Here is a 219185-nt window from a genome sequence, read left to right as displayed (position 1 = left end):
GGGTTGGGCGAGAACAAGCCCTGCGGATGCGCCCAGCTCTTAACCTCCTGGAGCCCCAAAATGGCCGCCGTGTTTTCCCAGCCTTCGCCAGGAGGTGGCACCACTAACTCACGTTAGCGGCAGAGACGGGGCTGACCATCTGCTGGTCTCCCCTCACTTTGAAAAGGAGCCTGAAAATTTGCCTGCTTAGCGTCAGCCTCTAAACTGACTTAAAATCAGGGCGCTGTTTTCTGAGTGTGACTTTTTTGCTTACTCCCAGCATATCAAAATCATCTTCCTTTGGACAGTCCTCAGTAGTAAGGAAAGGAGTAAAGAGGGAAATCTGGGGAATCTAGCCTCCCTTTGCTCAAAAGTAAAACTGATACCACAGAGCATGTGCTGTTGAATTGCACCCACAACCAGCCATTTGCATGCCATTCTGGGGGCACAAATGGCCACTTATGCTGGCAATTGCCTAATTGCCACATACGAGATCACAGATAGAATTTTGCAGCCTCAGATCTCTGGCAGTGGTTAAAAACCCAGAAAATGTGGTTTTCTAGTCTTCTTGGGTCACTGTGAGCAGGATCAGTCTTGTGGAGAAAGTATGAACAGCAAAGGAAAAGGACTTAAGGCCAATAAGGCTAAATTCTTAATTTTACCCAAGGCCAGTCCTGGATATGTGATGTGAATTTAAGGTGAACATTCCCTCTCTTCTACCCTTCAACTTTTCTCAGGAGTTAAAGAAACAGAAGACGGAGGGAGGAAGGAGAAAAAAGGAAAGAGACGGAGAGAAAGAGAAAGGTATATTGTTTCTCTGAAATAGCTAATGTTCCAGCAGATTATTCTGCCTTTTCCCTCTTACGTAGTAAATAATTTTAAGACATAGAAAGCAGAAGATATAAACATAATATTTGGTCATTGCTTCTAGCTCGCCCCACCTCTTCCGCATCATGTAAGCACTACACATTTATTTGGTTGGTGCTGGAAGATTACTGGGCTAACTCAAGTTATCCTGTGGACTGATTTTGACCTTTTGAATGTTAGGTTGTAGAAACTTTCATCTCTGGTCCCAGCCTCAGAATTTAGGATTATTTCCATTTTGAAAAGGAAGACATTGCTTTCAGACCATAGGTAAGATTTTTTTAATCATCCAGAAAGACAAGACGATTCCTTGCTTATATGGTGAAGGAAGTGGTGTATGTAGGCAGACCATTTTACTCTCTGGTCTCTTCCATTAGCGCTAAACTGATTATTTTAGGTTGTTAGAGAAATCACATCACATACTGTCAAGTCTCATTGATGGTGGTGTAGAGCTTGTTAAGCAAAATCATTTTTCTTCATTATTAAGTAAGTGCTTTGTATGTGGCTTTGAAATTTACATGATACAACCCACATCTTTTCTGTCTTTCAAGGTTTAAGAGGTGGTGTGGGACCAGTGGGTTGTCAGAATGCCTCTGCAGGGCCCTGTAGACGCCACGGAGGCTTGTGTTTTCACTGGGTTGGGAAAGCAAGGCTTGCGACAGCCCAGAACATTCCCCTCTGCTCTTGCCTCTGCACCTTCTGCTAAATGGGAGCAGGTGGCCCGTGGGTGAGAGCAATGTCGTGGTTTCATCTGTTGTTGAGTACGGAAAGAGAACTTCCCTGTTGAGGTTTTTGGCTTTCTCCCCGTCTAACAAGTGAGTCCTACTCCAAGATCAGCCAGGCAGCACATGACGTCACCAGCAAATGAACTCTTAGAGGTTTCTGCGGTGGCTTTTAAGAAATGTCATCAATACTGTGCCCAGTCCTTGCAAAAGGCAATTGCTTTCTCTTGTTTACTTTAAAAGTCACACTTCTGGAATGCAAATGTCTTTTGCTACAGCATGTGAAAGGTAGAGATTTTTCTGTTTTGAGAAACAAACCCAGTCGGATTTCTGACAAAATAGAAGATGCTTTAGATCCTATTTCCTTCCTTGAGACTTTCCCACAGGGCTGAGTAAGGATCAGGGGATCCATCTTACAGGCTCTTTTGAGCAGTAGTACTGCTTTATTAAAAGCATTTGAGGAGGGAAGAAACCAATATTTATTTGGAACACTCTATGAAGGAGACTTTTAACACATGATATGAATTATCTCATTTAATTCTCACTATGGTGTATGAAGGTTTTGTTCTCCCAGTTCTTAGAAGAGGAAACTGGTTCAGAGAGAATAAGTAACTTGTTCTGAGTCACACTGTTTATAAATACTACCAGGAGAATTGAAATCTAGGTTTGTTTGACCAACCCCATTCTTTTTCAATATTCCATGAACATAGATTGCTGTAGAAATGTGAAATGCTATTTGCCAATCACTCCTACCACACGTACAATGTGCTCATCCTGAACTGGGGTGGGTGGAGAGAGAGTGCCTGCCTGAGCCTGGAGGAAGGGGCCCGGAAGATGAGGGGTGTGGAGGCTGCCACAGGAAGTGTCAGTGCATCCAAGGATGGCACAGTGGGGGGGCGTGAGGAGGGGAGGGGTGCTCAGCGTCGGTACCAGGGTGGGGTCTGCACCAGAACAGGATCGCAGGTGGACTCAGGGAGTCGGGGAGGTAGGCCCCGTCCCCAGGCCACACTGCTTCAGACTTTGTGAACGGTTCGGGTAAACACTAGCCCAGAGGACTGAAATACTGCAACGTAGCCCAGCAGATGGGAGTTTTCAGCTGAGCTCAATGTCTTCTTGTGCTTCCCTCGAAGCAGTGAGGTTCTCAGAGCCTGGCTCCCGCGGCCGGCCCTGGCTGCACCCAGTTCTCTCTCCTTGCTCTGTGACCTTGCGCCTTTGTCTCGTCATCTCTAACAACTGCCCTGTAGAGTTGTTGTGAGGAATCAATGAGATTGTTCACAAGACGTGCTCAGCACAGTGCCACCATGATCGAAGCGTTCTACCACCTCCTCTAGGCTTTTCCCTCCTTAGGTATTCCCTCCCCCTGGCATTTCCACGCTCTCCATCTCTGACGATCTCCCCTCAGCCAGAGACCACCCCCTGGGCTCTCTCATCTTAAAACCCCAAACAACGCAAAACCAAAACAAACCTTCCCTCAACAGCTTTGTGATGCTGCCCTCTCAGTTCTCCTCATGGCACCTCTAATCTTTTAATTATTGAGGTATAATTAACACAAACATTTCTCCCATCTTCCTGAAAGAGGGCTCAGAGGCTGCTAGCTCTGAAGGTTCGGGACGTGTCTGGTTTGCACATTCCTGTATCCGCAGCATCTAGCCTAATGCCTGGCATATAGTTGGCACTCAAGTACTTGCTACTTGAATAAATGAATAAATGTCCCCATTTCCTCATTATACATGCCCAGCTTATGTCCTTGTAGTGTAACTTCCGCTCTCACCACTCTTCTAAAGCTTCTCTTTTAAAAACTGCCTCTGAATTCATTACCAAAGCTGGGGGGGTTCTTCCCATCCCCTTTTCTCTGAGCTCTGGTAGTCAATGACAGTCTTTTAAACAGGAATCCACTTCGCAGGATAAAGTAAATGCAGAAGTCCTCCAAGGGACACAGTCAAAGCCGGGCTCCCCAGTTGCTTAGTTATCTACTTAGTTAGCAGCGTCCTTTGAAGTCTTTCGAGGTCACCTCTCTTTGATGGGGGTGAGTGGCATAAGACAGTGAACATCCCGGAAATCGTCTTTCCCGATCTCAACAGCTGGAAACAATCTCTCCCTCCTCTGACATGCTGTACTAAGCTGTCTCTGTGCTTTTCTAATGAAACAATTTCTATTTTGAGTAATGATTATTTATAACCGTATCTGTGCACACCCTCTGAAGGCAGGAACCAGGCTTTTTCTCAGTCTCGCATCGCATCCCAGTCACCCTCCAGCATAAGCTCATACAAATGCTGCATTTAAAAAAACATAGGGGGAAGAAGAGGAGAGCTTGAGTCACTATGGCGATCTGACCCATGGAGAGTTTTATAAGAAGCTTTTCACTCCTGTTAGACTTAGGAAAGCCCTGCAGTGTACTCAGCACTGGCCTGGGTACAGTAGGAAATATAACATAGAGAATAACCCCGTGAGCAGAGACCTAGCTTACAATCTAATTGGGACAACCTGATACACATGTGAAAAAGTTAAATAGCAATTCGAAAATGCAATGAACAGCATGTAAGGAACAAACAGATACTCATATAATGTTCTTAAGTAGCAACTGTACCAGCTGTGTGTGCTAGGCCTGAAAGGGCTGCGAGGAGAATCCCTGGAGCTGCGGGGACGAGGGTGGCTTCTAGAAGGGGATAGGAATTATACTGAATTCTTTTGATTCCCTCTGATCACAAGCTGTCTTACGATTCTGTGGCCCCTTCTGATTACCCAGCACGGAATAGGTACGTCCCAGCACCATTCCCAGTCTACAAGCGCTGGGTGTGGGGCACCGCTCTCTTTAAAGCCAACTGGTTCCAGTCCAGTGCAACAGTTAAAACTGAGGCCTGACGCCATCGCTGAGGCTTCGGCTGGACACTTTGTCTCTTGGCCTGAATTCCTCCGCTGTGAAAGAGGAATAACAATCCGTCAACTCAGGTATTATGCAAATATTATTAAGCACCTGCTATGTTCAAGAAACTGTTCTAGATGTCAGAGATACAGCAGTGCATGAAGGAGTTGTGTTAATGGCCCTCATGGAACATGAAGAATGAGATACGGTTGACCTTTGAACAACATGGGTTTGAACTATGTGTGTCCACCTACATGAGGACTTTTCCTGAATAAATATATTGGAAAACTTTGGAGATTTGTGAGGATTTGAGAAAACATTTTCTCGAGCTTTATTTTAGGAACACGGTATACAATACATCTAACATACAAAATATATTAGACCACTTATGTTATCAGTAAGGCTTCCAGTCCAACAGTAGGCTATTAATAGTTAAGTTTTGGGGGAGTCAGAATTTATATTTGGAATTTTGCTGTGAAGGGGTCGGTGCTCCCTGCCCCTGAGTTGGTCAAGGGCCAGCCGTATATGCAGACTGCTGTGTGTAACTCATAGCACACAGCAGTCACTCCGTGATGCTCATCATGGCTATCCAAGCATCTGCCAGGGCTGAGCTCTCACTAACGAGGCCCAATTTGATTTCCACCTACTTTCCGAAGCCTTCCCTGCCCTCCCCACACAACCACTACAGCCTCTTCCATCCTCAGGGGACTCTTCTCTCTATTCCCAACTGGTGCCTAACCGTAAACTGTCTTAGGATTTTGTTGCCTCTCAGTTTGATTAGACCTGTGGTGAGCCTGGAGAAGAGAAGCCTTATGGGAAAGGTGGTCCAGCTCAGCATTGCCTGGGAAAGACTGGCCAGGAGGGGGACAGATCCCAACTGGCTCAGACTGATTGGGCTGCTGAAACTCCTTTCTAAGTCAGCCCAGTCCCAGACCTGACTTGGCCTGGACCAGTACCCAACAGCCACGGCAGAGGTCTGACCCCACACCAGGCTTTGGGAAGGCACTGAGGGATACCCAGCCGTGGCTGGCTGGCTGGCAGCCCATAGACACGTGGCCTCTCTGAGCTGGCAGCTGCTGCCCTGGAGGAAGATGCATTTAGTCCACTTTCTAGTATTTTTTAAGTTTCTAGATCTCATGGTGCTGCTTTGCCACAAAAAATATTTCCAAAATGTAATCAGAATAAACGCAATTAAGTTAGAGCCTCTCCTAACAGCGTGAACCACAGCTGAGCTTGAGAAGAAGCAGGGGCGTCCTGCAAGCCTGCCACTTCCAGGGGTTTGCTTGGCTGATGTGAGACGCCCATTGCACCTCGAGGGTGGGGTCCTCCCTGCAGGGGCTCGCCACTCACTGCTGCTTTGGCAGTGGTGCTGGGCCATCAGAAAACAAACCAGAAGTGCTATGTTCCTTGGTATTTGGTTTGTTTTGGGTCTGCTCCAGGCTTACCTGAGGCAAAGTTCTTATATTGTCCAGTAACTAGGGGACCTGACCTTTAATCCCACCATTTTCCAGTTAAAGGTCATCATTTGACCCATTCAGCTTGAATCTTAGTCTGATTTTTCACAATAGTCTATGTTCAGTTGTAGATAAATAGGGCATTCTCAGATATATATATATATATATATATATATATATATATTCACATTGGTTAAAATTTGGCCACATCTGTGATTCAGGGTATCCCAAGATGTCATTGCAAACCTACTGAAAAATGACTTGCATCAAGAGTGTTACTACATGTCATGAGATCTGAAACTTATATCACTGCTCAAGACCTGAGTTTTCATCTCTAATATGAAGAGTTGGTGTCCCCCTGTGATTCTAATTACTATTTATTCTTCCTCCAAAGTGAATCACTTATCATTCCTGCCGCTCCAGGCACACTGTTCCTGTTCCAGTCTTAAGATCATTTCCTCGGGCCTTCATGCTCACACCAGAGATTCTTCTCTGGTCTCCAGTCCCAAACCTCGCCTACCGTCCCCCTGCCTGCCCTGTCTGCCCATAACTCATCCTGGAAATGACACTCAGACTCATCTATAAGAATATAAGTCCTTTGAGGGCAGGGACCTCATCTATTTAGTTCACTGTTGTATCCCCAATGTCCAGAGAAATGTTTAGTGTCTTGTGGATGCTTATGCTGGTTAATTTTATGTGTCAGTCTGGCTGGGCTATAGTGCTCAGTTGCTTGCTCACACAAGTCTAGGTGTTGCTGGGAAGGTATTTGTTTTTAGATGAGATAGACATAGTAGAATCTGAGTAAAGCAGATTACCTTCCATAATATTGGTGGGCCTCGTCCAACCAGTTGAAAGTCTTAGAAGACTGCGTACGGTCCCCGGAAGAAGAAGGAATTCTGCCTCCAGAATTAACCCTTCAACATCAACGCCTGCTGGTGTCTGCAGCCTGCTGGCCAGCTCTGCAAACTTCAGATTTGAAGCCCCTAAGCAATTAGTACTTAGTAGAGGGTCTGATACATGGTGAGCACTGTGTAAATTAGCATTTGTTCTGTTTGTCCTCCACTAGACCCTCTAGAATGGTAGTTGAAGAGAAGGAAGACATTTTGGAATAGCGGAAGGGGCACTTCAGAGAGATCCTGGGTGTGATCCATTTACTCATGTCTCCATTAATTCAGCACTCACCCAACCAGGCCAGCCAGAGAGAGGACATCCTGGCCTCAAGGGCCCTCAGGTCCAGAGGGAGGCAGCATACAAACAGATCTCAACTGGGCCCAGTGTGTGCAGGAATTGAGATTAAAGAAGGGGAAGCAAAAGGGAGTACCTTCAGGTAGGTGCCTCAGAAAGGTGTTGGGTTCAAGCTGAGACCTAAGGGAGGAGCACAAGCTGGGGTGCCGGCTGTCCAAGAACGGGTGGGAAGGAGGCAAGGCACAAAAGCAGAGCCAGGGCTAAGCTTCCACACCTCCAACTTTGGCTAGGGGTGGGGCCTCTCCTCTCTTGCCTAAGATCAGATGGAAAGTTGCCCCTTTCTTAGCGGCCCAAGAAGAAGGGGCCCCAAGACCCCCAAAACCACTATCCTGCCTGCTCTGGGGCACCAAGGAGGGGGTGCTACATCCTCTCCATCTTCTTTGGGGACATCCATTTGCCTGCTACCGAGGGACCCAGCTCCCAAGCCTGGAAGCAGAGGATGGGGTTGGATACACCTCCTTGCCCCGCCTCCCTGTCCCTGCGGAGTGCTTTCTTCTCTCAGACCCCCTCCCTCCCTCTTGCCTGGGGAGCTGGCACCAGGAGGGCACCCCCAGAACCTAGAGAGGTTTTTCTCGGACAGAAGCAGGGAGACATCAGGGAATGTACTTGCGACCATCAGCGGCTCTGGCAGGGAGCTCTGTCTGCACCTTGTCAAGCAGGCTTTTGTTACCTGCTGCTGGGGGATTATTGACCCTACTGGCTATTCTGAGGTCATCAGTTTAAAATTCCTACCTGGCCCGGGGCTGTGCTTTTCTGTGCTTCAGTTCTACCACCAGACGTGAGATTTGCATGTGTGGATCCATTAGGGGACAGTGTTTAATTCCTTCAATTTATGTGGGGCCTTCACTTTGAAAAGCTAAATCCAGGCTTGCAAATCATGCCAGTGGGTAACTGTCATTGTCCTGACAACTAAGCCCGTTGCTTTTGCCTTGAAAAGTAAGAATTTTGAGAGCAGGCCCATGGCTTCTTGTAGAAAAACTGCTCCCTGTCCACTCCCACCTCCCATAACTATTCACTGGTGGAAATACATGTCAGATTTTCATGTCCCTGAACTATGGTAAGTACATAGTTGCATGACTTCCCTAGTCACGTCCAGAAGCAATAGCTCTCCACTCTCACCATGCCTGCTACTGAATCACAGCAAATAAACCAAGGAGATGTACCAGGGCTTCAGAGAAGCAGAGGGGATGGTGGCCACCTTGAAGACCTTGGTCCCCAGGATTACAGGCACAGAAAATGCCAGAAAGATTTTGGCAAGTCCCTAAAAGAAATTCAAATAACAACTCTCAGGTGGCAATTGTAACATCAGAGAACTACTATGTGCTCATAACTCTTTTTACCTAGTTTTTCTGTTTGCTCACCTATTTTTGAACCACTTTGTCTCAGCACTGCCTCCTCCTAAAAGCCTGAGTTGTGCTAATCCCTCCTCCTCCTCCCCAGAGATGCTGAGCTGACAATCAGATATGACTATAGAAAGAGGCGGGGTGCAAAGCAGTCAGGTTTGGGGGTTGTTTCAAAATGGGGGATGGCCAGAATGGTCCTTCCAGAGCAAGGGTGGGTAGGTGGTGCTGGGAACAGGCTCTGCAGACAGAAAATCTGTTTATCTTCACACTCCCGAGAGGCCATCACTCTTCCCATGACAGCAGAGTACTGTAGCGAGCGCATTCCAGGAGCAAAGATGTGTGGGCGCCTGGGCCAAGTGGCCTTCTCTTAATCAGCACTGGGTCTCAGTGAGATAAACTGGGCTGAGAGCAGCAGGAAGCCTCTTCCATCTTTTGCCCTAGGTCTTCAGAGGAAACTTGGATCAAAGGAGAAGTGGTATTTGTGAAGAGCTGAGAAAACTTGAAAGAAAATCCCAGTAGGCATGGATATTTGTTTATATTTGTCTGGCCTGCAGCTATTCAGCAGCTCTGTCCTTCCTTTAGCCATCCACCCTTGCCCCATCCATTTCCCAAAATGGATAACTTTTCTAAAAGTTACAGAATTTCTTATAATTCTGTAATTTTCCCAAGCACTGAATCCATTAATGATTTTATAGGCTGAGAAGGAGCTGTGATGGTTCATTTGGATTCTACAGTTTTCAATGTCTATAAAAGTAGAAACCCTCAGTAACGTTCTTATCTTTGTCTCTGAGGCCTCAGAAGGGAAGGCTTGTGGACACAGACTGGGTAGAATGAAACCAAATGCGTGTGTGTGTGTGTGTGTGTGTATGCTGTGGGGGATTTTTTTTAGATCAAAGAGTTTCATTTGGTGTCCTTCCTTCTCTCCTCTTTCCTCCCCCTCCTCCCTTCATCCCAGATCTGTTTGAAAAGGACTCAGATCTCTTTTTCCCACCCAGAGCCTGACCTGACAGTACAGGAATGGGTGGGGGAGGGGTCCGTCCCAGTGTGGTGTGCAGTCAAGTCAGCACCCTTAGTCTCTGGTCTAAAGAAGATACTGGTAAAACTGAGCTCTCACTGTATGGTGTGGAGGTGCAAAAAGGAAAAACAAATACCCTACCTTGACTTTAAGGCCAAGACAGTAGTAGTACTCGTTTCCTGCTTCACTAAAGACCACTAATAATCACCATGTACTGAGTGTTTATGTTCCAGGCATTTTGTTAAACACTGCGAGTGGATTAGCTCATTCAGCACTACTGACGATGCTCTGTGATAGATCCCTAATTTCCAGATGGGGAAACTGAGGTGAAGGGACGTTAACTGGCCCAGGGCTGCTGGCAGAGTCAGTATTCACACCCAGGTCTGTGTCACTTCAAGAACTGAACTCTTGCTCCCCATGCGGTAAATGTGGCTGAGTGGTGATGCAGATATAAATCTGGGGCTGGGACTCATCTGACAAGTGTTAGGCAATATATTGTCCACTACAATACAAACAAAATTAATAACATATGTTAATAAACATGGAAGCCTTTGTGAGAGCAGGACTATGGCTTGGCTGACAGATGGAGACATTACCGAGTATTCATCACTGACGGTTGCACATCTGGAAGCAGAGGCTAGCCTTGAAATCAGATGTATTCCAGGCCTGCACAGGTCCCCCTGCCTCCCCCTTGGAAAAGCCTGTGCTGGGTCCTGCTGTACCCTCCAGCTACGGTCCTGTTCTCTCTTCCCTTTCTCTGCCAAATTTCATAAGTGAAAAATGGAGCCACTCATGATCCAGTATCCTCAACCCCGCCCCCTGCCCGCCAGCCTCCTCCCACTGCTCTCCCGAAACCTCTAAGAGGTCATCGGTGAACGACTCCAAATCCAGTGACATCTTCTCCAGCCTCATTCTCTCCATCTCCCCCCAGCATTCGATGCTGTTGATCACCACCTCGTCCTCCCTTGATTCTGTGCTTCCACCCTGTGTGAATGCACCTGTTCCTTTGATTGTTTCTACCATGACTTTAAAACACCGTCTTCAAGGAACAGGCTTTGTCTCTCTCCTTTTTCTCTCTGTTGCTCTCTCTCTGCTAATTCTCACTGCTTCAGCGACCATCGCTGTAGAGAAGACATCTGAGGGTTCCAGTGGCGAATGAGGAGGCTAGAACCCTGGCTACTCCACACCAGCTGGGAGGCCCTGGGGAAGCCATCCAAGTACTGTTCTGAGCCTCACTTCCTTCATCAGGAAAGCAAAGGTGGCACAGTACCATGGAAGCTGAACCTCCTATATATACTGTAAAGCACTGTGGAAAAATTATTACTATCATCATTATTTTCTAACCTTCTGCTCTAAAAATAGTACTCATTCAGCTTTGTCCCCAAATGTAGAGGAGGACATATCAAATCCTAATACTGCCATTCTCATCCTAAGGTACATAAATATTGGGAGTTATCAAATATATCAATTGACATCCAATTGTGCAGACCTGCCATGAGAATTGTATATCCTCTAGCTCGACTGAACCCTGGCCACCTGCCACTGGCCCTCCAGCTACATACTGACAAGCGCAACACCCATACTGACTGCTGCTCGCCTTCTCTCTTGAACTTTACATTTTCTCTTAACCAGCCCTCTGTTCAGAGAAGATGGGGACACCTCAGTCCTGGAGTTAGACATGGGTTCAAATCCTGACTGATTTTCACTCGCTTGCTGACTGTGGGTAATGCATTTAACCTTTCTGAAACTCAGTCTGCTGATTTGTAAAATGGGAACTGTTTCTCCATGAATTGTGTCCCCAAAACAAATGTATTGACTCAGTCTGTAACCCAGTAACTCAGAGTGTGACCTTATATGGAAATAAAGTAGTTACAGATGTAATGAAGATGTCCTAGCAGATGGCCCCCTCATCCAAAATGGTTAGTGTCTTTGTAAGATGACAGCAACGTGAAGATGAGGCAGAGATTGGAGTGATGCCTCTACAAGCCACCGAACACCAGAGACTGTCAGCAGAGTATCAGAAGCTAGGAGAGGGGAATGGTACAGGTCCTCCCTCACAGCCCTCAGAAGAGGTCAACGCCTAAACACCTTGATTCAGGCTTCTGGCCTTCAGGACTGAGACCAAATTCCGACACTTCATCACAGCAGGCCTAGGCAACTACCACAGGGACCTGTCCATCCCGAAACAGGTAAGATAACAGATGGAAGCACCAGCCGCTAGTATGTGTTCAGCCCCACCACACCCCTCTGTGTCCGCATTCCCTGCCTTTGCAGCTGAACTCTTTACCTTCCCGGTGGTACAAAAAGGAGGGCATGTCCTTCCTCTGCTTGGACACATGATAACCAACACTTGGCCCCAATCCCTTCTTTGCTCCCTAAAATCCTGTGAGCAGTGGACGCTGTCATAAGCTGCCATGACCGACAGACCTGTGCTCCAGCCCCAGGCCCTGCCCTTCCCCACACCTTTTCTTACCTGACCCCCTGCTCGCACCCTCCCTTCTCCTGACTCAACGCCAGTCACATCCTTATGTCTCACCAATGTGAAAAGACAGTAATTCCTAGACTTTATAGCCTCCTTCCACCCGTCACCCTAATTTATCTTTCCAAAAAGCTGATTCTTCAAATATATGACCCAAATCAGTGGGTTTTGATAGATTTCTTTGTTATGTATACTTTGGCCCCCTGCGGCCTCCACCTCTCTAGTCTACAAAACACTGTCCTAAGATTAACAGTAATGTTTTTTTTAAAAACAAAGTTTTGTTTTCATTTTCTAACTTCTTGGAATTGGACTGTAATAGCCCTTCTCACCCACATTTGCCTTCTCTAGAGGTTAATTTATTCTTTCCCCTGCCCTGTTCTCTTTTCTGCCAGAGTTTTCAAACAGGGACCTCTGACTGCGAAGTAGATGCTCTTGTGAGTCTGCGAAGACACCTCACAAAGGCACCTCCTTCTCTGAGGAGTGACCCCAACCCGCAGGGGTAGGCCCCACAGTCAGCCACTGGGGGAGACCTAGTGACCTTGGGTGGAGCTGAGCGATCTAAGGGTGGCCAATCCCCCTGGGTCCCTCCCTGGAACGTGAGGTATGGAGGGGAGTGAGGGGGAGCTTGGGTGTTGTCACTCCTAAGTCGCCTCACCGGCAGGACTGCTGAGACATCTATTGCCATTGCACAAGTAGTCAGAGCTGCCCTGGTCTCTTCCTTCCCGAATTCCAGTGATCTGAGTCTGTCTTATTCCAAGACAGACCCTAAGGAGATTTCCAATTTCCGGTCCCCGTGTAAGGAGCTTGGAAGTTGTCACCCCTACCCACGCACATGAGAAAATACTGAACGAACTGCAAACCAGTAACTTCTTAAATCCTTCAGAGAACCGAGGTCACAGGGCAAACCTCTACCCCAGAACTGAAGAGATAGACAAGAGGATCCAGAGAAACACGACAACCAGAGTGGGAGCCCAGGAGCAGAAAACTCCACAGGAACTGCTTCTGAGCTCCTTTCACCCAGCACATGATTACTGGCTTTCAGCAAAATAGGGGCTATGCGGTCCCTTCCGTGGTGCAACGGAGACAGCGTGGGCTCACGCGGCTCCGCTCAGTGACAGCGCCATCAGTTCTGGATTCACGTGCTTCGTGGCTGCCAGGTGCCCGCCCACTAAATGAAGGCTGCACACTGGCCTCTGAGAAATATGAAAACATGGGATTCCTACTTTCCTGGGACTCACCACCTATCAGAATCAGATTTACCACAATAAGGTAAATACAAGTTTGAGTGTGACTTCTGCCCAAGCAGAGGCACCAGGACGTGCTATGGGAAATTAGGTGTGACTAACTATGGGTGTTTGGGAAAGCTTTAAAAAAGGCATGAAAATTGAATTGGGTCTAGGAGGGTTTCAGTGGACACGGATGGGGGTTGGATGGTCTCCTTGTGCATAGTAGGAAATAAGAATACAAGGAGTCTGCTGTGGCATCTTACTACTCTGATGAGGTATTGGGGGGGACTTGGTAATAAGGGTGAACATAATAACCACATTGTTTTTCTTGTGAAACCTTCATAAGAATGTATATCGATGATACCTTAATAAAAAAAAAAAAAAGAATACAAGGAGTCTGGGACCAGAACAGGAAGGGTAAAGAATAGGAAAGGACTGAAGATGGGGGGGTCCTAGAGTTGTGACACCAGACCTGTAATTCAGAGAAATCCAACAGCTCACTGTAAGATGGACTGGAGAGAGGAGAGACGGTTAGGGAGTTCACTGCAGTGAACCAAAGAACTGAAACCCAACCTAGAGAGAGGTAGTGGGAAAGGGGAGAGAGGCACGAGCTCTGGGAGAGGCAGAGTGGACGCAATTCGTTAGCTGGATCTGTGGACACTAAGGGGAAAAAAGGAGACAGAGGTGGAGGGGGTACCTCCACCCATCCGCTTCTTTGCCCTGCAACCTGCTTAGCCCTGGTGCTCTGCTGCCCGTACCAACTCGGGGACCCTGCTGCTCTGAGCCCCTGTGACTGGCCGGCCTGGACTGTGTCCAGGAAGATGTGGAGCCCAAGACCATCTTGGGAGTGAAACCTTGGCAAATCTGCCCCAGCTTTGTTCCCCAGGCAGTCCAGCCACTTCCGCTGTGAGACAGGAATGCACGGCTGCTTCCGGGAAAGGGTTTGAGCCCTAATTGTGCCTTTTCCTTCAGTATCTGCTTCCAGAATACACCTTTTTACCCCCACCCAAGCCCTGCCCTTGTCAGTTCCGCCACTGCATACACTGCGTGTGAGTCACATCCCTGTTAAATTACAGATGTTCCAAACTGAAAGTGGCCTTGTAGATTACAGGGTCCAGTGCCCTCAGAGCATGAGGAAGCTGGAGTCTAGAGGAAGTAAGAAGCCTGCCCAAGGCTAAGCAGCTGTTCTCAGGATTGGGCAAGTAACCCCAAGCATGCAACTTGACCTCCCCAGTTACCAGCATCTTCATCTGTAAATGGAAATAAAAATTGTGCTCATTTAATAGGACTGTGGCTGCCGGAACTAAATAAGACAAAGGTGCGGTGCTTATAACAGTATCTGGAATATACAACAAATATTAACTGTTATTTTCATTGTTGATGGATCAGATATCATTATTGTTTTAGCACTTCTAACATTGGATGTATTATTCAGTCAACAAATATCTACTAAGCATCTACCCCATGCCAAGCACTATGCTAGGTGCAGGATAGATTCAGTGCCTGCCCTTAGCTACTTGACAGTCCAGGTTGCTGGTACAACGTGGGCCTGGAGAGAGCTACAGGAGAATACAGCTGTAGGCATCGGCGAAGCTTTGGAGAGCAGTCATTTGATCTTTAAGAATGAGTTTGCAGGCTGGGAAAAAGCCTGGCAGAGAGCCTCGCCAGCATCCCAGCCTCAGGGAACAGCCTGGTGAAGTCAGATTGCTGAGAAGCCTGTGGTCAAGGAAGCCTATGAGAAAAGGATCTGGAGGGAGCCTAGGGCAGACGTGAAAGGTTCTTCTAAGTAAATTGCAAGCTTCCTATTTGTCCCTTAGGAGTAGTTAGCGCAGTGCTTAATTCAAAAATGACCTGATCTTTTTTCTTGCCTTAGGCACAGAGAAAGTGGATTCACTCTCAGCTTCATGTATCACCATTCTGTTTTTTTGATTCCCAAATCTACATTTGCAGTTCTCTTTTCTCTTCCATGAGTCCCACATTGCTTATGTAGTTGAAATATTAAAGATGCCCTCACCCCAGTATATCCTGTTACCCGCCACTCTACCTGAATCAGGTAGCTGGACCAAAGGACATTCAGTGCCTTAGTATGTGAAGGAAAAACTTCTGACACTCGAAGTTCAGGCCTTGGAGGAACCTCAGGACACAGAAAACAAAACCAAAAACCTGATGCCTGCATCAGAGCACGTTTCCCCACTCCTGAGCCAAGAGGAAGATGTTCTGCTTTGGTAGGGGAGTTAAGTCCAGGCGGGAGAGGAAGTCAGTGATAAAAATCATTAGTAGGTAGCTCCCTGAGAAAGGAAGCCTGTGTCCTGCATGCATCTTCTAACTTGGCCTGGAGGATGGTGGTGGAAAATGACAACAGAAATGGCAGATGGGTTCAGGGAAGCTGAGAGCAGAGGGCACTGTCCCCCAGTCCTCTGGTAGACCCCAAGCGCAGCACAACCCAGAGTGGCTATGGCTGTGTGAGTGTCTGAGCAGCTGGTCCCACGCAGTGCCAGTGGGTAGAATGAGTTCCCTTGTGCCTGAAAGGCACAGAGAAGAATCAAAGAACAAGGGACCACTCCGCTGTGTCAGTGGGAGACTGGTAGGTACAAGGTAGCACTGTACCAGGACTGACACCTGCGGAAAGCAGGAGAGACCCCCTAAATTTCTGTCACCCTGAGGGAAATGAATAGGACTTATAGAATATCAGATTTACTTTTTTTTACACATCTGGAGTTTGGGGCTACCCGCAACAATTACACAAAAAATTCAACTGTAATAAACTTTAAATTCACTATGTGCCACATTTTATTTCAATAAATGTGTTTTGGGCACCCTCTAATTGCACGAGTCCGCCCAGAACAGTAGTGCAGTGTGTGAGTACATAAATACATACTCAAAGAACAAGTGACACGTGAGCGCATGGAGGAAACACTTGTGCATTCGGACTGACGGGGGGGAAAAGTGTGAGGAAGGGGCAGGCACTGGCCTGGCCTTAGAGAGGTGGGGAGGAAATTGACAGGGGAACAGCAGTGGTTTCCAACTGTTGAAGAAGTTGGCTGAGCTTAGAGCACAAGGCTGGAGGGAAGGGTCCACCAGGGACTGAAAGTCCCAGATCCCAGCTGCACCCTTAAGGCCCTGGCACCTCCATTCACTGTCTTTAGGATCATGTTTTGATGCTTTCTTCTCTCTTCCTGGGACCAAGCACTTTCAAGTCTTGTTTTCTTCTTGGACTTAACTTTCATATAACAATAGCAATAAACATCATGACAATTTAGAAGATAATAATAGCAACTACCATTTAGGGATTTAGCATATTTTTCGACCTAAATCATTTTTACCTTTACAGTAATCCTAAATACAAGAACTATTATCCCATACCGGAGTATTACATTCCCTTTTCCGACCTCTTTCTTAATCCCAATATTGTCTAAATAACTACTGAGATTTTTCCAAGATGTTCTGTACCATCCAAAGTGGGGTTTTTGTGTGTACATATATTATTATTATCTTAACAAAAATAATTTTAAGCTAAGCCTCCAAAGTGATCTTGTCTCTAAATTTTGTCCTGCTCTCCATCTATTATAATTTCACATTTCTCTTCCTCAATATAATTTCACACTAATATTTAATTGTTTAAGAACCTCCTCACTCATTCTTACATGTGTGCCTCTCACCATTTGCTGCCTCCATTAGAGTTTTACTCAAGCTGTTTCCCCTCTCCCTGAAATATCCTCCCTGAACTCTGCCCCCTAGCAAAATCTGATTAAATTATATTCATTCTTCAGGCCCAGACTAAAATGCCACCTCCTACACGAAGCCACCTGGGAGTCTTCCTGTCTGAATAACGCCCTTCCTCCTCTCTATTCCCATGAGCCTTGTTTCTATGTCGTCATGAGGTTTATGAATTCTATATGGATTTCTCTTCCTCTTCTCTTCCACAAGATCGTGGACCCACATCTTACACTTGTGTGCTTCATGCATCTTCATTGTTCACATCACAGGATTTTACTCATAACAGTATTTGTTGAAATAAATCAAATGAAAACAAATCCACATTTCTCCATCAGATGCTCGGGGACTTCCCTCCCCACAATCTGTTCCTCCACCATGTACAGTAGGCTTCTGTGAGGCCATGATCATTACCACAATCATTTCCTCCTCTTCCCCTGGTTATGTTCTCCTAAAATGGAGGCGGAAGGAACTAGATGAGCATCTGGCAGCCAGAACTGCCTGTGTGCCTGCTCCGAGTGCTCGGCAGGCACACACCGAGGAGCACGTGGGTTGGGGGGGTGCAGGGGACGCTCTGGACTTCCAGTCACTGGTGCCGCCTCCCCCAGGAGCACCTGATGCTGTGGACAGCTGTGGTTTCAGGGAACTGAGATCACTGCAGCTTGAAGCCTGGAAAATACTCAGAAGTCAGACCCAGATTCCAGCAGGTTTTCCAAAGAATGGGAAAGAGGAGGTGGGGAGGTAGAGAGGATTCATGGTGAGGTCTGGCCAATTTTCTTTTCAATTGATGGAAAGAGGTTAATGAGGAGGAAATGTCTCTGAGTCAATGAAAGTAAGCAAATCCAGGGAGCAAATCACCTAATTTCTCTGTTTAAGAGATGTCTGTCCAAATGTGTTTTTAAACATTAAGGGGAAAAGACAAAGTCCCTTTGCTAAGAAATCATTGTCCAAAGTACTCATACATAGTATACAAGTTAGGTGCCAGAGAACCAAATACAACAGAATGCTGAGCATACACCATGTGCCACATCTTAGAAGGTTGTATCAAATTTCTTAAGTAGTTTTGGGCTGAAAGCAAAAGGATTCTTGGGATATGTGCCCAAAATGTCTTACTCTACCTTCTAGAATGTAAGCCATTATACATAGAGAATAGTTTGTAAGAACAAGAGTAACCCATGCCTTCATTTCTAAAGAGATATTGTAGAAAGCAGAATATGGCCTGTCTTTAATTCTTTACTAATCAGGAACAAAAAAATCACAGGCATTTTTGAACTACCCAGACTAAAAAAATAGAAGCAATAATATATCATGCAGTCCAACTTTCTCATTCTGTAGATGAGAAAAAATTAGTCCCCATATGACTGAATGGCTTGCTCAGGATCAAAGACACCAATTCAAATTAATGAACTCAAACAATCCAAAGGGAAATAATGCCAACAACTGGAGTCCATATCATCATTAAACAATTCTTACAGATAGCACGAGGGATGGGAGATTCCCCAGGTCCAGTCTCCGTGGCTTTGGCCACCCTGCCAAATGGAAAGTTTGAATCCCAGCACCTATCCGATTGTCCTTGTGCCCCTAGGCTGGGGAGGTCAGCCACTGAGTCAGTTTTCAAATCATGCTGGCTTTTAGAAAATAGCCATGCACGGAGAGACCAGAGAGAAGAAAGGGAGGGACGAAAAGCTGAAGCCTTTTAAAAACTCTCCACAAAAGGCACAGAGTTCTTCTCAACCAGTCCTGACCCCTGCTGACCTTATGACCTTGTTACCTTAGGTCAACTTAACACTTTAGAAATGCTCCTGGCTGGCTCTGCAACCTCTGTCACTCACGACTAACAAATATGTCTTTACAGGGGTCACTTTTTGGCCAGAAACTGGCAGATTCTTTTAGTTCACATATTACTCAAAAGTCTTTTTTGTTTCTAGTAAGAAATCCAGCCTGTCTAATTTGAAGCCATTTTCACTAACATGGGATGCTACAATAATTTTCACAAACACAAAATTCCCTAGAGAGCCTAGATTAATACACAGTTTGGAAAACTGAGTACGTCTCATATGGACACTCATAGAACCAACATAGTCTATGCCCCCGTAAACTTTCAGGCTGTTGTTCAAGAGGGAGAGAACACAGGATGGCCGGAAACTTAAATTTTAGGGGTTCAAATAAATCTTGTCTTTGGAGGAAGTGTCAACAGTTTCTCCGGTGTACAGAGATGCTTAGAAAGCACAGGGGGCCTAAATGAGGCAATCATCCTTGGTTATTAGTTCTCACCACACAAATGTTGAAAGATCAAGAATGACTTGTTTAGAATGAGGAGCCTCCATGCGCAAGTAGTCCATTAAAAAGACTGCGGTTATGTGGCATGGTCATCAAGTTTCAATTTTAGTCAAGGCAGGAGAGCAATCAAAAGAAGTATTATACCTAGACCCACCTTCAAGATCCTGACAGTTTTTGTAAAGATATCTTATTATTCAAGGGACTTACCATCTCACAATTCTCTCTGGTAGTCTTCAAATTCAAATAAGATACCATCCAAATTTAGCAAAGCTCCCTTCTAAGAATGGAGTTTGCTTCCAAGTTCTAGTCCTCAGACCTTCTTTCCTTAACTAAATTTAATTCAACCACACTGATGGATGTGGGATTCAGAACTGAATAAAGCGTACCCCCCAACCTTGATGAGCTCGACATGAGCAGGAGGGAGACTGACCTGTAATGAGAGATAGTGTGAGTCAGAAGAGGGCAGAGGAAGGCCACTGGTGTGCGGTAAGGCAGGGCAATGGTTAGAAGGGCTTGCACCTGAAGGGTGTGGCAGCGTGGTGGCCTGCCTCCAATATAGCCTCAATTTGCCCCACCTGTTCATACCCATCGAGTCCCTGCCATGTTGTATCAGAGGTAGTCTCTGATCTACTGAGTATGGTACAAGTGTTGGCATGGACTTGAGAAGCTAGATCATAAAGACATTGTTGCTTTGCTCTCAGATCACTCATGCTGGGAGAGGTCAATAGTCACGCTGTGGGGAAGTTGGGGTTCCTATGGCCAGGATCCTCACTGAACTTAAACCACCTCATGATGTAACTGGTCTGTTGCTAGGCTGCCGCTTCCATACCTTTAGGCAATAAGCTATTATTGTGCTATATAGAGAGCTCGGCCCAGTGCTCTGGGCAGAGGCAGAGATGTTAGTCCTTGACCTACCGCTGGGAGAACAAGTCGGATAATAAACCCTTTCACCCCAAAGAACGTTTTGCTGTCAATTTCTTTGGTCACATTGAATCCATAGCAAACTTGCCCGGGGCTGAAACCCATTGGCAAGACAATTGACATTGTTGGCAGGATTCACTGTTGACCAAGGAAAAAGACAGGCTGCCCTTATTGGAGGGGTGCTTCAGCAGGCTGCCTCTGTGAATGGGGAGACAGTGGATTGTCCCCCAGTGGGTATGTGGTCTGAGGTGGCTTACCTCCTAGAGGACTGGGCCCCACCCCAGGACTGGAGGCAAGTGGAGGTGATACCTGAGGCAGTACGGATAGCCCTTGGTATAGTAAGTAGGACTTTTGAGAGACAGAGTGCCTGTGAGGCAGCGGGGACTGTGGGTTGGTTGCTTCTCACAGTATTAAAAAAGTCTACAGAAGAGAAGGATATGCTCATAAAAAGGATCCAAGAAATGGCGGCATGAGAATGTGAGCTGGAAACTTCTGTGGATTCCCTGTAGAAGGTAATGGCATTGATGCAAGAGGAGGCAGCATGAGAATGCCAGCAGCAAGGTGCCATTGAAGAGGTAAAATATTCCTTACAGAATGAGATGGCAGTGCTGCCAGGTGCTCTGAAGGAGGAAGAGGCCATCAAGGAAAAAGAGGAACTCCTGAGGGAAGCACAGGTGGAGGTGGCACGAGAACACCAGCTGTGAAGCATTGAGGTGAAGGTAAGAGAGCTGCTGAAAACTGAGCTAGCATTGCTGTGAGGCACAGTAGGAAAGGTGGAGGTTGTAGCAGAGGAGGCACTCGGGGAAGGAGAGAAAAAGGTGCCATCAGCCCCAGAAATGGAGGAGCTGGGGAAGGATGAAGGGGTGGTGCTGGAGGCACTGACCCCTCCTGTATTGTAAGCATACCCAGTGATTGTAAAGAAAATAAAGACCCAGCAGCTGAAAGTTCCCCAAGGAGAGGAGCAGCCCCCTCCCCAGGTCGTGGAGCACTCTATGGTCCACCCCTCAGGTGAGTTAGTGGATTTGGGCTCCCAGTTTAGGCAGAAGCCTTCGGAGTCAAAATCAGCTTGGCTCCTGCATCTGTGGGACTTGGGGGTGGATGGAATTGTTCTGTTGGGATCAGAGATGGGAAATCTGGCTTCTGACAGTGCAGCCTGCCTTGAGGCAGCAATCACAAAATGCACATCAGACCCCAGGGAGTCACTCCCTCCTTGATTGGCTTATGGCTGCACTTCATGCTGTGTGGCCCAATCAGCATGATCTGCCATCCTCTCCTGTTAGATGGCAGACATATGCTGAGCTCCAACAGGTGCTACGAGAGCTAGGCATAAGAAATGCCATCTATAGTCCAGAGAATTATGGCCCAGATAAAGAGATTTTCACTACTGGGATGAGAAATATTGTTCTTCAAATGGCTCCCACATCCCTCTTTGGGTCTCTAGTGGCCATTCTTTTCCCCTCACTTAGGTCATCCCATAAGCAAGGTGACACATTCAGTAGCAGACTTAGGAGAAGCTGAAACAATAAGAACATGGAATGAAATAAGGTCTGCTACTCACAAGAAGAATTTAAAGGGCTCTGTGAAGGTTATGAAGACCCAGATGTGGGTTAATTCATTATGGGCAGGAGCAGATGGAAGGAAATTAGATGGGAAGTCAAATAGGATCTTACTAGAGCTATGGCAACAGCTGAAACCAGAGCAGCCCTAGCACTTCCAGCCATTAAGACCAAAGAGGCAGAGGTCAGATATAGAGCCACAAGTCTGATCTGTGTGTTTGCAAGACTTCCTGCTGGAGAGCGAGCCAACCTCACTTGAGCCCACACAGGAAGTGATTGGGGAATACAGTTTGACTGAAGGGAAGATCAAGGTATCTGCCCTGAGGGACCAGGGGTGGACTGGAGGCCACATGTTGAAATAGCTATCCATTGGTCCCCAGTGAACATGCAACATGTCCTGGCTATGGTGGATACAGGGGCTGAATGTTCACTGATTCATGGTAACCATGAGTGGTTCCCTAGGACCCCCACTATCATAGATGGATATGGGGGTAAGTCTATCAGAGTGAAACAAGCCCAAATCCCTTTGGGAATAGGGCATCTACCCCCAAAGAGTATACTGTGTATATATCTCCTATTCCTGAGTATATTTTGGGGATTGATATCCTGCAGGGTCTATGGTTGCAGACCACTGCAGGTGAGTTCAGGCTGAGGGTATGTGTGGTGAAGGCAGTTCTGAGGGGACATGCTAGGCACCTGCCCATAGCTTTGCCTGTGCCTTGGTGGGTGACTAATACCAAACAATACAAACTGCCTGGAGGGCATAAAGAGATTGGAGAAACTCTGCAGGAGCTGGAAAAGGTGGGTATTATAAAGCCCACCCATAGTCCTTTCAATTCCCCAGTGTGGCCGGTAAAAAAGCCAGATGGCTCCTGGCATATGAAATCTGAATAAAGTCATACCCCTTATGCATGCTGTCATCCTCTCTATTGCAGGCCTGATGGATACCCTAAGCCATGAATTAGGAATATACCATTATGTGGTAGATCTTGCTAATACCTTCTTTTCCATTGACAGCAGGAAAGTCAGGAACAGTTTGCCTTCACGTGGGAAGGACAGCAATGGACTTTCGCTGTCCTCCCATAGGGATTCCTCCACAGCCCCACCATCTGTCATGGACTTGTAGCCCAGGACTTGGCTACATGGGAGAAACCGCCAATGGTGCGGCTGTACCATTATACTGATGATGTCATGCTCATGTCCGACTCTCTTTCAGATCTAGAAGGTGCAGCACCTAGACTGCTGCAACATCTACAGGAAAAAGGATGGGCTGTGAACAGTACCAAGGTTCAGGGACCTGGTTTGTCTGTCAAATTCTTGGGGGTCGTCTGGTCAGGTAAGACCAAAGTTATACCAGAAGCAGTTATAGATAAAGTCCAGGCCTTTCCTACCCCTACAACTGTAGCATTGCTGCAGGAGCTTTTGGGTCTTCTAGGCTACTGGAGAGTGTTTATCCACACTTGGCACAAATTCTGATGCCCTTATACCAGTTGGTGTGAAAGGGCATCAGGTGGGACTGGGATGAGACATGTGCATCTGCCTTTACTACAGCAAAACAGGCAGTCAGGGCCATGCCAGCCTTGAGTGTGATAGACCCAACAAGGCCCTGTGAGCTGGATGTTCATGTCACTGAAGACAGTTATGGCTATGGTCTCTGGCAGTGGCTTGAATGAACTTGCCAACCTATTGGATTCTGGTCACAATTCTGGAAAGGGGCAGAGGTATGATACACTTTGATAGAAAAACAACTGGTTGCCATGTATCACACTTTGCTGGCTACAGAGCCCATCACTGGAGTGGCCCCAATAAAGGGAATAACCACCTATCCCATCTTGGGGTGGGTATGAGACTGGACCCAAAAGCCAAGGAGTAGTGTGTCACAAACGCTCACACTGGCCAAGTGAGGTGCTTACCTACAGCAGTGTAATGCCCTCTCTAGTAGCCGTTTGAGTGAAGAACACCAACACTTGTTGGGGCCGGTGACATATGCTAGTGAAAAGCAGGAAGAACTTGCTTTTGAACCATTAGTAGCAGAGAGTCCCTATCGGGAGGGAAGAGCCCCTATACCCAAAGATGCATGGCCCACAGATGGCTCCAGCCATGTGCAGCTCCCCAAATGGATGGCCATAGCTTTCCATCCTAAGACTGAGACAATATGGATGGAAGATGGTGAGGGGAAGAGCAGCCAATGGGCAGAGTTGTAGGCCATATGGCTTGTGATCAGCAAGGAGCCCCCCCCATAGTTGTCTGCACTGACAGCTGGGCTGTCTATCGGGGCTTGACTCTGTGGCTACCAACCTGGTACCATGCCAACTGGCTGGTTGGTCACTGACCCCTTTGGGGGCAAAAATTGTGGGAAGACTTATGGGCCTGTGGTCAGACTAAAATAATTATAGTATACCATGTGACAGGTCATTTGCCACTGGCATCCCCAGGAAATGATGAAGCAGATAAATTGGCCTAGATACGTTGGTTAGAAGGAAAACCTGCCTCTGATGTAGCCCAATGGTTACATCAGCGTTTGTTGCATGCAGAGCAAAAGACAGTGTGGGCTGTAGCCTGTTGGCAGGGCTTGCCTTTGACCTTTGAAGAAGTTAGTAGAGCCCGGCAGGAGTGTGTCATGTGCTCCAAAAGGGACTTACACTGAGTTCCACAGCAACATGGGACAATAGCTAAGGAGCCTATACCCCTCCTCAGGGGCAGATAGACTGTATTAGGCCTCTACCTGTGTCAGAAGGATAGCGGTATGCCATGACTTGTGTGGACACAGCTACTGGACTTCTGTTTGCTATTCCTACCTGTTGTGCAGACCAGCAGATGACCAAAAGAGGCCTGGAGCGTCTCTTTGCCACCTATGGCTGACCACATTGAGAGTGATCAGGGCACTCATTTTACTGGACATACACTGCAACAATGGGTGCAACAGCTGGGAATCAAATGGAAGTTTCATGTGCCATACAATCCTACCACAGCAGGCATGATAGAGAGGCACCATGGCTTGTTAAAATCCAGACTAAAGTCAGATAGTCTGCCGGGATGGTCAGTCCATGTATGCATCATGCTACGGCGTTTGAACGAGATACCCTGAAAGGGAGCTGTGAGCCCTGTAGACATGTTAACATATATGGCTGCCTCCCCTATACAACTGCAAGTACAAACCAAGGAAGAATCACTGAAGCTGAGGTTTGGCCACCAGAATAACTTCTTGCTGCCAGCACCAACTGCACTGAACCCCAGAGACTCCATTGAGTGGACGTGGCCTTGGACCTTTTGACACATGGACCAACAATGGCTGGCTCTCCTGGCACCTTGGGGACAAGGCCTGGAAGCTGGCCTCCTGTGTATTACTGGAATAACAGCAGAGTGGCCCCCAAAGGTCACAGTAGTATATCCTGAACAGCCAGAAGGTAGGAGCATCTTACCAGGGAGTTTTGTTTTATCATTATGGCCAGTGCTTGCACCTCCAGTAGCACTATATATAGACCCTTCAGTAACCCCCATGGGGAAATGCCGGGAGCCATGCTACTCAAGCTGTGTAGCAAAGCTCAGGCTGGAGGAAGAGCCCCGCAAAGCAGGGGCCTTCGCAGCTGACTCTCCCTATTACCCACCTTGATTTTGTTATTCTCCATTATACTATTGGCTTTGTTTTTGCTTGCATTGTTGCCAAAGACTAAGCTAACCTTTGCTAAGCAGCACGGAAACGATGAGAACATAAACTTCCCAGAAGCTTTTCAGGACAGTGCTCCTGAAGAATGGAACACGCAGGGGCCAAATGGTGATCTTGGCATAAAGTACTGAAACCTGCTGTTAGTTAGTCAAACATTGACCACCCCATTTCCACTGAGAATACCTCCCTTGTTTACAATGCTAGTGAAACTAGTGCTGGAAAGTTTTCTAGAAATAGAGTTATGAGAGAATGTTGAATAGAATAACCCTGTCTGACACTTAATCAATCTTCTCATGTTTTCTTCCCTCTGCTACTTCTATAGTTTGTTTTTCTTCTTTCCTAATTACAGCCCTTTACTAGAATTTGTGCCTCATACGTGAAATTACCAAGCACCATAATTTTCCAGGAAGTAAAAATACCTCAAGACAAGTGCTGGGCCTGGAAGCCACAGAGCATAAATCTGCAAAGAAGTAAAAAGTTAACATTTTCAAAGAATATTACTTCTCTCTCACTTACCAGCTTTACATCTCCCTGTATGGCCCCGGGAGATGGCTGGTTAGCCAGAGACGGGTAAGATTCCTCAAGGGAGGAACAACCTAAGACAGGCACAGTCGCAGGGGGGCCATCAGGTGAGAAAATGGGGACCAACAGAGGTGAGGCTTAGAACCTCATCCCCCCAGTTTTGAGAGAAATCTTCTGCATCCGTGGATGTTTTGTTGCCCTTGTTCAGCTTAGATTAAGACCTGGTCTGTAGGCACAAACCTGATCATCTATACCTGCCTTCTTACAGTTCTAAATCATGCTTTCTATCTTTATCTTGCATTTACCTACTACATTAACATTTTATTAGGTTCCCATATAAAGTATAAAAATCAAATGAATAATCATACATCATATTTGACTTGATTGTTTATAGTTTAAGGTTTGTAGTTAAAACAGGAACAGTTTCTATGATATGAATGCCCTTGCATTGTTCACCATGTAAGAACTTGTCTAGTCCCTGCAGTAGCGGAGTCATGGAGACCTGTGTAGCATATGTCAGGGACATTTTGGTGTCCACACAGAAGAAAGAGAAATGTAGATAAGAAGGGGAAATTTAGTTTGCTGCCTACTGTGTCCTATAAATGGGTATAAGGTGAAGATATGAGTTTATAATTTTAGATTGATTATAAATTTATTAAAGCCTCTAAAAATATTTTTGTGGGATAGAATCCTAGCTAACTGTGGCACTAGGTGACCTGTATTTCACCCTGAGCTGATAGACTCCATAGTTGATGCTACATACTGCACGCTCCTACGGTCACATGCACTACTTAGAAACTGTGTTGCATAGAAACGTAAAACACAATAGAGTACATGTTGATAAGAAAAGTTTCAGTCAAGGAACAGAAAAACAATCACCTGTCTAACGCTTGACCAACCATGAATAGATTAAAAAGGAGAAGAAAGAAAAAAACTTGCCTATAGTTATTAACCAACTGCCTATACTAATGAATCATCAGAATAATAAAAAATAATCATATTGTTGTGCAAAATGATATAAATAAAGGTGTCATTGACACTTTGTCGAGAGACCACCTCCATCTGACTCCGTGTCCTGTCTCTCCATACGCCGACTCCGTTCTGCACTTTTGGGCATCCTACCCGGCAGGGAAAGGAGTAAAAGTGTGGTATACTAGACCTGGAAAGGACCCCCTTCCTGCCACAGTCCTACCACAGGACACTCTCTTGCATGCTTCCTACTTGATGGACAAGATTTGCCTATGCTGGTGTCATTAAAATGTGTGTCTTATCGCCCCTAAGGTCTTTGTGGGTTGGGAACTTCCTCTGGCTTGAGGATTATTATAATTTTTGTTACCTGTATCAAAATCTTGTTGTATCTTAATTTTTGTTATTATCTCTAAGTTGTTGTTATCCTCTGTTGCTATTGTGGAATCTGGGTACAGTGCTCCAGCTATCTTGCACAGGGACCATTGTGGAAGATTGAAAGCATGTAGACTGTAAGGCAAGAATCCTGGAGGGGTGGAGTGTGGGGCAGTTGGGGTTCCTATGGCCAGGATCCTCACTGAACTTAAACCACCTCATGATGTAACTGGCCTGTTGCTAGGCTCCTGCTTCCACACCTTTAGGCAATAAGATATTATTGTGCTATATAGAAAGCTCGGCCCAGTGCTCTGGGTAGAGGCAGAGACGTTAGTGCTCAACCTACCACTGGGAGAACAAGCCGGATAATAAACCCTTTCACCCCAAAGAACATTTTGCTGTCAATTTCTTTGGTCACATTGAATCCATAGCAAACTTGCCCGGACTGAAACCCATTGGCAAGACACACGTCTTGAGAATCTGCAAGCAGCTGAAGGGAGCCTCATGCGGGGAGAGCTGAGGCCTTTCACTAAGAACCAGCACCACTTTGATAAGTGATCACCACTGGGAAGTGCAGCCTCCAATACTAGTTAACATCTTGTCTGCAGCCTCATGAAAGACCCTAAATTAAGACACTCCTGGATTTCTAATCCACTGTCATAGACAGAATAATGATCCCCTCTCAAAATGTCCATGTCATTAGTCCCCAGGACCTGTGAATATGTAATCTTATATTGCAAAGGGGAATCAAGGTAGCAGATGGAATTAAAGTTGTTAATCAACTAACCCTAAAATATGGAGATTATTCTAGCTTAGCCATGTAGGCCCAATGTAATCACACATCTCTTTAAATGTGGAAGACGAAGGCAGAAGAGGTCAGCGTGAAGCAGCGTGAGAGCTCACCTGCCATTGTTGACATTAAAGATGGAGAGGGGCACAAGAAAAGGAACGTGGAGGCCTCTGGAGCTGGAAAGTACAAAACAATAGATTCTCCCTAGAGCCTCCAGAAAGGAAGGCAGCCCAGCTATCACCCTGTTAGCCCAGGGAGACCTGTTTCAGGCTTTTGAACTATAGAACTGTAAGATGATAAGTACGTGTTGTCTGAGCCACTGTGTTTGTGCTGATTTGTTACAGCAGCCATAGAAAATACTGCAGTGACAGAATCTGTAAGGATAAAAAATGTTTACTGTTATTTTAGGACACTACACTGGGGGTAATTTGTTTTGCATCAAAAGATAACCAGTACAGATTTTGATGCCTCGAAGTGGGATGCTTCCAAAAGAAAAACTTTGAATATGAGAGAACGTTGGAGCCAGACAATGGCAAGAAATAGGACTTTCAGGAGAGTATGAGTAAAAACCTAAAGGACTCTGAAGAGGCTGTCCATTGAAGCCTGGTGGCCTTTAAGGAAGGTGATAGTGAAGTCTTAAAGGAAAGTTAAGAAAATTGGAAACTGGAAGAAAGGTAGTCTTTTCATGTAGTGGCAGGAATTTTAGCAGCACAGCAGCCTCTGGTAACAGGAAAGTAATAAACGTACCCAAGGAACTGAGTGATCAAGTGAAAAGGTTTCTAGGCTGAGTGGTGAGGCTGCAACCCGCTTCCCCTGATACTTCAGGTAAAATGTGAGAGGAGGAAAAGAAGTCAAAGAAGGGACAGTTAAACAAGAGGATCTCAGGAATTACTCAGTTTGAAACTTCCCAACCTCTCCAGATGACACATGATATTAAAGTTAGGGAATGGCTTCTGAACCAAGATAAAAATCCAAGGCATTCACAGGGCAACATGTGTCTTGCCAATGGGTTTGTTCACTATGGATTCAGTGTGACCAAAGAAGTGATAGTAAAACGTTCTTGGAGTGAAAGGGTTATACCCAACTTTATTTCCACAATGGCAGGTCAGTCACTAAAATCCCAATAACTCAGAGCGACTCTGTGTGCAGCAAGCCAGTGTCTGTCTCAGGGCCTCTCTTCCTGCACAGCCATCCTGCACAACCATCCTCTGGGCCTCTGTCCTCGGCACTGCCACCACTTCAGACTCTGCTCTGCTCTCCTGCAACCTTACAGCCGTGCCACCGTGTCATGCCCAGAGCACTGGGCAGAGCTCTTTATATAGAGTCAATAGCAACATATTGCCCACACATGTGTAGTGAGCTAGCCAACCAGGGCCAGGTGAGAATCCTGGCCCTAGGACCTTTCATTTTATCCACAACATGGTATATATAAAGATGAAGTTTGTTAAGACCTTGAAAAGACCCAAGGTGGTGTCTCTGAGAAACTTTCAGTTAAAAAAATATTGGGCTTCTAATAAGCTTGAGAATATAGTCCCTTACCAAAGGGATGAGATCTTTGGAGGCCTTGGGAGGGGGTGAATATATTGTGTATTGCATGTGAGAAAGACATGAAACACTGGGGGCCAGAAGGCTCTGTGGATAGCAAGCTTCCAATTTGACCTTCCAATGATCTTGTTTCCTTGTAGCCACATCTTTGTGTAGAACCCTCTTATAGTCTATCAGTGTTGGTCTATAGGACCAATAGAATATGGCAGAAGTAACTGTGCATGACTTCTGTAGTGAGGATATTAAAGATGTTGTCATTGTCACTTGGGTCATTCTTTTGGGTAATCAAAAAGTAATTAAAACTCATAGGCATAAGATAATTGTTATTTGGTGAAGTAGGAGGCAAAGGTTGGATGGCACTGGGACCTAGCTACAAAAGGAGCGAACAAAAGAAGACATTATAACTACATAGGAATTTTCCCTAGGACTTGACAATATCTTAATCATAGTAATAATCATAATGATAGCCAAGAATGATGATAGCTAAGTGCTTATGTCCTAGGGATTTCACATACATTCTCATTTAATCCTTACAACTTTAAAAGAGAAATACTATTCATATCCCTATTTTACTGACTAAGACTGCTCAGGTTCAGAAAGGTTAAGGAATTTAACCATATCACCCAGCAGGTGGGCATGCTGCTTCTGAAAATCATAGATTCCAAAACTTTTTCTTTAACCAGACCATGATACCTACTGACTCACACTCTCTGACAGCTTCCTAGAGTATTTGTTGGCTTTCTTTCTGAAGTGGGCTATGGCAGAGACTGTCTGTTCACTAAAACCTACTTCCTCTACTCCTGAGAATTTTTCTAGACTATGTTTTGCAGCCCTCAGGTAGTAAGATTTGGCCATGTGGTTGTGTTCTGGCCAATGGAAAAATGGGGTGAAATGATATAGCCTGGTTCCAAAACGGTCCATTAATACTTCCTGCAGTCCTCTCTCTCTCTCCCTTTTCCAGTCTACTGGCCAGATGTAGAATCCTCAGCCAAGGACTCTGAACCTTTATCCAATGGTGGAGCCACAAGATGAAAGACTCCTTGGTCCTGAATGAACATGTGGATCTTCATCTACCAACCAGGAATATTTACACTGGATATGGCATAACATAAAATAATTGTTGTGCCTTACCATAAAATTTTACAGCTGCTATTGTTACTTATCATATGTAACACAAGGCCTACCAAAACAGCATGCAGAAACAAAACTTGATAAATTCATGTCATAAATTGCTCAGCACTTTCCTTATGTGAAACACCTTCCTATCTGGCCACTGTTGCTTCAAATACCTAACAAATTATTTTAGAGTTAAATTAATCAAATTATTATAATCTAAAGTGACTTATATGGAACACCAATATCTGGAAAAGGTGTATATATAGTAAGCCAAGAATTCTCAGTATACTCATTAAAAAAAATCTGAGCTCCTTTGGCATATTAAAAGCTTAACTGAACATGTAGCTCAGAAGAACATTATATATAGATGCAAAATAATACAATTTCCATTTCTTGAGCATTTATTTGCTATATGCCAGGCACTCTGCCAAGTAGTTTATATGTATTATCTCACTTAGTCCTTATGACACTAATTAGTATCCACATATACATGTGGGGAAACTGAAGTTCATGAGATTAAGTAATTTACCTAATATTATGAAACTAAGTGATGGAAATATGTTTGAAACCAAGTAGTCAGACTCAAGATTAGAGAATTCACTCTTAATAACTACAATGACTATAAGAATTAAAATGGAAATTTGCAAAGAGAACTTCATGTATATAGTTAGTTCTAAATCAAGTGAAGTTTAGAAGTTAAAAAGTAAAAGCAATTTTTTTCCTGGACACATCTCCTTGGGCAAGGGAAACAAAAAACAAGTAGGACTACATCAAACTAAAAAGCTTCTGTACAGCAAAGGAGACCATCAGCAGAACAAAAAGGCAGCCTGCAGTATGGGAGAATGTATTCATAAACAATATATCTGATAACGGGTTAACATCCAAAATATGTAAAGAACTCATATGCCTCTACACCAAAAAAAAAAAAAAAACAACCCAATAAAAAAGTGGGCAGAGACCTAAACAGACATTTTTCCAAAAAAGACATACTGATAACCAACAGGCACATGAAAAGACGCTCCATATCACTAATCATCAGGGGAATGCAAATCAAAACCACAATGAGATAATACCTCACCCCAGTTAGAATGGTGACCATCCAAAAGACAAGGAATAACAAGTGTTGGCGAGGATGCGGAGAAATGGGAACCCTCCTACACTGTTGGTGGGAATGTCAATTGGTGCAGTCACTATGGAAAGCAGTACAGAGGTTCCTCAAAAAACTAAGAATTGAAATACCATTCACCCAGTAATTCCACTGGGAATTTACCTGAAGAAAATATAATCCCTGATTTGAAAAGATATATGCACCCCTATGTTTATTGCCACATTATTTACAATAGCCAAGATATGGAAGCAACCTGAGTGTCTATCAATAGCTGAATGGATAAAGAAGATGTGGTACATATACACAATGGAATATTATTCGGCCATAAAAAATAAATCTTGCCATCTGTAACAACATGGTGGATCTAGAGGGTATTATGCTCAGTGAAATAAGCCAAGCAGAGAAAAACATCTACCATATGATTTTACTTATTTGTGGAACATAACAACAAAGCAAAACAGAATGAATAAAACAGCAGGAGACTCACAGACACTGAGAAATGTTACCATAGGGGAGGGGTTGAGGTGGGTGGGTGGAGAGGGTGAGGGGGGTAAAGGGGCACAAAGATTCTCAATCATAATGTAAGTTGGTCATAGGGATGGTAGTACAACATGGAGAATATAGTCAATGATTCTGTAACATCTGTGTTGACAGATAGTAATCACACTAGTGGGGGGTGAGGATTTAATAATATGAGTAATTGTTGAACCACTGGGTGCTTGAAACCAATATAAGACTGTATATCAACTATATTTCAATAAAAAAGGAAGTTAAAATGAATCCATTTTTTAAAACTAGTGTCACCTAAGACATAAATTTCTATTGAACTAAAAAAAAATAAGCAAAAGTAATTTAGTGAAAGAGACATGAGTTTAATAACATTTCAAATTTTTGTTTTACTCTGTGAGCATTCACATAATAATTTAGAAAGCCATGGAAGTTGGTCTTAAATCTAAGACTGAGACAAGAGATAAATCCTTATTCTTAGACTGGATGGGAACTCAAAAGCTATTTATTTAATGGTGAAACCAGAGACTGAAAAAAATTTATCACTGAAACCCTCCCCATCTTCTGGCATCATAAGTAGAGGATTTGTTGCTTAATCCTTTTTCAGCAAGTTGGATCTTCACAAACCCATGAAGTTAGACCTGTTTGTCACCTTACTACATAAAGTGTTACATTTTGTTTTAATTTCTACATCTTCTAACACATCAGTCTGGTTCCTCTCTCAGATCACTAGTTTGTGTTTTTTGTCTTTTATCTCTCTTCGGCTCTCCATTTCCACATTCAGAATACCTATCCAGATTACCTATCTCACTTTTTACATTCTTCACCAGACAGCCTTTTTCATTAATCTGTTCTTATAACTTATGCAGAGCAAAGAAAATGCAAAATTGATTTCTGATTGCAGAAATTCACACTTCTACCTATCATTTCTTTCCAAATTGAAAAGGAAAATGTCAAATGCGTTTTTTATTCACTGTTTTTGTGATGTGTCTTTTAAAAAATATTATAAGATATATCATATGCTGATAAAATACCATATGAAATGATGGTTGTGAAAGCATTTAATAAACTAAAAATTATATAAATGAATGGCATTGTTACATGGTATTTGTTTTACTTTTTAGAAAGAAACACTGCTTTTGAAATTTCTTCCGTATTACAAAACTTTGAAGTTGGGGTAAGTTAGGCAAACAATTAAACTATCCAAAATGCAATTTTCTCTCTAAATTTTCTGAAGTCATGATCAGACAACCTTGCAAGCTAATAAAACTCAGTAAAATTATTACTCTCAAAAACATTGCAACTCAGAAAGAGCTCACTGGTTGTTGGAACAATGAATGAAAAATAACCAAGTTACTTGACGATGACATTTCAGAACACCTTGGATAAAGAGATAATCCTAAAAACATTCAGAGAGAAATAACCAGCCACATTCAAAGAATGAGAAATCAGAATGGTTTACAGGAGTCCTCAGTGCAAAATGATGCCAGAAGACTGTGAATGCCTTTAATGAAGGACAAGAATTTTCAACTGAGAATTCTGTAACTTGCCATAATGTCAATCAAGCATGAGAGTGGAATAAAAACATTCTCAGATATTCAAGGACTCAAATAGATTCCTCCAAAACACTATGTCTTGGAGATCTACTGCAGGATATGTTTTAGCAAAAGAAAGGACTAAGCAAGGAAGAAGGCACAGGATCCAGGAAACATGGCTCCAACACTGGAGAGCCAGGAATGAAAATCCCAGGCTAGCAGCAGACTGATACAGCTATGCACGGGCAGATAGAGCACCCAGCCCAGACAGGAGGAGGGAGATGGAGGCTGTGGTCAGGAGGTGAGAGGTATGCAGAAGAGCTCATTTTCATCATGATTTTTTATTCTATGTACAAGTGTTACTTTAATGACTTTTAAATTAATGGTTTACATTATCTCCTGTCTTGAATTGTCCTTTCTACCACACGAATGCATTCCTCTCCAGCCAAATCCTCCCAGCACTGTGTACATCCTGCTGTTAGAGCACATATCACAGAGCCTTATCAGCACTTGGTTATAGGTCTGTCTCCACAGTTATGATGCGAGCTTCATGAGGGTTGGGGCTGTGTCATTGCATCTCGATGGTCTCAGCATCCCGCAGAGTACCTGAATAGGCCGTATGTGTTCGCCCAATTAAACCAAATATTGATTAAGATAGCTACCTGAAATAAATTTCTTAGAAGATCATTTTATATTGATATAGTAGAATTTCAAATCAGAGAAAGTCTATTTCAAACACCTAACATTTCAGGGGCGTTCTTTCAACATTAATATTAAACTGTGAACAGATGAAATGATTATGTCTACAAAATGTACTAATTTATTCATTTAATAGATACTGAGCATCCACATTATGCCAGAAAATCTTCTGCTTGCTGTAAATCAGGTAAAGTCCCTTAGTAGGGGACACAGGAAATAGGTCACAAATAAATATATGCAATAATGCTGTGCTGGGTAAGGGAACAGAGAGTGACAGTCAATGAAAATGGGGCACACTCTTGATGGGGTGGCCAGGCGAGGCCTCACTCACATTCCTTTGTCTCTATTCTTCCTGTTTCCCTCCATCCTAGTAGGAAACAGGGCAGCCTTAGAAAACACACCAGGAGATCTTAGTCAGGACCTGCCTGAGCTAAGTAACATACCTCAGGTAGAGTCGGAAGAACGGAAAGAAGAGAGGACAGCTTCCCCTTCTCCCCTTACATTTAAGGGGATAAAGCAGAACAACCTCTGTGGCACTCAGAAAAGGATTATTTGCACTCTCAAAGGCTGTGAAGGGGCCACTGTGAAGTCTTTGAAGAAATTAACACTCCTTCACTAGTGCAAGAGCTTCGAACTGAAAGCAAGTGCCCAGGGTACCATTCCACATCAGCTGCTGCCATTCAGTGATAAGTGGGATTGACTGGTGTAAATGGGAATGTGATTGTTGAGTGGACGTAAAACCTAAGGGAAACTTTAAGAACCAAGTTTTAAAATTAAAATCTCTTCTAATTCTTAAAACCTACGTAACTAAGGAAGATTCATTTTTGTCAGCACCTGGAATAAGGTCGTATCTATCATCCCAAAATAATGCAGTCATACATTTTCATCTTCGAACATGAAAGCTTATCAAACTACTCAGTCTCTGTTCAGTTTTGTTATCACTAATAATGCTCCATAAGAAAGTCACTCTTTGTTATAAAATGATTATTTTGGGGGAGACAGTATTTTTTTAAATAAATATATTAACCTGCTAAGTCATCAGTCTTTGTTATTTTAATGAGAAATTTGAATGTACAGCATATAAATTTTCTGAAAAATGCTAGCCAGTGTAAAGGAATTATAATCTCCTTGTATGGTTATGTATGTCCCTACCTTTATTTACCTTTTTCTCTCTAACTCTTAAAGACAAGAGATCTAGAAAACACCTTGCAGTGATAAAAATATCCTTGGAAATCTTACATAACTTTAAAAAATTCTATAATTATGATTATTAAAACTATTCTCCCCAACTGCCTTCACATTGTACCTATTCCTTGCCAATGAAATTTACATGCATGTTTGTTAGCTGGAAGCATGTGCTGTTACTATCAAGGATCTACAGGTTTATGAGTGCCTAGATAGAAATGGTGGACCACGTGGCTAAAGGCACCCAGCAGACAGTAAACAGTAATTACTAAATACCACTAGTGTGATTGTTTAGGTAGATAGAAGCAGGCATAAGACTGAACCAATATATAATGACAGACCTGGAATTTCCCATTGATGTAAAATGCATTTCAATGAGACATTAAATAGTTACCAACTTACAGACATCCCTTTGAGGAGCTGATCAAGAAAATTGGTGGTTCACAAAACCTAGCTCAGTAAATTACAGGCTAGAAGGTGGGCCTCTCTCTCTCTCTCTTTCTCTCTCTCTCTCTTTCTCTCTCTCTCTCTCTCTCTTTCTCTCTCTCTCTCTCTTTCTCCCCGCCCTCCCCTTCTCTCTCACTGTCTCAGTGTCATCAACATTCCCCATGGCAGGGAGCAGAAAGTGCTTTCTCTTCCTTAAAGACTGGAGCTTGAAGCACTGGCCAGGTGAGTTGGGGGCGGGGCAGACACCATTTAGAGGCTTCTCATTATGAACTATGTTCTTTCTTTACTTCCCCATCAGCCCCATAGCAGCATACCTATAGGCTATCAACAGCCACTCCATTCATCAGAAGCAAAGTAAAAAGCAGCTTATTTCTCCCTTTGAAAACTTGGGGACCCCCTGGTCCACTGTGCAAAAAACTTTGTTAGGTGCTATGTAAAGGTGTTGAGGCATGGTGCACTATTTGAGGACAGTCATAAAAGATTTAGGAATGTACTAAATAAAAGCTTAGCATGGGTGTGTCTAGAAATGGAGTGCTGAAGTCCCTTTAGACCCCTGGAGTGCCTCTAATGAAGCATGAAGGTGTTGGGGCCAGTATTTTAGGACATAGTGTACCCTCCCCACCCCACCCCCTCCTTATCTCTTTTTCTCATCCACCAAACAGGCCATGAGTAAGAACAAGTACCTCTTCAGGGGTTAGGAGATTTGTAGCAGGACGGGTTGGAAGATGGAGAGTTTCTGAATCACACAGTTAAGCTGTGAATTTATTCTACAACCTTTATTTCTTTGGTCTAAACTTTTTTTTAAAACCTCTTCCTAATGGTCTCACTTTACATATCTTCACTAAGCTTCTTTCCACATCCTCAAATTCTCTATTTCCTAATTTTTTTCTTTCTTCCCCTTACGTTATATGAGGCAGAGCTGGAAATAGAGCTCTCATATGAAGATAAGCCCATTGCTAAAGAGGAGGGAATAACTCTCTGATGGCAGAAGTTATATTTAGGCGTTCCATTGCCAAATTTTCATGCATGTGTGTATTTTGCTTGTTATTTCTTACATGCATTGCAGTACAGTCCCTGAAATAAAAGTTGATATTTAATCCTGTCTGTATACTTTTGAGCATGATTAAAGATAAATGTGAATCCAATGATAAAGCCACTTTTGGTGTGGTTAAGGAAGCAAATACACATAAAGCGTGGGTCAGAAAATCCCAAACTTGAATTCTGCATTATCACTTACTTGGTTGTATGACCCTGAGAAAGTTTCTTAACCTCTCCAAGCTGTGTCCTCCTCCATAGAATGGATTAGCTTTTGCTAATTTATTTTGTTAATATTGTTAATATTTATTATTGCTAATTTTATTTTGGCTTCTAAACATTTTATTCTCTTGGTTATTCTCTGCCTCCATTCTAGACCTTTTTTTTTTTTTAGAACTTGCCTTTTAAAATATGGAATTCAGAGATGAATATGTTAGACCTAGCATGACCAAAGTGGCATATAGTGAGACTAAACCTCCCTTGAGTAATAAACTGTTCATGTCTATGAACACAGCACAGGTTCACATTAACACCGTTGCAACCACACGTGGTTGGCTCAGTTGTGACCAATCTCTGAAGGTCTTTTCCTCACAAACCGCAGACAAGTCAGGTTTCCCCATGCCCAACCCTAACTCCTGCCCATCAAACGCAATGAAATTAACCAAAAAATAGGAATTTATCTCAGTTAAATTCCATAGTGTTTGAAAAAGGAGGAAGATGTTTCTCTCCCATCACACAGCTCAGCTCTACAGTTGTCTGTGGTCTACTGGCGCATGCAAAGCAGGAAAAAATGGCCCTCTCAGGTAGATTGTGATAGGGGCATGAAGAGCGTGCCCCCGAGGGCTGTGAATACTGTCGTTTCAGAGCATAAGGAATTCAGAAATAACTCTTGACTAGTAAAATTGTCTTGTTAGAATCTGTCAGTGGGGGTCTATGTGTCCGTCTCCAGCTATCACTCCTTTCTGTGTTTTACTTTTCACAGGCTACTTAGACAGAGTTCTAAGAATAAGGGCTCTGAGTCAAGTAGGTTTGAGGGAGAATCATGTTTTTGTCATGTATCTGCTGTGTGAACCAGACCAAGCTATTTGGCCACTCTGAGCCTCTGCTCATCTATAAAATGAGGATAGTAATGCCTAGCCTATCTAGTTGTGAGGCCCGTGTGAGATAGAATTGCCAAAGGACCTGCCACAGAGCACAGAGCAAAGAGTGCACCACAGGCAACCTGTCCAAAGGGCAGCCTTTGGGAAATCATGGCCTCCAGTTAGTTGTACTGACCTACCTATAGTTCCCAGAATATACTCTGATCTTTTGAACTTCAGTGCCGTGTGCATACTGTTCTCTCTAGAAAACTAACCCCATTCTAGTCCACCTAAAAAACTTCCACTCACCCTCAAGATTCACCATAAATATATCTCACATTTCTGCACACCTTGCAAAAGAGTCACCAGTGGTACTTTGTTCTGGACTATCTCTTCAAGGGTGTTTATAAGTGAAAAGCCATGGTAGGCAGTGTCTCCATCCACAGCAAAGGACAACCATTCTTACTGCCCATTATAACAAATTTGGGGTGCTTTAGCTTAGGATTCCTCTCCAATAACATAACCCACTGTATGTGCAGGTGACATCTGGCCTTCTTTGTGCTGCCTTGCAATATTGGAGGTTTAGGGAACTGATGCAAAATTGCTGGTACTCTGGCTACTGCTACTGCTATGAGTAATAAACTGTCTTTAATCTCTGACACACGAGTTTTGTGTGTTCTACTAGTATCTATGAAACAGTGGCAGACTGACTTGTTAGCTTGCAAGCAGGGTAAAACCTGAGACCCTTCATACTTCTTGGTAGCATGTTTCCCCCCCTTTCCATCTTACCTCAGATTATCCCAAACATCATCAACCTTTATCAAAATATTCATAATATGTGTCTACATAATTTTCCTATAACTGTATTTGTGACATCTTTCAGTGCCTGGAACACACAGGATGCTCAGTGCTTTGTTAAAAGAGTGGACATGGCCAGTCCCAAGCAGTTCCTCTAAGACTCTTGCCATTGCTGGTGTATATCCAAGGGGATGCCTAGTGCTCTGGCCTCAGTTCTAAGTGTCCTGTGCTCTCTTCTGCTGCAAACCTTTGATTACCTATTCTTTCCTGCCCTGGAATGATACCTTCAGTTCTATTGCCTGATGAGGTGCTTCTGGCTTCTCTTTCCTGACTCTCTTCCATTCTCTTGGAATTGTGTACTAGTCACAGATCCTTATTTGGAGTCCCCCAGCAGCTCTCTTCTTAGTTTCCACCTTGCTAGGCAACTACCAGGAGTGGAACAAATTTATCATTCTCTCATGCAATGTATTAGTTATGTATTGTGTTACATGCTAATTCAGATAAATAAGTCCTCTGTATTTTAAACTAAGCCAGTCATAAATGTAGACTAGACAAGGTCAGCTCCAAGTACATGGCTCTGAGCTCCTCTCCCAGAGAACTTTTTCCCATATGCTTTCCATCTATTTAATCAGTCTTTCAGTACAGTAATTCATTATTACTCCAGTCAACAAATACCTATTCAGTTCCTCTTAATTGCAAGGCAGTGTCCTCACTGTGAGGAACACAAAGACAAGTCAGATATGATTTGTGCCTTTACAATGCCAGTGATAAAATATGTATAAATTATATGGCACAAAAGTTCTGAGAGGTTTCAAACAAAATAACATTTGTGCTGCCCCTGAAAATATAGGTAATATTTGGAAGGGTCTCAATTATGATGTGAGAATGAAGGACAAGGAAAATATTCTAGGCTTAGGGAAGAGCTCCTGCAAAGGCTCAGATGCTGGGCATTCAAGTGCTGTAGGGCCTTCACCAGATGGGTCACTTTGGCCCGAGTGTTGAATATATCTAGGGAAAGACTGACTGTAAAGTTGTAGATTGGGGTCAGATAAAGGGGCCATTAGAATTATGGAGTTTGTTGTTTAATGAACACTTTGGCATTTTACAGGCAATGAAAGTTTTGATCAGAAGGAAAACTTGATCACAGGCACATTAACCTGGTAGTCACTATAAAAATGGATTAGTTGGGGGAGGCACGGGGAGGGCTGTGCAACATAGAGAAAACAAGTAGTGACTCTACAGCATCTTACTATGCTGATGGACAGTGACTGTAATGGGGTGTGGGGGGGGGACTTGGTGAAGGGGGGAGCCTAGTAAACATAATGTTCTTCATGTAATTGTAGATTAATGATACCAAAAAAAAAAAAAGGATTAGAGCATGGAAATATTGGGGGATTTAAGGGAAGTCTGTTGAGAGCCCCTTCTAATGCAATGGCTCTGGTGAGGACTAGAACTGGAACAATGGCGGGGGCAGCAGATACTGAGTGGAGAACAGATTTTAAAAGATTTCAGAAAGAAATTTGGCAACATGGATCCCTTGAGCGGAAGGGAGTAGATACTTCAATCAAATATTAATTTGCATAATACCGTTTACATCCAATCAGCATTTCTTCATATGAATATCGAGATGCAGGTAGTTAAAATGTCTTGTTGAAATCAAGATGTGTCTTGCTTTTCCATTTTCCTTGGCCTACCCTAATCTATGTATTCTTAGCAAACACGGGCTACTGCCATGTGATCATCACTGCCTATCCTAGGCATTTACAACCCACTTTGTGTGTGTGTATGTGTTGGCAAAAACCCCACATACTATATATACATTTACTCTGAACAATCTTAAGTGTACAGTGCAATATTGTTAATTATGTTGACATTGTACAGATCTCTAGAACTTTTTCATCTTGTATAATAACTGAAGCTCCATACCCACTGAACCACAACTCCCATTTCCTCCTCCCTCTGGCACCTGCTGGGACCACCATTCTACTTTCTGTGTCTGTGAGTGTGATCACTTCGGATGTTTCCTATTATTGGAATCATGCATTGTCTTTTGTGATTGGCTTATTTCACTTAGCATAACGCCCTCAAGGTTCATGTTGTAGCATAAGACAGGACTTCCTTCTTTTTAGGACTAATAATAATAATATATATATATATACACACACATATATACATATATTCACATTTTCTTTATCCATTGATGGACATTTGGTTGCATCTACGTCTTGGTTATTGTGAATAATGCTGCAACGAACAGGGGTGTACTATCTCAAGATCCTATTTTCAACTCTTTTGTATACGTACCCAGAAGTGGGATTACTGGATCATATATTGTAGTTCTATTTTTAATTTTTCGAGGAACCTTCATACTGTTTTCTGTAGTGGCTGCACCGCTCTACAACCCCACAAAGAGTTACCACCCACTTTAAAATAATCCATTTCAGAATGTTTCTGATGACAAATTAAACTCACTGAGTTATTTCTGAAATGTGAAGATCATAGTATGTGATCTCATCCAGGGCCTGGGCTTCTAACCAACTTAGTAAGATCGCAATTAATATTGGTTAAATGAAAAATTGAACAACTCCAGACTTTTGCTGCATTTTCTCATTTTTTATAATTCATAAATACATACAAACAGTCCTATGATTTCATAGAACCAGATAATGTTTAGAGGTCAGGGGACTTAAAGATCATTTGGTATAGCTCCATAATTTGATGGGTAAGGTTATATGATTTCTTTTTCCACAAAGTTGGGCCACAATACTTGAATTTATTTAAGAAACCTGATTCCTTTTATTTATTTTTTAACCTACCTTCAGATTTCAGTTTTCAACTATATAGGCTCTCATCTTTTCAGCCTGAAAATAATTACCCTTGTTGTAAAATATGAAAGCAAAATAGGGCTTAGATAGTTGTTTATCTCAATGAGATTTATCTTTCAGGGGGCTAACTTTGATGGTTTAAACACCTAGGCACTCCTTACTGTTTTCAGCACCAGCTTAGGAAGTAGTCAAAGAAGTCTAGAGTCTTCTCTAAAATGTAATCACCAAACAAAATTAATCAGATTTGACTCTTAAAAATGTGAATATTTCAAAATTAAGCCCATGCTGAAAGGGCAAAGATTTGTCATTTTGGGGAATATTTACTTACTAAATAATAGAGACAATTATTCATAGAGGTAAGCACTAGGTACCTCCATGCATTGTATCGCAGCAGCTCATCGGTATTATACTTATTCTCATTAAATAGATGAGATTTGAGAGCAAAATTTGTCTAGGTAACACTGAAATCTGAACTGTAGTCTGTCCAACATCTAAAACCATCCTCTTAACCTCTGCAGTGTACCTACTGTATGCAAAGTACTGTGCTGGAATGAGGGGCATGTGAGAACTGGGTAACAAGTCCTTAAGTAGCTTATGCAGCCTAGTACATGATATAGGAAAAGTATTATACATGGAAGAAAATGTAACTATCCAAGAAGACGTGTGTTATTTAAAGAAGTATGCTATAAATTCTGAAGCCAACAGGAATAGGTGTTAGAAAAAAAGAAGAGAACAAAAAAAGAGAAGTTTAAATTTAAGGCAGAAAGAGCCACAAACAAATTAGAACACATGGATTGTGATTCCCAGTTACCACTTACTAATGAGTGACCTTGGATATACTGAATATTTAATATAATATGGTACAATTACATCACAGAGTAAGCTGATTGCTGCTCAGCGTGGCATAGTACATCAGAATAGTTTGACAGGGTTGTTGAATCTCATTACATTATATAGCTCATGTAGATTATATATATATCACATGTATTATATTACTTCAATTAGCTGCAATGGATGCTATGTTCTCCCCAGTGCAACTCAAGGTCCAAAGCATCTAAGAATCAATTAATTGAAATGTTAAAGAAAAGACAAAGTGGCAGTTTTAAAAAAGTTCTTTCCTTGCTTTTTAGCTTATCTCTTTCCTCCCCCAGTTTTTATTCTGACTTATTCAAGAAAGAGGGCATAAAAGCATCTTATTAGCAATTCTTATCCTGAAAATATGAACACTTAGGGTCCATTGAAAGGAAACAGAAAGAAGGGGAGTCAAGAGGGAGAAGAATGTCATACAATAAAAAAAAAATCTAGCAGCACATAATTAAGAATATCATTTTGTGTGAATTTGAGTTGTCATATTTAAAATACATTTTATCACCTGTAAACATTTTTCTTTCATGAACCTTAATTCTGATTCTTTGAAACAGTTCAAATTAATCTAAATTAGAAGGTTTGGAAGCAATATGGCCAAGGGTATTACTGTTTTACATGCAGTTAAGTTGAAATTGTCAAGTAGGTGGATCCTTATTATAGTAAGCTTCTGGGAGAAGGTAGTGCTGCCCTCCCAGATGTTCTAAAACCTTGACCCGCTCCCCCGCCCCACTTTTTTTTTTTTCAGAAGGAGGATTTTTGGAACATGCTAAGGGCAGTATGTTGATGTCTTAATGACAGAAGCTAGATTTCTGTCAGTAGCTTTCAGGAAGACTAGCTTTCACCTGTGCGCTCATCATGTGCCATTGATTTAGCATTGGGTTAGCAAACGCTGATCTACATGTAACTGCTATCTATGATCCACACATTTTTAAGTGCTTTTGAACTCTTCTTGTCAGCCTTCATTTTTAAGAGATGTGAACAAATTTATAACATTTGTGTCTTTCCTAGTCAGTTTCAACCCAGCAGAGCCTAGTCTCCCAGAGCAAGCTCAGAGAACCTAGAAATCACCTGATCTCGCCTCAACTGTTAAGACAGGGCCTTCTGTGTGCACAGTTCTCATCAATTAAAGAACTTGACTAACTCAAGACAGAGATAATAAAAGTTCTCCCCAAAAGGTAATTATTCATGTTTAGAGCACTCTTCAGGGATATGTTTAAGCCAGTGCTGCATCCGATGGGGCCAGGGAGGATAAGAACCGTCCCCAAATGTGGGGCTCATCACCCGGAGATGCCTCCAGTGGAGCTGACAAATCTCTGAAGTGGGCCTGGTCGGTTTTCCCTCCACAGGGCCTCGGCGACTGAGGGGGATGGGCCGGGGCCATCGGGGAGAAGTCTCCGGCCCTTCCACGTCTCTCAGCACCATCCCTCCCCGCCCCGCCTCCTCCTTCCCCGAGTCCTAAACCAGCCGGCAGGAGAGGGGCCCCGGGGGCAGGCTCGGCCTTTGTGGCTCCGTCCTCGACGGCGGCGGGAGGCAGAGGGGGCGGGGGCGCGGGCCGGAGCCCCTCAGCCGGGGCTTGACCCCCAGGTGCATTGTCCAGCGGGGCCCGCCCCCTCTCCCCGGGGCCGCGACCCGGCCGCCCCAGACCCCGCCAGCGTCTCCCTCCGCCGGCCGCGCCGACCTCGCGGTCCCCAGACCAGGGGCCAGCTGTAGAAAGTAGTCCCCAGGCCGGCAGCGGCGGCGCTGTCCACTCCGCCGCCCCCGCCCCTCCAGCCGCCGCCTCACTCCGCCCCCAGGCCGGACTCTCGGGCCCCCGCCTCCTGCGGGCCGGTGTCCGTGCGCCGGGCTCGCCGCCGCCGCCGAGACCTGCCGCCTGCCGCGCCGCGCCGGTGCCGGAGCGGGAAGCCCAGGCTGCGCGCGTCCAACCGCGGCGCGCGGAGCGCCCGGGGGCGGGGGCCGGCTGGCGGGCAGCGGCTGCGGGGAGCCGGGCAGCATGCCCGTGCAGCCCCGCTGAATGGCGCCTTCTCTGCGACCCCTCGCGCGGCCGCGGCCACCGGGGATGCTGCTCCGCGCGCCTCTGTTCCTGCTGCTCGTCGGCTGCGTTCCAGGTGGGCGCGCTTCCTTCTGCGCCGGTGGGGCTCGAGCAGGCGCGAGGGGTGCGGACCGCGGAGCCCGGCTGTGGGTGCTGGGGGCGGTGGCGCTGGCCGCTGGTCCCTGCCTTCGTGCAGCCGGGCGGGAGCCGCTGTAGCAGCGCGAGGTGCCCGCGGGCTGTGCGGGGGCGCGGACGGGCGCCTGCTGTCCTCTCCCCGCGCTGCCCCCGCGGCGGCGGCGGGGCCTGGCGCCCGCTGTCCACTCTCGGCCCTTTCTCCTCGCGCCATTGTCCGGGCTCCGGCCGCGTCTTCGCTTCCGCGGCCCGGCGGGGCTCCGGGCCACCCGCCCGCCAGGGCCGCCGCGGCGCACGTGGCTTTATTTATATTGTTTCCTTAGTGGCAGCCTCGCCACGCAGGGGGCGCCGCGGTTTCGCGCGGCTTTTCCTGTTTGCAGTGGGGGTTCCCCCACGTTTTAGGGCGGGGTTGAGAATAGGGGAACTCAGCGCCCAGGTCAGCACCCCAGAGCCCTCACTATCCCTGATCCGATGGAGCGAGGTGGGGACCGGAGGAGTGTAATTGCTAAGAGAAGAGGGGTGGACGTTGAGTGACCGAGTAGTGCCCGGGAGGGGAGGGAGAAGGTACCCGAAGCTGAGAAGGAAGATATCTAAATAGGATATATTTCACGGAGCCAGGCATTTGGGGGCAGGGCCTGAGGTGTGTACGAACCTGAAAAGTCCTTCAAACTCCAGCTTAACCTTGCGCTAAGTTGGATGGACTCATTTTTCTCTTTTGGGTCCGCGTTGATTTATCTTCAAAGAAATAAAAGTTGTAAAGTGGATGTGGTTGCGGGGGTGGAGTCTGGGGGAGTTGTTCAGGGGAATGAGTTATTTCATTTATTTACGGGTTACAAACCTCGAGCTTTCTGTTTTGTTTTGTTTTTCCCTGGAGGAGTTAGTCTGTTAGCATGAGAAAAGGATCAAAGTCAGATGTGACTCGGAAACACAATGGGCGCCTTCCGGAGTGGTCCTCGCCCCGCGGGGCTGTTAGGGTCGCTCGCGTCGCCCTAGACATACATTAGGAGTCAGCCGCCCGGGCTTGGGAGCTTGAGTAGTGTGTGAGGTTTCTGAGGACCTGTCTTGATGAAAAACAGAGATCAATCCCGGGGATTTGTAATCGTGGATTCAAAACAGTCAGAAGGAAGGTGAAACGTCCCGTTCCCGCCCCCCACCCCCGCCCCGCGCAGCCCCTAACACTCCACGGGGCCTCAATGAATATGCAAGACTTTAGCTGTTCTTTGCGCTAAATGCAGGAGGTGACGGGTATTAGGTGGTCATCGGATGCTTATCCTGGCAGGAACCAGGGGAGACGTGTATGCTTAGGACAATGCCTTTCCTCTGCTTTGATAAAAATGTGTATTGGTTGATTAAGCAATCTCCTATCCCTATTAGAAAGTAAGGACCAAATTAGTCATGCATTTTTTCCAACAGTTGCCAGTTCTAAAAAAAAAATGAAATCAAAGTTTCCTAATTCGATCACCCACTGAGTACAAGCAGCAAGAATTACCAACTTTTCAAAGTCGACTGTTTGTCCCTAAATACCTACCTTACTCTGCAGAAATTAAGTAAATGGGTCTCTTTCAAGGAGAGGAGACAGTCCTTGCTGTAAAAGGAGACATACAAAAATGCAAACTTGTGATTTGTCACAAAAGATAAACGCACTTCCCAAAGGAGTAGGTGCCAGGAGTTCCCAAAACACTTCAAGGGGTAAGGAAATAAACTTGCTTGTTCACAGAGTAGGAGTTTTACTAATGATTTCTTGTAAAATTAGACTTTTACGACTTACTCTGTTCAAGATCTTTTTGACAAGCTTGTAAAAGTAGCAAACAGCTTGTGCTCATGAGTTTTCCTGATGATTTTGAAACTCTAGCAAGGAATTTGAGAACAGAATTCTTACAAGCCACAGAAGTTACAGAAATCTTCCCTGTGCTTTTAGTGTGGATGTTGTAAAAGGTGATTTTTTTCTGATTCGTTGAAAAGGATTGTTGAAAATTAGTTTGTTTAAGATGTTTGTAAGTTAACTAATACGGCTTGTTAAACTTTGTCTTATTTCACCCTGAACATGTGTTTTACAATTGTGTGTTAAAAAGTGGTTTTATGCCTATAATTCTGGATATGTGTTTCCCCCTTTTTCCCTGTAGGAGTGTGGTGCTTTAGTGAACTGTTTTTTATGAACGAACCACAGGATGTAACTGTCACGAGAAAGGACCCAGTCGTTTTAGATTGCCAGGCTCACGGAGAAGTTCCTACTAAGGTCACATGGCTGAAAAATGGAGCAAAAGTGTCTGAAAATAAACGGATCCAGGTTCTGTCCAACGGCTCTTTATACATCAGTGAGGTGGAAGGCAAGCGAGGAGAGCAATCTGATGAAGGATTTTATCAATGCTTGGCGATGAACAAATATGGAGCCATTCTTAGTCAAAAAGCTCATCTTACCTTATCAAGTAAGTGTTTTAGTTCTTGATTGACATTTTTTCACCGCTGCATTTTGATGATTTCTTGATTTCACTAACATACTAATCCTAAAATGACACAAACATTAAGAATTTTCCAGGTGGTGATAGTTGCTAAATAAGGCATGAAGGAAAATCTAAGGAAAAAAAAATTCAATCGCGAGGTTCAGAACACCAAAACCTGTAGCAGTGGCTTTATGTATTTTTAAGTGTTTTAGACTATGAGAAGAGTTGGATGTAGAAGTTCGGCCAACACAACAAAAGTTGTTCTAAAATCTCATCGTTTGTAGCTTAGTCATTCAATTTAGAAAATCACAGGCAAATTTTTCTGCTTTGTAAATGGCCTTTGAGCGCTAAATGTTTCTTACAGCCCAGCTTTCCATTTCTCTGACTACTTAAAGATCACCCATGTTGCTTTTTAATTGTAAGAGAGGGCATTGGTCAGTAACTCTCAAGCCTTTGAAGTATTCCTAGTCTTTTCCTGCTGGGAGAGAAAGAGATTAAGGCCATTTCCATATTATGCGTAATGGCCTTAAACCAGATCTGCCCACTTTTTCCCAGCTGTCATAAAGTTTGATGTCTAATGATTTCCTTTGTATAAACAACTCCTGTCAGATCAACCATTTGCTCAGGTGACCCACTGCTTGGTGGTTGACCCGATAGCTGTTGAGTATAAAGATGGACCTCGGATGAATAGGGAAATCCTTGTTCCCACTGAGGCATTCCACCTCGTCAGGTGATCAAACATGCAGCATTCAACGGTTACAATAGACAATATAAATCTTTTTTTTAAACCCACATAACTTATCTTTAAAATAGTTTACAGCATCTTAGCTACATGCTTTTGTTAATCCACCAAAGACAGATTTTGCACTATGCCTACACATTGATCATTTACAAAATGAACAACAGGAAAAAGGAGCTCTTGAGATAAAGGCATAATCTTTAGGAGAGAGTTTCTTTAAGATCTACACAGTTGAAAATTAGGGAACTATTTGCAAGGGCTTCCTAGGGGACTTTACTGTAACAGTTCAGGCCATATTTATGCCACTCTTATGTTAGTATTATTTTATTTGTACAGTAATAATTGTGGAAATAAATTGCAAGCAAAGATGTTTTTATATTGAAATGTCACAAAGTAGAGAAATTCCCAATTCTAGCCACCCCTCCCAAGAACAGCATGAACTTGAGAGAATTTCTGATAAACTTTTATTTTTTGCTGTAATCATATTGCTGTTGTTGAGCAATGGTGTTTCCATACAGTGCTGTTTTCAGGATAAGCGTCTTAGCTTATGTTCTGTTCATTTAATTTGTGTCTAATATAGAATTGTTCTTTAGAGTTGTAACTTGTCTGCCTTTGTTTCTTTATGCAGAAACTGTAACTTGTATTACCTTGCTTAAGAGGAGAGGGACAGGCTGGAAAGGGGTGGAGGGTGGGCCTTGGAAAGATGAAGCCTTTATCATGAACACACGTTATTTCTGAGACTTCCTTAGAAGTCTGACAGAATTTTGGGGCGCCCAGAAATACTTGGAAAATATACAGAGCTTTCATATTTCATGAATGAAGTCTGAACAGTGTAACAAATGTCAAGAACCATGAAATAAATGTTAGCATTGGCTTTTTGAGTTTCTTTAGATTTTTATGTCTTTATAAAAATTATTAACAAATATTCAATTAGATGGGAATCATTTTGAAGGCTATTGTGGTGAGGGAGTATTCATATTATAAGCATCACAAACTCTCCAGTGAAACTATGTGGAGAATTGCCTGGCTGTTAAATATCAACTGTAGTCAGTTAACTGTAGGGACCACACTTTCATATTGCACATTTTTAATTTAATTCTGAGGCAATATTTTGCTAGGAAGTTCCCTTCAGTGTTAGATATTTAAAATAAATGTGTAGTTGATTAAGATTTTCCTTTAGAACTAGGAGATTTCTTAGAGATTCTGAATTCATAAAGTTAGTTCTATTATCTAAGAAACAATATCCAATGATGTAGGCTCAAGTGACTTTATCCTGTGTTCAGGGTAAGGATGGTGTATATATTAAATAGGAAGAGAATAGGCATTAAGTGGACATTCTCTTTTGTTTTGTTTTTAAAACTAGTTCCCTCCCAGTTATTGATAACAGCAGGGTGCAAGTATGTTCTTTTTACTTTTCCTGTCAAAGATTTTGTCAGCAAGTATATCTTTTGGTTCAGAAGTGTAATAGTACAGCACCTAGAAACTGAAACTTTAATCTGTGCAAGTTTTATATTTTAACAGGCTGGCAATCAAGTCTTGGTTTCTAAACATAGGAACTAGAAGCTGAAAGTTGCACTCTAGGCAAGAATTCCATTATTCATGTGTAAATTAGGAATTCACAGGGTTAAAAGGTTAGAAACTGGCCAGGATGAGGTTTACCCTTGTGATAAAGAGCAGATGACCCTCATTCATTGGCCAAAGCTTTCATGTAGCTCTTCTGCAAAGTTAGTTATTGCCATGAATTGTTCTTGAGGAATGCAGAAATTCAAATGTGACCAGGCCTTTCCTTAAGTGTCACTATGGAGCCTTATCTCCCAAACACATCAGAGCCCTGGAGCCCACTGTGGGGACAAGGCTCCTCCCCAAAGGCCTGGAGGCTTTGCTTTCCTGTTGTTCATCCAAGCACAAAAGAATTTGTCTTAGTTTTTCTAAGACATCCCATTTTTAAAGGAAAGTATAGGGTTAAAGTAATAGTTTTTTTTTTAAAGGTAATTCTTTTTATTTATAGCCATTTTAGCCATTGTGCATTTTCATGGAATTAGAAGGAAAAGGGGAGTGGTGTGGGAGGTTCTTTTTCTGGTTGTATATATAACAATAGTAAAAACAGAAGATTAAACCCTTATAAATTTCAATATTTTTAACTTTCGACAAAATGAATTTTCACTTTCATGAGTGCTCAGTCTTTCCTATATAAACACTGTAAAATATTTTGAAATAAAATAGTCTATGGACATTGTGATGTTTCTCATATTCTAAATGTTAAAGTAAGATGAATTTCATAGGAAAGCATTAGTGTGGTAAAATGGTCTCATATTTCAACAAGTTGAAATTAAGATAAGAGACATTTGAGAGAAGTAAAGGAGGAGGCAGGTTGTGTTCTGTGATGTGTAAAAGACTTGTTGTAAGCTAGTGATTGAACAGGAAGCTAGTTGTTTATTTCCTTTCCATAAAAGATGGAGATTGAAGTCTTAGGATAGAAGGAAAGAGTACATAAAGCTGGCTTATATTTCTTAGATTTTTCAAGACTATTCACTTGGGTGAAAACTGATTTTTTAAGTGAACATTTGTAGCTGGATGGCAATAGGAATCATTGGAACTTTATAATGGATTTTTGTCCCAAAATTTTGAGTTAGTTTTGCCATCCATATAGTTGCTTGGGAGTGTCCATTTCCATAACTTTATGTAGCAATAATTGTTTCCTTTTAAAAGGTACAGGTTGTTTTCCATGAATAAAATATTTATCACTTCAGTTTAAATTGAGATGAAACTTGAGATTTTTGTGACATTAATGAAAAACTTTTCTGTGAGTATGGTTTTTATCTTAAAGATTAGCACATAATCATAAGTAAATGAAAGTAGGAACAACAACAACAAAAAAGATTAGCACATAAATTATAGCCCAAAGTTAATCTTGAAATGTGAAATTAAATTAGAGTCATGTTTTAAAAAATAAAATTTAAAAAGATAGGTGGTATATCATTAAGAGAAAGATAAGAACTATGAGACTATAAGCCTGGATTTTGAGTTTTATTAATTATCCTTGTCCCAGAATGGGCAGGTTTTTGCTACATTTTCACTTTCTTTGAGATCTGTAGATGATATAAAGGACAGTGTATCTTGCCTATGTGCATGTTCACTTCAAACCAAGCTGTTAACAGTTACCTGCCCTAAAATTGTTTGATTTGGGAAAAATAGGACAGAACTGAGGTATTTAGAGAGGCCAATCTGCCAACACTATAGATAAGGTTCAGATGATGTTTTTGGGATAGAAGAAAAATCATCTTGAGAGAGAGAGAGAGAGGGTATGCTTCAAGAGTACATGTTCAACTTAAAAACTGACCATCTTAAAATTGCTTAAGTCAGGGAAGTAAAAGCACATATAGTTCTACAGGCTTATTTACAATGACACTTGGTTCTTTAAGTCGTCTCCTTAAAAGGTTTATCACATACCTAATAATCTGTAGGTAATGGAACCAGTTTTTCCCACTTTGCACTTGATTAGTGAGGATCATTTCTCATCTTCAGAAACCTGTAACACTATCTCACTGTTTTTCAAAGTTGGATTTTTTATTTTTTGATAAAGCAGGATCCACTGAGGGGTAGAACTATAATTTGCTTAAAGATGTATATAAGCATGTGTGTTTATTTTATTTCTGTTCAGCTTCTTAATGGAATTTTGAAAGGGCATTTGGGATGGCCCTCTTTTGTCAATTATCTCTGATTATTCTAAAGAAAGGGTCTCACTCTCAGCAGTTGTTTGCCCGGGGATTTGTTGTCTTTGCTCCTGAATTTAACAGCCAGCCTATTGATGAAGTCCAGAGCGGTTTTTAAAAATAGCAAAAAAATAGATATTTTCAGCAGGGTTTTAGGTTAAAGGAGTATTTCAGTTAATAAATAAATGCATTTGAGGTTACTTTTTTGAAAACCCTAATATTCTGGACTACAATTTTGAGAGAGAATTTTTTCTCTCTCTGCAGTGTTTCCCAGTTAGGACTGATCACTTTCATCGTTTAAACTGGCAGTTACTATTTATAAGAAAAATAATCAATAGTGTTGAATCAGGCATTTTGTTGAGGATCATCCTTGAATTTAAAAAACAGATTATTGAGATGTTTTAAGAGAAACCCAATAAATTGTACCCCATGTTAAGTTTTCTTTGTCAGTCAGGACTATTTTAATGTTTCTGAGCATTTATAGTGTCCAGACTCTCTATGAAAGCATTTTTTTAAAACTCATCATTTAAATCTTGTTGAGGAAGGAAGGAAGAAGACGCAGTTGGAATCATTGAATCAATACTGGCATTTGCTCTAACATAGTAGTCTGTACAAGTAATCTCACAGTCAACAATTAAGAATGTGATGTACCAAAAAGGTAAAAATGAACCAAATTTACCTTCAGAGGCTGTGAACTGCTGTAGGGATATGTATTGCAGAGGATAAAGGCGTCATCCTCACAAAGGCCTTTGACACTAATCTGACAAATACTTTCCTGACTTTTACATTCCTTATTTTTTTCTTTTTTCTTTAACCTGTCGTTCTCAGAAACTGCTTTTGATGATCTTTAAAAGCCAAATTCTTATAGACTGAGCAGAAGGCATGAATTAAAAATGTTTGTTTTTTCAGTTTCTGGGGAGTTTGCCCTTTCCTTGTGTTTATATATGTATTTTTTCTAGCTTTAGCATTTGTAAGTAGTTAGATTAGTCAAGTGACTATTGGAGAATGCAGCCACTCATTGTTCACAGTTCTAGTTTCAAACTTGTATCCTCACTGGGCCTAATTCTTAGGATGGATGGAAAGAAAATTTTCTCTTAAAAATACATTTTATGAAACTGGTAATTCCCTGTTTAGAACAGTGTAGCTTTTTTTTTAATGATGCTGTTTAATACTAACTACTTTCTCTAAATAAATCATATTCTTTTGGCATAATCCTCCAAAATGGCCTTCTTATTATTTTGCAGTCTTTTTAGTATTACTCAGAATAGATCTTCCACTCCACCAACATTTATCAAAAAAAGACATTTCTAGCTGTGGATTACATCTTCAAGATTTCTCATCCTTGATGCATTTTGGGCTAGACAGTTTGTTGTGGAGGCTGTCTTGTGCAGTGCAGGACATAGGCCAGTGTTGTCCCTGGTCTCTCACATCAGATGCCAATAGCAATGTCTCCCAGTTGTGACAACCAGAAAAATGTTTTTGGGGAGGCAAAACCACCCCTAGTTGAGGAACCACTGTTGTTCCTGAGAGTAGTAGATAGAAACTTCCTTCCAAATAATATGGGGCCATTAGTTAATTTAACTGTTTCTGTCTTAAGCTTGATATTCTACTCTTTTTTTTTTTTTGGTGTTAATGTTGAATTTATTTACTTACTATTTTTTAGTATTGTGGAGGAAGTTTGATAAAATAGTACATTCGGGTCATTGTCGGAGTTGGAGTGATACTCCTTCCCATTGCCTTTTCACACTCACTGGTACCTTGAGACCTGCTGTTAAGAGTTCGCCCTTCTGTAGGTCCATTCGTTGTTCTTTCATATTTTACCTTTTCTTGGCAATATCTAGTCAAAGAATGGATGTAAATTTCGTTTAACCCTGTTTACTCAGCACCTTTTATTTTCTTGATGTGATGAACACCATAGTTGAAAAGATGAGAACTCTCCATGTGTGGTAAATGTTCAAGAACATCTTTTGTGGTGCTCTGCACAGAGAGAAGTAAAACTGTATGAGATTAACAGCCCAGAGAACATTTGCTGTGTGGTAGGTGGTTCATTGGGTGAATGGTTAACAGAAATCTTTTCAGCTAATTCATTGGTACCATAGGCTTTTTTGGGCAGAAGCCATTTAACTTCCTGCAGATGATGTAGAGATGGTAGTGTCTTGAGTGGGCATGAAGGGGTGAGTGAAGGAAAAAGAATTACACACTAGAGTATGTTGACTAGCACACAGAAAGTTGCAGGCAAATTTTCAGTACTTTTTATTTAAATATTTGTTTTAGATTACTTAGTAGTAGTGGGCAGGGAGTTTATAGTCTACATCTTTCTCAAGATATCACTCTTTATGTGTGTTTCCATTTTGGTTGGCTATTTATGCTAGTAAAAGTTACGATGGTTCCTCTGTGTAGTTTGTCACATGCAGAGGCCAGTAGCCGCCGGTGGCCCCAGTGGCAAGTTGAGGTGGATGGAGGAGGCAGCAGAATCTTTTAATGAGTGGCTCTTGTGCTGAACATTTGGCACCATGTGTTGTATTCTAAAATGTTGAAGTAGAATTAATCACCAATTAGTTCAAAATAGAAGAATACACATTTTCCTTTTACTTAAGGATATTAATGTCTGTATATTTATATTTATATTTACAGTTATATAAATATATGTTATATTTACACTTAAATTTATGTTTCATTATATTTAAGGAAAATAGTATTTGGGTCAAAATAGAATTTTTATGTTCTCGAGTTCTTGTTTTCTTGTGCTTGTAGTCATTTTGTAAGGAAATCATGAAGTTAACAAATTCCAATATTTGGTTAAGTATTCTTAGTGCTGCTGTATTTTTATTGATTTGCTGGGAGCTGCAGTAGAAATGCAGAAAGAATGACAAAAAGCCATGCATTTAATGCCCTCTTCATTTCTGGTGACTTAAATGAGTTTAGACAAATCACTTAATCATTCTGATCCTTACTTGTCTTATCTGTGAAAATGGGTAGCTGGGGGAAAAAAAAGAAGTGGGGATTGATGCAGAACAAACAGTGCCCTTATTTTTCTAATTCTAAGTAAATGGCCAATAATTATATTTTTTATAAGACTGGGTCCAGTCACATTGCAAAAGAACCATTAAATCACTGAGAAAAATTAAGATAGCTTGGCCATTATATAACTTGGTATTTTTAAGAATTCATACTCTTGCCATGGACATTAGGGGAATCTTCTTTTGGCAAAGGGAGGTCTTAAAGCAATATTGATAATTTGAACTAATACTGTTTATGAGAGTCTAGAAAAACAAGTTACTTTGCGGACAGTTCAGGATAGTTGTACTGCTTTGAAGATTGACATAATGTAAGAGAAATATAACTTTACAAGTATGTGTCTGGTTCTGCTAATAATTGTCGGTGTATTCCGATGTTTGCTAACTTGTATTAAAAAATGCAGTGCTGATTTCATTTTAAGAGTTTTGTTAATGTATTCATGTTTTAATAGAAACAGATTATACTAGCTCGCCACCCCTACCACCAATTCCTGTTAAGAATGATAAGGTTTAATTTTCCCCCAGCTTTCAAATTGAATTAGCTTGAGTCCCTCTGATTGGATTTAAAGTAACTCCAATTAAAATATTGACCTCAAAGTGGACACATAGTAGAAAAAAATGCTTTAATGTTGGTATTGTCATTTTGGTATTTCTTTTTAAAAGGGAAATAACAGCTTTTAAAAAATAATTTTACCAATTAAATTTGTTTACTGTTTTCTTTAAAAGATTTCACTGTTTATGTGTTCAAGAACACCACATTTTCATGCTCTGACTTAGTAATATTTTTAACATAATTTTAATTGAGGGACCAACTTCAGTTAAGCAACAAGATTACCAAAGGTTTTATCAAATAGATTATTAAAGTTATTTCAGTGGTGGAATATGATTTCTTCAAAGTCCAAAAGTATCTGAATGATTTACCACATTTTTAGAAATCTGTGATAATTAATACATGAAAGAAAGTGTACAGACAGAAGAAACTTTGTGAAATTTAAGTTTAATTTTCAGTCTACCGGTTGTTAACTTGGAAGTTCTGATATTTAGGGAGAGAATTTACTGCTTAGCAAATGGTACAATAAAAAATTGTAAGTGTATATTCATATACTATCAATAGAGAAGTGACCATTTTTTTAACATACTAGAATTGCCTCTACCATTATCAGGCCAGAAGGAAGCTGACAATCAGAAGTTTTGCCCTGATAAACAACTTTAAGAAGGGATGACATTTTAAAAAATGAAATAAAAGGGAGACAAAGAGATAACTGCCTTGCCCAAGGGCACAGCCACTAGATCTGGGACCAGAGCTCAGATTTGCTGATTGCAGTGATGAATTCACAATGCTTACATGTATGGGGTGGAAATGTGTCTTTCTAAATTCAAACATATCTCATCAAATATAGAATATGGAAAAGAGAATGGTAACAGAATCAATCTGATACTGAGATTAAGACACTTTTTAAATTTCCTAATATTCACTTTTAAAAGATGACTGACATTGTGCAGCTCACCCTTTACTACTGTACTTGTATAAGGTTTTGTTGATGATTATGCAGTAAACAGATGATTTTGAAATAAAATTACTAATATGTTTCTACTTTCATTTGTCCTGTAACACTTAATGGAGTTTCTTTTCTCGTGCATAACCTCAGTGTAGGGAGATTGAGCTCCAGTTCTTTTAGGTTCAGCATTTGTTGATATATCTGTCCAAATGGATATTTGATCTAAAGCAGTGTTTTTTTTTTATTAGGGTATCATTGATATACAATCTTATGCTCAGGTTTCACATGAGCAACATTGTGGTTACTACATTTCCCCCTTTTATCAGGTCCCCACCACATACATACCCCATTACAGTCACTGTCCATCAGCATAGTAAGATGCTATAAAGTCACTAGTCTTCTCTGTGCCTTCCCCGTTCCCTCCCTATATTATGTGCGCTAATCATAATGCCCCTTAATCCCCTTATCCCTCCCTTCCAACCCACCCTCCCCAACCTCTTTCCCTTTGGTAACCGCTACTCCATTCTTGGATTCTGTGAGTCTTAAAGCAGTGATTTTTTAATGTGTCTTTGAAGAACATCCAGTGAAGTGAGGCTCTTCTGTAATTAAAGGGTTGAATTTTAAATAAATGAGTTTGTGTCATTATTATTATGATGATGATTTCATGGAGGAGGAACATAGTGACAGTTTATGTCTACATGGAAAAAAATTTTAATAACAGTTTTATTCAGATAGAACTCACATATAACAAAGTTCACCCTTTTAAAGTGTACAATTCAGTGGATTTTGTGCATCTTTCACCACTATCTAATTCCAGAATATATCCATCACCCCAAAAGAAACCTTATACCTGCCAGTTTTTCCCTTCCCAATTCTCTGGAGCCACTGATCTAATTTCTGTCTCTATGGATGTACCTATTCTGGACATACATAAAAATGAAATCCTATAGTATATGGGCTTTTTGTCTGACTTCTTTCACTGAGTATTTTAGCATAATATTTTCAAGGTTTATTCATGTCATAGCATGTATCAGTACTTCATTCCTTTTTATGACCAAATAAGGTTCTGTTGTATGTATACCACATTTTATTTATATAGTTACCTGTTGTTGGATACTTGGATTGTTTCCATATTTTAGCTATTGTGAATAATTCTGCAGTGAACATCAACCTGCAGATCTCTGTTTGAGTCCCTGTTTTCAGTTCTTTTGGGGATGTGCTTAGACGTGGAAGTTCTTGGTTATACGAAGCCACCAAACTGTTTTCCACAGTGGCTGCACCATTTTATGTTCCCACCAGCAAGGCCCAAAGGCTTAAACAATTTTCCACAGCTTCACCAACACTTGTTATTTTCCTTTTCAAAAAAATTTACCAACCTAGTAGGTGTGAAGTGCTATATCACTCTGGTTTTAATTTGCATTTCCCTAATGACTAGTGATATTGACATTTTTATTGGGCATTTGTACCTTTTTGGGGGGGAAATATATATTCAGGTCCTTTCCTCAGTTTTTTAATGAACTGAGTTGTTGATCTTTTTATTGTTGTGTTTTTATGAATGCTTTATATATTCTGGATATTAAACTCTTATCAGTTATATGATTTACAAATCTTTATTCCAATTCTGTATTTTGTTATTTCATTTTGTTGATAATATCCTTTGATGCACAAAAATTTTTAATTTCGATGAAGTCTAGTTTATTTTTTCTGTTGTTGCTTGCGTTTTTGCTGTCGTATCCAAGACTCTGTTACCAAGTCTAATGGTTGGGAGTCAAACTTAACACTCCTACGTATGGAAATCTAGTTGTCCCGTAGCACCATTTGTTGAAGACTAATCATTCCCCATTGAATGGACTTGGCCCCTTTGTTGAAATCAACTGGCTGTAGGTATATAGGGTTTATTTCCGGATGCTTGATTCTGTTCCATTGGTCTATATGTCTATTTTTTTGCCAGTACCACACTTTGATTATTATAGCTTTGTAGTAACTTTTTAAATCAGGAAATATGTCTTCCAACTTGGCTCCTCTTTCTTAAGACTATTTTGGCTATTCATGGCCCCTTGAAATTCCTTATGACTTTTAAGATTGGTTTTCAATTTCTACATAAAAATGTTGGAATTTTGATATGACTTGCATTGAATAGTATTGATATCTTAACTGTATTAAGTCTTCCAATGTATGAACAGTATATCTTCCCATTTATTTAGGTATTTGCTTCCTTTCAGCAATGTTTTGTGGTTTTTAATATAAAAATGTTTTCCCTCTTTGGTGAAATTTATTCCTAGGCATTGTATTCTTTTAGATGCTATTGTAAATGGAATAGTTTATTGTTTATGTATATAAACAAAATGGCTTTATGTGTGTTGTTGATCTTGTACCATGAAACTCTCCTATATTCATTTATTAGCTTTAGTAGCTTTCTTGTAGATTCTTTGGAATTTTTTAATGTATAGAATTATGTTATTTGTAAATAATACAGCTTTACTTCTTTTTCTCCAATTTGAATACCTTTTCTTATCTAACTTCTCTGGCTAGAACTTCTGGTACAGTGTTGATCAGCCTGCACTTCCAGTTCTTACAGCAGAAATACGGTTTTTCTCACTGTTAGGACTCCAGCACCCAATGTCAAGGTGCGTTTGTGTAGTATGTACAGGGTACTAACAAGGTTTAACATCAGGCAGAATGTGTCAGAAGCCTTGTAACCCTTACTGAGTGAAGAGTAACGCCTGTCAAGTAAATCAAACATTTGCATTTTGTGTCTGAATTGGAGAGTGGTAGAGCATTCTTGTATAGTTTCATGAATGTATTTCCTAAAAGAGGCTAGGTTCCCACTGACTTTAGATTTGAATTTTTTTGGTAGGAGTTGTAGAAATAATACTCAATTGAGAGATTGGGCTTCAGTGAAATCTGCCTTCTGCTCTTGTAAATTTTGGTCATGTTAACCTCTTTTGAGACTATTACCTTACTTGCAATATGGAAGAATGTTTGCTTTACCTGCTACTCAGAGTTTAAGAAAAAACAAACTGAAAAATAGAATGCTTCCATACAAAAAAGGAATTGTAGAGGAAAGCTTTCTGTATTTCATAATTGAGTAAGTTACCTGTGGGCCTTTCATAAATGACTTCTTTCATGTTAAGGAACACTGAGGAACCCTTCTATTTCCTAGTTTTCTGAGTATTTTATCAAGGGAAGATGTTGGAATTTTTTACACGTCTTTACTACATCAATTGAAATTATCGTCTAGTTTCTTTTGTTCTGTTAATGTTGTATATCACATTTGATTAATTTTCTTCTGTTGTACCACCTTTGCATTCCTGGGACAAAACTGCTTAGTCAGTACACAATCCTTTTTTTTTTTCTTTTTTAAAAAATTTTGGTATCATTAATCTACAATTACATGAGGAACATTATGTTTACTAGACTCCCCCCATCACCAAGTCCCCGCCACATACCCCATTACAGTCACTGTTCATCAGCATAGTAAGAGGCTATAGAATCACTACTTGTCTTCTCTGTGCTGTTCAGCCCTCCCCATGCCCCCACCACACTATGTCTGCTGATAGTAATGCCCCTCCCCCCCGTTTTTTTCCCCTTATCCCTCCCTTCCTGCCCATCCTCCCCAGTCTCTTTCCCTTTGGTAACTGTTTGTTCATTCTTGGGTTCTGTGAGTCTGCTGCTGTTTTGTTCCTTCAATTTTTGCTTTTGTTCTTACACTCCACAGATGAGTGAAATCATTTGATACTTGTCTTTTTCCACCTGGCTTATTTCACTGAGCATAATACCCACTAGCTCCATCCATGTTGTTGCAAATGGTAGGATTTGTTTTCTTCTTATGGCTAAATAATATTCCATTGTGTATATGCACCATATCTTCTATATCCATTCATCTACTGATGGACACTTAGATTGCTTCCATTTCTTGGCTATTGTAAATAGTGCTACGATAAACATAGGGGAGCATCTGTCTTTTTCAAACTGGGCTGCTGCATTCTTAGGGTAAATTCCCAGAAGTGGAATTCCTGGGTCAAATGGTATTTCTATTTTGAGATTTTTGAGGAACCTCCATACTGCTTTCCACAATGGTTGAACTAATTTACATTCCCACCAGCAGTGTAGGAGGGTTCCCCTTTCTCCACAACCTCACCAACATTTGTTGTTGTTTGTCTTTTGGATGGTGGCTATCCTTACTGGTGTGAGGTGATATCTCATTGTGGTTTTAATTAGCATTTCTCTGATGACTAGCAATGTGGAGCATCTTTTCATATGTCTGTTAGCCATCTGAATTTCTTTGGAGAACTGTCTCTTCAGCTCCTCTGCCCATTTTTTAATTGTCTTATTTGCTTTTTGTTTGTTGAGGTGGGTGAGCTCTTTATATATTTTGGATGTCAACCCTTCATTGGATCTGTCATTTATGAATATATTCTCCCATACTGTAGGATGCCTTTTTGTTCTGTTGGTGGTATCCTTTGCTGTACAGAAGCTTTTCGGCTTGATACAGTCCCACTTGTTCATTTTTGCATTTGTTTCTCTTGCCTGGGGAGATATGTTCATGAAGAAGTTGCTCATGTTTATGTCCAAGAGATTTTTGCCTATGTTTTTTTCTAAGAGTTTTATGGTTTCATGACTTACATTCAGGTCTTTGATCCATTTTAAATTTACTTTTGCACAGTCCTTTTAATATGATGGATTCAGTTTAAGTAGTTTATTGAGATTTTGCATCTATAGTCATAAGGATATTGGTCTGTAATTTTCTTTTCTTGTGACATCTATTTGGCTTTGGTATTAGAGTTGGCCACTAGAATGAGTTAGGAAGTGTTCCCTCCTTAGTGTTAATTCTAGTTTAAATGTTTGGTAGAATTCACCAATAAAGCCATCCTGTTCTGGACTTTTCTTTGTTGGGAGGTTTCTTTTATTTGTTTGTTTATTTATTTATTGAAGTATAGTTGATATACAATATTATAATAGCTTCAAGTATACAACACAGTGATTCAGTAGTTACACACATTATTAAATCCTTACCCTAACTAGTGCAATTACAGTCTGTCAACATAGGAAGATGTTATAGAACCATTCTTCCTGTTGCACTTCCATCCCCATGACCAACTTATGATTGATATTTTATGCCTCTTTATTGTTGGGAGGTTTCTGATTACTAATTTAACCTCTGTATTTATTCTACGTCTATAGTGATTTTCAGTTTCCTGGGTTATTTTGATAATTTGTGTACTTTTGGAGTTTATCCATTTCATCTAGGTTATCTAATATGTTGACATACAATTGTTCATAATATTCTTTATTACTGATATTATTAAATCCATAATATTCTTATAATCTTTTGTTTTAAATTTCTGTAAGGTTCATAGTAATGTTCCTACATCCATTTGTTTAGTTATTTATGTCTTCTCTCTTTTTCTTTGCCATTCTAGCTAAAAATATGTCAGTTTTGTTCTTTTCAAATAATCTATTTTTGCTTCTGTTGATTCTCTTGTTTTCCTAGCCTTTATTTCATTTATCTCCACCCTAATTTTTATTATATTTTTTCCTTCTGCTAGCTTTGGATGTAGTTTTTATTTTTTTCTAGTTCTTCATAGAGAGTTTGTTATTGATTTGAGATCATTTTACTTGTTTAATGTGGGCATTTAGAGCTAGCAATCTCCCTCTAAACACTGCTTTCACCATAAGTCTTGGTGTGTTGTATTTTTATTTTCATTTATCTCAGAGTATTTTCTAATTTTTTGGTGACATTTTTCCTTGACCCATTGGCTAAGAGTGTGTTGTGTAAGTTCCACACATGTGTGAGTTTTCTAGTTTTCCTTTTGTGCTTTTACTTATGGCTTCATTCCATTGTGATTGGAGAAAATAACTTGTATGAATTTAATCTTTAGAAATGTACTGAGAATTGTTTTGTGGTCTAACATATGGTCTGTCCTGGACAAAGTACCATGTGTACTTGAGGAGATTGTGTATTCTGCTCTTATTGGGTAGTGTGTCTTGATATGATACTAGGTCTAGTTATAGTGTTGTTCAAGTATTCTATTTTCATACTGATCTTTTGTCTAGATGTTCTACCTATTATTGAATATGGTGTAGTGAAATCTCCAACTATTATTACAGAACTGTCTGTTTCTCCATTCTGTCAATGTTCACTTCATATATTTTAGGTCTGTGTTGTTTGGTGTACATGTTTATAATTTATATTTTTGTAATGAATTGAGCCTTTTATTAGTATAATAATGTCCTCCTGTGTCTCTTGTAATAGTTTTTGACATAAAGTCTGTTTTGTCTGATACTAGTACAGTTATCCAGCTCTCTTTTGGTTACCATTTGCGTGGAATTCCTTTTCCCACCCTTTTACTTTCAGCCTATTTGTGTCAATGATTATAAAGTGAATCACTATAGACAGCATATAATTTGATTGTAGTATTTTTTTTGTTTCAGTTTGGATCCATTTTGTCAACCTTGTCCTTTTGTCATAGGGTTTAATCCACAGATGCTTAATGTAATTACTGACAAAGATGAAATTTTCCTATTTACTCTATTTTCTGTATGTCTTGTATCTCTTTGTCCCTCATTTCCTCCACTGTTGAATTCTTTTGTGTTTAGTCGATTTTCTTATAGTGCACCATTTTGACTCCATTCTCATTTCCTTTTGTGTATATTTTTTAGATAGTTTGTTATGGTTACCATAGGGAGTACACTTAACCTCCTAAATGTATATAACAAGCTAGTTTGAATTGATGCCAGTTTAACATCAATAGCATGGAAAACTGTTGGTCTGCAGCTCAGGCTGTCCTTTTATGTTGTGATATATTACATCTTTATACCTATGTGTACTTATTCTATAAGTCTGGCATAGATTTATAATTACTGCTATGCATTTGTCTTCTAAATTATGTAGGAAATAAAAAGTGCATATACAAACTAAAATACAATAATAATGACTTTAACATTTGTCTATGAAGATTAATTTAATGAGGATCTTTATTTTTTCATATGGCTTTGAGTTACTGTCCAGTGTCCTCTCATTTCAACTGGAAAACTCTGTAGCATTTCTTGTAGGGCAGTTCTAGTTGTAATGAGCTGCCTTAGCATTTGTTTATCTGGGAATGTCTTAATTTCTGCTTCATTTCTGAAGGACAGTTTTACTGGGTATAGAATTCTTATTTTAGTTTTTTATGTCACTATAAATATGTCTTTTCGCCTCAATGGTTTCTGATGAGAAATCAGTTGTTAATCTTAGTGAACAGTAAGTACATGATGAATCTCTTCTCTCTTGCTGTTTTCAAAATTCTCTCTTTGTCTTTGTCTTGCAACACTTTAATTATAAATGTATTTCTGTATGGCTGTCTTTTAATTTATCCTACTTGGAGTTCATTGCATTTCTTGGGTTTGTTGATTCATTTCTGTCATCAAATTTGAAATGTTTTTCAGCCATTATTTCTGCAAATACTCTTTGTGACTCATTCTGTCTACTCCTTCTACAACTCCCAAAATGCATATGTTGGTCTACTTAATAGGTCTCATTAGGCTCTGTTCATCCACTGTTTGTTTTTTGCAAATCATTATGTTCTTCAATTATGGCTTTTATTTTTGTCTTTTCTTTCATGTTTGAAACATCTTAAATACCAGTCTTACAGTTTCTGTCAACTTTACTGTTATTTCAAGTTCTTGGGGGTACCAACCTCCTCCTTTTCTGTGTGTGGTGATTTTCCTTTATGACATATTGTTTCCTTATATGATTTACAGTTTTTTATCATGAGTTCATCTTCAGTAAGGCTTAATACATTCTATATTTATTATGGTAGTGTTTGCCTCTGTTTGGTGCTCCAAGGTTTCACTGGTCATGGACCAATTTTGGGGTTAATTCTTGGCTGTTCTACATTAGTTGTGTAAATTTAGAATGTGCACAAATATGTGGTATAGGCTAGGGAAACATTTATCAAGAGGAATATTTCTTCTCATCCAGAATAAAGCCTCCTTGCTACTAACTTGCTCATGGGTGAATTTTTCTATTGAGCCATTCTCCAAGTGCTTCCAGGATCCCAGCTTCTGGTCTCAGTTAACTATGTTGTGATTGAACAAAACAACTTCCTCTTCCTATAAGCCTCTAGTGCCTATAGGTACCTCTGGAACATTGTGGCATCAAGCCAAAGTTTACTGCTCTGACATTAACCTTAAAATTTTTTAGTGCTGATGGTGAGGTTTTGAATAAGTTCTGTAAGGCATTTCTATGTGTTTTTAGTGAAAGAGAGCATCTATGTTTACCTGGTCTGCCATTTTGTAGGAATTGAAATAAGAATGGAGTCTTGAAGAGTCACTTCCGATCTCAGAAACTACATACCTAATCTTTGAGGACTTAGTTCCTAACTAACTATCTTCATTTTTCTCTCTTTTCTCATTGTCTCAGCCCAGTGCTACTTAATGGGATTTTTCAGTGACCTTGACTAACACTCCCTTTTATTGCCAGAGCATCCAAGAATATGCTTGGCACATTGTAGACACTAAAATACTTATGGGCTGATTGATAATTCTATGTTAAGGCTTATTTCTGACTTGGCACTGTCATTCAGTTCTCCAACAAATATTTGAGAGCCTATTTTGCTAGGTCCTGAAAATGCTACAATTAATAATAAATAAAAAAAAAGGCCCTGACCTTAATTATAAGTTAGTGGAAGAAAGGAATTCATAAATAAATAAGAACTAAAACAGTATGATTGTGCAATAGTATAGTCCTGGTAGAGTGGCATATATATTATTATTTTTTCCAACTTTTTATACTGAAATTTTTCAGATCTACAGAAAAGTGGAAGGATAGTTTAATGAACACCCAAATTACCTTCACCTGGGTTTCCAGCTGTTAATTAACATTTTGCAGCATTTACTTCATCTGTCTGTAACTGTCTCTAAAAAAGTTACAGACATCACAACTATTTGCTCCTATATACATCTCCAAGTCTGGGGTGTGAGGTGGGTGAAATGTAGGTGTTTCTTATGGAAGTGATGCCTAAACTAAATTTTAAAGGAAAACTGTATATTTCAGTTAGATGAGGGAGTTGGGTAGTTCCATAAGGTATAGTAGTAAAAAACAAAATGGTGTGTGTGTGGAATAATAAACTGTTTAGTGTTGTTAGAGAAATGGTGGCCAGAAATGGAGTTGGAGATGCGGGCTGGACCCACTCAATTAAAGATTCATTATATGCCATATAATGTCATGTTAAGGAACCTGTGAGTGATGAGGTGCTACAGGGCATTAGGTTGGCTAGTTTACAGTTTAGATTAAGTCCACTGGAGTCTGTGGGGAGAACAGAAGTCAGGTGCACAGGGCTGGAGGCAGCATGGAGGCTGTGACAGCAGCATAGTAAGAGCTCAGAAGGGCCTGGACTGGAGCACTGGTAAGGGATGAAAGGAAATGGATTTTAGGTTACAATTAAGATTAAAAATTGACAGTAATTGTTAGGTGTGGGGAATAAGGGAGAGGGATATGTTCAGGATGATGTCAGTATGTGGATAAAGTGAAGGTTCCTGTGGCCCTGGCTGGCTAGCTCACTACACACATGTGGGCAGTAAGTTGTTATTGACTCTAATAAAGAGCTCTACCCAGTGCTCTGGGCAACATGGTGGCATTACTGCAAGGCTGTAGGAGAGCAGAGATGAGACTGAAGCGGTGATAGCACCGAGGACGGAGACTGAGACGGCTGTGGGGGTAGAGAGGTCCAGAGGCAGAGACGGGCTTGCTGCATGCAGAATCGCTCTTAGTGGACAGGATTCTAGTGATTGACCTGGCGCCATGGGAATAAAGTTGGGTATAAACCTTTCACCCCAAGAACATTCTGCTGTCATTTCTTTGGTCTCATTAAATCCATAATGAACTTGTCTGGGGCTGAAACCCATTGGCAAGACACAGTATTTCTTGTTCAGGTAGCTTCGTGAATGGTGGTACCACCAACTGAAATAGACAACACTGGAAGGGCAGCTAATAATAAACACAGGTAGGGGACAAGATTATGAGTTTGGCTTGAAAATGTTGATGTGAGGTGTCTGTGAGATGTCTAGGTGGAGCTGTCTAGCAAGTGGTCCAAGAGAGTAGCTGGGAATCAGGAGAGGAATGGTGTATACTGAGTGGAGAATCTCCAGGATTTAGGTGCACTGTGAGCCATGGGTGATCTGAGCAGGATGTGTGCCCTACAAGAAGCATGGGCAACCAACAGAGACAGAAACAATCATCAGGAAGGTAGATGGAAAACCAGGAGAATACAGAATCACACACCAAGGGAGAAGTTTCAAGGACTTTATGAAATATCACATGCAACAAAGAGTCTTAATAACATAACTTGAAAAAGTACCTTGTGTGCCTGGCCATTAAAGTTGCAGTCAGTCATCAAAGTCATGTGGTGGTTTTGGTAGGGTGGAAACGAGCACAGGTTTTAGGGACATAGATTTTGCCCAAAACTTAACAGTGAAATAATTTCTCGTTTTTAATATTATCCAGTGTTCTTATCTTCAAATTAGAAATAATACTGCTTTGCTATGATTTAGCAAAGTAATGACATTTTTAATTTTCCTGAAACTTTTATCAGTGTCATGGTCATTATAAGAAAATGTAGTTATTTAATTAGAATAAATGACTTAATTGCTATAGTATTTCATCTGAAAGAACTGTTATACAGTTCTGCATTGAGGAACATGCTCTTTAAAAATAGCAAACAGTGAGTATATGAAACCATTAATAGCCATTCATCGTTTGTATTTAAGTTCCCTGTGCCATTGTTAAACTGATGCCCCCTTAAAATATAAACTTCTAAAATTTTGGCCCATGAGCTCTTCAACTTGAGAAGGAAAGCTTGATTTTTTTTTTGTTCATGGTCATCACTTTTATTTGGGGCGATGTTGCTTTTGTCACATTTCACATCAACAATTTCATCTTATTTTTTCATTAAAATTTTTAAAAATTCATTAAAAACTTATTTATATTGAGGTACATACAATAAAATGCACAAATCTTAGTGTACAGGTTGGTGAATTTTGACATGTGTGTACACTCATGTAACCATCACCCAGATCAAGATATCAAACATTCTCACTTATTTTTTTCCCTTAACCTGTTTTGCCCATCCCTCCCATCCTCTCCTTATGGTAACCACCGGTCTGTTCTCTGTGCTTATGAGTCTATTTCAGTTTTGTTTGCTAGTTTTGTTTTTTAGTCCACATGTGAGTGAAATCATACGGTATTTGTCTGTCTTTGTCTGACTACTTTATTTATAATATCCTCTAGGTTCATCCATGTTGTAAATGGCAAGATTTCATTCTTTTTTTGTGGCTGAGTAATATTTCATTATATATATGTACTACATCTTTTTTATCCATTCATCTATCAATGGACATTTAGGTTGTTTCCATATTTTGCTGTTATAAATAATGCTGCAATAAACATAGGAGTGCATATATCTTTTTGAATTAGTGATTTTGTTTTCTTCAGGTAAATTCATAGTAGTGAAATTTCTGGGTCATATGGTAGTTCTATTTTTAGTTTTTTGAGAAACCTTCATACTGCTTTCCATAGTGGCTGTACCAGCCTGCCATCCCACTAGCAGGGTTCCCTTATAAACTTGTTATTTCTTGTCTTGTTGATATTAGCCCTTCTCATTGCAGTTTTGATTTGCATTTCCCTGATTAGTGATGTGGAGCATCTTTTCATATGCCTGCTGGCCATCTGTATGTCTTCTTTGGAAAAATGTCTGTTCAGGTCCCCTCTGCCCATTTTTTAATTGGAGTATTTGTTTTTTTGGTGTAGGTTGTATGAATGCTTTCTATATTTTGGATATTAGCCCCTTATCAGATATATCATTTGCAAGTACATTCTCCCATATGGTAAGTTGCCTTAAGGAAAGCTTGATTTTTAAAAAAACTTCCCTGTTCTTTATCATCTAGGATCCACTTTGCCGATAATGTTGATGTGGTATAACAAATGCAGCTATTTCTCATTAACCTTGCAAATATTTGAAATATTTTAGTAAAATCAATTAAAATGGAAAATAATCCTCCATGCCCTGTTTTTGGTACCATTGCTTTTCTCAGCATTTCAGTTATTTTGTTTTAGTGAATTTATTAAATTTTAAACTAACATAGTGATTTAAATGTGCATATATTTATAAAACTAGTTATATATGTATGTGTGTGTGAAATTATTTGGGAAAAGTAATTTTAGTCTCAAGAGCCTATCATTATAAACATGGTATATCCTTAGTATTTGAGAAGGTCAAATGAAAATATTGCATTAAAACCTTGCATACATTTTTACAAGTTGTTTTTCTTTTTTTTAAAAAAGGGTTTGTGTTACCTTTAAAATGTTGGACACTTTTCATATGTGATAGTAAAAATTATGATGGTTTTTAAAAATATAAAACAGAGAAACAAAACTTTCATCTTAATGAAACAGCAACTAGGTGTCATTAATAAGAGAAGGACATTTGGCTCTTCAAATATGTATCCCACTACATAATAGTTCAGTGGATTAAATGAAATTATTGATTTCTACTTCAATCCTGACATACATTTATGAGCAGTTTCTTCAGCACATAGCATAGTGCCAAAGGTCATAACTTTCTTTCTGTGGAATAATAAAAGCTTTCAGATGGCAAATCCCAGAAACCTTCACTGTGGCCTTTTGCTTTTTCTCCTCTGCATAGAATTACTGAAGAGGCACAGTTGAAAAAAACCTCTCATAAATCAGCAGGCGAAAGCCTTTACCCTGTAAGGGGTTCTTAAAATAATTGACTACTAGTAAGAATTACACTGCAGAATAATACTGTGCTTTACTCAGATATTGGCAGTTTTCCATAAGAAATTTAGCATTCTTCCATGTGCATACTATTTTATGTGAAATATCATTTATATCTTCAATTAAAGCATTCTGTTTGAAGTAAGTTAGAATATTTCACCAGTGTTTAATATATACATTTGTACTTTCCTGTAAAAGCTAGGTCTCTATGACATCAGGATGGTCCAGTAAAGAGTTAGGGATTTGGATGTTTCCAACACTAAATTGTATCATGTAACTAAAGCCCTGGTATCACAGCTGGATTTCCCACTTTTCATTAGGCCATTTGGGTATCATGTAGCTAAAGCCACAGCTTTTATCATAGCTGGCAGTTCATTTTGCACATGAAGATGTTACTAGACATGAATCCCATTTGAAAATGAAAAACTCTTAATTTCCAGATGGCAGCTTGAGTTTTAGAAACTATCAAGTTTTATACACACACGCATACACACACACAGACACACACACCATATATATGTTTTTTGTTATATACGTTTCTTTAAGATTACTTTTCTTGTGCTGTGATGAACTCACCAGTAATAATCCAAAGACTTCTTCATGTATTTGTATGTTTTGACTAAGTAAATACAAAAGGAAAAAGGAAAAGGAAAAGAAGTGATTTTTTTTTTTCTTCTAGTGGTCTGGTCATTTAGAGAAAAAACACTAAACTCTAGATTATTCTGTATTCTTGAAGATTAGATCCTCTAAGCACTTGACTTCAAGAGAGTTTCCACATTTTGAAGATGTTGCAGTATGCTATTGAAATTCTCTTGGTATTCCAAAACCTCTCCAAGGACTCCTTGCCTCCCATGAAACTAAGAGCTAACTGTTAGTTTAGTTACATGGTTAGGGAGGGAAGGAAAGGTTCTGTAATTGGCAGAGGAATTGTTATTCTTAAGCCCATAATTTTTTTTCTGAATTAAATCTCAGTCTTGTTTAACAACAAACTGGCATGTTGTGATTGATATAAATTTTTATTTGGAAAATCAGCTGATTGTAAATTCAAATCCATTTATAAATTCATGACAATTTTTCATTTCAGCGAGAGTGCTATATGCTGATTGTCTATATAATGGCTTTTGGGTGGTATTTGGAAAAAATGGGTTAATGTGAGCAAGTGTTGAGCATTTTAATAGCTATGCACTTACTGAACAATTTACCTATGCCTTCTTCAACTTGTGCCAATTCAGAAAGAAACAAATTGTTCATCTAAAAGTTTTATCACAAAGGTTGCCACTTAGGATTTGTCTCACCTGGAGCTGGTATAAACTGATTAACAAGCCAGCAGTAAATTCCTTTTTGAGTTTCTTTCATTGCCTTTTTGGCTTAAAGATTAGCCCTTTAAATCTTAAAACCAATATTATTTTCCCTGCAGACCTCTAAATACTCAATACTCAGTGTTTTGGGATACTATAATTCCAGAGGACCCTGGATGTTATGATCCCAAACCTAAGACATTTATCTCTTCTTTTAAGGAAAAAGGGATTAGGAACATCCTGTTGCTTTTGCAAACACTAAAAGCATCCTTTAGGGCTTGGAGTTGCCCTGAGGTCACTTTTACAAATGCTTCAAATACTCTCAAGGCCCCAGGTCAGCTCCCTGACTCCACTTGCTTTTAGGGACAAAGGCTAGATTTCCTAATAGTCTAATAGCTTTGTGTATAGAATCAATGAATCAATAAGATTAAAAATATAGATGGGATTATCTAAAGAAAGTATTCTTATCCTGAAGGCAAGTGGAAAATATCCTGATTAGCCTGAAAATTCAGATTTATTTTCTTGTGGTTTTGCCATGACACGGTGGAGACTTAATTTATTAGACAGGAAACAAATGTGGAAGAAAACCTTTTAACTAAAGTCTTTGGATGTTAATATTTTGTTTCAGTATATAACCTGTAATTGTAATCTTAATTAAATAATAGATACATAGTTCCTTTATGAATAACATGAATATGTCAAGACAGCTGTTATTTCAGTAAATGTGTTTGGTGTTAGATAAAACAAAAAATATTTTACTATTTGAATAAATAAGAAACTATTAGATTAAAAGAAAAATTAGAATGATTATATTTTATATTATTATATTATTTTATCTGTGTATTATAAAGCTCTGCTTCTAAGAAGTTAAAGAACTCTCTAAAAGTTCCTCAGAAATCACCCTTGTGGAATTGACATTTGACTTCATTAAACACAGATTTTTAAGGATTGTTTCCATATTTTAACTTTAGCAATACCGAAAGATGTTTATCTGTTCAAGGAAGGAGTTATTGCTCAATTTCAATGCATAAATAGCTTGTTTTAGGTAGAAAAAAATGTGTATCATCTCATAGCTATTTTATATATGGTTATTTTTAAGTGCAAATGATAAAGAGATTTGAATAGTCACAATCTGGACTAGATCATGACATGACACCTGAAATAATTAATTGAATATTTCAAAGCTTATGTGTTGCATAAACAGGGAAAGTAGGTCTTTATTGAGAAAGTTAACCTTACCTAAAGCTTTTTCTCCATTAAAAAAAATAAAAGCATGACTTCTTGTTAAGATGGGGCAGTGAATTCATGCTGTGACATATTCTCCTGCTCCAAAATACATAGCAATAATAGACAAAATATAAGAATAGAAAACTAAAAAGACATATCTCAAAAACAAGAGAAACAGCTATGGAGACCAAAACAGAAGAATATAGAGGATTAAGTAGCTTCAGGTTTTAGTCTTGGCTCTACTTGGATTGGGAAGAATTTTAAAATAATTTACAAAAAGCCTAAACCATTAAGAAAAGATTTAATAAGTTCTGTTAAAATTTAAAATATTAAAACTTCTGAATTTCAAAACTTTAATATAAACCAAAAGTGGAATGACAAGCCATAAAGCAAAGTAAGATATGTGCAATGAGTATACAGAGGATTAGTAACCAAAATATATAAAGAACTTCTACAAATGAATAAAAAGAATCAAGCACACATCCAGGAGGCAGTTTACAGAAGAGAAAACCTAAATAGCTGATAAACATGAAACTATGCTTAGCTCAATTATAAAAAGGGAAATTGAGTTTTTAAAAAGAAACGATATTATACAGCAAAGGACACCATAAGTAGAACAAAAAGACATCCTACAGTATGGGAGAATATATTCATAAATGACATATCCGATAAGGGGTTGACATCCAGAATGTATAAAGAGCTCACACATCTCAACAGACAAAAAGCAAATAATCCAATTTAAAAATGGGCAGAGTTGCTGAACAGACACTTCTCCAAAGAAGAAATTCAGATGGCCAACAGGCACATGAAAAAATGCTCCACATCACTAATCATCAGAGAAATGCAAATTAAAACCACAATGAGATATCACCTCACACCAGTAAGGATGGCCCCATCCAAAAGACAAACAACAGCAAATGTTGGCGAGGATGTGGAGAAAGTGGAACCCTCCTACACTGCTGGTGGGAATGTAAATTAGTTCAACCATTGTGGAAAGCAGTATGGAGGTTCCTCAAAAATCTCAAAATAGAAATACCATTTGACCCAGAAATTCCACTCCTAGGAATTTACCCTAAGAATGCAGCAGACCAGTTTGAAAAAGACAGATGCACTCCTATGTTTATCGTAGCACTATTTACAATAGCCAAGAAATGGAAGCAATCTAAGTGTCCATCAGTAGTTGAATGGATAAAGAAGATGTGGTGCATATACACAATGGAATATTACTCAGCCATAAGAAGAAAACAAATCCTACCATTGGCAACAACATGGATGGAGCTAGAGTGTATTACACTCAGTGAAATAAGCCAGGCAGAGAAAGGCAAGTACCACATCATTTCACTCATCTGTGGAGTATAAGAACAAAGAAAAAACTGAAGGAACAAAACAGCAGTAGAGTCACAGAACCCAAGAATGGGCTAACAGTTTACCAAAGGGAAAGGGACTGTGGAGGATGGGTGGGAAGGGAGGGATAAGGGGGGAAAAGGGGCATTACGATTAGCACACATAATGTTGGGGGTGGCACTGGGAAGGCAATATAACAGAGAAGCCAAGTAGTGTTTCTATAGCATCTTACTATACTGATGGACAGTAACTGTAGTGGGGTATATGGTGGGGACTTGGTAATAGGGGAGTCTAGTAACCATAATGTTGCTCATGTAATTGTACATTAATGATACCAAAAATAAGAGAAGATACTATATTCCAGCTCCTAAATTGACAAAAATCAAAATACCTGATAATTATGACAAGTAGTACTGATGGTAATCTAAATTGGTAGTTATTTAAAAGAGCAATTTGGTGATATCTAGGAAAATTAAAAATGCATGTGCCCTTTGACTCACCAATTTTATTTCTAGGTATATGTCATTGAAAAACTCTTGCCCATGTACATAAGAAGATGTATATAAGAATGCTACTTCTGTGATAATGGAAAGTTGGAAACAACTTACATGTCCATCAGTAAGAAAATGGCTAATAAGTTGTTGAATACTATCTCCAGTGAATGAATTAGTTAAAATGATTAATTAGAGTTATTTTATCCATACTGATATATATATCAGTATGGATAAAATGACCAAAACAAAAGGGTTGAGCATAAAAATTTAAAGAATAGAGTATGATGCATTTTGTATACAGATTAAAAGTATGCAGAACAGTATATGAATACATAGATACTTGGTAATAGTATGAAATACCCATGGGGCACTAAACTCAGGGAAGTGGTTACTTCTGGGAAAAGAAGAAAGGAGGTCAGATCAGAGAAAGGTATACAAGGGGCTTCAACCAAATTGTATTGTTTTATATTCTTTAAAAAAACTGAAATATGACTAAGTATTAACATTTGATAAAGCTTGGTGGAATGTACATAAGTGTTCATTAATCACTCTTCTATATGTTTGAAATAGTTTCAGTAAACAATCTTTAGATGAGTGGTTTAAAATGCATTTCCCAATTTTGTCAGAGATTAAGGGTTTATTAGTGGCTTTCTGAAATTACATTGCTGTAAATGGTTTTTGTGTGTTTGAATTATTGGAAAGTTTATTTTTAAATTTTATCTGAACTGTCTTTATGCTATTTTTCTTCCAAATCTTAAAAATAACTTGAATTTGCAAAGAAGTATATGATATAAAAGGGTACTAATAATCTGAAATAACAGCTTCCCTGGTATATGTTGAAAAATTAAAGCCATATCTGTATTTGGCACCAAATTGTCTTAAGTTGATTCAGCATGGCCTTTGAGTTATAAATCGTATTGCTACATGATTAATTCAATTTGGGAGGTAGCACAATTATAATAACCAGATCATGTACCATTATTTTAGTTGTCTTAATGACAAACTTTGATGAACAATTAGGGGTTGAATCAGCTGATTATTAGTTAGTTATTATAATACCCAAAGAAAGCAAATCCACCTGAGATTTGTGGGTTTGGTTGAAATGCATAGCAAAGCTGCATTCTGGAAAATCTTTGTGGGTACAGGAAACAAGCCCCCCCGTCTCTGAAGACTAAAGCTATTATTTGAGACAGGGGTCTTTGTCTTTCTTTGACCAGTGGTTGGTGAACTCTGACCAAGCATTTCATATCACCATCTTGACCATGGTGCTTGTTGTTGGTGACTGATTCATTAACCCTCTAGAGGCCACGCTGTTATGTCAAAGGCTTATCAGTGTAGAAAAGGAAAAAGATGCTATGTGAGCTTATTTTATTTAAAAGGCTATGATGCAGATATGTGATTGAAGAGGTTGCTTTGAGGCCTGGAAATACCTTTATTGCTCCATTTTAATTTGACCCAATTCAAGTCTTATATCCAGAATTATTTATCCTTTTCTTAACTATTTCATCTCACTGTGATCTCTCCCTTCTCTCACCCTTCCTCTGTGTAACATTCATTTGAGAATTGTCATCTACTTGCTTAACTTGCCTTTTACTTATCATTTACATATTCATTCAATGAGCAAATGTTTTTGTGGACACAGATGTGCACATATATACACACAATTACTGAAATTATTTTTACAATATGTATACAAAGGTATGTATATATCTGAATGACTATTGGGTGAGAGACAAACTAGGAGACCAATTATGGTGCCTTTCTAGTAGCCGGCTCAGAGATGACTGCATGAGTTGGGGCAATAACCGTGAAAGCAGGAAAGAAAGTGTATCAGTTGGCTATCACTGCATAACAAACTACTCTTAAAACACCGTGGCTTAAAAATGTAAATATATGTCATTGCCTACAAGTCTATGGATCAGGTGGGTGGCTCTGCTGACATGAGCCAGGATTGGCTGATCTCAGCTACACTCACTCCTGTGACTGCAGTCAGCTGGCAGGCCTGCTGGGAGGAGGGGTGCTGGCTGGTCCAGGATGATTTCAACCCGCAAGGCTGCCTCTTGGTTGGAGTGATAGGAGAGACTGATTTCAATGTCTTTCATCATTCAGCAGGCTATCCTGTGCTTGTTCACATGTCTGTGGCAAGTTCCAAGAGAGTGAGGGGAATCACCCTAGGCTTCTTAAGGCCCTAACCTGGAATTCGCGCACTGTTACTTCCATCCTATTCTGCTGAGTTTCAAGGGCTAGTCTCAAGTCGCAAGGGCAGCCCAGATTTGAGATGGGGAGGAGCTGCGGAGTTACACTGGAAAGAGCATGGATATGAAGGAGTGAAGAATTGCAGCTACTTCTGAAGTCAATATACTACAGATGGAAAGGCTATGAGAGAAAGTGTGGAAATGAAGATATAGTGTTTCTACCCTTGAAAAAAGTTTGTATTTATGGCTTGTGTTTTTGGATGGTGATGTCGTTAAATTGGGTTGGAAGGAAAGATGAGAGTAGGTAGGTAGAGAGAAAGTGTTAGGGGAATGGAGAGAGGAAGAAGGGGGAAGGAGAAGGAAAGACTAAGAATGAGCGAGGAGGAGGAGTTCGGTCCCATCATACCAAGCTTTAGGTATCTCTGGGACACCTAGATGGAGACAGCCGTATTGTTGATAGAACTGAAGATTTTCCAAGAGAAAAGCTGAAGTCTAGAAATGCGCAGATTTAGCAGTTATTTACACATTGGGTGCTGGATGCTGTCGGGGTTGCTAAGGAAAGAGTGTAGTGTGCAAAGGTAAGATGGCTGAAGACACACCAGCCTTACAGGTAAGGAGCAGGAGAAAGGAGAGGAGCCATCAGAGTGGGTCAAGGAAACAGTGAGACAAAACAGCAATGTGGGAATCAGAAAGGGAGGGAATCTCAAGGTGAGGGAATTCCGTTGTAGATGCAAGGATCAAGGAGAAGCCATTTGGTCCGTTACCGATGGTCGTGGTGGGGTCATGGGGTCAGTAGGAGGTGTAGTGATGGAGGAGTGAGGTGGGGAAAAGGCAAAGGATGCAGAAGCTCGAGGCAGAAGCCAGCTCAAGAGACCATCTGTGAAGGGTGGGGGAGACCTGAGTGTGTGTGTAGCTGATGGCACCTAGGGGAGAAACGGAGTTGGAAGACTGAGGTCATAAATGAAACAAGATTACAGAGGAATGGGAAGGGATGGAGAGAATTAAATCCTTTATATAGAGTATTTCATTTAATGCTTATTACAAAAACACTATGAAATAAGTTTCTTTTATTGATAAACTAAGACATGGAGACACTAAGTAACTTACAAAGTCACACAGCTATTAATCAGTATATCTAAATTCACTTTTTCTTTATGAGCCACCACCATAAATTTGTGTGTTTTTTTAAACATGCCTGTGTAGCCTTTTGGAAGGGAAGAGGCAAGTCTTCTGAGGGCAGGTATAAGTACCTTCTATCTCCCACTGTGTCTTAGATACAATTTGGGGGTTTAGTATATTTTTGATGGATCATTTTTATTAGATTATTTTTTAATCAGTCAGGCATCAAGTGACTGCATTGAAAGAGGTGTAACGTTAGTATATACAGAAAGATTTAGATCTATTAAAAAAGAAGATATTTAAGGACAAATTAGAAGTGTTTAAACATGCACATAGTAAATATCCTAGACCAAGAAAACATTAAATTCTAGGGTATATAATATAATCACAACCTGAAACTTCAGAAAGTGAGGCTTTTAAAGACTAAGCTCCAGATCCACATCTTTTTGGTATGAATGTAAGAGAAAGACACAGATTGAATATGAGCAATTCAGTGGTTTGGAGGTAGAGAACACTTTTCCACAGGAAAAAAAGTGCTACAAATAACAATTAGTTTGCAAATAGACCTGTTTAACTCTAGTAGTAACTACTAAGTTATACATGGATAATGAAAAATACAGAATAATGTTACTATAAGCAGTGTAATTAAGGAGATTAATATTAAAATTAATAAGAAATAGTATTTAACAGTTGAGGATGAAGAAACTGGTGGGAATGTGTGTGATTTTGAATAGGGCTTTCTGAAACTTTTAAAGGCTTTTGAGGAATACTGATTGATTTCCATTTTTATTTTTGAAGTTACAGAAGTAATACATGCTTACCATAAACATTGAAATAAGAGGAAAAATTAAGTGCCTAGTTCCTCTAGAGGTAGTCATTGTCAATGGTTATATAGATTACTCCAGGGCTTTTTCCTATGCATTTACAAACACATATGTGTCCACATGCAAGGGGTTTTCCCCCTTAAGATTAAAAAGTTTTTTTTGAGGTATGATTGCTGCACATTAAACTGTATATATTTAAAGTACACAATTTGGCAAATTTGACATATGCCTGTACCAATGCAACCACCAGCACAATGAAGATAGTGAGCATACTTGTCACTCTCAAAAGTTTGCTCTGGAGGGAGGGGGCGGAAGATGGCGGCGTGAGTAGAGCAGCGGAAATCTCCTCCCAAAACAACATATATATATGAAAATATAACAAAGACAACCCTTCCTAGAATAAAGACCAGAGGACACAGGACAATATCCAGACCACATCCGCACCTGAGAGAACCCAGCGCCTCGCGAAGGGGGTAAGATACAAGCCCCGGCACCGCGGGAGCCGAGCGCCCCTCCCCCCAGCTCCCGGCGGGAGAAGAGCAGGCAGAGCGGGAGGGAGACGGAGCCCAGGGCTGCCGAACACCCAGCCCCAGCCATCCGGGCCAGAGTGCAGGGCCCTCGATACTGGGAAAACAGGGCAGCAAGAACAGTGAGCGGGCACTGGAGGCTGGGCGACAGAGGACATAAGAAAAGCGCGCGACCATTTTTTTTTTTTTTTGCTTTTTTGCTGCTTTGTTTTGGCGAGCGCTTTTTGGGAAGTCTTAAAGGGACAGGGACCCCAATATTAGGGAAACAGGGCAGAAAGACCGGTGAGCAGAGGCCTGAGGCTGGCACCGGAGAATAAAGAAAAACTAACGACCACCTTTTTTTTTTTTTTTTAATTAAAAAAATTTTTTTTTTTAAATTAAAAAAATTTTTTTTCTTGTTTTTTTTTGTGGTCGTTTTGTTTTGGCGGGTGCTTTTTGGAAGTCTTAAAGGGGCAGGGCGGGTCACTTAATCCAGAGGTAGGGAATCCGGGATCTCTGGGCACCCTAACCCCTGGGCTGCAGGGAGCAGGGAGGCCCCTTACGGAGATAAATAGCCTCCCAGCAGCTCCTGCTCCAACGCGACTCCACCATTTTGGAGTAGCTGCCCGAGCCAGGCCACGCCCACAGCAACAGCGGAGATTAACTCCATAGCAGCCGGGCAGGAAGCAGAAGCCCTGTCTGCGCGCAGCTGCGCAGCACAAGCCACTAGAGGCCGCTGTTCTCCCAGGAGAGGAGGGCCACAAACCAACAAGAAAGGAAGTCCTTCCAGCCGTCACTCGTCCCAGTTCTGCAGACTATTCCTATCACCATGAAAAGGCAAAGCTACAGGCAGACAAAGATCACAGAGACAACACCAGAGAAGGAGACAGACCTAACCAGTCTTCCTGACAAAGAATTCAAAATAAGAATCATAAACATGCTGACAGAGATGCAGAGAAATACGCAAGAAAAATGGGATGAAGTCCGGAAAGAGATCACAGATGCCAGAAAGGAGATCGCAGAAATGAAACAAACTCTGGAAGGGTTTATAAGCAGAATGGATAGAATGCAAGAGGCCATTGATGGAATTGAAATCAGAGAACAGGAACGCATAGAAGCTGACAGAGAGAGAGACAAAAGGATCTCCAGGAATGAAACAATATTAAGAGAACTGTGTGACCAATCTAAAAGGAGCAATATCCGTATTATAGGGGTCCCAGAAGAAGAAGAGAGAGGCAAAGAGATGGAAAGTATCTTAGAAGAAATAATTGCTGAAAACTTCCCCACACTGGGGGAGGAAGTAATCAAACAGACCACGGAAATACACAGAACCCCCAACAGAAAGGATCCAAGAAGGGCAACACCAAGACACATAATAATTAAAATGGCAAAGATCAAGGACAAGGAAAGAGTGTTAAAGGCAGCTAGAGAGAAAAAGGTCACCTATAAAGGGAAACCCATCAGGCTAACGTCAGATTTCTCAACAGAAACCCTACAGGCCAGAAGAGAATGGCATGATATATTTAATACAATGAAACAGAAGGGCCTTGAACCAAGGATACTGTATCCAGCACGACTATCATTCAAATATGACGGTGGGATTAAACAATTCCCAGACAAACAAAAGCTGAGGGAATTTGCTTTCCACAAACCACCTCTACAGAACATCTTACAGGGACTGCTCTAGATGGGAGCACTCCTAGAAAGAGCACAGCACAAAACACCCAACATATGAAGAATCGAGGAGGAGGAACAAGAAGGGAGAGAAGAAAAGAATCTCCAGACAGTGTATATAACAGCTCAATAAGCGAGCTAAGTTAGGCAGTAAGATACTAAAGAGGCTAACCTTGAACCTTTGGTAACCACGAATTTAAAGCCTGCAATGGCAATAAGTACATATCTTTCAATAGTCACCCTAAATGTTAATGGGTTGAATGCACCAATCAAAAGACACAGAGTAACAGAATGGATAAAAAAGCAAGACCCATCTATATGCTGCTTACAAGAAACTCACCTCAAACCCAAAGACATGTACAGACTAAAAGTCAAGGGATGGAAAAACATATTTCAAGCAAACAACAGTGAGAAGAAAGCAGGGGTTGCAGTACTAATATCAGACAAAATAGACTTCAAAACAAAGAAAGTAACAAGAGATAAAGAAGGACACTACATAATGATAAAGGGCTCAGTCAAACAAGAGGATATAACCATTCTAAATATATATGCACCCAACACAGGAGCACCAGCATATGTGAAACAAATACTAACAGAACTAAAGGGGGATATAGACTGCAATGCATTCATTCTAGGAGACTTCAACACACCACTCACCCCAAAGGATAGATCCACTGGGCAGAAAATAAGTAAGGACACGGAAGCACTGAACAACACAGTAGAGCAGATGGACCTAATAGACATCTATAGAACTCTACATCCAAAAGCAGCGGGATATACATTCTTCTCAAGTGCACATGGAACATTCTCCAGAATAGACCACATACTAGGCCACAAAAAGAGCCTCAGAAAATTCCAAAAGATTGAAATCCTACCAACCAACTTTTCAGACCACAAAGGCATAAAACTAGAAATAAACTGTACAAAGAAAGCAAAGAGGCTCACAAACACATGGAGGCTTAACAACACGCTCCTAAATAATCAATGGATCAATGACCAAATCAAAATGGAGATCCAGCAATATATGGAAACAAATGACAACAACAACACTAAGCCCCAACTTCTGTGGGACACAGCAAAAGCAGTCTTAAGAGGAAAGTATATAGCAATCCAAGCATATTTAAAAAAGGAAGAGCAATCCCAAATGAATGGTCTAATGTCACAATTATCGAAATTGGAAAAAGAAGAACAGATGAGGCCTAAGGTCAGCAGAAGGAGGGACATAATAAAGATCAGAGAAGAAATAAATAAAATTGAGAAGAATAAAACAATAGCAAAAATCAATGAAACCAAGAGCTGGTTCTTCGAGAAAATAAACAAAATAGATAAGCCTCTAGCCAGACTTATTAAGAAGAAAAGAGAATCAACACAAATCAACAGTATCAGAAACGAGAAAGGAAAAATCACGACGGACCCCACGGAAATGCAAAGAATTATTGGAGAATACTATGAAAACCTATATGCTAACAAGCTGGGAAACCTAGGAGAAATGGACAACTTCCTAGAAAAATATAACCTTCCAAGATTGACCCAGGAAGAAACAGAAAATCTAAACAGACCAATTACCAGCAACGAAATTGAAGAGGTAATCAAAAAACTACCAAAGAACAAAACCCCCGGGCCAGATGGATTTACCTCGGAATTTTATCAGACATACAGGGAAGACATAATACCCATTCTCCTTAAAGTTTTCCAAAAAATAGAGGAGGAGGGGATACTCCCAAACTCATTCTATGAAGCTAACATCACCCTAATACCAAAACCAGGCAAAGACCCCACCAAAAAAGAAAACTACAGACCAATATCCCTGATGAACGTAGATGCAAAAATACTCAACAAAATATTAGCAAACCGAATTCAAAAATACATCAAAAGGATCATACACCATGACCAAGTGGGATTCATTCCAGGGATGCAAGGATGGTACAACATTCGAAAGTCCATCAACATCATCCACCACATCAACAAAAAGAAAGACAAAAACCACATGATCATCTCCATAGATGCTGAAAAAGCATTTGACAAAGTTCAACATCCATTCATGTTAAAAACTCTCAGCAAAATGGGAATAGAGGGCAAGTACCTCAACATAATAAAGGCCATCTATGATAAACCCACAGCCAACATTATATTGAACAGCGAGAAGCTGAAAGCATTTCCTCTGAGATCGGGAACTAGACAGGGATGCCCACTCTCTCCACTGTTATTTAACATAGTACTGGAGGTCCTAGCCACGGCAATCAGACAAAATAAAGAAATACAAGGAATCCAGATTGGTAAAGAAGAAGTTAAACTGTCACTATTTGCAGATGACATGATACTGTACATAAAAAACCCTAAAGACTCCACCCCAAAACTACTAGAACTGATATCGGAATACAGCAAAGTTGCAGGATACAAAATCAACACACAGAAATCTGTGGCTTTCCTATATACTAACAATGAACCAACAGAAAGAGAAATCAGGAAAACAACTCCATTCACAATTGCATCAAAAAAAATAAAATACCTAGGAATAAACCTAACCAAAGAAGTGAAAGACTTATACTCTGAAAACTACAAGTCACTCTTAAGAGAAATTAAAGGGGAAACTAACAGATGGAAACTCATCCCATGCTCGTGGCTAGGAAGAATTAATATCGTTAAAATGGCCATCCTGCCCAAAGCAATATACAGATTTGATGCAATCCCTATGAAACTACCAGCAACATTCTTCAATGAACTGGAACAAATAATTCAAAAATTCATATGGAAACACCAAAGACCCCGAATAGCCAAAGCAATCCTGAGAAAGAAGAATAAAGTAGGGGGGATCTCACTCCCCAACTTCAAGCTCTACTATAAAGCCATAGTAATCAAGACAATTTGGTACTGGCACAAGAGCAGAGCCACAGACCAATGGAACAGACTAGAGAATCCAGACATTAACCCAGACATATATGGTCAATTAATATTTGATAAAGGAGCCATGGACATACAATGGGGAAATGACAGTCTCTTCAACAGGTGGTGCTGGAAAAACTGGACAGCTACATGTAGGAGAATGAAACTGGACCATTGTCTAACCCCATATACAAAAGTAAACTCAAAATGGATCAAAGACCTGAATGTAAGCCATGAAACCATTAAACTCTTGGAAGAAAACATAGGCGAAAACCTCTTAGACATAAACATGAGTGACCTCTTCTTGAACATATCTCCCCGGGCAAGGAAAACAACAGCAAAAATGAGTAAGTGGGACTATATTAAGCTGAAAAGCTTCTGTACAGCAAAAGACACCATCAATAGAACAAGAAGGATCCCTACAGTATGGGAGAATATATTTGAAAATGACACATCCGATAAAGGCTTGACGTCCAGAATATATAAGGAACTCTCACGCCTCAACAAACAAAAAACAAATAACCCAATTAAAAAATGGGCAGAGGAACTGAACAGACAGTTCTCCAAAAAAGAAATACAGATGGCCAACAGACACATGAAAAGATGCTCCACATCGCTAATTATCAGAGAAATGCAAATTAAAACTACAATGAGGTATCACCTCACACCAGTAAGGATGGCTGCCATCCAAAAGACAAACAACAACAAATGTTGGCGAGGCTGTGGAGAAAGGGGAACCCTCCTACACTGCTGGTGGGAATGTAAGTTAGTTCAACCATTGTGGAAAGCAGTATGGAGGTACATCAAAATGCTCAAAACAGACTTACCATTTGACCCAGGAATTCCACTCCTAGGAATTTACCCTAAGAATGCAGCAATCAAGTTTGAGAAAGACAGATGCACCCCTATGTTTATTGCAGCACTATTTACAATAGCCAAGAATTGGAAGCAACCTAAATGTCCATCAATAGATGAATGGATAAAGAAGATGTGGTACATATACACAATGGAATACTACTCAGCTATAAGAAAAGGGCAAATCCAATCATTTGCAGCAACATGGATGGAGCTGGAGGGTATTATGCTCAGTGAAACAAGCCAAGCGGAGAAAGAGAAATACCAAATGATTTCACTTATCGGTGGAATATAAGAACAAAGGAAAAACTGAAGGAACAAAACAGCAGCAGAATCACAGAACTCAAGAATGGACTAACAGGTACCAAAGGGAAAGGGACTGGGGAGGATGGGTGGGTAGGGAGGGATAAGGGGGGGAGAAGTAGGGGGGTATTAAGATTAACATGCATGGGGGGGTAGGAGAAAAGGGAGGGCTGTACAACACAGAGAAGGCAAGTAGTGATTCTACAACATTTTGCTATGCTGATGGACAGTGACTGTAAAGGGGTTTATAGGGGAGACCTGGTACAGGGGAGAGCCTAGTAAACATAATATTCATCATGTAAGTGTAGATTAGTGATAGAAAAAAAAAAAAAAAAAAAAAAGGGCAGTTCCTGTGTGGTAATCTCCAACGAGTTCTACACAAGCGTATAAAGGGCATATAAAAGTGTAGGCAAAGGGTCTGTTTGTGTTTATACAGAGGATCAAAGCCTAATTTGGCTACCCCGAAAATGAACTAAGATACGATATGAAAAAGAACTTCCAACATCTGCACTCTCTGGAAGACTCATGCCAGAAGATGATCATCAAAAAACCCCAACAAAGATCCACGCACTGCTACAGCTGTAGATGCACTCATCCCACCAGTTCCTGGACTTGCCATGGGAATGAGGAAGGAGATATCTAAGCTGGACTGTGCATACAGTAAAACAACAAAATTGGACTGGATCTATACTGTTGGAACTCAACCAAGAATTTGGAGAAGTGCAAATTGTAGCGCTCCAAAGTCTTACAACTACAAACTATTTATTGTTAAAAGAACATATGGCATGTGAACAGTCCCCAGGAATGGGTTGTTTTAATTTGTCTGATTTCTCTCAGACTGTTCAAGTTCATTTGGACAATATCCACCATATCATAGATAAGTTTTCACAAATGCCTAAGGTGCCTAACTGGTTTTCTTGGTTTCACTGCAGATGGCTAGTAATTACAGATATGCTTTGGTTATGTAACTATACTCCTATTATGTTAATGTGTGTGTGCAATTTAAGTAGTAGCTTAAAACCTATACATGCTGAAGTTACTCTACAAGAAGATATATCAAAGAAATAATCAATCTTCCCATGTTTTCTTCCGCCTGCTACTTCTATAGCTTTTCTTCTTCCTTCCTAATTACAACCCTTAAATAGAATTCGTGCCTCATATCAAATTGACCGAGTATCATAATTCTTCCAAGTGGTAAAGATACCTCAAGACAAATGCTGGGCATAGAAGCCACAGGGCATAAATATGCAAAGAAGTAAAAAGCTAACTTTTTCAAACAATAAGGCTTCTCTCTCACTTACCAACTTCACATTTCCCTGTATGGCCCCGGAAGATGACTGGTTAGCCAGAGACGGGTAAGATTCCTCAAGGGAGGAACAACCTAAGACAGGCACAGTCGCAGGGGGGCCATCAGGTGAGAAATTGGGGATCAACAGAGGTGAGGCTTAGAACCTCACCCCCCCGTTCTGAGAGAAATCTTCTGCATACGTGGATGTTTTATTGCCCTGGTCTAGCTTGGATTAACACATAGTCTACAGGCACACACCTGATCATCTACATGTGCTCTCTTACAACACTAAACTATGTTTTCTACCTTTATCTTGTATCTACCTACCACTTCAGCATTTTATTAAAAATAATAATAATAAAGAGAGAAATGTGGTATCCACATATAAATCAAGTATAAAAATCAAATGAGTATTCATATTTGAACTGACTGTTTAGAGTTCATAATGCATGAGCAAAACTGAAAGTTTCTGTGATGACTGCCCTTGTACTGTTCACTATGGACCTTATTCATTATGTAAGAATTTGTTCTACATGTAAAAACTTGTTTGTTATGCCTCAGAAGTTTGGAGACTGACAAAAATTAGGCTTGGGGTGGAATAATGATTGTGCATTGAGCATTGACTCCCCTATACAGAATTTTATTGTCGTTAACAACCATTTGATCAATAAATATGAGAGATGCCCTCACAAAAAAAAAAAAAAAAAAAAAAAAAAAAAAAAGGGACAGACTTCCAATGGTAAAATAAATTAGTAACCGGGATGTAATGTATAGCATAAGGAATATAGTCAAGATATTGTAACAGCTTGGTAGGGTGATAGCTGGAACCTAGAATTATGTATATAAATGTTCTACCACTGTGTTGTACACTTGAAACTCATGTAATGTAATACTGTATGTCAACTACCCTTCAATAAAAAATAATTATTAAAAAAAAAAAAAAAAAGTTTGCTCTGCTTTTCGTGATCCATCCCGCCTCCCCAGCCGCAGGCAGCCTGCAGAATAACTGTTATTCTTGGTTTGCCTTTTCCAGCATGTTATGTAAATAGAATCCATATGCTGTGTACTCTTTGGTTTGTCTGAATATTTTTATTCAGCATCAGCATTTTGAGATAAATATTTATCTATTTTGTGTGTATGTCAGTAGTTCATTTTTGCTGAGTAGTAGTAGGGCATTGTATGGACACACCACTGTTTATCCATTCACTTGTTGGTGGACATTTGAGCTGTTTTCTGAGTTTGATGCTGATAGAGATAAAGCTGCTGTGAACATTCATGCACAAGTCTTTGTGTGAACTAGGAGTCCATTTCTCCTGGCTAGGCAAGGAGAATGAATGAAATGAATGAAATGGCTGGGTTGCAGAGGAGGTAAATGTTTAGCTTTTTAAAAAGCTGCCCAGCTGTTTTCTGAAGTGATTGTAATCCCATTAAATGAATCACACACTGTATTGTTCTTTAACTTATTTTTCACTTAATTTACAAATGCTTTGTTTTTATTATTGCCTCCTTGATACTGTTGAATCATTATTATGTCATTACATGCATAACTGTAGCTGTAAAGAAATTTAATTAAACTATCTGTAATCTCTAAGAGCTTAAAAAAATCTGTAGTTCTATTAATGACTCATTTTCCCAGATAACCCAAAAATTTTTTAACTTTATTTCATGGCCCCATGAGGGATTACGTTGAAATAATCCTGGCTAGGTATATTTCCTAGTATAGTCAGCTCCAGTATTCTGTCACCAAATTAAAATGTACTAGAAGCCATTGACATAATTATTTAGCAGTGATTAGGAGAGTGGTGATTTGTGCCTTTGTTTTTTTAAATTTTGTTTCCCTTTATTTGCACTTTTCATTCCTGATCTGTTCCTTCTGTTTTCCTTTTCACTTGTTATGTAATATTTTCCCCTTTATTTTTTCTATTTTGTTTTTTTTTTCTTTCCTCTCTTTCTCACTACTTCTTTTGCCTGAGCTGGCAAAGAAAATTTAGGCCAAAGAATTAGTGAGAAAGAGGGGAAATACCCATACATGTACACACAGACTCCTTCCATTGGCAGAGTTATTTCTGGGAAATGAGGCTTCCCAGCCCTCTGAAGGGGTGCCCATCACAGACTAGAGGGATTGGAAAACGCTGCCTTAGTGGCCTTTGAACAAAAATCTTTAAAATTATCTAATGCCATTGATGATCATTTTCTTAAAAGCATCTCAGGGTCCTATTAAGCCATGTGGCAAATTTGCATTAGTCTATGAATAGGACTCTACACAAGTTGGGGAATGCAGCTGTACAGTTGGTTCTGAATGTAGTGTTATTCATGTCAGAGTCATGATCCTTTTGGGGTATTGGTCTTGAGTCAGATGACTGTGGGGACTGAACATGAGTAGCAGTATTGTTAATTTTTGGGTCACTGTAAAAGATGCATTACATGTTCAAGCATATAACTACACTGTTATTAAGAAAATCAATTTTATTGTCTTTTTCAGCAGGGTCATGTTTCTTTAAGTGCAAAATCTTTTCTATGACATTAATTATAAGCAATCAAGAAAAAGTCGGGTTGTTGGGCTCTCCACTGCCAATAACAGGCATTCAAAAACAGATTTTATCAGTTAACTTCCCTTTGCTTGAATAAATGTGACACTGGACAGCAGATGAAATAGGAGCTGCAAGTTTCTTTTACTCCACTCCTATAAACTATGCATTGTTTTGATTTGGCTTATTGGACACATTATAGAGGATTTTTATTTGGCTGTGGTCCAGAATTCTCTGTTTGTATTCTTCTGAGTAACGGTTGCATATAATTTAGCAAACATTTCTGAAAAAGAATGTGTAATTTCTTCATTTAAAAAATGGTTTGTGAACAGCAAATACAGCCTATATCTCTCCCACCCAAATAATTTAAAGGTCTTTAACAGGCCATATAAGAGTAAACTGTTTATGCAATGACTTTGACTGGATGAGAATGTTTAGGGAGCATGATTGCATAAATTTGATTTAAATCAGTGATTAGGTATGGTTAGACATGTTTTTGTCTGATATAAGGTGCATTCTTTGTCTGAGGTAACTTTAAATCTTCGTCCTATCATTAGGAATCTCTGTATAGGCAAGGAAACACTTTGTAAAATTCCAGCTTTATTGAAGTATAACTGATAAATAAAATTGTGAGATATTTTAAGTGCATATTGTGATTTGATATATGTATACATTATGAAAGGATTCCCCTTATCTAGTTAATTAATACATCCATCATCTCACATATTTATCTTTTTGTGTGAAATATTTAAATTCCACTCTCTTAGTAAAATTTAGTTATGTAGTTCATTGTTATCAGCTATAGAAACCATATTATACCTTAGATCCTCAGACCTTATTTATCTTATATCTGGATGTATGTATCCTTTCACCAGCCTCTCCCTATTTACTCCATTCCCCAGCTCCTGGCAATGATAGCAAAAGAGTAGAAAAGTGGGAAGCACTTTTATGCTACAGTCATTCTCAAACAGAAAGATCCAATAACAACTAAACCATAAAAAACACATTTGCACTTGTACCTACTCATAATTAATCTTCTATATTGCTTTCAAATCTGAACATGTATATCTTTTGCTTAAATATTTCAGTGGCTTCTCATGCCTTCAGAATGCAACCCAAATGGCTAGAGCTATGCTTCTATGCTGCATTTCAGACAAGGTCTAAGGCAGGTCCAAGGACCATATTTAGAGTAGCACAGCATTAGAGCATAAATAGGCAAGGCTCTTCACCATCTGACCCTGCCCATCCAGTGGTGGCATCATTTACCACCTCTCTCCATGTGTCCACCCCACCTCACCCTCTGATTATTTTGCACACCCCACATCCCCACCATGCTGAATTTCAGTTCTTTGAGTGTGTTGTGTGTTCTCATTGCTCTGAGCCTTTGTGCTCTAACTCCTATCTGTACCTCTAACCCTTTGCTGCTTACGAGTCCTTCAGTCCTCAGCTCCCTGTCACCTCTGTAGCAAAGCCTTCCCTGACTCTCAGTCTGGATTTGGTGGTGGGTGCTATTGTAGCCTCCTGTGGCTTTACTTTCAGGGAGGGCCTTACCAGTGTGATGGTCTTGGATTCTGTGTGTGTTAAAAGAATGACAAATGGATTTACTTGAGCTCAACAAGAAAGTCTGTATTGGAGAGTAATGTAGAATGTTGGATAAACAAATGCACAATTAAACTGATGTTGGTTAAAAATAAGGTAGAAAGAGGGAGAAAAAGAATTGTTAACAGAAGATCCTAAAGCCCTGAAGACCTTAGGGGTTATGACTACTCAGTCTACTGGAAGACTGGGGAAATGTTTTTGCTGTTTCTTCTAGGACTATTTAAAGGATAGAAAAATTGGAGAACTGGAACCTGCCTGTCCTTTGCGCATGAATGCCTGTATCTTACTGGGAGAGTAGACTCACAAGGCCGGATTGCCATAGTAGACTCCTTACATCCCTAAGGCTGAAGCTTTTGGTGTAAAATTTTAAAAGCACCATTTTGAATCCTGGTTCTACTGTTTACTAATTCTGTGACCCTGAGCAAGTGGCTTAACCTTTCAGAACATGTTTCTCTACCTATACATGAAGGTAATATTACTTTTTAAGGTTTTCAGGAGTATTAAGTGAGTTAATGTATATAAGATGTGGTGCAGGTCAATTTTCTTTCCCCCCCTTTAGGGCTGTGTGTTCAAGCCCAATAAATGAGCTACAGTATTATTAAATGACTTAATTATGTTGTGAACAGGTATCTTAGAACTCAAGGTCCACTATATTAAATCACTTTTAAAAAGGTCATCTGATGTGTGTGAGTGTGTGAGTGTGAGAGTTGTGTTGGGGGGGTATACACATTTTTCTTTCTGTTATCAATTAAATAGGCTTGGTCTTTAACAGCTATAAGAAGATGGAAGAGATACCCAGACATTTCACAATGATTGATTCCCAGTTTATGAATTGAATGTCATGTGGGACATTTAATTGATGTAACAAATTGTGATTATATAAACCTTAATGAATTTTACTGCATAACAGACATTTACTAAATATCCCTGAGTGTCAGGTTATTATGTGGAACAGAAAGGAAAACCAGGCCTTTCATAATCTGAGAAAGCAATACATAAAACAGCAGTGTAGAAGAATACTGTAAAGTTTATCAACAAAAATTAACATACTATAACTCTTGAATTATTTTAAATGTCCTTGAGATAATCATTTGGAAAAGCAAAAGTCATCCTAGTAAAATATATCTACTGCAATTTTGATGGACTTTGTATTGTTCTCATAAATTTCTACACGGATGAAGTTGCTAAGTGACATGAATTTTGTTACAAAACCTCACTCTTAATGCCTTCTTGATCCTTCTGTTTCTCTGGCTGATGCAAAGTGTAAAATTGCATGGAATGTTCTTCCTGCACAGTTGAGCTATTAAGCAGAACTAATTCTTTATGGAATCACAACAAGGCATAAGAAAGGCATCTCTTGGATTAGGCAATATAAGGCAATCACTTGGCAAATGGCTGAAGGGGAAGCGGTCTTGTTGAAGACAAAGCAATGGTGCTTTTTCTCTTCCCCTTGAATTCATAGGAGCCACACAAGTTGAACAGCTTTGAAGCTGAATAGTGTGACTTGCTAGGCATGTTTTTTCTGTACCATTTCCTGCTTGTTTTTGCCAGCAGAGGGGCCAAGAATAATCACTTGATAAACGCATTAGCATGTCTCATACACTCTGTGACCACACACGGTTGCTGGGAAGACAGATAATTTGAGAAGAGGAAAATCCCAGTTGGGGATGTCTTTCAAAGTGAGATCAGATTTTACTCCCAACTAACAGGATTCTGTCTAGATTATGAGAGTACCATATGGAGACTGATGATTTTTAAATGTTTTCTTTAAACTCAAGATTAAGTAGCTTTTGGGAAAGATGAAAGGCATAGTCAATAGTGGTTTATTTTCATTTTATTAGCTCTAGAAAGGAATACAGGGACTTTTGGTAGTAATTTTATGGTGATTTAACAATTACAGAAAACTTTGATTTCCTTGAATTTTTCTTGATTGACAGCCTGTTCCTATTTGTTTGGCTTAGGTATGCGATTTTCCTTTTTCCTAATCTCTTCCTTCAATTCCTACCAAAACAGACTCTCCCATAGCATCGCATTACCACATCTGTTCTGAGTGTTCCTTATGATCTGGTCCTGAGAAGCCACCCTAGTTGGCTGGCACTCTGTAGTTGCTGCTCATCTCTTTAGGGGGGACGCCATCAGCCAGCAGAACATGGGCCAAGGTGTAGCTCAATAGCACTGTACTTCTGCTACAGATGAGGATGTCAGAAGTGGTTGTGACTTCAACATTGCAAGTCTTCATTCAATGTAACTCTTCTCAGCCTCAGCTTCAGGAGAGCGGGAGTATGCACAGATGCATGTGCAAAGCAGTGCACCTTTATTTTAGCATTCAGTGGTGCCGGGTAATCCTGAAGTAGTTCTCTGTTGTTCAGCAGAGTCTTGGTCAAACATGAATTCCAAAACCCTGTCCCCACTCTAGAGAATCTATTTCTCATGTGAGCTTCTTTGGATCAAACCAGTTGGTTCCAGAACTTCCAGCCTGGCCTGAGGGAATCTGTGTGAGGTTGAATATTAAGAGACTTCCTAACATGGGCTCAGAATGCCAGGGGGCCTGGGAACTACAAGCATCTGCAGGATATGCTGGGTCAGCAGGTTGCAAAAGGTCAGTGCCAGAACTGCAATCCTGCAGTGCACTCTGCTGTCACTGAGAGGCAGAAGTCTGGGTTGGGCTACACAGGAAGGGCTGGTTTTCAGGTGTATGCCTCTGTATGTGTGTGTGTGTGTGTGTGTGTGTGTGTGTGTGTGTTTTCACATACGTGCATGTAATGCCTTCCTGAGGCCCCACTCCTAGCCTCTCAACAGAGGTGAGACTGCTCTCCCAGCATTTTCGTAGGCAGAGAAGTAAGAGGGCTCTAGGTTTCTTGCTCCTCAGGAACATAGATCCATCTCGAGTCATTAGGATGAATATTTATGTGTATGCTTTTCATGTATAGTACTATAAAGATAATAAAAACTTAGTTGCAGCATCAGACAGTCCTTCAGATTATCATTACACACATTATATACACTCCAGATGAAGGTAATGGTGACTGAACTGGATGTGTATGTACCCTAAGGTATATTTTATTCATATATTTATCAGGTATCTATTGAATGCCTTTTGTATCTGTGGTACTATGCTAGCAATACAAAGATGAAAAGACACAGACCCTCTCCTGTGGGTAGTTGCTGAAAGTAGAGCTGATAAAACAAGGAAGCAAACGAGATGCTCCAGGATCCTGGGACTGGGGAAGCATTCTGTAGTTCTTCTTGGGAAAGTCAGATGTGACCTCACAGAAGAAGGGAAGATGGTCTGCAGTAGCTGGCTTTCAAAATTTATGTGTGCTGTCATCTTAATTTATAATTCTTCATTACAAGTGATTAGAAAATTAAAGGCTTTTTGTTTTGTAAGGAACATAGTCTTTTTAAAAATTTAATTTACAAACACTGAAACTTACATTTTGGGGTCCATAATTCTGTGAATTGTAATCTACATATAGTGTAAATATCACCACAATCAGGATAGGGAATAGTTTCATTACCCCAAACATTCTCTCATACTGCCTGGTAATCATACCCTCCCCCTCTCATAAATCCTAGAAATGACTGTATCTTGCATTTTCCAGAATGTCATATAAATGAAATTATATAATATGGAGACTTCAGGGTCTAGTTTCTTTCACTTAGCATAGTGCATACAAGATTTGTCTATCTTGTGCAATATATCAATAACTTGTCCCTTTTTATTGTTGAGTAGTATTCCATTGTATAATTTCATGAAGTTCATCTTTTCACCAGTTGGAGGACATTTGGGTTATTTACATTTTGGTACTATTATGAATAAAGCTTCTATGAAATTCTTGTAGAGGGTTTGTCTGAACATAAATTTTGTTTTTGATTGAGTAAATATTTAAAGACAAAAATGCAGGAAGTGCATATGGTAAGTGTGTATATTTAACTTTATAAGAAACTGCCAGGTTATTTTCCAAAGTGACAGTACCATTTGCATTCCCACCAGAATGTTTTAGAGTTCCAGATACTCCACATCCTCACTGGTATTGTCAGTGTTTTTATTTGAGCCACTCTAACAAGTGTGCAGTGGTATCTCAATGTGGTGTGTCTCATTATTTATATTTTCCTATGGCTGTGACTAAGGAAGTTGATCATCTTTTCATGTGTTTAGCTGGCATCCATATATCTTCTTTGGTAAAGTATCTGTTCACATCTTTTGTCTCCTTTTTAATTGTTTTCGTACCCATGGAATTTTGAGGGTTCTTTATATATTTTGGATACAAATCCTTCGTCAGATATGTGATTTGCAAGTTTTCTCTCCCAGTTTACAGCTTGTCTTTTCAGTGCATTTCTCAATAGCAGAGGACTTTTTTTGTTTGCTGAAGTCCAGTTTATCCGTTTTTTTTTTCTATGGATTGTGCTTCTGGCATGATATTTATGAACTTTTTCTCTAACCCAAAGTCACAAACATTTTTTATGTCTCCTTTTAAAAGCTGTATTGTTTTATGTTTCACATTTAGGTCTGTGACCCCTTTTGACTCAATTTTTAAAACATAAGGTCTAAAGTATAGGCCAAGATTCCTTTTTCATATATGGATATCAACTGTTCAAGCACAAGTTTTTGAAAAGACCACGTTTTCTCTTGACTTGCTCTTTCAACTTTGTAAAAAAAATCAGCTAACATATTTTATTGGTTTATTTCCATACTCTTTGTTCTGTTCCAGATCTTTGTGTCATTTTGCTAATACCATACTTCCTTGATTATTAGCTTTATAACAATTCTTGACATTAAAATATGTCTTTAAATCACGCAGTGTGAGTCCTCCAATTTTGTTCCTCTTTATTCAAAATTGTTTTAGCTATTTTAGTTCCTTTGCCTTTCTATTTACATTTTATAATGGGATGTTGATTTTTATTCTACTTGTAAGGATAGGCTTGGTCTGGGCAAAATTGCTGTCTTCAGTCATCTACTACTTCTATTTTGCATCCATTCTACTTACCATCTATTGACTATTTCATATATTCATTCTGCTTTGTGGCTTCAGGGTCTCCTGCTCCAGACTTGTGCAAGGCTTTTTAAATCAAGGAGAATATAACTGTCTTTATCCTTTTTCACGGGCCTGATATCTACCAGCTAATTTAGCCTCTAAGTCCCAGAGCACTCCTGTGCCTTATGATACATAGGTTTGTGCACACAAACAAATATGCTGTCACCTCCTTGTATACTACGATATCTCCTACAGTTCAGGCTTGTATTATATTCCTCAGTTGTCTGCCAGAGACAAAGGGATGAGGAAATGTGGGAAGAGTGTGTGAGAGAGGAATGGGGGAAGGAGAGAGGGAAGAAATTGAGGGAGCGAGGGGACTGTGTTAACCTCTGGACAACACAGAGTCAATGATTATAATTCTTCTCTAAGGTGAAATCGATTGGCAAGTATCAAATAAATATGGATATTCCACGTATCTCTACCGTCTTTACTTCTATGCCAGGGGCACATATGCATCACAGTATGAGTAAACACTGGTAAACAAGATGGTTAATGGTAAAGAGTAAAAAAGGATCTGTGGGAGAATTAGATTTTCAGTTAGTCTGGTTGAGTTCAGTTCCTGTGTTCAGGATTCTGGAGTGTTAGCAGCATCTTCTTTCTCTGCTAATTGAGTGCTATCCTCAAGTGAGGGTTATGGTTTCTTTCTCCAGATGTTTACTGGCAGGTCCAATGGAGGAACCGTATTTTCTGTGCCGCAGTCCAGCTGGTACTATATTAACCTCACATGGTGAGCATAGATACCTCTGTTCTCTGCCCCTGCTTTCTCCCCTTGGAAGTAGTTTTGTTAATACTTTAAATTAGCCAGTAGCCCAAATGCATCACTCTCTCTACTCTCTCCCTCCTTTATATCAGCATATTTATGAGTCTTGATGGCAACCACAGATTCTGACACAATCCCCCACCAAACTGGTCAATAGGTTTTGAACCAAACTCATGAGTACTACTACCTCTGTTGAAACTTCATTTCCAGGAGGATCCTGAGGTGGCCTGCATATAAATATGCCTGTGGCTCTTCTCCCTCCTTTCCACCCCTTCTTTCTCCCTCCCCTCTGCCCCAGCAGATGTGAAGAATTAGGTGGATGGAGTATTCCAGGACAGACAAAAAAAGAGATGGACTGAATGTTAGCTTGGCCTGAGAGCTATACTATTTTTTTTGGATAGGGAAGATGGGAGTATGTTTGCACTCAGAAAGGAAGAAACAAATGATGAGGCAGGAATGTAAGAGAATGGGGATAATTAATGGAATAGGGACCCAGAGAAGGTAACCAGGGGCAGGTTTAAGATTACCAGGACACAAGTTGCAATGAATCCAGGAGTGAAGGAAGAGAAGCTATGTGAAGAGTGAGAGATATTTAGGTGGTAAGTGTATGTCCAATAAAATAAAGAAATAGCTAAACCCATTGAGAGTTCTTAACGTTAGAGGCACTATACTAAGTGCTTTGCATGCATTACCTATATAATCTGCAAAAACCCTTTTAAGAATCCTGTTTTCCTTAACAAAGTATGTTTAGGAAGAGTGAGTAATTTGCTCAGGGTTATAGAGTAGAGAGTGTCCTAGCCAAAATTATATTCATCTTCTCAGGGAGCTGGGAGGCAGACTTTCCTGTTGCAAATAGAGGGGAGGTGGCTATGCGGTTCATTGAGTTTATTTAGAAAACCTTTATTGAGTGCTTCTTGTATGCAGGGCACTGTTTTGGCCCCTAGCAACATATAGACAAGTTAGACATATTCTATGAACTCAAGGAATTTACAGCCTAGGGTAAAAGTGGTTGGATAAATTGAAAAGTTAGAGAATTCCTGAAACCAGTTATTAAGAAGAGATTAATAAGAGAATTATTGAATGGCAGTGAGTGGGCTTTCTGACAGAAGATGACCTGAAGAGCTCTTTGTAATGCTTTTCAGTCAAAAAAAATAATGAGCTTGCAGAAGGCCAACTCTGAGTTGTCAGAACTCAGTTGATAAAATATCGAAGAAACAAAGAATTCTCAGATGTTATTAAAGGTGTCTTAATATGGATACAAAAAGAATATACTGGAAAATAATCTAGTCTGTGGAAACTTTGTATCTAGGATCTATTTCTGCAAGTCCCTGGTTCCCAAGTTCGTTACAGAGTTTCTAGCCTTCATTTTGTTTATGCTTATTTGGACATATGTTGTGACCTAAATATTTATTTTAAAAAGCAACTGTATGCCTCTTAGCACCTCGTTGTCAGCATTGCTACAGATTCAAGCAGGATACTCAATTCACTAGCGGGTCAGGTAATAAACAACTTATAGAATAGTTATTATATACTTAGCACAACTGGAAAAAAAAAGAGGTTGACACTCAAGGCATAGTGATTACATCTGCCTTGTGTTATATTGTTTTTGTTAAATAAAGTTTTTCTGTAAAATAACTTTTTATTGAGGTATAGTGGATATACAACATTATATTAGTCTCAAGTATACAACACACTGATTCAATGGACACATTAAAGATTTTTTTAAAAATCTCAATCATATAGCTGGTACTTAGAATTATCATGTATATAAATGTTGAATCACTGTGTTGTACACCTGAAACTAATATAATGTAATACTGTGTGTCAACTACCCTTCAATAAAAAATAATTATCTAAAAAAAAAAAAAAAAAAAAAAAAAAAAATCTCAATCATAATATAAGTTGATCATGGGGGTGGAGCTCAGCATGGAGAATATCGTTCTGTAACATCTTCCTATGTTGACAGTAACTGCACTAGTTGGGGTGAAGAAGTGCAAGTAGCTTTTTGCTTATTATTGATACAATTAATTTTCAACTTGTGTTTGAAACTTGTACCTTAGTTGGTTTTTACCTCAGTAGATAAAGCATCAGTTGCTCTGATGCTCGAATTAAATGATGGATCAGGTCTCTCAGTTTACTTCCTGTTCAGGTCCAGGTCAGTGTTCAAGTCTGAAGACTCAGAGTGAATTGGACCTTATGAGGTAAGAAGTTACAATTGTGTTCTGATTAGTAAAGCCTGGAGTAGGCAAATGCATGATTTGAAAGACCAATATCATAGAAATAAGCTGTAAGCAAATATATTTTACACACACACGCACTCACTTCATGATGGATTCTGAAATTATGGACATTGGAGAATCTGGGTTAGAAATCTCCCTATTTCCTTGATGAGCTACTCATAGATTCTCCCAGAGCTCCTTATTGGTGGTTTAAGAGTAATGGATATAGCCCAAAGGCACTGGAACGTAACTCCTGGCCATGTTCCCCTGCCATTTAGGACTCTGCAAAGAGGGGGTATGGCAGTAGCAACTGGTACAGTCCTTGACCAGGTAAGACCTCTGGAACCCCTGGCTGATCCACAGCGTTAGGAGTACTGGTGTAATCTTTGTATCAAGATTCTGACTAATAACTATTTTCTATTTAGTGAAGAACATTTTAAGTGCAATTCACGAAGAAAGTGATGTTTTTCTTACATTAGGCCGTGAACTTATTTTAAATTATTGGATGGCTTGTCATTGCAGATTGTCTATCCATAATTTTATTTGGGTTTAAAATCAGCATGTATTAAGTATTTTATTCCGTGCACCCTTTTAGAGCATGAGTGGCATGTTACTTTGATAGTGTAATTACACATTTCCAATGTAGAAACATGTATATGTTGCTTTATGATTAAATAAAAGTTTGGAGAACATTTTCCTTAACATCTTTTACCTCTCCCCATTTTTTTCTGACTGTAAATCATAGAAGCAAATGATTAAGTAGACAGGTGAAGAGAAGGATGTCGCAAATAAAGTAGGCACTTAAATTTATTGTGTTTGCAAGGTTGTTTTTAGAGGACTGCGCATGTTTCTTGGGACCTTGTTTCTTGCCTATTTTATAGAGCTCTGGCCTCTTAACAACACTACTTTAATGACTTCTTGTGGGGCTCTTGGTTTATGTTAGCACTGACTGTGGAGGGAACAAAGAGGTCAGGTTTCACAAGGAGGCTGTAGACTTGTAAAATCATACCTAACTAGCAGAAACAGAGTCCACATCAAGAAGAAAACTAAGATGTGTAGAAGGACATGAGATGTTTTGCTGTTTAAATAAGTACAAAATGTTTCCATAATGATGAAAATAGTTTGTTAACTAAATTTTTAGGGGAATCTGGTATTCATTGTAAAGGACTCATTCATTTACTCAGCTTAACACACCACTTTAAAGAAAAACTAGAAAAGCAAAATCTGCTGGGAAACAAAGTTTAAGACAATCACAATATAGATATGCAGCATATTTGCATGCTTTTCTAAAGTTTCTAAGTTTTGGTATAAAATTTTATTTTTTTTTATTGAAAAGTCTTTTTTTTTCAGACATTCTTTTTCTTGTAATTTTCAGATTGAAGGCACTGGTTAGGGAGAGAATCAAGCATGCATAGATCATAGGTGATGTCTACCCAAAAAATGAGAATTTCAAAGTACTAAAAAGGAGGAAGATAAAAATTAAGGATAAGGGATTTATCAGGTAGTGGAGCAATGGTAGACAATGAATGCAGACAAACTTTTCAGTCCTTGCCCCATATAGGCATATAAAATTTATTTAAAAATATAATTACTTTTTCTTAATTATGTGTGTTGTACAAAAATATATAACTACAAAAAAATCACCATAAATAATCCTACCACAAGAGATCTGAACTAATTACCTATCATCTTGTAATCCATCCCCTACTATTGAAGTAGGGGATTTTATCCTCTTCAAATAATTTATCTGTTCACATTAAAAATGGGAAACTTATTTCTGTTTCTCTGCACTTTATGTTGCTTTATGTAAAAACTATATAATCTGGCTTAGAAAAGAAGAGAAAAATTTAAATCTTAGAATACCTCTGCCTTTGTAATGGCTTTAAAGTTTATTTTTATTGCTTAATGGCCACTGGCATCCTTTGTTTGCCTTTCTTTAAGTCATTGTTCTGAAAGTAAAAGCAAAGTATTCATAGCAGTCCACCTCCAGGACCATTATTAGGAGTTTACTAGGTGCCAACCAGGGCCTGAGTACCTGCTCATATCATCATCCTCTGTGTGTGTACGTGGGTACACATATGTATATGTACATGTAATTTAATATTATTATAATATCCTTCTGAATATCTCTCATCTACTGTCCTAATAGCCTCTGAAATGGTCTCCCTCCTTCTCTTCTAAGTTACTTGGCTTTTTGATGATCAAATGTATGTGGCCTTAGAACCAGGAGAATAATATTAAGGGAGTAGCTAATATTCCCATTAGGTAAACTTTTAAGAAAATAGGTCTGTTTTTTAAAATATTTGATTCCTAAAAAATTTTAGACTGAGGTAGTATGATTCAATTCATATGCACCTCCTGTCTTTCCTATCGTCAACAGTTCCTAGAAATAGAGATACTTTCACTTGAGTTGAGAACCATAGATTCAAAATCCTGGTATGCAGGAATTTAAAGGTGTTACTGTGTTTCAGAAATTTAACACATATTCTTACCCAGCTAGAAAGCCAATGCATATTAACTTATACCTGAGCAGTAGAATTGCTTGGAAGTAGAACCACTAATTTTTATCTTCCAGAAAAAGTTTGTAGATCTCAAGCTTTTACTCATGAGAGAATTCACATAAGGTCTCTGGAGATTGCCTGGATTCAGATCTGTTTCTCATTACTAAACTAGCTGCAGAACCTTGAGCAAGTTACTTAATCTCCCTGTGCCTCAGTTTCCTCAACTGAAAATTGGGATAATAATACTTGTGAGGATTAAGTAAACTAGAATATGTAATGCACTTAAGTGCTGTCTGGCAATAGACTATATGTTAAGTTATTGTTAATTCTGTGATTCTTATAACTTCTGTATATGCTTTCATAATACTTGATACTTTTCCTTCATAATATTATCACAGTTTGAAGTTAAATGCTTGCATAGTAATTTAGTTAAGTTCCTTTCTTCATCATTAGACCAAGTTCCCTAAATGTACACCTTCTGTTAATTTTGTTCATCTTTGGATCCTTGGCACCTAGAATGCACTAGGCACTGAATAAATACTTGCTGAATGGATGAATGAACTTAGAAGATATTACTGTAGTCTAAAATTTTTCTAAAATAAGTGTGATTAACAATGGAATACTATTCAGCCATAAGAAAGAAACAAATCCTACCATTCACAACAACATGGATGGAGCTGGAGGATATTATGCTCAGTGAAATAAGCCAGGTGGAGAAAGACAAGTACCAAATGATTTCCCTTATTTGTGGAGTATAACAACAAAGCAAAACTGAAGGAACAAAACAGCAGCAGACTCACAGACTCCAAGAAGGGACTAGCGGTTACCAAAGGGAAGGGGTGGGGAAGGATGGGTGGGGAGGGAGGGAAAAGGGAATTGAGGGGTATTATGATTGATACACATGGTGTGGGGGGGATCATGGGGAAGACAGTGTAGCACAGAGAAGGCAAATAGTGAGTCTGGCATCTTACTATACTAATGGACAGTGACTACAGTGGGGTATGGGGGGAACATGACAGTATGGGTGAATGTATTAACCACTTTGTTTTTCCATGTGAAACCTTCGTAAGAGTGTATATCAATAATACCTTAATTTAAAAAAAATACCAGGTAGAAATACACACAGAAATAAACAAATAAATAAATAAAATAAGTGTGATTAAAATCCTCTTCCGAATTAGGGAGATAGTTAATCTGGACCATTCTGTTATAAATAATTGCATGATTCAAAGCCTGCCAGCATGGGTTAATTACAAACTAAATGAATGCTATGATTATACAGATAATGGGATTGATACTACCCTTTGTATCATAGTTATAATGGAAATTAACTTCTTTGTGTCATAATGTATATGTCTAATAGCAGAGATAGTCACTTAAAAAATATATAACTACATAAGATTGGCTATTTAAATATTGTTTACCATATAAACAGTTTGGTTTTGGAGTAACTTATACCAAAATACTTTTTTTTTTTTTCTTTACAAAAACTAGCCAACAAACCTATTGAAAATGAACCCAGCCAAGAAGAGGTAGAAGTGTGTAGTTGGCATAAAGACATTTGTTCCTTTTGATGTAGTGAGGATATATTCAATTTTTCTAATAATTAGGCTAAGCATTTTAAATATTCAGAAGCAGGGGTTGCTAAGGCATAATGTTTTTTGACAGCATTTAAAATGGATCACATTTTTTGTGAAATTATTTCTCTTTTGGTTTTAGCAGTCACGGGACTGACTTGTAAATGCCTTTGAATTAATAGATGAAAGCCACTTGTGAGTCAAATGCAGCCATATTGAACACTGGTGTATCTCTCTGGGAAAGAGGGGAAATGAGAGCAGAGAGATCAGATGACAGACTTTTTTTTTTAATCCTCATCCCCTCTAGTATGGTTACTATGTATCAATGTAGTAAGATGTTATAGAATCACTGACTATATTCTCCCTGCTGTTCTACCTTCTGGAGACCAAATTATATTGTAGTTGTGAATTACTGTGCCCCTCTATCCCCTTCACTCTCCCCCCACCTTCCTGCCCCAACCCCTCCTCCTTGGTAACCACTAGTTCCTTCTTGGTGTCTATGAATCTACTGCTATTTTGTTCCTTCTGTTTTGCTTTGCTTTTATACTCCACAAATAAGTGAAATCGTACAGTATTTGTCTTTTTCCACCTGGCATATTTCACTGGGCATAATACCCTCTAGATCCATCCATGTTGTTAAAAATGGGAGGATTTCTTTTTATGGCTGAATAATACTCCATTATGTACATGTACCACATCTTTATCCACTCATCTATTGATGGACACTTAGGTTGCTTCCATATCTTGGCTATTGCAAATAGTGGAGTGATAAACACAGGGGTGCATATGTCTTTTTTTATATACAATTTTTTATTAAGGTATTATTGATATACACTCTTATGAAGGTTTCACATGAAAAACAATGTGGTTACTACATTCACCCATAAAATCGAGTCCTTCCCCACCCCCACCCCATTGCAGTCACTGTGCATCAGCGTAGTAAGATGCCATAGAGTCTTCTCTGTGCTACACTGTCTTCCCCATGATAGATGAGAGACTTTTATAGTGGTTCCGGTGATAGGTGTTGGGACAGAAACACAGGAATGGATTCAACATATGTTTAGGAGTTAAATTCAATGGGAACAGGTGACTGAATGAGGGCAATACAGAAGGAGAAGTCAGTAGTGTCTAGCTCAGGTGAGTAGCTAGATAGTGCTATGACAACTAAGAGACAGAGTTTCAGTAAAGTAATAGGGGAGGAAAGCAGATTAGATGTTTGAGATACATAAACCAAAGGAAGAAAAGGAGGCAAGTAGAACAAACTACTCTAGAAAAGTGTTGATGCCATTGGGAAGAGAGAGTAGATAGCTGCTAGACACGTGCCATAAAGACAGGGTTGGAGCCTAGTTCTTTTTGTTTTGTGGTTGGGAGAAACTTAAGCACTTTTACAGGCTGAGGGAAGGAGCCAGGGGAAAAGCTGGACTATGCAGGAGAGAAAAAAAGGAAGATATGTCAGGTTCTCAGAGGTGAGGGGAGAGGAAGGGGTTGTTGCTAGATGAAAGAGTTACACCATGAAAAGTGGCAACTTATTTTTATTGTTGAAATTCAGTTTCATTGTGACTCTTTTTTCTTCAGTTACAGAGGTACCAGCATCCCAAGGAGTATCTGACTTTGTCTTTTTTTGGGAAAAAATCATTTTGCAGAGGTTAAATTTTCAAAAGGGACCAAAAAGTTAGACATATTAGATATAAAGGAGTTTGGGGGGATTTAAAAAAAAATCTTTGTACATCAGACCTTGCTGAAAATCAGAGTGAGATCAAGAAATACCCTTACTTGATGGATGTGTTAATTGACCTTATTGTGCTAATCATTTCCCAGTACATACATATATCGAATCATCACATTAGTAATTGTCAGTTATATCTCAGTAAAGCCAGAGGGAGGATGGAAACTAGATTAGTGATTGCTTAGGGCTCAGGTGGGGGAGGAGATGAGAAGATTAGGGAGTGATGACTAAGGATGTGGGATTTGTGTTTGGAGTGGTGAAATATTCTATAATTGATTACGGAAATAGTTGCTGTCTCACCTGAGGATTCAGCTGTGGGCAAGTCCACTCTGGATTCGGTGAGACTGAATAGACAATAGAACATTTATGGCTAAAAGGGGCTTACTATAACTAAGCTTTATTCTCACATCAGGTAGGTCAAGCGCTAATCCCATGTGCTTCTGTCTCCGCCTCTGACTCAGCCTCTACCCCAGGTTCTGCCTCCACTCCATGCTCTGCCCTCCCCTCCAGCCTCTGCTCCCCTCCCTCCTGCTTTCTTGCTTTCTTCTCTAGACTTCACTCAGTACCAGAGGAGCTCTTTTTCTAGCAATACTGGCAGTAATGGCTTATTGCAAACAGGTATACAAGCATGTGCCTGCAGAGTAGGCTAAGTATTCTACCACCGCATGTATATAACTGGTAGATTAGGTTAGGACCAGGTGGGGATTCTGGCTATGGAACTTCCATTTTCCCCACAGTTGCAAATTCTGTGAATATACTAATGTGATACAAAGAGTTATAAGAAATACATATTTGGTCACTCATATGGTCAGATACATATTTCCAGGTATATTTGGTCTTCATCCGCAGTTCATGAAAACCCTGCAGAGTCTTAAAAGTGAAATGGATGTTTTGTCATGTTAATGTGAGACTTCTGGACTCCACTCAAGGGTAGGGGCTGTAGGTTAAATCAGCCATTGGCCAATAATTTAGTCAATCATGAAACCCTCACAAAAACCCCTAAGAAGAGTTTATCCCTCTCTGCTCTCTTGGATCCTGCTTCTTAATCATGGAGAGCTTCTATGCTTGGGGAACCAGAACACCTGCATGTGCCCCTGAGCCAGGCCCCAGGTTCCACAAGAATAGAGGCTGCTTTATTTGGGAACTTGACCTATGTGTCTCTTCACCTGGCTGTTGATTTGTATCCTTTATGGTATCCTTCGTTAAAGTGGTAAACCTAAGTGTTTTCCTGAGCTCTGTGAGTTGCTTTAGCAAATTAATTGAACCTAACAGGGAGGTGATGGGAACCTCCAATCTGTAGCCAGTAGGTAAGAAGCCCAGGTTAACTGCCTGGGGCTTGCGACTGGTGTCTGGAGTGGGGGATGGAGGGCAGTCTTGTAGGATGGAGCCCTTAACCTGGGGAATCTGGTGCTGCCGCTGGGCAGATAGCATCAGAATTGAGTTGAGTTTTCAAACACCCTGCTGGTGTTCAAGAATTCCTTTGTGTTATACGTGGGAAGACCACCTCCCAAATACTTACACACATTGGAATTGGGTCTGGGAACCTGAAAGGAGTTGTACTACTATTACTGCTGTGTGTAATACTGTTATTATTATATGTGTATGTAGGAAAACACATTGCAACTAAAAATATTGAATCATACACTTTAAATGACTGAATTGCATGTTAATTACATGCTATGTGATTTATATTTCCATAGAACTATCCCACCCACAAAAAAAGAGAGAAATAACCTTACTAAGTTAGAAGATGTATCCATTTAACTTTTAGTTCTCAGAATTTCGCAACTCTATATTTCTAGCACATTTGACCTAAAATGCAAAGTTAGTTCATTTTTTTAATTTAAGTATAGTTGACATACAATAGTATATTTCAATTTAATTCAACAAATACTGTTTTAGTGCTGAGTCCATGCCATCCAGTGTCTTAAGGGATCCCGCAAAGAATATAACTCACTATTGGCCCGGTACACTTGTAGTGTAGAAAGGGAGAAAGGTTGTGGATAAGTGGTTATGGTTCTGGAGGATAAAAGTAGCAATAAAGGGTCTGCAGTGTACACAAGATGCAAGGAAAAGGTTTAGAAACAGCTTTTTAAAGGATGGGACAAGTGAGCAAGGCTCTAAATGATGATAGGATTTCATTAGGTGGACCAAGGGACTACTTAGGGTATTTGAGAAAGAGGGAAATGCTCATATAATGCTCAGAAGTGTGAAATACTGTGGTGTATTCAGAGAATGATAAGTAGGTTAGTGTTCATGGAACATAATTGTAAGAGGTTGAAATGAGGTGACAGGGTTGTGCAGAGAGTAATTAATTCATAAGCAACACAGATAAAATTTGTGTTTTTTGACAATCACTCTGGAGGTAACTCTACTGGCAAGACTAAGACGTTCCTGCAAGACTTCCAGGCAGGAGATGATAGGGACCTCAATGGAAGAGAAGCTAGTGGTGATGGACAGAAGTCAGATATGAGAAAGATTATATATGAGATAAAACACTAATTTGGGTGCTTGATTCATTGTGGGATAATGGAAGAAGAAATTGTTCAAACAGAGAAGGCTGGAGTGACTATTGTTTTATGAAGACTAGTTAAATTATATTAGATTCAGTCTAGAGAGGTAAAAGGTGGGGAGGAATAAGAAAAAATTCCCTCCTTGAAGTCGGTAAATTGAATATAGACTGGATTATCAATGACAAGCAGAAGTAAAAGTCACCTCCTTGAACATGGAAAAGGCAAATATGGGATCAATAAGAAAAATTAGTACATTGTAAAGCAGGCATTAAACTTATGGAAATTTGGATCTTAATTCCCCCAAAATAGGTTTGTTGATTATAGAAACCTAAGCTTACATTGTTACTGAAAAGTCAGGCTATTATGAATGTGAACCTGGTATTTTGGAAATGAATATTACCATTTATTTCCTGATTCTTCAGTAGATGGTCCATAAGTTTGATCCAGAATGAAAATGTGTATAAGTAGATTAATATCCTAAAAAGTGATTACAGAAACAATTAAAAAGAAAAACTGTATTGATTTTTAGAGTTTTATGTTCTTGAATAGTAGCTCTCAAACATTTTAACCTCACTGTTTACACTCTTAAAATGTGTTTTCAACCCCAAAGTGCTTTTAGTAATGTAGATTTTGTCTTTTGATACTTATTAGAAATTTAAAAGGAGAAATGTTTAAACTACTCATCAGTTAATTTTAAAATGAAAATATTGATCACATATTAACATAATACAATTAATAAAACACACCTGTTTCCTAAAGCAAAAAAAGTTTAGTGAGAGGAGTGGCATTGTTTTACATTTGTGCAAATCTCTAATTCATCAAAAGAGAACTGGATTCTCACACATATCTCCAGCACTGAATCTGTTGAACTTACCCATCATGTAACTTCAGAAAACACTCTACGCTCAAGAGGAATGAGAGTGAAAAAGGCAAATGATGGTGATGATGACAGTGGTTTTGACCTTGGGATCAGTGGATTGTCAATGACAACAGCTGTTTGAGAACTGTTCTTAAGCAGACGTTTTTTGTTACATACACAAAAATGTATTACTTTACCTCCACTCCACCCTTTTTTAGAAGTAGATGCTCCTAGGAATATTTTTACCATCATTCTCTGACTTTGTCCTATACTCTAAAGGTCTGTGATCCGTTTACAGATTAATGAAGTCAAGTCCAAGGCAGAATTTGTTGGTCTCCTGTGACCTTTTACCCTTTCCAGTCTAAAGAAGCATCAGTCATGTAGACCTTATTCTCTCTATTTTTCTTCATAACTTCTCACTTTATTGATAAACCATAAAGGCATGTATGCTTTTTGAACTGGACTGTGATGAGGAGCAGTAAGACTAAAATTGGAGTCCTTTATATCCTGGAATACTTAGCAGAGGGAAGGAAAACCACACTATTACCTGGAGTCTGGACTCTGTCAAAATGTAAAACCATGGACACTGATGACTAGCTCCTGGAGGACTGCCTAGAATGGTAAAGAAGAATTATCTCTAGAAAATATTAACACGTCAAGATTTGTATCCACTTTGGAAATACAAGTCTAAAAATAAGTCTCTCTACCTTTTATTAGTCGGACACACCATGTGTCTTCTCTCTCTCTTTTCACATTCTGCTCCATCAATACCACTTTCATGTGATTCCAAACACAGGGTGACATATCTGTGTCCAGTAAGAACCAGGTCTTTGTTTTCATTAAGGTATCTGTAGAATCTCACCATTTTCACTGCCACCACCCAGTTCTGTCATTCCTGTTTAAATAGCTCACCCCATGTAATAATGCCTGATAGATTTTTTTAGATACTATTGCTATCATGACACTCCTTTGCTCAAAAATTTTCAGCGATGTCTTAATTTGTATCATGGTACAAATCTGCTTTATCTCTTCTCTCCACTTTCCATGAACCCTTAATCTGAACTATTCTACAATACTTCATCCTGTTTCCTTACAATCCTATGAACACAGGCTGCATATTTCTTCTGTGCTTGCCTTCATGTTATTCCTTTCACCTGGAATGTCCTATTTTTTAGACAGGCTTTTACCTGTCTAATCTGTCTTTATTGATTTCCCCCTCTTCTGAAACATAAATTCTTAATGCACAGCTTGGTATGTATTTATATACCATTATTAATTATTTTTCTTTCAGTTATGTTCTTTTTTTTTTTTCTTCAAAATAGTCAAGTTTCTTGAGAACTTTGTTTAGAGTTTCATCCTAGGAAAGACCAGACTCCTTGAGCTGGCAACTGCCCAGTGGTTTTTCCAAAATTATTTCCTAAATTATCTTTGTGCTAGTTAACTTGGGTTGGTTTATGTCTGTCTGGGCAGGAGTTCAAGTCTGATAAATAATATCTAGCATAATGTTATTTTCAAGTATAGCATAGTATAATAGTGAATATACTAATTCTGAATTTGTTAAACTTTATCTTACAGCTATTTCTGCATTTGAAGTTCAGCCACTTTCTACTGAGGTCCAAGAAGGTGGAGTTGCTAGGTTTGCATGCAAGATTTCATCCAGCCCTCCTGCAGTCATAACATGGGAATTAAATCGGACAACTGTACCTATAACTATGGACAGGTAAATGCAGCTTTTGCCTTTGGAAATGATGTAGAAGTGACAAAGACTTCCTTCTGAGACTATAATAGAGAAAGACCATTCTGGAGCTGATTTTTATTTATGGTAGCAATAATCAACTTTGTAAAGACATTTCAAACTTAGGCAAAGAATTAGATCATTGGTCTTTGGCACATGAGGCATAATTCCTGATTTTTTAGTTCCAAACAGAATTCACGTAGCCTGTTTTACCACTTTCCTCCAAAATCTTTTTCAACTGTGGGACCAGCTGAGTATCTGGATTGCAGCCCAAGGGTTTAGGAAACCCAGTAACACTTTTCAGTGTTGGTGTAAGTGTTTCCCATGGACGCCCTTGTAGCTGCCCACTTCTATCTCTGACTTCCACTTTACAGCCTCTTCTACACTATGCACACCTGCACACTCTTAGCACCCTGGTGGTGGTTGAGGTTTAGGGATTAAGAACTTGGTAGCATCTTCAAAAGATTGGATTCCTATCCTATTGAGTAGAAGCTTTCCTAAGTAGGCAAAAAGGTTTATTAATATGGCAGGACACTGAGAAGGGAGAATTTATTCAAAGAAGTGCTTTAAAAAAAAAACTTACATTCCAGTGTATCTTAGGGAATACATAGAGATTAATAGGTAGAAATCAGGAATTTGAAAAAATCATACTAAGCTTTTGACCTCTAGTTACCTGTATGTAAGTTATGATGTCAAATGAGATTCTCTATGTGAAATTAGACCATTTCCCAAACCACATACTGCATAACTATTTATGTTTTAGAGAGCTGTAATAGTGACCCAAAGAAAAACAATTCAATCAAGCTAATATTTTTTTTTTGAGAGGGCATCTCTTATATTTATTGATCAAATGGTTGTTAACAACAATAAAATTCTGTATAGGGGACTCAATGCACAATCATTAATCCACCCCAAGCCTAATTCTCAACAGTCTCCAATCTTCTGAAGCATAACAAACAAGTTCTTACACGGTGAACAAGTTCTTACATAGTGAATAAGTTCTTACATGGTGAACAGTGCAAGGGTAGTCATATCACAGAAACTTTCAGTTTTGATCACGCATCATGAACTATAAACAATCAAGTCAGACATGATTATTCGTTTGATTTTTATACTTGATTTATATGTGAATCCCACATTTCTCCCTTATTATTATTATTATTATTATTTTAAATAAAATGCTGAAGTGGTAGGTAGATGCAAGATAAAGGTAGAAAACATAATTTAGTGCTGTAAGAGGGCAAATGTAGATGATCAGGTGTGTGCCTATAGACTAAGTATTAATCCAAGCTAGACAAGGGCAACAAAACATCCATGGATGCAGAAGATTTCTCTCAAAACTGGGGGATGAGGTTCTAGCCTCACCTCTGTTGATCCCCAATTTCTTACCTGATGGGCCCCCTGTGACTGTGCCTGTCTTAGGTTGTTCCTCCCTTGAGGAATCTTACCCGTCTCTGGCTAACCAGTCATCTTCCAGGGCCATACAGGGAAATGTAAAGTTGGTAAGTGAGAGAGAAGCAATATTCTTTGAAAAGGTTAGTCAAGCTAATATTTTTAAAGGTCTTTAAAGTATTGCATCTAGCACTTTTAAAAGGTGTGTATATTAAATCTTATCATGGAATGTATGTTAAAATAAATATGAAATCTACTACAAAAGTTTAATTATCTTTCTTCTTATAACAGGATAACTGCCCTACCAACAGGAGTATTGCAGATCTATGATGTTGGCCAGAAGGATGCTGGAAATTATCGTTGTGTGGCTGCTACTATAGCCCATAGACGTAAAAGTATGGAGGCCTCTCTAACAGTGATTCCAGGTACCACACAGAAGTTGTTTTTCAGTTTTTATTGGTTCAGCTATTAACTCTTCTCCCCTGGCTATGATAATATGCTACAAAGTAGTACTTTAATTTCATTTAAAAGATTTAATTTCATTTAAATTTATTTAAATCATACTTGGAAAATGGTCATTTTTATTAGGCAGCTTTTTTTCACATGCTAACTTGTGTTATGTCATGTCATAAGCTTTAAGAAAGATTAAATATTTATTTGTAACTATTTCACTTTTTAAAAATATATAAAATGCAAAAAGTGCAAAAAGAATAATCATCACCTATTTCCACCAGAATTGTCTGTTGTCAATAAAGGCATATTTATTTCCAGTTTGGTAATTTTTTGTTTGTTGTTTTAAGAAAAATCATGACTTACATTTTGCAAAATGATGTGTACTTATTATAAAGAGTAATGTCAGTAAAAGTAAAAAATTTTCACATTAAACAAAAAAAATTTTTTATGAACAACAAAAAAGCACAATTTACAAAAATGTATGTACAAAGATATAGGCTTAAAAATATCCCAATTCCAATACTGAGAAATTATCACTGTCAACATTAAGTAAACATAATTTTCTGTATTTGGCCATATGGGAATATAGTTAGAAGGGAACTAGCTATAGAGATGACTATGAAGAAAAAAATAACGTATTTTATTAAAATGGAATTATATATAGATCTAACTTGTATTTTAAATAATTAATTTAAGTGTACTTGAATATAGTGGAAGAAAACCTGGACTAAAGACATTATTGACCACCACATGAATGTTTACTCTTCATAAGGATACTACTTCATAAAAGATCCTTTGGGGTTAAAAAAATTATTTTGAAAAACATTAAGAAACAAATTATATTTTCAATGCTATCTTTAAATTTTAGGTAGTGCCTATTAGCTTCCTGTTATGAAAAATAAACCCACTCCCATACTTCCATTCTCCCACTGTCACATCAATTCTTAACAAGATTAGAGAAAATATTAAATAAATGTTTGAACCTCAATTAAAAGTGAATGATATGGAAACAACTTAAATGTCCATCAGCTAAAGAATGTTCTATCCATAGAATCAATTAGTATTCTATTTTATGCAGTAAAAAGAAATGAAATACTGCTACATGCTGTAACATGGATAAAACTTGGAAATATTATGCTAAGTGAAAAGAAGCCAATCACAAAGACCATAATGTATGGTTCCTTTTTTATGAAATATCTAGAACAGTCAAATCCAGAGAACCAGAAAGTGGATTAGTGGTTGCCAGGCTATCGGGAGAAGAGACTGGGGAGTGACTGCCAATGGCTATGTGTTCCTTTATGAGGTGATTTAAATGTTCTAAAATTGATTGTGGTAATAGTTGCTCAACTCTCAAAATACTAAAAATCATTGAATTACACACTTTAAATGGGTGAACTGTAACGTGAGTTACATCTCAACAGTAATTTTTTTAAAAAGAAAAATAAGAATATTTTAACTAATTTTATTTATATCTTATTTATAATTTATTTTTATATCCTGCCTTCTCCTCCCCAAAGCAAAGGAGTCTAAATCCTTCCACATACCAACCATTATAGCAGGTCCACAGAACATAACAACATCTCTTCACCAGACTGTTGTTTTGGAATGTGTGGCCATAGGAAATCCCAAACCAATCATTTCTTGGAGCCGTCTGGGTAAGTCTTCTCAGGAAAAAAAAAATATTTTCCTTAAACTTTGTTCATTTGAGTGAAAATGATAGAACATTTATTTTATGTGCAAAACACATGTTTAAAATTTAAGTGGCTTTTGCGTTTTTGGCATTTCGTTGTGTACAGGAAAGGTTTTAGTACAGAGAATTTTATACTTTTTATGATATGGGATAGTGATCTTCTGACATAATTTTAGATCATATATTTTTTTAACTGAAGTATTCTTTTTGAAATAGATCACAAGTCCATTGATGTCTTTAATACACGGGTACTTGGAAATGGTAATCTCATGATATCTGATGTCAAGCTGCAACATGCTGGAGTATATGTTTGTCGGGCCACTACCCCGGGCACACGTAACTTTACAGTTGCCATGGCAACTTTAACTGTATTAGGTATGTTTTCCTACATCCTGCAATCAAAAGAATCCTACATTTTAACAATTGCTGTCTCTCATTCATAGCTTACTAATACCTTTCTTGAATTTCATAGCATTGATATGAAGTTTGATACAATGTGTCATAATCCAATGATGGGGCTTTTTCCCATAAAACTCATGTTAGAACATAATTACCATTCTGAAGTCACCATCCTGTTTGCCTGCATATACCATCATGTTCCTTCTTATTTAAGCTTCCCTTTTATCTCTTCCTCATCCCCCACAAAGCTATATACCAATTCACCAATCTAAAATTTTAATCTGTTGGTTGTCTGAATGCATTTGCAAATAGCTGCATATTGGGCTTAGTTAAGTAGGATTACTGTCCACATGTTTTTACTGTTTTTATAGATGGTCTCAATAGGGAAAGCTTGGGAGAAGTGGACATCTAACTGAGCAGTGCAGAGAGGCATCTGGGTAGATATATGTAGAGACAGGAGGCTCAGAATGTCAAATATTTTTAGGGATGGGATTTGTGTCATTTGCTGTATTCTTTTCTTTTTTCTTGACTCTGTATCATTCCTCTTGGGACCACAGAAATATTTTTTTCTTTTTTCTTAAAAAATAGCTCCTCCTTCATTTGTTGAATGGCCAGAAAGTTTAACAAGGCCTCGAGCTGGCACTGCTCGATTTGTGTGTCAGGCAGAAGGAATCCCCTCACCAAAAATGTCATGGTTGAAAAACGGAAGGAAGATACATTCAAATGGTAGAATTAAAATGTACAACAGGTGGGCTATGTCACTTTGCTACTACTTTAGATAAGATATAATGGCTTTAGTAGTTTTTGTGTGAAATGGCTATAATATAAAATGCCTAAATTATCTTGGTATTTTAAGCTAAAATAAATAAGAAATTAAGATGACAACATCAGCATGCCATGGATCCTTTTGTATTTTATATGTGGACCGTGGAAGTAGTAGATTTACAGCTGACCCTTGAAAAACATGGGTTTGAACTGCATAGTTTCACTTATATGCATATTTTTAAAATAAATATTCGAAAATTTTTTAGACTTTTCCAATTTGAAAAAAACATCTTTTCTCTACTTACTTTATTGTAAGAATATAGTATATAATACATGTACAAAATATGTGTTAACTGTTTAGTTATCAGTAAAGCTTCTGGTCAACAGTAGGCTATGAGCTGTTAAGATTTTGAGGTGTCAAAAGTTATATGTGGATTTTTGACTGCACAGGGGTTGGCACACCTCACCCCCACATTCTTCAAGGGTCAATTGTATAGTGAAATGAATGTTGAACAGTTCCCCAGACCTGTGCTCTAATTCTGGTAAGCCAATAGCTAAGTTATTAGCAAGCATATTAACCCTTTGGTGTCTCAGTTCCTTCTTGCATAAAATGAGGAAATTAGAAGGAAATAATTGAATCTAAGAATTCCTCCATGGTTCAAATGCAGTGATTTCAAGAATTCATTTTCATTAGTATAAATATGAATCTTCTTGTAACATTCTCATATGATGAATGAAACTTTAAAAAGTTTTGTTGACTTCAATTTTATGATATTGCAATACTATATAAATTAGATGCTATTATAAGTAATATACTTTCTTAATAAAATCCAACTTTGAAAAAGTGATTAAGCTTGTCACCTAAAACAAACAGGGTTTGGATATGACAAGTACTTATTTATGTAGACTCAAAATAAGAGTAATTTTAAGCAATTTTTATAGATTTTTCAGCAGGGCTGATTACAGATTTTTGTTCTTATAGCTTTTATCTCTAAAATGAGAGTGTACTTAGCAAATGTTTAACTGTAGAATCTTAGATTCTTTTCTTAGACTTTTTCATTCAAATAATTTTTTTTTCTTTCCTCAGTAAATTAGTCATTAACCAGATTATTCCTGAAGATGATGCTATTTATCAGTGCATGGCTGAGAATAGCCAAGGATCTATTTTATCTAGAGCCAGACTGACTGTAGTTATGTCAGAAGACAGACCCAGTGCTCCTTATAATGTGCATGCTGAAACCATGTCAAGTTCAGCCATCCTGTTAGCTTGGGAGAGGCCACTTTATAATTCAGACAAAGTCATCGCTTATTCCGTGCACTACATGAAAGCAGAAGGTAAACAATTTAAGGAGTGTTTAAGTGCTACTCGTTATTGAGGATTTGTTTTCAGGATGAATGATGTCAAATGATCTGCAAAATATTTTTGAAGCTCTAAGGCGTTTATCTATTTTAATAAAATAATCTATGACCTGTGTGTCAATTTTTGCTAAATTTTGTATTGTAGACTTTGTGTATATAGGTATACTTTAAGATTTTTCTGTTTTAGAAGTATCACTTATGTTTGCTAAAAATTACAGAGTGGTTTATGTACTTAAGAATGTAATTCCAGCCAAGATATAAATAGGTTTATATTGCCAATATACACATGTGGTTATATAGTAACAGTGTTGTAACGACTTAATAATATAATATGGTGCACTAGTCACTATAGCATGTTATTTTTAAAGGCAGAAGTAACATCAAATTCCCCATAATTTATATATTTTGAATGTTTTCTGAAATCATATAGAACTCTCTGAAAATTGAGCAGGGTGCTCTTTATTGATAACTCATTTATTATATGAAAGTAGAAATCAAATGTGTTTTAAAATTTTTATTCAGAATGATTAATTCCATTTTCTGAAATCTTTTATCTTCATATTTTCTTTTGGCAAAAAAAAAAAAAAAAAATAGACAGAAAGGAAAACAACTTGTAAATCCTAGAAGTTTCTCTGTTGATTTCTCATAGAAGCCATAATAGAGGTTCACAGATTTTAGTTGTATGCAGTCAGGCCTTTATGCAACAGACATAAAAACAAATTCAAACACCTAAGGAGTGGTGATAGAATAAAATTGTAGGAACAGGTAGGTTTGTTGTTTGTTTTTTCGTACTTTGAAGTAGTACTTTGCAAAGGAATATTTTGAATTTAAATCAGGGGTCATGGTAGCAAGAAGAATGAAAGTCTGATAACTGTGCATGTTGGAGTGTGTTAATTCCCTTTTTAGTGATTTAAGAAGGTAAAAGAAATAGTGGTTGTGGTGGAGACCACTCTTGTTCGCTATTATGGTTGTTTCATTAGAGCCTCCACATGCAGCTCAGTGGTCTATTCAGGGACAGAACAAGGCTTTTTAATTCAAACTTAAGGACCTTGTTTGATAGGTCAGAAATCGTACTATGCAGTTCCTAATTAACGAGCCATTAGCCAGTCTGTTGTGAAATGCCTGTAATCTTGTCTAATTAAAATGCAATCAAGTTAATTCAGAAATGTGGGAAAACTTAATAGTGGAATTTGCCTTCTGTATTGTTTATAAATCCAGTGTGGGGAGAAGGGGCTCCGTCCTTAGAGAGTTTGATTAAGTTGACATGCATTTACTGTGAATTGTTTGCCAGGCACAGTAGCTCCCAGTGCTCTTGTTCCACTTTTCAGGTTTGCTCTGTAGGAGTTAAATCCCACAAAGACAAATCCCCTTCAATACCTTGCCATGCATATTTTATTAAGAACTACTGAGAATTTTCTTCCTCTTTGAAAAAAAAAAAGCTCATTGTGAAACAAAGCACATTGAATCACATTCTGTGCCTCCCAGTTCTTTTACTTTGAATATAAATAAAAGAACAACTTGTGTCAGTCAAATTTAATAGAATCTCTAGGGGCAAAATGAGATCTTTTGCAGGACAACTTTTGGTTTGGTTTGTTTTTATAAAGAGTAGAGCCATTGCCTTCCCTACTGTCGTTCCATTTATGTTTAAAAAAAAAAGAAGTCATGAATTTAAGCAAGTACCATTTACAGCAGTGTTCTATAATGTTTAGTACTGTGTTACTGCTGTACATTGTCTCTGCTATGCGTTCTGACTAGATGTTAAGTGAAGTTTAGAGAAGATTAATTATTTTCAGTTTGATTTATTCAGCAACAATTCAAACTAGTAGTTTATAGCAAGAGGTGGTTACTTTTAGAAAATAAAAACCTGGGGAGGCCACATTTTTTTTGAAGAGTCACAAAAGATAACAGAGATTAGACCCAAAAACCAGTGTTTCACAGTGTGGGAAAATGGTCTTAATTTTATTTTGAATATTCATAATTTTTAAATATTGATTCCTTAATCTAGGTTTAAATAATGAAGAGTATCAAGTAGTCATCGGAAATGACACAACTCATTATATTATTGATGACTTAGAACCTGCCGGCAATTATACTTTCTACATTGTGGCATATATGCCAATGGGAGCCAGCCAAATGTCTGATCATGTGACACAGAATACATTAGAGGATGGTAAGAAAACATGATTCTTAGTCATTTAAGTATGAACATTAATACGCTTAATCAATTTCAATGAATATATGTTTTAAATTGGAGAAAATATCCTTTTTGCTTAAATAAATAGGTGTGGTAACCAACAGGCTATTTTGCCATTTCAAATCTGACACTCAGATTTTAACATTAACATGATCAGTCTAAAGAGCACTTTTAAAAAATAATTTATAGTATAAATTTTAAAAATTAAGGTATCATTGATATGCACTCTTATGAAGGTTTCATATGAAAAACATTGTGGTTACTACGTTCACCCATATTATCAAGTTCCCCCAATACCCCATTAAAGTCACTGTCTATCAGTGTACTAAGATGCTGCAGTCATTATTTGCCTTCTCTGTGCTACATTGTCTTCCCCGTGACCCCCCCACCCCACACCATGTTCTACCAATCATAATACCCCTCAATCCCCTTCTCCCTCCTTCCCCGCCCACACTCCCCCACCCCTCCCCTTTGGTAACCGCTAGTCCCTTCTTGGAGTCTGTGAGTCTGCTGCCGTTTTGATCCTTCAGTTTTGCTTTGTTGTTTATGCTCCATAAATGAGGGAAATCATTTGGTACTTGTCTTTCTCTGTCTGGCTTATTTCACTGAGCATAATACCCTCTAGCTCCATCCATGTTGTTGCAAATGATAGGATTTGTTTTCTTCTCATGGCTGAATAGTATTCCATTGTGTATATGTACTATATCTTCTTTATCCATTCATCTACTGATGGACAGTTAGGTTATATTCATTTCTTAGCTGTTGTAAATAGTGCTGCAATAAACATAGGGGTCTTTTTAAATCTGAGATCTTGCTTTCTTTGGGTAAAATCCTAGGAGTGGAATTCCTGGGTCAAATGGTATTTCTATTTTTAGTTTTTTGAGGAACCTCCCTATTGCTTTCCACAATGGTTGAACTAATTTACATTCCCACCAGCAGTGTAGGAGGGTTCCCCTTTCTCTGCATCCTTGCCAGCATTTGTTGTTCCTAGTCTTTTTGATGTTGGCCATCCTAACTGGTATAAGGTGATATCTCATTGTGGTTTTAATTTGCATTTCCCTGATAATTAGCAATGTGGAGCATCTTTTCATGTGCCTGTTGGCCATCTGAATTTCTTCTTTGGAGAATTGTCTGTTCATATCTTCCACCCATTTTTTAATAGTTATTTACTTTTTGGGTGTTGAGGCATGTGAGTTCTTTATGTATTTTGGATGTTACCCTCTTGTCAGATATGTCATTTACAAATATATTCTCCTATACTGTAGGATGCCTTTTTTGTTCTGCTGATATTGTCCTTTGCTGTACAAGAAGTTTTTTAGCTTGATGTAGTCCCATTTGTTCATTTTTGCTTTATAATATAAACTTGAATTGAAAAATTCTTGTATTGTCATTGTATTTCTCCAAGTTCCCTAGTTAAAATTGTAAATACTTTGCAGGTTTTTTTTTAACTGAGTAGAACAAAATGTGAATTCTCTAGCCATGAATAAATATAATGATAATTACATATTGAGTATATATAATGACTGGGAGTCACAGGTTCTGAATCTTCTGAAACTGGTAGCTTATGAAATTCAGTATCTGTCAGTTTTTAAAAATTCTTAAAAAATCAGCAAGCCATTAGTTTATTTTTAAATACAATGTGCTTTTTTCTACTTCGGGATGTAAATATTACTTGTTCAGTTTGTTACCTGACCATGGGTTGGAATTTGAGTTCAGGTCCTTCTGAGGGCAAGCTTCCACCCAGTTATCATAGGGGAAAATCCATCCATTAAGATAGTCCTGGAGATTTGATTCTCTCCTGCTGACTCTTCATCTTTCTCTACATATACAGGGCTTCTAGAAGGCCCATTTTTGTACCTTGCAGTGTAAAAAGGGAATTTTTGGACATATGCTTATTATACCATTCACTGTCTACAGATATTTTCTTATCCTCAAAAAATGGTCCACCCTTAGTTTTCAAAAAATTTTAATATAAATGGCACTCAAATGTTTTTCTTTGTTCATTTCTTCTCAGATCTCTTACTTATACCTCTATAATGCCAACTGTTTAGATGTTTATAAGTTGAGAGTTTGACTAAATGAAAATTATCACTGCTCTTGACACTGAATTCCAAATTTCAGTTTTAATTTAAAAGTCCGTTCCATTTTAGAGTGAGCCACAGTACATAGGAGCTCTCTAGTTATCTCATTACATTAAATAACATCTGGCATGCATATTTAAGGTAAAATGCAGGCTGGTGGGGGTTTTGGGGTTTTGTGGGGTGGGGGGTTGGTGTATGAGGTATATTTTGCCCATATCCTTGAAGAAAATGAGCCTATACATAGCAAGCTACTTGTTAAAGCCAATTCCAGTTAAGTTATAATCTCAAAGTTTTTTTTCTTTGAAGCCCTTCCTTACTCTGCAACTTTTTTACTTAATGAAGTTTTTTGTTTTCTGCATAACACACAGACCGGTGACAACAGCTTTTCAAACTTCAGTATCAGTCTCTCTCCTCATTTCCTAAGCCCATACTTCTCAGACTGAGATGTGTGGGTCTCCTCAGGTGAACACTTGTGCACAGCACATACAGTGAACATTTGTGGAGTGCTTACCCCTGCCTATTCTAAAAACCTTCCCTCCATTATCTCATTTAACCCTATGATAGAAGAACTACTGTTACGTGACAGAGTCCAGTACAGGGCTAAGAAGGATCCCTGTACTGGATGTGTCTGGTCTGCCTTGATCTGCTCTTTCACTTTTCAGGCATTTTGGTGGGATTATTTGAGAATAATTCTCATATTTGTATGAATATTAAGTTATCTCATATTCATCCCAGACAATAACAAAACAATCACAACAGTGGCGGAAACCTTGCGTTATTTGATTCTCTATGCTTGGCCTTTTTACTGTTTTTCCTTTTTTTTTCTGGTTTGTACTCTGCTTGACTGAAAACCTCTGCTAGGGCTGAAAAGTATCTCCAACATTGCTATTTAGAGAATTCAATAAATACAGTGTGCTAATTGGCAATTTTGATTCTAAATATTTTCAACCACCTGTTTTTTTTTATGTGTAGTTCCCCTGAGACCTCCTGAAATCAGTCTGACAAGTCGAAGTCCCACAGATATTCTTATCTCCTGGTTGCCAATTCCAGCCAAGTTTCGGAGGGGCCAGGTGGTGCTCTATCGCCTGTCTTTCCGCCTGAGTACTGAGAATTCCATCCAAGTTCTGGAGCTTCCAGGAACCACACATGAGCACCTTTTGGAGGGTCTGAAACCTGACAGTGTCTACCTGGTACGGATCACTGCTGCCACCAGAGTGGGACTGGGAGAGTCATCAGTGTGGACTTCTCACAGGACCCCCAAAGCTACAAGCGTGAAAGGTAAATTTCTAAAAACTGTTGAGGAACAATAGCAGTATTTTTACCTTTTTTCTTATTAAGTTGTGTTGATATTTAAATTTTGTTTTCTGAATAACAGTATTACATAGATCATGGACTTAACTGAAAAAAATTCTTAACTTTTTATTGATTAGCCCTTTTTTTCTGAGTTCACTAGTGTGTAAAACTTTTGATCAATTTGCTTAGAGAATCCTTCCAGACACATTAGTCCAAAGCAAATTGAATTACCAAATGTTATGTATTAATAGACCTAACGAATATTATAGGCATGTATTATAAAAAATCATTGGTTTAACAGAAAGACCCTGAAACTAGGAAGTTATAGATCCTCCTCTTTTACTAATGTGGAATATAACATGACTGGGGTTTTTGCTGTTAATTGAGAATAATAATGCCTGTTCTATCCCAGAGGAATATGGAGTAGTCAAAATGAGGATGTACTTACTGCCTCTTTGAAAAAATTAAAATATACGAACAGATTTTGTTCTTATTCATATATCTTAGGGTTTTTTTTAGGCATTATTTTATACATTTTAATTCTGTCTCAAAGTTTAATATGGAATTTTGAAAGTTAGGTTAAAGTATAAGTGTTGGAATTGAATTTTTTTCAACTTCTGGTTTAAAACTGAGAGGTCTGTACTATCTCATGTTTTCCTATGGAGTCTGCATTTTCTTGTACATCTATTTCTGGTGAATTTTTCTAGCACCTAAGTCTCCAGAGTTACATTTGGAGCCTCTGAACTGTACCACCATTTCTGTGAAATGGCAGCAAGATGCTGAGGACCCAGCAACCATCCAGGGCTACAAGCTATACTACAAAGAGGAAGGGCAGCAGGAGAATGGACCCATCTTCTTGGATACTAATGACCTTCTCTACACTCTTGGTGGCTTAGGTGAGTGAGCCTGTAGCAGGCTTTTCCCATTCTCCTTCCTCTCTGACCAATTGAGAAAAATGTTATTAGATGTAAGGCAGTGTGTTAAAATGGTAAAAAGAAAAGAATTGACTTTACTATGTCACTATGAATATCCTGCTGCTTAAGTCAGTGCCAGACTTTGACTTACTATTGCGAGTGACCTGACAAAATGTCAAGTAACCATGTTATCTTTCTATCTTTTCTCCACCTCTGGGTATCTGCTTTTCTTTCTAAAGTTCACGTCTGGCAGAGTGAGATCCTGATCAATCATTGTGAGTGTGTGGTGGATGTAGAATAGGAATGTAAAATAGGAATGTCACCAAATGATCAGATAATACATAGTAATTAAGTTCAGTCTGGAAATTGCCCGAGAGTGGTATGTAGGTGTGTTACTTTACATGTGTAAAATGTATCTAAATTATGTACAAAATAATGCTGTTACATATGACCTGTGTAACTGGAAATATTTACTTTAAGCAGCTCTAGCCCAGAAACACTAGGGGAAAAGCACTTAACTTTGTGCTTGGGTTCATCAGAGTTGTGAAAGACATTGGTTTACACCCTATTCATCATGTTTTTGCAGCATGAAAGAATTTCATGATGCAAACATGTTTAGTTATCTACTATAAATACATGAGTATAAATGGATATATACTCAAGGTGTAAAATGCACATTTAGCTATTTGTTGCTCATTTTCACCCTTATGTGCAAAGCTGCAGCTTTATGATTACCAACTAAATTCCCACTGCATTGCAGCACCTTCTACACCTGCTGGAATTTTACAGTGCGCTGTGGCTCTCCCTGTCACAGACGGCCCTTTGGAGTGCAGGAAGGGAAGAGGCACAGTGGTCCCACCGTGGACTGCTCCGTTTATTTCCCTGGCCTTTCAGCACAGCCATGAGGACAGTAAGAAGCAGCAGTGGGAGTCTGTTTGCAGAAGCAGGAGCACAGGACCCCATCTTCCCATGCTGTGCTGTAGTTTTCCAGATGGTGTTTTGCTTATAATCTTGTTATGTCGGATTTTAATTTAATCTGCATTTGGTTAAATAAGTTTCTGTATTGATCCCTGTCAAACAGCTTTATAAATGGTGAGAAGTTCCATATGTTCCAGGGTTACCTTCCTTAAGTCCTTGTTACTGAGATGATGTTAGTCCGACCTACCATCACCAAAGTCAGCAACATTTATCCCTAGTCGTGGCTTCTGAGTGTGTGCTGCCTTTCCATATGCGTATCATTTATTCAAAAAAATTTTATGTGGCATCAAGGAAGAAACAGAATTTGGGAAAAGTGCTGGTGAAAAATCATACCTAAAATTGAGTACTTCCACTTTCTTCACTGTTAAGGAATTAGAAGTATGTTGCAGACACAAAAGTAGGTTCATAGAACACTCTTCTTGAACATACAGGTATGCTTATTCTAAACAGATGAATAATTAATTAGAAAAAATAATGCTTTGTGAAAATAATAGAGAAACATTTTATTAAAACTCTAAATTAAAAAGAATTTTTAAAAATTGTAAAAATTTTCTACAGATGCATACATATAAAGAAGACCCATTGATCTTTGTTGAATTTTTTTTTACAATCTCTAAATATAGCTTTCAGTCCTATAGACCTTTATTTCCTCTATATTTTAAAAATAAATCACATATATTGCTGCCTGGGTTTTTATGTTATAAAAACTTTTCTGTGTGCTATTTGGAGTAATTCAGCTTAAAATAACTTTGTAATGTACAAACTAGGAAATAATTTTGCTATAGTCAGTATACTCTGTCTATTAAAATAGCTCCATGTTTCCTGACTGTGGAATTGGACTGAGTGGTAGGACTAATTGCAGTGCAGGGTAACAGAGGGCTCCGTCACAGCTGTAGGGCTTTCTTGTCGGACAGCAAGTTCCGCACCCCTGGAGTTGCCAAGTCGTAGCGGAACAGCTGACTAGCAGGGATGTAGTTGTGTCAATTCAAGCATTGTACAGTTGTTGACTAGATCATCTTTAGGATGCCTTTTAATCTTGAGAGCCCTGGGCTCTGTAGAGTATTCCTTTTCTAGAAGGACACTGTTGGGGCTTAGCTAAGCTTAAAGCAAGGAAGTGGGTTTAACCCACGAAGCAGGCAAGCGTTAACAGCTCTCACTCTTTTCCTTCTTACTTTCGGCTATTGGGAGGGCAGTATGTTCTGTTAACTGCACAACTGACCATCTGTGACCATTTTTAGTGAGAGCATCTGGCAGTAGCTGCCTGTTTAACAGAGAGTGATGTGTCTAAAAGGGCAACAGGTTAAGGGAACCCTATCTGTGTCTTGCATGGTGAATACTTGCTTTCACTGAGCCTTTGCACATTAGAGATACTTTAACTGGAACTAGATTTACTAAGTGGGCTTGGAAATGAAATTTAAATGCTTCTGTTTGCTGGTTTGGTGTCATTTTGAGTAGCCAACTGATGTCTCAAAATTTCATTTTCATACTAATCTGTTTTCTGATGCCTTAATACGTATCCTTTTGTTACTACTGGTAATTACATTTTTAATAAAAAAGTATGTTATTGGAACACATTCTCCCTGGTAATACATATAGGTCTTTGTTTCAGGGAGAAAGAAGTAGATGAGTGAGTTTATGTCTCAATTCATTTAACAAAACTTTTTTTATTATTTTTCTCAATATGGCATTGTAGTACTAGATAAAAAGAAGTAACAGATGTGATCTCTGCCTAAAACAAGAAGGATTAAGCCAGAAGATATTAAATTGACTGATTTATCCAATTTTCTCCCAAGTTTCTGATTAACAAAATGTAATTGTATTTAGTAATGAAATTTATTTTAGAATATTTTACTCTAAACCTCAAAGCTCAGTTTCCTGAACTATAGAATGTTTTGTTCTTTAAAGTGGTTAAAAAGATTTTCATATATTTATTAGTGTAAATATAAATATTGACAGAGCAACAGAAGTATTTTGATGTTAGTTCTGATTTAGTGACTTTTAAGATATACAATTTGATTTTCATTCGAAATGGATTATTTTGAGGGGTTTGGGAAAAGAGCATTAGGTTTATGATTTATGTTTATGTGAGGTTTCAGATTTTCTTCAAGATTTTCCATCTTTATAGTGATTATTTCACTCATCTGGGATTTTTTGGGACATTTTCAACATTTAGCTCAGTTTTAAGTAGGATTTTCAGATATTTGTTGCATTTATCACACACTGAGGCAAAATTAATAGCACACTTGTGTTCCCTGATAATAGATTGGTGGAAATAATTTATTGCAGTTTTTTAGTTTATTTCAGCAATAGCTGCAAATTCTGAGGTTAGTTTCTAATAGAAAAAGGACTGTTTTCATAAGTTTGCTATCTGAAACTGTTCTTAATTGTTCTTTGTATAATACAGAGAGAAAATGAGGATTATTTAGATGTTGCTGTTGTTAGGTTAGCATTTAGAGAACACTGATAGTAAATGATCTTTAGTTCCTATTTTGCTAAAGAACTTGAGCTATTAAATTTCACAGCAAGCACAGTAAGTGAGCATGAGATTTAGCACCAATTATAAAGATCCAAAATATTTAAATATTAGAAATGTTTGTGGACCACTTACTTGCACACCTTCAAAACTCACAGATCTTTTTTTTTTTTGGAGAAATCCAAAGTTGGAACTCCTAGTTACGGCTAAGAGTAGGAGTCAAAGGAAACAGTCCCTGGTTAATAATGTAATTTTAGAGCCCCTTAGCCAGTTAGTATGGAAGCATGGTAAAACTAAGTCAGATTTCTGAGTGTTATCTTTTACCATAATAGAATAGGATTACATATCCAAGGAAAGAAAATCAAGACCTACCACTGTTGAGCCTAATTGATATAGCAGGAGGGAGTTGTAGTCTTTCCTTTAGTCAAAGCAGAACAAGATTTTGTGGTATAAAAGAGACTACTTTTATCAGAGAGACTTCATTGTGAACAGCACTATAATAGCAATTTTGTTTTGAAGAGAATTAGAGTCACTCAATTTATGAAATATGGAAGTCACATTTTAAGGCCAGCCAAAGTCTTTTCAGAGACTGGTCCTTCATCCCTCTCATACAAGAAAGCCTTAGACAGCACTCAGAAAAATCTTTGGGAACACCCTACAGGTGAAAATCCTTATGTTATTGTTGTTTTGCAACTTTCTGACTGTACACTTTAAGACAGAGTAAAAAATACACAATTATTTTATAATAAAAATCTTCCTAACCATAAACAGTTTCAGGTACATCTTTCCATACTAACTTGTAGCCTATAAATTCATTTCAAATAATCTAGTGCTTTGATACCAACTACCAGCTCAAATATCATTACAGATGCCAGGATTCTAAAATAACAAAATCAAGAACATAAGCATCATTAAGCATTCTGTCCAGATTAGCTTTGACTTTATAAAGCAGCATTGGTTTCTATGAGATCACTTTGCACTTTTTTGTTAACAGGCCATTTTTAGGATTGGTGTAAAAATTCCAATAACATTATCGCTGTCATTTACCATAGGTAAGATATTTGGGAACATACCTAACATTTTTTGCCTCTCTTCAATTCTTTCTGTGCTTTGCCACAGTTAATTTCTACTTTTAGTGGAAATAGTTCTTCTGAACAGTGTCTGTTGCACTCTTTCATTGTTTTCTTTCAAGGAATTACAAAATGAATTCATTTAACTGAAGTCAGTGGACTTTTCTTTCCAGGTATGACTTTTATTTTTTATTTTGATTTTTTTAAAGTGAAGTACAGTTGATATACAATATTGGTTCAAACTTACAACATAGTTATTCAACAGTTATCTACCTTATTAAGTGATCACCCCAACAAGTGTAGTCTGTCAACATAGAAAAAAAGATGTTATGGAACTGTTAACTATATTCTCTATGCAGTACTTTCATCCCTCTGACTAATTTGTTATGATTAAGATTTGTGCCTCTTTATCTCCTTCACCTATCTCACCCACCCACCTCAACCCCTCTTGTATGGTAACCACCAAGCACTTCTCAGTGTCTATGAGTTTATTGCTGTTTTGTTCATTTTGCTTTTAGATTCTACATGTAAGTGAAATGCTATGGTATTTGTCTTTCTCTGCCTGGCTTATTTCACTTAGCATAATACCGTCTGGTTCCATCCATGTTGTTGCAAATGGAGTATGTCTTTCTTTTTTATGGCTGGTAAGTAAGAGGGCAATAAACATAGGGGTAAATATATCTTTTTTTAAAATCAGATTTTGTTTTCTTTGGGTAAATTCCATGAAGTGGAATTACTGGGTCATATGGTATTTCTATTTTTAGCTTTTTGAGAAACCTCCGTACTGCTTTCCACAGTGGCTGCCACAATTGACATTCCCACCAACAGTGTAGGACAGTTCCCTTTTGTCCATATCCTCATCAGCACTTGTTATTTCTTGTCTTTGGATAGCGTAGTGGCCATTCTGACTGGTGTGAGGTGATATCTCATTGTGGTTTTGATTTGCATTGTCCTGATGATTAGTGATATGGAGCATCTTTTCATGTGCCTGTTGTCTGTCTGTCTGTCTTCTTGGGAAAAATGTCTATTCAGGTCCTCTGCCCACTTTCTAAGTGGGTTTTTTGGTGTTGAGTCATAAGAGTTCTTCATATATTTTAGATGTTAACCCCTTTTCAGATAGATCATTTATGAATATGTTCTCCCATACTATCTATAGGTTGCCTTTTTATTTTGTTGAGGGTTTCCTTTGCTGTACAGAAGCTTTCTAGTTTGATGTAGTCCAACTTGTTTATTTTTGCTTTTGTTTCCCTTGCCCAGAAGATGTATCCAGGAAAAAATTACTCATTCTTATGTTCAAGTGATTTTTACCTATGTTTTCTTCTAAGAATTTTATGGTTTCATGTCATATATTTGGGTCTTTAATCCATTTTAGTTTACTTTTGTGTATAGTATTTAGACTGTGATCCTGTTTCATTCTCTTACATGTAGCTGTCCCATTTTCCCAACACTGTTTATTGAAGAGGTTGTCTTTTCCCCCTTATATATTCTTGCCCTTTGTCATGCATTTATTGACCATATATATGTGGGTTTATTTCTGGGCTTGATATTCTGTTCCATTGATCTTTGAATAATTTTGGAAACCACCTACTATGTAGGCCAGAAAACTGATGACAAACTGTGAGTACAAATTATAACAAAGGGAACATTTAAAAAGTATTGTATTTCACTACCTCACTACCAAATATCTTTTTAAGTTACCCTTTCTTATATTGTTTAATCTATTATCAAGCCATAACATGTTGAAACTAGACCACAGAATTTAGGTATTACTCAACTATTTTTTTCTTAACTAGACAAAAGAGCACAAATTTTTTAATATTTCATTCTTTGCAATATCTGAAAATATCAAATAAGATTAATATCCAACTGAGTTTTAGAACCCTGATACTTGAAAAACTCAGAAACTAATACTTCAAAAGAAATGGAACATCTACTTCCAGAAACTCCTGCTTAAAAACATACTGTTACAGTAAGACATTAAAAAATGGCAGACAGCTGCCTTCATTTACCAATTTGCAACCCTCTCTATTTAAAGACAAACTGTTTGCAGATTAATGAAGCTATAAGAATGATACAAAAGTTACACTGCCTTATCTGGTTATCTTTTCCTTAAGTTCTGTTTTTTTTTTTTTTAATAAAAGGTTATCTGCCATTCTAAAATATTTTTTATACTCTCCAGATGAAATTAGACATTCATGTCTTCTTTCTGTTTTGAAAAATCTTACCCAGCTTTTAAGTCTCAACTCTGCTGGGAATCCTCTTGTGACCTCAAATGGTGGTAGTCATTCCCATGGTACATCATTCATGATGGTCTGTTATAGGAGGCACTTGGCACTGACAGTTAAAAGAAAAATATCAGTTAAGTAAGTTTTATGTCTGCTGCCTGGGTTTGACTTAAAGCTGCACAAATTATTGCCAAATTAAATCTTGGTTATTTGCCTAATCCTTTAGATAAGGATAATAATAATAATAATAATAATAATAATAATAATAATAATAGCTATTTTAGAATGTTAGGGGGATTGAATGAAATAATGAATGTAAAGTTTAGCACAGTGCCTAGCAGATCATACTCTAAATCCTCAACAAATGTTAGCTGTTGTGGTTGTTTTTAAATTATTCTCCCCACAGGGTAGAGCCTGGAAATCTGTATTTAAAAAACTTTTTTCCATGTGATTTAGCATGATCACTAGATTTGAAAACCAGTGCTTCTTGAGCTTTAATATGTATACCCAGGGATTTTCTTAAAATGAAGATTTTAATTTAGTAAGTCTGGTAGGGCTTAAAAGTTTTGCATTTCTGCCCACTTTGAGAAGCAAGGGTTTAGACCAGAGGTAGGCAAACTTCTTCCATAATAAGACAGATAGTAAATGTTTTAGACTTTATGGGTTTATGCACTGAATGTTTATGTCCCCACCGTTTTCGTATGTTGAAACCCCAGTCCTTAATGTGACTATATTTGGAGATAGGGCCTCTGAGTAGGTGATAAATGTTGAATGAGGTCATAAGGGTGGGGCCCTAATCTGATAGGCTGGTGCCCTTCTACACAGAGGAAGAGCACCAGACCTCTCTCCCTACCATGTGCGGGCACAGTGAGAAGGCAGCTATCTGCAAGCAGGAAGAGAGCTCTCAGTAGGAACCTAACCCTACCAGACCTTGATCTTGGACTTCCCAGCCTCCAGAACTGTGAGAAATTAATTTCTGTTGTTCATACTGTAATGTACATGTTGTAATATTCATGATATTTTGTTATGACAGCCAATACAGTGGGTCATATGGTCTCTGCCACTATGGCACATAAGCAGCCAGAAAAAAGGCATAAGTACATGGGTGTGGTTATGCTCCAATAAAAGAATTCATGGACACTGAAATTTGAGTTCCATATTCTTTTGATGTGTCACAAAACATTATTTAAAATATTTCCTTCATACCACTTAAATATACAAACCATTTTTGACTGGCAGGCTGAGCAGTATGGCATAGACCATATAACTATAGTTTGCCAATCATAGGTATAGACCCTATAGTTCTTGTTCTTCAAAGCATGGTCTTGGGATCAACAGCATCATCTGGACATGCTGAATTTCAGGCTTCCTCGTGCTCTCCCCAGAACTTCTGAATCAGAATCTCCATCTTATGAGGATTCCTACATGGTTAGTGTGCGCATTAAAGCTTGTGAAACACGAGTCTAGATGAACTAGTAGTATTTTTCCTAAATAGCCATTCTTAATTCTTTACAAGTTAGTAACTTTTAGCTTTAGTTTCTTATTTTTGTTGGAAATATTTCAGAAATTTGTTCTTCTACCTAGACTTCTGATTTTCTTGTCAGGCCAATTATAATTTTATTACTGTTACTACTAGTCATCTCTTTAGTCCACTTTTACTGCACTTTTTATTGCTTATATAGTCTCTAGTCATATCCCATGCTTCTCAGCTTTCACATGAAGGGAAAAATGGCCATCCACGGGCATCACCATTCATCAAATGCACTTTCCTTCCCAAGCACCCAGGAAGTGGGTGAATCGCGGGCTCCCAGGTATAGTCTTCCAGTCTGGGCCCCTCTTCCCTTCCTGTGCTTTGTCTGCCACTGAGTCCTCGTTCACAAATTCATTCTCTCATTCTCAGTTATTTACCAAGCTTACTATGTGAAGTCCCTACGTTAGGACACAACCGTATTCAAGGTAGACCTGGTCATAGCATCTGAGGAACTTAGAGTCTAGGAGGAAGACCAACAATTAAATAAGCTATTAAAATAAGGTGTGACAAATTCTTCTCTATTGGACTTCAGATCTCTGTTAACAGCACTTGGCAGGTACTTCTAACCTATTTCAGGGCTGGGATGGGGATGGCTTCCCAGAAGAAGTAACATTTGGGTTGATTATCTCATGAAAGAGTAGACTTAGCCAAGCAGAGGGGCAGGGATGGATACAGGTTACATGAGACCTGACCAATTACAATAATATGTAATAAAAACAATATAAATATACACTGTAGGTACAGGGCCTTGAAAATATCCTGCACAAGTAAAGGGCTCTGAGACTTAAGGTTTATAGTTTCACAGTAAATCTACCTCTGCAAAGAGGGAATGCCAGAACCCAGGAAATACTCAGAGAATGGTGAAATCAGTGTGGCATGGCCAGGGGATAAGGGGGCCATGTTCTAGAGGAAATGAAATGTTAGGGATTTGGTCTGTATCCAAAGGACACAGTATGAAGCCACTAAGTGATTTTAAGCAAGTGAGTGACCTCATTAAATTTGTGTTTAGAAATATCTTACTGTTGCAGTGTGTAGAACATAATGCAGACGAGTAAGAGGCAGAGCAGCTAATAACTGCTTCTTCCCTGACAGAAGGTTCTGTGAGCTTTCATTTTCACTTCCTTTCTCGTTCAGAGATGTTACAAAAGTCTATACTCCAAGTTTACTACAGCCCTTCTGTATGTGGCAGTTTCCAAGCACATGAATAATATAACAAATCCTTCAGAATACAGGGTATTCTGTTGATTTCAGAGCTATAATCATGGTGTTAAAAAAAAATCCACTAAATCAGCAAGTTTGGAAATTTCACCATGCAGACCCTCTTCAAAAATCATTTACAAAAGGCTAGGTAATATTGATTCCATATCTAAAAAGACAAACCCTACTGTTTTGTAAGGGAAAGGTTTAAGACCTTTGGTTTTTCCCTGTCTGTACATCAATTCTGTAATGGTGTTTAAGTGTTTAATCCTTCCCTTCACATAAGTTAGCTCTCAGGAGGCATCCAGTCATAAATCTAGTAATATATTCTGTCCCCTGAGAAAGTCTAATTACTCTTGATTTGGTACATTGCATTTTAGGCAACTGTGATACTGCCAATTAATTAAATTTTATGTTTTTAAATGAACAAGAAAATGAAACAGCTGTGGAATCCATAAACCCATAAGATAAACTGTTTTTGAATCTGTAGTATGAAGCCAGGAGTGTTTAGTCACTCACAAGGAGAATATTTTTGAGCCCACTCAGCTGCCATCATTGAGTTTTATTAGAGCTACAATACTGTTACAAAGCCCTCATTTAGCACTGTATGAATACAGTGAGTACAGTGTTTTGTGCAACTGAATAGGTCTCAGATAAAGAGGCTCCTATGCTTTCTTAGTTGTTCTCTTGGGCCCCTACTGGAAGGCTAATGACACAGAAACTTGGCTTTGCAAGTCAGAAGATGAGCTCAATTTAGAAATTATTGATAATGGGCTGCGGTTACCATTAAGTGACTATAAATTAATTACCAATAAATTAATTGCAAAAATTGAAACCATCTCCACAACATGCAATTGTGACTTCTATGATTTCTTCTCCTAACTCCTCATAAAGACATTGCCTAGAAGATAGTGCCAATTAGAAATGCAGAATTTCTAACTTTAGGGTTAATGTAATGCAGTTTTGACTTTTGTAATTTTTTTCTCTTAAACTCCTTGTGAAGACATTTTCTAAAGATAGTGTCAGTTAGAAATGCAAATTTTCTAATATATTTTTCTAATTTCTAATATCTAATTTCTATATATTTTTCTCAGAACTTTATGTAGAGAGAACTACTTGGCTTAGCAACATCAGATTGCTACCAACTTGTCATATCTTGTTTCATAAAATTTTCATATTAAAGTTTACACATACTAGTTATGGATTTTAACTTTATTTTCCATTATTTTAAATTTTAAGAACTAGTATTTATTGATTGATGCACATGCTCTATACCAAGGCCCTGTGTTGGACCCAAGGAGTATGAACATAAAATAGCACTTCTCTCTCCAAAGTACTGAAGCTTAGCATGAAGGAACTATGAGTATTCATGGGAAAATGTGCTAATAGAAGAAATTGAGGTAGACTCAAAGTATTCTGGATGCATAGAGATAAACATCTAATTTTACTGCATAATGAGGAGCAGTTTGCCTACTACACAAATGGAAGAAAATCATTGCAATCATAGGAGCTTAAAATGTACAAAAACAAAAAGACTAAAGAGGTTAGCCTCAAGGTTCACTGTGACTAAAACATGGGTTGTATGGGTAGAAGTTGTAGAGACTGAAATCAGAGAGTTGTACAGCGCCCATGTTTTAAAGGTCTTGTGTACCCTGATAAATTATTTGGTCTTTGTTCTACAATATAAGCAGTGAGGGGCCATCAAAAGTTTTCAAGTGAGGAAGTGGCATGGCTTATTTTAGAAACATAACTGGTAATAATAATGCAGATTTAGGTTTAGAAAATGCAGTAAGTAAGGCCAAGGAGGGGGCTACTTGAAGACAGGAAATCAGTAAGATGGTTGTTGAAATAATCTAAAATAGTGAGGGTGTAAGCTAAGACAGTAATTCATTGGAGGGAAGGCAGATATGAAGTTGGGCTTAGAGTAAGTAGGACTTGACTGCTTGGGGGCCTTCAGATCTCCTTAATTATATTTAAATCATACTCAGAGGTCTGTGAAAAGGTGCTCAACATCATTAGCCATTAATACAAATTTTTAAATTTAAGCTACAATAAGATACCACTGCATACCTATTAGTATGACTAAAAGTTTTTTAAATGCCAAAACTGCCCATTGCAAGTGCTTACACGGATGCAGAACACCTGAAACCCTTATGCATTTTTTTTTTGGTAACATTAATCTACACCTTCTGCGTTTTTATAGGAATGCAAAACAGTTCAGCCACTCTGGAAAACAGTTTAGTGCTTTCTTATAAAGTTAAACAATCCTGTACTATATGACCCAGCAATCCTATCCTTGTGTTTACCCTAGAAAAATGAAAACTTACATTCCCACAGAAACCAATACATAAATGTGTAGCTCTGATCACAGTCACCCCGAACTGGAAACCACAAATGGGTAAATGGATAAGCAAACTGCAATAATTCATACAATTGAAATACTATCAGCAATAAAAAGCAGTGAGTTGTATTGGCTACTTGCAACAATTTATGGATGAATCTCAGTGGAATGATACTGAGTGAAAAGAGACCAGTCTCAAAAGTTCTCTATGATTCCATTTATAGGATGTTCTCAAAAAACCAAAACCGTATAGATGGAGAACAGATTAATGATTGCCCTAGGTAAGGGATGGGGACAGGATAACTACATTCCCTCAAGAAACTCCCAGGGCTGCCCCTTTGTAAATATCCAGGATGTTGAGGATTAAACGTGCTAGTGCATGTGGGACCCCTAGCACACTGCACTCACTGTATATAGTAAATGCTCAATAACTATAGCTGTTTGCAAATATGATTAAGGAGAGGAAGAAGCTGGAATGATTCTCAAGAACTCTGGGGGATGGTACTTGAATTAGAGTTGGGCTTTCAGGAGCAAGACCAGGTTTGAGGAAGCAGGACATTGAGTTTTGATCATGATGGGTTGGAAAGGTTGGTGTTCTGGCAGAGATGTCTAGAGCAGCTTCATATACAGGTTTAGATTTCAGAAGATCTGAAATGGTGAATCATTAGTGAGCAGCTGTACACTGACACTGCCCTCCTCCAAGGAACCTGCCATCTTTCTTAGATGAAACTGACCAAGACTTGAGCAGAAGAAACCACTGTCAGCATAATTGTAAAACAAAGAGCAATAAGTCATTTTCAGGAAAGTGGGACATATCCAACAAATCTCACTGAAATTTCTCTTCCTGTGTGAAAATGACCATTCCTACTTTCTGAATTGTAAGTTTCAATGTAGTCTTTCTTTTTTAATCATCTTCATAGACCTCAGGAAACTGAAATTCTTTCTATATAGAGAAGGTTATATTTAAATCATTAATTTGGAGTAATTCTAGACATTTATCTTTTTTTCTTTTGCTTGTCACAAAAAATGGAGGAATTTTAAATAAGATAGAAGCAAAGGGGATCAGGCAAATAAGTCATTGCTGCTTGTATATGGGAGAAATAGTTGGTAACTTCCAAACTGAATCTTGTAGCAAATCACAGAAGATATGTTACACTTTTCAATATTTGAAAGCCTTCTTGTAACTCTCTTGGTAATCCAGTCGAGTACAGTTGCAATGCCATCATAGCTTGTATTTCTGCCTCTGAGATTCAGAGGATTACAAAAAGTGTTAAAATGACAGTGCCCCTTGGAAGAATAAGTGTGTTCTACCGTTGTGTTGTGTTTTATACTGTATCAGGATTGTATTAATGGCATTTTATGTGATGTTAAATCTAACAGTTTTGTTTCCCACTTTAAAAAGATCATTTTGGAGAGGAGGAAGCAAGGCAGCAATAAATGCCTGTATTTTCTTAAACATTTTTTTCACCATCTTCAAAAAATAATAAGGTTCAACTTTCCATATCAAACTCAAAAAAATAATTGAGAAAAGAATTTTGGTGGTTTTTCCTGGACTTTCATATTTTTAGTATTGAATAGTCATCACATTTTGAAATGCTCTAAAACTTCTGCCTTGTTGTTAAATGAGGTGCAGTTTGTGAGCAAAAATGATACACAGCTGTCTTTTTAAATATATATATAAAGTTTTTTTTCCAAGAACAAAACTGATCATATGCCTAAGTAGTCATCGTTTCTGTAGGTTAGAAGTTGCTTTACTGCTTTAGCAGCTGTGTGGCAAGTTTTCTAGCAGACAGTGGTGGCAGACAGCAGACAGGAGGGGCTTCAGTTGCATTTGGTTTCTCTTTATAGAATTCCTAAAAAGTTGATATTTAGTGGTCTTGAGAAAGCAGTTCATCTGCACAAGAGGAATCTTTTTAAGTACTTAAGTTAACTTTCAGGGACTCATACACACACATTTTGTTTTTCTGCTTAAAAAAAAAAAGAGAATGAGGGAAAAGAGTAAAGAATATCATCTACCCTAAAACCACATAGCACAGATAACCCTTTGACCTTTGGTGCTGGGTAAAGATTTACAGTACTTATGCAGCCTCATTCACATGCTTGACTGAAAAGAACCCTAAATAAAGTAAGGCCCCTGTGGAGATGAAGAAAATAAGCAGGATAAGGAAGTTGTATTATTTCAAGGGGCTGCGGTGGTGTTTTGTTTTCTTTTTTTACCAGTCTGTGAAGTGAAATACCAATTGGGATGTGTTTCCAGTTTTGAGTCTGATGTCACTGAAGTTTGGGGTCTGATGTTAGTTATCGTCAGGGATGCCTTGGGCAAATGTATTTCTGTCTCCTTTGCTCTTAGCTGATATCCCTTCCTGCCTGTTCCCACAAATTGCATTTCCATTTGAAATATCTTTTCTTTAGGGAAAGCAAAACAACTGAAAATTAAGAAAAACAAAAACAAAACACTGGCTATCAAAATATGAGTGAGAATGAGAATCACCAATCGTTTATCTCTTTAATATGTCAAGAAATCAAGTTTTTCTTCAGATACAAAATATAGAGAATACACAAGAACAAAATTAGTTCCACTATTTGTCTCCAGAAAAAGAATTTTTCACTTGGTTCCAAATGACACCTCAAATTAAGACATTTGAAGAAACTTTACAACTTACTACCTAATGATGTTCACATCTGTTTAATAATTATTTAGTAGCTTTATGCTGAATCTTTAACTTTATCTATCTCCTAAAATATGTCAGTATTTTCCACAGCACTTTGTATTTATATTTTGAAGTTTATTAAATCAATTTTACTGTTTTATTTTGTTTCCTTTCTATTTGTGCTCATAAAACCTCATTAAAATGGTAACAAGGCAGTTTCCTTGGACTTAGGAAGATGCTTTTAGTTATTGATTGGCTCTTGATTTTATTTTGTTTACTTTCAATGACATTTTTTTAATAAAGGAAAAACTTATGTAAGATTTTTATTCTCCTATTTTTATGAGTCTGTAAAAAATGGTAAAATGCTTGACATGAATTGTAAACAGTTTTCTTTCTACAAAACTCTTGTTGTAGGAAATTAAATCAATACTGCCCATTAATCATACTGCATGTCAATCCTCCGACCACTCTGGAAGTTTCTGGTGAATATAAAGAATCTTTAGATGTGTGAGGTCCTTAAAGATCTAAGTAAGTTAAAGGAGAGGAGGTTTTTTTAAATGCTCCATTAGCACATGAAAGAAACTTCAGGGTGGATAGAAAAAAGAACACTTGCTGTGTAGCAGTAATTACACTTGTGGGTTTTGTTTTGTTTTTGTTTTAAAGCTGTTCTTAGAAAAAACTTAGTTAATGTAAATGAAATTTTAAGCTTTGTACTAATTGCACACTCCATGGGGTGGAGGGGAGCTGCAAAAAGGCTGTTACTAGAGGAAAGTATTTTTTATCTTAGCCGTTTATTTTTGTATGTTTGTTTTGTAACATACAGAGTACATTAGGGCACTCACACATGTATGTGTTAAAAATAAATAAAATTATGTATGAGTATGCATGCTAGAAAAAAATTTCATTAACAGGTAAAATTTTTTAAAGTTGGAGACTCCTATTCTAAAATACTGAATCACGTGTTTCTAAGTAATTACACAATTATGAAGCTTTACAGTCTAGGAGAGAAAATAGACATTAATCAACTCACCACATAAATTAAAAACTTCAGTAAGTGCTGTGATGAAAAAGCATAGGGAATTATTAGGCCATGTTATAGGGAACACCAGGTAGTGTTAGGGTGGGGGGTCAGGTTAGATTTTCCTGAGAAACTGTTACTGAATTGAGAACTAAGGATAAACTACGTTAACTAAGGTGAAGGATCCTGATGGGATAATGAAAGAATTAAAGAAGGCCTGGTGTAAACTATAGTAATAAACTAATTATCAGAACAGGCTAAATGCTGGTGTATCTTCTAAGTAACTTGATTTATCAGTTGATTGATATAAACTAGTGTGATAACATAATCCTGGCAAGGGTTTTTGAAAGTATACACATTTTTCTATTCCATTTCGAGATGTTTGAAATCTTGAAAGACTGCATAATATCCCAGAAAATGTAGGCTGCCCTACATAAGTGGAGACCTCTTGAATTAGCCAAGATAGCTGACTCCATTAACACCTTGGTTTATCATAGAAATTAGAGCTGTTTGAGCTGTTGATTCAGCTGAAGGTTAAAATGGCATCTTAGCTTTCTCAGCATGCCAGGACGTTAACAATGACTTACAAAACTTGTGCAGACAGTGGTAGCATTTTGCCGGATTAACACAGTTTCTACAGCTTCCTTAGTAGATTATATAAATATATGTAACTTGAGTCATTATTTCAAAGTTATGTATCTCCTGCTTCCATCTAAGAAATATTTGGAGTGACTCAATAGAGAAACACAAAGTTCAACAAAATAAAAACCAAATAGGTGATATAAGGCTCAGTGTTGGTAAGGGTTTCAGATTAAAGAACACTTGTGTGATAGTAGGAGTGTAAATTGATAAACAATTTTTCTAGAAACAATTGGGCAACAGCAGAAAGGAATGAGGGGGTTGTAATATGCATACTATTTTACCCACAATTTCATTAATAGATGCCTATCATAAGATAATAATGAGGGTGCACAAACATTTAACCACAAGGAAGTTCACTGTAGTGTACAGGGTCATTTATAATTGTGAAAAGTCGGAGAAAGCCTAAATACTTACCTACAGAGGTTTAATAAAAGAAACTATGGTACTCCATACAATTTGAATAAATGTGAACAATGAAAGGAATGTTTTAGAGAATAACATAGTTTACATATAAAATGAAAAAAACAGGTTATAAAATACAAAATACATCGAATGTGTGTGCATATGGATAGGAAAGGGAACGGAAAAATATGCAACCTAATGTTCTGTGTGCTGGTATCAAGGATATTTTATTTTTATTTCCTATTTTTGAGTTTTTATACATTTTCTGTAACAAACATGTTTGATAATAAAGAGAAAAAAAGCAGTATTTTTCTAATTGAATATACCTAGATGAAAAAATTGGAGCAAAGATAAAAGTTGGAATATCAGTGAAACTCAGATTTGGCTTCCTTATCATATGCATGCCATAATGTCCTGAACGGTTGCTAGAAATGCCTATAAATTTAGCTGTGAGCTTCCTTGCAGCCAAAGCAAACTATAAACACTGTTCACTATGGGTGGGGCACAGGATATTTTAACTATTGTTAGGAGATTGTCATATACTAATTAAATTCTCAAAATATGTTTCTCCAGAAAAACCATATGCTCAGATTATTGGAGATTGTCTATGAATCTTTGTATTAAAAACTATATCAACTAATGCTTGAAAAGGACTTAAGATAATTAGGAAAGAAGATTCCTGTGGTTTCTAAGATCATTTAACAAGTTATAGCCTTTTGGATGACCTAGAGATATTACTGGAGGAAACAATTAAAATAATTTTTTTGAACTTTCACCTTTCTCCATCTGGATGGCCAACTGTGATGATTTTTAGTGTGTTTCCCTTTCTTGAATACATTCCCACTCTTTCCATAAAATGACCTTTTGTCTCTGAAGAAAAATCATAGCAGATGGGCCTTAATTCTGACCCCACAAAACTGTAGAAACTGCATTTATTTAATACCTCAGAAGATTTCAAGAAGCAAGGATACAATCTTTTAAAAGGCCCATTTTTCTGTGCATTTCCACTGTGAGAAATTTAAATGGTTGTTTTAATCATATTCTGTCCCACATTGACTCTGTTGCACACTTATATAGCCCTGATTCCTGGTACACTCTATTCCCATGCTGTGTACATATTACAGTCGGCATTCCCTTGGGTGGGACTCACTGAACATTTTTAAAGAAAAGAAATCTACATTTGCATTATTTATTTTAAAAATCCCAGATATTTCTAGAAATCTTACAAGAAATCTACAAATATATTGGTGCTTTTCTTTTTATTGTCCTCAGTGTCAGGCAAGAGTTGAATATAAACAATCATAAAATATAGATAGATATATATAGACAGAGATAGGAATAAATAGAGATAAAATTGGCTACTAAGAAAATTAGACTATCTTGTGGTTATGAAAGCTTTTGAAAACCATAATAGTCCTAGCACAAATTTACACTTACAAAAACATGGATTTTAAGTTTTATTTCCCTTAATTAAAAAAAATCTATATTAAAGTCATAATCTAAATCTATGTGGTATTCTTGCCAAAAATCTTTAGTCTGCATTTAATAATGAGGAAACAATTAGATAAATCCAGATTGTGAAATAATCTACAAAACATCTGGACTGGATTCTTCAAAGATGTCATTGTCATGAAAGAAAGGAAAAGGACAGGAAACAATTCTAGATAAAGGAGACGGGACAGGCAGTGTGTGACTCCAGCTGTATTGGTAGGGGGCAGCTATAAAGGACATTATTGGGACAATCTGGGAAATTTAAAATGGACTGTATATTAGATAGAATGTGTTGTTAAATTTATTGGATATAATAATGCTACTGTGGTTTTGTAGGAGAGAATGTCCTTGTTCTCAGGGAAACACGTCCACATATTTAGGTGTGAAGTCAAGTGTGCTAATTCAAGGAAAGAAAAAGTGCACGTGTATGTACACTTGCGCACACACACATAAGAGAACAAGAAACAAAGCAAATGCATGAAAATGCTTAAAAAAATAAAAGGTTAAAAATGTCCTTTACTGTGCTTGTTGTCTTTCATGAGTACCTCCAAATTAGAGGTGGTTTTAGAATGATTCTGCACATGGTTAAACAGTAACACTTCTGAAATAACAGAAATCAAATATAAGAAACCTTAGATCTTCTGTTGAATATGTTATTTACCAGAAAATCCTTTTGTCTTACCCTGTATGCTCATATTGTTTGCATTCTTTATCATACATGTTGAAAACCATTTTGATAGATACTGAATTCTTTTCAGTGCTGAAAGATCTTCAATGTCTTTCAATACTGGAACATTTTTAAGGTTTATGTAGAATTTGAGTAGCCTGTTTATAGCCAATTAACACAGTAATGACTTGCACCTGCTTATATCAACGAACTCCATGAATTCTCTTATCTGCTAACATCAAACTAGGTTTCAGAGTGACACTTTCAACAAAGTTTAAATTATTGTAATATAATGCTTCCTGTGAGCTCTAAAGGAGGCAAAAATAAATAACAATGAGGTTTTATCATTGTGATTGACAAAGCTGATACTTCACCAGCTTGCATATCCCACTTGAGAAGAAATTTAAAGTTGGTTTCAAGCTGTTGAGCTGCATCTTTCCCATCTTGTAAACGCTTTTACTGCCAAGGCCTGAGATTTGGAGGAATGGTTATCAAACCACAGATGTTTTTGCAATGAAACTGTGCACCTCCGACCAAGTCACCGTGGTTCAGGAGATGATAGATGGCATTTTCATGTTGCCTCACAAAAGGGTCAAAATGGCACGGCGAGCCCATGACAGTGAAACAGAGAAATGTTAGTCCTGGAAGGAAATTTATTTCATGGCTTCAGGGGAAGTTTGGCTGTCATGAATAGGCTCTCTCTGTCACTCTATAAAAATATTGTTTGTAAGGCAATGATGTATGTGAGACAGACAGTGTATGTGTTGGCAGACAGAGCAGCTACTTAAACAAATGCTAAGCCAAGTACAGTAGCATAAGTCAAGTACTTTGGATGCTTTTAGGGTAAGGATTGCTTTTGATAGAAATATAAACATGATCAAAGGAATTTATTTCATTTTCTTAAGTAAACTTCACTTGCAAGTTTTAAAGCCTCTTAATTGTCCTAGAAGGCTGCACCTCCCCCCACTTTAACACACTTTTTTTGTGTCAGAATTGTAAATTCTTAGAATCAGCAATTCCATTTTATTCACTTTTAAGTTATTTAGGAACATAGATGGGGACCAACCTTATTGGTATTGTCCTCATGAAGCTATCATAAATTTTGGGACAGTTAAGCCACTGCTCTTCTGGTGTTTTCTTTCTCTCCTCTCCAACCCCAAAGGAAATATCGGCCATCAGCATAATTCTATTGGTGGAAGGTGTGGTGGAGGGGCCCTGGTAGCTGTGTTTTCTCATCTTACAAATTTGGACCATTGAGGTGCCTTTCTTCCACCAGGAACCACCAAGGAAAGGAAGTGGCATAAGAAAAGAACATAAAAGGTTAAAAACCACATTTATAGGAGCCCCCAATATCAACTTTAGATTCATTTCTCAGTGCTTGAATGTAAATCAGATTCATTCATGGAATGTTCAAGTCAAATTTGCAACCCCAAATATTTCTCATCCAGATAGCTTCAAGTAATGCATCCATCGAAAGTGAAAAATTCTTGTTAAAAGAAGTCTTGTTAAAAGAAGGCTGATGTGTAAAAATGAAATCACATGATCAAAATATCAGTGAACACAACATAATTGAGAAAGCCTTACACTTCTGGATTTTACAAAGCAATCCCAGGCTTTCGGGGGAAGTTTTAAAAATAGAGACTGTCAATAGGATACACTTACTTTGGTAGGAAACTGATTCTCAAGTGTCACATACAAAGAACTTTCTTCTAAATTATCCTAAACTCAGTAGGAGAGGGGATGTTTATACTGGGAATGAGAGGTGTTATTTGTCTTAAGGCCCTTCAGGGGGGCAGAACAAAAGGGACTGAGCCATTGCAGGTTTAGGCAAATACTCCACCATGAGCTTCCACAGAGAGCTGGTACGTGGAACTCACAGGGAAAGTTGGGACTGCCCATGCCATTTGCCTTTCTATTTTACATTCAAATAAATATTCTGTATCACCACAGAACAGACTTAAAACATTTTGACCCAGTGATCATTTTTTAAAAATTACATTTATAACGCAAAATGAAAAATGTTTATGATTTAACAATCCCTCACAGACATTCAGTTTGTAAACAAAAGAGAAGGAATTTTTAATCTAGGCTCAGAGCACAGTTTTAGTTGAAAACCTCTGCTTTTTAAATCAGCATACTAGCACATTCATGCAAGGTGTTATTTTAGCCATCATCAATTGACTTTTCTAGTTCTGGCCTAATTCTGGTGACAGATGACCAAGAATTCCCTCCCAGGAGAGACCCGCTCCCCTAGTCTTGGTACAGTCTCCCAGGGGGGAACCGCACATGCAGCGTGGGGTAACTTGCAGGCAAATCACGTTGTTCAGATGTGATTTGTGTTTGCATCACTGTGCCAAAGCTTAGCATTTTAAAGCAGTGTTTCACTCTGGCTTCCTTTCCCACCCATCCCCCTTAGCATATTTCCTTCCCCTCTGCTGCTGGACAGGCTTGGGCTGGGCCCGGATTCTGTGTCAGAGGCCATGACCCAGGTGTCACAGCAGCCCAGACCGCTGGCCTCTTCTCTGGATAATTATATGGCGGGTATTGTGTTAGAGGGACAGGCTTGAGGGCAGTGTGGTCAGTGTCTTCAGTCGGACTGCAGGGGAACAGTGGGCCTGAAAAGGCTCACACAAAACCATGAAGCACAAAAGATTAAATTAAAAATGCACCTTTGGCCAGACACTAGGTTTCATCCTTCAGAATTTCACCTGTCTCACTTATTCTGAGAATTTCCTACTTAAGCATTTTCAAACTTCACATAGGCTAATTTTATATCAGCAAACTTTCAGATTGCTACTTGCCTTCTCATATATAATCTATTTGACTATTTTTTAGTGCTTTGAAGATATCTTAATGGTGACGTTTCGTGGCCAACAGAAGCAAAACTTTTCTATAGCGGTCTTTTAAGTAAAGAAAGTGGTGAATAATTTAAAGAAATAAAAATCACGTAATGGTTTTTAAAGTAATGCTTCGTATTTTCTTAAGACATTTTACATAGCATGTTCCATGTCTGGAAATTGAACAAGTGACTGTAAATTTGGTCAGGGGACTGTCCCCAAAGTAGATGTGATTGCGTTATCTTCCTTTGGTCCTAGGAGGATCGTTTTTCTCACCACCTGAGAGGTTTCCATAAAAGGATAGGGAATAAAACTCTAAGTATTAACCAGATTTGAATCTTAGAAATCATGTCAGAAGGGCTAACTCCTGTGAGGTAAAAACTTTCTCATGGTTCTGACATCAGGTTTTCTCCTACTTGGGTCTACCCCTGACCTGCCCACTCTGGCCTGACGCTCTTCACAGCTTCCAGAGCCTCACCAACACGCAGCAGCTGGCGCAAAGACCTGGCTTTCATGACCCACTGTCATCTCTTATTGTCCGTCCATAGCTAAATACTTTGTAAATAATAGTTTTCTATTATGCATTTTCCAGGAAACCAAACTTCTAAAAATGTTAGTTTTACAATGAAGACTCTGTAACGTTTGAATGATGTCCCTCCATCTTACTGTCTGAGTTCATCTCCCAGTCAGAGAATACTTGGTCTTCATAGTGTTTGGGGGAAGGTATGATGTGGGAACTTCCTATGAGGGGTCCTATTAGTTTGTACCTTTTGTATCTTAAAGAAGTGTAAATGTAAGGACAGAACAATGATCAAAATCCAGCAGGATAAATGTTTTTCTCCTTAAAGTTAATGTATTCATTAATGCTTACATTTCTAATTTTCCTGCTGTATATTGGGTTACTACTTTTGTAATCAAATCCTACTGTATATTTGATTAGTTTGAATGTAGCTTAATATTACCCACTTACTTAGGGCCTACTTCAGAGGTGACCTAAAACCTGAAAGTGGGCTAAAAAAGGGGTGTAAGTCACAAAGGCACTCAGTAGGAGAGGAGGAGCAGATGCCATTCTTTAAACTGTGCTGTCTTAAGATGTTCTCACATGTCTTGCTATCTGGCTTCTCAGACATTAGTGATTATAGGATTCCTGGCTTTATGAAATAGGTCCAGAGAACTGGAGCTAAAGGACAACAAAAATGAGTTAAGAAAAAAAAAAAAAACACCCACTCTCTGTTGTGGAAGAATGATAATCAGGGCTCATAAGATGACTTTGAAGCACCAGAAAAGGTTTCAGTTATTTCTAGCATACTAAAGAATAAGACAAGTTTGAAATATATTTTTGGATATTTTATATAGAAAAGTAGTTAATTTTTAAAGGAGAGCTAGTTTGCTTATGTAGAAGTGTCCTTACCTACAAAATAAAAATAATTCTTAATTTATAAGGTGGTTGTAAAGATTTTATGTTAATGTCTATAATGTATGTAGCAGCTTGTTAGCAGATAAAAGATAATACGTTTTCCCCAACAATTCGTTAGAATTTTATTACTACCAATGCAATTCATATTTATTGTAGAACATAATAAAATATAGGAAGCAAAATAACTAAAAATTCTACGATAAGGAGTTGGATGTGACTGGTAACATTTTAGTACATATCAGAAGAAAATGCATTTCATTTCCCTTTATAGCTCTGCCTCCAGTGTCCCACCACTTCCCTGCTACTCCGTGTGCTCTGCTACCTGCAATCCCACCCCTTCCTGAGGACATTACTCTGTTAAAGGACCTAGATACCCGAGGCCATTTTACCCTCGGGGACTTCTCTGCAGCATTGGACACTGGCAACCAATCTTCTCTATTACCTTCCCAGTTTACCTCATGATTCTTTACGACCACTTCCCTTTTCACCTCCCAGGTTTCTAGTCCCTGCTACCTTTTCTCTCCCTTGGTACCCCATCTTCTGCAGAGATGACTGCTGAATGTGCTCCTCCATCCTAACCTCCAGCCCACACCTTTATCATCAGCTCTGGCATCTCTGATTCAGTGTGTCATTGGCTCTGCCAAGCATATCCTCTTCCATGTCTGCTGGGCAGCTGCGGTGGACACTGCAAAGCTTTCTTACTCCTTCCCTCTAATACCTTCTCTCAACAATTTCACTTAGTCAACTATCCTCTGTGTATATGTAACCAAACCCACACAGCTCCTGAATCCAAGATTAAAATCCAGATCCCCTAATTCTCAATCCATCCCTCTCCTCTACATTTATTTACTTGCACTGAAAAGTACCTACTAAGTGCCAAACATTTTTCTAAGCATTTTACAAATGTAAACTCATATAATCCCCATCTTATAGAAGAGAAAACTCCATTCAGACCAGAGTAGTCTGGCTCCAGGGTCGGTCCTTTAGTCACTACACTCACCTGCCCTTCTGCATGGGAGGGAGCAGAGATTAGGAGTCCTGGAGTACTAATAGTAATTATTTTATTTTATTACTATTGATATTTTTAGCAGTATGTTATTATTAATGTTGTTATGCACTGGCACTCTTTTGAGCACTTTACATTAATTTATTTATTCCTCCTCCCAGCAACCTCAAAAAGTAGACACCATTATCAACATCATACCCTTTTTTAAATAGGTAATTTTTCACCAAGGTACAGGGAGGGAAAACAACTTTCCCAAGTTACACAGTGATGTCCAAGCCAGAATTGGAATCCAGGCAGTCTGGGTCTGACTCTCAGCCATTGTGCTAGACTGTCTCTTGGCTCTTAATAGCGCTGAGTCTTCAGGAAAGTTGTCTTCTCATTGTCTCAGCATCCTCCTCTGTAGAGGACAGGTGACAAAAAATAATACCAAGCTCACAGGGTTTTTTTAAGTTCATGTGAAATATTATGTATGTGATGAACACTGATCCAAGCAAGGCAGCCCTTCTCTCTCTTTACTGCTTTGCATTTCATGAAGTCTTTTCTTTAGTGAAAGTTAAACAATAGCCATGTTTGATGCATGCCTGTTTGGAATTGTCCATTCATCGGTTTCACTGGTATCTGAACAGCTCCCTCCTGCTCACCAGCTAAATGAGTGGGTTCATCACTCCTTACAGGCACACAGATGCCACCTAGTGATAGAGAAAGGAAATGCAAGTGACTCAAGTAAAACATCGGAAGAAGGTGTGGGGTTTTTTTGTTGTTGTTCTGTGGTCTGTGGGAACAAGTTGCAATGAAAAATGGGTATATTATACCGAAGTTTTTAGTAGGATACTTAAGATGTTTCATAAATATATAGCTAAAGCACTATTAAATCATTGTTAAATCATATACTGTTAGAATGGAATGGTGTTCTTGATTAGGGCATTTTTTTAAAGACTTGAGCATTTACAGAGTCTCATTTTATTGATCTTGTTCTGAGTTGTAGGCACTGAGGGTAATAAACACCTGATTGTTAAAACAGTATAATTAACAGATTGTATTAACTTGTTGTGTCCACCTGCTTGCTGTTCCCAATGCTAGCCTTTCCGTATTTTCCTTTCGTGAAACAATTTACTGTTCTTCCATTGGGGAGGCAATCTATTCTGTTTTTTTTCAGAAACGTTTATCTTATCACTGTTGCTTTTTTTTGTTATCAGATGTGAGATCATTAGATTAATATGGAAGACATGGGTGAAGGTGGATTTGACACTGAGAGAATTACATGTGACACGGTTGCCAAAACAGCAAGCATTCTTAGTGGCCTTACACACCAACCAGAGCCCCTTAATCATATATACAGACCACACACTTGAGAGCCTCTGCTTGCTCTACAAACCAGGGAATACAAATGAGGACAGAAAATAGTTAAAGCCCTGCTTCAGTATTTGCTAACTTGCTGATATTTTGGATTTGCTGATATTGTGGATTCCAGACTGTGCTTGCATGAACGAACATCCTTGCTGTTCACTTGCCCACAGAGATGATTCCCGAATCTAAATGCTTCATATTTTTGGTAGTTTCTGTTCTCCTAGGCAACTTTACTCACATAATAGCAACACTAATATTGTGTGTTTACTAATTATGGGAACTGTACGAAGTCCTTAATAGGCATGAATTCATTTAATACTGTTAAACTCCCTTTAAAGAAGTTTGTTTTCCAAAAGAAAATAAAAGGGGCTTAGAACACTAAAAAACTTGCTCAAGGCTGTGCAACTAGTAAATAGTACAGAGAACTCATTTACCATTCTGTTGCCTTTGGTAGTTTGGAATTAAAGGCAAGGTTTATGGCTTTCTAATCTTTGAGTCTTTCAAACAATACCTGACTTTTAGTAGGCACTTCATAAATGTTTATTTGATACCTGTGAACTCTTTTTTTGGCCAATCAAACTTGTGGTCTCAGTCCTCCTTACATGAAACAAACTCAAGGAGAAGAGCTGGTGGAGAAAAGATAAAGGGTACAGCGAGAGCAATGTTTCAGGATGGAGATCTTCATTTTTTGGCTGAAGGTTGATTCCCTAATAAAGAAAGACAAGTTAATTTGGCCAGGACCACAATCATAGCAACTTGTGCTGACACTCCAGAGTTATGAATCAAAACATTCAGGTCACATTCACGTCAATTTAATCTGAGTTTTCTTTCCTGACCCTTCGTCCTTATGTACTGCTAACTCCTTAAGCAAATTTAACCATAAATCCAAATACTACCTCTTTGAGCCTTCACACTTGGGACAATTAAGAATTAGCCCCATTGAGGAGTGATTTTTATGTCTCTTGTGTTGAATTTTGAAGGAACTGGGACCACCTCTCTCCCTTCTCTTCACTTCTCTTTCCCTCGCTGGGTGTTGAGAAGGCCTGCACTATTCTTTGTGGCTGCTTTTCCCGACTCTGCTGTTTCCCCCCCTAAGCCACACAGCCTAAGTCTGCTGAGTCTCATGTAACCAAGCACCACATACGTGGCAATGCCTCACTCAAGGATGTTACAGGCCTTGGGAACTTGCTCCCTGTGGCATTTAACAGAGTTGATGCTGGGCCTCTGCATCAGAGGGTCTTTGCAGAACTGTGGAGTTCTAGAACTTAGGCTACTTATGCTGAGGCACATTATTTGTGCACTTAGCCGTATTTAATATATTGGTCCTAAACTCTATTTTTTTTCCTCTGACTTTAATTTTATTTCTGTAGCTGTTCTCTGTTTTCTTTCTTAGATGATAACTCTTATTGCCTGATAATGCTCATCTTAACATTATTTGAGAGCAGTGGTTGCTGGGTCTCCTCTTAAATTTACAAACAGTACATGAAATAAAATTTCTAACAAGGTGATGAACAAGAATGAGCCAGGTTGTTCCAGGGATTCTGGATTAACAAAACAAAGTTTGTATAGATTTTGAGACTGGAGTCATATGTTTTTCTATGGGTTTTTTTGGAGTCATATGTTTTTAAAAGCCTTAAGAGGAGCATGTGGCAAATGCTTAGCCTCCAATATGACACTTCGTATTTTTGAAAATGAGATTCTTCATAAAGCATAAAGGGTAGATCAGTGTGAATAAATGTGATGAATGGTTTTCCTACTCCTTTAAATTATTTTTCTACATGATATGTCCTGTGATTTTATTTTTTTCTACTAAAATAATTTCCTGGTTCTTGTTTTACTTGTTTGTGTGGATAGAAAGGAATCTCGTGCACCTATTGTACTTTGATCTGCCTGCTTGAGGTCTGCCCTTTCCTGACCTCATGTAAACCAGCCGAAGGAGCCCAGCCCTGGGGATGGTTGCCCTCGCTACTTGGATGATTTCCAGATGGGCATCGAAAGAGTTGCTCCTCCTCATGCTGGGCTTGTTGGCGTCCATGCAGAGTGGGAAACAGCCAGGTGCTGGGTGTGTTCAGGAAGCAACTCTGTTCCCTCATCTTCTCAGGACACATAAGCCGCTTCTGTGTGACCAACAGAAAAAGGTTAATTCTGGTTTTAAAATTTAGTGTAAGCGGCTAGTTTTTTAACGAGAAAGAAGGGAAACTGAATCAATTTTAGGGCTAAAAAATAACCACTCCAAAGAAATCAATCTTCATGGAGTGTTGAATGATTGTTTGCACTGTGGAAAAAAGATCACTCTCTGCACCCACATTTACCGTCAAGCCCTCATCAAAATTAGCTTTCTATGGAACTGGCTGTATCCATGTCTGACTTCCTAAGAGTGTGAGTTACTCTGGGCAAACTCTGTCTCATCCTCCCTTTTCTGTATCTCCTAATTCTTGGCATAATACCGCACACTCAGGAGCCTTTCCTGAAGATACTCTTCTGCGCAAAGATAGAATAAAGAAATATGTTTGAAGAATTCGACTGCAGAGAGCCAATAGGATTCCATTTTTATCCATTCAGAGGGTGTGTTTATAACATGGAACTCAGGACTGTTGACCAGTGAATCCCTCCTGGATGAAAGAAGAAAACAGATTCAGATTAAATAGCCACTAAGCTAGACAGAAACCTTCTGAATCTTAGAATTTCAGTGCTGAATGTTGAGAATCAGTTGAGTGTTGAAATCCAAATGAGTCTGTCTGTTTTCTGACAATTATTTTATAAAATGTTTGAAAATATTTCTATTTTAAAATTCATTGTAAGGAGACAAATTTGCTGGGACAAAGGCACATGTATTTGTGTGAATTTGAAGGCCCTGTACTTTGTCATAGAAATGTCTACAAATTCTTGGTTCAGCTTTGTGTGACATTGGATATGCTACTTCACACCTTTGTACCATAGTTTATGAAATGGAAATAACATATAAAATAGATTTTTGTGATATTCAATAAGGTAATGTATCTAAAGAACATTTTTTGTAGGATAGTCATATTATTAGTCTTCCAACCTTCCTAAGTCCTATCTATTTTTCTTCTTGTGGTTTAATTTTGTCAAAACAAATAGAAATAAATGTTTCATATTTTACTAATGCATTTGAATATTAAGTATTAAAATATATCAGTTCAAAAATATTTCTACAAATTACTTTGGCAGGTTTAATAAACTTCACCCTTTATTTTTGGATTTTTAAATGTTTGAATTCTCTCTAGAGTTATTTAAATTTTTGTTCTACATCCTTTCCTCATTGGATATATTTGTTATATTTATTAAGGATGATTGTTTTCCCTTATGAAATGCTGGATTTATTTGTGTGTTTTTTTATTTAGAGAAGTATAATATAGAAATACATTAAAATTATAAATAAAACTACCAAATGATCCAGTAATCCCACATTTGGGTGTATATTGAAAAGGAAATGAAATCAGTATCTCAAAGAGATATGCGCACCACTGTGTTTATTGCAGCACTATTCACAAGACAAGAACACAACCTAAATGTCAGTGGGTAAATGGATACAGTAAATGTGGTGTATATATATGTATATATATATATATACACACACACACACACACACACACACACACACACACAATGGAATGTTATTCAGCCCTATAAAAGAAGGAAATCCTGCTATTTCACATGAATGAACCCAGAGGACATTATGCTAAGTGAAATAAACCAGAAACAGAAAGACAATTACTGTATGATCTCACTCACATATGGACTCTGATAGTAGAAGCAGACAGAGCGTAGGATGGTGATTGCCAGGGTTTGGGGGGTGGAGAAATGGGGAGATGTTGGTCAAAGGTCATAGAGTTTCAGTCATATAAGATGAATAAACTCTGGAAATCTGATATACAGTGTAGTGGCTGCAGTTATCAATACTGTATTGTATACTTGAAATTTACCAAGAGTGTAGATCTTCAATGTTTTCACCACACATATGAAAAAAATGGTAGTAACTGTGAGATGATGGGTATGTTAATTAGCTTGGTGTAGTGATGATTTCACAAGCTATACATAATCAAACATCAAGTTGTATATTTCAAATATATACAACTTTTATTTGTCAACTATAGTAAAGTTGGAAGAAAAAAAATATTTCTGAATAGTGTTTTTTTCCCCTCAGCAAGTACTTTATAGTTAAATGTTATAATGAAGTTATATTTAAATGTATTTGTACCATTAAACCTCTTGAATACCTTCTAAAGTGTGTCATATAAAACATATGACCATTTATTTCCTCAAAGGCCTCAAAATTTTTTTTGCTTTAATATGCGTGGGACGGGCTTTAGTTTGACCACCAGTAGAGGGAGCTCCACCTCACCTTGCTGAAGTTAGTCCTCAACGTCCAAATGTAGGTTTGTGGAAGGGGCTCACATAGAAATAAACTTAATGCACGGTTACTTTTCAAAAACACTAAAGAATGACAGCTGTAATTCTCCCTATCTTTGAGGAGGAAACAATATCCCTTTGCTTTCCATGCTTTTAAGTTAACTACCTTCTTATAACTAAACAAAAAACTTGTGTAGTATATAACCTCTTATAAGTGATCCATCAGGCAAACCAAGGCTTCTAAAATCAAGAATTTGTTTCTGGTCAGTTGAGAGGAGGGGAAGAGTGGTGGTAGTAATATTATTTCTTGAAGTGAGGTTAAGTAAAGTTTTAAATAATTGATAGTCACAATAGCATGTCATTTGAAGATGAAGTCATTGTGTAGGAGAAGGAGAGAAAGAAAAATTTCATTTTACTATTCTGCATTCAGAACGTTTTCAAACCAAAATCTAGAGAGGCTCTAGGACCTCTGCTCATACCTAGAAGGCTGAACTGGATTATTACCTGTTGGTTTCTTTATAGACCCTAGAAGAAAATACCATGTGAGGTTGCTGGCTTACAACAACATAGAAGATGGCTATCAGGCAGACCAAACAGTCAGTACTCCAGGATGCGTGTGTAAGTGAGAGCCAAGGTAGCTCGTTGCCCTAAGTACCGTTCACACTCCGTTTTCTCCTCTTCCTTCCATTACTACTTGGAAGCTTTGGTGGTTTTATTACTTTATATCCTTCATGTTGCCTTACATAGTATCTTGAACAAGTACACATGCTCAGTAAGTATTTAAGTGGGATGTGTTTCATTATAAGAACCTATTTTAGTTTTGCATGCAGAAGACTATTAGAAATTTAACTGGGAAAAATAACCCTGAATACCTACATATAGTGAGGTTTTGTTTTTTTTTTTATCTGCTTTAACCTTGAAGCTAATTATTTCCTTCAATTGCCATTCAGTTTTGTTGCTACTAAGACCTGTTTGGGTTATTGCTACTAAAGAGGAGAAGGTCTAGTTTTAAGTTCACTGCTTCCTGAATGTCTTTGACTTCTCTGTGCTTCTGTTTTGCAATCTAAGCATTAATAATATTTGACTCCTCCGTAACTCACGGAAGAGTTGCTCAGGGTTGAATGCGGTATCTCTAGACCACCATGAACCTTTGGTGGAAGAGAGACCTACAGTCAAATGCTAGGGTGGGGTATTAGGATTTTACCATTTAACTACTTTTTACATTAAGTGTTATCCCATGCAGTAAATTAACATTGTCTTTCTCGATAGCTGTTCGTGACCGCATGGTTCCTCCTCCACCACCACCCCACCATCTCTATGCGAAAGCTAACACCTCATCTTCCATCTTCCTGCACTGGAGGAGGCCTGCGTTCACCTCTGCACAAATAATTAACTACACCATCCGCTGTAACCCTGTCGGCCTGCAGAACGCCTCTTTGGTTCTATACCTTCAAACGTATGTAGCTTCTTTCAGCGATTGTTTTCTTCACTCTCCTTCGCACTCACACTCACTACTAGCCCTCTTGGGCCAGCTTAAGCTTCAGCTGTAAGCATTTGTCTCAGGGCTTATCTTTTAAAGTGGCTGGGGATTTTGCACCTTTACCATATTCAGTGTGAAAACTGTATTTTTTTACTTAAATTCTGTAAATGATTGTTTTTGTTTCCCCAGCCTCATGCAACAAGGTTAGGCAAGAAGCTATTTATTATTACTTTCAGGTGGCTAAACTTCACATGTTTTAAGAAAGAAACCAAAGTTCATTTTTATGCTGGCATCAAAAATATAAAGCTAGTTATTCTGTTTCTTATGCTTGCTGTATTTCTTCTTATTCTTAGGTTATAGTTAGGATGCCCATCACTGCTTTAAAAGGATGGTTTTACTTCTTATATTTCAGAGCAACTCTTTGTATGAAACATTTCTATACTGTTAATTTCCTAGTTTCAGAGAGGCAATTTGTAAGCTTATCTCTATAAGATGTTTTAGGAGTCAAACTCGATTGTTCTTTTAATCTAAAAAAATCATTTTGAAGCCAGTGAGGAGGTAATCAGTAATAATAGTGTGCCCTACCTATATTGACTGGAAATACTGACAATCTTCTAGAAACAATGTGCTACCAGCATTAACAACATCATTACTCATTATAGATCAGACACTTATATGTTGGTTCAAGGTCTAGAACCAAACACCAAATATGAATTTGCTGTTCGATTGCATGTGGACCAGCTTTCCAGTCCCTGGAGCCCTGTTGTCTACCGTTCCACACTTCCAGAAGGTGAAGAGAAAAAAAAGAGCTTCCCTGTGTGTTTTATCTAAATGTTTAAAAATATGTGCCACTTTAAAGATCTACCGTTTGCCACCTTCCAGTTTATGTGTATTTGTTTTGTTTCTTATTATTTTGTATTTTCTTTTCCTTTATTTTGTTTTAAAAAATTCCCTCTCAGTGTATGTACTGCACAAGTAAGTGGGCTTAAATTATCTCTTTAGGGGACACTAATATTCTTTAAATCAGCAACCATGCTGTTTTTAGGGTGCACCTAAATAAAATTAAAGTGAGTGAAGAGTATAGCCTAATGTGAGTGGTAGCTTGAGACTGTGCACAGTGGGTATGATACCTGATTGAGCACCAATTCTGTAACTTAACTATGGTTAAGATATTTCATGTCTCTAGACCTGCATTTCTTTTTCTCTAGAATGAGGGTGAAGGACTAAATGATCTACAAGGACCATTGCAGCTCAACTTTAATTTTGCTGAGAGAAAGCAAAGGACATTTTCAGTGAACATAGGGCTACTTTGCCATATTCCATATGTGGTGTGGTGCCAGAAACCAGCTCTTCACACTTGTAGCTCATATTTAACATGAGGTCAACTAAAATCCCAAGACATCTCTACTTTTTGCAGATAAAAATTATTAGTCTAAAGCCTGCCCTATAAACTCACTGAATTACAACTTTTAGAGAATAACTAAATGATTTAGTCTCAGACAAATTTTCCTCAAAGGCATCCTAGGTCAGGTTAAATATGTGTTCTATACATTTTAGTAAGAAATATAGTTTAGATTCAATACCTAATGGGCAGGGAACTACTGGTGGAACTATAAACCTCTGTAGTTGTCACTTTGGCTGAATAATATGAAGAGCCCTAAATTGTTCATCCCTTTGGCTTAGTAATTCCCCATCTAGAAACCTACCACCTGTTTATATCTTTTTAATGTTTTAAACCAAAATGAAATTAACTCTCGGAAAAATAAGAAAATATATTTAGTGTTATCACTAATGATCTGTAAAAGCTATAATTCTCAGATTTTTTAATAGGGATTTCTAGTTTTTCAAAGTCTTTTCTGTGATTATTAGACTATTAGCCAGGTGTTTGCGTGTTTATGACCATTTTTTCTTAATAACATATTATTTTCTACATGTGTTCACAGCACCAGCAGGCCCACCTGTGGGAGTAAAAGTGACGCTGATAGAGGATGGCACTGCTCTGGTTTCCTGGAAACCCCCCGGTGGCCCAGAGACAGTTGTGACGCGGTATACTATCTTGTATGCATCCAGGAAAGCCTGGATTGCAGGAGAGTGGCAGGTCCTACACCGAGAAGGTAAATACCCTAAGTTACCAGAAAGGATGAAAAGACAGAATATTAATGATAAGGGAACAAAAGAAAAATGTGATCCAGAGTTTGTTTTGAATGTATATTTATGAAGCAACAAATTATTAAGGATTTGGGGTTTTATTCAAAGAACATTGGGAAGTCATCAACATTTTAAGCATGAGCATATGATTTGCATTTCAGAAAAATCAGTCTGACTATTGTGAATAGAAGAGGTTTGGTAGAGGAGTAAGGGTAAGAGTAATGTAGAGACTAGGAAATAATCATAGTGGCACAGGAAAGAGATGATTAACCTGGATTAGGGTGGTGAGGGTTGAAATAGAAAGGAGAGGATGGTTGAAAGATGTTAAAGATGTAAAATTCACAAGATTTGGTAGCTGAAGGAGGGAGGGAGGGTAAGAGAGAGAATTGTTACAGATAATAACTAGATTTCTGGTGGTGAGGTGTCTTGCATTGGAGTGGCAAATACCGCAAGAAGGCCTGGTTTAAGGGAGACCTTTGTACACCCATGGAAGTGGTCCACATGCCAATAAATTAGCCCATATAATAGGGTCCACATAAGTACAGGGAAAAGCCGATTGGAGCTGTGGAACACTGAATTTAATCTTTTAACACCAATTTTTTATTTTTTAGCTGAGAAAAGCTAAAATTCTAAATTCTAAATCTGAATTCTAAAATTTGTAACATTCTTATAATATCAACATTCTAATGATAATATGTTATCATTATATCCTTTAAAAATTTTTGAATCTTTCATTTAGACAGGTCCCACATGTCAGTTTTTAGATGAACCCTCATATAAATAGTAAAATGTCCTTATTTTAGCCCTTTAATTCAGGCATGTATACTGGGAAAAGAACAGTTTGCCAAGCAATGAAAAGCTTAAGAAGGATTTCAAGAAAGAAAATTGTTGGCCATCTACACATTTTAAATACTTTATAATACTAGGTACATCTACACATATTTTACCTTTTAAGGAGAATGTTTACCAATTAAGAGAAAAAACTTTAAAGTCATTTATGTGGATATAATATAAAACTATGCACTTGTAAAATAAACAAATGGTAACTAGCTGGAGTTTTGATAGTCTGTATGTTCCTACTTTTTCATTAAGCAGACACTGCACTAAGTAAATGATTTCCTAGTCTTGAAAGAGACTTGAAAAGTCATAAGTACCTGTCAACAATGCAGTCTTACATTTGTATTGGTTATCTGTTGCTACCTAACAAACCATCTAAAGCTTAGCCATTGTATTTTCTCATAACTCTGTGAGTCAGTGATTTTGGCTGGGATCAGCTGGGTAGTTCTTCTTTTGGTTTCTCCTGAGGTCACTCATGAAGCTGTAATCATCTCACGGTTTCAACAGTGTGGAGAGCTTGAAAACATCAGAGTTCCAACATCAGGGAGAGAGGGAGGAAGCCCCATGTACAAAGATTTGCAGCCTCTACATGCATCACACTTGCTAAGGTCCCCCTGGGCAAAGCAAGTAACTCAAAGCGAGCTCAGAATTAGTGTGGGAGAGGACTGCCCATAGGTATGGATAGATGGAGGCATTATTTATTTTGGACTGTTAGTTTTACAGTCTACCACAACAGTCTTAAAAATGTATAATTCAGTTTTAGTTTATTCCAAAATAATATATTGACACAACATTTGACCAAGTGACTAACCTGCTTTAATGAGATGTTATTCATAAATACTAGTAATTTGATCACATGAGCATATTCTTCCTTTAGCTCTTCATTTGTACCTGCTTAAAAGAAAATGATACTGTGTTTTGGTTCTCTTTAATGTATTCATTTGTCAGTTTCAGACAAGGTTGAGAAAACAGCATTTTGTCTCATTGATGACCCAGTAGTGAAATGGATTATAATTTCAGGTTTTTACATCTATATAAGACTTTCTAACTATATAATTGTGCATGGGAGGAAAAAAAGTATTTTCACCATTATCCTCCTTTTGTGATTTTAAGAAACATTCTTAGTGAAAAGCTCTTGTTTTTTGTTAAATGTAGAGAACCTTTTCATAGCTAATGCTAGTAATTCATAGAATACAAATAAACAATGTAAGTTAAAAAAAATTGAGTTTATTTTTTGAGAGAGAAAAATATAAAGGGCTCGAGTCACCCACTTTTAAACAAAAAGCAAAACATGTAATTATAGAAAAAAATTAAAATAGTCTTTAAGTGTCTAATTATAGCAACTTTTACAAAAAATAAAGGTGTAGAAAAAGATGGGGAAAAAAGAAGAGGGAGAATACCAATATCTATTTCCTATACATCTATTAGTCTTAGGCACATACTATGTTTATGCATATTTGCATGTGCAATTCATATACTTACTGCCAAGTGGAATAAGATTTTTTCCTTAGTTAAAACATTTAGAAAATATTCCCGGTGACCATATGATATTTGTGACTAAAATTATAAATGGCAAAATCGTTGAGCAGAAATGTGATTCAGAATTATGCTGGGTAATTTAAAGCAGATCAGAAATTATAGCCTTTGGCTTCCTGATTCGCAGTTAATCAGCACACACTACTCAATTATTTTAAAATCTAGGAAATGTTCTATAGTAATTCCTGAACTCTGTTCCTCATAGCAAGACTTTCCCAAGATTTAAAGATGCCCCTCCTTCAAAAAGAAAAAGTTCCATGACTAAATCTGAGAAACACCATTTCTTCCCCTTAGAGATTCATATTGGAAACTAAACTCCTTCAATAAAGGAGTCAATTTAACTCAACATTTGCCAAATAAATTGGATTAACAGTAGGAACATATTGATTTATTCAATGAACTCTTATTGAGTGATTACTATGTGACAGACTCTTTTCTAGGTACTGACAGTACCGCAGTGAACAAAACAGTGCCACTGGAGCTTACATCTCAGGTCATACACAAACATATAAATATTCAGGTAGTGTCATAAGTGCTATAAAGAAGGCTACAGTGGGGGAGGAGACCAAGTGATGGAGGTAGCCAGGTCAGTACTTTGGAAGAAATGATGTCTCAGCAGAGCCCAGATCTGGGGGAAGTGCAAAGGCCCCCAGGCAGAAGTGTGCTTGGCACGTTAAGAGGAACAAGCAGGCCAGGGAGGCTAGAGTGAGGCAGTAGAAAATGAGGGGGAAGGTAACTAAGGGCAGATCTTATACGCCAGGCTGTGGACCACAGATTTTATTCTAAGACGGATTGAAGGCATAGGAGACTTTTAATTAGATTTACATATTAAAAGGATTACTCTGGCAGCCTGTTGAAATAGCCGCCTGAAAAACAGATCATAAGGGGGTAAGAGTAAAAGTTTAATATTCAAATGTCCACATGAGTTACTGGGGTTTGGATAGGGGTGGTAATGGGGAAGGTATTAATAAGCTATTAGAACATAATTTGAAAGAACAGCCTGCTAGATTTGCTGCAGATTGAAATGAAGTGTAAAAAAAAAGATGAACAAAATTGGTGGGGAATATTAAAGGTTTGGTTTTGAACATGTAAAAATTGAGATACTTCTTAGATGTCGAAGTAGAGTAGGAAAGTTAAGTTCATGGGAGAGGTATGGACTAGTGGTTGGTTTAACTTGTCATCTGTGTGTAAATGATATTTAAGACTATGGAACTGGAGAAAAAATCCCTTAGAGAGTGTGTGCAGGAGAGAGATCTGAGACTGCATTCTGGGGTGCTTCTCCCACCTCAAAATCTTAGCGTTTGCTGTTGTATTTTAAATGCACACTCCTTTGGTGGCAGCAGCTTATATTTTAATATAAGTTCAGTTGGCATTTACTGAGAATTATCTTGTGCAAAGCATTGTGTTAGCCATCTTAAGCTGTTCAAATATGAAAAAAAAAGATTTCTGTCCTCTAGAAGGGGAAGAAGGGAAGGTCAGAGGCAAGAAAGAAGACTTACTTGCATTGAGTGTATACACATGTGTCAGGTCCTTGCCAGTGATATTTTATTTAATCTTTATAATGACTGTATGAGGTGACAATTATTGCCCCCCTAAGGAAAGTAAAGTTCAGTAAGCTGGCCTAAGTCACACATTACTTAGCTGGTAGCGTGCCAGCATTTGGCCAACAGTGTTCCAACTAGACCTAAACATTGATCCAACATTGATCTAAACTAGAGGTTTGTGAAACCTCTCATCTAGCTAAAGATTCAGACACATGCAGTATAAAAGGCACTGGACTGAAATAATCACACTAAATGGGATGGAAACTGTCTGCTGAGAGAGTATAGGGAGAGTCAGATCATTGTAATACTTGAGAGCTGCTCTGAGTGTGCTCCTAGGGAAATCAGAATGTTCGTTTCCTCCTTGTGTCTGAAGGAAGACACTTAGCAGGAGGAGGAGGTGTGTGCACACAGCTCATCTGCTTATAAATTTTAAACTTAAATGAAAACGCTTTTAGCTTCAGATAGTGATTGTTTTTTGCCAAGTTTTTTTTAATTAAATGTATTCTATGATAAAATAGGAACTCTACTTATTTATATATCTATTTGTGAAGAAGTTGAAATGTTCTTCCTTCTAGCATGTCACAATTCATCTTTATTTTTTAATTCACCTGCCTAAGATCATGTAAGAATGGAAAGACTCTTCCTGACTCTAAATAAGGGTCAGGTTGTTTATCTAGCAGTTGTGTACTCAGGTAACTCACACGGTCTCTGGGCCAAGCTGAAACCAGAGCACATGAAAACAAGCTGTGTTCAGCCCTTGCATAGCTGCTTGGTTTGGCAGCCTCACCCCGTGTGATCTGCAGAGGTGGCCTCTGAATCATGACCTCAGTTCCAAGATCACCCCTCATCTCACTTACATAAGAAATATGCTCTAGCAGGTGCTGCGGAGTAGCCAGCTGTGGCCTGGAGGTGATTGCTGCAAGCCATTGTAAGGGTGCCCTGAGTCAGGAAAAAAATCAGATGAAATCACTTTAGGAAAGTTAGGTTCCCCTGTGAATATCCACCCACAGATTCAGTGCTGGAGCAACTTTATGCCTGATTTCTATTACACCTGCTTTCTTGACGCTAGGATTAATTCCTAGCGTAGGAGTCCCTTTTGTAAGAAAAATACTTCAGTGCAGTGGCAGAGCAAGAACAGAAAAACCCCTCAAGAAATAACAGTGCCCAAATAGGAATCCTTCTTAGCAGTCACACTAACAGAGACAATACCTTTTGATACCAGATATATATAAATTCAAGCGATGATTATTTTGGGAGAGAAGTAGATGGTAGGCAGATTGCTGGTGGTAATTGTGGTAGTTAATCTGAGGTCTAGTTCTTCAATACTCTGAAGTCTCTACATAATTTCATCATTTTCTTTCCTGAAATCTTAGTGATTAGTAAGGTGAAAATATATTTATACTTTCAAAAGTAATTCTGTGTGTGTGTATATATATATATATTATATATATATATATTTTTTTTTGCAAAAAGCATGTATAGAAAAACCCAAACAAAAATACATGCTACTTTTAAGAATGCCTAAGACAGAATTACAGAGAAGGATTATATAGGGGCAGTGTGCATGGTAACAATGTTAAGTGAAAACGCTAGCATATAAAAATACATGTAGTAAATATGTACTAACACAAATACAGTACACGCACACACAAGCATACTAAATGTTAACACTGGGAGATGGTCATTTTATTTATATTTACTTTCCAGATGTTCTACAATGAACATGCGTTACTTTTATAATCAGAAAAATATTTTAAAAACAAAGACCATACTTGCATGATTGAAAGAATGAATAAAAGATCAAGTTTAGTTAATTTGTAACTGATACATTTATAGGGGCAATAACCATGGCGTTGCTAGAAAACCTGGTGGCAGGCAATGTGTACATTGTCAAGATATCTGCATCCAATGATGTGGGAGAAGGACCCTTTTCAAATTCTGTGGAGCTGGCAGTGCTTCCAAAGGAAACTTCCGAATCAAACCAGAGGCCCAAGCGTTTAGATTCTGCTGATGCCAAAGGTCTGTATACTGCCACAGTGACTCATTTTCTTGAGAAAATACATGTATTTTTTTCAGCTCCCCTGTGATTTATTTGCTCTCCTCCAATGGTCATATCCCTCCACCTGCATCACTTCCTGAAGCTGTTGCTGGCGAGGATCTGATGCTGTGGAGCTGGACGTCTCCTCTCTCCACCCCTGGGAGACAGACAGACTTACCTCAGTACACTGTAGTTTTCAGAGCACTGTGTCCCAGTTGCTTCTCTTACCAGCTGTGCGACCACCCAGACAAATGAGCCACACTGCCCTTGCAGGCTTCCAGGGAGGTTTCAGGGAAATAAACAGCGGTGGTGGTTGTGGTGTTCAAGCTAAGAGTATGGTTTTCATTAAGAGTTTCCACCACAGAAAAACAGCCTTTCCAGAGAGAAAGTTGTTTCTCTCCAGAAAAGCAAGCAGAAAAAAAATCTTTAAAAAGCCACCCTCACTCCACTCAGGGCAGCAGTACTTCTGTAGGAGCCTGGGGCACCCTGTGGTACCAGACTGGGCACCTCCTTCTCCTCCCGAGGGGGTGAGTCTGGGGAGAGGGTGGGGGTGGGCACAGCTTTAAATGGAGGAGATGCCACCCGAATTCAGGGCAGGCTGAAGGACTCAGCTCCTCAGAAGATAGTCATTCAGTGCCATGTTAGTGTGCGCGTGTGTGTAAGAGAGAAAGAAAGGCAGTGCAGTCAGGTTAAGCACAGGAAGGAGGTAATCACGCAGCTACCTTACCAGGGGAAAGAGAGAGCAAGGCTCACACTCATTTTTCAAATGCCTTGCTACGCAAAGTGTTTGGGGTTCTGCAGCATCAGCAGCACTGGGGTTTGTCAGACATACGGAATCACAGGCCCCACCCCAGACCCAGGGAATCACAATCTGCCATCTAACATATCCCTCAGTGACTTACATACACATTAAAGTTTGAGAGGCGCTGCTATGTCAATTCAAATACGTGAATGGAAAACTAATGTTCTACGTACAGAGCTGCTTTTAAGTAGCATGTCATGAAAGCTGTTCTTTGGTCCGTCAAGGAGCATCTATGCCTTATGCCTTTTAGCACTGTAAATTAGGAACTGATGTTTGATTATATATATTATATATATATATATTATATATATATATATTCATGTTTGATATAGTAATATGATATCTAGAACTCACATGTAGAATCTGCAGTATGGGAAGATAAGCCAATCTTTGGGATCACTGATAAAAGAGTAATATGTGTCTTTCTGCTTAGACACAAATACAAAAGTTTTCCTATGAGAGGGAGGAAAAAACTATAGAAAAACAAATATACACCTGACAATCATGATAAAGGGAATCATTTATTTTTCTGATTCATTCTGAGTAAATGTGTTTTCCCTTCTAGTTTATTCAGGCTATTACCACCTGGACCAAAAATCAATGACCGGCATTGCCGTAGGCGTCGGCATAGCCTTGGTCTGCATCCTCGTCTGTGTTCTCATCCTGATATACCGAAGCAAAGCCAGGTGTGTTGCCATTGCTGGGGTGTTGAGGTGGTTGAAAAACATTTAAATCACAGTAACTACAAGAAGCAAATTGAAATCAAGGGCCTGTGAGAGTAACTGGTATTTTCCACTTTAAAATAAATGTATCATTACTTGAGTTGTAGCTGCAGAAACGTGCTCACTCTGGAAGGAGATTATTTTCTTGCTATTTGAAAAAGTTACTGTGCCAATAAAATATTCTTAAATGAGGACTGAGTCTCCTTATTTCCTTAATATTTTGAAAAACATAAAGTATATCCTTCATTTTAAAGAAAACATGGCACACTGATGTATTTGCTTATTGAGAAGGTTCCTTACTGTCTAGAATATTTTCTTATGTAAGTAGCCCAACACTCCTGAGTCACTGAGAGCTCCAGCCTCACCACCATAAGACCTATGATTGGAATTCTCTAGACATGGAGTAAAACAAATGTAATCACTGGGGATTAATTCTCTATATATGCTGTCAGGCAATCTCATTTATAGTTTGACTTTGGCTAAATTCTCAGCATTCGGAGAACTTCTGCTTTTAACCTTTCATATTTTGGTTTATACTTTCATTTAGTTTGTTAAGGTTCTTTTTTAAATTTAAAAAAAACTGAATTCAAATACACATCATTTTTAGATAATCTCCATCACTAGGCTCCTTCCATTAGTATAGGTTATTCACTGTTTATATGTGGTTGGTACTTGTGCATAGAAACATACTCAGAAAACATTATGTTAATGGAAGAGTTCTAGTATCGTTTTGAATATTGAATTGGCTTAGTTTTACTGCACAAGTTTCTCTGATTTTTTTCTAAAACCTTTATGCACATTGTTTTAATGATGCCTAAATCTTTTAGGACTGCTACTGTAATTTGCCATCATTAATTGGCAAGTGAATTGTTATGTATGCCAGTACAACAGACCAGAAGGAGAACATATAAATTTTAAAATTATAATTTCTGCATAAATTATAAATAATCAACAAGTAATAGTACTTTGTAAATATTAAGGTTTTTATTACATGTTTGTAAACAGTAATTGTATAAAGCAGATGTTGGGGCAAAAAGAAATAGAAGAAGTTTCCTCAAACCATAAAGGTTTGCAGGAGCGATTGGATTTAAAATCAAATACTCAGTTTCTAAAGATATTTGAGATACAAGCATTTAAGAACTCCATTGTATACAAAGTTGTGATTAGAGGTCACACTTGGTACATTTGCCTGTATCTTTATAAAATTAGAAGATTTCCTTTTCTGGAATTTTTCAGGAAATCATCTGCTTCCAAGACAGCACAGAATGGAACTCAACAATTACCTCGTACCAGCACCTCCCTAGCCAGTGGAAATGAAGTAGGGAAGAATCTGGAAGGAGCCTTAGAAAATGAAGAATCCTTAATGCCAATGATAATGCCAAACAGCTTCATTGATGCGAAGGTACTCTGTTCTGAGAGGCTGATTTGCTGCATAGTCCTTCCCTCCATTCATCTTCCCTTCATGTGTGGAATTTACTTACCAAAAAATTATATGTTGTATGTATTACATCCATTCTCCACTTAATGAAATGTAAAACAACTTCACCCACATCCTTTCCTATGTAAAACATATAGGAAGAGAAAAAATAAGAAGAAGAAAATAAAAGATATAGGGAGATGATAGGGGTAGATAAAGGATGAAAGAATAAAAGATGAAAGAGATAAATAGGAAAAAATGATAAGGTAGCATAAATTCAATTGGATGGGATTATATGGAGCTAAAACAGCTTAAATAAGGACTTCAGAGTCATTAGTCTATATTTACTATAAATTACCCTGTATTTACAGGGTGGACAATTTTTATTAACCCATTTTGTACTTAGTTTGGTTGATTTCCAGCTGAATTGAACATCAAACATTCCAGGTATTAATGACATTTTAAAAAATATGGAATATCTAAACAAATGTCTCAAGATCCCTCCCTTTATGGCTTGAGGAAGTTGGATATAGTAAAGAACTGTCACTGAAGGATGTTACCTCATGTCCTTTCCACTATATATAATACTACAGTGATAAGTATTATAAACACCAATGGAAAATTATTTTTAGTCACATTGCAACATTAGATCATGTGCATTTTTATAATAGCTCTCATAACCAATGTGCTGCAAATCAAAATCAGCAAACTATAGCCCTGCCCCTGCCAGCCTACTGCCTGTTTTATATGGCCACCCCCTGAGCTAAGAATGTTTTGCACAACTTTAAAGGGTAATTTGAAAAGAAAAAAAAGAGGAGGAGGAGAAAATGCGACAGAGGCCATGTGTAGCTTCTGCGAAGCCTAAAATATTTACTATCTGTCCTTTAAGAAAAAAAGGTTTCTAAATCTTGCTATAAATTCTTCTTGCTACTCCTGTTGTCTTTTTGTTTCAACTTCATTTAGGTTTTATTTTCTGATGCAACTCTAAGCCGTTCAACTTACTTCAAAATGATCTAGACCCTAAAACTTTTAAATAAGCAGAGAAAGCACCAAATTTACTGTGGTTCTTTTGTTACTAACTAGGAACTAGACATGAGAAAGGACTGACGTGGAGCAGAATGGGGAAAAAAAGAGGGAGAATCTAAAGTCAAAGGAGGCAGAGAGAGTGGAGGCCTGACGTGAAGCAGAAAAGCCCTTGTGGAGGGCAAATCTCTCAGCCCCCTTTGGGTAGCCTTGATCCCCTACCTGTTACCATTTTGTTAAGCATGTGGGCCTGTTCTTTTTCTTTCCAATTGCTTTTCAGATTTTTCAAACGGATGGAAGAATAATATAATGAACACACAAATAATTGTCAATATCTTAATCATATTTCTGTATCTCTTTGTGTATTTTTGTTTGCTCTACCATTTGAAAAGAAGTTTTGGAATCATTACACTTTACCCCAAACACTTCAGCATTTATATATATCTCTCACAAATAACAACATTGTTATTATATCTTTTTGGTCACTAAGAAAGACCCTGGATTTGTTGTGTGCTGCTTGCAGGAAAGAAGGAAGAGTGATATTTGTGATCTTTTTTTTCTTTTAACATTTAAAAATGTTTTGTACTACTTGCAATAAACTGAAGTTTCTATTTATATTTTCCCCTCTTATTTCTCCAGGGAGGAACTGACCTGATAATTAATAGCTATGGTCCTATAATTAAAAACAACTCTAAGAAAAAATGGCTTTTTTTCCAAGATTCGAAAAAGATAAAAGTTGAGCAGGTAACCCACCTAATTGAGAAGAAACTTTGGTGCCCTGTGATGTATGAAATTATTATTAAGAAGCAAAGAAAATATAAATCAATGCTTTATTTTAATTTCTGTGTTCTTTCCAGATGTGATATTATTATTCTGGGGTGTGGCTCTCTGAAAGGCATGGGGAGTAATCATGGAAATAACAACGGGAGTAGTAATCAAAGTGGATGGGGGGGCAGTAGGGAGGGGCGGGGCAGGAGCTTGCATCCAGATCACTGAGGAGGCCTTCTGACACTTCACTTGCCAGGGACTTCTCATGTGCACCCACTCCCCAGCGGGGAACCACTGACCTAGACAGTCCCTTCGTGATGATGACCTTTCACCCACGCACTTGAACATTTTGCTGCCTCAGAATATATAGAATACGTAAAAAGAGATTTACTGTTTTTCAAGAGCGCTCTACCAGCACTGACAGTGTTTTATGTATTTTTACCTAGCCTCAAAGAAGATTTACTCAAGCAGTCTGCTTTTACCAGCCAGGCACGACTGTTTTAATCAGTGATGAAGACTCCCCAGGCTCCCCGGGTCAGACAGCCAGCTTCCCAAGGCCCTTTGGAGTTGCCGCTGATACCGAGCACTCAGCAAATAGTGAAGGCAGCCATGAGACTGGGGATTCTGGAAGATTCTCCCACGAGTCCACTGATGAGCTACACCTCCCCTCAGTTCTGAGCACCACACCCCTGCCCTCCAGCTGCTTCACGGGCAGTGGTCCAGGTGGGGATCCCCCGACGGAGGAGTGTGGCGCCGCCGCGGAGCCGCCGGCCGCTGAGCAGGCTTCCTCTCCCCTTCCGCAGCCGCCCTTGGCCATGCTGTGCTTTGATAGAAGTGATTTCCCGATCTAGGCAGCCATGTTCAGGTAGTCTCACCTTTAAGTCTGTTCGAAGGACAATGAACAGGGAGCCAAAGCCTTTTGTGAAAATCTTGATGTCTTACTGGGTATTTCAGCCTTTTTTGAATGTGTTTTTTATTTTTAAACACGTATTTTGAATGTTCCATTGTCAGCAATGTGAAAAACAGTCAAGATATTTGACTGGATTATAAAATATATCACTGGAGCAAAGGGAAGACTTTGGAAAGCCCCTTTGCTGACGATCTACCTCAGTTTGCCAGAGGGCAAACTCAGAAGACAACTTTGCCACCTCGTTTGTTTGATGGTTTATCCCCGCTGTATAAGCAATGACACTTCCTAGTAGCATTTGTTTTCATTGCTGCATGTGTGATGTGTGTGATCAAAGGAGTCATATGGGTAGGTAAGAAGGTTTATCTGAAGCTCTGATTTTTTTTTTAATTATGACATCTGCAGTGTTGGATAAATTAACACCTCCGGCTGTGAGGATTATGTTAAACCACTGAGAAGAGAAAAAGTGAAACTGTTGATTTTATTGAATGCCCAGTGTCTTTCTTCTGAGAGTAGAACTAGCCAGGAGCATGTAGGGAATACCGTTGCTTCAAGGACCTCGATGTTTGGGGCATTAGAGTCTGAGTGCTTTATCTGCTGTACCCCAACCTCAGCCCGCCTAGAGCCGTGCCTTTCCTCCCTTCCCCTTTGCCTGACAGTTGGCCAAAGGCTGCACTGTCTGGTCTGCAAAGCATCCTCAAAGCTTCCAGAATTTGTTGCAATGCTTCATGCAGAAAACAAATTTTTAAAGAAAATGGGTTAGGGTGTTTTTTAATTTTAATCCCAGCTGGGCTTAAAGGTCTAAAGAAATTCCATGAAGTATTAAGAATGAAGAAAAATGCAACAGTAGACAGTAAAATGAACTAGAGGTTATCACGGTGACAGTGCCTTCTATTGTATATTATGAAATTCTTTGCCTTATACCTTTTTAATATTCGTGAAGTTCAGAACAGGAGTACAAAAAATTGCCTTAAAAGTTTCTTGGATTTTGTCAATAACTATTTTGATGTACAGTATCTTATCAAAGCATGTTGGTTTCTTTCTGTGCAGGTTTTGTTTAGGGATAAGTATTCAGAGCTCTACCACCTTGCTTATATTTTCTTGAATTCTTGAGAGAATTTGGTACTGTTTGTTTAATATTCCTTCAGTTTCAATGCTGTGAACAAGGAATGTTAACTCCAGGAGTGAGTTAATCCTCTTGCTGGTTTGAAATCAGCAAACTGTTTACTCAGTCACATAGAAGAGGCATTCTCTTTGTCATGAGACAGTTATTTTCCAGGTACCCAGCCCCAGGAGAGGAAAAGGAGTAAAAAATCACATGGTATAGAGAGGGGGCCCCATCTCCTCTTAAAAGTATTTTTTCAAATTATCTGGAAATGCCTTGAGCCTCGTTTTAAAAGGAATCTCAGTGGATTTCCCCTGGAAACCTTTGGCTTATAGAGGAGGATCATGTTAAATTGTTCTAAAGTCAAAACTCTTACTAGATAACAGTCCCACTTCCATCATCTCTTTTCCCAATGTCTGATGATACATTTTTTTATTGTTTTTTCATCTGTTATTTTTGTGCCAAACTGGGCATGTTCAGAAGCAGACCAACATTAAATGCCAGCAACACTTCTGAATTAAATACCAAGTCCCTCATTTAGTTATCTAAGTTGGGCTTCATGGCAAAACAAAAAAAGCAGAGCTTTAGATGAACAATCTGAGGCAAGGAAAAATGCTGCCTCCTGCCTTTATAGCTCCTGTTTTATACTACCTCCTTTTAAAGTTATTCTAGTGTTATTTTTTTTTTCCTGTACTCAGGGAACATTTTGTTACTTTGGAGCTGCCTCATGGAAGCATGGGCAAATTGACAGGGTATGGCGTTTGGGGGTTTGTGAGTAGAAGTATGTGGGGCCAACTTTTATCAGTATCTAAAGAAGTACAATGAGTTCGTTTTACTTTTTAAGCTTTCATGAAAGGGCAAAATCTAAATCTAAGATCTGAATCTAAAGTGGAAACATCATCCATCATGATTATGGAAGATGTGTCCAAGATGGCATGAATTTGCATTGTTTTGAAAACCTAAAAAGCTGATCTGAAGTCCTTGAGGAAAGTATTTTGTTTAATGAATAGGCTCATAGTTATTGTAGATCTTTAGGCTATAACTATTTGCTAATTATTTACCAGTACATTTTTTTTACTTTTTCACCTTTTCATTTTGTTCTTATACAGATTGTTCAAATAATCCTGTTACCAAAGAATTGTCAGTAGAAAGTGAAAATTAGACTATAATACCCCCTACAAATTGAATTAACTAGAAACATCTATAGATATGAAGCTTATACAAGTAGTTACTAACCCAAAATAATAGGCTTTATATTAATTATTGTAGTTAAATAGACTAGTAATTTTAACTACCTTATTGTTACCAGAGCATTTAAAGTAAGTTCTTTACCAGAAGATAGTTCCAAAGAATTTCAAGTGTAATTTTTTTCCTCCAGCAAGTAAAACCTTCAACTATTTCAGTATTAGAGTATTTTTAAATCATTGAAACTACTTGTCAGAGAGGGAAAAAAATATCTTTTCACCAAAGATAAATATTTTGGTCCCATTGAATAAGATATCTAGTGTACACCAAAGACTTCTTTTTACTTGGCCAAAGTTAGCTTCCTTGAAGTCTTAAGTATGAGATTGTCATTAAAATGTGACGCTTTTCATTCATCTCTCATAGTGGTGTTACTTCATGGTATTTCACTCCAAAGGGGCTAATATGCAAATGGTAATTGTTTTCTTTTCCAAAGACTTATTTGCTGTAAGTACTGATACCACACATGCCATTTTTATGCCAAATATTACAAGATACTGCTCATCAGTATTTTCATACCAAAGACCATTAAAATATATAGACTAGCCTGTAAGTAAGTAAAGATAAGCAGATTTTAAGTAAATTTATTTAGAGGCTGATAGGAAATCTAGCTTTAGTAACAAAAGATATCAAAGGGCTAAGTTTACATAATTATAAGCAATACAAGTATATTGGTATTTATCAGTGTTTTTATTCAAGTACTTTTTATCAGCAAATTTTTTTTAAAAACCAAAGATATTTAAAGTTACTTCCACATATAGGCAAATTTAGTTGTACATTAAACTTTTGTTTCTTGTTTTTATGTCGGCCAAACTTGTCTCTCCAGAGCCCAGTCTGTATACAAATAGCGTACATTGGGACTTTCCATTAAATCTGCTGATTCAGCCACAGGATGTTTTTGCCAAATGATGTGATACTTTCCTAAGCACCTTGAGTGTGAAATGTCAACAGAAATATCAGCAGACTTTTGCATTCCAGAGCACATGGCAACCCCTGAATTAGCCTGTGCAGTCTTCTACTTAAAGCATTACCTGGTTAACTCAGGAGGCTTGAGGTAGTTGCCTGAAGACCAGGGATGTCTCTCTGGGGAGGAGTGGGATTTAACAAGCAAACAAGTCATACTACTGTTTAAGACAGATGTGCTCTTTAAAGTTGTCCATAGATTGAGAAATTTTAATTGCATCCTGGGAGACTGGTATTTCAAACCTTAGTGGAACCTTGGATAAAACAAAAATCTTTTTTATGAAATATGGGATTTTGTACTTTTATTTGCCTAAAAATAAGGACACAACTTTACCCACTAAATGGCTTTAAAAAATCAGCTTTGGCACATGGTGAAATTAGATCCTCGGTGAAAGCCTTTTATTTGCCTTTGCTTCAAACAAGAACAGTGCCAACATGAGGAACGATGACAGTGATTTCCATTAGTTTGTTTTGGTTCAGTGAAGTTTCTGCCAGAAACTTGCTCATGTTGATGGCTCAGAGTCATTGTTCAAGTCCACATGAAGACACTTTTGGAAACATTTCAGTGTCGTGAAAGGAAGAAATTGAAAGGATCTTTTTTCCTTTCATGTGAGAATATCCAGATGTGGTTCTTCTCCAATAGTGGCTGTAGTGATTTACATATTATACATTGATATTTCACTGAATGTAAATTTTAAATACTGAATGTAAAAAAAAGTTCCAGCAATATTGAAAGAGTCATGATCTTTCTAAGACTAAACATGCATTTTGTAGTAGACTTTGTCCCTGACAACTTGCCACATGGGTCTCTGGTAAAAGTGCTTTGGTTTAATACTCAAATGAATTTTTGTAAACTGTGATCACAGAGTAGAGGGTTCTGGAGATCACCAGATACAACCAGTTGTCTGTGAATTTTATTGGTGTTTAGAAGAACATACACATGGAATTCTGTGTTAAGTTGATTTATGCTCAGGACATAAGATCACAGGCTAATGCAATGTGTATGTTGGCAGGCTTTAATGTTCTCAGGCAGTTTCCCTTTTTAAGCCTTTGAAGGTGTTTAAGATTAACATGACAGTCTTGCATTTTTCCAGACAGACAGATTCTCTGTTATTTTCTTAATGCTGCTATAACAAATTACCACAAATTTAGTGGACTTAAAACAATACAAATTTATTATCTTACAGTTCTGAAGGTCAGAAGTCTGACATAAGGCTCATAGGATAAAATTCAAGTTTGTTTCCAAGTCTCTTCTGGCTTTAAGAGGCTGTGGACTCCTTCCTCCATCTTCAAAGCCAGCAAAGTAGCAACCCTCTTCCATTACAATCTCTCTTTTTCTGACTGCAACTGGGAAAGGTTCTCCAATTTTAAGGACACATGTGATTAGATTGGGCCCACATGGAAAAACCAGGACAATTTCCCAATTTCCCCATCTCAAAATCCTTAACCTAATCACATCTGCAAAGTCCCTTTTGCCATGTATGATAATATATTCAGAGGCCAGGGATTTGGGCATGGACTTCTATAGGTGGCCATTATTTTGCATACCACAAATACATTATTTCTATAGAATTCCGATCCCCATAACATGTCTATAGCATTACAGAGATTGGAAGCCTGAAGTTGTGTCCCTTGGAAATCTTCAAAATTTCAAAGCTATGAGAACCTTGGCTTGTAGCCTATCAACTGTATATATTAAACTTTCTCTCTAAATCACTTGCAAAAACAATTCAGCCTTAAACTTTTGGAATATGTGCTTCATAAAGTAACATCTCTGTTTCTATGTGTTTCACAGAACTTTATGGGATTTCATCAAAAATTTTTGAAAACTGTTATCACAGTTGAAATTTCTCCTTTTCTCTTAAGTGATTCTATTGCTGGAAGAGAGCTGGGGGAAGACCTCAACCACAGGGACTTGAGAACAGATGAACAGGACGATACTCAAGTTGATTCTTCATTTTCTTTGAAAAGCGTATTTGCAGCATGCAACCTTTCTGCCTTTTAAATTGGGTTTATTTCTTCAGCTTCACCAGCTACTGACTAGTTTTCAGGTTTTCCCTTGATTTTTCCATCAATCTCAGCAAGCGCCTCCGCTTACTTTGTCAGCATGTCCAACTCACAGGAAAGCTTATCTTTCTTGTCATTGTTCTTCTTTGATTTCAATTGTCCCCTTTCCTACAAAGTTTCAGATTCCACAGGAATGTTCTAATTCTTGGATCATTTCAAGCCAAGCCTTCCTTCAGGTTTGAAGGATAGTTTCTAATTCTACCCTAATTTTCAGCATTTTTTCAACTAGAGATAAAGCTATCTCCATCATGGGATAGAGACCATGATATTCTTAGTAAGGATAAGGCTGCTGGCCGTTTTCACTTGCTTCTCACTTCTAGTCTCTCCGAAGGAATAATGCCATTTACTGAGCAAAGGTGCCATGCAGGGCACATGCTTCATCTCTGCAAACTACGACATTCTGCAAAGCAAGTATTATTCCCATTTTAGAGATCAGGAAACTGAGGTTTAAGATGTCTAACTTGTCAAAAATCACAGCTAGTAAGTGGTTTAGCCAAGATACAAACCCAAGTTGGTCTAGCTCCAGTTTATAGGTTTTCTATTATGGCATATTTTCTCAGCTATGAAATGACTTAATTACCCCAGGCTCATAGTGCCTTCTACTCTGTTGACACAACCTGTCCACGTAGCAATAGCCAACCAACAGAGAGAAGTCTGTCTTAGTTATATCCAGTTATTCACAGGAGGACTTCAGGAGACTGAGCTGTAACTCACTTACCCCTTGTTATATCCTGAGCTGCTTGTTTCCTCCTCTAAAATCTTCAATTTCTCTTAGCCAAAACTGTGTCTGAAAACCAATGCTTGTACTTTGAGTTGCATTAGAACCAAAGTAGGCATGGTCTATGGAGTCTTTATTCAAGCATTTCCTTATTAGACAAGGGTGTTCAGAATTGGCCTTTATCTTCTGTAATTCTTCTGTAGTCCCCATATCCAAATAGGAATATATTAACTGGAAAAGATCCTTGCTAGACCTAAAGAGTCCCTGTTTTTATACAAATACAACCTAATTAATTATTCAAACTAATTTAGGAGGGAGCAGAGTTGAAGGAGAGTCATAAAATAGAACAAGTATAAAGTTAATCTTTGGAGCACCTGAATTCTAATTATTGAGCATTTTGAGGATAGTTTGGTAGAATAGTTTTTCTTAACCTATTTCTGTCCTGTCTCTGTCCATGAAATGAGGATAATTTGTTGTGCAAAATGAATCCACAGTACTTTAAGAACTTAAAATTCAAGTGTAAAATTATAAGCTTAAAGTTATTTCTACAAGGCTGTGAAATATCTTAAATTTTTTTTCTTTACAGGTCAGCCTTTCAAATTATATTTTGCCTGTGCTAAAAAGAAAAAATGTTTGCATTTCCTGTATATGCACTAAAAAATTAACAGAAGAAGGTAGTTGGTAAAAGATATAGACTGGGATTTAAAAACTCATCTGTAATGTAGGGAAGTCTATAAGAGGAAACAAGGGAATTTACAGTACTTGATGAGAATAGTAAACCATGATTATCATCTTCCCCCAACTTTTTTGATATCTTGACTTTTAAAGATTTAAGGACAGAGTCAAATACCCCCAGAAGGGTAGATGAGTAAGGAGAAAAGGGCGTTTTTAAGATTCTTCTTTAACAGGTCTACTTTTTCAAGATTATGGAGGATGTTAACATTTCTTTAAACTATTTGGAATGACTTTTATATAGGGCAACACCTACTGGCACCTAGTTTAGGTTTACTCAAGTCTACCTTTTTAGGCTTATTGGGAAGAATTATAATTATCATCATTTTTTTTAAATTTAGGAACATTATGTTTACTAGACTACCCCCATCACCAAGTCCCCCCCACAAACCCCATTACAGTCACTGTCCATCAGCGTAGTAAGATGCTGCAGAATCACGACTTGTCTTCTCTGTGTTGCATAGCCCTCCCCGTGCCCTCCCCCCATTACACATGCCCCCTTTCTTCCCCCCCCACCCCCCATCCTCCCCAGTCCCTTACCCCTTGGTAACTGTTAGTACATTCTTGGGTTCTGTGATTCTGCTGTTGTTTTGTTCCTTCAGTTTTTTCTTTGTCCTAATACTCCACAGATGAGTGAAATCATTTAGTACTTGTCCTTCTCTGCCTGGCTTATTTCACTGAGCATAATATCCTGTAGCTCTGTCCATGTTGTTGCAAATGGTAGGATTTGTTTTCTTCTTATGGCTGAATAATATTCCATTGTGTATATGTACCACATCTTCTTTATCCATTTATCTACTGATGGACACTTAGGTTGCTTCCATTTCTTGGCTATTGTAAATAGTGCTGCGATAAACATAGGGGTGTACATGTCTTTTTCAAACTGGGATGCTGCATTCTCAGGGTAAATTCCTAGAAGTAGAATTCCTGGGTCAAATGGTATTTCTATTTTGAGCTTTTTGAGGAACCTCCATACTGCTTTCCACAATGGCTGAACTAATTTACATTGCCACCAGCAGTGTAGGAGGGTTCCCCTTTCTCCACAACCTCGCCAACATTTATTGTTGTTTGTCTTTTGGATGGAGGCGATCCTTACTGGTGTGAGGTGATATCTCATTGTGGTTTTAATTTGCATTTCTCTGATGACTAGCGATGTGGAGCATCTTTTCATATGTCTGTTGGCCATCTGAATTTCTTCTTTGGAGAATGTTCAGCTCCTCTGCCCATTTTTTAATTGTCTTATTTGCTTTTTGTTTGTTGAGGTGGGTGAGCTCTTTATATATTTTGGATGTCAACCCTTTATCGGATCTGTCATTTACGAATATATTCTCCCATACTGTAGGGTACCTTTTTGTTCTATTGATGGTGTCCTTTGCTGTACAGAAGCTTTTCAGCTTGATATAGTCCCACTTGTTCTTTTTTGCTTTTGTTTCCCTTGCCCAGGGAGATATGTTCATGAAGAAGTCACTCATGTTTATGTCCAAGAGATTTTTGCCTATGTTTTTTTCTAGGAGTTTTATTGTTTCATGACTTACATTCAGATCTTTGATCCATTTCGAATTTACTTCTGTGTATGGGGTTAGACAATGATCCAGTTTCATTCTCTTACATGTAACTGTCCAGTTTTGCCAACACCAGCTGTTGAAGAGGCTATAATTTCCCCATTGTATGTCCATGGCTCCTTTATCATATATTAATTGACCGTATATGTTTGGGTTAATATCTGGACTTTCTATTCTGTTTCACTGGTCTGTGGCTCTATTCTTGTGCCAGTACCAAATTGTCTTGATTACTGTGGCTTTGTATAGAGCTTGAAGTTGAGGAGCAAGATCCCTCCCACTTTATTCTTCCTTCTCAGGATTGCTTTGGCTTTTCAGGGTCTTTGGTGGTTCTATATGAATTTTAGAACTATTTGTTCCAGTTCGTTGAAGAATGCTGTTGGTATTTTGATAAGGATTGCATTGAATCTGTAAATTGCTTTAGGCAGGATGGCCATTTTGACAATATTAATTCTTCCTAGCCAAGAGCATGGGATGAATTTCATTTGATAGTGTCCTCTTTAATTTCTCTTAAGAGTGTCTTGTACTTTTCAGGGTATAGGTCTTTCACTTCCTTGGTTAGGTTTATTCCTTTTGATGCAATTGTGAATGGAATTGTTTTCCTGATTTCTCTTTCTGCTAGTTCATTGTTAGTGTATAGGAGAGCAACAGATTTCTGTGTATTAATTTTGTATCCTGCAACTTTGCTGAATTCACATATTAGTTCTAGTAGTTTTGGAGTGGAGTCTTTCGGGTTTTTTATGTACAATATCTTGTCATCTGCAAATAGTGGAAGTTTGACTTCTTCTTTACCAATCTGGATTTTTTGTATTTCTTTGGTTTGCCTGATTGCCATTGCTAGGACCTCCAGTACTATGTTGAATAACAGTGGGGAGAGTGGGCATTCCTGTCTTGTACCTGCTCTTAGAGGAAAAGCTTTCAGCTTCTCGCTGTTAAGTATGATGTTGTCTGTGGGTTTGTCATATATGGCCTTTATTATGTTGAGGTACTTGCCCTCTATACCCATTTTGTTGAGAGTTTTTATCATGAATGGATGTTGAATTTTGTTGAATGCTTTTTCAGCGTCTTTGGAGATGATCATGTGGTTTTTGTCCTTCTTTTTGTTGACGTGATGGATGATGCTGATGGATTTTCAGATGTACCATCCTTGCAACCCTGGGATGAATCCCACTTGGTCATGGTGTATGATCCTCTTGATGTATTTTTGAATTTGGTTTGCTAATATTTTGTTGAGTATTTTTGCATGTATGTTCATCAGGGATATTGGTGTGTAATTTCCTTTTTTGGTGGGGTCTTTGCCTGGTTTTGGTATTAGAGTGATGCTGGCTTCTTAGAATGAGTTTGGAAATATTCCCTTCTCTTCTATTTTTTGGAAAACTTTAAGGAGAATGGGTATTATGTCTTCTCTGTATGTCTGATAAAATTCTGCGTTAAATCCATCGGGCCCAGGGATTTTGCTCTTGGGTAGTTTTTTGATTCAGTTTCGTTGCTGGTAATTGGTTTCTTTAGATTTTCTGTTTGTTCCTTGGTCAGTCTTGGAAGGTTGTATTTTTCTAGGAAGTTGTCCATTTCTCCTAGGTTTTCCAGCTTCTTAGCATATAGGTTTTCATAGTATTCTCTAATAATTCTTTGTATTTCCGTGGGATCCGTCATGATTTTTCTTTTCTCGTTTCTGATTCTGTTGATGTGTGTTGACTCTCTTTCTCTCTTAATAAGTCTGGCTAGAGGCTTATCTATTTTGTTTATTTTCATCAAGAACCAGTTCTTGGTTTCATTGATTTTTTCTATTGTTTTATTCTTCTCAATTTTATTTATTTCTTCTCTGATCTTTATTGTGTCCCTCCTTCTGCTGACTTTGGGCCTCATTTGTTCTTCTTTTTCCAATTTCAATAATTGTGTCTTTAGACTATTCATTTGGGATTGTTCTTCCTTCTTTAAATAGGCCTGGATTGCTATATACTTTCCTCTTAGAACTGCTTTTGCTGCATCCCACAGAAGTTGGGGCTTTATACTGTTGGTGTCATTTGTTTCCATATATTGCTTGATCTCTATTTTGATTTGGTCGTTGATCCATTGATTATTTAGGAGCATGTTGTTAAGCCTCCATGTGTTTGTGAGCCTTTTTGTTTTCTTTGTACAATTTATTTCTAGTTTTATGCCTTTGTGGTCTGAGAAGTTGGTTGGTAGAATTTCAATCTTTTTGGAATTTACTAAGGCTCTTTTTGTGGCCTATTATGTGGTCTATTCTGGAGAATGTTCCATGTACACTTGAGAAGAATGTGTATCCTGCTGCTTTGGGGTGTAGAGTTCTGTAGATGTCTATTAGGCCCATCTGTTCTAGTGTGTTGTTCAGTGCCCCTGTGTCCTTACTTATTTTCTGTCTGGTGGATCTATCCTTTGGAGTGAGTGGTGTGTTGAAGTCTCCTAGAACGAATGCATTGCATTCTATTTCCTCCTTTAATTCTGTTAGTATTTGTTTCACATATGTTGGTGCTCCTGTTTTGGGTGCATATATATTTATAATGGTTATACCCTCTTGTTGGACTGAGCCCTTTATCATTATGTAATGTCCTTCTTTATCTCTTGTTACTTTCTTTGTTTTGAAGTCTATTTTGTCTGATACTAGTACTGCAACACCTGCTTTCTTCTCCCTATTGTTTGCATGAAGTATCTTTTTCCATCCCTTGACTTTTAGTCTGTGTATGTCTTTGGGTTTGAGGTGAGTCTCTTGTAAGCAGCATATAGATGGGTCTTGCTTTTTTATCCATTCTATTACTCTGTGTCTTTTGATTGGTGCATTCAGTCCATTTACATTTAGGGTGATTATTGAAAGATACGTACTTATTGCCTTTGCAGCCTTTAGATTCGTGGTTAACAAAAGTTCAAGGGTAGCTTCTTTACTAACTGTCTAACTTAACTCACTTATTAAGCTATTATAAGCACAGTCTGATGATTCTTTATTTGTCTCCCTTCTTATTCCTCCTCCTCCATTGTTTATATGTTAGGTGTTTTATTCTGTGTTCTTTTGTGTTTCCTTTGACTGCTTTTGTGAGTAGTTGATTTTATTTTTTGCCTTTAGTTTAGTATTTGTTTGGTCTGCTTTCTTTGCTGTGATTTTATTTTATCTGGTGACATCTATTTAGCCTTAGGAGTGCTTCCATCTAGAGCAGTCCCTCTAAAATACCCTGTAGAGGTGATTTGTGGGAGGCAAATTCCCTCAACTTTTGCTTGTCTGGGAATTGTTTAATCCCTCCTTCATATTTAAATGATAGTCGTGCTGGATATAGTATTCTTGTTTCTAGGCCCTTCTGTTTCATTGCATTAAATATATCATGCCATTCTCCTCTGGCCTGTAAGGTTTCTGTTGAGAAGCCTGATGATAGCCTGATGGGTTTTCCTTTGTAGGTGACCTTTTTACTCTCTCTGTCTGCCTTTAATACTCTGTCCTTGTCCTTGATCTTTTCCATTTTAATTATTATGTGTCTTGGTGTCTTCCTTGGGTTCCTTGTGTAGGGAGTTCTGTGGGCCTCCATGATCTGAGAGACTATTTCCTCCCCCAGTTTGGGGAAGTTTTCAGCAGTTGTTTCTTCAAAGACACTTTTTATCCCTTTTTCTCTTCTTCTTCTTCTGGTACCCCTATAATGCAAATATTGTTCCATTTGGATTGGTCACACATTTCTCTTAATATTCTTTCATTCCTGGAGATCCTTTTATCTCTCTCTGCCTCATCTTCTCTGTGTTCCTGTTCTCTGATTTCTATTCCATTAATGGCCTCCTGCACCTAATCCAGTCTACTCTTAAATCCTTCCAGAGATTATTTCTGTATTCTCCCTTGTAACTTGATCCTTTAGCTCTTGCATATTTTTCTGGAGGTCCATTAGCATGGTTATGATCTTTATTTTGAATTCTTTTTTCAGGAAGATTGGTTAAATCTATCTCCCCAGGCTCCCTCTCAGGTGTTGTCTGGGTAAGTCTGGACTGGATCAAATTCTTCTCCCTTTTCATGGGGCTAGAGGGAGTCTTAGGCAGTTGGCGCATGTGTCAGCTGGGAGAGCAACATCCCACACATACGGAGCAGCTTCCAGTTTTATTTCCTGAGCTGCCACAGGCAGAGGAGCTGTCGAGGCAGCCCTGAGCCCCATGAGGAGAGACAGGCATGCCGGGTGTGCTCCTCTGCAAGAACAGCGACCTTTCGCACCCTGTCCCAGCTTCCTCTGTCTGTGCTGGACTGCCACGCGCCATTGGGGCCTCTGAGTCTGGCCCAGGAGGCTGCGGAGGAGGCTCTGGGCAGTTGCTCTGGGTACCGCTGCTCTCAGGCTGCTCCCTTGCTATGGCAGGGATGCGCCAGATGGGGAATGGACAGGAGGCTGTTTATCACCATGAGGGGCTTCAGAGCTGCGCTGTCGCCCAGGGGGTTAGGGCGCCTGGAGTTCCCCAGGATTCCAAGCTGCTGGGCTGAATGTGCCGGGACACTTCTGTCTAGCTGTGAGGCTCCTGTCCCTTTAAAACTTTCATAAAGCACTCGCTTTTCTTTGTCCCAGGGGTGCCGGCTGCAGGACCCGCTCACAGATTTTACTGTTTCGTTACCCTAATAGCCATCACACCACACAATGTGTGTCTGCGCTCCCGGTGCGGATGACTAGGGCTGGGTATTTAGCAGCCCTGGGCTCCCACCCCCTCCCTGCTTTGACTCCTCTCCTCACACCAGTGGGCTGGGGTGGGGGGTGTGCTCGGGTCCCTCCACGCCGCGACTTGTATCTTACCTCCTTTGTGAGATGCTGAGTTCTCGTAGATGTAGATGTAGTCTGGCTGTTCCACTGTATCTTCTGGGCTCTCTTTTAGGATTAGTTGTATTTGTTTTATTTTCAAAAATATATATGGTTTTGGGAGGAGATTTCCGCTGCCCTACTCACTCCGCCATCTTGGCTCCTTCTTCCGTCATGTTTTAGAGAAAGGAATATTTTCCTTACGTTACTCCTACACCATCCAGTATCACTTTTAGTGTAATCCATGAGGTTCTGAACACTTTTATAGATTTATTCACATTGATATCTTGTAAGTAGTCCATGGTATGAAGACACAGTCCTAACTTACAAACTTTATCTTTTAAACTTTAGGTTACAGAAGTTCATTTTCCTGCAGAACTGTCTTTAAAAACAACAAAAAACATTTAAAATTTTTACCTAAGCATTTTTCTTCCTGTTACCATATTGCAAATGAATATGATTAGCAACTTGAGCCTGTTACAGGAATTTGCAAAGCCTCAATACACACACATTGCCTTAGCCTATCAGTAGAGTAGAGAACAAGTATTAAGTTTGTCTGTTTGTGCTGTTGTTGGACAAAATTTTATGTCTCTGAATGCACGATTTTTTGTTTCTATTTTCTTCAAAGATGTGAATTAAATGAAAGTGTGGGAGCCGGTTATATTATTTCATATTATGGGTGTTCTGGATCCTTTCACTCTGTATACCATTTTCTTATAAGGGCAGCATTTGCAGACTAGCTAATGGACTCTAGAGCTGAGCTATTTTAATTTTATACTTGACTCAGGGGATCAGCTCTGTGAACTCCATTGCATGAAGAAAGCAAATGTTTGCCTTGATTTTGAATGTACCTTTTTAATGTCTTCTTAAAACATATTTTTTTAAATAATGTGGGTTTGTTTTCTTTTTCTAGCATCATAGTAAATATTGCCTAGTATTTTTCCTCCTCCCCAGGGTAGTTTATATTCTGTCCTACAGGTCATGCCAAAAATAAGTAAAAGTTAAAATGCCAAAATGTTTATGAAACTGCTGTCTAAATACTGATTGATTGCACAGTTCAAATAAAAATTTTCCTTAGTTAAAAAAGAAACAAAAAGTGTCTTTTACTCTTCAGTTTTCTTTTGAAAAAAGAAAATGGAGAATGAATACTTTCAATTTATAAAATGATGGCTCTCATTTCCTGAGATGGGATGATTACAGAGTCCACACCAGGCAATAGGAATAGTCTACTTAAGGTATCAAAGAATTGTTTTCATCTGGCATTTACTGAATAGCAGCAAGGAAATAGAAATTTCCCCATTTCCAGTATATGGCTGCTTACCTCAGGGACTAAGTAGTAGGTAGCCTAAAAGTTATGGGCTCAATCAGATAGATATACTGCTAATTCAGATTAAAAATGTTTTTCACATGAAACATCTTACAGCAAAGGACACTATAAATGAAGCTAAAAGGCAACTGAAATATACCAGAAGAAAATATCACTAATATACAAAAAGCCCCTATAAATCAATAAGAAAAAAAGACAAGAAAAAAATTGGTGGTGTATTAAAAATCCATAGAGAAAGAACTAAATTGATCAATAAATGTTGAAAAGATGTTCTGCCTCACTAGCAATCAGGGAAATGAAAATGAAAATGACACAATACCATTTTGGGCCCTTTTTTGTGTGGGTGATCTGATTTTTTGTAATCAGAAAAACAAAATAAAGACTTAGTTTTTTACTTTAAAATTTTTTCTTTTAATATTATCTAAAATGTTTTAAGAAATATTGAAAACCCTCCCACTAAAAAATTAAGAAATAACAGATAAAATATGACCTAATCAAGCTTTTTAAGATAGCTGAATTTTTATTTAAAAAAGGATTTCCCAATTTGGGGAATGAAAAGGTAACTGAAAAATAGAACAGTACCTTCTTGAATGATATCGTGCTGTGTAGGACATAAAAGAATAGAAACATAGGAGAATAAGAAACTATATATGTATTTAAAAACAAGTATATTAGAAAAATGAATTTTCAGAAAAAAATTCAGTCATTAAATTTTTGGAAATCTGTCAGCATATCAAATTCACTGAAAGAATATTCTAAAACTGGAAGACAGATGTGAGCAAATTATCCAGGATGCAGCACAGATAAATAGAAAGCATAAAAGGTAAAGAGAATATTCAACATACATCTGACAGCCATTCTAAAATGAAAGACTAAAGAGAATGGTGGATAAGCAATATTCACAGAGAAAATGACTGGATAATTTATGAACTCCTTAGATTCAGGAAGCACAAATCTCAATCTAGAAATATAAAAATAAATCCTTACCAAGACATTTTAGTGAGACCACAGGATGTCAAAGACAACTTTAAAGGGAGTTACAGGAAATATATATATAGATTGTATTAAGATTTCTCAGTGACAATAAAAGAAACAAAAAGATTATGAGATAATATCTTCAAAACTTCACAAAGGAAAATAACTACAATATGTAGTTTTATACCCAGAAAACGATCTTTAAATGGCAGAGTTAAAAAAACATAATTCTAGATAAAGACTGGGAGAATTTATCATTCATGCACCCTTGCTAAATGAACAATAAAGGAGGTACTTTAGGAAGAAGAAAATATTACCCATAAGAAGATATGAGAAGCAAGAAGCAATAAATAATGAATGAGAAATACAAATCAAAAAGACAGTGAGATACAACTCCATATCCACTAGGATGGCTATAATCAAAAAATTACACAAGTAATTACAAGTGTTAGCAAGGATGTGGAGAAATTAGAACCCTTATACATTGCTGGTAGGAATGTGAAATAGTGCAGCCCCTGTGGAAAATAGTTCAGCAGTTAACTCAAAAAGTTAAACAGTTGCCTTTGATCCAAAAATCTTACTTGTAAGTATACATCCAAAAAAAAATGAAAACATATGTTCACACAAAAGCTTGTGTGAACATAGTATTATTCATAAATCTGAAAGGTAGAAACAAATGTCCACCAATTGACAAGTGGATAAATGGAATGTGTTATATCTAAATGGAATTTTATTCAACAATAAAAAGGAACAAAATACTGATATATGCTACAACAAGGATGAATTTTAAAAACATGATAAGTGAAAGAAGACAGTAAAAAAACCCACATATTGTATGATTCCATTTATATGAAATGTTCAGAATAGGTAAATCTGTATGTAGAGAAAATAGATTAGTGGTTGCATAGGACTGGAAGGTGGCAGGGATTGGGAAAGGACCACTAGTGGACACGGGGTTTCTTTTTGGGGTGATGAAAATATTCTAAAATTATTTGTAATGGTAGATGCACAACTGTGAATACACTAAAAACCAAATTGTATACTGTAAGTGGGTATATTATATGGTATATGAATTATATCTCAATAAAGCTGTGTTTTAAAAAGCCATAATGAGCAAAGACATAGAGAAATGTGGGTAAATCTAAATCAGCATTGACTATATAAAACAAAAATACTAATTTTATATAAAAACAAGGTAAACTAAAATGCTAGATAAGAATGAGCCATAAGACTGGAAGAAAAATGAGCAAAGTCAATGTATTCTACTTATCTTTTATTTAATAGCTTTATGTTTTAAGTGGTAACATATAGCAACATTTTCTTTCTTAATCCAGTCTTTAAAGTGGTAGCAGTTTATTTACTTTTTTTGGTAACTAGGGATATAATTGTATTTTTCATACCATATTACTCTGTTCTTTCTCTCAGGATTATCTTTGCTAGTCCTCTAATTCATGTAGAATTGCAAGGGGCCCCAAATGGGCAAAACAATCTTGAAAATCAGAGGTCTCACACTTCCCAATTTCAAAATTTACGACAAAGCTACAGTAATCAAAAAGTATTCCAGTGTGGCAATGGCATAAGGATAGACAAATAGACCAATGAACTAGAATTGAGAGTCCAGAAATGAACCATAAATCCACAGCCAATTGATTTTTGACAAGGGTGAAAGTGCATTTAATGGGGAAAGTACAGTCTCTTCAATTAATGGTTCTGAGACAACTGAACTTCTACATGCAAAAGAATGAAATTGGACCCCTGTCTCACACTATATACAAAAAAAATCAACTCAAAATGGATCAACGACCTAAATATAAAAGCTAGACTCAGAATAAAATGTTTATGACCTCAGATGTAACAATGTATTCTTAGATATGACACTGAAAGTACAAGCAGAAAAAAAGAAACAACAAAAAACACATAAACAGGACCTCAAGGAAATTAAAAACATGCATCAAAGGACATTATCAAGGAACTGAAAAGACAACCTACAGAATGAGAGAATATTTATAAATCATATACCTGATAATTCTTTAATATCCAGAACATATAAATAACTTCTAAATCTCAACAACAAAATAGACCAACAACCCCATTTAAAGATGGGTAAAGGAGTTGACATTTCTCCAAAGAAATATACAAATGCCCAAGAAGCACATGAAAAGATGATCAATATCCTTAGTCACTGCAGAAATATGAATCAAACCACAATGAAGTACCATTTCACACCTACAAGGATGGCTATGATAATAAAAATATTTTAAAAGGAAAATAAATATTGGCAAGGATGTGGAGAAATTGGAACCCCTGTACATTGCTCGTGGGAACATAAAATGGTATAGCCACTGTGGAAAATAATTTGGCTTCCTCAAAAAAATAATCACAAATTTACCATATGGGTTAGCAATTCCAGTACTAGGTATGTACCCAAAAGAATGTAAATATGGACTGAAACAAGTACTTGTACATGAATGTTCATTACAGCAGTATTCCCAATAACCAAAAGTTGGAAACAACCAAGCAGATGAATATATAAACAAAATGTGGTATATCCATACAATAACGTACTGTCCAACCATAAAGGAAGTTCTGATACATGCCACAATGCTTAATAACAAATATGTATAATTTGATTCTATTTTTATAAGGAAATAGAGATTAAAAATAAAAATAATAAAAGCATATATAAAGCATTTACTGTGTCAGGCACTATTCTAAGCACTTTATGTACTCATTTAATCCTCACAAGCACCTTATGAAATAAGTACTATTGTCCCTATTTTGCAGATGAGGATACTGAGACACAGAGAGGTCAAGTAACTAAGATTACATAGGTAAAAAATGTTGAAGCAGGATTTGAAGTCAGGCAGCCTGCATCTAGGAGTCTGAGTGCTTAATCACTGTACATCCTGACTCTCTTCCATATATATTTACACATACTCATTTTCAGCTCAATATATACATGTAAAAATTGTTAGGAAAATTTGATCTTTCTGCAGTATTCAACCTTCCCTGACATCCTCTAATCCTCACCTCTCTCTGCTTCAACCTTTACCTCTAATTCCCTCCATTTCAGCCTTACAAGAGCTACCTACTAATTTTTGTGTAAAGTATTAACTGATGAAAAAGCTATTGGAGCTAGATAATTTACATTTTAATAGATAACTCTTCAACACCAAAGCAATTTTAGAACCCAAAAGAATGAAGTCAAATAATGGGAGTAAAAAGTGGTAAGAATGACATTTTGGGGAAAGAAATTCATACTCTCAAATTGTCTATGCATGTATACATGGGTGCATGTGCTTGTAATTTGTATGACTTGTTAGTATAATTTTGAAGTTCAAAATGAAAACTGTGCTTTCACATTTTGCTTACTTTGTAACAAAAGCCATCATAAAAATGAGAATTCCCGGAGCCAGAGTTCTCATTCTAAGAAAAACAGAGTAAAGGAGTAAAGGTAGAGACAAACTATATGAAACTGGTTTGAAGTCAGAGGTGTCTATATTATTGATGTGAATTAATGATTTAATATATAAGGTTGAACCATATGAAATAGCACTTTTCCCAGAAAGAACCTACAAGCAGTGACACTCTTGTGGCTATAAGCACACCACACACTCAGAATTTGTTTTATAAATACCATTCCCCATTAAAAGGAATGAGGGGTCTTTAGGAGAAATTGCTAATTTAAGGGCTGGGCAGAGACAATTGGTATTAGGTCCTGGAATTAGATCTTTTGCGTCAGAAAGTAAAGAAGTGCTCAAGGAATTATGGGATAGGTTTGAAAGATCACAGGAATCACCCAAAGGGGCTTCTATTAGCCAAATCTGGGTCAAATAGAGTATCAAAATGAATCATGAACAATGTTATAACCCATTGAATAAAATGTTTTTTTTATAGGAAGGAAGGAAGGGGAAAAGGTGAAAGGCAAGCTCTTTCTTACAGTAGAGTGCCAAATAGATATAGAAAGAATGACACTTAGAAATGACTGTTTTGCAACTATGATAGTAATGAATTCAGAGAAGAATCACCAAAGGTTGCAAAAACTAGTGGATGAAAATTTGATGAGGGAAAAAATACTTAGATAGTCTCAAGTATTTTCCCAAAGAGTATTTATTAACTATACAGTGATGGTGACTTTATAGTAGAGAAACCTAGTGGACATCATATTAACCAAGTAATCGAAGTTAGCATACCACTAATAAACAAATCGATCTCACAGGCCTCCTAATGGGTTGCACTGAGTAGGACACAACCTCACTGATCCATTATCCCTGCCAGGAATGCAATCATTTTGATCTAACCCTAAGAAAACCTCAGACAAATCCAAACAGCATCATCCTGCAAAAACAACTGGCCAGGTACTCTAAGAATATCAACATCAGGAAAGACAAGGGAAGAAAGAAAATATTATTATTCAGAAAATAATAATAGGTGGTAATTATACTTACTGCAGTGAGAATTTTGTAATGCATATAATTGTTGAACCACTATGTTGTACACCTGAAACCAATAAATAATATTGCCTATCAACTATACTTCCATAAAAAGAAAATGATAATAGCAACAATAATAATGTGTATGAGTATATAGGGAGAAAAAAAGTGAAAGAGAAGCAAAAAAGGTAAAATTATCTGGGTGAAGGATATCTGAGAGTTTTTATTGTACCTCTTCTATAATTTTGAAAATAATTCAAAGTTTTAAAAATTAATAAGTGACTGTTTACAGTAGAATTTTTTTCAACCATAAAAAGAATGAAATGAATCAACCCTGAAAACATGCAAAGTAAAAGAGGCCAGTAACAAAAGACCATATATGGTGTGATTCCATGTATGTGAAATGGAATGTCCAGCGTAGGGAAATCTACAGAGACGAAGTAAATTAGTAGTGGTCAGAGGCAAGGGGAGGAAGGTGCAGGATAGGGAGTGATCACTAACTAGTACAGGGTTTCTTTTTGGAATGATTATTCTAGATTTAGACAGTGGTGATGGTTGCACAACTCTGTGAATCTACTAAAATATACTAAAAAGTGAATATACTATACACTGAATTGTACACATTAAAATGGTGGTGAGTTTTATGACATATGTTTTGTTACCATAAAAAAATGAAACTGTAAAAAAAAATAGGAGGATCACTGCACAAAGTTTTCATTATCTTCCCTCCTCTTTACTGTGCTTTCCCTCCAAACACATATACAAACCAAAAAGGCTTAATGTTGGCACATTTTCTATCTTTTAAAAGAGATTTCATAAAATGCCAATTGTTCTATATTTACAGTTTAACACCACCTGTTTCTTAGGTAGTCCTGCCTTGCTGTGTTTCATTCACAAATATGCACATATCTTGCTCATCCCCACATGCTCTTAAAAAATTTTTGCAAGCACCCACAGTGTTGCAGTCTGCCTATATTGGCAGTGTTTACATCCTGAAAAAAAATCGGCCTCCTTTCCTGTTGCTGTAAGAAACGGAGAAAAGGCAAAAGTCCCACATTACTTTGCTATGTTGGTTTCATCAGCTGTCACATAAAAAAATACGTGATTCACTATGTTTTTAGAATCAGAAATTAAAGACAGGTGCCTCACTTGGGGGCACCTCTACTTAGCCATGAACGTTTTTAACCACGTGGCTCTTGGAACCTTACAATGGACCTTCTTTTCTTATGATGGTTATGTTACACTGGAGACTTTAGTTGTTGATTTCAAAGGGTTTGACAAGTTCATACGACAAAAGTGATCAAGATGGAGAGCTACATGGACATTTATCCCTTTCTTGACTTGCAAGCCTCCTTAAAATGTTAAAAAAAAAAGAATTTAAAATGCCTTATTAATCTTTTGTTAGTTTTCAATAGTAGTTATCCACTAGAAACATTTAAGAAGGAAGTCTTAGTATGAAATAATTATATTTGAGTGTGAAATAGTCTGAAGTAAAAATATATTTAAGAATATATTTATGTAATACATTTATGTAAACTTTGTATGAATTTGAAATTTGGCTATAAGAATCTATTGCTTAGCAGAGTACCTTGAACATGAGTAGTTAACACATCTTTTCCCCCCAGCTTTAGAGTAGTTAGTTCTTAAATAAAAAACAGATAAACAAAATTATAGAATGTTAAGGCTTTGACATTAAACTCTTTGCAATCTGTAATTCATTCATTAATTCAAAAAATGTTTATTGAGCACCTGATACGTGTCAGACAATGATAAGCAAAAATCAGCACAACCTTGTTCTCATGAATTTTAGAGTCTGGAGGTAAAGACCAAATTTAATCACAGAAATTAATATGTAATTTCAAACAGAGAGCGATGAAGGAAAGAAATATGAAAAAACAGAATTTGAGGTAGAGAGAGGCTTCCCTGAGGAGAGAAATACTTGAGTCAAGAAAGAAAGGTAGAATTTGAGTTAACTGGACTAGGACAAGGGGAGAAGAGCAAAGCCCCTGGGGCAGAATATTAGCAATTTTTAAAAGGCCAGCGGGCATAAAGAGCAAGGTAAGTGGTACAGGCTGAGGTTGGAGAAATCATACTATATAAGCCTATAGTCCGTGTTTAAAAAAAAAAAAACTAGCCTTAATTGTAGTAGCAGTGGGAAGCCATTGAGGAGTTTTATGTAAAGTGATGCCAGAATGAGATCTGTGTTTTAAAAAGAGCGCTCTGCATGCTGGAAAACAGTCTGGCAGTTCCTTTCAAACTAAAAATGGACTTACCATATTACCATGTAACCCAGCAATTGCATTCTTGGGCATTTATCCCAGAAAAATGAAGACTTACTTTCACTTAGGAACTTCGGCATGATCGTAATGGCCTTTTTCATATCCAAATATTAGAAACTAGCCATGGAGTCTCAGTGAGGGAATGCCTTAACAATTTGTGGTACATCTATACCATGGAATGCTACTAAGTAGTTGAAAGGAGCAAAATATTGACACATGCAATAACTTGGACAAAATTCAAGGAAATTACATTGTATGAAAAAAAAATCTCAAAAGGATACATATTGCACGATTTCGTTTGTGTAACATTCATGAACTAACATAATTATGAAAATACAGAATGGAGTAGTGGCTGCCCCTGATAAATTAGGGATCAGGAGAGTAGATAGGTGTGGCTATAAGGGATAACACAAGGGAGGCTTGTTACCAGGGCATCTTGTGGTGATGGTACAGTTGAGTATTTTTTTTCTTTTTTTGAATTGAGTGTAATTGACTACAGTTTATTATCCTGATTGTGGTGGTGGTTATGCAAGTCTACACATGTGATAAAATTGCATAGAGCTACTTACACACACCAGTGCTTGTATAACTGGTAAAATGTGGATAAGCATTATGGATTGTACCAGTGTCAGTTTCTCAATTTTGATATTGTACTATAGTTGTACATGATACTGACACTGGGAGAGGCTGAGGAAAGAATGCACAGGACTTCCCTGTACATTTCTTTTCAACATCCTGTGAATCTCTATTTCAAAATAAAGTTTTTTAAAAAGAAGAGCACTCTGGCTACAGAGTGGGAAATGAGTTGAAGAGATGTTAAGGTGGATATGAGGGAAACTATTGGGTGATTATAGTATTAGTCTAGAAAAGAGATAAATGATCATGGCTGGACTCGGATGGTGACAGCAGGGAAAGAGAATGAACACATCTGAGAGATATTTAGGAGATAAAATTCATGGAATTTGGTGATGAATGGTATATAGGAGGTTAGAATGAGTTCAAGGATATTTTGAAGCAAAACTTTGCCCATATTTTATAACCTAGAAAATAAATATACATTTAGGACAAAGCAACAAAAATTGGGAAAGCACCATTTTATGATAGAGCATATTCCAGAACCAAAGGTGTTTTTGATATGAGAGCACTAAGGAGCTTTGCTAGGCTAAAGTACACACTGTCATTGTACCAATAATCAATTTATTGCCTCTCAACACCAATTTACCCTTTATTACCTTCTCTGCAAAAATACAGATGGGCCCTTGCCAGCTGGCATTGTATTATACTTTGTCAGTACAGGATCCTGAAGAGGTATTTTGGGAGAAAGGGGCTTTCCTTTCTGTTCCAGCTGCTCCTATTGGTAGACTTCTTCAGCATGCATGTCTTCTCCAGCGTCCAGCTCCTACGGTGCTGAAAACTTATCCAGTGTCAGGCTCCTGCTATGCAGGCAGAACCCAAGGGCAAGAGCTTCCCGTGGCACTCCCTAGTAAGGTCACAATCTCAGCCTGGAGAGAGAGGGGCCTCTTTGGGCACTTTCAGTCTTAAAAGTAGTGGTTTCTCGAAGATAATTAATGACTCTATAACATCTCACTATGCTGATAGTGACCACAATGGAGGGGGTGAGGACTTGATAACATGGGTGAATGTTGAAACCACTGTGTTGTTTATGTGAAACCATCATAAGATGATACCTTAATAAAAAAAGGTATCAGTGATACCTTAATAAAAAAAAAGGAGTGGCTCCTTATATCTGATTTTTTCATAGCCTTCTCTTTACTCCTTACTATTCCAATCCCTCCCTTGCTGTAGTTAATAATTATTTGTATTAAACTTATCCTGTTTGAATTACTGTGTGTTTTTTTTTATCCTTACTGAATTCTGACTCATAAAAAATATCCCCCAAAATTTTTTGTTTTGACTCCCTCAACTTTGAGCTTTGATAGCCCAGGTTTGTCAAAAAAAGGGCTCCAGAATGGTTGACCAGTGTATAGAGGTTGCTAAGCTGATCATAGTTTTAATTACATCAGAAAAGGATTCAAACCTATGTTGCAAAACTTCCAAACTCCTAGAATTGAATTTGATCTTTATTTCTATTCAATTTCAAATAAATCTATGACTTAAAATGTTTGAAAAGTTACAGGAATTTTATTTTCCTGAAAAATTTTACATGTTAATTTAAACCAACTTACATCACAGTTTTTATGCTTGAACACTACACTGCACTATTCAACCTTCCAAATACAAACAAGTAAAATTTGAGATGTATTATAATCAAAGATTATAAAAACAATATTTCAAAACACAAGAAAACAAGGAATTGAAGTAGATTCCAGACCAAGGGTGGCTGATGATAGAAATGAGTACCTCTCCCTTCTGATTTCTCCTTTTTCTTGATTGCCCAACACTCCTGTTTTTTTTTTTTTTTCATTCCTTCTCAATTTCCTTTACAGGCTCCTCTCTTTCTCTGTCCACCCTTTAAAATGACAGTATTTCTCTGTACTCTACCCTTGACATTCATTTCTCATTAGTATGGGGTAAGTTTATCCATTCTTACATAGTGCCTCCTTCATTTGTATCTGCAGCCTAGGTCTGCCCCCTGGTTTAGGTGATCCAAGCCCTACTGTAGGGTTCAGCAGATTATAGCCTATTAGCCAAATTCAGCACACCGCCTGTTTTTATGAGTAAAGTTTTATTGGAACACAGCCATCCCCAGTTGTTTACATATTGCCTATGGTTGCTTTCCTACTATAATGGCAGAGTTGAGTAGTGGTGACAAAGAACATGTGACATGTAAAACCTTTATGATCTGGCCCTCCACAGAAAAGTTTGCTGACCCTTGCTCTAATCTAAGTGTGCCTTCTTCTGAGTTTTATGCATGACTGAGATCGTATTTTTAAATAGTGGGGTAAACCCACCAACAATAGATTTACGGCATCTCTGTATGGGAGAGAGTATAAAGTCAACTCGAATTCATAACCAAGTTCCATGGATAAAGACTGAAACAGCACAGTGAAGGGATATTTTTGTTAAGAATTCTGTCCTACTGGGGACATCAGAAGTATAATGCAGATTCTCCTCACTGTTGAATCAACTACAGAGCCTTTAAAGACAGAGTTCCAGACTTCATTCCCAGCAATTCTGATTCAGTAAATCTGGGGAGGAATTTAGGAATCAGAAATTTTATAATGCTTTCCAGGTAATTTTCATATGTAGCAAGTAAATACAATTTGAAAGTCAAATCGATCTAAAAATTTATGGCCAACTAAGATGGTCTTTTTATTCTTGAATCATTAAAAAGGCCAATCTGATTCTCTCGACTTACATATTATTTCTGAGTTTCTAGCTTTAGGGAATTATAACAAAAAATTCAAAATCTCAGCAATGATTTTCCTCAATCACTCTTCTTGCACTAAGGATTATATAATAAAAAATCTGTATTTCCAAATGGACTGATATCTTCAAAGTGCCTTCACATCTTCTCTCAACGGCCCTGTAAGGTAGAGTGTAAGATCCAATTTGCTTTATCATATTTAGCATTTGCTTGGGCTTTATTGGTACCCTGCAATCCAGCCATTCTAGAGCCATTTCTAGTCTTGTCTATTCATGCATTCATTCAACAAAAAGCTTTCTGGAACATTTACCAGTTATTGTTAGGTATCAGAGAATACAGTAGTGAACTGGGTAAAATTCCTGTCTGCATAAGGCTTATTTATATTCCAGTTGCCAGGCGCTTTCTCCTTAGATGTGCCTTCTGTGCGAAAAAATTTCCCCAGCCTATCCCACTCTGAATCTTCCAAATGGGAATTTTCCCTCAAACTTATTAGAGAAAGGCTAACATTTGTCCCCTGGCCATGCCGTATCCTATCTTCAACGCAGATTCCGCTGCCATGGTGCTTATCTGTTAGATTGCTGTTAAGGCTATGCATTGGCTTCATGTTTACATATGTTCTCTCTGACATAGTATGTGCAGTTCAGTGAGTTCCATGGCTTTTGTCTCTGAAAGGATGAGACACCTGACTGTGGCTGGTTCGAAGTTTCACATGATTAATGAGTGCTTTTCAGTGATTCTTACATCAGAATATACCCAGTGTCTCACCTGATTGGAGATCAGAGCCTGCAGCTACAGACTCTCTTTATTAAGAGAACTGGAAAACCTAACAACAAACGGAGAACAGTTTTGTAAAAGTAAGCCAAAGAACATTAAGAGACCTCAGAGATGAGCCCGCCTACCTTTCAGAGATCAGAAATCTGAGACTCAGGTCACACAGCCTACCTAACTGATGGACGTGGAATCAGTGGCCAAATCCAATCTACAATCACATTGCGGGTCCTTTTCCTACCATTTAACGTCTCAATCAGGTCCAGCCTTCACGCCGCTTCTACCCATCCCATTTCTAGAATAAATTCTGCATCGCTTTTTTTGAAGAACCAAATCGTTCAGACTTGGCGATGGGACCCTCAACAAACAGGTGTCCAGACCACGGACACGGGGTCGGGCAATCTGGGTCTCCACATCCCGCCGAGAACTCTCCAGCTCCCGCTTACAAAGTTTTCTCAGATCCTACGTTCCTCTTTCCGACCCCCGGCTGCGAGGTCAGGATGCCTGCAGCGGCCTCCGACGAAGTTCGGAGGTGCCAGCGCCTGGCAGAAGCCCGGCCGCCCTCGGGCCTGGGCGGGCCGGCGGCCCCTCGGCGCGGCTGCCCGGCGCAGCTGTGAGCCCCGGCGCGGAGGGAGAGGCGCGCGCGGGCCGTGGGGGCTGGGCCGAGGCGGGGCGCGGGGCGGCGGCGGCGGCGGGAGGCGCGGCGGGACGGAGCGGCGGCCCCCGCCCCCCGAGGTCCGTCCCCGCGCGGGGCCGGGGAGCTCAGGGCGGGGAAGCCGCGGGGCCGCGCCACGTCCCTCGCCCGCCCCAGAGCGCGTTTTGCAGGCGGCTCCGAGCTGGGGGCTTTTGTGTCTGCGACAGGGGAGCGGCGAGAGCGCAGACCTCCTCCTCAGAGGGCGCTGTGAGGGCGCCGCCGGAGCCGGGCCGCCCGCCTCCTGCCTCCCTGTCAGCAGCCCCTGAGGCGGCGGCGGCGGCGGCGGCGGCGAAGGAGGAGAGTGGGAGGAGGCGGCAGCGGCGGCGCCCTAGTCCTCCGCACATGCCGGCCCTGGGCGGGGGGCCGCCCCCAGGCCGCGCTCCCCGCCGCCGCCGCTGAGCCCCGCCGGCCGCCGCGCGCCCCGCCGCCCCGAGGCCTCGTCCTCCTCCCAAACTTTGCAAAGTCGGCCCGCGTCCCCGCCGCCCTCGGCCGCGCCTCGACTCGGAGGCTCGCCTCGCAGCCGCAGCGGCCCCGCGAGGAGGAGGAGCCGCCGCCGCAGCATCAAAGAGACCGAATTCCCGCGGCCTGGGGGGAGTCATGCTCTGCGGTCTGTAATGTCAGCAGAACAGGAGAAGGATCCCATTTCGCTGAAGAGAGTTCGAGGTAACCGGGAAGGGCGCCGGATCGAGGGGGTCGGGGCGAGCGGGGTGCGCGGGGGCTGCGCGCCGGGCCGCCGCGAGGCCACGGGGCTCCGTCCGGGCCTAACTCCGCGCAGCCCGCGCCCCGCCTGCGCCCCGGGCCGAGGTTGCCGTGGGGGGCGCGCGGCCCCGGCGCCCGCTCGCCACCCAGACATCCTCGCGGAGCCCTCGCCTCCCCGACTTTGTGTTAAGAGGCAGTTGAAGCCGCGCTCAGCATCCCTTCATACCCCGCTCCTCTCCCACCTAACCTCAATTCGCGACACAGCACAATAGGCGCCCTTTCAAAGGGCAAGAAAGAAACACCCCCTGGCAGAGACCACGAACCGTGCCCACCCCCAAAAAAGTAAGTTGGGCTGAACGAGAGTTGACGCTCTCGGAGAAGGTGTGCGGGGCCTTCGCGTCTCTCCCGGCCCTCCCCCACCCCCCATCCTCCCAAAGGCAACAGATACACAGCTTATTTTCCTTAGGTTTAAGAGGAGACACTATATAAATTCAAGGGCATTTTCTTTCTTGGCTTATGGATAAGAATCAAATCACCTGAAATCAGTTTTATATGTGATTGGTTTGCTTCTTCCTTGCACACTAGTTAGGAAATTTCTTGCTGCCTTACTATGAAAGAATAAATCAGGGGGAATGCTATACCAGACAAAAGATAATGCATGTAAGTTCAAAGACGCCAAGGAGTGGCTGGATTTGGGGATATCCTCCAGCTCTTATTTACAGCTCTTAATAGGGTGAAGGCTGAAAGTCCCAAAGTTGAAGTAATACTGTTTGTTAATTAAGCAAATATTTACTGAACATCTACTGTGTGTCTAGGCACTGTTCTTGGCACTGGAATACAGCAGTGAACAAAGCAAAACCAGTCTTCACTCAGCAGGAGTTCACACCGCTATGCGATAAACAAATGATAACTAAGGTATAGAATGTCAAATAGTAAGTCTTATGGAGAAAAACAAAGCAGAGAAAGTGGTTAGGAAATACGTATGGAGGTGGGGAGGTATGGTTTATGTAAGAGGGCTCACCTGGAAGATCTTTGGGCAGAGAACCAAAGTAAGTGATAGAACAGAGCCATGTGGACACCTGTGAGAAGAGCAACCGTGACCAGAGGAACAGCAAGTGCAAAGGCCCAGGGTCTGGAATTTGCCTAGCGTATTCAAGCAACAGTGAAAAAGTTATTGTAACTGGTGTGGAGTGAGCAAAGGGAGAGTAGTAGGAGCTGAGCTAGAGGATAGGGTGATTGTGTATTGGGGGCCTTGAGGGCCATTTAAAAGCCTTTGGCTTTTACTCTGAGATAAGAACTAGATGGTTTTGAGCAGAAGAGTGACCTGACATTTTTAACGGTTTCTCTGGCAGCTGTGTGGAGAACAGACTGTAGAGAACAAGGGCTTAAGAATGGATGTTAGTTAGGAGGCTGTTGCAATAATCCTTTTATCTAGACAGGGTAAAATGCTTTATAAAATCAGTAAGTAGAAAGGCAAATTTCCAATTGGCTTAAGTCATATAGAGACCAAAGATGACAGTCATTCATGTTTTTTGTCCCATGTGGCTTGAGATTAAGTATATAGAACTAGTTTGTGATAGTGACAATGTGGTATCATCCACTTGAATATTTAGATCGAGATCGACTTTCTTAGCCATTTAAGCAAAAACAAATTTAAAGCAGATTATTTGTAAAGGCTTAATATCAACACAATCTTTCATTCAGTGAAGGTTTTCTATTTCGACTTGTTTTTCTGTGTGTGGTTATGAGTTGCCAAAACTTTGAAGGAATAAACCCCTCTGAGATACCATTATTCCTCTGGTGTTTTTACTATATTATTTTGCCTATTATCATAAATTACTTTGGGGATGAAGGAAACGAAAGAGAGCTATCAAATTTATATCTTTGAGCTCTATTATCAGTCTTGATCAGTGTAATTTTGAATAAAATGGATGGGTTTTTTAAAATTATGGGTCAAGAGCACAGATCTATCTTCATTTTATTGTAACTGCTGCTTTTAAGTTCGATGTCTTAGCTGTTGGGATTTGGCTGAGGTGTCAGCTAAAGAATATTTTGTGAGTTGAGTGCTGGAATAAAAAAACAAAAGACTTTTCTAAAATAAAAAGTCAGTATGAATAAGGGTTTTCTTAATAAGTTCTGTAATAATTAGAAAATTGATTTATAAAACATTTTTGGACTATTTTATAATCCAGAAAAGATAGTAGAATATCTACCTAAGCTCTTCTGAAGCACAAGTCTGCTGAATATCACTGCCTTGGAACTTTTCATTGAAATTTATAATATCAGATTTTATAAGAGGATGTGGTGCTTGCAGAGCATAAACTCTTGAAGAACTGTTTCCCATCCATTGATATATACAGACAGGCTTTTAAATAATTATTATGTATTTATTTCATGTGTATTATAAAAAATATAAGGCATCATACCTGTTGCTTAAAGACTAAGATACACACACGTATAATTTCAATTTTTAAAAGTTACTAAAATTGTGTGATTTCAGATGTGGCAAAATTATGACAACATGAATGACTAAGGACTTTACAGTATACTCAGTAGTATACTCTGCAGAACAACAGTTTCATAATCCCCTGGGATACTTATTTTAAAATGTAGATTCCAGGACCCGCAGAATCAGGATGTCTGGAAGATTTCTTTACATCTTTAACAGAATACCCAGTTGTTCCTTATGCACACTAAGGTTTGAGAACTGCTTGTATAACTAAATTGAAAAGGTGAGTGCCCCAGAAGAAGCTGATTTGTGATCTCCCAAACTTTTCCTGATATTTTAATATTAGATTCAGAAATGCTATTTAGTGACAAAATATGTGACTCCTATTTTCTGCCAGTCTTATCACCACAAAATCCTCCAATCTTGATTATAAGACAGATCCATGAGGATAAGTACAATATCCTGATTGTCTTTCTGTTTTTTCCCTAATTGCCTTACCCACAGTCAATACTAAATGAGTGAATGAGTGAATACATGAAGTAACTCATTTGTATCTTTATGCAGGTGCTTTATCCATAGCCCCTCATACTTTAACTTGCCCTTTTTCCTTAGAATGTTAACTGTCATCCTTTTTTTTAACCAACACTCCCATTCTTCACTCTTAGGTATTAATCTGATGACAGTATTCACTCACTTATGCAACAAAATATATATGGACAATCTTAGTGACAGACAGTGGGAATATGTTGATAAGACATATACCTGTCTTCAAGAAATTTTCAGTGTAGTCCAGGATACTGATAAATAAGTAGCCAGTTACGAACAGCATGATAAGTGCTATGATCAAATACAGGAAATACAGGAACATAAAACTTATCCTTAAAGCCTTCTGGAGAGAAGTTCTAGGAAGTGGTGAGTGTTCCTTTGTGTTATATGATGTAGGAAGAGCCTCAAGGAGGATGAGAGATGAGAAGGTCTAGGAAGTCAGTAAAGATTTTGAGAAGGCACTTTGGGAGAAAACCATATTTCATGGTGATAAAGATGTGACTTAAAAGAAGCTTGGTGGTAGACAGGCAGACATAGCCAATAGCCTGGAAATACAGAGTCCAGAAAAACTTTGTATAGGTGTCTTTGAGTTTATTTTTTCTCCCTTGAGAAAAAAACTGAAATGTATTTATAGACATACAGAAGGACCCAATGTATACAGAGAGATTGGAGAAACTGAAGAGGCAACAGAGGATAATTCATTAATAAACCACTTAATACATTTTTTTAAACTACATGTGTGTGTCACTCAATGTTCCAAAAGCTGGGGATGAGACAGACAAGGCTCCTATTCTCATAAATCAGTTCTCTGCAGAGGAAAGAAGGGGAATAGCATCAAGAATGCAAATGAAGAGTTAGTCTTGGAGAAAAAAAATGGAGGAAGACAGAAACTTAGAGATGAAGAAGGAAGTTGAGGTGTTCATTGCAGCATATGAACGAGTAGCCAGGCAGGTAGAGGAGAAAAACTGTAAAAGAATGGTGTCACAGATATATAAAAAGGAAGAGTGGGTTTATGAGAGGCAGATAAATGAATTTTGTTTTTAATGTGTTGAATGAAAGGTATTTGTGAGATGTCCCATATACTCTTTCTCCCATATTCCCTATTTTGGTGACTGTCATTTATCCAATGACCCAAACCCATCCCCTACTCCCACTGAACACTATTCCCAAATCCGAAAATATCTGTCTCCTTAATATATTTTGAGCCCATCATTTCTTTGACCTTTCCACACCAGTTCTTTAGTTCAGCTTTTGCTTATCTCTGATTATTACAATAGCCCACTGTTATTACTACAGTAGCCTTCTCACTATTTACCTGGCCTCCCATTTTGTACCTCTGAATCCATTTTCCACATTGCTACTCCTGGTGATAAATACCCCTATTGAGTACTTACTGAGCAGTTTGCTAAGTAGTTTAAATGGGTCATCTTGTTTAATTCTCTCTAACCTTCTGAGTTAGATGTTATTATCATCCTAGGTTTACAGGTGAGGAATTGATTCTCAGAGAGATTAAGTAATGTGTCCTTATGTGACATATTAATCTTGTAAGTGGCAAAACTAGAACTTAAACTGTAGAGCCCAAAGTGTTAGCCACTTTAGTTTCATTGTACAGTGCTCCCAAAATACGAGTTACTCCTTTTTGTGAAGGTCTTCAGTGGTTCCCCATTACCTTTAGGATAAAAATCCAACCTTTTTATTTAGCCCAGGCCCACCCCTTAGTCCTCCATCCTTCATATTCCATAAAATGCTCTAGTATTTCGTATTGTACTCCAGTTCTGAAATACATTTCCTCTCTAGACATCATGATCTCTCTTGCCTTTAAACCTTATTTGCACATTCTGTTCCTTCTGCTAGGTATGTCCTCTTTTTTCCCACCTTTGGTAAGATACTCATCTTCAAAGCATCACCTTAGTTGAAACCTCCCAGGATGTCTTCCCTGACATGCCTGCCTCGGTCAAGATTAGATGGGAATTCCTTATGGTCCTTCAACATCCTGTGCTCATTTCCAGCATAGTGTTTATCACATTAAATTTAAGAGTTTCAAAAAAAGAAAAACATTGTTTCCTCTGGATTATGGGATCCTTACAGTAAGGAATTATTACTTTTATTTCTATACTTACAGAAGCTAAACAAATGTTTCTGAAATCTAATTTGATGAGTGTTAACAAAGAGATTTTAGTAACTTCGGGTATCTAGTCTTACTAGTTTTCTTTCCCCCAGAGGTGTGGAGGAGTTACCTCTTGAGAAGATGCACAATTATCTCTTTTAACACTCTTATTCCAGGCCACTCAAGGAGTCTAAGTCATCTTTACCTTAAAGGTTAGCAGTAAGGTATAGTCAAGAGTGATTTCAAGTCTCCTTTCCTAGACCCAATCTCTATAGATGTGCTAATAGCAATATTGAGAAACAGTACCTACAGCATTTTGGCTCTGGAGCCCAAGGGCCAGAGTTCTTATCCATGCTCTGTGGTCCTTGGCAAGTTACTTAACCTCTCTGTGCATCAGTTTTCTCAGCTGTAAAATGAGGATAATAATGGTACTTATCTCATGGAGTTGTCTGAGAGAGTAAATGGGTTAATATATATAAAGCACTTAGAACAGTGTATGATACATTGTAAGTTATCTGTATTTACTTTTAAAATCAGACATAGGAAGTCTAAAAGATATATAATAAGTACTGTGATTCATATTCACTTTTGGGTATATTTAATCAATAAGTAAATGACTTACAGCATATTCTTCCTTGTTTTGATTTAGTAGGTATAAAGTGAATAGAAATGAAAGGTCTCTCTAGGGAGAACTGAACAAAAACAAAGTTTATAAAAGCAGAAACTTCTCAGATTTCACAATTTTGCTGAAAAGATATACAAACTATCACATGATTTTTGTGAATGTCTGCAGCTTCATTCTCCATGATTCCTGAAGTTTTTTGCTTATAATTTGGCTGACTTTGTTAATGAAGTAAGTTTGATAAAAGTATTGTATACAGTGAGCTTCACTCATGGATATCATCCACTAACCCTCCTAAGCTCTTTGCGAGCAACCTTAGACCTCAGCACCTCAGTAATACAAAGATCATTAGTTTGGGAAGAACAGCTGGCACAGGAACCATAAATGTTTGAAACCTAAATCATCGATGTAGAGGGCTTTCTGAATTTAATGCTTATCACATGTCCAGACTGATCAAGGTTCTGGGCATCACATAGTGGATGCTTTCTGCCTTGCATTCTAAAAGGAAATAATGGCACTTTCATTTCAGTCATATAAAGCCATTTCACCAAATGCTTAATGGAATTTAGATAATACTATAGTCACATATTAATTCAAAATATTTCCATTCCAAAGAGACCAGTTTTATAGAAGTATGTGTTTCAGGTGAAGACAAAACTGTTAGCTAAGATGTTTATGTCCATAGTAAATGATAGGATAAACTGACATTATATCCCAAACTTCAGTGCTGTTATAAAAAACTGGTATTTTATTGTCCACGAAGCATGTTGACACTGCTGGATATTAGATACTTCGATAGGATGTTAAATACTATAGAAACTGAAGTGAAATGAGCTTATGGTATAGTTTAATCTAGAGGAAAACAAAATGAAAACTAGTATTTGAGGGCCCAGTGGTGCCAAGCCAATAGGCACTGTCTTCATCTATTCAGGCTGCTATAACAGAATACCAGAGACTGGGTTTATAAACAACAGAAACTTATTTCACAATTCTGGAGGTCAGGAAGTCCAAGATTAAGGCACCAGCAGATTTGGTGTCATGCAAGGACCAATCCTGAGCAGTCTTCTTTTCGTGTCCTAACATGCAGAAGGAGCAAGAGAGGCCTTGTCTTTTTGTTGTAGCCATTCTTACCAGTTGTGATGATATCTCATTGTGGTTTTGGTTTGCATTTCCTTGATGATCAGTGATGTTAAGCATCTTTTCATTCTTTTCATGTGTCTATTGGTCATCTATATGTCTTCTTTGGAAAAATGTGTATTCGTTTCCCTGCCCATTTTTACATTGGATTATTTGTTTATCTGGAGTTGTATGAGTTCTTTATATATTTTGAATATTAATCCCTTGTTGGCTGTATTATTTCAAATATATTTTCCCATTGCAAATAGTTGCCTTTTGTTTTGTTGATGGTTTTCTATGCTGCACAGAAGCTTTTTAGTTTGATATAGCCCCACTTGTTTGTTTTTGCTTTTGTGGTGAGGGTATGCTTTTATTTAATTGAAATTGATTGGCATAATATAGGGTGATAACGCATAGATAAGATTTGCTTTCTTTCCATGAGAAAGCTTTCTTGTTCCATTCTTGACACCACCCTTTCCCACTGTTTCCCTTGTGCATTAAGAAGGTACTGGACAGGTAGGCTTGAAAAGATGAGAAGTTTAAGTATTAACAAATAAAAGGATCAGAGTGGCCAGGGTTACAGTAAGCTTTGACATTCCCCTTTTTTGGTCTGGGCGCTACCAACTCTCAACTTCTGGCTGAAAAGTCATGGTTTACCTTGTAAAGTTAACAGCAGCAGGTATGTAGAGCACATAGACAGAAGCTTTGGTACAAAGTTATTTAGGAAACCAAAATAATTAGCTTTATAACCACTGCTTTCCCCTTTACTGCATTCTGACCTCTTACTTCACTTTTAAAAAGCTAGAATGATAGAGACTCTTGTTGCTTGTATTCTGATTAGCCCTAAGGACAATGAATGTGATCTAACATTACTGATTACATTTTAGAGAGAGAGATCACCAGTATTACAGATAACTGCAGGAGCAGCCTAGATAAGGCCAAGAATCAGAGCCATTGAAAGTAGTTAACTCTTTAGATGAATAGTAAGTGGGGCAGTAGAGGCCAGTGGGAACCTGAAGGTTTGTTTTATGGAGGGAAATGTTAGACTTACAGTAAAAAATTAATACCATAAAACTTAGTTTTGGAAAAAAGAATTTTAGGTGGTTTTGCTCACAGATACTTAAAAATAATTTTATTTAAATGCTTCCAAATGTCAGAGTTTTGCCTTATACTAAATACAAGAAATTATTATTAAATTTTGAAAGGAGCAGAGGTGGTAGATACTAACCATTTAGAGTACATTTTGTCAATCTTTAAATTACAGCATTTTAATTGTAAAATTACAATTATTCCATAGTCTTAATCTGTGATTAGTAATTTACATATTCTAGATTAGAGATTAGAGAATAATTTCTTAATAATTGTTTTATTTTTAAGAATTACTTTTTCTATTTATACGTTTGTTATAAAGACATACCCCTGACATTAGAAAAGACAAGGCTTTGAAGTTAGGCACCTTTGTTTATTTATATAACCACTTTATTATTTGACCTCTAAGACCATTGCTAATTCTTTTTCTGCACAGGACTCATGTACTTTATGAGTATAGTATCCAGAATACATAAAGAATTTTTACAAGTTAATAACAGGAAAGACAAAAATCCTAATAAAAAATAGGCAAAGAATTTGATTAAGCATTTCTTCAAAGAAGATGTACGTAAATGGTCAGTAATACATGAAAAGATGCTCAACGTCATCAGTAAATAGGGAAATGCAAATTAAAACCACAATGAGATTCTATTTCACACTCACTAGGATGGCTATATTTAAAAAAGAAACATAAAATAAATGTTGAGGGGGATGTGAAGAAATTGGAACCTCTGGACTTTGCAGGAGGAAGCATAAAATGGTGCAATCATTGTAGAAGACGGTTGGGCAGTTCCTCAAAAATGCTAAACATACCATATGACCCAGCAGTTTCACTCGTAGGTATAAACCCGAGAATTGGAAACATACATTAATATAAAAACTTGTACATAAGTGTTTGTAGCAGCATTATTTGTAGTAGCCTAAAAGTAGAAACAATATGAACGTTCACCAACCGATTAATGGATAAACATAATGCTGTATATCCATACAACGGAAAATTATTCAGCCATAAGAAGGAATGAAATGCTAACACATGCTATAACATGGATGAACCTTAAAGCATTATGCTAAGTGAAAGAAGCCAGACACAAAAGCCACATATTGTATGATTCTGTTTATATGATGTATCTAGAATAAGTAAATCCATATAGACAGACAGTAGATTAACAACTGTCAGGGATTAGGGGACTGGGAAATAACTGCTAACAGGTACAAGGGTTCTTTTTGGGTGATGGTAATGTTCTGGAATTAAATAGTATGGATAGTTGCACAACCTATTGAATATCTCAAAAACCTCTATCATACACTTAAAAGCAAAAGAAAACAAAAAACCCTAGTTTTAGATATCAATGCTGCTTTTGTATGACTCCTTTGTATTCCATTTCTTCTTTTATTAAAATGGGGATAACTTACCTGCTACATAGGTTTGTTATGAAGGTTGTGTGAAAGAGCATATAGTTAGATATAGACTTCTACATTAAGGTGGTAGAACAAAGCTATTTTACCAGAATCTGTTTTTTTAATTCCAAGTGACATGAACCAGAACAGTTTTTTAAACACAGCAAAAATGTTCAATAACAGCAACAAATGAGGGAAGTGATGTAGCCCAATACTGCAAACCTGGCGCAGTGTAAAATGAACTCTTGGAGGCTTCCAGGATAACCTCTTCCCCTTGGAAACTGTTGGGGATTTACCACATTTTGAGAATTCTCATTAATAATCCGAAGTCTGGAGAGAAGCAAATTAAATTAGTATTCTTGTCTTCTCACTCCTTTGAGTAGGAAAAAAATGAGTGAAACAGAAAGTTTTTGTTTTTGTTTGTTTTTTTAAAGGACTGGCTGTCTCTAACTGTAAAGATGGCTCCAGGGATACACACTGAATCAGGGTACACAGTGGAATCCCCCCACGTGAATGGGTTACTGAGCCCCTCAACTAGGTAGATGTACATTTGACAAAATGTCAATTAAAGAGCCTGGTTGTTCCAAGAAAATACAATAGATGAATGTTACTAATATAGGAAACCATTCCCAAGAGAATATCAAGTCATATAAAAATAACATTCATACAAAAATTAATAAGTTGAGTTTATTCCAGGAATGTCAGGCTGGGCTCTACACTAAAATTACTTAAAGGATGAAATAAAGCATGATCATAAAAAAATCATATGATTATCTCATAGATGCAGAATACCACCTAAGCCAAATAAACAATCTTAGAAGTGAATAAAAGGGAGTCAAAAAGTCACCCATATTAAATTAGTGCGATTAAAAGATCTGGGCAAAATTGCAAGATAAAAATAAAAGCATGGGATCTGTGCAAACATACTATAGCAAACTAGTGAGCAAAAAAAAAAAAACCTCAACATGCAGGAAAAAAAACATGTAGAAGATGAAGAATCCATAATGTACAGGACAAAAAGAAATATCTCACCTGTACTTGAAGTGGTAGAACTTAATAAAATAAAGGTTGGTGGACCACACTTCCCCCACGCTCCCTCAGCCCAACTGGATGGGTGCTCGAGGTAGCCAGCCCCAAATGCTCAATCCCCCTCACTGGCAGCTCAGCTTTGAGGCACTTCTCTGTGTGCCTCCCTGGCCTGTTCCCTAGCAGTGCTCAGACTTCGCTGCCTGGCAGGCAGAGGGAGGCTTCGCCAGCTTTTCTGGCCCTCTCTTAGCCCAATGGGGGAGCTGCCTGAGGGAGCAAGCTCCAAACACTCCTTCCTCCTTGCTGTCAGCCCAGCCCTGTGTGGCACTCCCCTGTACACCCACCCCACCCACCCTGTCAGCCCAGCAGCACTGCCATCACTGCAGGGCAGGCAGAAAGGTGGCCCTGCCCACACACAGCCCACCAACAGCAACTATGACTCCACCCCAAAGGAGAACCAGACACTGGAGAGTAAAGACTCTTGAGGTTCTGGGAGCCACAGGAGGCCTTTTTCACGAAGCCATCACTCTTCAGACCAGGAGGCATAGCAGATCTATGTAATACAAAGGAAGAAACATGAAACCCAGGCAACATGAGGAGCAGAGGAATATGTTCCAAGCAAAAGAACAGGATAACACACCAGAAAGAGCATGAAATGAAATGGAGATCACCAATCTTCTTGATAAAGATTTCAAAGTAACAATCACAAATACACTTAGAGATCTGTGGAAAAGTATTATCGATCTCAGGAAGGATTTCAACAAAGAGAAGAGTAGAAAAAGAGCCACTCAGAGCTGAAGAATAGAGTAACTGAAATGAAAAATACAGTGCAGGGAATAAATAGTAGATTTCTGCAAGTAGTGGAGATAATAAGATGGAAGTTAGAACAGGAACACCAACTGAGAAACAGAGAGAAAAAGGAATCTCTGGGAATGAAAAAATGATTAAGAGAGCTGTGAGACAGCTCCAAACAAAACAATATTTGCATTATATAAGTAGCAGAAGGAGGAGACAGAAAAGAGAGGAAAGTCTCCTTGAAGAAATAATTGCTGAAAACTTCCCCAATCTGGGGATGGAAATAGACACCCATGTCCCAGAAACACAGAGATCTTTTAACAAATGGAGCCACAGGAAAACAAAACCAAGTCATATAATAATTAAAGTGACAAAGATTAAGGGTAAAGAGAGTGTATTGAAAGCAGCTAGAGAGAGGCAAAAAATTACTTATAAAGGCAACCCCATAAGGTTATCAGCAGATTTCTCAGCAGAAGCTTCATGGGCCAGAAGGGAGGGGCATGAAATATTTTAACATATTGAAACAGAAGGACCTTTAACTAAGAATCCTCTACTCAGCAAGGTTATCATTCAGAACTGAAAGAGAAATTAAAAGTTTACTCAATAAACGAACATCAAAAGAATTACACACCACTAAACCGGCTTTGCAGGATGTGTTAAAGGAACTTCTGTAGATAGAAATGTTCTTACACCTAAATATTTTGCATCAGTGAAAATAAGTCCATGGTAAAAGTAGTAGATCAATTACTAACCAAGCAAGTATGAAATAAACAAAAGTAGTAAAACCAAACAAAATCAGTCAAGGGATACACAAAAAAATGCAGATTATGACATCTAATACATAAAGTATAGAGGAAGAAGAAAAAAAGTACTTTTAAACTGTATTTGAAATTGACCCAATATAGACTGATATATTTAGGAAAACATTTATGAACCTTATGGTAACCACAAGCCTAAAGCCTATAATAGACACACAAAGAATTTTAAAAAGAAATTCTATCACAACACTAAAGAAAATCATCAAATAATGAGAAGAGTATAAGAGAGGAAAAAGGATCAGAGAGGAACTACAAAAACAATGAAAAAAATAATAAAATAGCAATAACTACATACCTATCAATAACTACCTTAAATGTAAATGGATTGAAGGCACCAATCAAAAGAGATAGAGTGACAGAATAGATAAAGAAGATCCATTTTTATGCCATCTACAATAGAGACTCATTTCAGACTAAAAGACATACATAGACTGAAAAGGAAGGGATAGAAAAAGATATTTCATGCAAATAATAGAAAAAAGCAGGAGCAGCAATACTTGTATTAGACAAAATAGATTTCAAAACAAAGAAAGTAAAAGAGATGGGGAAAAACATTACATAATGATAAAGGGATCAGTCCAACAAGAGAATATAACCATTATAAATATCTGTGCACCCAACATAGGATCACTTACATATGTGAAACAAATACTAACAGAACTAAAAGGAGACACAGACTGCAACTCATTCATAATAGAGAACTTTAACATACCACTTGTGTCAATGGACCAAGATCATCCAGACAGAAGATAAATAAGAAAATAGAGGCACTGAACAACACACTAGATCATCTAGACTTAACAGATGCATACAGAACATTCCTCTCAAAAGTAGCAGGATTCATATTTTTCTCAAGTGCACATGGAATGTTCTGCAGAATAGATGACATATTAGGACACGAAAGAGCCTCAGTAGATACAAAAATATTGAAATTGTATCAAGCATCATTTCAGATTGCAATGGTATGAAACTAGAAATAAATTACACAAAAAAAACTCACAAACACATGGAAGCTAAACAACATGCTTCTAAATAATCAACGGATTAATAAATCAAAGAAGAAATCAAGCAATAAATACATGGAGACAAATGAAAACAAAATACAACAGTTCAAAATATGTGGGATGCTGCAAAAGTGGTTCTAAGAGGAAGTACCTAGCAATATAGGCCTACTTCAAGAAACAAGAACAATCCCAATAGTCTGAACTCACAACTAAAGAAAATAGAAAAAGAAGAATGAATGAAACCCAAAGTTAGTAGGAGGAGCATAATAAAGATGAGAGCAGAAATAGAGAAAAATAAAACAATAGAAAAAAGATCAGTGACACCAAGAGCTGGTTCTTTGAGAAGGTAAATGAAATAGACAAATCCCTAGCCAGATTTATCAAGAAATAAGAGAGAGAGGACACAAACAAAATCAGAAACAGAAAAGGAATAGTTACAACTGGCACCACAGAAACACAAAGAATTATTAGGGAATTCTATGAAAAATTATATGCCAATAAATTGGACAACTTAGAAGAAATGGAAAATTCCCAGAAAAATGCAACCTTCCAAGAATGACTCAGGAAGAAGAAGAAAATCTGAATAGACCAATTTCCAGCAATTACATTGAATTGGTAATTAAAAAAAAGATCCCAACAAACCAAAGTCCATTACCAGATGGCTTCACAGCTGAATTCTGCCAAACCTCTAGGAGGAAGAGCTAACACTCATCCTCCTTAAAATATTTCAAGAAGTAGAAGAGGAGGGAACACTTCCAAATTCAGTCTGTGAGGCCAGCAAAACTCTAATACCAAAACAAGACAAAGACACTGCAAAAAAAAGAAAATTATAGAGCAGTATCCCTGCTGAACATATGTGCAAAAACGCTGGACAAAATATTACCAAACCAAATTCAAAAATACATCAAAATGATTATCCATCACGACAACCAAATGGGATTTATTCACAGGATACAAGGATGGTATAGTATTCATAAATCAATCAGTATGATACACCACATTGACAAAAAGGATAAAAACCTACATAGCAATATGGTATCTCAATAGATGCGGAAAAAGCATTTGACAAAATTCAACATCCATTCATGATAAAATCTCTCAACAAATGAGTATAGAGCAAATATACCTCTACATAATAATGGCCATATATTACAGACCCACAGCTAGCATCATACTCAATGGCAAAAAGCTGAAATCTTTTCCTCTAAGATCAGGAACAAGACAAGGATGCCCACTCTCACCCACTTTTATTCAACATAGTGCTGGAGGTCCTAGCCAGGGCAATCAGAAAAGATAAAGAGATAAAATGTATCCAAGTTGGTAAGGAAGAATTAAAACTGCCTCTATTTGCAGATAACATGGCACTATATATAGAAACCCTAAAGACTCTACCTAAAAACTATTAGAACTAATAACTAGATTCAGCAAAGTTGCAGGATACAAAATTGAAATCTGTTGGCATTCCTATATACTAACAAAAAACTAGCAGAAAGAAATCAGGAAAACAATTCCATTTACAATTGCATCAAAAAGAATAAAATACCTAGAAATAAACCTAACCAGGGAGATGAAAGACCTTTACTCTGAAAACTATAAGACACCCAGAAGATAAATTGAAGAAGACAGCAATAAGTAGAAATCTGTCCCATGCTCATGGATAGGTAGAATTAATATTGTCAAAATGGCCACCCTACCCAAAGCAATTTACAGATTCAGCACAATCCCTATCAAAATACCAGTGGCATTTTTCAATGAACTGGAGTAAATAATCCTGAAATTCATATGGCACCACAAATGACCCTGAATAGCCAAAGCAATCTTGAAAAAGAACAAAGCTGGAATTGACTTTAAGCTTTACTACAAAGCTACAGTAATCAGAACAGTATGTAGTGGCACAATAACAGACCCATAGTTCAATAGAACAGAATAGAGAACCCAGATATAAACCCATACATATATGGTTAATTAGTATATGTATGATGAAGGGGCCATGAATATACAATGGGGAAAAATAGTTCTCTTCAATAACTGGTGTTTGGAAAACTGGACAGCTACATACAAGAGAATAGAACTGGATTACCATCTAACTCCAAACACAATTGTAAATTCAAAATGGATTAAAGACCTAAATGTAAGACATGAAACCATAAAACTCTTAAGAAAATATAGGCAAAAATCTATTGAACATAAGCATGAGCTGGTGGGATTTGAGATATGCATCAGGCAATCAGGGTCTAGTCAGAAGACAGAAACCGTTCCAGTTACATCTAAAAGAAAAATTTTAATATTAAGTATTGTTAACAGATATTAAACTGAAGTGGCAAAATAGGATACTAAAGTATCAATTGTGGGAAGCAGCTATAATTTCTAAGGCTGTGGGACAAGGGAAAGAGGTCAGAATTATTAGAATATGTAAACTCATAGGGACCCTGTGGAGTTTAAACTCAGACCTCTGAGAAGGGTTGTTGCTTAGTCTGGAGTAATGCCTCTGGGCTTGGAGAATTGGCCCCATGGGCCTGGGACTCAAACACCTCGTGTTGTCTCTGAGGAGGGCACAACAAGGCTGTTCGGGGTAATATGTGAGGTTAAAAAAAAAAAGGTTATTTTGTTCTAGATGGCTGGCCAGGGAATACCATTCTACTTATTTGAAATCTTCCTCTGTGTTGTTCAGTAGGGCGTTTTAAAAAAGTTTTAAAAATTTATGCTGATGTTGTGCATTTCTTGAATTTATTGCTAGCTACTTTATTTTCTTTTAGTTTCGTTCCTGTAAATAAAAGCTCTTCTGCTTTATCTTGTTTGTAGTCTGTATATAAGTAGGTTTTTTTATATTTAAATATTAATTTAACATCCAGAATCCTTACTCAATTCTGTTGTCATAGTTTTCCCTGCCATAGTACTTATACTTCCCTAAATAAGCACTTACGAGAAATCTGCTTTGTATTTTTGTTATGTGGAGACTATCTCCAACACATTGATTTCTGCTAGTTGCCATGTACCATTTCTTTTTCTGAACTACTGTTGTAAAGATATCATTACTGGTCTCCCTGCTCCTACCCCATCCTAGCACCAGTTTATTCCCAGCACTACTTACTACTAATGTAATGTTTAATAAAAACTTAAACATTATTTTATTAAATCACTTTATTAAATTACAAGGCTCTATATATTAGTCTGTTTGGACTGACATAGACTGGGTGACTTAAACAACAGAAATTTGTTTTCTCACAGTCTGGAAACCGAGAAGTCCAAGATAAAGGTGCTAGCCAATTCAAATCCTGGTGAGGGCTCTCTTCTGGGTTTGCACATGCCCACCTTTTTGCTGTGTCCTCACATGGCCTTTCCTTGATGTTTGCACATGGAGAAAGAGGAGAAAGGGGAGGAGAAAGCAAAGGGACATTGCTCTCTTCCTCTTATAAAGTCCCTGCTTATGTTTTCAACCTCTTCAAGAGATACTCTCTACAGTCCCTTAACACACTGACTTCTTTTAAATTTCTCAAACATATCAAGCTTCTTTCTACTTAAGAGTCTTTACACATGTTCTCTCTGCCTGGAGGCTCTTACGTCTGCTCTTTACAGGAGAGATTTGTTGTCATCCTTTAGGTCTCAGTTTAAATATCCCTTTCTCAGAATCCACATGTGTGTAGGTCTCCTCTGTCAACTCACTGTATCTATTTACTTATTATTCTATTACACATATATATCTATGTGTGTACATAATTTTATTCTATTTTTGTATATGCTCATAATTATGCATAATATGTTTTTTAATGGAAAAATTCCACTGATAAACTTTTTTTATTATCTTAGATTTACATTCCAGTGTTTGCACTGCTTGATTATACACTGTTGATAAAATAATACACACTGTCGTATTTTGACAGTATTTTTAAGAATTAAAAGCACATACCTTTGATGTCATAATTCCAGTTCTAGTATGATTTGTGCATGTATGTAAAGATGTATATGTATTTTCATTGCAGACAGCAAAGATCTGGGAACAACCTAAATATCCATCATTAGGGAAGGGACTAGTGAATTATGGTATAATCAACTAAGAATTACTACTCAGTTATTAGACAATGAAGCAGTTCTATATATAATGACATAGAATGATTTCCAAGAAGAATGCGAGGTACAGACCATTGTGTATAATATACATGCCATCGTTTGTTTACTTCCGCCCCTCCCAAAAGATAGTAACTGTAATATATCTAGATTATCTTTGGAAAGATAGACAAGAAACTAGTAACAGTGTTAGCCTCAGGAATTGGGAAACAAACTGGAGAAGTTTTGAGAGCAGAATGGAGACTTTCCTTTTTACTGAAAGAATAATAAACAGTACTATGGCAAGTAGAGATGAATAACTGTTTCTGGCTGAAATTATGGGGAAGACTTAGAAACAAAGGTTTTTAAATCTTAGTATTTTATTTTTTTATACCAGTTTTAAATTTTTTGTTATGTAGACGTACATAACAATACAAACCTATATGCAGCATTATAAACATCCAGATTCAGACATTAGACATATATAATATAGGCTTGCTTAGCTGTCTTGCTAATAAAATACAAGACTCCCAGTTAAATTTAAATTTCAGATAAATGAGTAATTTTTAAATTTAGGTATGTCCTGTATGGAAATTCAAATGTAACTGGGCATACTGTATTTTCATTTGCTAAATTGGGCAACTGTAAAAATAGAAAATAAAAGACTCCCCATAATCCTATCCCAAAGCCCCAGAGTTAACTATAATAAACAGTTATCGTTTTTTTCTATAAATAATATCAGTTGTATAACTGTACAAATATATGCATTTTCAAAAAAAATTTTTGTGAGGTATATACAATAAAATGCACAAATCTTAGTGTACAGCCTCATGAATTTTGATATGTGTATACACACTCATGTAACCATCACCCAGATCAAGTTATCAAACATTCTCTTAGTATTGCTTTCACCTAACAAAAATAGTAAACATATGAACAAGTAATTATAAAAGGTAATGAGAGGTATAAAATTACTTAGAAGTAGAACTATTGTCTGAGTTTTATTCATTTATTTTTAGGTGGAGATAGTGGACTGGATGGGTTAGGAGGACCAGGCGTACAACTAGGAAGCCCAGATAAGAAAAAACGCAAGACAAATACACAGGTAAGTTGACATTTTCTCTAATTTTCTTTGTTGGTGTGATCAGGCTGATGTAAATTTAAATTTGGCCACAGGTTTTCTTTTCTATCCTCATTCAGAACCTAATAATAAGTTCTGCAGTGATTTTTTTTTTAATGCTGTAACTATTGGCTGTTGTTAGACTGGAGGCCTAGAGTAGATCTTGCAAAGAAGGAAGTATAGGCTGACAAATTAAAATTCTTAAATCTAATTTAAAAGGCATAGATGCCTGGAGTTCTACCAAAAGATTTAAAAATATATGGGTACAAGTTTAACCAGAAGTAATCTTCAACTATTATAATTCAGTAACATGTACGTATCATGAAGTAATCACAGTAGAGGCATCTTTTGTGTATAACTTGTGATTATAATAAAGTTTTAAGTACAAGCTTTTGTGATTTATTCTCCATAAATTTTAAGCACTCTTTTTATTATAAAAATATTTTATATTTTATTTATTTGAAGCATTGTGAATAAGTATGCTGTGTGTACAGACTACTTTTTAACATTTTGGCCGCCATCTGTTAAATTTGCAGTGTGATTAAAACTGGCAGTTTATTTTTCCAGGCTGAGGCTTAGAGCTTAGTGCTTTGAGAATACTTTAATAGCTACTCCCTGAAGTTAAGCTAGGAAAAAAATTTAGATCCTGTTTATTGTTATTTCATTTCATGACTACTTGGGGTATAAAAGGCATTTTTAGTTAGAATTTTAAGTGAAAGATTCTGGAGTTGTAGGCAAGTATATTAAATGAAAATTATGATAATAAACCTTCTTTTGACGATTAAATACTTTAGGAGTTTGAAGTAACAGTGGTGAGCTCAGGAAAGTATACCTTGTTTCCTTTTCTAAATGAAAGAAAACTATACATTTTTGTCATTAAATATAAATATTTGGAATTAAAAGATCAAGTGAGGAATTAAATTTTCTTAATACTGTAGGAGAACTTTGACTGAAACTAGGCTCATAAGTGTTACTGAAATAGTATAATTTTAATGACTTGTTCGATCAAAAACATGTATTTTACTTTACATTCTCATTTCAGGGGCCTTCTTTTCCTCCACTGTCTGAGTATGCTCCACCACCGAATCCAAACTCAGACCATCTAGTGGCTGCTAATCCGTTTGATGACAACTATAATACTATTTCCTATAAACCACTACCTTCGTCAAATCCTTATCTTGGCCCTGGCTATCCTGGCTTTGGAGGCTATAGCACCTTCAGGATGCCACCTCACGTTCCTCCAAGAATGTCTTCCCCATACTGTGGTCCTTACTCACTCAGGAATCAGCCACACCCATTCCCCCAGAATCCTTTGGGCATGGGCTTTAATCGACCTCATGCTTTTAACTTTGGGCCACACGATAATTCAAGTTTTGGAAATCCATCTTATAATAATGCACTAAGTCAGAATGTTAACATGCCTAATCAACATTTTAGACAAAATCCTGCTGAAAACTTCAATCAGATCCCTCCACAGAATGCTAGCCAAGTAACTAACCCTGACTTGGCATCTAACTTTGTCCCTGGAAATAATTCAAATTTTACTTCTCCATTAGAACCTAATCATTCTTTTATTCCTCCCCCAAACACTTTTGGTCAAGCAAAAGCAACACCCCAAAAACAAGACTTTAGTCAAGGAGCAACCAAAAACACTAATCAAAATTCCTCTGCTCATCCACCTCACTTAAATATGGATGACACAGTGAATCAGAGTAATATCGAATTAAAAAATGTCAATCGAAACAATGCAGTAAATCAAGAAAATAGCCGTTCAAGTAGCACTGAAGCTACAAACAACAGCCATTCAAATGGAACACAGAATAAGCCACGACAACCTAGAGCTACAGCAGATGCATGCACCACTGAAAAAAGCAATAAATCCTCTCTCCACCCAAGCCGTCATGGCCATTCTTCTTCTGACCCAGTGTATCCTTGTGGAATTTGTACAAATGAAGTGAATGATGACCAGGATGCCATCTTATGTGAAGCCTCTTGTCAGAAATGGTTTCACCGGATCTGCACTGGAATGACTGAAACAGCTTATGGCCTCCTAACTGCAGAAGCGTCAGCAGTGTGGGGCTGTGATACTTGTATGGCTGACAAAGATGTCCAGTTAATGCGCACTAGAGAAACTTTTGGTCCACCTGCAGTGGGCAGTGATGCATAATCACAGGCATTAACTGTAGTGAGGTTTTTTCCTGCGTATTACAAAAGTTCAGTACACAGGATTTTAATGTTTTACATTATTTTTTTAAGTGCACACAGAAAAGATTATTTACCTTTTAGTTTTTATTAATACTCCATTACTAGTGCAAATTTTGTATTGTCTTTATCTTAAATTAGAATAATGTATATGAGGGTGCTTTAGACAGTACTATACAAATAAATGTTAGTTGTTAATCATAAACAAAAGCCTCTTGAAGCTTCACGATAGCATATAGCACATGTAGTCAAGTTTTGACTTTTAAAAGTTAGTATCATTGAAAAATGTACATTTCAGTGCTGAACTTTGGCAATATCACATTAAACACTTAGTTCAAAAATTTTTTCAAGGATCCATTTAACATGTTCTAAAAAAAATACATATATCTACAACATGGAAGAAAGCATACATTTTAATGGATGTTTTCAAAAATAGAGTATAAGACCAGATTCCTCTCCCACTAGGGTCCTTGAAATTAGTGATTTTCATATTTCAAGTCAGTCTTGCCAGTATATCTGTACAGAGAGGAAGCAGATGTTAGCATATACTAGGCGCTCAGTAAGTATTTGTTGATAAACTTGTGGATTGTACCACATGAAATTGCTAATATTAGATCAGTTGAAAACTGATCGCAATTAGTGGAGTTGATATAAAGGATGTTTCTAGTTATGCTATTTAGAATTATAACAGTGTTATGCTCTTCACTTTTCAACTTTATTTAATGACTGAGTTGTTTTGTTGTTTTCCAGAGAAATAAACAGTATAGTCTCCTCAGAAGAATTGTGAATACTTTAAAAATATGATTTCAAACTGGAACATATTGTAAATGAGCTAGGTAGATACATCAATTTGGCCTTAAGAGGGCTCTGTGGGCAAAGAACTACTCAGTGGTGATTGAAAAATTTGTTCTGGGGACCTGGATTCAAAATTGAGCCTCAGGTCAGTATAGCATAGAGAAGACAAGTAGTGATTCTATAGCATCTTATTACGCTGATGGACAGTGACTGAAATGGGGTGTCTAGGGGACTTGATAATATGGGTGAATGTTATAACCACAATGTTGCTCATGTGAAGCCTTCATAAGATTGTATATCAATGATACCTTTAAAAAAATGAGCCTCAGGGGAGAACAAAGTCAATTTTAAGCAAAGATTAAGAGATCAGGTAAAAGCTACTTTATAAACAAAAATTCAAGCCCTTTCAGCAGACAGTCATTTCTGCTATGCCTGGGCAAAGTGTAAAAATGGACCTGAGAGTATCCCCTTTAGAGATGATCAGGAACAGAGATGGTTTGAGGTATCCTCATTCAGATTCAAAACAGCAGAAACCCATTTTTGGAACAGAACATAACTGTGACCAAAGAAAAAAATATGCATATGACAATTGATAGCAATTTATAGAACAATTGATGAACCTCCAAAACTTGTGCCATCATTATCTTGTGACCAAAAATGTTGTGAAGATCATATGGTGATCTGCGAAAGGGGTAACTCGTTACTACTATTTAAACCCTGGTGAAATGACAGCAAGAACATAGTGCCAAGAAATTTAAATTATGCATGAAAAATTGGATTAAAAAACATCTTCTGCGTAATAAACACGAACCCACACTTTTCCAACAGCACTTGACCTCATGCGTCACAAGCCACAAAAGCAAAGTTAATTTGAGCTACTAAATTTTGTCATGTCCATCATAGTCACCAAACCTTTATCCAACAACCTACCATCTTTTTTCATCATTTGGAGCTTTCTGTAAGGAACAAATTCTCCAATTTGAGAAGGAGTATTTAGAGGATTTGAACAATTTAGCCTAAAAAATGACAAATTTTATAAAATAGTATCCTACTAGAAGAAAATTGTTAATACTTATGCATATTTTGACTGAATAAAAGTTATTTTTTAAATAGTGTTTTAAATCTTACCTACAAAAACAACAATTTCATATGGTACAAGGCAATACAAGGTTTTCTCCGTTTACCTGTGACTAGTTAGAGGTGAGTAGAAAATATTTTCAGTATAATTGTAAAATATATATCTTTACAATTTTAGGAAAAGAAATTATATAAGCTCTAATACTAGTCATTCCTTTGTGTGAACCTTTACCAGTGAAAGCAGGTTAAAATTCAGTAGTTTTGGCTGACTCTGACATTTGATGTGTTCACTAGCATGCCTGAAAATCCCATTTTGATTATATTGTAGCTTTTCTTAGAAATACATAATTTTCTAAATGTTTAAGGACCTAGTTATGTTCTTGAAATCTTAATGAGTGCAAATTTTTAAGAAATGATGCACGGCATGCTGTATGCCTAGTCCTAGCATCAAATCATGATTTTTTATGACTGAGTACAGTTAGATTGAGTAGAACCTGCCAATGCCCTCAGAGTTCATACTTTACATGGTGGTACTTGAGTTGCACTCATTGCTAAAACTGGTTATGCAGTTTCTTAAACCATCCATTGCTTACATTTAAGTTGCTTGTTTATGAAAATGAAATAACCTCTACCAAACTAGTCTAAAGATAACTTGGTGTGTAATGTGTTTCTTTCATTTTCCATTTTCAAGTAGTTGTTTTTAAAAATTTTACAAATAAGTAAGTGTTCAAGTATTTAGGTCTTCAGAGCATCTTATTTAAATAAGAATCTATAATTATTCAAAAGAAAAACCTGTGGTTAATTCTGACAACAAATCATGAGCAAATGATAGTCATAGTTCATGAATGTTTTCATGTGTTTGAATTATTTTCTAATTCCACATTTGTCTCTAACAGTAAGTCAAGGGTTACCTGGGTGCTTTTAGGTAGGGAAAGAGATGAATTCTAAGAATGTCTGCATACTAACTTATCCAATTTGACCCCAAAAAGGCTATTATTCAGATTGATGGACAAGTGATGAGCTGCCCTAAACATTTAAAAATACTCAGTGACAGAAAGAAATGCACACAGGTGGAATTATCTTCTAATAGCATTGCACCTTTTCCTTCACTAAAATTCCTCATCTCACATGTGTGCGTACACATATGCACAGACACAAATACACAATTGAGCAGGAAATTTTGGAGTTTCTCCTATATTCTCAATTTTTGCCAAAGTTCAACCTGGCTAACTATCAGCAGCCGGGCTCTCTCACCACAGCTAGGTTCAGACAGACAAAGTTTTAAAACATCAGTTCCTTTCTCAGAATTTGCTTTGTTCATTTCACTAGAGAATTCCTTATCCACTTGCTTGTGGTTGCTACCAGACTCAGCTTAGCTTGTAAAAGAAAAATAAGTTATTCTTCAGATAGAGTACTTAGAATTAGATTTGTGATTGGTGTTTCCTTTTGTGTAAAATACTTTAGAGAGTACTGCTATTATGATTCTTGTTATCCAAATTAGATGATGATGTACATAAAACAAGATTTTCTTGTACTCGTGATTATTCTTCATAGATGAACACAATATAAAGAAATCCAATTTTGTGGTGTTTTTTTTTTTTAGACACCCAACCTGCCTAGTTGTAGGGAAACAAACAATAGTCATGTTTGTCACTATGAAATCTGCCAATTTCAATCGTCCAAATAAATATCAGGAGTCTTCTTCTAATACTCTTTCAAGCTTGTTTGTCTTGAAAAATTAAGAGTGCTAGTACTTGTCCAACATACTATAGTAATTGTATTTAATAGTAAAAAGATACATATAAGCAATGGTTTTTTTTAAAGGGAGCTCTAGAGAGTTTTTGGATTTCTTTTTTTGCAGTGTATAGAGGTTTCATATGCATGAACATTTGAAGTATTTTACATTTTTTAAATTGAAAAGGTTTAATTAAAAGCATCCAGGCTCCCAAAGTTTATTTGTAAATAGTGGTTTAGAATTCTATATAAGATGATTAGATTGTTAAGGAAGCTCATAAAGGCTCATGTAAACCATAATGTAGTTAAACAATAGTATCATGCTGAGCGCTCGGTTTTCTTTAGGGACTGAATCAATGTAGAAGGGAGAAAGAAGCAGAAGTCTTTCCTTTTTTTCTGATGTGATTTAGGAAGGTTAAGTTCTTTGGTTAGAGTGTTTCCCAGTTGCCCTCTTAACCATCCTGAACTCTCCAGTGGAATGCTATATAATCTAACTTGCCTTTACCCTTCCTTAATGCCCTGTACTTCAAAATTCCATATCTTTCACCTAATCAGAATTTCCAGTTCTTTCTGTGGTTGTGGTTGGCTAGACTTTAAGGGAAAGGGAAAAGTGTTTTCCACCATGTGACTGAATATGGTGAAGAAAATGGTAGCAAATTTCTTTTTTTTTTTAAAGGCTATTCAGAATGAATGTTTAATATTAATCTAAGATTTCAGACAGTATGACCACATTTCAGGCACTGTGGGAAGCAGTAGTTTTATCACATAGGCTGATGCTGTCTTGAAAGAAATTCCCTATTTCCTTTAGAATGTTGGGGCTTTTCAGTTTCCTTTCCTGTACTCCTAAACTCAGAGGTTTTCTTCTTATTTCCAAAATTTAGTCAACTTCCCCCTTTTCTCTATTCCATTTATCCAATAGAAGTCACATCTGCACCTCTCCAATTCTTGGTGCGCTGATGGGAGTTTAGAGGCATCCCTGGAATAAGGCCAGGGATGGCATTAACATCTCCCAAGATGTGGTCTAGGGGTAACTAACGATGGGAAGAAAGTGGCTGTCTACAAGCCAGGCATTAATACATCTGAGGCTGTCTATATTTCATTAAAAGCTCTTAGTGAAACCCAATGAGTAAGCTTCATCTTTGTCATATATTATCAAAATACATTACTAGCAATTAAAACATTCTAAATACCTGTACTTTTCTTGTTCTATAGATGATGTAGATGATGCTTGTTAGCTAAAATATCTTTTATAAAAGAAAGTCCTGCTTCTTATCATGATGTATGTGACTTAAATGACTGTTTCATATTAAAACTATTTCTTCCTTATGTACTGTTTACATATACCTCTTTTTGGGATATTAGTTCAGTACTTTTATACAAATCTGAGTGTGTTCCACATTGGTGACATGTATTTTTACAGTAACTTTTTGTTTTCTTCTTAGAGCATGTCTAAAGTAACACATGCACTAGTGCTGTAGTCTGTGGCAAAATTACTGTAATTCAAATTGGAAAATAAAATGTTTCCAGACTTTGTCCAACATTTATTCCTATGGCAAAGGAAATTACTATGTAATACTAATTATTTCTTATGCTGGTATGTTTAAGCTACTCTATGAAGTACGTGAAACATCAATATTTATGGTTGAATAGATGGCCTGATGTCTTTGAAATGGGAGAGAGGGGTAAAATTTGATGTTAGCAATTCATAACACTCCTAATACAATAAAGTATTTCTTAAAAATTTGATCTTCCTCTTACAGTTATAATTTACTGAGGAATCACTATCTTAATTGACAGTGCATATTAGGATATTTTTAGCCTGTACCATTAAAGTTATATTCTAGACTTCAAACTTATTCTAGTATCTTCCAACCGAAAAAGAAAACATTCACCTGCCATAACCAAAAAAAAGTAGTAATTCTAATATTCATTTATTAAGAAACTATGGCAATAAATACCATAAAACTCTAATTTACTTAGAATTTGTAACCATTGATACAAGAACTTGAGTGGTGTTTACTTTG

At 38.1% G+C, this 219185-nt stretch overlaps 2 protein-coding genes across 2 annotated transcripts; both read left to right on the top strand.

Moving 5' to 3' along the window:
* Positions 1-44567: 44567 nt before the first annotated feature.
* Positions 44568-170128, top strand: PRTG (protogenin). Its single transcript, XM_036919421.2, has 20 exons — positions 44568-44832; positions 47012-47314; positions 107976-108120; positions 109819-109952; positions 111498-111635; positions 111887-112045; positions 112658-112817; positions 113922-114169; positions 116199-116363; positions 119441-119746; positions 120469-120657; positions 150865-150960; positions 151612-151798; positions 152485-152612; positions 153766-153936; positions 159724-159906; positions 161293-161413; positions 162686-162851; positions 164529-164633; positions 165104-170128. Exons 1-20 carry the CDS (start codon positions 44739-44741, stop codon positions 165506-165508), a joined length of 3603 nt encoding a protein of 1200 aa, XP_036775316.2. The 5' UTR covers positions 44568-44738; the 3' UTR covers positions 165509-170128.
* A 22923-nt stretch (positions 170129-193051) lies between these two features.
* PYGO1 (pygopus family PHD finger 1) lies at positions 193052-218689 on the top strand. Its single transcript, XM_036919420.2, has 3 exons — positions 193052-193183; positions 211253-211338; positions 212396-218689. The coding sequence occupies exons 1-3, from the start codon at positions 193135-193137 to the stop codon at positions 213518-213520; spliced, it is 1260 nt and encodes a 419-aa protein (XP_036775315.1). The 5' UTR covers positions 193052-193134; the 3' UTR covers positions 213521-218689.
* The last annotated feature ends 496 nt before the right edge of the window (positions 218690-219185 follow it).

This window comes from Manis pentadactyla, chromosome 11, assembly GCF_030020395.1.
Source record: "Manis pentadactyla isolate mManPen7 chromosome 11, mManPen7.hap1, whole genome shotgun sequence".
Classification (NCBI taxonomy): domain Eukaryota; kingdom Metazoa; phylum Chordata; class Mammalia; order Pholidota; family Manidae; genus Manis; species Manis pentadactyla.
Note: the sequence above shows the minus strand (reverse complement) of the source record. Positions and strands in the feature narration are given on the sequence as shown.

Bases quoted from the DNA above. Each gene is read 5' to 3' on its own strand.
- PYGO1 (XM_036919420.2), top strand. From the start codon at position 193,135: ATGTCAGCAGAACAGGAGAAGGATCCCATTTCGCTGAAGAGAGTTCGA. The intron at 193,184-211,252 runs GTAACCGGGAAG...ATTTATTTTTAG, and splicing joins TTCGCTGAAGAGAGTTCGAG to GTGGAGATAGTGGACTGGAT. The intron at 211,339-212,395 runs GTAAGTTGACAT...TTCTCATTTCAG, and splicing joins AACGCAAGACAAATACACAG to GGGCCTTCTTTTCCTCCACT.
- PRTG (XM_036919421.2), top strand. From the start codon at position 44,739: ATGGCGCCTTCTCTGCGACCCCTCGCGCGGCCGCGGCCACCGGGGATG. The intron at 112,818-113,921 runs GTGGGCTATGTC...TTCTTTCCTCAG, and splicing joins AGAATTAAAATGTACAACAG to TAAATTAGTCATTAACCAGA. The intron at 151,799-152,484 runs GTATGTAGCTTC...TACTCATTATAG, and splicing joins TTGGTTCTATACCTTCAAAC to ATCAGACACTTATATGTTGG.